We start from the raw sequence: 288,358 nt of genomic DNA on the forward strand, positions 1-288,358 counted from the left end.
TGCATTTCCAGTTCTGAATAAAGCAGTAAAAATAGAAGCTTGGCGCACACATTAGTGCTCTCACATTAATGGAGACATAATGTGTACATATATTGTAAAGCTATTTCAAAATATTTTCAAGTGACTAATGATAATTTCTCTTTGAGAGCAGAGGGATTTGCACTTTGTAGGGAAAGGACAAAAAGGAGATAACAGCATTCCCTCCCCTTCAATTTCATAGAAAATTATCAACAGAAATTTTAGGCCACTCTCAGACCTAATAATAACACATGTATAAGCTACTTCCCAGTAGAATTGTTTAAGAAGTACTTCATAATAAAATGAGACAATGACTCACGTGTTTCTTTGATATTCCTTTGATTATTAGCAGTGCTTATTTTTGCAAGGCATGAAAAAGCTACAAAGTGATAAAATAATATGGACGAATGGAGAAAGGATCATCCCATTTTATGATCACACAAGCAACAGGGTTTAAGTGGAAGAGAAATGGACACCTTCTGGTGTAGTAATGTGGCACATCGTTCAGCTCACAGATCTGATTTGTAGTCATAAAGATCTACCCAAAAAAGGGAATCCATCTTTCTTAGTCAAGTCAAGATTAGCACGGAGTAATAGGTTTGTTATTTGCTTGCTCTGCCTTCATGACACCTGCAATGTGTTTCAAGGTTGTGAGGTTCCCTCTGAGGTCCTGCAAGAAAGATCTGGAAGAAGGATCTGTAAAAGTATGCAAGAAATAAAACTTGCCAAGGAAATGGTACAGGATGACAGTTATGGTTTTCTTTTATATATTTTGGGTGGCTAGATCCTTTTCCTTTCCTTTTCCTTTGGATGGGCTTGTTTAGCACCCATTAATTAGCATTTGTTAGCAAGGTTACAGAGAACCAGGCAGAAGCCTTCTCGGTAGTGGTGCCTGCCCTCCCGTCAGATGTCAAAGAGATAAATAATCATACAACATTTCATAGACATCTGAAGGCATGTCTTTCTATATTTTGTTGAAAGCTGCCCAGGGTAGCTAGAGCACAAATGAAAGGCACAAATACAGGATGGGTGACACCTGGCTTGAGAGCAGTACATGTGAAAAGGATCTAGGAGTCTTGGTAGACCATAAACTTGACATGAGTCAACAGTGTGATGCAGCAGCTAAAAAAGCCAATGGAATTCTGGGCTGCATCAATAGGAGTATAGCATCTAGATCAAGGGAAGTAATAGTACCACTGTATTCTGGTCTGGTCAGACCTCACCTGGAATACTGTGTCCAGTTCTGGGCACCACAGTTCAAGAAGGATACTGACAAGCTGAATCGTGTCCAGAGGAGGGCAACCAAAATGGTCAAAGGCCTGGAAATGATGCCTTATGAGGAACGGCTTAGGGAGTTGGGTATGTTTAGCCTGGAGAAGAGAAGGTTAAGGGGTGATATGATAGCCATATTCAAATATATAAAAGGATGTCATATAGAGGAGGGAGAAAGGTTGTTTTCTGCTGCTCCAGAGAAGCGGACACAGAGCAATGGATTCAAACTACAAGAAAGAAGATTTCACCTAAACATTAGGAAGAACTTCCTGACAGTAAGAGCTGTTCGACAGTGGAATTTGCTGCCAAGGAGTGTGGTGGAGTCTCCTTCTTTGGAGGTCTTTAAGCGGAGGCTTGACAGCCATCTGTCAGGAATGCTTTGATGGTGTTTCCTGCTTGGCAGGGGGTTGGACTGGATGGCCCTTGTGGTCTCTTCCAACTCTATGATTATATGATTCTATGAGATGGGAAGGGTACAAAAAATATTAGTAGTAGTAGTAGTAGTTAAGACTTCCTGAGCCCCTGTTTGTGTGAGTTGGGGGAGTTATCTATTGCAGCACATCATTAATAAGGAACTAATCTCTGTAAATGGATTATTTTACCTGGTGTACCCAGTGCTTCTTCTTTTTTTTTTTTTAGACAGGGTGTGATTGATGGGTGGAAGTGATATTGCCAAAACTGTGGGAGTGTCTTCAGAGTTCCTGTGCTGGTGTTCCTTTCTACAGTTGTTTTGTTGCCTTCTGTTTTGTTGATGGGAGTTAACTGGAATGCTCTATTAATAAACAAAAGTATGCAACATCTGAAATCACTCAGGGACATGCTCATCAGTAGAAATTACCTCTTCAGCCAGCCACTGCTTATACGGTAATAGCAAAATTAAGAGCATACCATCATTTGGCAATTAACTTTAATTTTGTTTTCCCTAAAGGGGTTACAAATAGTTTTTCCTGCATAAAAAGTTTCATCTAATAGCATTTCCCAGAACTATTGGCTCATTTCCTGCCCAATCAAGAAAGGTTTGGTGAAGAACATTCTCCAGACTTGGGCTACTTTTTTTTTTTAATGACCCCAGGAATGACACTGCCCCAGCCATTACTTCCACTCTTGGAGAATCCCACTTCACCAACATCATATGCCTCTACCTAGTGTGTATTCATTGATTCAATATATTTATATACCACTTAATATAACAGTCCTTGAGAAGATTGCAAAGTAAAAAAAATACAATATATATATAATGATGAAATTGAGAAACTGCCAAGATTAAACGAAGCTACAGTGTGATGCTATGCAACAAAGCACCACAGTTCTAAAAAAGGAGAGACATAGCAGCAAATTTTGAAACATTTTAATAAAGCCAGCCTTCCCCTTGCCAAAGCACATCCTGAGTTGCTGGTAATGAAGTTATTCTAACTTCCAACAGATGGGATTGCACAGTGTCCTTCGGTGTAGAAAGATGGCTGGGCTAATGCCATGAGCACCTATTCACCAATAAATTTGTCTTGGGTTTCTTTCCTAGCTCCCAAGCCTGTTTATTCCATTTTGAAAGTCCTGCTGTTCTCAAATGTATTGTTCCTTTTAAAAAAATGCTGCTGCCAACTACACATTGGGGGCTAAGGTGGGCTTGCAGGTGGCTCCTGTGAGAACAGGATGCTGGACTAGATGGACCATTGACCTAATCCAGCAGGTTCTTCCTATGTTCTTAGGTTAAATGTAAGCAAAATATTTATACAGTGTTACCTCGTGTTACTGACAGTTCAGGTTACAGACGCTTCAGGTTACAGAATCCACTAACCCAGAAATAGTACCTTGGGTTAAGAACTTTGCTTCAGGATGAGAACAGAAACCACACAGCAGTGGGAGTGGGAGTCCCCATTAGCTAAAGTGGTACCTCAGGTTAAGAACGGACCTCCAGAATGAATTAAATTATTAACTCGAGGTACCACTGTAGTTGGAATCAAACAATACTATTTGAGGAGGATCTAACGGACAGCACCATAGGCAGCACTTTGTGAAATAATTATAAAAGAGCCGCTTGTGTTTCCCTCAATAGTTTTATACCCCAAATGTCTTTTCACTCATTTAATTAAACTGTTTCCTGAGATCCCTCTCCTCTCCATTTGGGGGGGGGGGGGCTGATCTCCATTTTTCTTCTTCTTCCAGTGATTAATAAAACTAAACAACCTTACTCTGAAGTGAGCAAATTGCTATGCTGTTTTAACCTCAAAACTAGCCTTGTGGGCTACTCAGCTATGCAAAGCTTTGTGTAAATTAACATTATTTTCGAGGCAGGGATGAACTTAAAAAAAATTATAGTACTGCAGATTGTAAATGTCAATATGTAATTCTGGGTTTTGTGCTGCACACTGAAGTTCTATGGGTGTAGTTTCGTTTTATCTAGATAATGAACTCCTCATAATCACTTCCAAGTAGGATATTTAACTCCATGTAAGTCCCATTTCATTTATTGAAGCGGAACGTGGGTGGCGCTGTGGTCTAAACCACTGAGCCTAGGGCAGGCTTCCTCAAACTCGGCCCTCCAGATGTTTTTGGCCTACAACTCCCATGATCCCTAGCTAGCAGGGCCAGTGGTCAGGGATGATGGGAATTGTAGCCTCAAAACATCTGGAGGGCTGAGTTTGAGGAAGCCTGGCCTAGGGCTTGCTGATCAGAAGGTCGGCGGTTCGAATCCCCGCGACGGGGTGAGCTCCCTTTGCTCGGTCCCAGCTCCTGCCAACCTAGCAGTTCGAAAGCACATCAAAGTGCAAGTAGATAAATAGGTACCACTCCAGCGGGAAGGTAAACAGTGTTTCTGTGCTGCAGAAGCTGCAGAAGCTGCGGAAGCCCCATCGGACGTTCGGGTTCCAAAAGAATGTTCGCAAACCGGAACAATCACTTCTGGTTTTGCGGCATTCGGGAGCCAAAATATCCAAGTTCCAGGGCATTTGGGATCCAGGGTACGATTGTATATGCATGTTATAAATAAATACAGGGCCCAGGAGGCTCTCTGCATAGTGCTACTTTCCCAGTGTAGCTGTACAGTATTGCATCACAGTGCTGCAGCATCCTCCCGGCTGAAGGTATGAAATGGAATGCAGAAAACATACGGTTGTCCTTATGAGAAAAGGCTTCGTGTTTGCCTTTGCCAGCAAGGGTGTTAAAAGAAATGAGATGGTTGATTTTGTTCATTATGGTATGAAGGGTTTGTGGCCAGCAGATCAAGGAGAAAGATTTTCACAGGAATGTTTGCCAATAATTCCAGCAATTCTATTGCTTTTTCACACAAACTGTTCGGCACTGATGGGGTATTTTTCTATGCATTTTTAATGCGCAAGAATATAAGGATCGGTTAGGTCACTCCACCAATGAGCAGCATGTTTTTAACTTTTTGGATTTTAAATTGTTAATTTTTTATTCTTCTGCTCGTCTGGTTTTCTTGTGATTGAGAGTGAAAGATGATGGCAACTAACTCTGCAAGCTGCTAGTTTAAATAGCAAATGAATATGTGGAGGAGGCATTGGATCATTCATGCTGACCTCATAACTATTACATTCCAGGTCAGGGGGATCCATGAAGGTTACATATCATGGAAAGGGGAACCTACAAGAGTTGCCCATATATGTGTGCAAATGATGCCTTAAAGATGTGGAATTCAGACCAGTAAACAGAATCCAAAATCTCCCTCTTACATGATCCACATCCCATGTCCATGAATTCTCCCACTTCACCTATTTGTACTCTTTGGGCGCTTCCAGACTGTTGTCATTTTGTGGCTGGGACTCAAGCAAAAACTAGCAAATTGAGGTTGCACCCGGCGGCGAAGGAAGGCTAACCAGCCCCCAGTGCAGGGTTAAACTGCCAGGCAGCGCATGTGTATGCATTGCACTTACAGCTCATGCACAGCAGCACTACGTACGACGCGTGTGCATGTGCCGTACGTAGAGGCGGTGCACATGCACTGCTGGCGGTTTGCCGGCGTTGCCGCTCAAGCACCATACAGACATTGGTGGGATCCTCCGCACGCGGCTGCGGTGGTGCAATTGCGGCAGCTCGCACTGCCACACTGGGGGGGGGCAGGGCGAGCCTCCCATGGGGTGCCTTCTTGTCACCCCCCTCACAGATGGCACCCGGGGTGGGCTGCCCCCGGCCCCCGTCCTCCGCCACTGGTTGCACCATTGAAGTTAATTTGGTGCTCTTTGCCACCCAATCATGCTTTCTGCAGTAGGAAAAGTGATACAAAAATGCACTAGAAAGTGTTGGATAACACTTCCTTGACACGGTGTCACATAAGCTCACTGCGAGCAAATTGGAATGAATGCTCATTAAATAGATGCTGTTGTATATAACCTTCCCACAAACTTTGTGCAGACAAATTTTCAATGGACAGGTTGTCTCAAAGTGACCTCTTATCTGCTCAAGTCAAGAACTGAAAAAGTAAAGAAAGCAGTGATGTCCTGTTTCAGTCTCCTTCGCTGCATGTACTTACCAACTCAGAAGGAGCTTGAAAAGTTTCTACATTTCCCTCCATGACTGATTATATTATTGTTTAATTTCTGTTGGCTTTGGCTCTGTTTGTTTGCCTAGCTGGCAGGATGGTCATTGAAAGCACTGCTGCATGAGCACATGGCGTTATTTTTTCTGGCTGGGGTGGACATTTTTTTGGCTTTTTAAAAAATTGGCACTTGGTCACTTGGCACTTTCCAAACTGGGGTGGGCAATAGTGCAGCTATGGAGGGATAATATCTCTAGGCCCTTTAATAACTCAGTGTTAATTATTGAAAGACCATTGCTATCTTAGTTTTACCCTTTTCCCTTAAATTCAAAGTCACCAGGATGTGATTAAATTAAAATATAACAATACTGAATGGTTAATACCTGCTTATCTTAACTGCTGCATTAGCGTGAAGTGGGTATTGTATTGCAAAATGTCCTGTGGGCCCCACCCCTACAATATACCGTGTTTCTCCTAAAATAAGACATAGCCATAAAATAAGCCATAGCAGGATTTCTATGCATTTGCGAAATATAAGCCGTTCCCCGAAAATAAGCCATACCCCGAAAATAAGCCATAGTGACACGGCACCTCCCATTAAAACAGCCTGGAGAGGCGTGGCTATGCAGTGTACCAATGCGACGCGGTTAAAATAAGACATCCCCTGAAAATAAGCCATATTGTGTTTTGTTGAGGGGGGAGGGAAATATATAAGAAGGTGTCTTATTTTAGGAGAAACACGGGTATGTGTTCCTGGGGCTGGTAGGGACAGGATTGCTTTGGGGACTGACCATTTTGTATTAGTCTCTTTGTCTGTATACACTTAAGTCCCCCAACTTTGTCTGTATACACTTAAGTCCCACCCTCACATATCATATCAGCGATGATCTGATCCATTCAAATACTGTGCACAGATAATTCTGTTCTGTGCCCTAATAAAATGCAATGTTACCAACAATACTTGAATCATCTTCTATTTCCAGTTACTACTTCTGGAAAGAAATGCTACCATTTTCATCACAAGCAAAACAGTAAATGATGAATTTCAAGTACAGGTTATTATTGTATGGTTAATCTAAAATGATATTCTCACTCTCTCACCCCCCTGCTCACCCCCAAGCAAGCCATATCTTCAAAAGTGCCAGAGCAAGACCTCAAGCTTACTGTAATTTGTTTAAATAAATGTACCCATATTTCCAGTTATATTTCTCTACTCTTGCTACCACAGAGAGCACATCAGCATCTAAGAGCTTTGTAATGTTCAAAGAATGTGCATGTTAATCCTAAGCTAATGGAGTTGCTGTGGACCTAAGCAGCTGTTTGAAATGTCTGCAAAGCATTTTAGCAAACTGGAACCCTTTCATACTCAATGAAGTCTTCAACAAATGTGGCCCTGAGATGTTTCATCTTCCTCTCTGGCTGTTTCCATGTACACAGAGAAGGTGCAGATGTTGTATCCATGTGTATATTGGATAGGGAGGCCAGAGGCGGATGTAGGGGAGCGTGACTGGTTCATTTGCACTCAGGGCAGAGCCTTGGGGATGCCATAACTATTAGAATGGAGTGCGAGAGGCAAGGGGTGCTGAACTTTGGCGCTGCACAGAGTGCCACTGAAATTTGAGGCCCCAAGGTCCACCATTGGGGAGGCTACTTATTACCAGAAAGATGATACAGGTTCATATACAATTTGTAAATGCTAACATAGTTGCAAAATTAGACCTAATTGCTATGTTGTTCAGTCGTTCAGTCGTGTCCGACTCTTCGTGACTCCATGGACCAGAGCACGCCAGGTACGCCTATCCTTCACTGCCTCTCGCAGTTTGGCCAAACTCATGTTAGTAGCTTCGAGAACACTGTCCAACCATCTCATCCTCTGTCGTCCCCTTCTCCTTGTGCCCTCCATCTTTCCCAACATCAGGGTCTTTTCTAGGGAGTCTTCTCTTCTCATGAGGTGGCCAAAGTACTGGAGCCTCAACTTCAGGATCTGTCCTTCTAGTGAGTACTCAGGGCTGATTTCTTTGAGAATGGATAGGTTTGATCTTCTTGCAGTCCATGGGACTCTCAAGAGTCTCCTCCAGCACCATAATTCAAAAGCATCAATTCTACGGCGATCAGCCTTCTTTATGGTCCAGCTCTCACTTCCGTACATTACTACTGGGAAAACCATAGCTTTAACTATACGGACCTTTGTCAGCAAGGTGATGTCTTTGCTTTTTAAGATGCTGTCTAGGTTTGTCATTGCTTTTCTCCCAAGAAGCAGGCGTCTTCTAATTTCGTGACTGCTGTCACCATCTGCAGTGATCATGGAACCCAAGAAAGTGAAATCTCTCACTGCCTCCATTTCTTCCCCTTCTATTTGCCAGGAGGTGATGGGACCAGTGGCCATGATCTTAGTTTTTTTGATGTTGAGCTTCAGACCATATTTTGCGCTCTCTTCTTTCACCCTCATTAAAAGGTTCTTTAATTCTTCCTCACTTTCTGCCATCAAGGTAGTATCATCAGCATATCTGAGGTTGTTGATATTTTTTCCGGCAATCTTAATTCCGATTGGGGATTCATCCAGTCCAGCCTTTCGCATGATGAATTCTGCATATAAGTTAAATAAGCAGGGAGACAATATACAGCCTTGTCGTACTCCTTTCCCAATTTTGAACCAATCAGTTGCTCCATATCCAGTTCTAACTGTAGCTTCTTGTCCCACATAGAGATTTCTCAGGAGACAAATGAGGTGATCCGGCACTCCCATTTCTTTAAGAACTTGCCATAGTTTGCTGTGGTCGACACAGTCAAATGCTTTTGCATAGTCAATGAAGCAGAAGTAGACGTTTTTCTGGAACTCTCTGGCTTTCTCCATAATCCAGCGCATGTTTGCAATTTGGTCTCTGGTTCCTCTGCCCCTTCGAAATCCAGCTTGCACTTCTGGGAGTTCTCGGTCCACATACTGCTTAAGGCTGCCTTGTAGAATTTCACCATCATGGGGAGGAAGACAGTGGGCAAGTGACCTGGGTGCCTGCCCAGCCTGCTGTCTTCTTAGGTGCTACATGTTGGTGGGCAACTTCAAGACCTCTGCCGCCTCTTCTTATACTTCTTTGCCTTCAAATTGGATTAGGGTTTGGCATCCCTTCAAATAGAGTGCTCTCCTCTATTATGTCCTCTGTGCACTAGGACATAAGGACACTCTAAATACTGTAAAAATCTTGTGATTTTTTTTGCAGCCATGTTAATAAAATAACTGAAATTAGGATGTTACAGACAGCATTTATTAACCACTGCTCAAGTAACCACATGTCATAATGGGGGGGGGGATAAGGGCCTATTCCTTCAAAGACTAGATAATTAAGAGTGTGGGTTATGGCAAATATGACTGATTTAATTAAAGCCAGAGCAGGCGGACAACTGTATGACCATTTTATAGTAAGTGGAGTGTGTTTATAACATACTGGTATAATAAAGCGCAGGAAAATGTAATTTAACATATTTTATTGGGAAAGCATTCCTGTGTGTACTACAAGTTTCCATTGTTATACTGTACTCCCTTTTTGTTCCTTTACTTTTGCTCTCTCTGATTCATATTGTGTATGTATGCGCATACACACACACACACACACACACACACATGTATACACATACAGTGGTACCTCAGGTTAAGAACTTAATTTGTTCTGGAGGTCCGTTCTTAACCTGAAACTGTTCTTAACCCGAAGCACCACTTTAGCTAATGGGGCCTCCCGCTGCTGCTGCGCTGGCAGAGCACAATTTCTGTTCTTATCCTGAAACACAGTTCTTAACCTAAAGTGTTATTTCTGGGTTAGCGGAGTCTGTAACCTGAAGCGTCTGTAACCTGAAGCATCTGTAACCTGAGATACCAGTGTGTGTGTGTGTGTGTGTGTGTGGAGAGAGAGAGAGAGAGAGAGAGAGAGAGAGAGAGAGAGAGAGAGAGAGAGAGATGCAGAAGTAGATGGTTTGCAGATTGCAGTGCAGATTGCAAATTCAATGTCAGGGTATAAGTATGCCTGGAAGCTATGGCCAAGAAGCATCTGGGTAGATGTGAGTTTGATGAGAGAGAGACACTCTGCATATGCTTAGATGCATTATTTTTTTCCAGGCAACTAACTGGCCAGGTTAAACGTGCATGATGAAACATTTGTCTAAGCGGCTTAATACAAACTGAAAGCACATAGAATGCAGAATGAGCTGTGAAACGTTTTGCATACAGCTATATAGCATCAGAGGCTTTGGAGTGATCTGGGTTCTTGATGGATCACTAAGAAAACTCAGTTCACCACATGAACATACAATCTGGGATGGTTGAAAATGTCAGATTTCATACAAATCAGGCTATGGTTGCTTTATTTTGCACGTGTTGCAGAAGAAAAAAGGTACAATGATTACCATGCTTCATGTTCAAAGCTTCATGCAGTACTCAGTGTATTCCTTTGGCTATTAGAAGATTCATAATAGACACTGTTCAGAGAAAGAAAAAGAAAGGACCACATTTGCAATCCTATATACACTTGCCAGGGGGTAACACTTCCTAGTAAACATCTATAGGATTATACTGTGTCTAGACCTCATCGTTGCTCCTCTACATATCTCTGTACCATTGTGTGTCTGTGCCCAGTTGAGTCATATCTGATTCTTAATAACCCTTTTAATTTTAAACACATATATCATTATTTTTTGCTGGGGGGGGGTGGGGAGGTGTAAGGCTCATAGGAATTTGTAGGGTGCATACGCAGCCCTTTTATGATTTGGAATAGCATAACACTTTTGCACAGTATTATTGCAATCATCCGTGATTTCATTTGATTGCCACATTATTGCACAAATATTGAAACACATTGCCCCTATCCTTCTTTTAGAAAGACTATAAAGTAAGACATCTGTAGTTCATTTCTCCTAGAGATATTTCTTTCGGAAAAATGTTGTGGCAAAGCTATAAAACTGGCTGAGCTTATTTATAAATTCTGCTCTGTCATATTTGTACTTCAGCAGAAATTGGCTTAGTATGGTGCAGCAGATCCTCTTACCCATCATAAACTCACTCAACAAGAAAACTTCTCTTACTAGGAAGTGTCTAGTTATCTACATTTTTATCCCCATTAGTTCCAAAACCTCTTGGAAAAAGTAAAGTCAGTAATTCCACTGGAGTCTTTCCAAGCCTACTGCTCTCTAATTACAGCTAGCAATTATTAAGGGCCTTTTATCCATTTTATAGCAGGTAGAACAGGCAAAGAGTGAAAAACTACCTTCTTTAAGCAGGAACCCAGTATGGTCTCCATATGTACAAAGGATCTAATTTGGAACACATACTATATTTTGGAGTGCTAAGTAAGAGTAGATTACTGGATTATTAGTTTTGAGCTTTAGTGCCAGACTGGAAATTTAAGAAGTGAGTGGAAGCATCTCTGAAAGAAGCACGTTTCCTCACACACAATCCTTTCATCATGGAAAATTGGTATTGCCATCACTGATGCAGATACTGGGCTGATCCCCTTTTGTGATATAGAGTGCAAAGACAATGCGGTGATTAGTTTCTGTGTACTATGGCATTTCTCACTGTGTACTGCAGAATTTAGGAATGCCCATTGAAACTCTTCATTTAGATTAAGGCTGGCCAGCCCGTGGCCTTCTAGAATCAATTGGAGAACAACTCCCATCATCCCTGACTATTGGCCATATTTGCTGAGGGGCTGGTTGGAGTTGGAATGCAACAGCACAACAGCATCTGGAGGATCATAGTTTAGTGACCCCTTAGATGTTCCTAATGTTTGTAGGGAGTGGTGATGCTGTGGTCTAAGCCACTGAGCCTCTTGGGCTTGCCAATTGGAAGGTTGGCGGTTCAAATCTGTGTGACAGGGTGAGCTCCTGCTGCTCTATGCCAGCTTCTGCCAACCTAGCAGTTCGAAAGCATACCAATGCAAGTTGATAAATACCGGTAGGTACCACTGTGGCGAAAAGGTAAATGGCATTTCCGTGGGCTCTGGCTGCCATCATGGTGTCCCGTTGTGCCAGAAGCGGTTTAGTCATGCTGGCCACATGTCCCAGAAAGCTGTCTGCGGACAAATTTGTCAGCTCCTTAGCCTGAAGCAAGATAAGTGCCATAACCCATAGTTGCCTTTGACTGGACTTTACCATCCTGGGGTCATTTACCTTTACCTTTTACCCATATTTGTACCACATATTAATTAGGAACAGGCAACATGTTATGCTACTCAGTTAAGGTGAAGTGTTGTGTCCACAGGAGAACTCATATGTCTCTTGGGCATCATCTTATACAAAGGATTTGAAATCTAAATGCAAATTTGCTTAGTTTCCAATTTCTGTTCCACTCTTTAATACAGAAGGATCCCCTACAAAAAACACCTACTGAAACTGTATCTGCTACAGAGATGGATGAACCACTTACAGTTGGCAATGTTGCATCACTTCCTTCTTTGTAGGTTCATAATGTCCAACAGTGGTTTCCCACTCATTATCTTAAAAAAATACTCTACTCCTTCATAGCAATCCTAACCATGTTATTTAAAAGTAACAGTGTTTTCAATGGAATTTCATGATACGATCATTTAGAATTGCAGACTTCATTCCTCTGATCTTAATGGGACTAACCTGGCTTAATCCCAGCTGATAGAGTTAAAATGAATTGTGGATCATGTTGTCTGTGAGGTATCCATGGTTCATAAACCCTGTGTTAAATATTTACCCCAGAATATCCAGCTAGTTTCTCTTAGAAAGTATGGAACTTCTTTAACTTTGAATAACAAATGCATACCATGTTGACAATTTCCTCTGAAGAGAAGCTAGAAAGTAGTCAAGTTGGTTTTCTTTTGTTTGAATGTGTTGCCTATGGGCTGTCTTAGCACCTCATAAATCCCCTAATTGTATAGGATGATTTGGCAGCATGTGATATTTTCTGCTAGAACACGGTGAAAAGACAATCATGCTGGCATTGAAAATATGGCATTAAGAGATTTATAGGAAGCAAGCCTACTACTGGCAGAAACCCAATGCTTCCTTAGTACTAATAAATTAAAACTCAGCATTGTTTCTGGTAGCAGGGAAATGGCATTAGGTGTGTGTGCCTGTCTGTTTCTTTTATTTCTTTGTGCCCTTTCAGTAATATCCCAAATGACACAACTCGACTCCAAGTGAGAATTAACACTTGACAAGAAGTCAAGGTCTCTAGCCTGTCAGAGGAATTCAATATAGTGTTAAGCAGATTGTACCATCAGTGCAAGCATTTCTGTGGGGGGATTAGGGAGGGCAAGCCCTGTTGAGCTAGCAGAAGCCCTCATGGTTCCAAGGAGCTGAGAACTTCCAACATTGTCTTGCTAGTCCAGTGACACTAGGCAGGATGCCAATGAGCAAAGGACAAGTGCCCCTCCTCAACCTATAGTGTTGGCCCTTTAGGACTCTCTACTGCTCCAACAAAGGAGGCAGGGAGTGGACTGGAGGCAAAGGCCTAAAAACCCTCCGTTCGCCTTCAGCCCTCATTGGAGTAAGTCCAGTGCCTTCCACCTTTGGGGGCCTGGAGGCACATTTGGAAGGCTGAGAAACTGTTTTATGCACCACAAAATACTTTCAAAGAAGAAAAACTTGCAAAGCTTGGAATTCCTTCCAAAAAACAAAGACAGGCGAATTGCCTACAAACACACCCCATAGCAGATAATACAGACAGAAATGGAGGCAACAACTCTAAAAAAAACTGCACAACTCCCTCCAAAAACCCTGAGAGGCCTTGGAGGGCAACAAAGGAGTTTCTGGTGGTACTGTAGTGCCCATGGCCCCTGTGTTGAGATCCCAGGAGTAAGTTGTGATTCTTGCTGTGCCAAGTCCCTTGCCTTGCCCTGGGGCCCCTCCTTGGCATGTAAACCTCATGGCTTTCTGCCAATTTTCCATATGGTCAGAGATTATTTCATACCAGGGAGAGACTGGCTGTAAAAGTGAGCTGTGCCTTCAGAGGAACTGTTGTTAGTTTGAGTGAAGCTAAATTTGTTGGGAGCAAGGATGTCACAAGATACAAACCAAAAGCTTCTTATAAACCAGACATTTAGGAAGAAGCAGTTCAATGATCTGTCAATATTGGGGAGCTGGTGTACAGAGAAAGAGGGGAGCAAATTCTTTGTCAGTCATTTTCTACACCCACATATTGCATTTTAATAATCTGGAACAAGTCAATGCTAGTAGGAAGCTGTGAGTAATTATCAGCGTAAATTGTAGCTTCAAACTTCCATATCAGAAGTTAAGGTGGAAATTATAGGTGTTTTAAGAAGGTAAGGCACTCAGAGCAATGGCAGAGAGCTGGTTTTCTTACAAGAACAGATTTTTGGCAAAATGTGCAGCCTTAAATTATATGGTTCCTAAGATTCTTTTGATCTCCTGAGATGTAGAATCCTATAAAATGAAAATTGAAAGCCAGATAAAGAAGCTTGTTTTCTTGGTTTAAGAGAGTAAATTATTTGGGGTGGATACCAGAGAGGCAGGGAAGGGCAGGTTAGAAAATGCAGTTCATTTTTGTTCCTTGCATATACAAACAAAGAATTATTAGGGCATATGTAGTGTGGGGAAATGGTAGAGATCACTTCTTGATCTTGCAGCTAAGACTAAGTGGAAATGCTAGGTAGCAGCATGTGGTTTGAGAGAGAGATTCCATTGTGGCCATTAGGGTTACAAGCCTCCAGAATTGCTTTGAATTCTTAAGCCTCTCTCCTTGTGACTAACTCCAAAGCATTCATTTTGCAAATGGACTGGCATTCTTGACGAACTGTCGCTGTCTGTCTGTCTCCTCTTCTGCAATGTTTGCAGCAGGGTTCTGTGCTTAATTTTGATCTTGTTTCTTATAACTTATGTAAATTACTGGTAATGTAGGAGAAGAAGCTGAGCCTATCTTTAAAATACTGATATCTTGCAGTTCCTTTCCGCTGCTGGATTATGTTTCTTGAGATAATGGACACCAGTCATCTGAAAATATATGAATGATAAACCTAGATGCTTCTACCTCAAGCATTGGTCCAGAGTTTGCCTGGATATCTGAAAGTTTGCAGTCACTGATCCTTGAAGCCAACATGCATGAGGTGGTGATTTGCTGAGCATGACTTAATGTCTCTCTTGACTGGGTTCCTTGTTCAAGTTCTCTGCTCACCATGTCCAAAGTCCGTTTTGGGAGCCTAATTTGGTCCACTGGTCAGTTTAATCTGGCAGTTTATTTCCTAGGGGGAAACCCTAAAAAAAGCACAACAACTTGTTGTGATGGAGAGATAGGGTGGGTGGGTGGGTGGGTGTGGCTGGGTGGCTGTAAGTTGGTGAGTGGAATTTAATGTAGCACTAAGAATTTAATGTAGCACTACTAATAAGATCGTTCCATCAGTGAAAGTATTTCTGCTTGCCCAGCAAAATGATCTCCCCTCTTCTCCCCCTGTGCACCGTTCTGGGAATGGATTTGAACCCTCCAGAGTGGATTTGGGGGAGGTGTGAGGGCACATTTGGGGAAGAGAGGAGGAAAGGCACATTTTGCCAATGGAAGTCCTTGCTCTGTCTTCCATGAGTGGAATGTATCTGTGGAATCCAGACCTTTGACGTTTGCATAGACTGCTATACAAAAGTCTGAAGCATCGGCTGCTGTGTTCATCGTAACCATTGGCCCTGTCCACCCCTACCACTGGTAGGTGGCCCTCGGAAGCTTGCCCACAAGGGAACGTGGCCATGAGACTGAAAAAGCCTCTCCACCTTTGCTCCAGCGCCTTGCCTAGGAAAGATGTATGTCTGGCACTTGTGTCTTAGGCTCCCCTCATAGGAACGTAGGGACTGCAGTGGTGTGGATTCACCCTCCCAACACTGATGTCGCTGCTTACCTGGATGGGATTGGGGCAGAGGGTGAGGTCAGGGCTCTTCAAGTGCCCTGATGGGAGTGCCAGATTGACAGTGGTAGTCCTGCCTGTGAGACTGTGTACTCACAATTTCACTGTTGCCATATCCCAACTATGTCCAGCAGCTGCAACACTATGTTGGGAAGCTGTCTCCTCAGCTCCAGCTCCACTAGATGCACTGCTGCTGCTATTTAAGATCAAACCATTTGGTATGCCGTTACCTGTCTGCTGTTTAGGGTGCTTGTTTCTCTATAGCCCAGAATCTATTTCCCATTTATTCCCTTTGACATTAGATCCTGCTTCCTGTTTTCCTGACTGCTTCTCTCTTTATGTTCTGAATCCTTTCACATTATGCAAACTCTTTTCTCAGTGCAACTCATCATGCTGACTTTGAGAAGTGTGTTTGAAGTAAGGCAACGACTATTTTGAATTGCTGTCGCTATTGTAAACTAAAATAACAGCCCTTAACTTTTGAGCTTAACTTGCAGCCTTCTGCCTGCCACATCAAGAGCATAAAGTAAAAGACAGGGAAAGGGGAAATATTTTTATGTAAATATGGGGAAGGATGTTAATTATGTATTGAATGTGTTGGTAATGATCTCAGTGCAACAAAAGGCTGAGATTCCTTCCCTCTAATGACTGTTTTCCTCTTAACTGGCTGAAATAATGTCAGCCCTGGTGGGAATTTGTAACTTAAAATGCATGTATATCACCACAATTGCCATAAATGTGAACTTCTTAACATACTGACTCCATGGTGTCTAGATTTTTTCAATTAAATTGTTCATTTTCATTTTTTACAGTCCTAACTACAACTCATAAACATTTCATTTGTTATTAAGAGGTTTGTTTCTTACTGAGTGCAAAAGTGGGAGAACATTTACTGTTTCAAATCTCAGTACCCAGTAGTTTGTTCTGTTTGAAATAAGAATAACTGGATAGCATGGAAAACTTGAAACCTTGGTTTTTTAGACATAGCAATAAGACTCCTAGGACCTGTTTCAATTAGCCCAGTGCACTAGCAGAAGTCAACAGAAGGATTCCTGGTAGCACAACAGGACTTTCCTCTCTCTCCTCCCCTCTTGTGTGCCCCCTGTGTCTCCCCAGAACTACTCTAAAGGGTCAGGTGCACCCCCATAATTGTACACAGGTGGAGGAGATGCCCACAAAATAGTGACACCTTGCTAGTAGTCCCAGAATATTTGGCAAAATCACCAATTTCAAAGCCCACAAATAGCGCAGAGAATTTTGTGAGGCCCTTTTTGCCCAGCAATGCTGTACAGATAGACCAGTCACACTGAGATAGGAATTTGTGTGGGCACCTCTCACAAACCTAAAGAGTTTCGCAAGTCTGTGCTTACAACATTTACTTTTTTCTAGGTAGCTTTTCTTGTATTTTCATAATTGATTTACAGCTTTAAAACAATAAAGGTAAAGGTAAAGGTACCCCTGACCATTGGGTCCAGCCGTGGCCAACTCTGAGGTTGCGGCACTCATCTCACTCTCTAGGCTGAGGGAGCCGGCGTACAGCTTCCAGGTCATGTGGCTAGCATGACAAGCCGCTTTTGGCAAACCAGAGCAACACACGGAAATGCCGTTTACCTTCCCACCGGAGCGGTACCTATTTATCTACTTGCACTTTGACATGCTTTCGAACTGCTAGGTTGGCAGCAGCTGGGACCGAACAACGGGAGCTCACCCGTTGCGGGGATTCAAACCGCCTACCTTCTGATCAGCAAGCCCTAGGCTCTGTGGTTTAACCCACAGTGCCACCCGCATCCCTTTAAAAGAATAGACCTTGACAAGATAAAAGCTCCTGTTTATTCAAAGCTTAATGCACAGTAAGTGTGATATCTACTTTGTTGGCCAGTTTTTCTAATGTTTTTAGTTATATTTGCCCTTAAACCTTGGAATATATGTTGGAAAAATTAGAACCACCAAGGACATGATCCACCGTTAAGCAATCTTAAATGCAGTTGATTTCAACCGAGAGTAAAATGTGTCTAAGTCTCTTCCTTTGAAATCAGCTGGGCTTTAAAGTGCACAATTTTTGTTAGATCATGTCTTATCTATTCCTAACTTTAAGAGATTATGTATGTCGAAACTTATAGAAATAGTCAATGTACACATTTCAAGGTTTCCTTTCTGTTAGATAAATACTCCGTTTCTCTCTAAAATCGCCTGTCTTAAATGAGATGTTACAACCAATAAAAATTTATGACATTTCCAGATGGGAGTTAATGTTTCCTTGCTTTATAGATTTGTGAATACACACATTTAACTTGTGCACATTCAGACTTACGCCTTTGGCAAAATAATTCAAAAAAAATTAAAAGGGGGCAGGCACCTGAGAAAAAAGACTTTGGCAATCCCACCTGCCATTGTACCCAGTGTGTTTGATGTGATTTTGGCTTTAGGAGAGATCCCCCCAAACATAAGCCCCCTGTAAATTGTGGGCTTACTATACTTGAATTTTGTGTTTATTCGTTTTATTGCTGGTGTTTCAATGTAAGATAAATATGCTTTTTATTACAAGTGTAGCAAAGTATGGCATGGTTTAGATTTTATAGCTATAAATCAGTTTTCTATGTTATCCAGAAATAAGCCCCTCTGAATTAAATGTAGCTTACTCCTAGTTAAATGTGTATGGGATTGTAGCCTTACAATCGTAAACCTTGTTTGTTTGGTAATTCTGGATTCCCTTATAAAGAATTATATGTACTGTAGCACAAAACGCACTGGGCCTTTTGGGAGCTTGTCTGCTTATATTAAAGTGTGTGTGTGTGTGTAATCATGCACTCATTTACAGGCCTACTTCAGATATAACAGTTGTGGACCAATGAACTATGGTTTGTAGCACCAGAAACAAGCTATGTCCGAATATGCTCCTTCTTCCCTGTCCCTTCTTTCTCACTTCTATTTCATCCCCAAATTCAATCCTTTCTGATTCATATCTTCCCATGGCTGTGGAAACTGTGGTTTAAGCTCTCCCTACAAACCAGAATATAAATCCAAGATAAAACAAATTATTGATAAATGTATATTGATACCAATGGAGGCTTCCCTTAAAATAAAAGTTTTGAAGATATGGTTTTTGTCAAGAGGGCCATGGCAGAGAAAGAGAGTTCAATTCTCCCTCCCATGGCCCTGAGGCTGTTCAGGCTTCTGCATACCTGCAATTTACTAGTGGCATGTGTGGGATGCAAGATTCACCTTTGATTTGTATATCTGTTTTTAAAACATTCCAGTCTGTTCATGTGTTGCTTTGCATTCTTTCTGCTTTGTGATTCAGGTGGTTCAGTACTGTTCTATGCGAAACAAAGCTACTTTTCTCCATTCACTCTTATAGGGAAACTAAAAATGGCTATAGCCCTCCCCCTTTTGGCAGGAACAGATGAAATTTGTAACCACTATAGGATTTGATTTCTCAGCAGAGCAGCGGGTGCTCTAAAAAAAAAAAAGTCAAGTGAAGCTTTTCGCTTAAAAAAATGATCTGCCACTACTTCGCTTTAACAAGAAAAGGATCAGCCATAGCTCTTTAGTGTTCACAGGCGTAATTGAGACAGCCTCACTTCTTTGAAAGTCCATGGACCAAGAGGAAAGAAGCATAGAGAAGCATAGCATATCATAGCTATAAAGTGTACAGGAAAGTAGAGGGGACAGAAATACAGAGTGACGTAAGACTATTTTAGAACACTTTGCTGATATTGTGGTTCAGTTCAGGAGGAGATAAAATCTCCCCTTGCTATTTGGTCCGTATTCACACAATGTTCTGTATAGGTTGACCCTAAGAATTAAGAATGGGCTCTAGTATATAGAACAGGTATAGAAAGAATGTGGCTCTCCATATGTTGTTGAACTCCAACTCCCATCAGCCTCAATTGATCAGGATGAACCAGGATGAAGGGACTTGTAGTCCAAAAACAACATGTCAAGGGCCACACAGATTCCACATCGCTGCTATGGAGTCTGTGCACAGTGCAAACTAAATAAATATTATACAGCCTGGTTTAGTATTTGCACCTCTGCAGCTCCTCATTATTTCACATTTGTGTTCAGCTGAAAGGCTTACCACTAACGAACCTTAAGGGAGGGTTAGAGTCCACAGGATCTAAACATGCTTGTGAAGCCAATCTATTGGAATGTTGGGAAATGATGGAAGGTGGTGTTGAGAGATAGATCACTCACCAGCTTTGGGTAATTGTCATGATGTTGCTGAGGCGGAAATGCAGTGAAGGATAAGCAAACAATGTGTTTAAATGAGATTGTGCAGCACAGCTTGTAAACATATATAAAAAAAACACGGACAACCTATTTTATGTCTTTTATTCTTAGGACTGTTTTTAGGAGACTGAACTTAATTTTACTTCACATAGAATATAAATTTTCTGACAAAAGGAAGAGCCATGTAGAATCATATGCACAAATGGCGTAATTTTTATCAGAAATACATGAGAACTTTTAAAAAGCAGAATTTAATTTCATTTTCCTTTCCGTTCACCAATTAGTAAAAAATAGCAATCAGAAACTTTCTCCGCCTTTTTCACCAAGAGAGATTCTAATATTATAAGGACTTTACAATGTGTGTGACTTAGATTACTTGGTTGCCTATCTGTAGTGTTTTGAACCACACAAAACACAGCTCTCATATTTAAGAAACGTAGTTCTAAGATTCTACTACATATATGTGTTTAGAATTCTTGTTCATTGTACAGTGAAGGGAGAAAATGCACATCTAATGCAGTAAATAACAGCCTCATTTGGAATTTTCTTTGGAATATTTGATTTGTACAGTTCAAGCATATCTCTGTTTTGCAATTTGTCTAAGCCATTCTGCAAATAAAAACAAATAGTTGTCAGGACCTCATATAAGATCTAGAAGACAAGATGAGTCAAAAGAAATAATAGGCTACTTCCTCGTCAGTTCCTATCTCCATGGAAACTTCTCAGCTTTGTTTGGTCTACTGTCTATACATATTAGGTAACTCAGTTTGTTTGATAATAGATACTTAAGCTTGAAGCCCTCATTGTCCCTTAACAGTGAAATTCTTCTTATAAAATGTTAGTGAATGCTGGTATTTTAGGACTGCTACTATTTTCAGATTTTTGCTACTGCTGTTCCAAGTTAAATGCTCATATGAAGCAATACAGTTTTGGCTGCTAAAGTGCTCACAACTTTCTGAAGATGCTTTTTGTTCGCTGGTGCACCACCATTCAAGGACCAATGCACACTGCCAGTTTTACAATTAGTGTCATTTTAAGAAGATGGATAGTCACATGAAGAAGGCTAAGAAATGCTAAGCAAGAAGCAAATGTTTGTTTTTGTATTCATACCTTTCAGCTGCCTATGCCACAAATGCAGAAAGAAAAAAAGTTTAAGTTTTGTCTTAAATTGTTCCCATTTGCAAAATAAATAAATATGAAAATGTACAAGAATGTTTTACTACCTTTCCCCCCAACCACAAGTGAATTTTAAAGATGCCCAGCATAAAATTCTCTGGACCCTTTATCCACTCCAAGGGGGCTACAATGCCTGCAAATATCATTCACTTCTATCAAAAAGAAAAGGTTGTTTTGAGCTGGATTCACCTAAATGGTTGCATTAGTGTGAGCCTGTGTGATGAGTCCCGCTAGTGCAGGCACCCCCCAAACTCAGCCCTCCAGCTGTTTTGGGACTACAATTCCCAGCATCCCTAGCTAACAGGACCAGTGGTCAGGGATGATGGGAACTGTAGTCCTAAAACAGCTGGAGGGCCGAGTTTGGGAATGCCTGCGCTAGTGCAACAGAGCTTTCCTCTCTCTCCTCAAATAGGCTCTGGGGAATTGGGAGGGCCCCTCCCCCAGAACAGCATGCGGAGGGAGGGGATATTATTCAGGCAAGCAAAAATCCTCGTGCTAGTGGAACAATGGTTTTGTTTTGTTTACTGGTAATTCACGAAAGTGAATAGGGAGGGGAAATAATGCAGACTTGGGTGGACCTGATCCAGCTCCGACAGCCTGCAAATCACCTCAGATCAACGTGGCTTTTTTTTTTCCCAAGAGTTCGTTTCAAAAGTTGAAGAGATACAATGATACATTTTATAGGTTGGGAGAAAACCATGCAATTTTGTTCCTAGTCCACCACGAAACAGCAATATTTGTAACAAATTTTGAAAACCTCCAAAGCTTATTCAGATGGAAACTCTTTAACATGGCAAACAAAGTCCAATGTAGACGTAACTTTTTCCATTGAAGTTTTCACCTCCAGTTTGGCCACCCTGCTCTATTTTTTAAAAATGGGGTATGAATCACCCATCTATGGGGGGAGTAAAGCCAAGTCAAGGGAGGTTGTGTCAAAAGGGGAAGCGTTCGTTGTCATTTCACCTCTATGATTAATTTGTTCCAGTTGCAACAGGAAGTATCTATAACACTTGGCAACCAGTGTTTAGATTGGCAACACAAAAGTACTATAGTGTGTATTTGTTTCATTTAAAATGCCCTTTGGAAAGTCAGCCTGTAATTTCATAAACCCAAGGGAGTTACCAATTTTAAATAGTTTACTTTGAAATTTTCTATGGTAATGCAAGGGAGAAAACAGTTTGTAACAGAGCCAAACTCTTTTACATTGTGTTCTGGCTTTTTAAAAAAAACAAAAACAAAAACATATTTCTGAAAATGTAAATAGATGAATCATCCATCATGTTTGGATAATAAGTACATCCAGCAGGTGTATAAACTTTATATGTAATGCATCAGCTGCAATCACTGTTACAACTTTCAGCATGAAGCTGCTTTTCAGCCATCCCAGCATTCAATTTAAATATACTTTGAATACAATTACAGTCCACAGTTTGGAGAACAGTCAATCATGTCTTTAAAAGTTGTACAAAGAGGCTTGTGCTAGTGGACAGAAAAGTGTCCCTCTTGAATTTCTTAGCATTGTATTCCATTTCAGTTGGGCAGCAAATTACCACTGAAATGGCCACCTCTTTCTACATGATTGGGGAAATTCCACATCTATACACCTGGAACTACCACTGGCTTATCTAGTATGGCCCTGGGTGTAACAGAATCTTCCCTGAGAAAGATAATGTCCATACAGCACTTGACACCCATGTACATGCTTTCTGTACGTGTGTTAGAGCTTCATGCAGTCTCACTTGTACACTTTCTTTCTTTCTTTGCTAATTCCTTTGTTGTCATATACATCAAGCACCCTGGCGACTGCTTTCCCATTGCACCATCTTCCCTGTTGCATTTCCTGCATTCCCCACAGCAGATATCCCTGTTTTTTGTAGCTGCCTCCTTCACACTTTCAGTAGCTCGACCCTTGGCAACTGTAGGAATTGCCGTACAGTTTTCTGACTCCTCTTCCCCTGACCTCCACCAGTAGCCAGCAGTCCTTTGCACGGGGACAATTTAAACCAGCTGTCTTCCCAGAAGCCATGTGCTTTAACAGTCAGCAGTTCTCCCTTTCACCCTTGGCAGAAAAGCACTCTCCCAAAGACAGGTCTCTCAAAGCATTTTCTTTATGGTTCTGTGATTTTCCTGTTCTCTTCTCTCCCCAGTTGACTGCAGCCAGCACATGGCCATTAGCACCCTATCAATTCCAAGAACTGTACAGGACAAAGATCATAATCAGGTGCAGTTCGCTTTGCCCAGCATAAGCCCTGGCTAGCCTAGAAGAAATCAAAAATTTAAAGCATCAGGAAAATGGAACAATCTTCATATGGATCTGAAAAGGTAAGGGGGCTTGGTTCTGATATAGTGATCTTCTGCTATACAGTCAGGCACAGAGAGAGAATCTGAGGAAGAAGCCCACCATGTAATCCAAAATGCAGCATTACCCTGCAAAATAATTTATGTGTAACAAAATCCTTTTTCATTTTCAGTATTATTACTTTAAAAAAATTTGGACAAAACTTACAAACTTTGTTCATGGGAATGTTAATGGGATTGATTTCTTCTGGGTAGATTCCTCTCTTTGGCAGGTGGAGAGCTATGCAACTTGACATTTTCGTGGCTTGATTATGATTCATGTGCTTTGTTTGATGTTCCCCCTTTTGGTTTGGATGGGATTTTTAAAGTATTCCAAAGTATTTCTTACCACACCTCTACCGTGCCAAGAAGGTTTCTTTCCTTATTGAGGCACCTCATGTCAAAAGAGCATCCAGTTTTATTAATTTGATGGTTTAAGATGTCTTTTATTTCTTGATGGGTTGCATTGCTCAGGGCTCATTCGAGCTAGGAGAGGGGCTGTGTGGTGCTACTTTTCTCCTACTTGAATTTTGTTGCCCGCTACTATTACAAACAAACAAAACTGAACCAAATTTTAGACTCCTTTATTATGAGGACTCCTTTATTATACATGCCCATAGAAGCAAAGAGAAGATACAGCACCAACCACAGAACTGAAGGACAGTGTTCTCTGGTCTCAGGACACTATGCTCTGGCTGGTTGGATATTGACTGGGCAGAGGTGTCCCTCCACCCTGCCTGACAGCTTCCATTAACCTCCAGCTTGCCACTGTGCAGAGTGATGCCAGTGTCACTCTACTGACACAGAGCTCCCCTTCCACCTGTTGAAGAAGTGAACAGTCAGAAGTGTCACTGGCAAGATTCCCCAGATTCAATAGTTAGTAGAAGCCCCCAAACGGAGCTTTCCAGGAAAAAGTGGGGTGGTTCAGGGCTGAGCTGAACTGGCCAAGAATCCACTGAATCCCAGCCTGAATCCTTTTTTAAATGAAATTTTATTAAGACTTTTCATAACACAATAAAAAAAGAAACTAATCTAAACAAAGCAAAACAAAAAAAGAGAGAAAGAAGAATGCAAAGTCCTCTCTCGCATGTATAGCTAAACTTTTATCCCAGACAGAAAAAGGTGTATGGTATACACACAGTCACCATATTGTAAGTAAAACAGTATACTATTAAAAATGGAAGAATATAAAGCTGTCATTTACTGAGTCTACCTAACTTGGCACCTTTGACAGGCAGCAGTTCTCTAGGGGCTCAGGCAGGGGTCTTCCCTAGTCCTGCTACCTGAGAGCCTTTAAATGGAGATGTCAGGATTGAAGCTGTGATTCTAAGCATGCATTGCAAATGCTAAACCACTAACTTTAGTGGGTTTGAATAGCCTGGGTTCAGATGGGGAGTTATTCTGCCATGGAAGCTTGTAAAAAGATTCTTAGATAACAATCAGCCTCAGGAACTGAAATGTGGTAATTCTGAACATGTAACACGTAAGCTAATCACACTTACAAAAACTTGTCAAATTTTTGAAAAAAGGATGCCTCTGTTCCACAATGTGAATGAACAGCCTTAAGTAAATATTGCACTACAAGTTTCCTTTCAAACAGCTCTCTACCTCTCTGGAGCCTTATCTGATCAACTGGCATTAAATCGTTCTTCATGGTACCATAAATGTAATAAGTGTATTGTGTTTGCCTCTCACGTTTAGCTAATGAATCTAGCCATGGATATACTGAAACAACATTTGATAAAATTGGTAAGTGATGCCTATTTTTATTGGACTGAAGTAACATTTAACCAGCAGTAATATAGATGATAAACTTGCAGCACTGGCTAACTTGAAATCACATGGGACCATATGTGTGCCAATGGAAATAGTTTTATTAAATGCACCTGATTTTCAGCTACCTTTCAGTGCTCCCATTTAACACATTTAATGAGAACCAGTTTTAGCAGGGGGGGTTTCTGTTTTGGAATTCAGCAAGCTACGCATCTGACATGGTAGATCTCTTCATACATAAAGCCTTGAGGAAAACTCTCCATTTGAAGAATGCCTTTAATGTAAACAAATATACTAATAATATGAAGCTTCTGTTCTAGCATTATTTTCACACTCTTTGGAGGAAACCTGAAGCAGAAGCTATCAAAGCTTCCTTGAGACCTTTTAAAATGGAGGCTGTGTGGTGTGCATCTAAAAGAGCTCGGGCTGCTGACTACTACAAGGACCCTAGAATTAGCAAAGGAAGAATGGTACCTAGCAGTGACAATTCTTCCTTTAACATCTGCAGCCATTGAAATGGCTACTTGGTCCTGGAGGCAGGGGAGCAACCCTATTATCAGCATGTTGCAGTGTCCTCTTTCAGCTGCCATTTCACTGAAGTGCCAGGTGCAAAAAAGAAGAAGAAGAAGGGGGAGGGAGATGCCTTTTAAAGGAGACTAAAGCAAAGAGAGTAAAGCTCACAGTGATTGCAAACTGGTAATTGCTCACTATGCGTTTCCTCATTAGAAGCAACTGGCTGTTTCAAGAATGCTTTTCTCGTTCTTTATTGCTTCAAGTGAATGTGGCCAAAGTTGGGGGTGGGGAAATGCTTTTCTGCTTTATACCTTTGAACCCTTTCTCCAAACCCTGGCCTTGCAGCATGCAACTTATGTCTAGTGTGTGTGTGTGTGTGTGTGTGATTAAAAGCAAGTAACTGTCTGAGCTATGGAAACTATCGCTCTCCATATATTAACTGTAGTTGTTGGAGACGTTCGCATTCTTTTTATGAGCTTCCTGGATTTCTTCATGTCCTTATTTGGGGAAAGGAGAGATTGAATTCTGGATCATTCTGGTAACCACTGCGGCTTTGATTTCTGCTTTTGAATGTACAGGGAGAAACTGGAGTGGCATAGTTGGCAGTGCCTGTCGATGCAGTTAATGTTGCTGCTGTTTTTATGTAGGGTCAAATAGTATAGCTTCTTCTATTAGTAAAGCGGTTGCCCTGCATGTGAACACACTGGAAACAAAACCATTAAAAATATACAGGGGGGAAATGTATAGATTCCGATAATGGATTTATAAGTCCTTGCAACCTGCATTTATTGAAATACTTTTCAGGCCCACCTATATTTGAAATGTTTTCAGGCACTGTATTCAGTACATTGCAAGGGGCATTGATTGTGCACATTTTGCTGTAAAACTATAAGATGATGTCTAACCATGGCCCAGCCATGTAACACTAAACTGTGGTTTAAGGTCATGAGAACAAGCCATGGTGAATCTTCTCTTTTGTGCTTGAGTGGGGAGCAAATTGGTAGTTTCCACTTCCAGTTTTGAATAAGCTGCAGTTCCCATTAAATGTGAAGTTGGGAAAAGGTTTCTTCAGAAACCATGGTCTGATTTTGGTTAATTTGAACTGCAAGTAGAATAAACTATTGTTTTCGAACTTGACATGTACTAAGTTGTTTGTTCAAGAGAGACAGTGGAAGCTTCCAATCTCTCTGCTTATGCTAAGGAGAAAGTGAAGGCAAGGTAAGTGAAGCTAAGGCTAGTTGTGACTGTCATAACACTGACTAAAAATTTAGCATTACATCTGAGCCAGACAATTATAATGAAATAGCAATGTACATTAATTGAAGATTATAGTAGAATGTGATTTACATTACAGATCTCGTACTGTAGTCAGGCTTCCTGCACATATGCCAATGGAACCTTTAATTTATGTTTACTTAATGCTCATTTTAAATGAAAGACAATGGGTTGTATCAGATACAGCCCAGTGATAATTCTTGAAATGCAATCTTAATAAGACTAAAACTATATAACATACATTAATAAATTACACCTCATTGGGATTGGGTAAAGGGTGATATCAAACTGTTTGAATGACCGTATTTGCAAATTGTTTCTTTAAAACACCAATAAAAATTGTAGTAATAAAAAATCCACAATTTTTGAAAATGGAACAGCAAATTGTTTTTATACAAAATGATGAAGAGCTGGCTTTAGGAACAGCACAAATAAGAATAACAGAATCAAAGAATTTTAGCATTGGGTGGTACCCCAAGGGTCATCTAGTCCATCCCCCTGCAATGCAGGAATCCTGCCCAAAGCTGTCCTTGGGTGGGCTTGAACCACAGCCAGTGGCACTGACCCATTGTGCCACTTGAGGGAATTAAGATGAGTCAATGTTAACATGAGTCAAGATTCATCAACAAAATACTCCTAATAAATAAATCTTGGAAATATAAATGGCATTACCCATTCCACAAAATTGGTTCCAACTACTGGAGAAGAAATAGTACAAGTGTCTGAACTATAACACAGAACCGTCTATGAAAGCAAAACAAAATCTAGAACAATTGAATATAATTGAGAAAATCATTCATGCAGATTGCAATGATAGTAAAGTATATGCATATTTTTGGATGCACCAAGGAGGATGGAAAACCTTTTGTTTATCAAAGTCTGTAATACATGTTATCTGTACAAGGAGTGAAATGTATTGCTGAAATTTCAAATAGAAGTTAAAGGAGGAAGAACTGTACACAATAAATTTCTTGTTTTCTCTTATGAGATGCAAAAACATACTGATGGTATCTGACTAAATCATATTCTTAATAGACAGGCTGAAATCAGTGGGCTTCAATTGGTCAAGACTAACTTAAATATTTCAGTGTATCTACTTTGTGTATGACTTAAGTAGATAACACCTGATGAGTTGAATCCAATGGTTGCAAGAGAGGAAAGCAACCTGTGCAACTGATCTTTTCCTTCCTCTCACACAAGGTTCCTCCACCCAATTTTGGACAATTCACCATCTCTCAGTAGCCTCCTTCAATGCAACCCACAATGTTCAACCATTTGGAATTTTTTTGGGGAGGGAATGCAGGGAGAAGGGAAAGATTGGTTGTCCGTCGGCCTTCTAGTTGCACAACGATTGAATATAATCTAGTATCTTTCAACACCAACAGTGATGAAGCAAAAGGAGATACAAAAAGGAACCATCAATGACTTTAGAAAGTGTTCTCTGGCCACTGATACAGGTTTCCCCCAAATGTAATGAAATCATCTATCTCTTTTGCAGGAAAGGGTTGTATGCAATGCAGATTTCCAGAAACTATCAGCAGGTACCCTATTTCTTCAGTCAGGCAACAAAGAAAAGCAGCACACTTTGGTCAGTTTTAGGTAAGTAAAGTATGAAAGTCAATTAAACAGAAAGTTTGCCAAATATCTCCTTGTATTTGGAGATGGATCTATACATATCAATATCAATTGCTGCAGTATGAGTACCAGCAACATGCTTCACATCTGATATAGTATTGACAATGTTTATAGCAGAATTCTCAGTAAATTCCATTCTGCGGGTGCAGAATGCTGCAGCGAGGCTCCTCATGAGGTCCTTGCCATGGGAGCATATTCACCCAGTGCTCCACCAGCTGCACTGGCTCCCGGTGGAGTATAGGGTCAGGTTTAATGTGCTGTTTTTGACCTTTAAAACCCTATGTGGCCTAGGACCCTCGTACTTACGGGACCGCCTCTCCACAGAGGACCCTAAGGTCCATGAATAATAATAGCTTAACGGTCCCAGGCCCTAAGGAAGCCAGAATATCCTCCATCAGGGTCAGGGCTTTTTCGGTGATGGCTTCGACCTGGTGGAATGCTCTGTCTTGCAAGACTAGGGCCCTGTAGGACTTGATCTCCTTCTGCAGGGCCTGTAAGACAGAGCTATTCCGCCTGGCCTTTAATTTGAATTAGCCTGATCCTCTATTCCCTTTTCCCTTTCCTCTTCTATGAAGAAACTCTTTCTGGGACCCCACATTTAAATTCTTATTCACACACCTCCTTGCTGGCCCTAGTAGGACCAACTTGGTCAGTTAGCCCTGATGATCATTTGATGTCTACTGACTGGGTTGTTGTTTTTCCTCCCCAAAATGACCCCTGAATTTTTGAAATTTATTGATATTGATGCTTCATTTTATGTTGCATTCTATGCTGTTTTATGCTGTTTTTAAGTCACATTTCCATCAATGTTTAATATTTGCTGTTAGCTGCCCTGAGCCCGGTTTTTAAATCAGGAAGGGCGGGGTATAAATAAAAATATATTATTATTATTATAATACATGCCACATGGAGTCTAGTTGATAAGGGCTAATAGGCACTTCCCCACCAACCTCAATCTGCCCTCAGCCAGTCCCCACCTGCCTACCTTCTTACTTACAACCAACTTTCCATTGGCTTCAGCTTTGCCTCCTGTTAATCTCCCTACCTTCTGCACATTCCATGTTGGATATCCAGGCTTCTAAAAGTACAAGAGAATCCTGTTATTCATCTGACCAAACTGTGATAGTTGGTGGTGAGCAAAAGCAATACAGTACTGAACAGAACATTTTCATACTTGACGATTAACTCCACTTAATCCCATATTGAGAAAGGGCTTGAATGTGATACCACTTAAGGAACAAGCACCTGCCCACCCTGCAAATTGCTTAATAAGCAGAACCTATCTGCATGGTTTGAAAACATGTTCAAGAGCTGTTTGGATCTCAATATTATTACAGAAGTCACAGCAGCTAACCTAGCACGACTATTTCAATAGACTTAAATCCTACCTTTTCATTTCAAACTGCAAAGAAGGCAATTTGCAATAATACTTGCTGTTGCCATGATAATCAGAGCCGTCTCATCCATTGGGGCTGGTGGCGCGGCGCGCCAGGGCGCAATGGCCTGGAGGGCGCCTCCGTCCTCCAGCCCCGCTGGCAGCGCCTGCCGGCAGCACCCTCTGACTCCCGGCAAGGGAGCTGGCCGGCCACGCCACGCCCTCTGGCTGCCCAGCAGAGCACAGGAGCACAGCTCTGCGCGCCCTTCCAGCGCTTCCGGGACGGGAGGCGAGGGCGGCCGGCTCGCGCTCCGCGCGCAGCTGGCCGCCCACCCGATGGAGCACAAGCTGCCCAGCCGCGCCGCCCGGCTGCGCCGCGCCATCCGGATGCGCGCGGGAGCGCGAGCCGGCCGCCCTCGCCTCCCGTCCCGGAAGCGCTGGAAGGGCGCGCAGAGCCCCGCGCCGCTCCAGCGCCACGCCCCTCATCCCCCGCTCGCCCACCCCCCTCCCAAGGGGCGGCAAGCGCGGGAGGGAGGCGGCGGAGAGGCGGCATGGCGGGGGCGCCGGAGGGATAGCCGCGCCAGGGCGGCAGATCCCCTTAAGACGGCTCTGATGATAATAAACAAAAAGTCAAGGGCATATAATTCTGATGGATAACATTTTCTTAAATCAGTTGTGATTTATGGAGAACTAAGGAAGATTTTCTCAATTTAAAAAATCAAAGATTTTTTTCCCCAAGAAGGAAAACATGAATATAATTTATTGTGCCTTCTTTGCTACAAAAAATAAGATTGCTGGAAAAAAGGATTATTACAACAGTGACAGTTAAACAAAGGAAAGGAAAGTACAGTGGATACTAAAACAAATAAACCAGTCAGTGATTAATCATGCAGTGTCTGAAGAGTAGGAGAAATAAGACTGTAAGGAAATAATAGGGCCCCATTTCAAGGTGTACACAAAGCAAACCCTAGAATATGGAATCGAAATTATTTTGAAACCTATGTAATGGAATGGGACCATAAATTTGAAGGCACTTCAGAATGTATGTGAAATTTAGCAGCTTTATTTGTTGTTGTCGTTCAGTCGTGTCCGACTCTTCATGACCCCATGGACCAGAGCACGCCAGGCACGCCTATCCTTCACTGCCTCTCGCAGTTTGGCCAAACTCATGTTAGCAGCTTTATAGCAAGGGGATAAACAGGGCTTCTTTCAGAGCCTAACTATATGACACAGGAGTCCCTCCCCCCCCCCCACAAAAAATGTTAAATATTGAATTGCCCAATGTCTGCTTTTTTAACAAATATAAGATACGTCTCCAAATGCAGACAGAACTCATGCCGAGCTTGCACTTTGTTTACTACTTTCCTTGAGAGTCTAACCAGGGTTGAACATGTCGGCAAAGTATGTTCAATGGTTTTAGTCCTCTCCAGATATTCAAAGAACATATGTGGAGGAAGAGGTATGGGGTTGCCCAAGGCAGCCTTGCCAGGGTTCTATCACCTCACATCGATTCCTGAAGAGGGGTTTTCCATGTGTTCAATTGAATATGCTCAGAAACCTCCCTGTGATCACAAATCCTGACGCTGCAGAGTTTCTGATCACAAGGAAGGTTCTCTAAGCATATCCAGTTGAACACACAAAGAATCCACCTTCATACCTTCATGGGAAGAGAGAGGTGGAAATGGTTGCATTGGCTAAACGATATGATGTGATCATAATGGGAATTTGTATGCAAAATAAATAGCTTCCTTGTGATGAGTCAGATCACTGGTTCATCTAGCCCAGTACTGTCTATGCTGACTGGCAGTGGCTCTCAAGGGTCTCAGACAAATGACATTCAATGTAATGCAGATGTTTTACTACTGAGTTATGGCCCTTCTCTTTTTAATCATTTCCAACAGTGATCGAGCAAATTGTTTCAGATAATTCTAAATTGTGCTTCTGAAAATTTCTCACATTAATCCCACAATGCATATTTTATACACATTGTGGGCTATTCATGTGAGGGAAAATTAATTTCTGACAGGAAGACCAATGGATATTTTATTTAGCTTCCAAGTTCTATAGATTCAGTTTCTTGGATTTTGGCCGACATAGATCCCTTAGCATGGATTACTCAAAGCTCTCAGGCATTTTGGACAGATACTGAAAGAGTAAACAATATGTCTTAGTGAAAGGGTTAAGGGAAACAAAACCTGAGTGTCTCTTTTTCCAGAAAGGAGGAAAGAGAATGATTTGGAAAGGCCAATTATGCTAGAAGAGATCAAGATAGCATTAAAGATCTGTTAGAAAGGGCACTCTGCCAGATGATGACAGATTATCATATGAATTACATCTTTGCTTGAAGAAACAATTCCCTGGCCCCAACAGAAGATTTACATTATTATTTAAATTTTTAAGAAGCTACCCTCTTACATGTGAATAAACCTTCAATAATATTGTTTAAAGAAATCAAGCACCACCTCTGTGATGTGTATTGACGTTGCAGACTATGGTACCTGTTCTATGTTCTTTTGGATACAGAAAACATAAGGATACAGAATTGTAACATTTGAGCATGTGGTGATGTGGTCTAAACCACTGAGCCTTGGGCTTGCTGATCAGAAGGTCGGTGGTTCGAATCCCCGCGACGGGTGCTCCTGCCAACCTAGCAGTTCGAAAGCATGTTAAAGTGCAAGTAGATAAATAGGTAGTGTTTCGTGCGCTGCTTTGGTTCGCCAGATGTGGCTTAGTCATACTGGCCACATGACCCGGGAACGGCAGCTCCCTCAGCCGGTAAAGCAAGATGAGTGCCACATACCCAGAGTCGTCCACGACTGGACTTAACGTTCAGGGGTCCCTTTACCTTTACCTTTAAAAACACTATAAACTCATTTTGTGTTGTTGTTTAAGTTTCCTAATTGGAACTTTTAACACATGATTTCAGAATTTAGTTGCTAGAGACGTTTCAACAACAGTGCCAGTTTTGGGCCAGTTCTGTATTCTTGGTGGAAATACCAAACAAGAAATTTAAGAAATCTAGGTAATCGGTGTAAAAATCTACTTACATACAGCTTCCTTTTAAAAAGCTAAGAGAAAGACAATAGTTTCCAAGTGTTTCTTGCCATTTTATTATTATTATTTGCCTTTCATGGAGCAATATATAAAGTGCTTTTGATGACATAGTATTATGGCAGTATTATAGGAGTAAAAATAGGGGTAGCCTTCATCATGTCCTTCAGATGTTGCTGGACTGCAACTCCCATCATCCTTAGCCATTGGCTATTTTTTATAGGGCTGGTGGGAGTTGGAGTCCAACAATATCTGGAGGGCATCATATTGACTGTCCCTGGAGTTGCACTTTTAAGGTGCTACGTATTCTGTTTCTTACAGTTCTTTCATAAAGTGCATTCAAGCAACCATTTCTTTAGTAAGCAATGATTCCTGAACTGATTTTGGCTGAACCTAAGGAGAACCTTCCTAATAATAAGAGCTGTTCAGCCGTGGAACAGACTGCCTCAAGAGGTGATAGGCACTCCTTTGCTGGAGGTTTTTAAGCAGAAGCTGAACAGGCATATGTCAGAGGTTCTGTAGTTTATTCATTCATTTTCTAACTAATATACTACGCATTTTTCAATAGATCACAAGGTAGTTTACAACAGTTATAGAAATTAAATTCATAATAATTGCATAATGTATAATATACAATACATAATATATAATAAATACATACTAGACAGCAGCATCAATTTATACACCATGTTATACCAGCAATACATGACATAACCACTGTAAAAAACAGAGCCTAATAACACAAGTTATTACGTGCTGATCATGAGTGGAGCCATAAAATTATAAAACATAATTGAATCCTGCAGGGATCCTGCATCCTGGACAGGGAGGTTAGATCAGATGACCTCCTGGATCTCTTCCACACCTGTTTCTCCGATAACTCTTGGTTATACTTCTGAAGCTTCGGTGGTAATATCCAGTGTAGTCAAAATGCTGTGAAAATATTGGAAATAGACCAGAACCTTATCACTTGCTCAATCTGTTTACTGGCTTCAGCCCTCATTCAGGTGCATGGCCATGCAAACAAACATTTAACCCTGAAGCTCTGATGTTGGGTGGTAACTAGCCATAGAACAGAATCAGCCTATTTCTGGTCTGTGTTACTCTTGCACATATTCACTTAGGTCTGTTCCATTCCATTTCTACATTACTATATGGTTTTTAAAAGAAAGAATATATCCACAAGAATATATACATTTTGATATGCATCTCCCCACCCACCACAGCTTCTCAGTAAATAGCAGCTTCAGGTGGGTGATTTTCACTGGGAAAACAGCACAGGGAAATTGTTCATCCTCCCTCCTCCCTGGCATTATGGTCCCAATCCTGATCAAATGAACAGCAACTAAATGTCTGGAAGGGCCCTTAGTGTTGTGATGCACGGCTGATCGGCAGTCAGGCTAAATAAATAAATATGGAACAAGCTACCAACAGTTGCTCCCATTTGAATTAACAAGACAAAGGATTCAAAGTGAAGTTTTCTTGAATCCATTCAATACGAACACTTGGAATTCTTTTGAAAATTTCTTCATTTTATTTTCTGAGTTTTTATCCCCCAGGATAAGCACTCTCTCTGTGTCTCTAGCTAAACCGTAGATGAAACTTGGCCGTATGTAATAGCCCTGCCTGTATATTCATATTGGCAAAACTCTGTTTGTCCCAATTCCTGCTTTTATTTCGACTAATTGGGCTAACATCATGGAACAATGGAAGGTTAGCCTCTTCAAGCTCTGCATCTTTTGGTCTGCAACAATGATCCCCTAATCCAATTCTGGCTCTCTTTCAAAATGAAAAGCAAAATGCCAAAGTTATGCACAATAAGGTAGTAAACTTTATGTGCAGAGAGAACTTTAATTTTTTATAAAAAAGAAAAAGAAAAGGAAAGAAAGAAAGTATAGAAATACACTAAAACCCCTTAGGATATTTTCCATTTAAATTCCTAGCCTTTGGAAATAAGGAAATGCACACTTTTTTGTCTAGAAGCCAGGGTTTTATAGCAGTTGAAGAGGCCATTTGATGCTGAAAAGTGAGTTTCCAGAGCTAAAATTATAAGCCTTTGTTCTTTCTCTGGTATGGAAAGATAGGGACAATATTGCCTTCGTGGAAATTTAAGCTGCAATATTTTTTCCTGATTGTTCCTGCCACCAACAGGAACAGCAGCAGCAACAACAACAACACTATGGTTACTGTTGAGTGCCTGGAATTGTCAAACGTGATGCCTTAATCTGTGCAAAGATCTTGCAGCTCTCCTCCAGGACTTGAACACCAAAATGAGAAAAGTTATGCTGACCCAGAAATATGACTGAACCACTGCTGATCTACCCATTGTTCAAGATAAATTAGTACACTCTTGGTGGGTTATTATGTTACTCTGGTGGCACGGGGATTGCTGTAGTGCTGTTGGGTAATATGAGAAGACCAAGAACTTGTGGGGGGAAATCACTCTGTGGTTTCTCTTCTCCCACTGCCAACCATTCACCCAGTTTCTGCTGGGTTGATGCTGGAAACAGGTTGGGCCATACCTTCCCTCTCACTTCTCAGAATATTGTGATCGTTCAGACAGAAGCAGCATCTACTGTATATTCTGGCTAGTTCTCTATGCATTTTGGACACCTCTTATGACATCGTTCATGGTGGTTTGTCTATACTTGGATATCATTTTTATTCAAGATGGCAGAGTGATGCTTTCAAAACTGCCATGATTTTCCGGTTTCTTAGAATTCCTGAGCAACACCACGTGCAAGGTTACTCATTGCAGATTTTTCCACAGCAAAGAAGTAATGAAAGAACCCAATCTGAAGTGGATACATTCTGGAGTGTGCACCACTTTATAAAGTCGTATATGTTATTGGTTCACCATATTAAAAGCTCCCTATAGTAAACTTGCACACCAGATAAAGAACTTCTTTATAACCTTGATGTGCTTGTTTGCTTCTTGCGAGGAACATAGGAGAGCATTTTTAAAAGTGACCCTTTCTGCAGACTGAAGTGGTGCCGCTCAGATTCTACCTCATCATTCTCTGTTTTGTATTGAATAGTTCTGAGAGAAATATGACCGAGGCTGCAATTATATGTGCTGTTTGTTGGAAGTAAGCTTTACAAAGTTCAGTGAAGCTTATTTTTGGGTAAACGTGCATAGAATAGGAGTATGGATGAATAATTTGCTATGCTTACATTGGATGGAACAATGAATGAGGTTGCTGTTGCTTTCCATTAGCAACGTTTGAAGACGGTCCAACATCCCCAAGGTTGATTCTGAACAGATGATATTCCCTTGTTTTGCCTGGGCTGTTGGGCTATTGGCATTCAGGGTGGTGAGTGCTTTTTGGAGATGCCGAAGACAGGTGGTGATACCTGCATTGCGATCTGAGCATTAACATGCCCAGTAATGTTAAAATTGCTGAAGTGTCTTCTACAATGGTGTGCACAGCATATAGCCAGGATGGAAGAAATGGTTTTTGCATTAAGTTGTGGCTCAGCTTATTAGTGCCCAACCTAATTTCATAAATCTTGTCAGTAGAATTTTGAATAACCAGCTGCAGAAAATCTGAAGCTGGCCAAGAGCCAGGGAAATTCACTCTATGAGCCTAAGGTTGGATTTTGTTTTTCTTGTGACCTCATAGCAAACTGCTTTTCAATGGAGGTTTTTTTTTAAAAAAAAAAATTAAAAAAAACAGTTGTTATATGGCATGAGAGGGCAGTCAGCTCTTCAAAGAAAATGAAGTTCAAAATGCCACTTTGCTAGGGTAAACCCTTTACATAAGTTTAAATAGCATTGCATTTCCTTATTAGTAATGCTTCTAGAACACGTGTTGTTATTGTTGTCATGGTTGTTAATAATATAAATTAAGTTAGTCATGACTAACCTAAGTCTATTTCAGTGGTTCTGCTATGCCTATGATTTAGATACCACCGAACGATGATAATAGTTTACCAAACATTAAGACAAAAATCAGTGCATTGGAATTACAACAGAAAAATAAGTTATGTGACTTTCAGCTGAAGGATAACAACTTTCTTCTATATTTATGTATTGGTTGCAAACATGTATATTAGCAGGTTTCATAATAAGGATACCTGGCACACTTTCCATTTGTCATCTAAGAGACATACACAGTAAAGTGACAAGTAGGCCTAAAGCTGCAATCCTAAGCCCACTGACCTGGCAAAAAGCCCCATTGAATTCAGCAGCACTTACTTCTCGGTAGACATGGTTAGGGTTGCACTGTGAAACAATTTAGTCTGTTATCAGAGTAGTCAGGCTACATACAGATGAATAACAAAATTCCTCTCCATCTCTAAGCACGTTGAGTTTCAGTTGGAAGTATCAGTTCCAACAAATATGGTACCTCAGTTTTATGAACCATCTGCCTGATTCATCAGACCAATTGGTTTAACACACTGCAATTAAAAATACAATAGTTTAAAGTTTCCAGTATTTCATAGGTTTTGCTTTGCTTTTCTGCACTTGGGGCCCATCATCATTAAGATAACCAAGCTTTACAGATGAACAGAATACAAAAAAATGCATCAATTCTTTTTTTAAAAAATAATAATCCCTAAAACATTTTATATTGGTTCCTTTGTTAAAAAGAGAGTTACAAATACAGAACATATGCCGCTGTGGGTAGAGAGGGGATATAACATTTTTACTAGCAGTCATTTGTGATGCCCTGCACTTTACAATCTGTGATTTATTAGTTTATAAATCTTTGCGTTGTTTTACTTGTATTGTTCCAGATGCTTTGATAGCAGGCTGATGTGGACAAAGAAACTCTTAATGTTAGAACGTTTATGCCACATCACATTACAGCATGTAGGTGCATTGCAATATTATAGTGTGCTATATTTATATTTTTGCAGGTGAAAGCGAAGTCCGGATGATTCCAATTATCATTTTCTCTTGACCATTTGAGCTACTGATTTCTATTGTCCAGGCATTTAAGCCATAATTGTAGTGTATACCTGCGTATTTCTAACATGTGTGACCCACACTCATAAGATGTATGTTATTTTAAATTTGATTGTGTTGTGGAGGCAATGTGGGCAGTATCCACATCTTGTATGGATGGTTGTGATCCATTGATAAGGAGGACCTATGCCATTTGCCCCACCCGTGTGGTCATAAGAATGTAAACTCAACAGCAGCACCATGGGACAAATCTACAGAAAAACCATTCCCACCATGACTGCAACATCTAAAAGGCAGCCATGTTCACACTGTGTATTGGTTAGGTAAGGTAAAGGTAAAGGTAAAGGACCATTGGATGGTTAAGTCCAGTCAAAGGCGACTATGGGGTTGCAGTGCTCATTGCGCCTTCAAGCCAAGGGAGATGGCGTTTGTCCACAGACAGCTTTCTAGGTCATGTGGCCAGCATGTCTAAACCGCTTCTGGCGCAACCGAACACTGTGAGGGAAACCAGAGAGCATGGAAATGCCGTTTACCTTCCCACCACAGCAGTACCTATTTACCTACTTGCACTGGCATGCTTTCAAGCTGCTAGGTTGGCAGAAGCTGGGACAGAGCAGCAGGAGTTCACCCCATCGCAGGGATTTGAACCGCCAACCTTCTGATCAGCAAGCCCAAGACTCAGTAGTTTTAGACCACAGCGCCAACCCCACGTATGGGTTACCCCACGTATCAGGAACCTGCCAACAACAACAAACTGCCACATAACTATGGATATTTTCACCCCTCCTCTTTCGTTTAATGGGGAGAAGAAAGGGCTGTGGGCCTGGGAGTCAAATACTGGAGATCAAATATGCATTGCTTAGCCTCCATAGCAGCTTCCCTTTCTAAGAAAGCTATTCAGCTGCCACACTGAGCATGACATTTCTATTGCCTGTTAATTGCTCATAACTCTTGTTAGTTGTATCAGGCTTTCGGTCTTAGGTCACCTTCATAGTTTGCATCAACTTTCAAGCCAAAGATCCTGGAGTGCATCAATTTTCCATGCATAGGGATGTTTCCATAGGGGCAGTGGTTCTCCACTCAATAGTTTCCATTCACACTATCGATATATTATGTATTAAAGGTAAAGGTAAAGGGACCCATTAGGTCCTGACCATTAGGTCCTGACCATTAGGTCCAGTCACGGATGACTCTGGGGTTGCGTGCTCATCTCGCTTTACTGGCCAAGGGAGCCGGCGTACAGCTTCCAGGTCATGTGGCCAACATGACTAAGCCGCTTCTGGTGAACCAGAGCAGCACACGGAAATACCGTTTACCTTCCCATCGGAGCAGTACCTATTTATCTACTTGCACTTTGATGTGCTTTCGAACTGCTAGGTTGGCAGGAGCTGGGACCGAACAACGGGAGCTCACCCTGTTGCGGGGATTTGAACCGCTGACCTTCTAATCGGCAAGCCCTAGGCTCTGTGGTTTAACCCACAGCGCCACCCACGTCCTGTTGTATTATGTATTAGAAGTAATTAAATAAGCACAGGATTCCATCCTCCACGACCTAAGTTCCTATGTGAATCCACATATTTTCAGGTTAATGTGAGATGCAATATCATCAAGAATATATTGGAACACAATGCACCAATTTAGATAAAGCCAGCTAAAGTGGTAATTTGTGAGATTAAAAATTACTTTAGTCAGTCTTCCCCCACTGGCAAATACTACCTCCACTGTATTTACAGGACATGTCTGTGACAGATTAGTTGTGATACTTACATCCTATAACTGAGCTGTAATGAGTTTATTGGCAATTATTATATAGCAAACGCGGGTGTGTGAGTTGTCCCAGAAACACCCATTTCATTGCTGCTACTTTAGTCAACATTCTTACGGATTAAAATTTGAAGTATGCTTAAGTACAGAATAATAAGCTACCAGAATTTATGGCCCAAGGGAAATCCCAAACTGGTGCATATTATCCTAGCTCTAGTAAAGCTAATGGATCTGCCCTATTATTTTTATGACCTATTCTTTGTTTTAATTCATATAAATCTGGATTAGCAATTATTATATCGCTTCTCCATGCCATTAAACATAGCTGGAATTTCTGCCACCCAATTACATTTTATGTAGTGCAATTGAGTAGTAGAATCAATTCAATTAACAGATACATAAAACTGATGACACATAATCATTAAAACGATGGGATGGTCTTTGATAAATATTTTATATGCATATAAAAGACCCAGTGACTAGATCTACGTTACTTATCTGTGTTTTATGTTTAAATTGCACCGTGTTGATAAAAATAAAGGGTTTTTAGTTTTTTGGGCTCAGATGGTAGCACAGTAGTGGTTTTTGGCTTATGGGTAGATAATTACTGCACCCAAATTAGGAATGTTTGAAAATGGTCTATAGTAGATAAAAATGTAGACACTGACGGGGTCTGAACTGGTGGTGACTGTCTAGAAAAGGGATATTTGGATCATGGTGGATAGCTCAGTGAAAATGTTGACCCGGCATATAGCAGCTGTGAAAAAGGTGAATTCCGTGTTATGAATCATTAGGAAGGAATGAGGGGGAAATCTGCCAGTATCGTAATGGCTTGATACAAATCTATGGCGTGACTTCAGTTAGAATACAGTGTACAGTTCTGGTTTCTACATCTCACAAAGGATATTTCCAAGCTCAAAAAGGGGCAGAAGAGGTAACCAAAATGATCAGAGGGTTGGAACAACTCGTTTACTTAGAAAGGTTACAGAGTTTTAGGCTTTGGGGTTTTTTTATTTTTTTATTTAAAAAGCTGAGTAAGGGAGGACATGATAGAGAAAATAATGCATAATATCAGAACCTGGGGTCATTCACTGAAGCTGAGTGGTAGAAATTTGTGTCAGACCATAGGAAGTGCTTCTTCCCACATCACATATTTAAACTGTGGTATTCACCACTAAGATGAGAAGATACAAAACAAGATGGCTTTAAAAGAGGATTCCACAAATTTGTGGAGGGTAAGGCTATCCATAACTACTACTTACAATGGCTGTACACTTCTCCAGGATATGAGGCAACATGTCTTTAAAGAAGATGCCAGTCATTGAGGAAGAACTGGGGATATGGCTATTGTGTACATGCCCTGCTTGTGGGCTTCCCATAGGCATCTGGTTGGTCATTGATGCCCAACTAAACAGGCTTTTGGTATGAGCCAGGAGGGCTGCTATTTAGTTAGGTGTAGGGAATATGTGGCCCTCCAGATGTTGTTGAACTCCAGCTCTCATCATCTCCAGCCAACAAGGTCAGGGATGATGGTATTTGTAGTCTAGCAACATCTGGATGGGCAAGGGTTCCTCACCCCTGTCTTAGATAGCCCATCTCTTATTATCTGCCTTTATGGGTCACTGCACTGATCATTCAGCATGTGGTGTAGATTCATGGTTGGCGACAATGTATGGATACTTTACTCACAACAAACAAAGCCATTCTAAGTGCAGGTTTCATGTGTCACCAAAAATGGAGCCAAGAAGTTAACACTATCCCATGTTTTCTTATACTGATAGTGACTATACTTGGACAAGAAGCAGGAAGGAAGTAAAGCCTAAAAGGAAGTGATCTATTTTACCAACAAGTAGTTAATAAAACAGAAGAAACTCTCCAACTCCCATCAGCCCCAACCAAAATGGCTAATGATCATGGATGATAGGAGCTGTAATCCAACTAAATCTGAAGGACCACAGATTCCCCGCCCCTTTTCTAAATGTAATATTATAGGTATGGCACATGCAGGGGTGCGCGGGGGTGGCAGGGGGAAGAAAGGTACACTTGTCCCAGGTCTTGGAGGGCTAAACTGGTCAGGGGCCCCCCAACAAGGAAAGGCTGCTTTTTTGTTTGGGTTTATAACTTTCTTTTTAAAAGACTCCTGCCCTTGGCCTCAGAGAAGCTCGGAATGGACCTGATGGTAACCACTTACACTAGCTTCTTTAAAAAAAGTAAAAATCCTTCTCCATTTCCTTTAGGCTAAATATGGCAACCAACTGGAAGAAGAAGAACCTCCCTTATTCATATTCCTCTAAAAATCTTTCATTAAGGTAAGTTGAATTTGGAAGCAAAACAATTTTTATATAAATCTTCAAAGCATTTTCTGCAAAGATATACTACCTTTGAAAAATATACTATATGAAAGATATTGCTATATGTATTATTGAAGCCAAGATTTTCACATGTGATTGATTTTGAACATTTGTTACGTTCTGGTTGTTCTCTGGAGAAGGTGAGTCTCTGAAAAAAGTGCCTACATAGAAATGGGGCTCAGGAACCCTGCTGCTGCTGCTGCTGCTGCTGCTGCTGCTGCTGCTGTTCTTCTTCTTCTTCTTCTTCTTCTTCTTCTTCTTCTTCTTCTTCTTCTTCGCCTCTCTTATAAACACACATCAACGCTGCAGACCACCATTACAGATATGTACCAAAAGCAGATTTAACAATACAATATAATATCATTGGTGCTGCCCATATTTGCTTGGTGCTGAAATGATGAAAAGGCCAGTGCCAGGTGGGCCTCCATTGGAGAACATGCCATAATTGTGCTGGGGGGCTACTACAGAGAAGGCCCATTCTCTTGTCAGCACCCACTAGACTACCCTTGGAGGTGGCACATAGGGAGAGGGCCATTTCAGTGGTGGCCTCTTGACTATGGAATTCTTCCCCTTGTTAGTTTGCCTGGTGCCAAACTTGATGATTTGCAGGTGCAAGGTATACACTGAGTGATGAAGTTTTTAACTTGGGTTTTAGTTAGTATTTTGTTGTAGTACTGGAAAACGCTGTTTTTTTGCATGCATGACTATTTTTATTGGAGTTTTTAAGGTATGTTTTAAAACACCCTGAAAATATTTTATTGACATGTGGGATAAACATGTTTTAAACAAAGAAAAAAAGTCCATTATTATTCAGCTATTTTGGAGCTAAGGCCTGATGAGTTGCTGTTCAAATGAAAGGATGGTGGGGGAATTCAATTTCTGGTGAGATCTGACTTGATCCTGGACTAATGTGTGAACTGGAACCTAATTATCCTTTTGATTCCACACATCTCTAAATTTTGCAATGCAATTTTCAGTTCAAAATAAATGTACCAAAATGCATAAAGATATGTGTTTAGTAATATTATGTAATAAAACATGTATTTAAATACATATTTAAGCATGTATTTTTGTGCATGTTTTGTTTTTAAACTTCAGATTCATGTTGAAATGGGATGGAGCAGACTTAAGAATGAACACATGCAACAATTGCATCTATAAAAAAATATACTGATCTGTTCCACCCAGCTCATGAAGCTCTGCAGTGAAACACATGGGTACAGTGAAGAACCATTCACTGGAACGATGTGCTACTTTTATGCTCACACAGACAGAGCTTTGATTTTTATAGCTTTTGCCCAAATGAACTAGGCATGCAAATCTCTCTGTAAATGTTCAGAATTTGCTTTGCTCTTATAAGTAAGCATCAATGGTTGTCTTTGACTGCAAGGGATGTCCACCACCATAGGCAAAATTCCCCCTCCTTTCTGCTCCTCCTCAATCCTCAATTTAAATCATAATGCTGAATATGTGACGTCACTCTCAATCATTTCCACATGGTTGCACTTCTGGGATCAAAAAGAAGGTGAAGCTCTCGTGTCAGAAGGCTGACAGAAAAGCCATTCCCAGGGAACTGCAAGGAGCTACCCAGAAACTATTGGTGATGTAAAGTGCTTTTTTGTTGTTGTTGCAATATTATTTTTCCACCATAGATGTCATTCTAGAAAGACCCAGTTTTTAAAAAGTTGTGGTGCTAAGTGGTTTTTGGTTCCACCTGGCAAAGAGGGTTCAGTTGCAAATTTTTCTGCACTCCTTCGAATCTGACAAAACCTACTCCAGATAAATAAGGTTTTAGTTAGAAGCAAAATGAACTGGAGAGTGGCATCTCGGCAGTCGCATACTTCCATCGGCACATACTTCCATTCTCTCTGGTACATTAGTTTTCTAAAGGTAGCATTTTGGCTCTGGTCAGCCAAAAGGGCAAAGGTCACAGCATGCAAGGATGTGGGAGCTCGAAGAGCGAAGGGCTCTTACAATGGTGGGGAAATGTGGGCCACCAGTTCTGAATGTCAGGGAGATGTGTTAAATTGACAGGGAGAAAGGAGGTGTCATTTTAAAGGGGCAGGAAACAACTTCTCTGTGCAAATGGTGGCTGTAAACTTTGTAGGTAGTTCTTGGATCTACAGCCAGATATAGTGAAGTCAATTTTTTTTTGTTATAGCTTGCACATGAGCAGATACTTGGGGGGGGAGTGTATGTGTGTGGAATGCTTTAATTAGACTTTAATACAATATTCAACGTCTTATTTCATTCATGAAAATTTTAATCGGTAGGCAAGTTCTTCTAGAAACCTATGGACATTTTTAGTCTTGTTTGCATTGATTAAACTGGACATTCGCATCCAAACTGATTAGAATGACTTTTTAGTGTGATCAGTATTTAGCTCTGTGACTTTCAGAGCTAGCGATACTAATAGTAATGCTGAATTGCTGCTTCTCTGTTCTGCTACTGAAGCTATTCTTGCTGTTTTGACGTGCCTACTTCTTCGAAGAAACCATTTCCAAGCCAATTCCCAGGTTTTCCTTATATGTACCGGTAATTGGCATCTTCATTGAATAGTGTAGTGTTGCTACAGTTGTTCCATAATATAAGACAAATAAAAAAGACAAATATTGGCCTGTGCTCTGTTGGCTGAAGTTTGTGAGGCTTAGCAATCGGCATTAATTAGAAGACTGAGAGGCACTGTGATATAGTGTGAAGGTTCTATCTAGGAATGGAGAGATCTGTCTGTTTTGGCTGCCTCAATTTCTGCTTTTTCCCATTTTTAATTCGGTTCTCCGCATTTCTACAGCAAATTGCAAAATCTCTTTTAAATTCCCCTGAAAATTCTCCAGCATTTTAGTGTTAATCTGCACATTTTTGCAAGCAATTGTGTTTGCAAGCAATTTTGCAAGCAGTTGTGTCCAGTTCTGGGCACCACAGTTCAAGAAGGATACTGACAAGCTGGATCGTGTCCAGAGGAGGGCAACCAAAATGGTCAAAGGCCTGGAAACGATGCCTTATGAGGAACGGCTTAGGGAGCTGGGTATGTTTAGCCTGAAGAAGAGAAGGTTGAGGGGTGATATGATAGCCACGTTCAAATATATAAAAGGATGTCATATGGAGGAGGGAGGAAGGTTGTTTTCTGCTGCTCCAGAGAAGCAGACACGGGGCAATGGATTCAAACTACAAGAAAGAAGATTCCACCTAAACATTAGGAAGAACTTCCTGACAGTAAGAGCTGTTCGACAGTGGAATTTGCTGCCAAGGAGTGTGGTGGAGTCTCCTTCTTTGGAGGTCTTTAAGCGGAGGCTTGGTAGCCATCTGTCAGGAATGCTTTGATGGTGTTTCCTGCTTGGCAGGGGGTTGGACTGGATGGCCCTTGTGGTCTCTTCCAACTCTATGATTCTATGATTCAATTTCCCCCAATATATACATTTTTAAAAAACATTCCTTGTTTGGAGAACTATATAGCAAATTTCAGATGAGTGTGAATTTTGATGGATGGATGTGTTTTGGTCCTCATGCTGTTTCAGAAAGTACAGATTTGATAAATTCAGCTTTAAATGTGAAGTGAAGTGAATTTCTCCCCCATCTCTAGTTCTATCCAGTGGCTGTATGAGTGGAAGACAGCTTGCGCAACTGATCTTTCGTTTCTTTCCCCCCACCCCGCAGCTCCCTTCACAAAAAATATTTTTCCAGAGAGCAGGGAGGAATTCTGAGCTGTGTCATAGGTGTTTGCAGCACCAAATAGACTCTCCAGAGGAAACTGAAGTCATTGGGAGGTGAGGGAGGGGCAAAAGGGACCAGAGAGGCTGATGGGGCTCATGATCAGAGCAGAGGGGGAGGCCAGGGGTGCAGAGAAGACTTGGCCAGAGCCATCGCAAGTTGCCGGGGGGGGGGGGGGAGCGGCAGGCTCAGAGCAGCCTTAGTTTTCACTGCCTGTGAAATTGGACCAGGTGGGCAACTGCCTACTCCAACAATTATTGAATTATATCAAATCTTTTTTTATGAATTTGTAGTTGTCATTTGCTTTATTTATATGCTGCGGTGTGTGATATTATTGCGATTGAAATGTTTGTTGTTTTTAAATGCTTTTTGTGATTATTTTGTGATTTTTGTGAAATGCTTTGAGCCCAGGATCCAATCCAAGATTTCTAGTGTTATGAGAGAAGGAGAAAAACTTTTACCCTAACCACTTTCTCTATGCCATGCGTAATTTTATAAACTTTTCACTTCTTACTAACCTTTTCTCTAAACTAAGAAGTCCCAAATGTTGCAACCTTTCCTTTTGGGAATTATATGTTGTATGAAAATGTTGCATCCTTTAGTGATATTTAAGAACCAAATTTGACATGACACTAAATCTGTCACTTCCTGTGGTTTGGGGAGGTTTGTGGGGCTTGTGGGGGGTTGCCTCCCACGCACTGTCATTCCAGTATGATTCAATCCCTTCTCACATAAAGACTGCTATTAGTTTTTTTTTTAATCATTATATGTAGTTTGGCCCTCAGTTTCTATTCAAGAGCATTAAATTAAACATTTTGCCTTCAGAGTTGAATTATGCAAAACATTGAATTTGGTGCTCAAACATGGGTTTGGAAACCCAATATAGAAATTTTGTTGTTAGAATAAGTGGAAAGTGATTACATGTGTTAAATAAGGATCTTCAGTTAATTATGTGCAAGTATATTTAAATGCCCAATTACTATAGTTTCTCTTTGATTAAGTTATTTAGTAATCAGAAAAAGACAGGTGTTGCAGGCTTTTCCTTATCTGTTCAGGCAGAAGGCAGGGAACAATTAAGAGAAGCTTTTAAATATGGGTGAGAAGCCTGGAAGAGATTAAATCAATATGTAGATTGGACATTTTAACATTTTACCCTCCTGAATTTGCTCCTATTCATTCTGGGGGCAGCTTCCAAAAATATTTTTTTCCTATTTGGATCTTAAGTGTAAGAGGAAAACTGATCAACATCTTTGTAATATCTGAATCGTAGGCAATAAGTTTTCTGTAAACATCTAGTAGTAGTAGTAGAAGAAGAAGAAGAAGAAGAAGAAGAAGAAGAAGAAGAAGAAGAAGAAGAAGAAGAAGAGGTACACAGTCAAAACACCTCTCCCCCTTTTAGCCTTACAACTATAATGTGAAGCATTATAGGCTTTAGGCTGAGAGATGACTTGCCTAAAGTCACCAGCTTGGTGAATGTAGAAGGATTAGAAGCTAGGTTTTCCCACTGAGTGCCCAGCATTCTGTTTGCTTCATTGCATTGTAAAGTTGATAGGAAACCAACTTGTGGTTGGAAACAGGCTCTTTTGAAGTCAGTGGTTGCATCCAGTGTCTCAAAGATGTGTGAGTTAGATTTATTTTATCCTCCAGTTCCCAATTTCCTTACTTCTTTAAGAAATGAATAGGTTTCAGATGCAGCCTAGGAGATTGATGGAGTTCATCCCAGTGAGTTCAACTGAACTGACTCCTAAGTGTGCATAGGACTGCAGTTTAGTGCTGAGTGTGTTAGGCATTTACCTAACACCACCTAGTGAACCTGTGACTGATCTGGGGCTCCCTTAGTGAAGAATCCCTTAGTGAATATATTACATTCAAGACAGCATTTAAATGACATATCTAAATGGTAGACTCAGGTGGATTTATGACGTTCAGGACCATCTCTACCGTTAGGCATAGTGAGGCAGCTGTCTCTGGTGAAAGATGCTGGGAGCAGTGGCAAGGGAGAATAAAGCTGTGTGTGCCATAGAGCCTGCCTTTAACCCCTCTAAACTAGCCTGCTGTCCTCAGGTGCAGTAGAAGACACTGACCCATGATCAGTAGTGACATAAGATTGAACCAATAGTCCAGTTGACTTTCGTACATGGAATAGACAAGGGTGCCACATTGTTCTTTACCTTATGCTCTTGTGTCCGTCCCCCTTGGCTACTACCTTTTTGGTCTCTATTTTCTAATTCCACAATTTCCTTGAGTCCTTCATGTGTGTGTATTAAATTAGCCGTCATTACTGGAGGATTTTAATTGGAGCACTGATTACACAATGAATATATATCACCAAATACTCATCATAAGAGGGTGATTAAACTATATTATCCTCCTCAAATAAACAATTTTACACTATCCCCAGAGTTCAGTTATGAGAGGCAAGGATTAACAAGCAAAGCTGAGAATGACAGATGCTTTTTGATATTTAAAGATAAAACTGAATTTTGACAGAAGTTTATCTGTTTGGCACACATTTCCTGCTCCTTCTCAGGAACAATCTTTTGTAAGGCAAATCAGGAAAAGCACTAGCTCTAAACACTTCACTACACATATAGGCATGTACCATTCAGTACTGTGTCTTCCTATATGGTTTTACAACCAGGACCAGCCCAAGACATTTTGGAAGCTGAGGAGAACCACAAAATGGCAGCATCCCACCTACCCTGCCTGGGAAGAAGGGGTGAATGAACATCTTATTGAGGAACAGGGGGGGGGGGGAACATTGGGAACAAGAGGGAAGGTGAGCAGCAATGCCTCCTATTCATCAAGAGGCCGATGTAGAGGTAGCATTGGTGTAATCCAGCTTCCAAGGAGCACACCACAGTTGTTGCTGCCCCTGTGGATCCTGCCAGCCAAACAGGTTGCTTTAACAATAGCAAAGCTCAATGTGAGTTATGATTTTTAGATAAATATTTTTTGCCACAATTCACTTACAAAGATTTGTGGGGGGGGGGGGATATATGATGACAGAATAAAGACTGTTGCTTTGTTTTGTTTTGATGCAAACCTTACCCTTCCTCATTAATTTATAATCTTTTTTGAAATAGATTAAATTTATGCCATTTACTCCTGCAATCCAGTCATTTTTAAGCACCGAGGCTTGGATCACAATGTGAAAAACTCTTTTTGCCCACATTTGAAGGCACATGTTTATCTGAGGCATTCCACCCCCCCCCCCTCGCCCAGATATTCACATGAGCAAAATACAGATGATAAGAAGGCTGTGACTTTGTTTCAAGTTTGATTTCTCAAACCACAGACTGCTGTGTTACTCTTCTTTAAACTGCTTTGAAGAGCTTGCTCATTATAACTGCATTTAGGCTGTTTTCAAAACCCACTGCAAAACAGTCATTGAGTATGAGAACCGTGTGTGTGTGTGTGTGTGTGTGTGTGTGTGTTTTAAAGTCCATGGCTTTGATATTATAATTGCTGCAAGTGGATGCAATTAAATCTTTATTTGGAAACCTGCACTGATGCAAGTTATTCAGAACAAGCCACTGACTCTGTATTTTCATGTGTATTTACTCTTATAATCAAAGCTTTTGTTCCCTTAAACTAACAAGGACTCTTTAGCATAAGAAAGAGTTTCTTCTAGCCACTTTAGGCTGTGCTTTCCAAAAGAGGGTCTGAGTCTGGAAGCATCTACAGTCCTCTTTTCTTTGCAAACAGCACCAACTAACACCATTTAATAGACGGGATATTTTGTTGATTTTTTTAATGCTTCAAACAGAGGTTCACACTTTTAATTTAGGGATATACTAATAAATATTGTTAAGGGTAAAAGTAGATGGTGTAAGAGACACACCATTATAAGGGTGGATATTATAAGAGTCAGTGCCCTCTACACATTATCAACCCTGCAACACTCTAATGCAAATAATGTGGGATGCATCTTCCCAGGGACAGATGGACAATTCAAGAGTCGTATTACACATTTTTGTATTTGACATTATGAGGGAAACAAGGAAAGAAACATGAGGTGGCATCCCACTAAATCATGGGCAGAGAAGGTGCATTGAAATAAATGGATAAGGTGACTGTGACTAATGTAAGTCCATTGATTTCAATGGCTCCACTCTGACTATGGGGTTCCTCATGCCTTCAGCCCCTGGGAGTCTTCTCAGGCCAAACCTCCTTGCTTACTGTTTGCCTGGGAGGAATGCTTGCCTGGAGGTATGTGTGAGGAAACCTCTGACTTTTACATGGCTGGAATGTAATCTATTGTAGAAAGGTAAGAGTCACACCCACTGGCCTTGCCCATTTTTACATGTGGACTCACCCTCCTCTGTTATGCGGTTCCCATTAGGGAATGCAACCCTCAGGGCTCAAAAGGGACTGTGACTGGATATCACCCATGGAATGGCATCAGCTCCAAATCTTTTATAATGTAGAGTTTGGCCCAAATTCAGATAAGGAGTGTATTTTATGATCAGTTTGTCTTCCTTTATGAGCCACATGGGGTAGCTAAGTAGCACAGTTGCCTTCCTTTTTTCAATATACAGTTTAATCCTGTGGTTGGTACAAGATGGCTGCATGGCATTTGAACCTAGACCTAGTTTAATCCTGGGCCCAGTGTATGGCACACACATTTTAGGCATAAGAAGAGTAGAAGAAGAAGAGTTTGGATTTGATATCCCGCTTTATCACTACCCTAACATTCTCCTTTCCCTTCCTCCCCCCACAACAAACACTCTGTGAGGTGAGTGGGGCTGAGAGACTTCAAAGAAATGTGACTAGCCCAAGGTCACCCAGCAGCTGCATGTGGAGGAGCGGAGACGCGAACCCGGTTCCCCAGATTACGAGTCTACCGCTCTTAACCACTACACAACACTCCCCTCACCGCATAGTCGGTGCCAAGGACAGGATTGAGCACTTGTACAATCTTTACGTCCACCTTCTTGGGAGTAAATCTCATGGAATTCAATGGAACTAACTTCTGAGTAGACATGTATAGGATTGCACTACCCATTGCTAGTGGAAGGTTTGAAGAGCTGTTGATACAGGACCACTAAATGCCTTGCGTTAAGACAATGATATAACGGTTGATGTGGGATGGCTAATATATTGGTGCTTTTGCCACTGCTGTTAAGGCATTTATTAGCATTCTTGTTCACAGAATATTATAATTTCCCATGTTGTGGGTGGGGACTGTGTAAAGCGTTTTTGTCACACAATGTGACAAAACACTTGTCACTAGAAAATGCCACCGGGATTAAATGAATTAAACTGAAAGGTTGTGTTCTGGAAAAGATAGTTTCCATCCGTAGCAATGGGGGCTGGAGTGGGGCATGGGGACATGGTCCTACAACACAGCCTCTAACAAGACCAGACTATCCCAAACACCAGGTAACAGGATTGTACACCAAGACAATTGGAAAGCCACCAAAGTCTGTATGTGTCGTGTGCTCAGGAAGACTTCGTGCTGTTTGCCCTAAAGTTCTTAAGAGGTTGTCCAAAAACAATGAAGCATGTTAGCAGAGCCTATGGTGGTTCCATGTGTGCTAAATGCGTTCGTGACAGAAACAAACAAACATTCCTTATTGGGGAACAGTTTATTGTTGTCAAGGTGCTGAAGGCACAAGTGCAGAGTGAGAAATCAAAGTGATAATTTGTGTTGTCTGCCTAATAAATGATTATTTAACTTCAAAAAAGAGAGAAAGAAGAAAAGATACAAAACTTTGGTAGAGTTCCCTATAGCTAACATTTTTTTTAATTTACCAGCCTGAATCAATACATTATGTACAAATGTACAAATCCTTTATTCGACCGATAGTCAGAAAGAAGAAAAACATTTCTCAATACAAAATTATAGAACTAAAAACATCAGAGGGATACACAATTAAAAAATAGGACAGCACTAGTAAACCTCATACAGATAATCCCACATCGAGACATTCCATTTTGCGCTTCCGACACTTGAGCACCAGGAAGAGGAATTTAGCCACAGATAAGGCTATTTTCCCAGTGGGCTTATTCAGCAGATATGCTACCTGCCTTTCTCTTAATCGAGAGCTAAACTGGGATAAATATGGGGCTATGAGATACTGCCTTGAATCGTTATAAAAGGGACAACTCAGTAGAATGTGTTCTGTAGATTCTACCTCTCCTAAAGCACAATGGCACGTTCTCTGATCATATGGAACTCCTCTAAATCTTCCCCTCAAAACCGCCGAATCAAGAACGTTCAGTCTGGCCGCAGTGAGAAGTCTGCGATATTCCACAAAGTGGATATCTGCCAGGTAACGGGCTGGTGCAGCCCAATACACCTGCTCCCCCAGAAACATCCCAGGTTTCACGCGGGCTATGTCCTCGTGTCTGGCGATATCCCCCAATCTCTGAGCGATCACCGCTTTAGCATGTCTATAAGTCATGGACTCTATATAAAGGGAGGACAGTCCGAAATCAATACATTATAAAAATTGGCTTCTTGATTTTGAATAAGAGATGTGGTGCAGTTGAGGAGGGAAGGCAGAAATATTTGTTTTTATTTATTGAAAAACATTTCTAAGCTGCTTAATATTTGAAAATCTCTAAGCAGTATACAAAAAAACCATATGCACTACAAAAGTAATAAAACAGTCGCATAAGAATAAAGAGGCATCATAAAACGAGTAAAGCAATTATTTAAAAAATAATAATAACTGGATCTAAGTTTACGGGTCAAGGAAAGTCTGGACAAAAAAGATACACAACCCCCAGAACAATAACACATCACCCACCTGTCTAGGAAATGCTGGCTCCTCAAATGCATTGGTGCAGGTTGTTTTAGACTTTTGACTTAATGGTCTTAGGGAAAGAATGGCTCTTGAGATGGCCATGTATATTACTTCCGTTGTGGAGCATACAATTAACATTTATCATATTTCCTTTCTCCCCACCACTCCATACTTTAAGACTGCTTCTACATTATTTGTGTAATAGAGCAAGATTATTTGTCAATCCTGATAAAAAAATACTCAGTTTCAACACGTGCATTTTCACATTTTAAACACATTAAATAACAGTGTTATCTTGACTATAGAAATAAAATGGAGGAGGTGGCGGTGGTGGCAAAAGGTTGTTGTTGTAGTCAAGGCAAATGAATAAAGAGGAGGGGAAGCAGTTCTAGGACCCAGCAACTTGACACTACGGTGTCTTCTGCATACTGGGCACTGGGAGCAGAACTTGGCAGTGGATGGAGGGCCTGAGCTGAGGCAAGGTAGAGAAGAAACTTAGTCCTGAAATGTAAACTTCAAGATCTTCATGAATTGTGCCTTTTCAGTGCAGTGGGGGATCCCTTTTGAATTTAACTTTTTCACCTTTCACCTTAAAAAATACTTTGGGGCTCCCTGCACAGAGAAGACTTCTGCCTGGTGCAGCGGCACCAATCACTGCAGCAGTTTGATGGGGAAAGCCAAGGTTTGGGCTCTTTCCATGAAAATAATGCAGCATGATCTTGTGAGTAGGGCTACTTCTTTCTAGGACCCGTGGGGACTTTCACACCCCGGCAAAGGCACTTGGGCCCCCACTCCAGAACTGGCTCTATGCTAGACTTCGCCAACAAGTCTCCTTCCAGATGTTTGGGACTATAACCACCAGAATACCCACCCACCATATCCATCCAGCATGCATTGGAGCCTGTAGAACCTGCATAAAATCACTATAAATTTCTACACTTTAAGTGGGGAAAGTGAGGGTATCCCAGCCTCCAGCCACTGGAGAAATAATGCTGGCAATGAGTTGATTTTCATTTTTTAAAGAAAAGTCTTTGGCTTGTCAAAATTCTTTCTTCAGTTCACTGTAAGTTACACTTGCCAACATTTTTTAAATGTATATTAAAAAGTTTCCACGTTCATCAGAAGTCTTCTGTATACTTAAAAGAACCCACCCCACCCCCAATCATTTTATTAAGAAAGCATATTTAACATTGTTTTAACAGAGTTATTGGATCAGTGAGTGCATTCATGCGGCTGCTTCCCATCTGCTTCTCGCAGATCTTTCATTTGGAGATGCATTGCAATAGAGCCGTGTGTAGTAGTGGCATTGTGCTACTTTTGCCCACAAAGAATGGACAGTTCAAAGGGTCAGCCTTAGCACGTTTACCCCTAGCAGGGCCTAGATTTCAGAAAATGCTTTGGGAAAGTTGTTTGCAGTGTTTTGTGTCTCAGGCTAAAATAATCAAGAGGTGCAAAATTACTCTATATCTGATATAGGTTCCCCCCCCTTACCTTGATAGTTCTATTTGGCCCATAATTCTGGGCAAAACCCCTCTGTATAGATTTCACTGTTAGGTGACTTTAAAAATCCACCCTGTTGTAGATTTAGAAACCACAATTAAGGCTTCTTTTTTGCTTATATTGGCAGACAGTTGTGTAGAAATGTAGGCTACAATCCCACAGTTACCTGGGAGTATATAGCATTGAATTCAACGAGGTTTACCTCTGAGACATGTATGGGATTTTTGCTTTCAAATGCCCACTAAATTGATCTCTCTAGGTGCTCTTAAAGGTAAAAGTGCTCTTAAAGGACCCCTGACCATTAGGTCCAGTTGCGGACGACTCTGGAGTTGCAGCGCTCATCTCGCTTTATTGGCCAAGGGAGCCGGCGTACAGCTTCCGGGTCATGTGGCCAGCATGACTAAGCTGCTTCTGGCAAAACCAGAGCAGTGCCACAGCAGTACCTATTTATCTACTTGCACTTTGATGTGCTTTCAAACTGCTAGGTTGGCAGGAGCAGGGACCGAGCAACGGGAGCTCACCCTGTCACAGGGATTCGAACCGCCGGCCTTCTGATCGGCAAGCCCTGTCACAGGGATTCGAACCGCCAGCCTTCTGATCGGCAAGCCCTAGGTACTGGAAGGAGATAACAACCCTGTTATGTAGTGATGGAAAAACCATTGTGTACTGCATCCTTCTATCTTTTAAGCAATGACTAAAAATGCTTGAATAGCAGCCTGATACATGGTCATGTCTTGTGGGAAGGCATTGCTGATTTAAAATCTCTGTATGAAATATAGGTTTCATATGTAGCCTATCTGGGGGACAGGAAACAATTCATTACAAGAACTCATTGTCTGTCAGAATTATGTCAAGCTTAATGCCTTTGACACGGTCAAAAAACAGGACCAGAATAATAATAATAATATGTTGCCAAAAGAAGAAAAACAGCTCTATCCAAGGCTACAATCTTATACAGTATATGGAAATAAATTCCATTGATTTCAGAGGATTAGCATGAGCAGAATCAGGCCTCAATGAGACTAAACCCAGTGTTGTGTAGTGGTTTGATTGTTGGACTATGAGCTGGGAGACTTGGGTCCAGTCCTCACTCAGCCATGAAGTTCAGCGGGTGACCTTGCCTTCCTGCCCGACTGTCAGCTATTCACAGCTCTTATGAATAGATTTATTTCTTGAAGTTTATATACCAGGTGAAATTAATGTGCCAGGACAAGGCCCTGTTTCGGTGATTCTTCTTCAGCTAATAGAGTCTTAAAGTCTTAAGGTCGACCGAAACAGCGCCTTGTCCTGGCACATTAATTTCACCTGGTATATAAACTTTAAGAAATAAATCTATTCATAAGAGACTTGAAAAACTTGAATCAATTGAATCATCATTGTGGCCTGAGTTCTTGTTCTTCTACTGTTTTCTGCATCGCTTCTATCAAGAACTCCAACTTCTTTAGCTATTCACAGCTGCCTCACTGGCCACTGTCAGTTTGATCTGAGGCAGCAGACTTTTCTTATGTTCTCTTACCCTGTCTTCACAAACAAATTGGAAAGTTCATACCTCTAATGTTTTTAGTTAGTGCACTGGCAGAATCAGAAAAGCCACACTACTGTGTCATGTTACTATGCATCAGTAGGGCTTCTTCCCAGGTAAATGCATGTAAGGATTACAATGTTGCAGTGCGCAATGCTGTATAATGGTTAGTCAGAAGTAAGTCCTACTGTGTTCAGCAGGGCTTGGTTCCAGGTTAGCTTCTTCCTGGAAGCAAGTTCTTTTATAGGTTTATTCCGGAGGAGAAATGCATAAAAGAATGCTGTTAAACACACATCATCTTTTGCTTATATGTGAGGTTCTCTTTCCTTGCTCTGTATCATTTTGCACAAGGCCATGGGCTTAGCCAGGGGGGGGGGACAGCTGCCCCCCACCACCAAATCATGTAAATAAATAGAAATACTTAACTAACTGACTAATTGTGTTGCAGATAACTCAGTTCTGCCCTCCCCAACATAAAGCCTGCCCCTCCCAAAATAAATCCTGGCTACGTCCATGCACAAGGTGGGGGAGGGGAGTGAGGAAGACAAGCACACCACCACCCACCATGTACATTTTCAACCCCTCTCCCCCTTTTTTAAAATAGGAAAACCATGATTGCAATCTCCCATTTAAAACAGAAACAAAGGAGCAGTCCTATGGGGTTGTTTGAAGACCAGGGAAATGGCAGTTTGGGAGAGGATGTTTAATCTGTCCCTCCCTTTCCCTGGTTTGAATCATATTTCTACCCCCCCCCCCACTCCTGAAGCCACACAGATAGTTTAAATCAGAGCAAAGGAGGACATTATTTAAAGCCTTCACCCAAAGCACCACTTTCCCAGCATGCAAAGCAGCTGCCCCTTGGGCTGTCAGTTGATTAAAACAAGCAAACCTGGGATATCCAGACACTTCTGCACAGGGTATAGATTTCCATTTGGCCATTATGCCCCATATGATGGGTTATCACAGATGGCACTTGGAGAGCTAAGCTAGACGTGCACTTGAATGTGTAGCAAGCAGCTGCTGTGCCTTGTTTCCCCCTAACTAATTACAGGGGTGGGAGAGCCCATTTTTCACTCTGAAGGCAGCATGCCGGAAGGAGAGGCATATCTCTTCGTTCCTCCTCCAAGATTTGGAATGGAGATTGGGCTTAGCCTTGGGTAGGTTGGGAAGTCCCTTACTGGTGCCAATGGGGACTTTCCCCCCTAAGGCGCCTAGTTATGATAGGTGGGTGGAAAAGACTGATTTCCATTCCAATCTTGCTTGGGGAGTAAAGAGATAAGCCTCCTTAGCAGGTTGCCTTAACAGTGAGAACTCTGCTGCTCCACCCTTATAATCAGTTAATGATGAACAAGATTCGCAACATTTTAGTGCATGCCTGGTTGGGTCCTATGGCTGCGATTCTAAGCACACTTACTTGGGAGGAAGCTCTGTGGCCATAAACTGGACTTGCTTCTGAGTCAACACGCAAAGGATTGCATTACTTGTATCACCTTCCTAAACTGTTGCAGGATTTAAGCGATCAGTTGTCATCATGAATAGTGTTCATTTCCTCTCACTGCTATTGGATGAAGAGGGAAATGAGCTGGTATATTAAACTCTCTGCATTCCCACGCTCTCTATCCAGAGACATGTTGCCCTTGTTACTGTTTTCTTAGGAAAGTGGTACCTCGGCTCGGTGTAATAATAGAAACGAGCTCAAGGGAAAAATGTTGAAGCTGAATGTTGATAAGAGAAATTTATGTGGGGGTTTGTGGATTTCTCATATCTCTCTGTTCCAGTTCAGAGCCAGGTTTGTGTCAGGCTGAGCTGGGAAGGAATGAAGATGGCGAGATCTGGCTAAAAAGGAAGCGATTTAATTCTGATCAGTTGTTTTTAGTCTGTTCACATTTAACACTCTTAAAATGACTGTTCTACAGAGCACATGTTTTGCCATGTTTCGTATGGCTTACTCCCAGATTTTTAGCTTGAATAAAGTTAACTTCATACTTAGAAACAAGAAAGCGGGCAGGCAGGGGATCCTGGACAATCTGAAACTTGGTGCTCTAAGGGTAAAATACATACAGGTATTATAAGAGCACAATGTTTCCTCAGAAATACAGCAAATCATAATTTTATTCATTGGGGCAGTCTGGTGTAGTGGTTGGGCCTAGGACTGGCAAACCAGGCTTCAAATCCCCACAGCCATGAAGCCCACAGAGTGACTTTAGGCCAGTCACTATCTCTTAGCCTGACCTACCTCACAAAGTCGTCGTGAGGATAAAATGGAGAATGTGGAAAAGCCTGTAGTCCACTTGTATGAGTTCCTTGGAGGAAAGGTGGGACATAAATGTAATAAATACATAAAGGAATGTGTGCCTGGGACTGCAGCCTAAGTCTAGTGGAGCTTGATATAGGGAAAGCCCTCCTTCAGTCAAGTATTTGGGCCTCAAATGCTTTAGGGCTCATGGCATGTAAGGGTCAAGGGTCAAGCATACAGGTGGTTGACTGAAACCCTTCCAATGTATATCCCCACATCCTCACTTAAATTTATCCCAAGCAGTATGACTAGACAGTGCTCTGGACATCTTCACGGAAACTGTACTAACAGCTCAGTCAAGTGCAGAATAAATATGAACCACTTTACTGGTAAAACACGCTGCAAAGGTCGTCCATCAGTATTCTATCACCCCCAGCCTTTTTGTCTGATTTAAGTAATCCTTCAGCTTTGCTGGAGGGTTACCTGTGGACACAATGGCAGCAGAGAAATGGGATAGCTTTGTCATCTTCACTGCCACAAAGTAGGCCTAATTATTTGCTCTTACGCATTTTTCATAGAACACTACATTTACCGGTACTTGTGTTCTAGCTGTTCTGCCTGTTTCACAGTACAGTGGTACCTCTGGTTACGTACTTAATTCATTCTGGAGGTCCGTTCTTAACCTGAAACTGTTCTTAACCTGAAGCACCACTTTAGCCAATGGGGCCTCCCACTGCTGCTGCGCTGCCAGAGCCCGATTTCTGTTCTTATCCTGAAGCAAAGTTCTTAACCTGAAGCTTTATTTCTGGGTTAGCGGAGTCTGTAACCTGAAGCATATGCAACCCGAGGTACCACTGTACCTGTACACTGTAAGGAAAGTAGCCCATCTAGGAGAAGAATTCTCACCCTAAATCTTGGCTGCCTTGCAGCCATGCTCATTCATGAGAAAGGCATCGGGAGTAAACCCCAAGGAAAGATCCAAACCTAAGAGAAAGCCCCACCGAATTCCATAGGACTTACTTCTGAGTAGACTTCATTAGGATTGCAGCCCAAAGTACTAAGCCCCATAGCTTACAGTGGGACTTACCTCTGAGTAAACATGTATAGCACTATGCTCTGGTCTGGAAGGCTGCAATCCTGTATACATCAATGTGGGAGTAAGCCCCATTGAATGCAGTGGTGCTTACTTCTGAGTAGACATGTACAGAACAAGCTTGTTATTTGACATTTCATATTCTTATCTGACACTTTCTCTTGGGAGCAGGAGACAAAATTCCTGTTCATTTTGGATTGCATAGGCATACTAAGAAGCCAACTTATTTGCTATATTCATATCCAACCGTTTACTTTGAGGACCTCAAAGCAGTGTACAAAGAGTTGCCAAATGGTGTGTCTGATCCAGGCAGTGCCGTGGCTTACACCTGCTTAGTTGCCCTCAGACCTTGCCCTGGGCCCTGAACCACTACTAGCAATTCCCTATGCAAGGCAGAAAGCTTGAAGCAACTAAAAAACACATGTGTTGTTGATAGATGATGCTTAAGGCCAAAGACAAAAATAGGATTGACAACCATTGCAGTTCCCCTTTAACCTTCTCGCCAGGCTGTATGTAGCTGGAAACAGTGATATCTAAAGGCTTGTGGTCAGTGCCATTTATTATGACCTGTTGACCTCCTCGCTTGTTTTCATTCTGACACTTGATTCAACATTGTAGACCTCAGCACCATTTGCAGCTGTGGGTCATAGGACATATTTATTAATAAGGAAAACTAAAGGAAGAATAGCTAAATAGATAGATTTGAAACTGCATCTGCATAGTTGTTCCTACGCTGGTGCAAGGAAGAGGAGGGGAAAGTAGGAAATTCATTTTAGATCAAAGGCACATCCAGACAGTTGGTATTTTGTGGTTAGGATTCTATGGTATATTGGCAAATTCAGGTTGCACAATTAAAGTCAATCTTGGTGCTCTTCTGCAACAACAAGCCAACTTTAAGTGACTCCTATAATGTCCCAGTAAACAAATCAGAGTGAATGCTCAGTAAACAGTGGATTCAGTATAGCTTCCTTGCAAACTTTGTGCGAACTAATCAGAATACAGATCTGGAAGTGAACCAAGATGAGGGACGTTTAACACACTTCCTTACAAAGATCTGTTGGTTACTGTAAGACGTTAACTGTGGGAACGAGGAGAAAAGTGAGCATTTTACAACACTGAATTTGCCAACAATGAATCTTGCATGTCTGATTTTCTTTTCAGCGGCACATTATTTATTTGGTTCTAAATCTTATCTCAACAAGGTCATTCTGACCTAGCTAGGATTTCCATTTTCCTTTTAGCATTTATGGTGGGTAGTTTGAGCAGAGCAGACTGCTAAAACAATTCCTCACATGAGCTTCACAGGACAAAAACCCAGCGTTCGGATATAATGTGCAAATATGTGTTGAGAGATCAAACCACCTTTCAAGATTCTCAGAGCTCTTTTTCAGGCCTGGAAAGCTGAGCCATGTTCCATACAGGGTCGTCCTAAGACAATGTTTCTCAGACTTTTTTTCTCTCGGCCATATTTTCAGAATAAAAATTTGCTTACACCACAACAAACTTTTTATTGATAAGAAATGCATTGGGAAACAAACAGAAAAGATTTTGAAAAGATATACATCCACATTCTGCAAATAAATAAATAAAATTAATACTATACTATATTACACTGAAATGTTTAATATTTCCTTGAATGGCCTTGAAATCTCCTGACACACCAGTGTGGCATGTCACACCCTTTGAGAACCACTGCCCTAAGATTTTGGGCTACCTTAGGTGAACTCTGTGCTCTAAATTCTCACCACCACCCATCACCTTGCAGCCTTTCCCACCTAAGGCAACTGCTTTACTCTGTCTAATGGTAGGGGCAATCCTGGTTCCATAGTAAATGCAAGAGCATGCAAAGATGCAGTATTCACACACTATTGACAGTGGAAGGACCTCATTTAAATTGATTTTTATGGATCCATGACTCTTCCTAAATTTAAGGGGAACTGATACTTTCTCTCATGCTTTAGTTGATTACTGAACTAAAGTTGGAGTTTTGTAATCATCTAAAGCATAAGAGGAATGGGCAAGAAGTCAGCAAATAGGGAGTGGGATTATATTACAGATTATAATATTACATATATTACAGATTATAAGAGATGAGCAGTTTTTTTTAAAAAAAGTACAACAGCATCTGGGAAATTGAAATTCTCCTAAATTCTCCCCAAAATGGCATTCATTAGAACAGCTTAAATGTTACAGGAAGCCTTTCCTTTGTGGAACTGAATGTTTCTAATTTAATTCTTAAGAAAATAGCATCATTTCTTTAAAAAAACCAAACAGATTTACAAAATTGTGTGTATATCAGCTTTCCCATCCATATAATATAGGACCTTGTTTACTGAAGTGCCTTCAGGGGGGGTGTTATAAATAACATAATCGAATAAATAGAGAATATAAGAGAATGCTGAACGTAGAAGACGTGATTGATTTAGTTACAGGTAGGTAGCTGTGTTGGTCTGAAGTATCTGAAGAAGTGTGCATGCACACGAAAGCTCATACCAGTAACAAACTTAGTTGGTCTCTAAGGAATTTTTTAAATTTTTGATTGATTTAGATTACTGGGACTTGAGGATTATCTATCAATGATCTAGTAATATACACCCATATCTTCTAAAATCTCTCTTATGTACAAAGAGAAGTTCCATCGTGCCGGGTAGATGTGTTCCTGCTGCTCCAGCCTTCATGAAGCATCCTTGAACTTCCTGGAAATGTGTTTTCTCTTTCCTTTCCTAGTTAGGACTTGCATCTGAATATATGAATATATTCTGCTGAAAATATTGGGGAGACCTGGGAGGATGTTGTGGGACTAGTGTGGAGGAAGAAGGCAGTGTATGAAGAAAAATGCTGTATCCAATGCAGCACGGCGTAAAATAATCACCTTGACCCATATTAAGGGCCACAGGCAGCAAACATGGTGGTGAAGAGTAAGACTACAGTGGTACCTTGGGTTACATATGCTTCAGGTTACATACACTTCAGGTTACAAACTCTGCTAACCTAGAAATAACGCTTCAGGTTAAGAACTTTGCTTCAGGATAAGAACAGAAATCGTGCTCTGGCGGTGCAGCGGCAGCAGGAGGCCCCATTAGCTAAAGTGGTGCTTCAGGTTAAGAACAGTTTTTCAGGTTAAGAACGGACCTCCGGAACGAATTAAGTTCTTAACCCAAGGTACCACTGTACTTATTATGCATGGTCTCATTCATTCCTAAAGCACATACCCATACCCAGCTACCCTTCAACCGTCAGCTTGCTAGTACAGTATTTCATTAATGCTTGCATGGACACATTTGAATTTATATTGTCATTAAAAACTAACAAAATTAGGGACTCCTTAGGTCTAGCAAGGGAAAATCAGCATCATGGGGTGGGGGAGGACTTAAACATAGTGTGCGTGTGCCATAGCAAATTTAGAAACAATATTTCCACTTTACTAATATTACCATTTAATTGTATTTACATCATCACTGTTTATATTACACCCTATCCCTTGGCTGCGGACAACTCACAATTTCATTTCTCTGTCCTCAAACTGCTGACCATCTGTTAAAAAAAACATATTTGAAGTGCTTCAGTATGCAAAGCAACAGTGAACTTTTTTCACCTGTTCTGTCTCTGTTGCTTAATTCAGTACTTAGCTATCTTTTCTAACAGCTGTTTGCAATATTTTGGATTTCCCATATCTCCAGATAGTATGCACTTCTGATGTGGTGTTACCGAAACGGTAGGGGTGAAACTGTTACGTCTGTCCTTTTGCAGCTTCTTAGGTTTTACTTCGTACTCAGAGAACAGTTGAAGAGAATGTAAAACAAACTAGCTCTCAGAATGCCTCCAGGGTTTTCCAAATGGACAAGGCTATCCAGAGACTTTCAAGACCACAGTCTGGTAAGGAAAGAAATAAAGGAGAGAGAGAGAGAGAGAGAGAGAGAGAGAGAGAGAGAGAGAGAGAGAGAACAAAGTTTGCCCTGTAACATTAATTGGCACTATTTAAATTCTTACGATACCCAAGGGATAATAGGCTTAACTGGCTGGCCTTGCCACTTACCATCATTGAAAATATTGTCCTGCTCCTTGTTTACCTGGATTGAGAAGATTAGGGAATTGTATTGTGGTAAATACCAGCATCTGTGAAAGCGGTTGCAGTTTAATAGGCTGAAACAGACACCATATAATCACTTCTAGGAAGAACTTGAAGCCAATGAGGAAGCATTTATTTTCCCCATTTACCAACTGGGCACAAAAATATACCTCTCTTAATTAATGTTTTATTATGAAATGTGGGTCTAACATACCTTCCATTAACATGTATTGATTTCAAAAACGAAGCAAACCAAATAAGTGTTTCTGGGCTTTCAGATCATTTTCTTTTAACTCATCGCTTAAAACAGATCATATTTGCAAATCTTTCTACAGTTTGGAGCTTTGCACTTTTAATGGCAGTTCTCTTTTTAGAATTTCCTTTCCCAGTTCAAAGAAATCCAACATCTGTCCTCATGTGAAATGCAGATTTAACGAAGTGTCAAGTCAGACACTTTACAATGAATCTTTAAAGACTCAAAAGACTTCTCTCCCTTCTTCTTTCCACACTTGCTTATTTGACAGAACATGCAAATAAGGATTTTGTTTTTTTATTAGTTACAGAATGTATTTCCTTTGCTTTGTATCACCCTCCTAATGATTAGGTCCACTTTACAAACAAGAAAGATGTCACAGAGGTAGGAAAGCTCAGACAGATGTAAAATCTGTGTTGATAGAAGCCCCTCCTAAATGGAAAATTACCTCTGCTAAATCATCTCTCTAATTCAGAGAGATTTTCTGACCTGATCAAGAGCGAGGAGAATCATACAAGATAATTTAAACCTTATTTGGCCAGTTGTGGTGTGTTGTTGTTGTTTAAATGAGATAACTTGCTTAAGTGAAGCATGAACTCTTGCATGTTTACTTGTGAATAACTTTGCACACTTTTACGGGAGTGTTAAATCCTATTGAATTCAATGGGGCTTCCGAATAGGCTGGCTCCACATCGGACTACACTCTCAGTTCCACTGAGCTCAGTGGGCTGGGGCTTCCTGGGCATAAGATGCCCCCTGGGAATGTGGGCATCTACACAGATGCGTGGCTCTGATAGGAACCCTTCATCTGGCGCCCTGCTTTGCCCCTCGGTCACTGCTACGTCTCGGCTTGAAAGACAATCCACTTGTTTGCACAGGCAGCGGACCCAGACATGCAGAGATCCGCGCTGGAGAAATGCCTGCAGCTCAGCGGATCTACACCCGCGTAAAGAGGACAAAGCCTCCCTTAGCATGAGAAAGAGTCCGGCTCTTCTCGCAGTCTCTTCTCTCTCTCTCTCTCTCTCTCTCTCTCTCTCTCTCTCTCCCCCCCCCCCTCTCCAGACCATCCCGAGAAGGTGGCGTTAGGATTTCAAGATGCGAATTGCTCCGTTTCGGCGCAAACGACCCGCACATTAGCACTTGCTCAGGTTCTCCAGCGGGAGCTTTTGATCTCTTCCTCTAGCTGAGTAGAAAGGCTTTTATTTTTTTTGGAGATTCCCAACAGCCTTGCCATGTGCTTTTCTTTGGTGCCCGCCCCCCTAGCATTTCTCTCCCGTGCGTGAGTCTCACTCACAGCTGAGGGTCCTTTGGGAATGCAAGGAGTTGGGAGGCGCGCTAAAGACCGCCGCCCCCCGCCTGCAAAACCACCCCCCCCAGCCAGAATAGGGGGCGGAGGCGAAGAGGCCTCCCTTCCCCTCTACCTTCCCCGCTGACCCCGCCCCTCGCCTCCTGCTCCTGCGGCTGCTTGATTTCTTAATAGCCGCCCTTTTTCTGTCGGCAACTCTCAGGTTACTGGGCTTAAGTGTGCGCTCCGACCTGAAGCCTCGCGTCGCCGCCGTCTTCGTCGCCGCCGCCTGCTCTGCCTCGCCGGCGCTTCCTCCGGAGCCACCCCGCGCCGGCGATTGGCTCGGGCAGCCCCGCGGTCTTGACACAGCGGCGCGCCGAGGGCTTGAGGACGTGTTTCAACAGATGGTTGGGGTTAGTGTGTGTCATCGCGTTCGAGTGGGGATTAGGCGAGCCGAGGGCGGCCCAGGCGGAGCGGGGTGGTCTCCTCGGCTGCCCAAAGGAAGCAGCCTTTGCGCGCGGGCGCGCTCTTTCCTCGGGAAGCGGGCGGGCGGGCGAGCGCGGAAGAGGGTCCCTTTTTACGCAGAAAGCGGCAGATCGTCCAGGTAAAAGGGACAAAAGTCACCGGAGGATTCCCTCCGTGCTGCCCCTTTCTCTTCCCAGCCACCCTTTCTCTCTCTCTCTCTCCTCTGCTTTTGAATGGAATGCTAGCCCGGCGCACTTGGTCCAAGCCGGTCGCGGCCGTCTTATCAATGCTCCTATTGTATAGCTGACAGATAACAGTGGGCAGAGCTTGATGGCTGCCTTCCCTCGCAGACCTGACACTCTGGATGCACTTTGAGGTCACGCTCGAGAAGGTGTAGCAGCAGCAGCAGCCTCTGGTCAGCAGGGAAGGTGGGGTGGGGGACGGGATGGACGGCGGCGGGGGAGTGTCTTTTACACACCCACGTGCACGCTTTCGATTCCCCCCTCCCCTCCCCTCCCCAAATTTCTGACGCTAAAGAAGCTTTAGTTGCGCCCTAGAGCGATGCCATGGTCTTACATCTCTCTCCACCACCACTGCCAGTAGTAGTAGATCATTCAAGTACCAAAAGATCGAAACAAAAAAAGTTTGGCGGTGTTCTCCTTGGAAAGCGCCCGCACGCAACTCTGCCATCTACGGGAACCGGGTGCCAAGAAAGACAGCGGGGCGGAATTTGTGCTTTGGCCGGTTCAGAGAGGCAAGTCAGGTTCTTCTTCTGGAGAGGTCTCTGGTGTAGTTGGGGTTTTGTTTTTGTTTTCCCCCCGGGACGGGCTCCTTTTTGGCAAATGCAGGGCTGGGCTGGGTTGGGGTATGTCTCTGACTTGGCAAAGCTGCCTCCTGGATTTCCAGGGTGGTGATGGTGGGAGGAGAGCGAGCAGCAGCAGCAGCAGCAAGCTGAGAGCAACAGCCCAGCACTGTGGAGATGAGAAGCTGCCCTCGCAGCTGCGCGGAGCAGATGGATGTAATTCATTTGCAGGTCTGTTTGTGAAAGTTTTACGACTCGCTGAAAACTAAGTAGCATCACCATAACGGATCATTAAAGTCTAGCTGTATTTATTTATAGATTCTAAACAGGCTCTCCGAAGTGTTAATTAAATTGAAAGGGGCTTTTCTTTTTTCTTTTTTAAACAAGTCTGCAGGAAAGGAACAACATACAGAGACTTGGGCAAATAAATGGTCCTTAATCTGCGTTTAATGTGACGACTTTCAGGGCTACAGCTCGAAGCTGATTTCACCAACATGCCTCCTACCCCCACATGTGGGGATGGCTGGTTAGGATTCCCCCCTTTAAAGCACAATGTTATGCCCCTTGCTTTGGGAGTAAACCCATTGAACTTGATGGTATTTCCTTGGTAAATGGAGGATCAGGACGTAACTGCTCTCCAGGCTCCTATGGCGCAAGTTACTTCCCAACTTAAGTAGAATGTGTGGTTTGTTGATTAGATATGGTTAAATATGATTGGCTCTCATATATTTTGAGGCATCCGGTTTTGTTTTGGTTGTTTGTGTTAATCTGTGACCAAATAACAATGTTTAGCCTTAAAATAAATAAATACGCATAGGCAATAACTCTTGCATCCCTTGTTGGAATGTAAGAATTGTGAGAGGTTATTCTCTCCCATGGGTGGGTGGGTGTGGGGGGAGTTTTGCAGTGCCCTCAACCTTTACAGGTGAGAGATTCTCTAAGTGATACTTTGCCTAATGCTTTCTGGAATAAGATCTGAGGAATGTAGGGGGTTATGATGGAGGATGGGTGCTTCGGATAACATCACCCCTAAAACTTTTCAAGTTAAATGCATACATTTAGCATTCCCCCGTCTGCTTGGCTGGCTTACAGGTTATACTCCCTCTCTCTCCAAGAAAGCATCATTTTTCCTAAATAACCCCTCCAGCAGTATCAAATAAGGGTATTGGCAAACTGCTAATTAGTTAAATGACTAAAATGGGAGTGTTTTGATTCTCTCTCTCCACCTCCTTCCACTCAAAGCTCCTAAGGAGAGGTGGAAACTTTCCCAGAAGAAGAGAATACTTTCAAATGGGGGTTAAAATTTCCATGGGCTGAACAGCTCCAGCTGCCCTTTCATATCTGGAGAAATGTGGCTGGTGAGGCTTGTTCTGTTAGCCACCTTGTCTCCACAAAGATATACAATATGGTACAAGGCAAGTCGCAGTGGTGTGGTGTCAAGAATATAAACACACAAAGCGGTGTCAGTCTAATTGCTTCCTGCTGTGGAGCTGCATTTTAGGTAACTGACCTACCACCTGATTCTGTGGATATTTACTCCAGAAGTAGGTCCCGCTGAGTTAGATAGAATTTGTGAGGAAAGATTGCAAGCTTAGTGACATGAATGTCCTTGAAAACTTCTGGGTGCCAAGAGGTGGAGGGGGAGAGAAACTGAGCAGGGATCTAAATTCTATTCTCGCATCACTTGACCTGACAAGGGACTATCTTTAAAAAGAAAAGACAATGCCCTCCAGCTAGTCCAAGCTCTCTGTCGAAGCAGAATCTACTGTTCCAGATGGTAAATGTTCAAAGGAATATTTATGGCTACTGCTGCATACCTCAGGTTGACATTTGGTTTCTTCCTGACAGCACTTGTGCTGGGTACACACAGATGAAGTTCCCATTAGCGACTCGACAGCTGTAAAACTGTTCAGAGTTTAGGATGTTGCACAGGGAGATTATCTGAAGAACAAGGGGGAGAGAAACAAAGTTCCGGGGGGTGGGGTGGGGTGGGGTGTGTGGCGAAGCCCTGCGGCTGACAGGTCTGCCGCTATGCAGGACAATCTTCCCATTTGGGTGGAATATCCATTTTTGCCTCCATTTTCTCTCTGTGTGTCTCTGTGTGTCTTCTTTATGGAATGCAGAACATACCAGACGAGTCACAAGGCAACGTGGTGTAGTGGGTAGAGTGTTAGACTTGGAACAGGACTCACTGCTCAGCTATGAAGACCACTAAGTAGCTCTGGCCAAGTTGTTACTTGTCAAGCTAACCTAGAATTATAGTTTATAGCAGCCTGCCTTGTACCGAGTCAGAAAGTTTGCTTGCTCTGGCTCAGTCCTGAGTGAAAGCAGCTTTCCAGGGTTTCAGGAAGGGTCTTTCCCAACCTTACCTGGAGATGCCTCGCAAGGCTGTTGTGAGAAGTGGCGTAGTGGAGCTGGAACAGGAGAGCAGACAAGTGTAGCTTCTAGGAGGATTGCAGAGGAGGAGCAAAATGCCACCATCTTGCTGGAACACCTTGCTCTGGCATGTGGATGAGGTGATAATGAGGCTTTCAAGTTTTAGTTGGTCACAGACTAGCATATAGAGTGAAGGGTGGTGGTGCCCCTGGCCATTCCTTTGCTTCTGAGCCTGCTTGCTTTATGGTACCATTATGAATATGGCTGTTGACATCTTTGCCCTGCCTGCTTTATAAGTCATTGTAATGTGATGACGTTGTGTAAATGTATCCTTCTGATATCCCCCCCCTTTTTTTACAACTAATAGTTTTCACAATAATACTAATTACACGGGGAATGAAGAAAATATTCAAGCAGATGCCTTATGTTTCTTTCTCTTGGCAGGGTTTCTACTTCACATAAGCAGTTTAAATAGTAATGCTTCTTTTTAAGATTGTTTATGTTACTATCGAAAGCTCTGTGTTTTGCAACTCAAACCTATGGACTTGGGGGTAACCTCCTCTGAGTTCAAGGCAGTTTACTCGCGCGTAACTATGCACAATCATAGCTGTCAACCCTGTTCCCCACTGCTATAATAAGGGAATTTCCTGCAAAAAAGGGAAAGGTTGACAGCTATGATTTGTCAAGAGTGCCGTCATGCCTTATGGCTCATCTGGGTTGTCAGTATAGTTGTTCCCTGTGAATCAACACAGCTGCCTGCATTTTTGGACTCTCCTTGTGAGTGCGGCTATGAACTGTCCTTGGAGACTTTCTAGTTTAGTTCCTGCAGCTCAACATTAACCTCTGGAACACAGGAAGCTGCCTTGAACGCAGTCAGTTGGTCCCACCTAGCTCAGTGATGTCTAAACTGGCTGGCAGCACTTCTGCAGGGCTCCAGGCAGGGACTCTCTCCCAGCCCTTGCCTGGAGATGGCAGGGGTTGAACCCAAGGCCTGCTGCCTGCAAGGCTCAACCTCTGAGCTACAGCCCTTCCTGTAAAGGTTGTGGGGACAAATCCCTTAAGAGAAAGGGTTGGGATATAAATGTGTGATGGTGGCAGGCATCACCATTGTGGTCAGAAAGAGCAGAACTGAAGGATCAAAGGTTGGCTTTTACTTGTGTGCCTGGGATGCCTTTCTCACCTGCACTCAAGAGACAAAAATGTAATTTCACTGAACTGTGCAACATTATTTGCTTTAACCCAGTTCATTTTTATTTTACGATTTTTTTTTGTCAGGCAACTGGCAAGGAATGCAGTGACTTGCTAGAGGCTGAACATGCTTTGATGTAGATTGGCTTAATTGTGTGTTAGTTTATTACTTGGCAGGGGGTTACTCTTTCTGGCACTTCATAGTCCAGGTAAGGTGAGCCTGCTCAGCTCTGCAGCATTTTGATTTGAGCTGAGGCTGGTTTATGTAAATCTTGCTAACAATGTATAACTGCATCTTTCAAAACGAATATATCTGAATAGATAAATAGAATGGGGGGGGAGCAGATTTTGTGATTGTCGCAGAATATTGTCTTTTCTTATTACGCTTGTTGCCATGCTCATCCTGGAAAAACTTGAGAGAAAATGGGTTTGTATCTCTCCATACTTTGAAATAGTAGCAGATATCGGGAACCCAGTTAAAGAACTTCGTGGGTTTTCATTCTGGGCAAGGACTAATGAAAACAGATTGTGAAACATGCTGAGATGGTGCAGGACAGCATTTCCAAATATGGAAGGCATTATAAACCACCACTCTTACAGGAAGCTAGGCATCTATGGAAAGAATGATTTTTGAATGATTTTCAAATACTCTTCTGGCTAGGTCATCTATTGCAAAGGATTTTGGATGGTTTATTATCAAGGTTTTGAGCCTTGATAATACAGAATCATAGAGCTGCCTAGGCGTATCAAGTTTTTTTTTTTAAATGATACAGTGTTTATGTGTATAGGTATGGCTTATTACAACCATATGAAGCTGGAGTTCTGGTTGTGAGTTTGAAAACATAAGGAAGACTCTTTGACATCCAAGGATTTTTCCATTTGAAGATGGATGGGTTCATTTATACTTCTTGCAGGGCTACAAACCTGGTTGCTTGGTGATTTGTGATGCCCTTAACACAAAAAAGCAGTTCCTGTGTTGCCACAAGTTTTTACACCCAATATCCAAACTAAGAATACTTTTGTGATGGCTAGGGGCTATATCACAGCATCTTAGAATTTGGCAGCAGCAATGTCATATTAATTGCGGGGGGGGGGCACTGATGCTGAATGGCTTCTGCTATTCAGAGCCAGCCCTACCATTAGACTGTGGCAGCCACCGAGGCGGCTGATTTTGGGTGTCTCAGCCTAATGGTAGACATCAATAAAATGGTAAGTTTTTGTAAATCGCTTTGTAAAAAACAACAACCCCAAACCCCTAAATCAAATGGTGTGTAAATTTTATGAAATAAGTTGTTGGTTATTTAATTTATTATTGATTTTATTTTTACTTCCAGGGAGCAGGAGAGCTTTTCTGTTTCAAGTGCTAAAATAACTGGAAAGACTTTGGGTACTATGACCAGTCTGGAGTACTTTGGGGGGATAGGATGCTATTTACTGCTCTGCATTAGGCACCAAAATGTCTTAGGTCTGCACTGCTGCTGTTTTAATCTGAATACTACGATCTTCTTCAAAGGAATCCTTGATGACGTGGCGTTAATGTTCAGAGAATATCGGCGGTTACCACCATCTCTTCTTCATATGCTGCTTCCTCTTATTAGTATAAAAGAGAGAAAGGTCCTAGCAGTAATATGTGTAAATGCATTGGCAGAAATGAAAACACGTCAGTCAGTAAGTGCTTTCATGGTCAAATTTCAGTCGGTTTCTATAGGACTTGTGTCAGCGTGAATATGTTTGAGGTTTGATTTGGACACAATAAGTTTGGATGTTAAGGTAAAGCCAGTCTTTTGGGGTTTTTTAAAGTGTCTTTGCTCATTCTTCCACAGCTTGTTTGACATCCACTTGCGTCCAGGAGCTATTTTTTTTATTTACGCCAATGTTAGCTGCTGCTCTGCAGGCAGGAAATGACTTTGTTTCCCAGCAGTATATCTGCAGGTGGCTTCAAATCTCTATTCTTTATAGGGCTGGATGATTACTCTTTTCTTATCTTCAGCATTTTTGTATAGGATCATGGATTATTGGAGCTATTTAAGAGATGACTTAATTCAGAACTGTCAATCATTTTTTTTTTAACCTAGTCATGGAAATCAAGGCTGTATAAGCTTGGCTTACATGCTTGGCCTCCTTGGAGTCATTAAGTGCAAAATTCAGTAAGCGCAAAGTGAACCCAGATGCCAACTTTGCTGCCACATAAACCCAGACAACACCATTACTGGCCCCAACAACATCAAACATACCATCTCAGGACTATTTAATTGCTCATCTTCTAACATTGTGTATGCAATCAAATGCCAACAGTGCCCTTCAGCTCTCTATATTGGATAAACAGGCCAAACCCTATGCCAAAGGATAAATGGACATAAATCTGATATCAGGAATCACAAGACAGAGAAACCAGTAGGAGAACACTTCAATCTCCCAGGGCATTCTATACAAGATCTCAAAGTAGCTGTCTTAATACAAAGGAATTTCAGAAATAGACTGGAAAGAGAAGTTGCTGAATTGCAACTCATTACCAAACTTAAAACCATGGAGAGACCTGGTCTAAACAAAGACATTGGATTCTTATCTCATTATACATGACAAAGCTATCTTTAGTCATCTCACCCCTTGTTTTTTCCTTTAGACTAATTGCAGTCGTTAACAGTCATCAACAGGTTTTCCACACCCATCAGCCAATCGCCCATTCCCACCACCCTTCTGAGTAATACCCCTCCTCACTCTCTCACTACATATAAGGGTCTGGTGACTTCTGTTTCAGTGTATCTGAAGAAGTGTGCATGCACACGAAAGCTCATACCAAGAACAAACTTAGTTGGTCTCTAAGGTGATACTGGAAGGATTTTTTTTTATTATTTTTTTACTACGGCAGACCAACACGGCTACCTACCTGTAACTGCCCCTTACATATTTTATGTTTACTTGGAAGTCATCCCTAGTGAGTTCAGCAAGATTATATCTCCCAAATACATGTGTATAGGATTGTAACCTTAATGTGTGATCACCCTGTGGGGTTCCTTCACCCCAAATTAAAAATAAATGAGGAATGCCTGATATTAGAGTGGGATTAAAGCCTAGGATACTGATCAAGATAGAAGTCCAACTGTCCAAAACACAATTAGCTCCTCTTCCATCATTGTCACCTCTCCTAGTTGACTGGAGAACTTGGAGACAAGTCAATCCCAAACTGTAGGACAGTGATGTCACAAAAAAGAGAAATGTAGATTTCTGCTTCCAATGGCCATGAAAAGCAAATTGTTAAGATGTAATCATTAAGATTTCAGTGGAATTTATTCAGGTATAACAAGGCACAGAGTTGTTGGAAGCTTTTAATAAATCTATTTTAGATTTTTCCAGTTCTGTCTTTAGTATGCTGTTACAGTAAAGCCATCTTCACGTTTTCATAGAATCATAGAATCATAGAGCTGGAAGAGACCACAAAGGCCATCTAGACCAGGGATCAGCAACCTTTTTCAGCCGTGGGCCGGTCCACCGTCCCTCAGACCATGTGGTGGGCCAGACTATATTTTGGAAAAAAATATGAATTCCTATGCCCCACAAATAACCCAGAGATGCCTTTTTAATAAAAGGACACATTCTACTCATGTAAAAACACGCTGATTCCTGGACGGTCCGCGGGCCAGATTGAGAAGGCCCATAGGCCACACCCCTGATCTAGACTAATCCCCTGCAAATGCAGGAATCTTTTGCCCAATGTGAGGCTCAAACCCATGACCCTGAAATTAAAAGTCTCATGCTCTGCTGTCTGAGCATGTGAAGGAACCTTCACAGAATGAAGAGGAAATGGGATTGTACCACAGGCCCAGCTCCTAACATAAGGAACTCCCAATGCCTCACCCCAACCTTAACCATGCATGAAGTGGGGAAGCCTACATGCATAGACTTTCCTTCTTCACACGTTCCCCTTAATCATGTGGAGCCTTCTTCATAATGTGTGAAAAAGGCTTAAGTCACTTACAGGGATGGGAAACGTGTGGTCCTCCAGATGTTGGTGGACTATAGATCCTATTATCCATGACCTTTGGCTGTGGTGGCTGGAGCTGATGGGAGTTGGAGTTCAGCAATGTATGGCAGGCTGCAGATTCTCCATCCGTGCCCTCCAGTTTCTAAAAATCATGTGTATTGCTGCAATTCCCATCCAGGCCACTCAGAGTGGGAGCAGGAATGGAAAAACAGAGGGTGAAGGAAACCACACCCAACAAATCTTACACTGCATTGGCACTATGATGATCTCTGACCACATAATCATCTCCATCTGTCTGTATAGTTGCTTGTATGGTGGCTGCCCAAGTGGTTCAGGTCAGTTATAACAATGCCAAAGACACATCCTTAAAATCAAAGGGGGCAGCTTTAACGTGACAGAACCATTCCAGCACCAATCATCCAAGCACGTAACACTGGAGGGAGGTTCCCACAAGGCTTGGAAATCAAACAGTAGCCGTGCTGCCAGCATATATGTGTGATGATTCCCAGCCATTTTTCAGACATGAGAAGGGGACAGTGACTTCCAGATGATGCCATGTGTCACCAAAGTTGCACAGAGTGTTCTAGGAAGTGCACACAAGATTTACTTAATTGGTTCAATGTCCCAGCAAAACTTGGGCTTTGAAGCCTTTCTTCAGAGGGAGATTATTTGGTTAAATGGCTTTTAATACACACATAGCATTCATTAGGCATCGTGGTCTTTTGTGTAGCTACATTTATTACATTCCCCCAACCCTGAAGAAGCTAAAATGGATACTTCATTGGGTCCATAAATCTTATGTGTGCCTTCCTAGAACCTTTATTGCTCTGGGGCTATTGCCCTCCCTTGTTGTCATTGGTCATCATAGTTCTGCAACTGGTTGTTTTAGATCCGGCATAGGCAAACTCTGCCCTCCAGATGTTTTCGGCCTACAACTGCCATAATCCCTAGCTAACAGGACCAGTGGTCAGGGATGATGGGAATTGTAGTCCCCAAACATCTGGAGGGTCAGGTTTGCCTATGCCTGTTTTAGATTGTGCATGGTAAATTTTTTAAAGTACGAAATGTACATTATGAAAAAAGTGTTATGGTTCTGGTTCAGTTTTCAGTGGCAATGACAATGTGCACTATTTCAGGGTCTTGCTGTCACAGGTGAAGTCGTGCTCCTGTAGTCTCGGTCCTTATAGAAAGACAACTTGCTTTTTTTGTAGCAAAGGCTGTTTAAGACTGCAACTGATAAGATTTGCTTCTTGATTTGGACTGGAAAAGCAGTAGTAATGCACAAGAGTCTGCACTGGCTTTATTACAGCCCTTCCAATACCAATATGACCACTGTAGATCAAGGCACACTGACATTTTGTTGTTGCACTGAGGTATGCTGACCCTGGCATGGTCTCCACTCTGTACCACTCTGAAGCAGTTAGTACATCCACAAGACATAGTGAAGACCACTGTCTCCTACACCCTTTCTAAAAATGAATTAGCCCAATCCTCCATTAACCATGCCATTGCCTATGCCAGTGAGGTTTCCATGTTCACAGATTTCTGTACATCTCTGAAAGGGATGGTGGACCCACCTACAAGCTTTACTTGTTGCGATCCTGGAAGTGTTTGCTTGGCTACTAGAGGAAGCAGAATGTTGTGCTAGATGGGTACTTGGTCTGAACCAGGAAGAGTCATCATGAAGTGGTGGGGGTGGGGAGTCCTTGTTTCATGCTACAAAAAAAGGTGTGTGGATTAAAGCCCTGTGAATTATCTATTTCAGCTGGTGTCTGTGGGCAGAGCCGGGGCCCTCAGGTTCTTTCTGCAACTGTTAGGTCTATTCCTGTACCACATGAGTGTGCAGTCATGCATCTCTTATGGGATAGTTAACAGTCTTTCCCTACCAACAGTCCAAGCAATTCATTCTGCTTAGAAATGAGAGCAGTTCCATTGCCATATCAGCAATGGGAATAAATCTCTGTGTTAGCTTGTAGGGAACTAAGCTTCAGTATGGTCATGTTGAAGTGACCACAGGACAAAGAGTCCAAATATCGTGAACATTAGTTCTTTCACTTACGTGGTTCCATGGGGTTCTGTTTTGTCCCCAAACTTTTTTATTGTCTGCATGAAACCACTGACGGAAGAGTCGTCTGGTGATTGGGAGTTGGGTATCATCAATACATAGGTGATACCCATATCAATCTTTCTCTGTCTATCTATCTATCTATCTATCTATCTATCATCTCTATTGCTGTGGTAATCCTGAACTGTTATCTGGGCTCAACGGACTGAATATGAGCTAATAAACTGAAGTTTAATCCAGACAAGACTCAAGTGCTTTTTGAATAGTAGGTCTGGGTCATGTAGTTCTGGCTGTTGTATCACTCCTGTTTAAATCTAGGCTGGACTACTGAAATGCACTCTGTTTGGGGCTTTCCTTGAAGAGAGTTACAAAGAGCTATTAAAAATGTAGCATCTAGTGTAGTTTTGGTGTTCACTGCTTAGGATGCATATATTATATCAGTTCTTTTTCATTAGCTCTGGTTCCGATTAATTTCAGTTCACAATTCAAAGTGGTGTTTGCTACCTAAAGAGTCCTAAATGGCTTTGGGGCCAGGCTTTCTGAAATACCCTCTCTTCCTGCATGGATTAAGCACCTGTAGATCTGTTCCATGTTCCACCATCTTCACTGATGTGCTTGGTTGGGGGACATTAGAATAGCTCATTTTGGCAGCAGGACCAGCTTGTCCAGCTCCTTTCCAAAAGAGGTTTTATTTTCCCACTTCTTTGGATGGCATAAATGTTCTTTTAATCTGCCTTCAACTCCTGTTGTGAAGAGGTTTTTTTAAAAAAACAACAAAAACCCCTGACCCTAACAGCCCTACCGAATACTGACTGAGATACAGTATTTCTTTTATCTCAACATTTTAATTTTATTCTAGTGTTTTTTCATCTGGAACCAGCCTTTCGGGGCAAAAAGTAAGGTAGAAATTATTTTAATTAAATAAAAAATCAAGCAAAGGTTAAAAGGGCTTGGAAAGTTTTGTTGTTGTTTTCTTTGGTAGATGTAAAAAAAAAAGAAAAACCCAGAGCTCTTGTGCTGTGTGGTCCTCTTGCATTATTCTGACCTGTGGAATAAAGTCTCTTCATCCAAAAGGCTCTCAGTCAAACTTTTATACTGAATTCAAAGTCATTAAATAATTTATTCCCTTAAAAGCTTTGACTTCTCTGTTATAAAGATCTTATCTCAAGGCACTCCCAAACTCCCCTTCTTGTTATGCTCCATACTAAGTTATACTTGGCTCATTTCCTAGAAACTTTCTCTGAAAGATTTCTAAGCATACCAGATACTTACAATGAAACAATATGCGATAAGGCTTCTGCATAATATCTAGACATTTATCATCATTTTACTTAACCTGCCTATTTAGCCTAAATAGGAGCCACTCATATTCTGACTAGCCTCACATTTCTGGAGTCTGGATTAATTTTATGGCCAAATATTTCATAATTGTTCTATAAACCTCTAGTCCTGTTCCATAATCCAAAACACCTCACAGTAAATATGTTAATGTTATCTATGTGCTTCTTGCTTTGATGTGCCACATTGGAGTAAAAAGGTCGAATTGTGAATACAGTCTTTTGTGACTGGGCTTTGTTGCAAATGCAAGATTTCAGTTCCTTTATACTTTTTCATTGGGAGTGAATGACATTATTTCTGCCAATCTGCAAGCCTCGTGCCTTAACAAATGCTGTCCATGACAGCTTGCGAGGGCTAAATGCTATGACTGTCCCATTGGGTTTTTAAAAGAAGAAATACCGGTACTCTGATTTGGTCAGCATGTCACTAGTATAATTCTGTAGTAAGTATTATGCAGATGCCATTATTTATGTAGCTTGGCACGCACTTTGTGATAATGGTCAAGATCTGGTGCAGGGTTGCAGTTTCGGCAGCACAGTGACTGGGCAACTGTTTTACGTGCAGGAGGAGTCAGGTTCAGTTCCTGACATCTCCAGGTAGGACTGGGAAATACACCTGTCTGAGGCTCACCACTTAAGAAATTTATTTATTTTAAAATATACAGTATATTAAGTGGTTTATGGTTGCTTTAAAATAAATGGCCTGTAGACATCTAATGAGTTCATGCATAAGCTGGATATTGACCCCGGCTTCCCATGTTCACATCCCAGCATTCTCTCTCTCTTGTATTGCAAATGTTTACATACCCTTTTATGTTTAAATAATTTAATGTTTAAATAAATAAAGCTGCCCTAAAATGCATTAAAAAGTGGAGTTTAAAACTTTTTTTAAAAAAAGAGCACATACAGTATTTACTCACGGTTAACTTTGTTTCTCCCAACAGCTGGGCATCCACATCAGGACTCATGTTTTACAGTTCCTTTCTTTCAAACTGCAGACAAGGTAAGCAAATCAATTTTTTCAAGGGACTAACCAGAGACAATTTGGATTCCGATGCAAGCTAAATGGAGGGAAAACAACAAGTTGAGAATCAGCGTTCTCCTTGGTTTCCATGATGCCATCATTTTTGCAGTGCATCTTGACCTGGGGGGCAGGCAGCAACCTACAGTGTGGGTGATGAAGTCTTCCCCGAAAATGGGATGTATGCAAGGACGCAGATTCTACATTCAGGTTTTTACTTTCACACAACTAGAGAGGGGCGTGTGCGAGTGTGATGTATGTGTGTATACTTCTAACATGCCACCCTAACCATGCCTACTCAGAAGGATGTCTATTAAATTCCATGGGACTTTCAGATAAGCAGACTTAGGATTGCAGCCTTGGTAAGTGTAAAAATATACAAAGATAACAGTATATACCACAGAATGTGTGCGCACAAGAACTGGGGACAGAAGTTTTACTTGTGGCTTAACCAGAGACAATAACATTTTGAAGGATGGGAAACCCATTTTCTCTCAAAATAGACATTTAAATAACATGCACACAAAAAACTTCCAAGAAGCATGGTGCAATACTCGACAAAATGCAAAATCTCATGGATAGCTAAGTTCAGATCTTCACATTAGAGATGGGGATCAAGTCCTTTTGTATAGGACAAGAGGGAGGGAGTCATGGATATTAGAGAAAAATAGATTAGCTCTGATCTCCGATGTCTCTGCTCTAGTGATTCAAACATAATTTCACTTAGTTTAAAATCTTTGCAAATTCATGTTGCTTATATAGCCTGCCTGGTGATATTTGCTTTATAATTGGATTTCTATATTCACCCTGATATTAAGCTTTCTCTCCCCTACCCCCTCCTTTTCTGCTAGCTATTTCCTCTTAGCTCAGTGTTTTCTAATTATTATTTTACTTACTGGCTCATCTGCATTTTAGTTGCTTTATTGCTGTCTGTCTCCAGAAGAGTCTTTTTTAAGGGGGGGGGGGAACTTTGGTTAAGCTAGTATTGTTAACTTTGTTAGCTAACATGAGAAGATGAACATGTAGTGCAAAACATTTTGGCAGCTTCAAAGCAGTTATACTATCAGGGGTCACAGGTAGGGAATTCAAACCTGACCTAAAGTCAATTGGTTTTGTATTGAGCCTTAGTGGAAACCCGTTGTTTATAAAATACTGACATGTAGATGATGAAACTAGAGCTGGGATAGCTCATTATTTAAGAGTGATGATCCAAGCTATTGTTTAAAAAAATATTATTGACTTGTATGAGTATAAATATTTAAAACTAATTCAGAAAAAAATAAGGAGTCCTTTAACACATTGACCCCTTATCATCTTAGTTTGTTCCTTCTCCTTTGGGACAGAGTCAGTGAAATCATTTTGATAAGAAGGGATAGCTCCTTAAGAATCCTTAGATAGCTTTGAAAATGTGGTTTTGCTTATTGCAACTCCTCGGTACTGAGTTTTGCATATGTTCTGTGCTCTCATAGCGTATCTTGTTATATAAATATTGCTTGATATGTTAAAAGTACAGTGGTACCTCAGGTTACAGACGCTTCAGGTTACATACGCTTCAGGTTACAAACTCTGCTAACCCAGAAATAGCGCTTCAGGTTAAGAACTTTGCTTCAGGATAAGAATCGAAATCGTGTTCTGGTGGTGCAGCGGCAGCGGGAGGTCCCATTAGCTAAAGTAGTGCTTCAGGTTAAGAACAGTTTCAGGTTAAGAAGAGACCTCCAGGACGAATTAAGTTCTTAACCTGAGGTACCACTGTAAACTAAGGCTGAAATCCCAATCCCCCTTATCTGGACATGAATTCAATAGGATTTGTTTCTGAGTAGACAAGACTAGTATTGCACTATAAGGTGTTTTTTAAAATGAACTTTCTCTCAAACAATTAGATTCCTATTGTCCACACGATATCTGTCAGGTTGTCAGTTGCATCCCACTAACTTTTACTCACTAACTTGCAATTCAGGTTACCGGTTGCATCCCACTAACTTTTACTCAGAGTACACCCACTTAAATTAATGGACCAAAGTTAGCTATGTTTGCTCTGTATATGACTAGCACTGGGTACAACTCTATGTTCCTTATGGGTGATCTCACAGATTTTGTAACTCAAAGTTTGCTTAGCTACTGGAGTGAGAACTTACCTATGAAAAGCATATGGTGATAGGGGAACCTGAGTGGCCTTTCAGGTGTCGATGGACTCCAACTCCCATGAGCCTCAATCAGAATCGTTGGCTGTCAGAGATTATGGGAGTTGTAGTTCATCAACATCTCGGGGGCCACAGGTTTGCCATCCTTTGGTGTTTCCAAAGACTGAATTCCTCAAGTATCCTTACAGTATTGTTGCATGTGAAACTAAGAAAAGGTAATAGGTTCTACATTTCTTAGGAATTTGTGTAATTATCAGGAATAATTAGAACAACATAGCTGAGTGGTCTTTGGGGTGGGGGAGAAGACTGCTACTAGTCTGCAAACTGCTTTGTCCATCTTTGAAGAATAAGGGAAAGAACACAATGTCTTTAAACATCCTCAGTCTTGGGTGGCCTAAGATGCAACTCGGGGTGTGTGTGTGTGTGTTTTAAGTAATCCATTTCTTCCTGTTAGGTAAAACATTCCACAGTAAAACAGTGGCAACCAATAATTGTGGGATGCTAATGGAATGTTATCATAGTGTAAGTAAAATTCATGATTTGTCCCTGTGGCGGTTCGCTCAACCTGCACAGGTCCCCCAGACGTTTAACGGTCCGTTGATACCTGCACTCACCACTTTATTACTTAACCGCTGCCACCAACCAGTTTGTCTGGTATTTACTTCACTCAGTTCAGTCAAGGAGAATATTGGAACAAAACTGTTTTATTTGAAGTTTAGTACATACGCATGTGGTTTCTGAATAAACAGTACTTTCTTGGTTGTGTTCTTGTTAACAACAGTGCCCAACGATTTCTCCCATCCCTGCTCCTACTCCTTCCCTTGCCACCCTTCTACCAGGCTCTCAATACCCACAACAAGCCCCCTAGCTAAAGACCAACGACAAGCCTAAAGGCTAAAGAACCAAAGACTAACAAACCCCAGACCCAAAGAACCCAAGACCTAAAGAACTAAGAACCCCCTTCCTTCCCCGGGAGGGGTTTATATAGCCAACATAACTCCGCCCCCTCAAGGTTCTTACTGGTTATTTCCTTTTAACACCTTCTATGCCAATCCGAAGTGTGGGTGAACGCCACATACCTCCCCCCTTTAGAAAGTTTGATTCAGGAGGGTTCACTTTGCCAAGTGACCTCCTGATCAACTGTCAGTTGCTACACATAAACATACCTCATTATTCATGGATGTCCACCCCCCAAACAACATATATACAATTTTACTACGGTTATTTTCAGTAGTTCACTCTTCTTCTTCCATTTCCGGTCTCCTGGATAGGGCATCGGCAACGATGTTAAGGGAACTTTCACACTCCTTAGTGTCCTTAAACGCTGTAAGAAGAATCTTTCTCTGGCACCAGTCTTTTCTCTGCCGTATGACACAGTCCACCTCCGATCCCTGCACTCGATGCATCTGTTACGATTGTGGATTCCAAGCTGTGTAAAATCCTTGTTTCTCAGGGTCAAAAGCTCTCTTGGACCAACTTCTCCCTCCTTCAGGATCTCTGTTAAGGGTTCAAGCTCGAGGCCTTGTACACACATCTCCATGTCCTCAACAGCTGCATACGAACTGGTTGTCTGGCTTTTAAATGTACTGGGAACTGTTTTCATAAGTTTATGGATAGCTTCTTTTCTTTAGTCAGCTTGCTGAAGCTTTCTATACAAGCGTGATCACTCAATGAAAGTAGGCTAAAAAGCTCTGATTGCTTATTGCTCATAGCAATCTCCCTTGCTGTCAGTCCATCTTTGGTCTGTATTGATTTATCAGTTCCCACTTTGAGCCATTTGAAGACTACTTTTTTATGTCTTTGCTGTGGTGGCCACATTAATGCTGTGTAACCACGTTTATCTTGGACATTTATTTGTGTTGCATAAGCAGCAGGGTTCTTATCTTCCCACCACACAATCTCTAGTGTAGGAAACACTTTCACTTTCATAGAAAGTTGGTGGGACACCATGCCAGCTATAACTTCCAGGACGTTTTTCTTTCTATATTTCCAATTGCTGAATGGTTTATCATAAATATGACTAGTTGTTCTAACTGATCTCACAGATAGGTCACTGATCACATTGCAGGTATACCCTCCTTTACCAATTTCACGGGCTTTTTTAACAACATGACTACTATAGTCTAGATTGGGTTGAAGGTTTAGTGACTTGACTGACTTTGATGCATTCAGTTGGACACTACGGATTTCATCGTCCATCCTGAATGTCAGGTATTTTGTGATATTAATCCCCATGGGTGCACTAAACACACTGTTGTGTGTGTTTTGCAGGATCTTGCCCCTATATTCAGTTGGAACCACCAATCGTGGTTGTATCTCACCTCCACCCCTTGCTGGGTTGATAAGAACTTCTCTATATAATAAGCCTTGGTCCAACTTAAATCGTTCTGGGCTCTCAGGAGTTAAGGTTTTATTTACCTCTGCCGCCTCAAAATAGGGTTTTAATTCTAAATCCTCCTTTTGTTTTTCCATAAAGCTTGAGGCTTGACTATTAGTCAGGGGAAATAAAGAAGCGTCTCTTGTTTCCATAGACACCCTTCCCCCCAGCTGCTCTCCTTCCTTAGTGGTTACAGCAACTGTATCACTTTGTTCAGGCCTGTGCAACAATAACTTCCCTTGTGCTCTGGTGACTATAAAAGCACTCCGCACATGTTCTACTAAATCCCAACCAATAAGAACTGCAGTGGGAATCTCTTCAGAGATCGCTACTTCCCACTGTCCTGACCAACTCTGATATCCAATATCAACTTTTGCCATCGGTAGTACCTCAGGAGGTTTGAAAATTCCCTTTATTCTTATAGTCTTCCCGGGAATGATGGCCTCTGATTTTACTATATCGGGGTGAAGGATTGTGATTTGTGAGCCCATATCCTTCAGCCCATGATATTTTTTCCCCTCTACCCAAATGTTTTCCCCAGCACTTTGTAATAGGTGTCCATCATGTTGGATTGTATTACAATGTAGCACCTTGGCCTCAGCTACCTCCTTAGGCCCCTGCTCAACTGTATTCCAGTTGGTTGCCACGACAACCGAGTCAGTTGGGCCCTGCTCTACAGCCTGGACACAAAATGTTTTATTTGTAGTTGTGGGACTTTTTATTTTCTCTTTTCCTTGACAACATTCATCCCTCCGATGTTCCCTTTTCCCACATTTCCCACAAAAGATTTCAGGAGGATCTGTCTTGTTGGGTTTATTAAGTTTTCCCTCAGCACTCCCTGATTGTAGGGATGTCTTTTCATTGGGCCCCTTCTCTGAGGAGTAATTTCCCGTATTGGAGTCTGAGGTAAATTTTCCTCGATGTTGTTCAGTCTTATTTTTATTGTTCTCCCACTTCCTCCCCCCATATATGGGTCCATCATACACATAGTCTCGGATTTCATTAATCTCATCTCCTAACCTTGGAGCTGCTGCAATGCTTGTGGGGTATCTTTCTTTATATTCTGGGAAACGTGTTAACTCTATTTTCACAAGTGTTTGCCCATTGGTATTGTTACTGTTATTCTGCTTTTTTATTGCAGTCACTTCCAATCTCCTCATCTCCAATTGAAACTGCATTTCTTTTTCCCTCATTCGCTCCTCTTTCTCTGCTTCTAATTTTTTCCTTTCCTGCTCAGCTTTTAATTTTTCTTTTTCCTGCTCAGCTTTTAATGTAATTTCCATCTGTCTCAATTTATATTCCTGCTCTAGTTTCCACTTTTCAAAACTCTCAGAGATTTTAGGACTCTCTCCCGCAGGTGTGGTTTCAATAGAGCCTGGTTCCCCTTGCAGGTCCCCATTTTCCTCTTCAGCACTTTCTATAGGTGATTCCCTCACCGGGTTCTTAGTCTTTTTGGGTGGCATTTTCTTAAAAATAGGAGTTCAAACAGTCTATTAAAGAAAAGAACGTTTTTCTCTGTCTGTTTTCTGGGCTAGGTTCTCCAAGACTATGGTCTCAAAGTCACGCCTAAGGTTCTTTCTCTAACCTATTCCAGCGTACTTTGCCCCGACCACAACTTAAACCTTTCTGCCAGAATAATTTTTGAGATCACCAGTTCTTAATTCTTTCTCAGCCTCACGGTGATCAAGAGTCTCCACAATTACACCCTAGGACGGGATAATATCCTTTCTAGATTTATCCTCTCCCCCTTCCAGGTGTATTGCTCCTCTCTTTCCAGTCACTGGACTTTTTTGATCCCACCGCTGAGCCACCACTTGTGGCGGTTCGCTCAACCTGCACAGGTCCCCCAGACGTTTAACGGTCCGTTGATACCTGCACTCACCACTTTATTACTTAACCGCTGCCACCAACCAGTTTGTCTGGTATTTACTTCACTCAGTTCAGTCAAGGAGAATATTGGAACAAAACTGTTTTATTTGAAGTTTAGTACATACGCATGTGGTTTCTGAATAAACAGTACTTTCTTGGTTGTGTTCTTGTTAACAACAGTGCCCAACGATTTCTCCCATCCCTGCTCCTACTCCTTCCCTTGCCACCCTTCTACCAGGCTCTCAATACCCACAACAAGCCCCCTAGCTAAAGACCAACGACAAGCCTAAAGGCTAAAGAACCAAAGACTAACGAACCCCAGACCCAAAGAACCCAAGACCTAAAGAACTAAGAACCCCCTTCCTTCCCCGGGAGGGGTTTATATAGCCAACATAACTCCGCCCCCTCAAGGTTCTTACTGGTTATTTCCTTTTAACACCTTCTATGCCAATCCGAAGTGTGGGTGAACGCCACAGTCCCAACTTGGAATACTTCTGTATTGTATTCCTTTTTATTTAGCTTCAGTATCTGTAAGAATTTAAACAATGCTTGGAAAAGAGCCTATGCTTATGCTTGGAGATGTATTTGTGGTGCTATTCATTAAATTAAGACTCCTAAATATGTCTCTAATTACCCTCTTAAGCCACTTATTCAACACTAAATAGCAACTGTTTATTAAGAAATTTGCTTAAGGCTACCACCACCATTGCATTAATTTGTATCTAACTATTTAGAAATACATTGCAAATGTTCCACCATTATTGCGCTAACATAAAAGCTGCAGTCTTAATTAATATAAATGAATACAAACTGAAGGAAGCATGTTTTCAATTTTGGAAGAAAGTTTAAAGCCTCCTTGGAAGAATAAAAGAACATATACATTAAAAATAAATGCAACCCAAAACAGGTCGTTTAGCATTCCCGAAGCACTGTGTGTTTCAGTGCTCTTGCATACATACTTTAACACAGCGGTAGCCAATGTGGTGCTCTTCAAGACAATTTAAAGGTTCTAAACCTTGGAGATTTTAGCAAAATATATTAAAAGCCTATGAAGTATAACACAAACGTTACTTAATGCAAGACTAAGGCTAGTAAAAAGAGTCGTGGGCAACTTACAACTGCCAGGAACGATGCCTTAGTGCCTTCCACATGCACTGCATCAGGAGGATTTGGGGTACAGGAGGATTTGGGGCACAGGACAGAATTCCAAACTAAGATGTGCTCTCCCAAGCCCACATTCCCAGCATGTTTGCACTCCTGCCTCAGCGACATCTACGCTGGTTTTGTCATGTGCACAGAATGGAAGATGGCAGGATCCCTAAGGACCTGCTCTACGGGGAGCTGGCTTCTGGCACCACAGACCAGCTGTGTGTTACAAATATGTCTGCAAACATGACACGAAGGCCGACAGCATCAACCCCACCATGTGGGAATCCCTTGCAGATGACTGCAGTGCCTGGAGGCAGGCGGCCAAGTTGTGTATCCATAGCAGTGACCAGAGGAGAAATGACTGCTGGGAGAAGTGCATCTACAGCAGCACAACTGGATGCCTTCATCTGCCCCAGCTGTAACAAAACATGTCTCTCCCTTATCAGTCTCCACAGCCACAGCGGGCACTGAAACTTTCCAACCTCATCCCCAAAGGCGCACTTCTCTATTGTCTCCTGACTCAGGAAGCCTAAGAACATGTAGTGAGTTCATGGCAAAACCAGGAGCTTCACGATTTGTACTTCATTCTTAGCCACTCCACTCCACTCCACCTGCTGCTCATATGGGCTAGCTTTTTGGACAACGGTTTTCTTGTTGAACTGTTCCTTATCCTGCTTTTTGAAAATACTGTTTTTTATCTGGCTGTGGGTTGAGATTCTATGTTTAGAGTGCAGGTGGTGACTATGAAGTTGCCAGTTTGCAAGTTGCATTGTGTGTATGCGTGCTTCTGGGAAGATTTGATTATGCAGGTTTCAAGTATTTTTAGCCATAAACTTAAACCATCATTAGTTAGCATCCTCTTCTAACCCTGAGACCATACTTGACTGCTTGGTGGAGAAAACAACTAATTTGCCAGAAATACAAGGCAGTGACTGAGAGAAATACTGATACCGTTGTGTAGAGGAAGATGCAATTTTGAGCTCATTACCCTCCATCAGATCATACTGAAAAATTGGCACCACTTCCTTCCTGGGTGTCTCAGTTTTGTGTGTTGTTTTCATAAAGTTAATGAAGGGAGAAATCTACAATATTGAGCAAATGGCTCTTTAAATACTAGCTGTACCCCACCCCAATGTACACACCATATACAGCACACACATCTCCAAAAATGTAACATTGCACAATGGAAATTATGCAGGAAATGATTTCTATTTGGATCAACAGTACAGACATAAGTGTCTTGACAGCTGCAACCTTTTTGGTGCGGGGAGAGGTGTGAGGTTATATACTGCAGGTATATTTCAGCTACACTAGTTTTCATAATAATTAATGAGCTGGTTCACATGGGATCTGTTGTGTCCTCACAGACAAGTTTTATCTTCTCTACTCTGATGCTAATGGCTTCCTCCCAGGTAGTACTATACTATATAAGACAGTAGGTCTCCGTCATGAATTAGCCATGTAAATCAGTGGCATTACTGTACCTTGCAAGAGAGCCTTAAGTCAAACTTGGGGAGGTCAGAATGCCTGAATTGAGAGTGAACACAGAGATCTAGAGCTGTCAACTTCTGAAGCACAAAATCCTACTATCTGGACAGCCACTAAGCCTATGAGGCATAGGTAGTAGTGGGGTCAGAGTCCATGCTCTAGGGAGCAGAGCTGCAAACCTTGTTTTGTGCATTATGTTCATGTAGGGCACTCACGATTTCAAGCTGCAGTGGGGCTACACTATATTCACTTTGGCTGCCAAATGTATACATAATGTCAGTATATAGCAAGGATGTGGAACCTCTGACTTGGGGCCAAATAGCTCTTCTCCAAGTCTCTCCATTTGGCCCTTGACTCTCCAGGCCACACTTTCTCCCAAGGAAACAACCCTTCCTAGCCCCGCTCTTCACTCTCTCCAAGTGCTTTTGCTTCGCTGGGAAGTGTCCTTGAGCTGTGCTCATTCTTCTTGTTTGTCTGGATAGAGGATGAAAAGATGTGGGTTGGCAAGGCTGGAGAAAATCCTGGTTTCTCTGTGCCTGGAATATGTGTATAATGGAAGGGTTCACATCCATTACTCTGACTACTTTTGCCTCTGGCCCTGTCCAGCACCAGCATGCAGCCTCTAAAAGGTTGCCCCCCGAGGGAACACTTCCTTCTGTCTGAAAAAGTTTATTCACTCCTCATATAAATGGTGGTGTGTGTCTACCCCAGATGTGTAGCTTCAGGAAATCTGTGGTCTTGTTCTTCAGTAGAGATGCTGATAATGAAATGCATGCTTTTGGCAATCCATTATAGCAAAAAATAAAAAAAATCTTTCAAGACATCTGACTTCCAGCTATCTCTGGCTTCATTCTATATATCTCCTGGGACTGCCGACTCACCACTTATTGGAGTGGCTGAGCTTTCTCTTTACTAGTCTCAGACCTGCTTTAAGTAACGTTTCCGTTATACTTCATAGGCTTTTTAATACATATTGCTAAAATCTCCAAGGTCTTGAACTTCTGAAATGTTCTGGAGGAAGATGAGAATATACATACACAAAGTCAGCATGACGTGAATTCGGTAAAAGGTCAATCCATGGGTGCTGCCGATATGTGAAGCAGCAGAATAAGCGGGCAAATTAATGAAATTTATCCTGCAGAGGATTTATGTTTTAAGATTTTCCCTGAAGCATAACCCAACTGTTTACAGAATATCAACTTCATATCTGATGAACAGCTTTTGTTTGGATGGATGGTTTACTTGTTTTTAGAGTTCGGTGAACTGATTTTGTTGTTTAGAGCTTGCATTTGTGTGTTTTCTTCTGTTTTTTATTGTGTACACTGCTTAGACGGCTTTATGCTGTGAACTAGTTTATAAATCTGAAAAAACAATAATGATGCGGAAGAGGAGATTAGGGCAAGGAAGGGGACTGCTGCAGCCCATATTTGTTTATGCTGCATTTAATCAAAATTAAATTTTTATTTTCTGCTTAAAGGTGGGTTCTTCTCTATCTTGGGAACACCAGAATCCCCTTGAAAATTCATTCTTATTTATGAGATCTACCATCCCCACTCCTATGTTCAATATATTTTTTGGTATCTTTGTAAATTCTGGTTTATGTTAATAGACACTTGCAAAACCCAGATCCTGTTTAAAAGAACTCTCAGGCAGCTTAGCCAGAATTCTTAATTTCCATTGTCACTGATGCTACCTCCTTACTTTGTTCTTTCCTATGGCCTTATACCCTATGCTGCTAAAGTTTCAACACCATTTGCGTCATGACACCGGTGTGGGCTGAAATCTGAATGGTAGGAAATACTCCCCATGCCACTCAAGGCTGTCTTGTGGATTACTAAGACTGCAATCCTATACATGTTTATGTGAGATTAAGTCACATTATGAGTAGACAGGTATGGCTAAAACCGCAAAGAGAGCTATACTTTCATAGACATCTGATTACGAACTCCATCATGATATTTGAGGCACTTGGTAGAAAGTTCTGGAACATCTCCATTAGCCTGGTTTCCAATGTACTTATTGTTTCCCTAAGTAGTTTTTATATCAAGGACAGCTTTTTTCCTCAATAAAAGTGGGCCTTACAGGGTTTTCAGATGAATGCTGTCTTAATTTGCTCTGGACATTCTACAGCAAAGGGCTTCAAGATGTTTAGCTTTTCATCACTGGAACATATGGAACAAAAGGGAATTATGAGGGGAAATATTTGCAAGTGATTGGGTTACTTAAAAAAAAGTTATTAGAACATGTAGAACATATTGGCAAGGGACAAGAGCTTCATCTTTATCAGTTGTTATTAAAGGAAACAAGATGTGAAGACTTTTTACATTTAAAAGATGAGAAGCGATACTATTCTAGGCCAAATTACTGGCCATTATTTCTAGAACTCCTAATAGCTTGTTCTATGTTTTAATGTTAAACACATCTTTTTCTAAAGAAAATTTAATTTGTTCGCCTTTGCCTCCTACAAAATTTGCTCATACATATGAAATGGTCTGTGTTGGAAGGGATTCAGGTATAAATTTCCACCTTTTGGAGCTGCTCTAGTGTTTAGGGGGGGAAATGGTTAATGCTGTGTTAATAAAAAGATGCAAATAGTTATTTGTTCTTACACAAAGTTGATCCAAAATTTATTAGCTGCAGTGTGCTTGGCAGTAGTACAGTGGCGGAAAAATATGAACTCCCAGCAGAGTTTGATTGGATACATTAAAAAAAAAGTTATAATCACTATGAGCAAATTCTTGCAACAGCAAGGTAAGGGAACACAGGCACTTTCCACCGTGTGCCACATGACTATTTTACAGTGGGCATTTTAATATGCTTCTGGAAGGAGAACCACTGGTTTGGAACAAGCATAAAAATTATAAAGCCAAAATTTCTTACTCTCTATATCAGAATAATAACTTCAGTAACTGAGTTATCTCTTCTTATTTGTTTTAGGCTACAATGCCATACTTATCAGGGAAGAAGCCCATTGAACTCAGTGAGACTTAATCTCAGACATGTATAGGATTGCACTGTTAATCTGGATTGAGTGATGGCATGAAATTGTCAATAGGGAAAGGGTTGGTTTTTATAATGTTGGTTGTATACTGTAAATGTTTAAAGCACCCTGATTCAGCGAAGGAGATGCATAGACCTAAACAGGCTTCTATATACATATGATTGCTGGATTAGGAATTTCAGGAGTAAATTAGAGATACATTGGAATAAACATCCAGAAGTAGATGTTGTATACCCATAGTAAATTCCTTTCAGTCAGATACACATAAAGCTGTCCCACATTCTGGTGCATGTATGTATATAAGCTATTTTTGCACACCACTGCAATGAGAGCTGTGGTGGAAGTATGTAGCACCGTCTCTCAAATGGCTGCCTTCCAGATTTTTGGACTACAGCTTCGATGGTCCCTGACTATTGCCCATGCTGAATGGGGTTTATGAGAGATGTAGTCTAAAGCATCTGGTAGAAACTAGGCTGGAGAAGGTTGATATATGGTGTATAAATTGCCATACAGTAGAAACTCTACCTGCCTCCCTTTTGCTGATCATATCACATAACTGACTTTATTTCAATGCTGTGAAAATTTGCAGACATGTTGGCTGCAGCAAATCTTCAAAGGGCACCAAAATCAAACATTACACAGGTTAATTAATTAGACCAAAGGGGGGGAGAGACAATTGGCATGATCTGCATCACCTGACAGTTAATAATTAAACAATAGTAAATCTTCTCAAGTCTATTTCCATCCTGTCAAACATTAAGTACTTCTTATTCAACTAAGGAATCAGTATACTGTGGTGAATCAGTAAATGGGAATATAAACATCTAAACTAGCTAAATGATTTTCACAAACTTGGCACACACTAAACTCCTGTGTTGGGTAGTGGCCAAAACATCTTTTTGCAGGGTTAGACCTGCAGGGACCCACATAGGCAGGATGAAGTGCAGTCCCAAATACAATACTAAAGAAGTTGTTGAGAGGGTGACTATTAAAGAGATTAAAATGTATGGTTTAACGAAAAGTGATTGGTGTGGTATGTTTATATATTTAATACTCAGATATCTAAATCCTTGAAAGAAACATAAATCCAAATATATAAATCACATAAATGAGAAACTTAATAAAAATGAACATGCCATCCCATGCTTCTTTGAATCAGCAGGTCATTTTATAGCATGAACCTAAACATTGGTGACTTGTGGTTGAACCTTTCCTTTAATCTGCTGTCTAGTTTCTCTTCAACTAATGCCTCTGGTACTTATTTCTAGAAAACCAAAGGTAAATGTCAGGTATGGGGAACTTTTGACCCTCCATATGTTGCTGGACTGCAACTCTCATCATCCTTGGCCCTGCTTGCTGGGGCTGACTGGAGTTGTGGTTCAGCAATATCTGGAGAGCCAAAGGTTTCCCATGCCTTGTATATGCTTTCTGACAATCTTCTGGGTAATGAGAATAAGGTGCTCTTGTTCATTCAAGGCAATAGTGCAGGCACAGTGTAGCTGCTGTATCCTGCAAAAGCCTCACCCAGTCTTTCTGAAAGGAGCATATCTTAAATCACCAAGGCAGCAGATATTCCATGTACAGCTATTTAATGGAACTATATTTTAAGTTATTAGAGGTATGGGCAAGCTGGCAAAACACTTCACTCTTTCTTTGAAGTAGTATGAGCAAACAGGTCAATTTTGATTTCTCTCAGTTACTCTTTTTTCCTATCTACTGCTCCACATTTCCTCATCAGTTTGCAAAGATTTTGTTTTTAAAAAAAGGTTCATGAAAATTGTTACAGTATTTCAATGTGGAGTTCTACTAATTATACACATTTTGAAAGATTTTGTTTTCAAATAGAATGCATCTTAATGCTTCCCCCCCCTCCCCATAATGTTACAATGTTATTTTATGCACATTACATACACACACATTATATGGTTGGGAAACAGCATTGCAAAATTATGACAAATGTTAGTTTCAGTATTGTTCTGCGAAGTGCAAATTAAGTATATAAAGCGAAACCAAATTGAATTTAGATATTTAGACAAATTCATGGAGAATAGGAAGGGCTTACTAGCCTTGAAGGCTATGTTCCACAACCGCTATCGGGGGCTATACAGGCAACAATCAATTTACGCTTGTCCGATTGATGCAGGATTGCTCATGCATGCATAGCGCTGAACCTGGAAGTGACCCTAAAAATTCACTAAAAGGGCAGGATGGGGACAGAGCATTTAGATGGGCTCTGCTGATGTGCGTCGGGGTCTGGAACGTATCCCCCGCACAAAACGAGGATTGCCTGTATTTGAACGCCAGGTGCATAGCTGTCAACTTTTCCCTTTTGTTGTGAGGAATCCTATTTGGAATAAGGGAATTTCCCTTTTAAAAAGGGGAAAGTTGACAGCTATGCAGGTGTTGAGAATCACAAAAGGGAAGAGTGCTGCTGCTGTTCTCACCTTTCTCTCGTAGGCTTCCCATAGGCATCTGCTTGGCCACTGTGAGAACAGAATACAGGAGTAGATGGATCTTTGCTCTTATGTGATCTGAAAGTACCCTGATTTGGTGAAACTTCCCCTAGCCACAATGAAGAAGTATCTATAAATGATACCTGCATTGCCTCTCGGCAAGTAAATCTAAGTATTAGATTCTTGGAAGCATTCCGAAAACCTCTTCTAGTATTTAGGTTGCTGGTTCCATATTGCCAGAATCTCTTTCAGTTCGGCCTGTATCAGTTGCCTTATTGTGCTTTAATGGTGAATTGCTGTGGTTAGATACCCAGACGTTTCAAACCTTTTTTCCCCCCCCAGAATGCTCCTTTTAAAACTTATTTTGCAAGGTGGTCAGGGTGTTTTTCCTCCATGAATACTTGAATCTGTGATCAAGAAGAATGTATTTTCAGTCAGCTGCAGGCTTCTCCTGCCAGTAACGTGATCTCAACGTGGACTGTTGTATTTCAAGCTGTCTAATATGAAGCGAACCCTACAGTATCATTAGGATTACAGCCTTGTATTTGGGACATGGAAAAAATCCTGAGAATGAAATCCCTTTCCTGGCTCAAACCCAGAATGAAACTAATCAACCACATCGGTATCAAACCTAACAATGCAGCCCTACACTGGCAACTTGGTGATGCTTGGAACTTAAAAGTCCAGAATGCAAATAATGTTGATTATTGCAAAGTGGATGCAGAGGATTAAATGTTCACATGCTAAAGTTTCTGCATAGAGTACATTTGATGGAATGGGGCTCAATTTCAGGCTGCTGCATAATCAAGCAGATAAACACTTAGTACTTTGTGTCTTACTCCTATTGGTGATTAAAAGTGCCTTTAAAAATAGATTAATTTGCCTGCATTTTTATTATAATTGCAAGGTTGAAGCATCCCGAGCATTTTAGAAGACATCTGAAGTTTTTAATGTTTGAGGTTTTATTCTGTTTTTAATGTTCTGTTTTATTTGCCACTATGAAGTTGCAGAGAAACACCATTTTTTATATTCAAGAGAGCAGAATTTATTTGTTGGTATTTGATGGCTAGAAGCAGAGTTGGTAATACCATAACCCTCAACTCTTCCGGGATATCACAAAATTACAAAAGCCGTTCCGGCTTCTGATTGGATGTCCTGTTTTGGCTCCCGCAAGAGTGCTGCCCCAAAAGATGCCTTTTGGGGGGGGCAGGCTCTCATACAACTCACCTGGCTCCCGCAAGAACACACCCCTGAAATACACCCAGGATTCCAGGTTCTCATGTGACTCGCATGGAAGCATGGCCCCAAAATACAAGAACCCCAATTTTCTTCTGCGGCATGTTGGCGAGTATGATGCTAAGCACATGCTCCCCAATGGCAAATTAGATTAGATAGCTACACAAATAGTGCATTGCTTTAATCTTTAAAACATTTGGAAACTGCAGCAGTGCAAATAACGCAGACAGGTTGCTGTCCAGCATACTCTTTTTAGACCTCATTTATCCAGTCTAACATCAATTGCACTGCCTTCCTATTTATTTTCAGACTCAATTCTGGAGGCTGATGCTTACCTATAAATGGTACCTGAAAAGGACGCCTGCTTCCTTTTGAATCTGCCCAGAAGATATCAACATCATTAAATAAATACTGTACCACCACTAAAAGGTTTTGTCGGTGGAAACTCAAGACAGAACCTTTTCTCTGACAGTCGCCCCCGTCCCCCCTGCCTCAAAGTGCAGTCCCCTTCCAAAGGTAGAGTATCACTTATGTATCATCATCATCATCAAAAAAGAACACAGGTTTACATGGTAGGTCAAGGTGTAATTACTGAATTATATAAAAGCCTTAAACAATTTGCAGTTTCTTCTCTTTCTCTTAAAATAATATTAAATAATATTAAAATGTGTCTTCTATGAACCGTCTGGAGTTACAACGAAAAGGTTATGTGGTTCTGCTAAATTCACAAGCTATAGATTAATGGCAGTGTCAAAATGCATCTGAAGGAAGCTCATTTAACGTGCCTCTGGGCTAAACAGCACTATTCAACAGCAGCAAAGGTTACATGTTTTCAGGTATTAGAAGGTGCAAGTAAGGACAGGCTGCTTCTATGTCCGAGTGAGTGAGGGTCCTCTTTAGCATGCATTCAGTGAAGCTGGCATGCTGCAGTGTCTGCCTGAGAAGAGAGGCTGTGTGCCTCTTAAGTTTGCAGCTGAGGGAATTACGAAACCTCTACTAGAGTGCAATCTATAGCTTCATTGAGCTGGGACCCCCCCCCCAAAGGAATTCATGTACCTTTTACTAGACAGTCTGAAATATTGAACTTATTTTAACTGCCTAAGTAGTCTGCTCCTTATTGGTCATAAAATGTAAAGAGAGGAGTTTTTATGTCTGTGCAGAAGAGTGAACTCTTTTCAGTAAAATTCAGAATTTTCTGTAAAATTAGTGGGATGGTCTTAATTCAGTAAAATTAAGTGGTTTGGTGTTTCCAGTAAAATGTTTAAAAATTGTATATCATATCTGCATCAAGTACTGGACTTCCCTGACTAGTAGCAAAATGAGCAGCGCAATCCTACAGCTGGAAGTAAAATCCCATTGAGTTCAGTAGGCTTGCTCCTTAGGTAAATGGATGTAGGACTGCAGCCTATATTCTTTTTCTTGAATGCTTCATTTTTTTCAAAGATCTCTAGCTTATCCCGTCCTCTTACCCCATTCCAGCATAGTTTGGCGAGGAAATTTGTCAAAAGCTTTTTGAAACACCCAAGTACCCAATGTCTACCAGATCACCCCATCCACATGCCTATTAACACTCAAAAAATTTAGTGTGATAGGACTTGCTTTTCAGAAACCATGATGTTGATTAAGCAGACTTATTCTATAATATAGAAGAAAATATGCTTGATTATTTATCTTTAATGTTGCCTTTGACCAACTTTAACTGGGGAAAAAACTTTAAACTAACTCACCTGTAATTTCCTGCAACACCACTAGGATTTCTTCTTTAAAAAATGTTGTTACATTGGCAGCTTTCCAGCCATCAAGTATGGAAGCTGATTTTAGGGGCAAGTTACACATTTTTGTTATGAAGATCAGCACTTCACATTTGAGTTGTTCAAGAATTCTTGGGATCACCTGGCAATTTGTTCATTTTTAATTTGTTGATGAGGCCTTAGAGTTCATCTCTCATCATTATGTTTTGCCTCAGTTGTTCAAACTCCCTTCCTGAAAATGTTAGGGCTGCGTTCTACTTGCATACATAGTTAATGTAGCTCTCTGTTTCAAAAAAATAACTTTGCAGTTTTGCATTTCTTGATTCACAAAGATGCGTAAGTGTAGTTGGCCATGTGATCCAAATCCTGCCTGTATTCGAGGTGGTTTTAAGGAAGTGCTCCTTCTAGCCCCATAAGCAAATTCTCCCATGCTTCCGAAGTGTTATTTCTGAATCATAAAAATCCAAGGCTTGTTGTATGTTCCATGATTACAGTAATTCTTTTAAGATTCCTGTTGAAAAGAACCGGGAGTTTCCTGCTGTTTTTCAATGGGGGCAGAATGGGGCTCATGTGTTTATAATTTAACACTTTCTTCTGGGAGGGTTGAGGGGAAAAGGGATTATGGGTCTTAAAATGCTCAGACTGGAGCTGTTGCACAGCATGATTAAACGGCTATTCTTTTATTTCCCCTTTATAAACAAAACAGCGGTGGAGAAACCTTTTTGATGTTTAGCATAGTGCATCACAGGAAAACTCGGGGAGGTCTCGTAAGCTGATTAAATAAAACCAACACGAGTCACAGGAAAGGAAGAAAATGGTTGTGGCCTGACTTGCGCAGAGTTTGAAGCAGCCAATACCGGGCTGAGGTTTGGTGTTTGAGTTGCCAAGTGACCTTTGAGAGGATAATTGCTGATTTATTTTTCCCAGGATTCTGAAAGAGAGGTTTACACACAAAAGGGCATGGCATTCAGGAGGAGGGGGAGAAATACGTATATATTCATTTATTCTAGTGCAATATAACCTGCTTGTATCACAATACTGAAATGCATTGCATATTGATATTTAGAGGCAGGAACTACTCCAATTTCCTCTTGTTTTGGAGAAAGAACCATGTGCTGTGTTCCCTTGCTTTTTTTTCTGAACTGGTGTTTCACCTTTTTTAAAGTTTCAATGGATATGTTAACTGTTTTCCGTATGTACGGCTGATCATGTGTACAAATCTCAATGAAAGAATTAATATGTTATCGTTTGCTCATATAGAAAATATATACTTCCCTTCCCCCTAAATAAAGTTAGATGTAGCTTCATTAACATCATGGTATACACTTAGCTATATTTCAGCTCTATGCCATCATGGGACTGTCTCTGTTCTCCTAAAATTTGGGGTTGTTTTGTCTGTAAAAATTAAACCATTCAAGTTATGCAAAGGGGTGGTTTCTAAACCGACCTATTTAACAGGGTTATGTTCTACAAAACAAACCTGAATGAGGACTTTTTATGGGAAGCCTGGAGGCAGGGATGTCCACAGTGAATTCCTTGCTACTGAATATGACACTGGGATGCCAGTTCCTAAACGTTATTTGCTTATTTTATAATATTTCTTACCTTCATCCTGCAACAGTAGAATATACAGGTATAAAAACAGTTTTAAATATTACAATTGTTGCATCAGTCATTCACCATAAAAATAGCAATTTTGCATTCTGAGCTAAACACTGTTTCTGACAAATAATAGTTCCAAGCTCCAATAATGTGGAGATCGTCTTCTTCCCCCACACTACTTAATTTATCATTTCTACAGTTTTATATCAGCATGCTCAATCTTTTTGGCTGCAAGGTACTTACAGTAATACCATGAAAGCTGGCAAAGGTATAAGGTTTCCCCTTGCATCTAATAAAAAATGTAGTTCGGTTACTTGCAGTATCTTCATTGCAGGCTTGCTATCAGAAGAGAAGCATACACAGTCCTTATTCATAAGCTTTTACTCACAGTGTCAGACCAATACATGAGTGGAAAACAGGGCAATGCCAAGCAGCGAAGCCCCTTTGGTTGTGCATGCTGGCTGGTGCCTGCAGCCGCAGCTGGAATGACTGCAGGGAGGTGGTGTTTGCATGTTTGGCTGTATATGTAAAGGCCTCTACCTGATCTGGAACCCTGACCAATAGGAGGTTCCAGATTGCATGGAAGCTTTCACACAAAGCTGTGTGTGCAAAAGTCCCATCCTTGCAGATACTTGCATTGTACATAGGACAGCAGGAGGAGAAGAAGCTCATTGGCAAACCTGACATCAGAGTCATGGCTACTTTGTGCAGCCTCAAAATGTGTGTAAAAACAACTGAATAGTGCTAAGATCTGGCTTATGGTTTTTAAAGGTGTCATGATGGATGAGAAGAAGTGTTGTGCTAGTGTTTCACATGCACTACAGTGCTGTGTCAATGGAGCCTCAGTTCACATTGCTACTGTGTCAGCTACAACCACTATTGATGGGTGTTGTTCAGCAGTGTCTGTTTACAGCAACTGTTTCATGCTAACCTGTTGCATAGTATAGAATTTGGCAGAAAAGGAAGAAGGTAAAATGCCCACTAAGGATGACTATCATCTTTGCAGCTTCCTAAAGGTATTTTGAGCATCACATAATATGTCAGAAAAGTGCTAGAATGTTGTAGCAAATGGCAGCCAGCATAGCAAAATGGAAGCTATCTTTATTGTCAAGACAAAAATAGTTACTGCAGAGTAGCAGAATCCACCCTGTGTACCACTGTGCCTTCTATCTACAGGATAAAAACATTAGTTTGAATGTTAATCATTACGACTAAATTTGCATTCCTCTCAAGCACTTTTTAAGTACTACAGCATTCTAAAAATCCTTTCGCTATGTAGAGTCCCTGATTGTTCTGGGTTAAAAATGAAACCCAACTTTTCATGGATTAACTATTATGCTTTAAATAACGTTTTGTAAAGTTAATTACAATTTAAGGTGTTTTAGTCTCCTTACGGAAGACAGTATCTCAGTGGACAATTTCCTATTTTTGCTTACAGCAACTAGAAATGCTTGTTTTCCTCAAGTGATACTGGGGATATGAAGTGCTTGACACCTGAACTTTTAGCACACAGTTAGCGTAGCTAAATCATTCTTAGAAATAAAATCTTGGTGTGTAGGGGATTTCTGTGGCTGGCTATATCAGAGCCAGAACGTGACTATTGTCTATCTGAAAGACAACTTAAACATCAAAGACCGAAAACCACTGGACAACTAGATTGCTTCCTTCCTAATCCTGCAATTATTTTTACTACATCAGCAGCAAGGGACAAAGGAAAGCAATTTCACATATAGGAAGCTGGCCTTAATGCCTTGGCAGTAGAGATCATAAGCAGAGGAGGCTGCAAGGGACATTCAGTTGCTAAAAGTGCTCTTATTGCAGAAGGATTTCAGCTGCTGGGGTACCGTAATGTCTTCTTGTTGAAAGAAGGAAGCAGGGTGGTTTGAAATGTTTAATTGTTCTGCGTACCTTGCATTAAAATGCCCAGAGCTCATCATGAAAGCAGAAGCTGGACTATTTATAAATATAATTAGCTGTCAAAGTCCTTGGTAAAAGGTCAATTTGGGAGCCAAAATGAATGGGTAGTGGTTAGAAGAGGTATCCATTGCCATACAATTGGGTGAGACACTGAGAGGGATTCAGGGAAGTTTCAAGAAATGGTTATGCTGTGAAAGCTTTCAGAAGCTGATAACTAGGCAGGAAGAGACAAGGAAAGGGACATCGTGGTTTTTAGGGTGTGTGAGAAAGAGAGAAGGAATGTGATTTGTAAGCCTATGGGTATGGTCTCTATGGTGCTTTTATAAATATCTCAACACACACTGCCAAATTAATGAACTGTAAAAGTCCATTCCTGCCTCTCCCTCCACCTTTAGAGTCAAGTCATGCATCCCATGAGCCCTCTAAAAACAATATTTCAGACTTTGGGACAGATACCCAGGCTTCCAGTCAGCAGAATGAACAGGTTCCCCAAGCCCAGCAGCAGAGCTAACTCAATACTGGCTACAATATGCAGTAAGTGGAATAAAAAACCTTTACAACCCCACCCTCCATAAGAGCATTAAGTCACAAGCAGGAAGAATGCCACTGTCAGGCTTCCAATAGGCATCTGGTTGGGCACTGTGAAAACAGAATGCTGGACCAGATGGACCTCATCCAGCAGGCTCTTTGTCTATTCTTAAGTCTAAAATTACCCAACTGCATCATTGGTGAGACATATGCTTCTAACTCATTCATTCATTCATTCACACACACACCCTCTGCCATAGACGTAAGATGCTGATAATTTGTATAGTGAAATCATTTAAATGCACAATGATTTTATTTTTTTAGTCCTGATCATGTTTTCACAGCGACCCCATGAATAAGTTCATTGTTACCTTTAGGGCTGCAGTGTTTACTTGATTGATCTAATGAATTAACAGCATTTTGTTTGACTGTCTGCAAAAGTGGCCTCCATTAATCAGGCAACAGCAGATTTTTTTTTACTTCTAATATAATTTTTAATAGAACTTTTTATAGAAACTGCAGGTGGTATAATTATTGCTGTGATACCAGATGTAATTTTAAAATTAAAATTACTGCTGTATTTTTTTCCTTAAATGCAGATTTAATTGATTAATTGTAGGAGTTCCAGCTTATCTTAACTGGTGATAGGCCTACCTATTTTCCAGTTTGTAGTTGGGATTTGAGGTTTAGAAGAGGAGGGAGGCAAAGAGCTTGTCCTCTTAAGGAACATGTGTTTAGAAGGGTTTTAAGAACATGACAAGAACCTGCTGGACCAGGACAATGATCCATCTATTTTACTGTACTGTATATTTTGATTTTAATATGTCATTTACCTATTACTGTGCCTTTGGGCCAGAAGCATAAAATAAATCAATCACAATGATGCCAGAGTCTATAGAATTTGACCTCTTGTGTCACTAGCTCAGCAAGTGCAGTACCTTTTTCAATCAGCTGAATTGGTGGTGCCCAGGTGCATCAGACTTCCTCTTCTGGCAAATAGTAGCAGTGGTGTTTTAGTCTCATTCCCACTCCCACCAGCCCTTTATAGTCTAAAGCGAAATAAATAAACTCTGACAGTTGTTGCCTCTTTTCTTTCATACAGACTGGCCCTCTGCTCCGGAATAGGCCTGCTGGAAGACCAGCCAAAATGGAAATGCAGTGTTACATGGCTTTTGCCTTTTTAAGAAAATGAGGTCACTGTTGTACAACTACCGCGAATTAGCTACTTTAATTACCGTGCCCAAGAGTGATGAGGAAGCGCAGGGCAATATCCCATAGATGCTTTGCATCAGAGCAAGAATTGACACTTGTTCAATGACACTTTCTTCTCTCTCCCCTGGCGTCCCCCCAATCAGTTCTAGGTATTTCCCCGACCCTCCAGAGAAGATTTGGGGAAAGTGTGGGGCACATGGGAGTGGAGGGGAGGTTCAATTGTTCAAGTGCAAATCCTTTCACTGACAGCATGCATGATGTCACCTACTTTACCAAAGCCGAAAAATCCAAGGAGATATGGCGAGCCCATTACTATGAGGGAAGCAGGTGAGGCCAGGGCCGGCGCGTCCATTTAGGTGAACTAGGCAATTGCCTAGGGCGCCAAAATGGAGGGGGCGCTGGCCAGGCTTGGGCGGGATGGGCTAGCAGCAGCTTCTCCGCTGTAGCGGAGAGGTGCTGCTTGCCCCCTACACCACCCCCCGGCTCCCGCTAAAGCAGGCTGGGACGGTGGGTGGGATGGGCAAGCAGCAGCTTCTCCGCTACAGCGGAGAAACTGCTGCTTGCCTCTCCACCACCCCCGGCTCCGGCTAAAGCAGGCTTTGGCGGGGGGGTGGCAGGGGGGTGCCAGAAGGTGGTTCGCCTAGGGCGCATAAAGCCCTAGCACCGGTCCTGGGTGAGGCTAAATTGTAGATCATGTCTGGAAGATACCTACGTGAAGCAATTTCGAAAGGGAAGAGGCTCTGTGTTAATAAGTTTGTACATGGTACAATGGAATGATGCTTGAACACTGACCGTGTCTATGTATTTAATGTGGCATCATGCTGGCTTGCATTATATAATTTTAAATGTTCATGCTCTCACACTCGTGGAAGTGTTGCACTGATGTGATTCCAGTGGCTCAGGTGCTACATCACTCTGTAACAGAAAAAAGGCAACAAGTGCTGATAATGCTTATTTTCCAGACTGCCAGTGTACCATGGCACAGTAAAATACATGCCAACCAAGTCATTCTAATTGCATTCAAATGATGGGGGCATCATTTTGAATGAAAATGGCTGCTTCTCATTATCGTCTGTGCCATATTCAAAGGCCCCTTTAAAAAGGTTGTTAGACAAAATGCATGCATCACTCTTGAAAGCAGCCTTAGAAACTCTTCTTGTCAGACAGCATCTTTTGGCTTGGCCTGTATCTGTTCTATATCAGTGACTGACAGGTGGAAAATGCTGTTGGAGCATTTACATGCCAACCGAGTCCTGTTGTTTTGGAGTGATGAAGAGTCTTTTTCCATGAGAATTTGTTTTCCTTTCAGAGAGACCGAGAATAAAGAGCCAGAGCAGTAATAAAAGCTAAATACCATTTCAGCAATCTGATATCCAAGCCTGATTGTAAAATTAATTCAGTCTTTCAGAGGTCAGTGTGTAATACTTGCAAAAATTGATGTCATGCATAATTAGCAAGCAGTGTACTGTGCGATAGACCACATTGCTTCTGTAGTCACTCATATTAAAATACTTCATAGAGCATAATAATAAATACCATGGCTTGTCAGATGGGCAAGATGTTTAGTTTCCCTTCCATCTATCTTAAAAGAAGTCAGATCTTAAGTTTATGGTCATTACGCGAAGTATGTGTGTTTAAAAGCCTGCGATAATGGCAAATGTGACTACATAAACAAAACATTTTTGAAGTGCATAAGCCAGTTCATGTATTGAATTAGGAACAAAGCAAATGGGTTCGAACCATGGCAGGAAGCCATGAGCATTTTGGGTGATGGGATTTGAGAACTTTCAGTGCATGCTATGGGCATGATGTTCATTGTGGAGGCAGCAGTGATGGGGAATACATCTGCTGCTATGATAGTGCACTAAGTCCTAACATAAAATGCTAGCATGCAGTCTAATGTGCTGAAACTTTAATGTCATTATAGCAGGTACTGTAAACATAAGAATCTGTCTAATGCAGAGGTGGGCAACGTAAGGCCCGTGGGCCGGATGCGGCCCAATCACCTTCTCAATCCAGCCCGCGGACGGTCCGGGAATCAGCGTGTTTTTACATGAGTAGAATGTGTGCTTTTATTTAAAATGCATCTCTGGGTTATTTGTGGGGCATAGGAATTCGTTCTCTCTCCCCCCCCTCCAAAATATAATCTGGCCCACCACATGGTCTGAGGGACAGTGGACCGGCCCACGGCTGAAAAAGGTTGCTGACCCCGCCCAACCTAATGCTTAGACTGGTGATCTGAGCAACCCAGTGCTGGCTATCCCGATTGGCCATCAGCTTTGAGCAATGTTAGAAACTCAGATATATAAGCTAATTGCCAAATGGCACCTTAAACCTAGGTTACAGTTGCCACAACAGAATGTCTAGGCATTTTTTGTGGTGGGGTTATTATTATTACTTATTAATAATAATTTCAGTTCTATACCGCTTTATATTTTAAAGGGGAAAAATATCTAAGCAGTTTGGTAAAGGTAAAGGGACTCCTGACCATTAGGTCCAGTCGTGTCCGACTCTGGGGTTGCGGCGCTCATCTCGCATTAATGGCCAAGGGAGCCGGCGTTTACAACACATTAAAACATCAAATAAAACAATCCAGAGTAAAACAAATTAAAGCTTCCAATCCCCCACGCCCAGTGCTAAAACAGTTTTCCAATCCATATTATAGAAAATTTGGGCCTGGAACTCAATATTGTAGAGAACTCTTAACAGTCTGAACTTCACTAGATGTACAGTATATGGTAGAGAACAAAAACTATTGCGTTAAGTCATATGTTTAAATGTTTTATTTGTATTCTGTTTTGGTTTATAAAATATTTATTAGTATGCCACCCTCAGCACTTACTTGCTTGAAGGTTGAAGGGGTAGACAGACATTTTAGAAATGTAAATTAGTAAAATGTAACCATTAGCTTAGTTCAGTGGTAAAGCATCTCTGCTTTGCTTACAGAGGGTCTTTGTCACCACCTTTTAAAATGGATCTCCGGTGACTGGGATGGGAAAGACTTCTACCTAAAATTCGGCAGAGTTGAAAATGTTAGAATTAGGATAAGGCATGTACACACACACACACAAATACACCCACACCCACACACCCCTATATTTGAAATATAGTTTGTGCATGTAATAATTTTTAATGCTTGAAGATTATTGATAGGCACTCTGATCCCAACTATTTGTGCTGGCAACGCTGACGTAATCCATTGAAGCTGGAAGGGCATGGTTTCCATCCTAATCATTTATTTCCAGCTCCAAAAAGCCTTAGGATCAAGCACTTACATGCTCTGACAATCCGCTTAAATTGAAACAGGTGTGTAGCTGTGATCTCTCTGGGCAGGCTAATGATCTTAGGTGGTTGTTTGTCTAAGTTCTTGCAGGATCAGACCCAAATGTAAGTTAAGCCGCACCTGTATTTACAAGCTGTATCGACTGAAGCATTTTAAATAACTAACATGATGTTTTTTCACCTGGTCTGATTATTCTGGTATGCAGATTCTGGAATGCTGCTATTTCTCCTGGCACTGGATCATGAGCATTGTGCAGGCCGCATTCTTGGGTTTGTTGTACCAGGTCAATTACAGGTCACAAAAATGTTCTTCCAAGAATTTGATGGACCATTAGGGTCTGTCAAAGATCCAGGAGAGTTTAAAAATAATATATAGAGGTATAGAAAATGTGACTGTTGTTTTGGAGACTTACAAACTATTCTGGGGACAAATGGATAACAAATAAAAAGTAAAACAACATTTTATAATGTCTAAGATTCTGTTTCAAATATAAAAAAGATGTCTATGTTTTTTTTGAAGCTTTGATAATCCTGACTTGAGACTCTTTCCTGATTCAGTGAATTCTAGATAGGTAATTTTTACAGTTGATTTTTAAATGATGTATTACGCAGCTGAGCAGAAGCCCAGCAAAAGTATGCAGTTTATAAAGAGGATGTGAAAATAGCCTAAATTCCCGTAAACACAAAGGTCATTGTTTATGGCTGGGAAAGATCTGAAGAGTTTTGTCATGTATTTCCTGGTAGCTGCTAAAATTGGGCCAAGATTTACTCTTTTTTTGCAAAAAGTTGAAAGTTAGAATACTGGGTTACTTTTCCTAATGAGTTAACAAGAACTCACTGGATGTATCATGACACATCTCCATTTTAATAAGCATATCCATAGCTGATATTTTAGCTCCGAAGGACAATAGACACTGATTCAATCACGAGCACACTGCCTTAATAATCTCCAATATAACATCAGGTTTTAATAAGCCTCCTGTTTGCAAGCACACATGTGCTTAAGACTGCCTGGAAACCAAATCAGCAGAGAGAAGGGATTACTTTAGATTACCCTGAAATATGCATTGTTTGAAATGGCCTCTGGTGACCAGCTTTCATGAATGGCTGATTTTACTTGTGGGGCACGTCATCTGGCTTAATTATATCAACATCCTTTTGTGTGGCAAGTGCAATTCTCAGCGAGTTGAAATATGAACCTCTAAAACAAAGCAAATTGGACAGCGAGAAAACAAAGTTAGGGAAAGTGTGTTAAAAGCTCACATCAGAGTTGTTTGTAAAAGAACTTTCTCTTGGATTATTTCACGTCACATATGGTTAATATAAACCTAAAGCTTGATACACTTAAACTCTTGATGAGGCCTATAAACTAACTGGCACAGAAGAGTGGTCTTAATCCAGCCACTTTGAATGTTTCTTTGCTCCCATGCAGAAATAAGGAACAGTCCAGATTTGATTTATAGGTGTAATTTTAGTCGTCATGGTTGAAAATTATGTATTTCTAGATCTTTTGGAAATTTGGAGATCAGGTGCAATAATCCAACAACACTTAAACACTTAATTTTTTTTTAGAAACCCTCGCTGTACAGTAATTTTGATTATCCCCAGCTCCAGTCATACCTACTCTTGGGCAGTGATATGTGGGGCAATTTCCCCCAAATATTGATTCCCCCATTTTGTAAGGTCATTAGTAACAATGCATGAAGGCCAAACTGCAAATATGATATTATGCAAGCTTGGCTGTTTTAAATTTGTACCTTTGTTCACTAAAATGCAAATAAACATGCTAAATTGGATCACTTTCTATGCCATTTGAAAAGATGCAAACTAAAAATTATTGTAATTTCCCCAGGGGGGAAATCCAGAAAATATTACTATTGTATTCTTTAGGAAATCTACATCACTGCCATTTGTCAGAGTGAAGTGGACACTTTGGGCACTTTGAGTGCCATGAAAGGGCAGCAAATGGTTGGTCATATAATTTATTATTGTTGTGTTTTTACTGCCACTCACAGGGAGGGGTGCTTGTGAGATCTTCAGAGGAGGGTCCAGGAGGGCCAATTGGCCTTGTTGCATTCAGGATCCAATGAAAAATAGTCAGATCAAGTTCCAGCAGGGCAAAGTCAAACAAGCTGAGGTGATTAGCAGGGGCAGGCAAAGCAGGGGTCACCTCAAGTGAGCTCACTCAAACAAAGCAGATTGGAGGTCCAGATAAACATAGTCAGGCAAAGCAGGGTCCAGCAAGGCAAATAAGCAAAGTGGGCAGCACCCTGGATAGCTCTGAGTAGAGTGTAGGCTGGAAGACAGGCTTACACACTGCTGCAGCAACCAGCAAACTTAGACTGAGCCTCTGCTTCTGCCTTGTCTCTGAGGAGTAGAGCCCTACTCTTAAAGGGGTCGTTGTCTCTGGAAGTCTTCAGGCTAGAGATGTACTGTTATCATGGGCTCTTTTGGTGAGGGAACACCCAATGAGGCATAGAAATTGATTGCTGATTCTGAGGGCCAATCTGTCTCCCAGTCCATTAAGTCCTCTGTATTTATGGCCTCTTCTCCTGAGAGTGAGGAGTCGGAGCCCTGGTTCATGACACCACCCAAGGAGGAGAATGCCTGCAGCAATTCCCATGATCACAGTGATCGGCAAAAGGATTTCTGTCGTCATGGAAATTACGCCTTGCTTAAACTGTGGCTGCCACCTTCACATTCTGTGGATTTAATCTGAAGGCACGTACTCTTCTGTTAGTAGAAAGGCTCTCTTATTCATGGAAGGACTGTTTCCAAGTGGAAGATGTTGTGTGAGGAAAAGCATTCCAAATCTAGAGGAAGCTCCCTGTTTGTGCAAAGTCATTTGTAATACATTGTAAGAGCTTATTTTCAAGTTAAACATGCCATGGAACCTTATTCGGTTTCCTGTACTGTACTGTAATGCAGCCCCTACTGCCTTGTAGTTGCTGGGCCCATGGAACAACACTAATTCATTTTCTCCTTCTGTTCATGGTTCTTTGGATCCAAGCCTAAATTTGTCAGTAAATAATTTCTTTACTCCTGTGAATATTTCCCAGGAGCTGGTTGGGAATGAAGACATGGGCAAAACCAGCCTAATGGAATGAACAAGTTTCCTTCAGTTTTAAAACAATTGGCAGTTTTTGACTAGTTTAAGTTGCTGCTTAGCATATACACTACGGTTATGGTGGATTAAAATATGTGTTACATTTTTGTGCCTATGCAGGAATATATGCTTGCATAAAAGTTTATGCAGAAATCCCCTGATTGTACTTTGTTAAATTACAACGTACTTTTTATGAGGTTACAAATCCCTATGCCTGCAGTTAGACTAAATTATAGTTGGTGGGTATGATAATTTATCCCCCAGCATGGGTTAAACATCATAATTGCAGGCAGATTAAATTTAGAGGTGAGCAAATAATTCTGATTGACTGATAAATATGTTGTAGATCAGACAGATAAATGCTAGGCCTAGATATTTAATGGCATTCTTCGTGTTCAGTATAAATCCAGTGCTTTACAACTAAGATTAATGGATTAACCTTTAAGAGGAGGCAGTAGATCCTGCTGTTTTCGACTTGCTATACTGGAAATGCATTTTCCATGCTGAGAGGCTTGCTTTCCCATAGGAAACTGGACTGCTAGCCCCGATTTTCTGAAATGATTGTTATGCTTGTTTTCCTGCAATATAAGTGCAGTGTTTGAAAAGTATTGTTCCCTACTTTAAAACCTTTTTTTTTCAGGGACTCTAATAAAACCCTGAAATTGAGTATGTGCGAAAACCAGCATTTTTCAACTGTCATATGCTTTTAGAAGAAAAATCGCCTTAACCTTTAATTTGTTTTTGACCAGAATTCTACAGTAAATTTCATGTGACTTCTTCATATATCTTACTAGGGTCAGCCTGGATAGCTCCATTGGTTAGAATGTGGTCCTGATAATGCCATGGTTGATAAATGCAGGATGCAGATTTAGTAATAACAATGTGCAAATGCTAATGTACCGGTATATGTATGTATGCATGTTTAGAAATGATCACTGCAATTTCAAATAGAAATTATTATTATTATTATTATTATTATTATTATTATTATTATTATTATTATTTATTGAATTTATATACCGCCCTATACCCGGGGGTCTCAATGGAATGCATCTCACCATAATAAGGAACTTGGTGACAAGGTGAACTCTTTTTGTCTTCCTATTTAAACTTGGACTGAGACTGGATAATCATTCAAAAAGACCACTCTTTAAGATACATAACACAGAGCATACGGTCACCCTAAAACTTACATTTCCAGGACTGTTAATTAAATGGGCTACCCAAACTCAAAAGTACACCTGTTCAAATAAAGTGGCATTTCATCTCTGATACATACATTGAAGATCAGTGGAAACGAGGTGTGTGAATTGAGCAGGATAAATAAGAATTTCACCACCACCACATACACACTAATCCTGAAGCTTCTGTATTTGTAACTCACTAACATATTCAACATAAGGAATGTCAAAATTATTCCTTGGCAATTATTAGGTAGGTAGGCTTCAGTCGGTACACTAGTCGTCTAAAGATGGATTGGTTGATTAACTAGTGGGAGCTAATTTTAATCTCTAAATTGAAGGTATGGGGTTTCCGTGTCTTCTTACTAATTTGGTTCTGATGTGAAAATAAAACTACTCAAGATTCTTTTTCAAGAAAGGGTTTTGTTTTATTAAACTGTAAGTTGCTTTGCATTTCTTTCTATATTTTAAGGCACTTAAGGCTCAAGTTAGCGCCAAAAAGGGAGTAGCCAGATCTTTGTGTAATTCTTGCTAGTTTATAGTCAGTATAGAAGTGAATTATTCCAATTCTGCAGGCAGGTGACAGCCAACTTGTAAGTAAACATTATCAAAAAATGCTTGTCATATTTGCCTTTCGCAGAAGTCTGATGTATTGATTTTGTTATGGCTTTCCAATGAACAGTAGATAGGTGGTTGCTATATTTGCAATTTGTGGGTTGTGTCTTACTCCATCAGGTTTGCACTTTTCATAGTTCCTCTAGATCTTGAGTCTTCGGTGACATCTATTGTCAAAAGTGCCTTTTCCAGGTTCACTGGGTGCACAAACTACAGCTTCTCTCAACCTATGGGGATTTGGATTTGGGGGTACATGGTCCAATAACTTCCGCATTCAAATACTGCAGTATGTTCTATAGTGTTGGTGCCTGAAAAGTGTTTAAAACTTACAGCTGAGGATTCTCATGAGTAGCTTGGCATCTCAGCCTCTGCTTAAAAGCTTGGTGGATAGGTGGGAAAACTTTGCAGCTCCTGTGGAGTCTTGCAATGCTTTTTACTGATCTTCAACTTGTGAACCCTGGCACTGCCTCCTAGATTGGACTTGTTCCTGCTAGTTCATAGCCTTGTAAGAGCTCTGTACTGTATTTGTCTCTTTCCATGTCTGTACAGTTAATCTGCTTTAATAAAGCATCACTTCGTCACTTGTAAGTCGGTGTACCTGCTGTCATGTTTTGGGTGGGAGGCAGGACACTTTGGACTAAATGGCACCATAGCATTTTAATTCCACGTAAGCTATTAATTGGAAGGGTCAGAACTGTGGTGCAAGAAGTGAAGTTTGTCTTTTTCTTAGTGTGTTCCAGATTTTTGTTTTTTAATCACTTATGCCAAAAGCTTCTATTTGTATTGGAAGGAAAACTCCCATGGGCTTTCAGCCCAGCTTGAGGTGGGGATTTTTGACGAGATTGTGGTGGAGAAAGTGTTATTTCTCTCCACCTGCTGACATCTTGATGCTGCTTAGTAGCTATTTACATTTTGGAAGAACATACACATCAGTTGTTCGCGTGCATCTAATGTCATGGCCATTGGTCCTTAGAGTTGTTGCGTTGTCAATGGATTGTACTAGAGCACAAATCTCCCTGTGTGCTTCTCTAGTGGAATGAAAGCAGTCCAAAAGTCGCAGACAATGCTGCTTCCAAAGTAAAGTGCTTCAGAGAGTAGTGTGTCCAGATCCAAAAGCTGTATATGAGGGGAGGTTGTAACAATGTTATTTGGAAAGACAGATGTAACACCCAGGCTAAAGACGTTGGTCATCACTGGCCTAAACCAATAATGCCCACGTGCATACATATTGAATAATGTGCAGTCTTTTGCATGTGGTGTAAAAACAATGTAAACACGATACACACTGTAATGGATCACAGATTGTCATGCAGGCTGGGCAGTTTCTTTGTACAGTTTTTTCTTTGATAAATGGGTTTTGCAGTTTTATAGCTCCATGTAACTTTTGCTGTAAAGTTGATTTCTTGTAGGATCAGCATGTATATGGAAAAGGGGTACATTCAAAATGCATCTCCGCTGATTCCATCTAGGAGACCTGATTACATGCCTGCCTGTACAAAAATATATTTATACTTTCTCCAAGTAGCTTATTTTTCACTTGCAGTCAATATGCTTTCATTTACCTTATGGAAGAAAGGCAACTTGTAGTCTCTTCTTGATCCTTGGACACTGCACAATACCTTGCGTTCACTTGCCATGTGTGAAGAACAAGGCCTCTCTTTAATTTTGACTGTTTCTCAAAGACAAATTGCAGTGTCTCTGAGGACACTTGTAGACTAGGGCAAAGCAGCCAACACAAACACTACAGTATGTTCTTGTATCCCCACTGATTTTGCAGGGGTGTTTCGTTGCTTCATTTCCTTCAGGAGCTAGAAGCCGGGCAGTGAGAGGATGGCAGCTTTTTAAAAGGTTGCCTTTGAATAAATAAGTGCTCGTGCATGGGGGACCTGGTAATGGATGTAGTGAGTAGTTGGGATTGTTGAGCCCTTCAAACCCTTTTCAGATAACTAATAGGGAAATGAATGCACAAGGGCATAGGGAAGTGCACAAAATATATGATACCTGGGCATCATCTGGGCATCATATATGATACTTCTGCATCATCAGGAGCCATACCTATTCAGGTTCCCTGGTTGCACAAGAGGTGTCTAGTCATGTAGAATATATTTAGAGCAGCCTGCCACCATGGTTCTTCCCCCCTCACACACATGTATTACATTTATATCATATTAGCATAGGAGGCTGCCTTAACTTAAATAAGGCCAAAGGTCCATCTAGCTCAGTACTGTTCACACCGGCAGTGGCTTTCCAAGGTGTCAGTCAGGGGACATTCTCACCTCTACCTGGAGATGCTAGGATTTGCACTTGGGACTTACTAAATGCAAGGTGGATGCTCTTCCACTGAGCCTGCTGTTCTTCCCCATCTTTTCTGCAGAGAAATAAAGGTGGCTTGATTGCCACCTTGCTTATCCCATTTTATTTCCGTAACAGTGTTAACATAATTTGGAATATAGCAATTGGGTCACCCAATGAGTTTAATAGTAGGATTGGTTTTGTAACCTAGGTCTTGCCAGCTTTCCCAAGTCCTACTCCAGCACTCTAACCCCTGCTCTACACTGGCTGACACCACACTTGGGGCCCCCTACATTTATATATTTTTTAGCCCAGCAGTCCATGTGGTGCTGGGCAGCTGCCATCTAAATTGCACGCAATGCTTCAGAGCAATGCTGTTTTGTGGGGGCATTGTGGAAAATTAAAAGCTAGGCTAGATCCAGCTTGCTGCAACCATCAAATAAATCCTGGCGAACTTCACTGATAGACAAGGGGACTCGCCAGAGCACACCTTGCCCCGGGCTGTAGAAAACCTAGGTCTGTTTGGGTACAACGCTATTTGGAAAAATTATCTAGGCCATGCAACTGATTCAGGAAATGCTACACATTTTCTCTTTCCTACTCCCACATGCTCCTCTTTTGACTTTATGTGAGAGGAGTCTGAGGTCTGCACTTTAAAGAGAATCCACAGGAGAAATTTCTGTTTAGCTTTTGCACCATGTGTAAGTGGCATTGCTGTTATCAGGCAGAAAAAAATACTTTATTGGTCAATAATCCTGTACTCCAGTTGGAGCAAGTGTTTGGAAACCAAAATATTTTTAAGGCGATTGAGAGCGAGAGCGAGAGAGAGAGAAAGAGCATGCTCAGACTAATTACTGACTTCCAGTCTACTTATCTGAATGTTATGTAGTCAGGGCGATAGCATTTAACTTAGCATGCAGAATCCTCTAGCATACTGCCTTTATGCTGTGATGTCAATCAGAGATTGGAATGTTTATGCACAGACAATGGAGCCCGGATTTCTTTGCTTACAGATGCTTGGAGGTTTTTGTTTTGTTTTGTTTTGTTTTTTTTTAAAAAAAAAACCTCCACACTCTCCTGGTGCAATTATCTCCCGAGGAGTGAGATGCATGACACTGTTTATAGGATATGTTGTGAAGTTTCAAGTAATAAGTGGGTGTGAAAAGAAAGAAAAATCCAGCATTTAAAAGATATATGTTTATTGCTGGTGGTCTGTGTCAAATTTCTCCCTAAGGAATTGCATCCCTCCTTTGTGTTTTGAAATGAGTGATGGGACCATCCCCACACCCCCTTTGCCTTCTCTGCTATGCTATGCTTCCATTTAATTAGTTCTGCTGATTTATCCCCTGCTAGTTAATGTTGCATGCCTAAATATGAAGTCTCAGGTGTGGGAGGACTGATTGTCTGATGAGTTGTGTTCCATTCTCATTAAGGCTGGTGTCACCTCTTTTCCAAGCCGACTTTCCCATGGAGCATGCCTCCTTGCACTTCGTCTGCCTTCAAGCCCTGTCTGTATTTTTTAAATAAAAATATATGGCCAATTAAGTTTCACATTAAGTTAGTATTATCGTGAGTTTCCATCGCTTGGTGGAGCCTCTGCCAATGGAGCAGAGAATGCTGGAGTGTAAGTGACTAACCTTTTTAGTCACAAGGCCCATCAATCATTTTCTGTTGTGGGTTTAAGTCTGCCACAGCAAGGAGACCCCTCCTGAGGTTGCATTAGGGCATACAATAGTGGGGCTGCTTGACTGACAGCCATTGAGAAAGGGGTTCTGATAGGCTCAGTGAGCCGAATCTGGAAATGGAGAATTGGGGACAAACGCTTGCTTAGAGTTGTCGTGCATTATAGATGATGTGCTCAGTCCCACTGCTGATTGATGAGGGACAGGGATATGGGCTTTCATGGTGCTGGGTAGGATCATCTGGACTGTCACTTAATATGAGCTCTCTGTTAAGTTGCAAACAGAAACAGAGCAGCATCAAATAATGTTGGAGATTACGGCCGACAGCCATGTCTTTATCTCTGCTTCAGAAGTGCAGGTGAGTTGGACTAATACAGCCCTGCTGCTTTGCATGTGCCTTGGGACGGGACCTCTCTTGAATGGAAAAGCAATGAAAGAAACGTAGTAATCTTTACTGAAGGGAAGAAGGCAAGCCCATTAGCTTTGCTGATTTTCTGGAGAAAACCTGGGCCTTACCAACCATTAGGCCATGTACTCACCGAAACTCCAAATATAAGGAGAGATGGATTTAAGTGACTTCTGTCTTTCCATGCTCCCAGGAAAGGATATCTGCCATGCTACACGAGAGACATACTGCATACTGCTGAACAGGGAATTAAGAGGTTATGAGGGCTTCTTCTAAAGAGGGCTTCTTCTAAAGAGGCTCAAAATGCTTTTTACTGGATCAGTTGTTTGGTTGTAAGTCATAGAATAATAGATTTGTAGAGCTGGAAAGGACCATGAGCGTCATCTAGTCTAACCCAAGTCACTTTGGGTTGCCCTGAGCAAGATAAAGTGGAAGAAGAAGAAGAAGAAGAAGAAGAAGAATAGAAAATAATGAGCTGTAAAGAAAACAGAAGCATCTCTGGAAGATGGCTGTGCAGCAAACCATAAAATACAGCTAGCACTAAATCTTGGAGAAGGAAAACCAAGGGCACTGCAGTTGAAAAATAGCGGTATCATTTTCAAAAAGCAACGTCCAGCTATAAGAACAGTTTTCTGTTCTGCCTTATGTATATTTAATCGAATGCAAGCTGAGCTTTAAACTAGGCTTGTTTGTTTCTCTCTCTCATTCATTCCTCTCCCCATCCCCCTTTTTATCCCTTTCATTCTCCAGAGCTTGAAAATTAAGGAACAGAAGCATTTGCACGCGGTTTTAACAGCAGTACTGGACAGATACAATGAATCATTATTGCATTGCATTTATATGGACTGTGCTTGGCACTGAACTGTTAAGGAGCCACTGTACTACTGTCAAATCCCCAAGGTTCAGAGGACGTGTACAGCAGGAGCGTAAAAATATCAGGCCAAACATTATCCTTGTACTCACAGATGACCAAGACGTGGAGCTCGGTAAGTCTGTTAAAATTTACTGCATAATTTCACTCAGTTATCTTTGGGTGTTTTTTAAAGATCACTTTCTGCTCTGTAAATGATCCTTAACATATTTGCCTTTCCTGCACATTATTATACTTATATGACAGATTTGTAAATCCTGCTCTGGGGGGGGGGGGGTCAATTTTCTCACTGCATTTGATAATTGATTCCCATTTTGTTGAGAGGTACATTGCAGAATCAATATATATTAATACTCAGCAACTTCTGATTAAATGAAACACTTTCTATTATTGTGTGTGGCAAGTCATGTTTGGAAAAGAAGGAAGCTGCCTGTCAACAGCAGCTAATTTTGCTAATAATGGTCCATTTCCCAACAGCATTTAAGCATTTGAAGTACTGTATCATGGAAGCATAGAGGAGAAACCACTTAGGAAACTAGACAGGAACTGTTACTGACTTTCTCCAGAGAACAGCCATAGGAAAGCCCTGGCTCTACCCAAATATGATTATATCAAGTCCTACCTAGTGAATAAACTATATAATGCACAATATCCATACTGTACATAATGTGTATTCAACATTCTATTACTTTTACACTGCTAATTTCATACAATTTGCACACATCTTTGTAATATGCTGGACAGTGATATTACAGTCATACCTTGGGTTATGGCTGCTTCAGGTTGAGTGTTTTCGGGTTGCGCACCGCACCAAACCCGGACGTACCAGAACGGGTTACTTCCGGGTTCGGTGCTTCGTGCATGCGCAGAAGCGCCAAATCACAGACATGGTGCTGTGGGTTACGGATGCTACGGGTTGTGAACGCACCTCCCACACGGATCATGTTCGCAACCCAAGTGTCCACTGTATACAGGCTATTACTGAAGTTGACTTTTTATGCCTGTTACGTATTATTGCTGCAACAGAAGACCTCTTAGGAATGCAGTTGCATGCTACTTTATTTCTATTCTGGAGAATAGGTTGTACTTACTTGGGGCAAACTCTCTCAAGGCAAATCTTTTAAAAAAAAATGTAGGATAAACACCAACAATTGGGAAACACTGGCCTGCGGGTGCTCCAATTGGAGTACAGCCTTTACCAAAGGTGTCTTGGATTTTGAAGATGCTCAAACTCAGGATGAAAGGGAGAAACGTGCTAAGAGGAAGGCACATTTGGCAAACCCTCACCTTTAAAAACTCCCGCCTGGAAACTTCTGTCCCCACTGTGGAAGGACGTGTGGATCGAGAACTGGCCTCCACAGTCACTTACGGACTCACTGTTAAGACTGTGTTCAGGGAAGACAACCTTACTTGGCTACGAGTGATTGCCAAAGAAGAAGAAGTCCTAGGATCAGAGGCACCAACTTGTGAGGGTGATGGGGGGGGGGAGGTTCTCATAAAGGATGCTATTTTAGCAAAAAATTCCTTGCAGCCCAGTAGGTATAGCCAGTGCAGGCATTGGGATGTCTACTGTCAGAGGTGCCAGCTTGCGAGGGCGATGGAGAGGGTAACATCACACATGTGATGTCCCAATGTCGTGAGGAGCTGGGGGCCACCCTACTCCTACAATTTCCTCCAAGGGGAAGAAACAAACCACCACTTTGACTCAACTTTTAGTTCAAAGCAGCAGTCATGGCTTCCTTCTTTCCGAGCAAACCATGAGTGTTGATTTGCTCACAAAGCTAAGCCAACCCTGACGTTTGTTCTTCTCCAGCTGGGAAAAGGGAGGAGCAAAGAGGGTAAGATTGAGAAGAACTGTACGTATTAATAAGCTGCTTGTTCGCAGTAAGCCATAGGTTATTTTTAACTATGGCTTTTCACAATGCGTGAACCAATGCTTTGTATCTTCCAGGAGACTAAAATCTTACTTTTCATAAAATGAAACTTTAACCTCTGTGAACAAACGTCCTCTTCAACCACAGCTTGCACCCTTGTAGCGGCAAATATCTTTGGTGAAGTAAAACATTTAATTTTGTTGAAAATAGAACTTGGCAAATTTATAGACAAATGATCCACATGGCTGTATGGCTCCTGAAGGTAATGCCACGTGTGTGAACCCACTGCAGGAGTACTAACTGTGTTTGTTGATATCCAATAAGTTATAACTCCTGATACAGCTCTTTCTTGTTTTTTAGGTTCTTTGCAAGTGATGAATAAAACCAGGAAAATAATGGAAAATGGAGGTGCCACTTTTGTCAATGCATTTGTAACGACCCCAATGTGCTGTCCATCTCGTTCCTCGATGTTGACAGGAAAATATGTTCACAACCACAATGTTTATACCAACAATGAAAATTGTTCTTCTCCTTCCTGGCAAGCGACGCATGAACCACGTACCTTTGCAGTGTATCTGAACAACACTGGGTATAGGACTGGTAAGATTCTACCTCCCCCCCCTTTAAAACCTTTGATTAAAAAATAACCTTGTTCTTTAAAATGCCATCAGGGTTATTGTTGGAAGGCATGTGTCACAGCAACCTTGTTGAAACAAGAGCTGGGTCTTTTTGTTGTCTAAATGGGAAACCAGAGAGAACCTATGCATAGCAGTTTGAGTTAAAATAATAGACTCATAGAATTGCAGAGTTGCAGGGGACCCCAAAGGTCATCTAGTCCAATCCCCTGCAATGCAGGAATCTCAACTAAAGCATTCACAACAGATGGCCATCCATATCTGCTTAAAAGCCTCTGATGAAGGAGACTCTCTGCCACCTTCCAAGTAGACTATTTCACGGTCAAACAGCTCTTCCCGTCAGAAAGTTATTCCTGATGTTAAGTCAGAATCTCCTTTCTTGTAACTTGAATCCATTGGTTCAGGTCCTACCCTTGAGAGCAGGAGAAAGCAAGCTTGCTCCATCTTGCATGTGACAGCCCTTTCAATATTTGAAGATGGCAGTGCTTGAGAGAGACCTAAACCAGGGATGTGGAACATGTGGCTCTCCACATGTTGTTGAACTACACCTCCCATCATCCCTGACTATTGGCCATGCTGACTGTGGCTTATGGGAGTTGAAGTCCAACTACATCTAGAGGGCCATAGGTTCCCCATCCCTGCTATCAGCCTGCCATGGTAGGCAGATAAAGGTTTGTGTTCAGGGGCAGGATACCTCTGAGGACTGCTGCGTTTATGGGTTCCTGGAAGCTTTTAAAAGCATATGGCTGGTCATTGTTGGAAATGAACTACTAGTCTATATCAACCTTTTGGTCTGATCTTTCAAGGTACCTCTTACGTTCTTAAGGCAGTAACAAACAACAGTGGAAAGATGTGAACAGGTCAGGCAGAATGGATTTCTTTGGATGGCAGTATCTGATTCCCTTTCTGAAATTGTCTTGTTTAAGTCTCAACCACATTGTAACTACCTTATGTGTTTTTTATCATGACTAAAATAAATGTCCTAACTTGAAAGTTTAAGAAGGGTTCTCCTGTACTGACTTTGTCAGTGGAATTTCTGTGAATTGTTGAGCCGGGGGTGGGGAGGATGAAGCTGTCCACACACCTCCTCCTCCTCCTCCTCCTCTTCTTCTTCTTCTTCTTCTCCTCCTCCTCCTCCTCCTCCTCCTCCTCCTCCTCCTCCTCCTCCCCCTCCCCCTCCCCCTCCTTCTTCTTCCATGCTTTTCCTATCTGCGACAAGGAGTTTAATACTTTTCCAAGGCAGATCTGAATAACTGCTGACAAACGATGCATGGAGTCTTTTTTTGTTTTATAACACTTATAGTGATAGAAAAACTTCACTTTGTGGAGATCTGTTTCATGCATTATGCTGCCTACATGGCTGTCACTGAGAGAAAAAAAATACCAAAAAGATGCCTTCTATGTCAGAAGCCCTTTACAAATCGGCTCCAATGTGGCTCAAGCCAATTGTAAACACAAAGAGATATTTTGCTTGTATGGTTTAAACTGGCCCGAGTGTTACAGGATCTTCATATGATGTCCTGTGTGGAAAAACACTTATTAATATAGCAGATTGTTGCCATTATAAAACAAACAAACAAACCAATTACATATTAATATAACAGATTGTTCCCATTGTAACATATGAAGCAGGCCAACTTATGCAGGGGACTTTTTACTAGAACACTATTACATTTTAATTTGGTTTTGTCCTCACTGCCATAACTTTTGTTGAGAAAATATTTGTATACATCAAAGCACAGGTGGTGAACCTGTGGCTTGCATATTGTGTTGAACTACTTTATTTGTTATTTCATTATTAAGCTGTTCTTCATTTTTTGAAAAAAAAAGTCACAGAGCTGTTTACATAAAGAGCAATACTATTAAAATCTCAGGAACTTGGTTATCAGCTCCAAACAGCAGTGGCATAATACAGCTAATCAGCTGTCCAATAGATTAGAAGTCTCAAGGGACTGTATAAAACAACATCAAAGGCCCATAACTGGCAAAACTGCATGCTCCATGCATCCTCCATGCAGAGTACTATTACAGTAATCAAGATGTAAGATTACTAGGGCATAGAATACTGTAGTAAGGCTATCTTGGTCCAGGAATGGCCATAGCTTACCAGAAAGTTGTAGCTGGACATAGGTGTTCCTATCAGCCCCAGCCAGCCAGCACAGCCAATGGCACTGCCAGCATCTGGAGGGCAGCCATTGGCTACCTTTCAACCAGGCATATAGCTGTATATACACAGATGATCATGGATAATTGCTTTTACTTAACTGAAGCACTAAAATAGCTTGTATTGAACAAATTTGCAGTAGTCTATTCAAGCATCATACAGTAATTAAAAGAGTTCAAAATGCTTAGCAAACCTTATGTTGTTAGACAACCAGGTAAGGGTTGCAGGTGGGCAACTGAGATAGAGTGACTTGCCTAAGGCCAGCTACTGAATTCATGGCAGAAGTGAGATTCAAACCAGGGACTTGTAGCTCAGTCTCTTAGCCGATATTCAACGAGCTCCAACTCCTCGCCACTGCCCAGTCCTCCTGCATCTCTTTCTCTATCATGCTCTTTCCCTCCCAACTTACATTATTCAACTTAGCATACACTCAACAGCTCCATTCAGTTGCTATGCTATATAAACTCCACTTGGCATAAATAGTCTCTCAAATACTGAATGCCTCTTCCTTGAAGGATGTTGGCGTTTGTTCTGTTCTGTTAGTATGCTCTGTTTTCTCTGTTACCTGGTTGCGGGAATCACAAGAGGGCAGAGCACTGCTTTGAACATGGGAACATAAGAGGAACCCTGCTGGGTCAGGCCGATGGCTCACCTAGTCCAGCATCCTGTTCTCCCAGTGGCCAACCAGATCCTGTGGGAAACCCACAAGCAGGACCCCAAGGACATGTTTTGATCCAGAGCCCATTTTGTTCTCTGGTTTTATGTCAAGAACTCCATTGAAATTAGTTGGGCAATCCCTGGGGAGAGGAATCCCCCTGTGTCACGCCCCTGCAAATAGCTGGAGCAAGCCAAACTTGGGGAGTTTTTTGGGCATGGAGTGGCTTCTACAAATCGCTTTAAAAAAGAAACACACAAGCACTTGTTTCAAAGGGGCATGCCTGTGATTGAAGCAATTATGAGAACTGCAGGCCGGTGTTTAGGAGTGTTGCAATTAAAGGGTCTCCTGGGAAATCAGACACATTATCACAGACGGCTTGTGTGTGCAGACACTGGAATGACATTGGAAAGTCAGCTTTCGTTTGAAGCATACTACATGGAAAAGCAACCACGACCCATTAGCAGCTAAAACAGACAAAAAAGGTCTAAAAACTCTAGGATTGTTGCCAACTAAGTTCCAGTCAGAGTAGACCCTGCCTCCACCTAGTTCCAGATACAGACGTTGCCCAAACTTGCAGTTCAGTTTTTCAGCGTTGGTGCCGGGACAACGTCATCCACCACATATCATGACGTCAGGCTAGCTTAGGGGGCACAGTGCAGGCTGCATGGCACACAGCTCTATCCTCAAAACACCTCACCACCAGTTATCACCACTCGGCCCCTGTCACCTGATGTACCTTCCTAATGATAGGGACAGCCCTGCTAAACGTAGGATATTACTGAGCCATGCCATTTTATTTTATGCTTTCCTTTGAGACAGCTGCTTAGAAAAACGTAAGGAAATCAAGTTTAAGGAAGCGCAGTGTAATTCTTCCCTGACCAATTCCTCATTTGTCACCAAATGCTTCTTAATTGTCTGGGTATCAAGTATAATAATTGTTCACCTTGCGAAGGATTGCTGTTTACACAAGCTCAATTAGGCATAGTCAAAGAGACTGCCATTATTCTGAGCTGGCAAAGTATGTTACATGTGCTTAAACAATGGCACTGTGTCCTGGGAACAGTTAGCAAAACTGCCAGTATTGCAGATAAAATCTGTCTCATTAAAATGCAAAAATCTACATTTATCTTTGCTATTATCCCTGTGGGCACCATTAGATACAATAATGAAAAGATGTTCCCTGAAATGGTATTACTTTTTAATGAGACATTTTATTCACTCAGCTGTACTTCGTATTTTATTAATTATACAAACAGAAATGGCTTCCTAATTCTCATTGCTTCTGTTTCTAAATATGTATGTTGCCTGTGGCTATCATGAATAGATTTCAGACATGAGCAAGGAAAAAAGCTTCACAGTTGCAACCGGTTGGAGCATGTAGATAAGGTTTTGTTTGTTTTAATGAGCCAAGTGTAAAAGAAGGAAAAAAACAACAGAGAATACTACAAATGTAGAAAATTTCAAAGCCCAATGCAGGATGCTGGTTAGGCCTATTGCTCACAAGGCACTTGTACACTGTCCTGTGCATTATTACCTGTTTTTAAGCTGTCTAGTGGGAAAGTGGCTTTCTTTTTCATTTAAGTAAAAGGATGGCTGTATTTACATCATCATTGATTTGGTATACAGCATTTATTTATTTATGAAAATATTTACAGATCAGCCTCTTACGGATGGATCAGTTCCACACTGCCCCAACCTGGCTGCTACTTTCTCCCACTCCAGCCATGTTTCAATATGTGGCACCAATGCCTGTGCTGGGAGGGCAGCTACATGGCCTCCACAGTGCTGGCCACTCTTGCAGTATAGTAGGAATAAGAGATTCTTATTGGACAGGAATTGATGAGAACAAAGAAAGAAATCAAAGTAGTTTGTGCAGTACAAAAGGGCTGGAGAAATAATCAGGAATTTAAAGAACAAAGGTGTTTTGTCCTGATAATTAAGTACTTGGCATTTTGTTATAGTTCAAAAAATTATTTATATTCGTAACCCCATCACATCATGATGATGATTTTGTTATGATGCTAGGGTCAGTTTTTCTCCACTTGTCTTGACAGGAAGTCCTGATTTCAGTCCACAACAAATCCAGCCTCTCCTGAAGGGAACATGTATTACAGTGGTACCTCGCAAGACGAATGCCTCGCACAACGAAAAACTCGCTAGACGAAAGGCATTCGCTAACGAAAGGGTGACTCGCAAGATGAATTTTTCTATGGTCGTGCTTCGCAAGACAAAAATTTCAATGCATTCCTATGGGAATTAAATTCCTATGCATTCCTATGCATTCCTATGGTCGTGCTTCGCAAGACGAATTTTTCGCAATACGAAACGACTCGCAGAACGAATTAATTTCGTCTTGCGAGGCACCACTGTACTTATTTTTGTCCCATCAGGGCAGTGAACATGGTCCACTCCTTTACCTTCAGCTATAAGGTAGATTTTTGTAGGGATGAAGGAGATGGCTATCAATGGCTGCTAGCCACGAAGGCTATGCACTATTTCCACAATTGGAGACAGCAATGCTTCTGATGGAAACCATGGGAGGGGTGAATGCTCTTGTGCTCATGTTCGGCTCACTGATTTCCCACAGGTACCTGGCTGGCCACTGTGAGAACAGGGATGCTGGACTAGATGGGCCATTGGCCTGATCTAGCAGGCTGTTCTTACGATTTTATAGCTTTGAACCTGGATCCCCCCCAGGCTAATCTGGTATCTGCTGTTTGGAAGGAAAATGTCCCCATGTTTGCTTAGCTCTAGAAGAATATGGTTCATTGAATTAACACCAGATTAATGGCTGCTTGAAAAGACGAGGTGGTTTTATTTCATTTCCCTCCATATGGTAATTAAAGCTACAGCTACTTAGGTAAATCAGGAAGTGAGTGAAATCTGAGAATCACTGTGTCTGTGCATGGAAAGTCATTTAGAAGAGCAGTGCTATGAAGAATTCCTGTCTCAATTCTCTTGTAGTAGCCAAGCTCTCTTTCTGCTCTTAAACACTTCTGAGCTGGGAAACTTGTGGCAGTAACCTTGGAAAATTCCAGTTAGCTCTATAAAAGTGCCCTTAATAGGTCTGGATCATGTCACCTAAATATTAAGTTTTGAGGCCACCTGCTCACCGACCTGTGTGACAGTGAATTATGTTAATAGGCACTTACCGGTATACTGGGAGTGGAGAAACTTTTTTAGCCGGAAGGCCATGTATTTCCTTCTGGGCAATCTACCACAGGCCACAAGCCTGTGGTGGGCGGAGCCAGAGGCAAAAGTGGGTGGTGCAATGAACATTATTTTTACCTTTGTACAGTGGGCTAGTTTCTACATAGCCCTACACTCATGTAATCATCTCTATCCTCCATCTAGGCAAACAAAAAGCATTGACAGAATTCAATGATATATTCCAGCCAGGCACACAAGGAAGGTGCAAAGTAGGGCTGCTAAGGATTCAGGCCTAAGGAGAGGGGATTGTTTTGGGTGCCAGGTAGAGACCCAGTGTGGCGTAATGCTTGGAGTGTTGGACTAACATCTGGGAGGTGTGGGTTCAAATCCCCACTCCACCATCAAGCTCACTGGGTTGTCTTGGGCCAGGCACCATCCCTTAGCCCAGGGGTGCCCAAACTTTTTTCAAAGAGGGCCAGATTTGATTATGTGAATGTGTGTGAGGGCCAACCAAAGTTGTTGAGCTTTTTTTAGGTTTTTACCCCAGAACATATACTGCCACAGGGACCGGATTAAATTGACCGGCAGGCTGCATAAGGCCCCCGAAACGGACTTTGGACATTCCTACCTAGCCTAACCTACCTCACAGGGTTGTTGTGAGGATGAAATGGGGAGGAAGAGAACCATGTGTACCAACTTGAGATACTTGGAAGATAAATATGGTATAAAAATGTAATAAAGAAATATTTTATAAATAGAGAGGCCTTAAGGGTCCCATTTGGTCCCTGGGCCTGAGCTTCCCCATCACTTACTTAAATTAACAAAGGTGTAGTTAAAGATATAATACTTCAAACATATGGTTTCTAGCTGTGTCTAAACTGTGGGCTTTGAAGAAAAAGCAATTGTTTGCTGTAAATTAATCAACATATTCTTACAATCTACTGCACTTCTTGGTATTTCTACTGTACTTCTGTTTGTAAACTGCTTTGAAAAATAAATAAATAAATACAAATGTCTGTTCATCCATGCATTTTGGGTGTGACCCAGACCAAGGATCTACGCCCAGGAGTGCAACCAAACCTACATTTCACCTTTCTCTTTTCACAGCTTTTTTCGGGAAATACCTCAATGAATACAATGGCAGCTACATCCCTCCTGGCTGGCGAGAGTGGGTTGGATTAATCAAGAACTCTCGTTTCTATAACTATACTATTTGTCGCAATGGCCTTAAAGAGAAGCACGGCTTTGATTATGCAAAGGTATTGCACAGACATGTTTCCATAGTATTACGTGCTATCTGTACAACTCTCCTTTTTTCCTTCATGCTAGAAGAATTAATGTAATGTTCAAGATCCCGCGATTTCTGCCCACCCATGGCCTTAAATCCTGTGTTCTGATCTGTAGGGTTAGAACTTCTTTGAAATGTAACTGCGTTCACAGAACGGAAATCCCATTCAGTGCTGCAGTGAATTTGTAATGGACCCCACCCCCCTCGACTTAAATGTGATTTAATTAGGATTTGTGTTCTCTGGTACACTTCAGAGTTTTTTTCTATAGAAAAGAAGTACATGCATTTATTAAATACTTTAAGGAAATTATTGCATTTTTAAAACACCCTGGAACTCAAAAAGGTGGTTGAGTTTCAGGTGCGAGAAGAAGTTAGCTGGAAATCAGGGGTAGGGGTAGAATACCTTCAGTGAATTTTCCCTTGAAATACTGTATAGCCACTCCTCAACCATATTTTGAACTTATAGGAGTTTGAGGAGTTATTTGGGGAGTTCCATGGGGTGAGTTAATTTGTAGGTTCTTCGAGATGGGGTGAAACTGATCACAGCTGTTCGGGTTGCCCTAACAGTGTTGTGCAAAATGCACTCGGCCTCCTTGCAGTGTTTGCTTTTGCAGCTGTTCAGGAATTTGTATCCACGTTGTTTGATTGATTAGTCATGGCTGGAAGTGTTTGAAGCTGCACACGTTGTCTTGGAGCTCTTCTCTGGAGCTCACACCCATTCGTTGGGCCAAAAATGGAATTGGCAGGTGCCTTAATTATTGAATTTTCATCTTTACATTTTTTTGTTCCCTCCTCTTTCTTGCAGATTTTCACATTACTTCCTTGGCTCTCCATTAAGCTAGGGGTGTTGTTGTTGGGGAGGGGGTTGGGGGTTGGCAAAGGACTACAGTAGGCTACTTTGACAACAGCAGCTGCACTGCTTCCTTAAACGATGCAATTTAAAAAGAAGACTCACTGGTGGTTAGATGTGTTCGTGCACATTTTAAGTTATTTAAAATATTTTATAAGTTGCTCTTCACCTGATTCTGATTCTAGGGCAGCACACAAACACTGTGTGTGTGTGTGTAAGTAAACAAATAAGCAATTAAAACCATTACGTATGAGATGGCTTAGACAATGTTAAGTGGCAGTATGAATTAAAATGTTTTAACCTTGCACCAAAATGACTGCAATGTGGGTGCCAGGCGAGCCTCTCTAAGAGGGCATTCTAAAGTCAAGGTGTCATCACTGAAAAAGCCATCTCTGAATAATGCTCGTCTGCCAGAGAAGGCAATTGGAAGAGAACTTCAACAGCTCCTTAAGAAATGAGCGGGATGATTCTTATTGTAACAAGAACACAGATAGCATGACACTGAGTCTGAGCTATGATCTAGGTCACACTTCCTCAACCTCGGCCCTCCAGATGTTTTTGGCCTACAACTCCCGTGATCCATAGCTAGCAGGACCAGTGGTCAGGGATGATGGGAATTGTAGTCTCAAAACATCTGGAGGGCTGAGGTTGAGGAAGCCTGATCTAGGTGAATATTCCTGGTTCAGATCTCACTTCTTTCGTAAACTCATTATGTTGCCATAGCATGGTTTTTTCAGTGACAGCTTTCAGCCAGTGGTTGCATTTGCGCAGTTCCACAAAATCACTGTTTATTGTGCTGAGAGCAATATGCAGCAAGCCTTGGTCTCATGCACTTCCCAGATTCCTTTCTTTGGTGCAAGTTGTTAATAATAATAATAATAATAATAATAATAATAATAATAATAATACGCCACCCATCTGACCGGGTTTTTGGCTGGAAAGAGGCATTTTCTCTTTCCCATTAAACACAGCTTGTTATGCAGGTCAGCAAACTCGTTTACTGTTATCTATGGGTTGTGTCCAATGCTAGTCCAAGCCAGAGTAAATCCATTGAAATGAAGTGAATCTTAAGGTAGTCACGTTCATTTACTTCAGTGGGTCTGCTCTGAGTATGACTAGTGTTTGCTTAAACAACCATGCCTAACAATCACCGTATGTCAGTTTGGACAAAGTCTAAACTATGGTAAATTAGAAACTCCTTGCAGCTGCACCAAAGGGAGGGGGAGTGTATGAGTCACTGTGACTTGCTCTTTTCACACTAAACTATGGCTACATCTGAACTAGGTCATTTTGAAAAGTAATAACCTTAAAAAAACATTGTACATAAAATAGATAAAGTGTATTCCATTTGTGCATTATCATTGTATTGTAATTGGGTCAGAAAGGCCTGTGTTCAGTTCCTTCCTTGTCTCTGAATTTACTGTCTTAAGCCACCCTTTCCTCTGTTCTTGCTTTGCCTTGACACCTTTTGCCTCCGTTCTCCCTTGCTATCCTGTTTGTTAATCCTTCCCAGAACACAGCTGTTCATCTGGGCACAGACTTGACTTTGGAACGGAATTGTAATTCTGGTGTTTGGGAATTGTGTCTGCGTCTTTAGCCCAGCTTTTGAAACTGGAGCCTGAGAGAAATCACATTTGTTTCATAGCTCACCCTAGCAGAATGAAGCACTGTGATATGGTCTGGTATAAGCGATGCACTTGGCAATTCTTGTTTTTGTGTTGAATGTCTGTTCCAGGACTATTTCACAGATTTAATCACTAATGACAGCATTAATTATTTCAAAACGTCTAAGAGGATGTATCCCCATAGACCTATAATGATGGTGATCAGTCACGCGGCCCCCCATGGCCCTGAAGACTCTGCGCCACAGTTCTCCGAGCTCTATCCAAATGCTTCCCAGCACATGTAAGTTAAACATTGCACCATGACTATGCTGATGATTTGACTGCTGCTTAAATACCCCTGCATAAAACATGGCATTGCTGTTTAGACTAAAAAAAAGGGGGGAGGGAGCTTTTTCTTAATTGTGTATCATGCCGCTAGATGTCAGGATGACAGCTCATGATTTTCTTTGCAGAGGTTGTTTCTGTTGGAGGTTTCTGTCTCTTTGGTGACTATAGGAGAACCTTGGAGGCTTCTGTGTAGGGTGATATGCACCAAATGTTTCCGCTATTTTGCAGGTTCTCTTCCTATTTTTCTGCCCTGGTCCGTCAGGTAAATGGGCTGTAGATGGGCTGCTAACTTATGCCCACTTACCTGGAGTAAGCACCATTGCACTCTAATACAATTAGTTCTAATAATATGTGTACAGTGGTACTTTGGTACCCGAACAGCTTAGTTGTCAAACAAACCATCTCCTGAATGCCGCAAACCCGGAAATAAGCGTTCCGGTTTGCGAACGTTTTCCAGAAGCCAAACTTCCAACGCGGCTTCTGATTGAGTGCAGGAAGCTCCTGCAGCCAATCGGAAGCCGCACCTTGGTTTTCGGGAGTTGAACAGACTCCCGGAACAGATTAAGTTCAAGAATCAATGTACCACTGTATAAGATTATAGATGTTTAAATGAATGGTGAGTGCCTTTTGTCTCTAGGGTAAATGCACTTGCAGATCCACAGTATATATTTAAAACATACTTAAAACTCATGGTTTCCAGGGAACTGTAGTTTGTTAAGGGTGCTGAGGCTATGGTTCCCAGGATTCTGTGGAGGAAGTCATGTGCTTTATTGAATATGCTTCAAATAGATAGTGTGAGTCTGCTCCCGAGGCACCATGCAATTGTACAGACGGCCATTTCACATGCTGCAGCTCCTGGAAGTCTGCATGTTTGTGCATTGCTTTACAGCTCAGAAGATAGTGGCCGATACGTTATCATCTGGCCGGAAACTAGTGTCCAGGTTCCTTTCCCAGCCCGATAGAAGTTTCTGTGTACCTTGGTGTAGCTATAGCTCACAGGTGCAGAGCAGGAAGGCTCCCCCTTCCCTGTGCATCTGATTATTATTGTATGTTCTTTCTTAGGGACATAGGATGCTGCCTTTATACCAGGGCTGTTTATTTGTCCACCCAGGCCAGGGCTGTCTAATCTGACTAGCAGAAGCTGCTATCCAGGGTCTCAGGGAAACTTCTCCCACCAGCCGCTACTCTAGCCTTTTAACTGGAGATGCCAGGGACTGAAGAACATAGGACTTTCTGCATGTGCGTAAGGGGGGGTGGTATCCAAGGCTTTTAAGCTTCCTGTATGATGTTCAACAGAAGTTACCCTTTGGCATTTAGTCCTACTGTACGTTTTAATGTGTGACGACTGATTTTAGCAAGAATGAGCAAGCATTTGCTGCTGGGCACCATCCGATCTGCCGTTAACATTCAATAGTGGTAGCACCTGAGGTGGAAGAATTGATTGTATAGTTTTAGGTTGTAGCTGTGAATCACTTTTTGAAATGCTAATTACGTTTTGAAATCTCCCTGCCAGTGGAAACTGGCACAACAAGAAAGCGGGTTGATAAATTCTCTTTGATGTTATAGGGTTTTTCCACTTTGTAGGAAGCTTCTTTTTAAAAAAATGCTTTCAGAATTGCATACTCGTGTAGTTTGAAGTGGTACAGTCCACTTTATTGCTTCAGAATTCTGCGACCTCATCTTAATGCATGCGTAGGCTTATCCTGGAGATGATTGCAAACCAGAGTTTAACCTGTGGTTAGAAGCAAGTTCCCTACAGTTACCTGAAGCAAGACACTGTGAGCATTAAACATGGCACACGCATAACTGTAGCCACCCTGAGTGCTGCAATGACCGCTCCCCACATCAAATGGGGGGCGATGTTTGCGTGGTCGCGTACAGCCCCCTGAATTCCTGGGGCGACACCTGGTAGTTCAGCTGGCTGCGCCCTCCCCCAGAAGGGATACCTGGGGTCTCCGCCTACCCCAGTTAACTGTCCAATCCCGCCTAGAGGAGGCGTTGCCAAGGAATTAGCCAGGTAAGGGGAGGGACTACCCAGCCCACACAATAGAGGGTGTAGCTTACCTGGGAAGCAGCAGTCAACTCCAGAGCCTTTCCCGTAGCAATTCGCCACAACTTTGGCGGTTTCAGGCCTTGGGCGGAATCCTTTAGTCATCTTCCTAAATGGGGAGGGGGCGTGAGGCGGTGACTCCACACCCCCAGTGCGGCAGCAATAACAGGGTTCCCCGTTAAAGGGGTATTGGGGGGAGGCATTGGCCATACGCCGAGAGGTTGTCATTGCTCTCCCCCACCAGTGGTGGCAAAACAGGGGGCGGGCTCTCTGTTTGAACATATGTTCTCCAGAGCCAGCCCAATCCCCACACATTCTGGATAACCCTGACGTTTCCCAGATCCCTGGCTGGGGGGGCTGGGAAGGATAAGCGGCCAATGCCTGAGCCAAGGTCTCCCGACATCTGAATCTTAATAAAGTTATGGCCAATTTTAATCCCATAGCATGTTGTCTTGTGTCATTATTCCGCTTGGGGGTCGCCTAGAGTTTGGGGGACTCCGCCTGTCCACACAAACGGAAAGAGAGAGGAATTTGAGCAGCAGAAAGCAGGATAACACAGACGGGAGTGGAAAGTCCTGCCAGAGGGACACTTCTTATCATAGGCTTAGGAGAGTTACAAATACTTGGTCTCCACTGAGCCTTGTGTTTTAAGGAGGTTTGTGTCTGGCAACTATGGAAACTTGTTTTATCCTGAATGTCAAGACAAATTGGATCTCCCCCCCCCCAAGCAAAGCAACTTGTCTTAACTTCTGTGATGTTGGGACATTATGGGAATGTCAAAACGGTGAGGGACTAGGAGGCTCCCGGCACAGAACAGGGCTATGGTGTTGCCTAAGGGCATGCCAGTATTGCAAGTCATAGCAAACATAAATTATTTCTCTTGGAAACCTACCTACCAGGTATCAACACAGCAGTGTAAACAAGAACAACAACACTTTTTGTGTCTCTTTTTCAAGAAGTGACTGTCATTTTCTCCTTTAAAGATCTCACTGAAGGAAAGGTGCTTGATTTGCTCTTTCTCATATTTAGGTGTGCGGGTTGAATGTAAAATTTAGCTCCTCAAGTCAGGGGCATAGCAAGGTAAATTTTGTCAACCCCCCCCCCCCCCCCGAGGCGTAGGACGGTCAGGTGGTACCCAGTGCGGAAAATTTCTTGTCACACACCCCCAATTGATTTTCCCCCTCCCCCAGCAAAAATGGTTTTACGTTATTTCATATTTTCTTACAAAGGAATAATAACAAGTAATAATAATAATAAAACTTTTATTTATATCCCGCCCTCCCCGGCCGAAGTCGGGCTCAGGGTGGCTAACATCAGATACATAACATTGGTATAAAATCAAACAATAATTAAATTACCTCCTAAAAACATCTCAGAATCAAATTAAAGTCTAATTAGATGGCTTTCCACAGGGTTAGGGTTGGGAACAGTAAGTGCTCCACTGAACTGAAATTTCAGCCTTCACGACATAGGAAAATAGCCAAGTAAACAGCTATTTTGGTGGAGGAGGGTCAAGATATTAACCGATATGCATTAAATTTCATATATAGCTATATAATTCCTAGTATAGTAAGATAATACCTTTGGAGCAAGCATTTTTTTAAAAAAATGTTTTTTATGAACAGCCCTAGTCGGGCAGTAATTGTTCCTTGATAATTTGTCACCCCCTCCATTATGGAACATGGGTTGTTGTTGTTGTTTTTCTGTAAATGATTGAATGTTAGTTTACTTTGTTTGTAAAAATGAGTGAATGTAATAATGAGTGAATGTTAGTTTATTTTGTTTGTAATATGCGAATGTATTAATAGTTGTATTGGCGAATAATAAAATAAAGCTTTTTTAATAAAAATAAAAAAATAAAAAAGGAACATGGGTCGGACCGCCCCCTACGCCCCCCTTGCTACGCCCCTGCCTCAAGTGACACTGGCCTCCTTTTTTGAGGGTGGGTAGGGAGATTCAAAAAAATTGTGTGCATTCTCCATGTTAGGAAGTTGCCGTGTTAGGAATGTTAAGTATGAGAAATATTTAGTTTTATGTATATTCAGACTTTTAAAAAAGCTTCACAAAGGTTTTATCAGTGTGTATTACGTGCAAATACATCTAGTTATGTGAGGTGCAGGTGGTTTTTCAAAGGCAACCAAGTGAAAACATGCAACATACATTAAACTGTAAGAACAAGTATGAGGCAAAGCAATAGGAAAAACCACCGAAGAATTGTTATTCAATGTAATGTATGTTCTGGCTGTAATCCTAAGTGAAGTTTTTGTTGGCACAGCTCTGATTAAGTCAGTGGAGCTCTGCCAGAACAAGTGGATTTCAGCATAGAATCCCATTCTTAAATTGTCTGCAGAAGGCAAGATCAAGGCCTATAGTCTATTTTGAGAATTGCCATTGGCTAGGGAAATATACCCTGAAATTGTTTGAAAAGGAATGTGTGGGTGTGGGTGTGTAATGGTGTCATAAGTGCCTAAATCAAGTGAGTGAGTCTAATAAGGAATGTGACTGTTATTGCTCTTTCTTCCCTTGGGGATCACCCTTAGATCCACGATACAGCAGGTACTTGCTATTTATTATGTTTCCCTCTTAAACTGAACATGTATTCATGTTGAGAGAGGCCTATGTGGTGTAGTGGTTAAGAGCGTAGACTCGTTATCTGGGGAACCGGGTTCGCGTCTCCGCTCCTCCACATGCAGCTGCTGGGTGACCTTGGGCTACTCACACTTCTCTGAAGTCTCTCAGCCTCACTCACCTCACAGAGTGTTTGTTGTGGGGGAGGAAGGGAAAGGAGAATGTTAGCCACTTTGAGACTCCTTCGGGTAGTGAAAAGCGGGATATCAAATCCAAATTCTTCTTCTTCTTCTTCTTCTTCTTCTTCTTCTTCTTCTTCTATGCATATGTGTCTCTGGAGAATCACTATGGATTCCTGTGTGCTGTATTGGTTAAGCTATTTGGTCTGAAGCAGATTCTTGCATCTAGTTTAACATTATTTGACAGGGCTTAATCACGGAGAGAAACTTATTGTGTCTTTTGCCTCGTGGAATATTTAAAAGTGTGCTTGCTGTAATGGAAACCTCTTGGACTAATCACTTTCAGTTTTGGTCCCTTGATGTTTCTGGGAACGCTGTGAAATCATACCGTTGGCTGTATTTCTGATCCTAAGAGACTATTCTTAGGGTGTTTTCACTCATGACACTGGGCTAGGAGTGCTTCTTAATCTAGAATGAATCATTTCTCAAAGCTGCTAATAGAAAGTGGAATGTGATGTTTGGACAATCAAGTGTACATTTTAGCCCTTGTAGGTTGCTTATGGAAAATGCATCCCAGTTTAGAATCACTTCATTTGGACTTCAGTCCTATACTACTGACTGATCTCAGTGGAACTCGCTTCTGAGTAGAAATGCACAGGATTGCACTGAACAGATAACTTACAAACCAGCTTCAGACCTTTCTGGTGGTGCTAATGATTTTTAGCTTGATGCTGGGTATGATCCTATGCACGAGTCCCAGGTCAATGAAATCCTGATTAGGTCAATTTTGTCTCTAGAGGGGTGTGTTGAAATCCATTACTGGTTCCAGGTGCCCTGTTAAGCTTTGTGAGTGTCTGAACTACAGTGTCTCCCTCACCTTCCCCATGCTGCATGGCAAACTGCTTTTGAAATCTGGGGTGCAACAGCGTTATGTGGGTTTGCTCTTCGGTGAAAAATAAGGACAACATCCTGCTGAGCTCATGCAGAAACTTCCGTTCTTTTCATGCAGAACTTTCAATGTCTCTAAAGTATTTCTCTGGATTATAAACATAGAAGGCTTAATGAAGGGAGCAGATGAGTTTATTAAAGGTTGGGAAAGCAATTATAAGAGTAATGTCGTAGTCAAGAATCTGGCTCTCTTTCTGCATGTGCAAACACTTCTTTTTAGATCACAGGTAGAGCCTGGGCCCTGGGTAGCAGCTCCTTCACAGAGAGTACAGTCACATCCAGCATAGGCAGTTGATCTGTCTCCCGCTGCAAGAACCACCCACTCCTAAAGCCTCTGTCTTTCCAAGCTTCAAGATCATTTCGATCTGGGGCCTCTCCTGCCTCAGATTTAATGTAGAAATGAATAAATAAATATGTTGTAGGAGCAAAGCAGGTAAAGATACTACAGAGAATTAATGAAATCTGTCTATGTAATGGAAATGGTGGTGGTGTACAAGCAAATCATTTCTGTTCAGAAAGACTGTCATGTTGGAATGTAAACACATTTAATGCTGTTCAGCACTGGACTACATTTTTTTCTCTGCAGAAGGGAAAACAATCAGTAACAATAGTCGCATAGATGTGAGGAGCACAATTACGTATGTTATAGGATATGACACCGTTTCTGATCATGTTAAAAGAAAATGAAAATCTTTGTGACCAGGGTATTCTTTCCCAGACACCCACTTATTGTAATGAAGGGCTTCAGAAAGCACATCAGAGTGAATGCATAGAATACTGGAGTTGTAACTGGGAGATTCTGGGTCAGATCCCAGATCTGCAGTGTATACAGCTGGATTTACTTAGTTGCTATTGCTTAATCTTCACCTCTTGATTTATGAAAATGTATTTCATTATTTTATCACATTTTTCCCCCAAAGATCCTGTTATGCTAAGCATGCAAATCATATCAAATCAGGCATCTTATGGGCAAAGGGTGCAGGTATTAACAAGAGAAATGAACTTTTGGAAGCTTCTAAACTATCATTTCTATCTCTCTCTCTTCTTTTTTTTAAAGAACTCCCAGTTACAACTATGCACCAAATATGGATAAGCATTGGATCATGCAATATACAGGTCCCATGCTTCCTATCCACATGGAATTCACAAATACCTTGCAGCGCAAACGACTTCAAACTTTGCTGTCAGTTGATGACTCCATGGAAAGGGTGAGCAAATGAAAATCCTGAAAACAATTTTTTAGCCTTCCACTCTCTTTAATCCTGCTGCTGTCATGAGCCCCTTAGTAATATTGTGTTCATGGAAGGCAATCTTACGAGTGATCGTCAAAGGAGGAGGAGGAAGAAGAAGAAGAAGTTAGCAGGATAATGAATCCCTGTCCCAGAATACAGTATTTCCCACACTGGTGTTAACCCCAAAGAGGCACTTCCCCCTCTTTCTTTCACCAGTTCATACTTCTCTGTTGAAAGGGGGAGGAACAAAGGGGGTGAGGAAGAGATAGGTCTTTCCTATCATAAAGGAGATGTCTGCCCAGAATACTGCAGCTCTTTGTACAAGGGGAAATGGCATAGAATGATGTGGTATTATTTATAACACTAACAAGCAATTCTGAAGAAGCAACTGTATCCAGGAAATCTTTCAGCAGTTTGGCAGAGTTAGACTGCGTTTTAATTTGTGTTCTGTAGGTTATTTTCTTGACTTGTCTATGACCTTTTCTCAAAAGGAGATTTACTCCTCCAGAATGGTGAGAAGGCGGCTTTGGATACGGATATTACTTGTAGAGTTCCTTGGATAAATATCTAAATTGCAAATCTATAATCATGCATGACTGCCATAAGAAATCCTTTTCTATTGTTAAATGTGGCAAAAAGTAATTCCATTTTTGATAGGAAAAGACTGAATTGGATTTAGCAAATGGAGAGAATTTAAAGATATATACCATGTGGCTGAGCTCATTCGTTCGGATCCAGAGGAGCTACCAGTATATTTATTGGCAGAAGCGTCCAAAAATCCAACCCACTGGCTTGAATCTTCTGGAGCAATTCATTCTGCAGGCACCATTTCTATGAAACACTCACTATAATGTTGCTCTCTCTTTTTGGTACAGCACATGGTAGGCAGGTAGAAGGTTCCCTGGCATCTTCATGGATAGGAAATCTCTGGGAAAGATCTTCACTTAAGGCCTTGATGAGCTACCTCTCATCTAGAGTAGAGGATACTGGATGTTCTTAGAAGGAATAATGGTCTAAGACAGGGGTCTGCAACCTTTAAGACCAAAAGAGCCACTTGGACCCGTTTCCGAAGGGAAAAAAAAACTGGGAGCCGCAAAACCATTGCGACATTTAAAACAAATATAACACTGCATTTTATTTTTAAAAATCCGATTTAAATTTTAAAAAATGTGATTTAAAAAAAAAATCCGATTTAAATTTTAAAAAAATCATTCATTTTTATCCACCCTGGGGACCACTACCAGGTCACAGCCTGATCCAAGGTGGGTTGCAACAGCATACAAATATTTGATTTGTTGTTGTTTTTTTAAAAAAAAATGAGTCCTCAACTGCACACTTGTGTTAAATGTTTGTCCCATGTCTTATTGAAGACTGCTGGCTTTTACAATAATCTTAGTGTCTTTTACCCTTAATATTCCAGACCAGAGGCTATGTTCACCTCTTCCAACCTCCTCTCTTGCTAAATAAAGCACAGAATTGCACCAGAGAAGCCTGTGATGTTTGTGCTGACTTGCATACAGGTGGCTGTAGTAGTTCGTAGTGTTCAAACCTTTTTAGGGGAGTTCCCTGCCCCCTTAATGACAATGGCGATAGATTTTGCACATGAACACAGATCCAAGTTAGGACTCCTCTCTTCCACGCCAACAGGTGCTTTGTCAAGGCTCCCCTAACACACACTCAGGACAGAGGAAAAACTGCAAAACGTCCCGGCCTTGCTCCGGGGCGGAGAGAGACGCGCGCCCGCGAGAGCGCGGTCTGAGGCTGCGAGCGGAACCAGGAGCGAAAGAGGCAGCGGCAGGGAAACAGGCGCCGCTTCCTCGACCATTTTTAAAAAGAGGGCTTCCCCCCTCGCCCGCCACCCTCCGCCCCTGGCCCAGCCCGCAGCTGCCTACCTCGTCGTCGCCTCGACGCAGCAGCCAGCAGCCAGCAGCCTTCCGAGAGGAACCGCGGCCAGCCCTCCCCCGCGGTCCCACGACCCAGCCGAGGAGTCCTGGCCTCCAGTGCCCGTGCGGGGACGCGTCTGAAGGCCCCCTTCCTGCCCCCATCCCGTCCCGCCTCCCAGCTGCCTCTGGATGCCACGGGGTCCCACATACCTGCCGACCCCGGAGCTCCCCTGTCCGCCCCAAGGCCGCCTCCCACGCTAGGAAGACTCCCGGAGCTGGGCAGGGTTGGTCCCGCCAGGCAGGCTCGGGGGGCGGCCTCTCCCATGGGCGTCTGCTTCGGAGGCGGAGGCGGGGTCTTCAAAGTTCCCCCTCCCACTCGCCCAGCTCCATCTCTTCCCGAAGGAGCGTGCGCGCCTCAGGCGCGCTCCCCGCCAGAGCCCTCGGCTGAGCTGCGCCACCTCTACTGCGTCCCCACCGCCTCCAAGCCCCGCTGCCCTGCTGTTCAAGGCCAGGTGATCCTGGGTACGCCCCTGAGCAGCGCCCTCAGCCTCCGGAGGGCGGGCCGCCGGCCAGCTGGAGAAGTGGGCGGGCGTATCCGCCTCGAAGCCCCGGAGCCACGGCAGCCGTGTAAAAGAGCCGCATGCGGCTCCGGAGCCGCAGGTTGCTGACCCCCGGTCTAAGACATATCCATATGGCTCCATAACCACATGAAAGGAAGACTTTTCAGTAGCAAATGAATTACCACTGCCTTTTTCCATCCTCTGCTATTGAGATAGATACGGTTACAACCAACAGTGATCACTCACTGTACAGGATATTTGCAGTGGACATATATTGAGTGAAACCCACAAGCTCTCTCAAAAACCCTCATAAACTACAATATGAAAAGTTGCTGACTTGCTGTTTTTGGTTCAACACCGAAACGCAACCGTATAGGATCGTTTGCATATATTCGCTTGTATATGCCTGCTGTGTGTGTAATAGATTTGACTTAGCATTTTATCCATATTTACTTTTCTATTTATTCTGTTTCAGTTATATCACATGCTAGTGGAGACTGGAGAACTGGAGAATACCTACATTATTTACACTGCTGACCATGGTTACCATATTGGGCAGTTTGGACTGGTCAAAGGGAAGTCAATGCCGTATGACTTTGACATCCGCGTCCCTTTCTTTATTCGTGGTCCAAGTGTGGAGCCGGGATCAGTGTACGTTCTCCTATGTCTGCAGCACAGCTGTTGTACCTAATGTAAAATATTTGTAAGCACATTTGATTGTCATTCTTAAGCGGCTGGTTTTTATTTCATCAAGATTATTGCAAAGCATTGGCTATGAAGATCAAACTTACGCCCTCCCCTTTATATATACATATAGAGAGAGAGACAGAGAGAGCATGCTTGCTAAAGGTATAATGGAGCTCCTTCATTGTTTTATTGTAGCCCTGAGCAGTTCTTCTTTTGTGGCTTGCTGCTAAAGAGTTATTAGGGTCATGTGAAGATATATTGTACTCATTGTGGCATAGCAGGCTACATAAATATAGATTTTGTGATGAGTCTACTAGCAAGAGAAGAATGTCTGCCTCATATCACTGCTTAACTTAGACTCATATTAAGAAAATGTCTTGATATTAGCATGTTCCTGCTAATTGCACAGTTCTGGAAGGGGAACTTTCAGATTTCACTTATACAGTTTTACATCAAAGTACTACAGTAGAAGTAATTGCTGTTCAAATTCTACAAGGATGTGAAAGGTTGCTTCCAACGTGCCTAATATAACTCTGACCTTTTCTTGTAATTTTGCAGAATATCTCAGTTAGTACTGAATATTGACCTTGCTCCAACAGTTTTGGATATTGCAGGACTCGACACGCCTCCCGATATGGATGGCAAATCTATTCTAAAACTGCTGGACCTTGAAAAAGCAGGAAACAGGTGAGTTAAAGCTCTTTCTTGAAGGCTGTCTGGTAGTGAATGCCTGAGTAAATCAATAAGCAGATAGAAAACGAACTGTGGTAAAACTAGTGGAGTCGGCCCTTGCTTTCCCAGCTTAAAACTATTTTAAAGAACACATTTCTAAAACTGTGGGAACATGTGGGCAGCTAGTTGGTTTGGAGGGAAAATAAATAGTTCACCTTTAATTGCCCAGACAAACATAGTCATAGAGGCCAACAGTAAATATTATTATTTTGATTTCAGGTTTCGAACAAACAAGAAAACCAAAGTTTGGCGTGATACATTCCTAGTGGAAAGAGGGTAATTATTGGGGCTGAGAGAGTTCTGGGAAAATCTTCCTGGTGGGAACTTTTTTTTAATGGACAGCAAAGCAATACATGTTACGTGCAAACGCACAGATCTAGCTTCCTTCTTTCTGGTAGCTTGGCCCATTTGTTTGCTGCCATTGACACTGCAATCTGTGAAGCTCATTCCTTACCTCAAAGCAGCTTCATCCAGCAATTTTCCAGATCCCATTGTTTTTCTTTCCTTCAGCTTGTCTGTTAATTGCTGCTCTTAGCTGTCTGTCCAATGCCAAGAGATCCATAGTCCTGCAGCAACAGCCTTTGACTCATGGTTTCATGTGTCAGAGATTGAGACTTGGCATTTTTGATGTCTGAGGTCAACCCAGAAATAATATGAAGCAGTAATAAAGACAGTTGTGTGTCTGAACCTCCCTCTCACTGATGAGTCGCCATAAGCAGCCTGCTCTTCTTGGAAGTAGGAAGAGGAGCACCTGCAGTCTCTCTCTCTCTCTCTCTCTCTCTCTCTCTCTCTCTCTCTCTGTGTGTGTGTGTGTGTGTGTGTGCATTGTTCTTTTTTGGACATTAATACATACATGGGAGCAGTAGGTTGCAGCCCTTGACCTATGCACGTTTATTAGAATGCATGAAGGCGCCTTCATAACTCTGGTCAGGCATCCTCCCCTTAGTTGTGTCATGGCCAGAGTGTGGTTCTGCTTCCTGAACTCTTTGTATCCCATTTGCTCTCCCATTCCCACAGTGAGTGTGGGGTTTGGGAGGAGTCTGAAGTTTCAACTGTGCAAGTATCTCCCATCTCCCATGATGCAGAATCTTTCACAGGAAAAGGGCTTGTGTGCATGGCAGTCTGTGTAGGAACTCTGCTCAGGTGTTCTAATGAACATGCATCATTCCAAGGGTGACATCTTCAGTGCTGCCCTCCCTACTTACATTATTTTGGGGTGTGTTATATCTGGAAAGGGCTTTCCTGGGGCTTCCACAGGTCTTCTTAATAGTAGAAGGTCTTATGAAAGGGGATAACTTTGGCTGAAACAGAGAAATCCCCAAAGATACAGATGAAAGCCATTTCCAGGTTTTTACCCTGGGCCTCATGAACATCGTTCATCTCAAGGCACATAGCTCGCATAATTCTCAAAGCTTATCGGACTACCATTCTCATCATCCCTGAACATTTCCCATGCTGGGTGGGGCTGGTGGGAGTTGCAGTACAACAATATCTGGAAAGGTACCACGTTGGCTTTTTCTTGTCTTTTTGTTATTTGCTACTGCTGCAGGGAAAGCTTGCCTTATTTATTTCACGACATTTTCTATATTGCTTGATTGTCAGGATACCTGTGTGCTACTTATAAATGCCTGAGGGTGCTGCTTCTTTTCTTCTCTTTTTATAAAAAAGTAAATTTCTGCGCAAAAAGGAAGAAGCGAGCAAAAATGCCCAGCAATCGAATCACTTGCCCAAATATGAGAGAGTAAAGGAGTTGTGTCAGCAAGCAAGATATCAAACAGCTTGTGAGCAGCCTGGTCAGGTAAGCAAGAGACTATCCCTCCGTTTTTCATTATGTCTCTACTGTGTGTGCCTTCTTGAGAGATTAGGTGAGCACGCAATTTATTAATTTTTTGAAATTACTTTTATATCCTACCTTTCTCCCAAGGAGCTCAAGGCAGTGCACATATCTTCCTCTCCATATGAGCCAAATGAAACTTCCAGGTTCTGGCCTCTTAGACACTAGATCCTGGGAAGCAAATCATATTGCAAATGTTCTAGAGTTGGAAGGGACTTCAAGGAGTCATCTAGTCCAATGCAGGAATCACAGCTAAAGAACCCCTGACAGATGGCCATCCAACCTCTGTTTAAAAACCTCCAGTGAAGGAGAGTCCACCGTCTTCCGAGGTAGTCCGTTCCTCTCCCAAACAGTTAAAACAAGTGGGAGAGGACTGGTGTCTTCATGTAGATCTGGCACCAGAAGTTGGCAACAGTGGGCAGTTGCCAATGGCCTGAGCCCTCAGGAGGGCCTGTCAACAAACAGACTGCCACCTAAAGCTTCCTGGGCCTGAGGCTTCTCTCAATGCCAGACACTTGCTGGCTTTTGGCTTGGCTGGCATCCACCCAGAGCAACTCTACATCAGCTCCTCAGAGGGATTGTGGGAGGAATTCTTTTCAGTGGTAGGTGTCAACAGTAGCACTGGCTGTCTAGATTGCTGCTTTTGCTGCTGCTACACCTTTCTGAGGTGTTGATAGTAAAAAGACCCAAACTGTCACATTCCAGCTGCTGCCACAGGGAGAAAGGAGTGGAAAGTTGGGATGGTGTCAAGGGCACTGCCAAATGTAACACTGGTGCTGCCTTTAGGCTCAGCTTGTGAGTATTTTGGAGATACCTGGTAAGTTGATGCTGGAAACAGGGTGTTAGATTAGATGGGTTCCATTCTCTATAATCAACTGGACAAGGCCTCCTCTCACCCAGCTCCAGAGGAGCCCATGGTATGTCATTGCTAAATACAGGAAGGCTATAGAAATCAAATGTATGCAAGTCCTTTTCAGTTTTGTGTGAATTCCAAGCTATGGAAAGTATCACTGTGTGGTCTAAACAGGAGGATTGTCTGAGTCCACCCTTAGAACAGCTAAAGGGGTTTTCCTAGATGTTTGGCATTAGCTTTGGAAAAAGCTAGCAATAGCTTTACTGCATGTCACTTTTGTTAACACATTTAATGTTTCTCAAAGCAGCTTTTATGTTAATGACAGATTTCATGTCTATCTTGTTGCTTTGTCCTAGAAGTTGCTCAGAGACCCGTGAATTGTACAGTTTTGTAAAGACTGCTGTTTTTACTCAAGGAGCATTTAATACTTCAAAGGAAGTTTAGGATGTCGTTTAATGCAGAATCTCATTTGGCACTCTCTCTGTGCTCCCAAAATAAATAAGTATCCATTCATATACTGGTAAAGGTCACCTTTATGGGTAGCAATAGAGTACAGTTGAAACACATCACCAGGTAAAAGCTGGGTTGAAGTATCAAGTGGTTAGCCAGACAGACAGTTCCAAGAATCCACTAAAAGCGTTTCATATTATGACACTGCGTATAAACATTACTTTGCTGACATCATTGATTTTTGAAACAACCTTGTAGCATTTACAAATGCAATTATGGTGCATAGGAAACTTTGATTTAAGTAGGATCATCAAACAAAAGTCCAGACTCTAGGTAATGTGTACGCGCGCGTGTAAGTAAATGTAAGGGACAGTGTTTGGGTACAAGGTAGCACATCCTTCCACTATCATTCACAGGACACATGAGATGGTAAGTTGTCTACTCCATAGAATGAGAGGCAAATTTAGGAGTGGGAAAAAAGCTCTCGTGCTTGCACATCATTTTGAGCCTTGGGGAACAACTGGGTTTCTCCTAGGGTTTGGGAAGAAAGTTCCTGACAGTTCAGAACACATTTAAAGGTGAAATTATCTAACTTGTACTACGCAAAACAATATACAGTATGAACAAAAACACAGCCATACTTCAAAATTCACACTTCTCCAAATTTTGCAGTGTAGTTCTCCATCCACGTTATGTGTACAAAAATAACATAAAGATGCATTCTGTTAGTTAAAATTGCTTTGCAAAACTGTGTCTCTTAGGAGAAATTGCATACAGAAATCTGAATAGTAGGAAAAATTCACACAAGAATGCTAACACATTTTCAGCTTTTTAAAAAATTTCAAACTGATGTGAAAATGTGCAGAATTAAGATTGGAAAAATGAGGAAGTGAGAGAAACAGAATTTGACAGTCACCCATTTGTCCTTAATTGCCTCACCAAGGCTGAAATTGGGTTGAAAGAGTTGTGCGTATCCAAAATTGGTGTTGGCTTTGGGTTATCTTTAGTCCAGTATACATTAGACTTTATGTGTGCGCGTGCTTGATTCTGTTGCTTGCTTAGAATCATATAACTGTAGAGTTGAAACAGACCCTGTGGATCATTTATTCCAGCCCCCTGCAATTCAGAAAAATGCAGCTGTCCCATATGGGGATCAAACCTGCTACCTCGGCATTATCAGCGCCACACTCTAACCAACTGAGCTTGCTTACAAGTCACAACACATTTGCCAGACTGTGGTTATTCTGCTTCTTCTGCCCCTTTGTTCTGGGTATTTCAGACTCATTTTATGGCAGATTTTAAAATTATTGCAAACACTGATCTTCAGTGTGACTCAACCATGCACTATTATCGATAGGAGTGGCTTCAATCCTGCAGAATCAGTTTGGCATCTACCCCACCATCACCTTCCTCCGCCATTAGATTTTAATGTGTATTTAAGATTCTATTTTTATGTGGTTATGTGTGGTTCTATGTATGCCTGTATATTGATAACAATATTAATGTCTTTCAGCATGAAACTACACATTCCTTATAAATGTCTTTGAAATTTTCAGTAATGTTTCCACTGATAAGTATAGTATGCTGGCAAGGATAGTCACAAGCTCTTATAGATATTAAAGAATATCTACTCAATTGGTGAGTTCAGAATAACACTTGCCCTAAGCAGTTTCTATGAAGAATTTCCTCCCTGTAAATGTGTTTCCCCCTGCTCAGTTGACTAGGAAATAGAAAATTTAATGGGGAAACTGGCATGTAAATGTTATGCCTTCCACCTTGTTCTCAGTTATTTTATGCTACCTTGTAAGTTGATGCATTCCAGTTACCTTTAATGTGACTTAATTAGCTGAAGGTAAACTCTTTCAACTATGGCATCTGGGCATTTGTCCAGCGTTCTGCAGGGGTCATTAGGGATATTTTGGGGACATTCAATGAAAATAAATTGCTTCCCAAAGCAGGAACACACAAAACAAACTATTGTTAGGGAAATTATTTTTAAATGTAGCCCTTGAATCAAGGACATGTTTTACAATGGTAGCATTTGCAGACTGTTTTTGCACACAAGATATTTTATTTGAGCTAAACCCCTTCATTGTAAATTGGTGATTAGAAGCTGGTTTGCTTCCTTATTGTTTGTTACATTTCATCTTTCTATTATGTGCTATAATTCTGAAAAGAATACCTAAGTCTGTGATGCTAAACTTGAGCCTTATGCTTCCTTTTGCAGATAAATCTTTGCATTTTTTTATTTTCACTAGACCGAATTAAGATTTGATTTGCTTGTTGTTGTTGTTGTTAAGCCAGCTTTATAGGTGGCAGCTTTAAATTTAGCCATATAGGTTCAGGCTCCATATGACTACCTGGTTGAGTGCTGCAAGCATCTTCCCACACAGTTCTTGTTTTAAACGCCCCCTTATCAAGGCAGCACGCAACAATAATTAAAAACACAATGAAAGAATATTGTTGCTTAAAACAGCAACAACCAGCTATATAAAGCAATAAGACCTCATTCAAGAATGTTTAGAAAAAGTAGGTTTCATACCCAAGCTTGAAGAAAGCTTGTCCCTCCCTGTAAATTAATGAATGGCCATTTACACTTCAGTTCCACCCCACCCCACCCCCACATCTGTATGCAGAATCTCCTTTGTACTGGGTACCTTAGTGCTAAGCTGTCATTGATCAAATCAAGATCAATATGAATAGCAGCTCCCATTTCCTTTCGCGCACACACACACACACACACACCATTCACTCAAAAATTGGATAAAAGCTTATAACAGATGTGAGGAACATTTCACCCTCCAGATGTTGCTGAACTACAACTCCCATCTTTCCTGGCCATTGGCCATCCTTGCTGGGGCTGATGGGAGTTGTCATTCGGCAGCACCCAGAAGGCCAAAGGAACCTGGCTTATAAGATTCCTTCAAATGTAATATACATATTCCTACTAGTTTCATAGAAACACCTGTCTGAACACAGATTTTTACCTGGCTTAAAAATGCTTATGAGGGGGGGGGGCATTCCATATCTGGCGCACCAAGTTAGAGAAAGCAGGATCAGAGTTTTTCCTCTAAGTCTCTGAGCTATTGCGGCACTAAAACTTAGTTTTTCAAGACTTAGGGCACAATGAAGCCAAAGCTTTGCAAACTTAAATTTCCACTGAAATCCAATGAATGAATTCTTCACTCTGGGCTGTATTTTTTTATGCCTTGGTGATCAACCTTTCCAACATTCTTAAAGCCTAAATTGTCAGCTGCCAGAGTTTCCATAACCTCTAAGCATGCCTACCATCGAGGCATCTTTTGTAGACTCTGTAATTAATTTCCTCATTACATGAAAGGCTTTAATGGCTGTCTAAAGCTGTCACAGCATATTAAGTAAACAGTGTTCATTTTAAATACTTAAGTGGGGCATTTATTGCACTTTAACAATGTTGAATGTAAATCTATATTAATACACTTATAAAACCAATAAGTGGAGGGCGCCATAATCTGCCTCTTGGGATTTATTGAAAAGTCTTTCCAGAATGGTGTGTATCGCTGCCAGTTTTCTTGGCAGTTCCTTGAAAAGACTGTCCAGATTCTTTTCAGGTGACTAGATTTGTGGGAATAACTTTTCAGGCATGAACAGAGGAGGAGGCAAATGGAAGTAAGGACCTGGGACAGGGACTCTTTAATTTCTTGCTCCAGGAACTTCAAGTTGGGGACTTGTATTTGCCCATGGAATGGACTTTCCACAATGATAGCAGTAAGGCATAGCAGGAACTGAGGCTCCTGAATTAAATTCCTTCCTAGAGGATTGTGGGGAACTAGATAGGTTTGCAGAAGGAAAAGGAAAGACTGAAATGTTGGCTCCACTGTTAGGAGTACATTGAGGATGAAACTGTACCCAGCATCAAGTCTTATTTCCAAAGTCTGCTATTCTAATCACTTCAGTTGTGGAGTCATCTCGGATCAAAGGCTTTTATGTTCCCTGATGACAAGCTGATTTGGTTTCACTGGCTGAGTCATGTATATGCTGCTATAGCTCTAGTGGCACAAACCTTGGGTTGTATCATGGTCTGCATGACCAGGATGATGAGAGGGATTTTTGACAGGACTTCAGGGAAGAAAAGGTGTTAACTGGTGCTACAGTCCTAATAATTATCTGACACACCCAGCTGATGCTATTTGTATTTTTTTTAAAAAAAAGAACAAAACACTAGAATAATAATTGAAGTAAGAGAAAAGATGTTAGCCTGCAAAAAACAATAATCTGAGATTGCAATTGTTTACCCCAGATCTAGTCTAAGAAGTGCTAGGGTAATGTGTGTGCATCCTCATAAAAATAAACTGCAGTCATGCAAATCTGTGTGACTAGAGCTAGTCTCCTATTCTGTTTCTCGAACTGCTGATCAGCATGCCATCTTCAAATATCTGAAAGGTTGACACATAGAGGTTGGAGCAAGCTTCTTTTCTGCTGCCCCAGAGGGTAAGACCCAAACCAATGGATTTGACTGATAATAAAGGAGATCCCGACTAAACTTTAGGAGGAACTTTCTGACAGTAAAAGCTGTTTGATAGTGGAATGGACTTACCTCAGAAGGTGGTGGACTCTCCTTTATTGGAGGTTTTTAAATGCACGTTTGATGGTCATCTGTCAGGAATTCTTTAACTGAAGTTCCATCATGGCAAGTGGTTGGATGAAATGACTTTTGGGGTCCCTCCCAACAGTTCAGTTCTGTGATTAAATGCAAAGACACATCTAGCATCATGTCTAGTTTGGTCCTTAGAATTTTGCATGTAGTCTATAGATGGCAGAATATAGAAAAATAAGTATTTTTTGTGTGTTCCCTATACTAGAATTTTTAAATATGTTGTATTGTAATTTCTCTCTTCCTGTTAGATAACATAATTACTTGTGCAATGAGGAGTTTACAAAAGATAACCTTTTGTATATCTCAGAAGAAGTATGAACTTGCTTAAGGCCACAATAGGAAATAATTACTTTTAATTATTTGAACATTATATTCAATGGGTAATTTCTACTGTAACCTTTAGAAAACCAGCAGTAATGTGTACGTGTTCGCCCTTTTACTTAATTCCCAAGTTTATGTCAAATCTGTAAGAGGGGCTACTTTTGGATGTGCCAGAGTTTTTCGTTCAGCTCATCTGAACACTTATTAAGCTGGATTGAGCTGTTACTGTGCTGTGATTCATAATCAATACTGGAAAACCCTCCAAGGAGCTTAAATTATATTCAGTCTCTATCAGCAGGTAGCTTGCATGGCAGACAACATATCTTAAATACTTTTGCCTGGTGTTGGGCCACGGAGAGACTTCAGAGATTTCCTCAGTACCAACCATCCCTTTGCCTAGCCAATCCCTGTCTGAGCTGATGGAAGCGGTCTCAGACTTGGAAACAGCTCAGAGCTTTGTAGTCACCATGACAACCATTGGGCTATCTTAATATGCAACAGGCCCAAGACGTGTCAAGGCAGATTTGGTATTCTGTAACAAATAGGCAGTAGGTGCCCCTGTGCCATTAACTACAATGAACCTACCTACTGGTGAGGCATATATTAATTATTATCATGGACTGGTTGTTGTTGTTGTTGTTGTTGTTGTTGTTATTTATTAGATTAATATACCACCCTTAATCATAAGATCTCAGGCACAGAGTAAAATAGAGGATTGAAACATGAAAATAGGTAAAACAAATCAGCAAAACAATAACTCCCCTTTCCACAGACACATTTAAAAGGCAGCAGAATATAAATCAGCCCAAGGCCTGGTTGAAGAGGAACATTTTTGCCTGGCCCCAGAAATATATAATGAAGGCGCCAGGCGAATCTTCCTGGGGAGAGCATCTCACAAATGGGGAGCCACTACAGAGAAGGCCCATTCTCATGTTATCACCCTCCGGACCTCAGATGATGAACACAGTGTCCAGGACGGTTTATATGGGGAGAGGCAGTCCTTGAGGTATTGTGGTCCTGAGCTGTTTAAGGCTTTATAGGTCAAAACCAACACTTTGAATTGCGCCCGGAAACTAACTGGCAGCCAGTGCAGTCAGGCTAGGATCGCTGTCTGGTGGATATGGACATTACTGTGACAGAGGATGAATTATTTTTACACCAGTAAGTGCAACCACATCAATGCTGAACAGAAGAGGGGATATCAAGGAATTAAATTGTGGCCAAAGATCTGCAGCACCCCTTTGGGTAACAGGAGAGAAATCAGTGGCAATTTTCTCAGGAGAAATCTGTTTCCCTGGGTCAGGTGTGGGGAACCTGTGGCCCTCCATATGTTGTTGACTTAAAATTCCCATCAGCTCCAGCAAGCCCATGGCCAGTGGCAGAGATTATTGGAATTGTAGTTCAGCAACATCTGGTGGGCCAAAGGTTCCCTAGGTGGACATCATTACATTTCCCTTCCAAAACATTCCAAGCATTTTTCCTGCTTCAGGACTGTGTTTTAACGGATGTTAAACAAGTGGGAGGGTTTTTCATAATCCTGAAAGCTATGACTGGGTCAAAGTAATGAGGATGGTCAAGGATTTCTCTCAGCTGGCTGCCAGTGGGCAACAGGTGACTGGCTAGCTGTGTCTGTGAAGAAGAGCCATCAGGGTTAGTGATCAAAGAACCCACAGCAGTAAAGGCAGGAAGCGAAGCTGATCTGTATAATCACCTAAGGGAGAAGCACACAGCAATGAGGGCAAGAAGCACTGGTTACTGATACGGCTATCATTTTGGGAAGCTTCCTAACTTGAGAAAAAATGGTGGCTCAAAGAGACATGGTTAGGCATTGCCCTCTGTTATAACCCCCTCCCTGTCCCATCAATGATGATAAAGTGTGGCACCGTGCGCACAGCCACACAGTACCTTGTTTTTTAACCAGATCTCATTAGTGCTTATTAGTGATGGAATCTTCTGCCTTGAGCCTAGGGTAAACCATATCATCCCTTGCTTTTAGTAATTTTCCATTTCTGGTTATATCCATTTAGGCTGCAGTCCTATACTCACTTATTTGGGAGTTTACCCTGTTGGATGCAGTGGGACATAACGTCTGAGTAGACAGGGAAAGCATTGCACGGTTTAATCTGTTTTGGCATCTAGCACACCCATGTTTAAGTGAAACCCTCTGCAGTTGGCTGGGCTACATAGATAGGTCAGTTCTAAACATAGCAAACTGTCTGTTGTAGTTTACTGATCTCTGTAGACCAAGCCCATGCTAGTCCAGCAGTAGCCGATCCAACAGATTGCATGCCTAGGACTCTTCTTGTCTTCCTCCGTCACCACCCCTGGTCTGTATGCGATGTGTGTGTGGCTTTGCTCCAGCTGCATATGGGATCAAACGGAGGACCCTGATACTGCAGGTCACCTGAATGGGCTTTTAACTTCCATTAGGAGCAATTAGCAGCTGTTCTTGATATTCTGTGATCTAGCAAGGAAAGCTGGACTTCAGCAGATCTATTTCCACTCACAAACCATTGTTTTCAGTGCATGAAAAGTGCTGTTTTATGCAACAGCAGATCAAGCTTAACTACTACTTTGTGGCTTTTTGGAAAACTTCCTTCTCAAGGACTGCATTATCTCTCTTCATTAGCCCATTGGGAAACTTGTAGTTTGTGGTAGATTAGCTGGGATGTTTTAAAGCCTGCACATTCATAAAAATTAAAAGCAGTAATAATTTGCAGAGCATGAGCCCAAAGGTCAGATTATCTAAGGGCTTCAGTCATATGCAACTTCCATTTAACCTGTCCACATAGTGCAGTAAGTAATAGGCAAAGAGAGAACATATAAGTGCAAAAAGGAAGGGCCTTGTGCCTGCCCTTGAGGAGCTGTGCAGACTCTGACTAGAGGAGAAGTTGCAAGGATGTGCTGCGATTGGTTGCACAGTGCATGGGATTGCAGAGAGAAATTTTAGTGCAACTTCTTGTTGCCCTGCACCAGTGTGTTTCTGAAAGGGAGTGCTCTGACGGTTTCTTGGCTGTGTTATTGAGGGTGGTCAGTGAGTGGAAATATGAGTTGAGTGAATGGGAGACACTGGATGGAACAGTTTGGACACAGCTGGCATGGGGGTGTGTGGGATATGGAGCCACCATCCTAATGGTGGGATCAGTTAACGGGGATGGCGTGGGGTAGGGCAGCAGTGAGGTTGAGGCTGCAGGGGCATACCAGTGACCATCACTGGCCTTCATTATTCCCCGTCACCACACCATCCAAGTGAGAAGCAGGGGCTGCTTTTTTTGCCCAGCTACTCCTAGTATAGTTGATCTGTATGGTTTATATATTTCCAATTGCTGCAATGGTGTAATTCAGGGGTCAGCAAACTTTTTCAGCAGGGGGCCGGTCCACTGTCCCTCAGACCTTGTGCGGGGCTGGACTATATTTTTTTGGGAGGGGGTGAACGAATTCCTGTGCCCCACAAATAACCCAGAGATGCATTTTAAATAAAAGGGCACATTCTACTCATGTAAAAAAACGCTGATTCCCAGACCGTCTGCAGGCTGGATTGAGAAGGCAATTGGGCCGGATCCATGGTGTAATTCATTTGCATTTTATGCAAACACACGTTTACCTGTAGTGTAAGGTAATATTTTGCAAGAATTCAAAAAGAAACTATGGACCACAAGGAAGGCATTGCCTGTTGTGCTTCTCAAAATAAAAATGGAGGTTTGGGGAGATAAATTTGAGCAGCCTGTTTGTTGTCTTTTCCCCGCAGAAGTGGCAGTGCATCGAAGATGCGTCTGGCAAACTCCGCATTCACAAATGTAAAGCGTCCAGTGACATCCTTGCTATCAGAAAGAGAACACGAAGCATTCACTCCCGGGGATACAGCAGCAAAGAAAATGACTGCGACTGCGGAGAAGCTGATTACCGGAGCAGTAGGACTCAGAGAAAAAATCAAAGAGCTTTTATGAGAAACCCCGGAATACAAAGTAGGTGACAGTATATTGAAGGCTTTCAGAAAGGTCAGAGACTTAAATTTGCTGCAGATTTAGGCACCACACATCTTCCATCTGGGGAAACAAATCCTGCAAGTTCACTGTGGACTGGGGGGGGGGGGGAAATGCCACTTAATATAAATTACTGTGAGCGGCATCTGGTAGAGTACGTTGCATTCAAAGAGTATGCGCATTGACTTTGGTGGTGTGCTCTAAGTATGACTTAGTCAGATATCACCTTGTGTGATTATTTAATCTAAAAAGGTAAAGGACCCCTGAAAGTTAAGTCCAGTCGCGGACAACTCTGGGGTTGCGGCGCTCATCTCGCTTTACTGGCCAAGGGAGCCGACGTTTTTCCGCAGACAGTTTTTTCCGGGTCATGTGGGCAGCATGACTAAGCCCCTTCTGGCGAAACCAGGGCAGTGCATGGAAATGCCGTTTACCTTCCCGCCAGAGTGGTACCTATTTATCTACTTGCACTTTGACGTGCTTTCAAACTGCTAGGTTGGCAGGAACTGGGACCGAGCAACGGGAGCTCACCCTATCGGAGGTATTCGGTGAGCTTAGCCAGGTTAAAATAGTACTTAAATACCTATATCTGAAGAAGAAGTTACTAGTGTAGCTCAAAAGCTTGCTTCTAGTACATTTCTATAAAGGCTAGACGATCTACTAAATTTACCCAAGTAGATGTTCTGTATTCTTGTCCTACTGAGCAGCTATTTCTCATCTAGATGTATATATTTAATGAATGCATCCTTAATGCAAACTGCCTGCTGTCTTACACTTTTTTTTACAGGATAGAAAGCTATGCTTATGAATGGCTTTCTGGTGGGCAGAAAACATCTAGAACAAACTATTCAGATCAACCTGGCTATGGCAATATTATCACTCAGCTCATCACTTTTCCCCAGCCCTAAATGCAGTTTAAATTGTTCAGCCATCTGTACGCAAATTATTTGTCCCTGTTGCACTTTAATGCATCCAGATTTCTGTTAAAGCGAAATTCCTAGCTAGCTAGTTTCCAACACATGTTTCTGCAGTGCCCTCCAGTGGACTCCAATGTGAACTACTTATCAAATTGAATCAAGTGCACATTTCTTATATTAGGGAGACAGACAAGGTACTATTTCCAGTCATCTACAAAGTGGCAATTCACTATGGTGGCTATGTAACCAACCAGAAAACCTGTATTTTGCTACCAGGTGGAGTAGAGCATTTTGCAACATGGCTACACTTGATTTGGGGGGGGGGGGCTGGGAGACCAAGGAAGTGGCAGAGGCTTGGTGAAATGAAAACCTCACCTGACCAGAACATCACAGGCCTTGCTCACAATTACAGTGACCTTCATGTGAACATCTCATAAATCAGAGAAAGATAACCTGTTGTCCTCTGAGTGTTGTTGCGCTCTACCGCCCCCCTCCCATCATCCCTGACCATTGGCCATGCTGGCTGCAGCTAATGGGAGTCCAGCAACATCTGGTGGGTTTCAGGTTTCCCATCGCTGTCTTAAAAGGACCATTTTTGTGCAAGATTATGCTGGTAAAGTCGCATTTCATATCCTCCCCGCTCCCAGGGACTTGCCTTTCTTTTGTCTGACTCTTGACAAATGGAACAGAATGATAATGTAAATTAGGCTGTAGCAGTTCAGATTTTGGGAGAGAAAAGAACATCGCCCTAATGCTTCTCTATTAAAATTAAAAATCTCTCCAAGAATAGTGTCACAGTCCATTGTACTGTGTAGAGCAGGCCTGGGCAGAGGAATTTTTGAAAATTGCCTTGGGAGGTTTTTTTGCCCTGGAAAGTTAGGTCCCATTTTATTAAAAGAAATGAAGTGTTCAGTGCAGGGCTAGGTAGCGTCATGTCTGTTACATTGATTGTTCGGACCAAACAGCTTTGTAGTGAAAATCATCATGAATGTACTATTCTCCTCTCCCCAGTTACTCTGCATCAGTCCCCGGGTCCTGGTTCCTTCCCCTCTTTAGAAAGAGTGCACCGTGAGTAGTTATCTAAATGACTCTTCTGTCTTCTTTTACCAATGTAGAATACAAACCGCGGTTTGTTCACACGCGCCAGACTCGTTCCCTGTCTGTGGAATTCGAAGGGGAAATATATGATATAAACCTGGAGGAGGAGGAACTGCACATCCTCCAGCCCAAAAGCATTGTTAAGCGGCATGGAGGTTACAGTGAAGAGGAGGAGGGCCAGTCAGAAGATACCGCTGGTGGTGACAAAGCAATGTTAGCCGATGGAACCAACGCAGTCGGCCAGCCAGACTCTGTCCGAGTGACTCATAAGTAAGAATGCTTTTGCCACAGCTGACTATGGTGAAGTCAGAGGAGCCAAGTAGATGAGCAGAGATACATTGGGATTGATGGATGGATAAGGGAGATAGTGGATTAAGCGTAGTGAGGCTAGGAGCGGCCGCTAGACTGGTGACTGGGAGTGGCCACCACGACCATGTAACACCGGTCCTGAAAGACCTACATTGGATCCCATACGTTTCCGAGCAAAATTCAAAGTGTTGGTGCCGACCTTTAAAGCCCTAAACGGCTTCAGCCCAGTATACCTGAAGGAACGTCTCCACCCCCATTGTTCAGCCTAGACGCTGAGGTCCAGCTCCAAAGGCCTTCTGGCTGTTCCTTCACTGCGAGAAATGAATTTGCAGGGAACCAGGCAGAGGGCCTTCTCAGTAGTGGCGCCTACCCTGTGGAACGCCCTCCCACCAGATGTCAAGGAAATAAACAACTTTCTGACTTTTAGAAGACATCTGAAGGCAGCCCTGTTTAGGGAAGTTTTTAATGTTTGATGTTTTATCATGTTTTTAATATTCTGTTGGGAGCCGCCCAGAGTGGCTGGGGAATGTATAAATTATTATTATTATTATTATTATTATTATTATTATTATTATTTCATCATTATCATACAGGTAAGGGCAAGGAAGTTATGATTAATGTGGAAACTAGTTTGATTATTTATTAAATTCTATACAGTCATACCTCGGGTTACGGCCGCTTCAGGTTGCGTTTTTTCAGGTTAAGAACGCAGCAAAGCCGGAAGTGTTTACTTCCAGGTTTCGCCCCACACGCATACGCAGAAGCGTTCTGCGCGGTTTGTGCATGCGCAGAAGCGTTCTCCGCACTTTGCACATGTGCAAAAGCACCACTCTGGTTGCGGACTTTTTGGGGTGCGAACGGCACCCCGGAACGGATCGTGTTTGCAACCAGAGGTACCACTGTACTACCCTTCATTTGAGGATCATTGGGGAGAGCATTCCTCAGACGGTGAGCCAACACAGAATAGGCCTGTTCTCCAAACCTGTTGCCACCCTCCAAACCTCTAAAGGAGGGGGGTGGGGGGGAAATCTGCAGGAATAAAACGTTCTTCACCAACTGGAAAACAAAGCCATGAAGAAAGGAGCCAGCTACACTTCACAGGGGAAGCTGTTCCATAATGTGCCCGTAGCCATTGAGGAGGCTCCAGCCAAGCTGTGTCCTTCCGCCCTAGAGAGGAAGCAGAGCAAGTACTTGCCCACTTTGATTCTTACGAGATGCTGGAACTACCGTAGTAAAAGTAATTTATAGTGTTTTTCTTGACTCTGTGGATTCAGAGGATTTAGGCTGCATTTACCCAAGATCTCTCTCCCCCAAACATCACCCCTATTTTCTTTTGTCCATTTTTTCCACTTAAAGGTGTTTTATTCTTCCGAATGACTCTATTCACTGTGAGAGGGAACTATACCAATCAGCCAGAGCCTGGAAAGACCACAAAGCCTACATTGACAAAGAGGTTTGATGTCATTTTCCTTCACTAACTGTCTGTGCCGGTATCTTACCAAAACACAAATCTCACAAAACGTATCAGTGGGTGAAGGATCACAATCAGAACTGGGTGATTTAGGTTCAAATCTCTGCTTGGCCATAAACATGGGGTGGCTGTGTTTTGATATAATGCTGAACCACAGTTTAGTGCTAAACCACAGTTTAGCATTACAAGAATGAGCCTTGGTCTTCTCCCCATGGCAAGCATCCATGAGAAAATCAGAAGCAATTGCTTCTGTTTTCAAATAACCATGGTTAATGTGAACCTGGACAAACTGTGATTAGTCTCAACTATGGTTTTAAGGCAGAAATAGCTGGTGTGATGCCCTACAGATGTTGGATTACAACTCCCATCATCCCTGACCATTAGCCATGCTGGCTGGGACTGATGGGAGGAGTGAGCCAACAAATTATGGAAAGTAGCATGTTGACTCCCCCTGGTTTAGGGAAACAAGCCCTCTTTAAACCATGGTATCTGATTCTGGCTCATGTCTCTAAACCACAGTTAAGATGAGCCACAGTTCTAGGTTTGCACACAGCAGCAAGCTTTGTGACTCCTTCAGGGGATGGGGAGAGGAATGTGTGTGAGGCTGACTTGGGCACAGAAAACTAAACCCTAGTTCAGTATGATATTTGAAAAATATCACTATGTGGACTTGAACAAATAATTATTTCTTGGTGTCAGTTCACCAAGTGGTAAAGTGGTAAAAAGCGGCTATCATTGTAGATGCAATGTGTGAGATTTATCAAATGATGAATAGAAAAATAGTAATAGGACCATTGGCAATACTCAGTGTCTGTTAGTAGCAATGTTTTGCTGCACTGATAAGTATTGAATGAAATTCTTATTAAACCTGCAACTAACTTTGCAGATTGAGGCTCTCCAAGATAAAATTAAGAATTTAAGAGAAGTGAGAGGACATCTAAAAAGACGAAAACCTGAGGACTGTGACTGTAGCAAAAAAAGGTAAGGGCATTTCTTTTTCTCATCTGCATAATTCCAGGTGGAAAATCAATGTATATGGGGAACAGATAAACTCCCAAGGTTTGGTTTTTTGGTTAAAATGGGATAAAGCATAAAGACAGCAGCCATTCATTTTTGCCAAACTTCAGGTATGTTTTCATCTGGTTCTGCTTGAAATGCTGCTGCTATGGAGTGCCACACAGAACAGTAATTTGCATTTCTGCAATTAATTTTAAATAAGTGATCCTACTGGAGTTTTTGAAGCAAAATTTTCGACTGTATCATATCTGAGTATTTTGTTTGGTTAACGTTAAAATTGATTGTTTCATGGCCTTTGGGCAAAGAATACACTGAAATCTTTTACATTATATATAAAGATATAAAGAGTTTGAACATTTATACCAACAGTTTTATTTATTTAAAAGCTAGTGGTGTAATCTCTGTACAGATATTTAAGGAATGAAACTAATAGCCACACTCCCATTTTTAAGTGCTGGTTTTCCACAAAGCCTCATTTTGTCATAACATTTCCTTACAGCTATTACAATAAAGAAAAGGGGGTTAAAGGTCAAGAAAAGCTTAAGACAAGTCACCTTCATCCATTCAAGTAAGCCCCTCTCTCTTTCTTTCTTTATTGATAAGAAGCTATGTATTATTGTTTGTTAATATTATTTATATTTGTGTACGTCATTGGCTGTTTGGCTATAAGATTACCTGTGCAAAGTCATTTTTAGCCCTATAGTACAGATATGTAATTTCTTGAGTACATTGCATATAAACTCCCGCTTTGCACAGACCTGATACAAATAGCTCTGGTGTGTGCCATCTGCATGTACATTAGTGCATGCAGCAAAAAGGTTTAAGCATTACTCTCTGCCATATGAGTCACAGCTCAGGGAAGAGGATTTCGGCAGCAAGCACAGGTGGGAGGTGACCTTTAAAATCAGTCCTGTAACAATTCATTTCTTCCCTGCTAAGCATGTTGATTTGCTTATATGAGAAAATCCAACCTATTGTAGGTGCTTATTAGGATTAAGCCTTGGTTTATGAAATATTCTTGAATCTGACTAGGGAAGCTGCCCAAGAGGTAGATGGCAAACTTCAGCTCTTCAAAGAGAACCGGAGGAGAAGGAAAGAAAGGAAAGGGAAAAAGCGCCAGAAAAAAGGAGACGAATGCAGCCTTCCTGGACTCACTTGTTTTACGCATGATAACAACCATTGGCAGACTGCACCATTCTGGAACCGTGAGAACCACTTTCGTTTCTGGGGTTCGGGGTCGGTGTGAGTTCTTGCGGCGTTGGGAGATTTATATATACTCTTGTGTTTTTTGAATTATTTATTTTAAATACAACTGGAATTGAATTTAAATTGTATTTAAAACTGGACTTTAACAAGTTTAACACTTTTTAAAGGGTTTTTTCCCCTTAAATTAATGCCAAAAATGAAATAGAAATTGGAATACAGGCGCATTCAAATTTCTGATGAGGTTATGGGACAACAGAGCATGCACTATTGTTATTAGAGGATTCTGGTGTCCTGGAGATATCACTTTCTGTCTCATCTGAATCATTCATTGAGCCCACTCCTCTTTTAAGTTGTTTTCCTTACCTGTTTGCGTTCCATAATTTGACCTGTTCACACATTATGAACCTGCCCAGTAGAATCGTTCCTGAATGGTTCTAGGTGTAGCCAGACCAATTCTCTGCTAACTTACTCAGAAGTCCCACTGAGGACAGTGGTGCTTGTTCCCAAATAATTGTGCATGGAATTGCAGCCGTAGTCTTCAAGTACATGGTCTTCCCACACATGTATAGATAAAGAGAGAGCAATACAGTGGTACCTTGGGTTACAGACGCTTCAGGTTACAGACTCCGCAAACCCGGAAGTAGTACCTCGGGTTAAGAACTTTGCTTCAGGATGAGAACAGAAATCGCGCAGCGGTGGCAGCGGGAGGCCCCATTAGCTAAAGTGGTACCTCAGGTTAAGAATAGTTTCAGGTTAAGAACGGACCTCTAGAATGAATTAAGAGGTACCACTGTACTAAAAAGGAGAAGCAACACCAGGTTGGGGGTGTGGGGGAAGAAGAGAAGAGGCAAGTCTCCAACTGGTGAAGAATGGAAACCATATTCTTAAACTGAAAGCATAAAATGCAGTGTGTTTTGATCTAAAATCTTCCACAGAGGCAATAGATTATGGTGGCAATTTCCTCTAAAGAAAGCATTGCCTTTGAGGTTGTAAATAGTCAAGAGTAAGATTTTGGGCTGTATCCAGTGAAAAACATCCTGTTAACACAAGACTTCCACCTGCTCTGCAATGGGACTTCCTCTCTCCACACATCACCATGTCCTGCCCCATCTCCCTTCTGGGGGAAAGGAAGTCCCGTTGCATAGGCATAGGTCTGTGCACTAAGAGGTTTGATTTTAATGGGAGATATTTAAGCATTCTCCTTGAAACCAGTGGCCCTTAAAAATGCTTAATGTGGATGGGGTCATCTGTAAACTGCAGAGACATTCTGTCTTTTTTCTTTTCTTGTGCAAAAAGCATTTGTTCAAATCTTGAACTTCCATTTATGGTGGGGACCCAGGTGGCGCTGTGGGTTAAACCACAGAGTCTAGGGCTTGCCGATCAGAAGGTCGGCGGTTCGAATCCCTGCGACGGGGTGAGCTCCTGTTGTTCGGTCCCAGCTCCTGCCCACCTAGAAGTTCGAAAGCACGTCAAAGTGCAAGTAGATAAATATGGACCGCTCCGGCGGGAAGGTAAACGGTGTTTCCGTGCGCTGCTCTGGTTCGCCAGAAAGCGGCTTTGTCATGCTGGCCACATGGCCCGGAAGCTGTCTGCGGACAAACACCGGCTCCCTTGGCCTATAGAGCGAGATGAGCGCCGCAACCCCAGAGTCGGACACGACTGGACCTAATGGTCAGGGGTCCCTTTACCTTTTAATGCAGTTTTTTTATAAAAAAAAAAAAAGAAAATTGTGGAAATGAATTTAAAATTAATGGTCCTGAACCAGAGACCGATACGGGAGAGATGTGTTTTGTTGCAGCTGGGGCAGATAAAAGCGTCTGGTTGGGTTGCTTCAGATGTACCATGGTGTTTTCTTCTCTCTCTGCTCCTCCCAGCAGTCATTCCTCCTCTGGTCACTGCTAATTGCCTTTCCTGGATTGAATATGTGCTTCCTTGATGTTGATTAGGTTTTGTTTTTTTCCCCCAACAGTGGGATCGTTTTGTGCTTGTACAAGCTCAAACAATAACACTTACTGGTGCTTACGAACACTAAATGAAACACATAACTTCCTCTTCTGTGAGTTTGCTACAGGATTCCTGGAGTATTTTGACATGAACACAGACCCCTACCAGGTAAATGTGTGTTTAATGTATGCTCCTCCCATTACACTTCATTTAAGCTCCATCTTTGTTGTCTTTTCAACACTTCTTTAAAGGCCTTCAGTTTTCAACAAGCCTTTTAAGTGGAGATCCTTATCCCAGTTTCCATCTGCAGTGGATTAAAAAAATGTTTTTATTGTTAATTACTTTGGGATGTTTCATGGGAAAATGAAACTCTCCCAGCCCTACCTAGAGATGCTGGAGATTGAACCTGGGACCTGCTGCATGCAAAGCGGACGTTTTTACCACTGAGCTATGGTTGTTCCGTAAAGCTTGGCTTGCGTGTAGACTTTGGTCATTTGAGTATTGTACCCTTTGCAGTTGCAGACACTCATAAAAACTTCTTTCCCCCACTTTCCTCCCCTGTGTCTAGCTGACAAATACAGTACACACTGTAGAAAGAGGCACCTTGAACCAGCTACACATACAGCTCATGGAGCTACGAAGTTGTCAAGGTTATAAGCAGTGCAACCCAAGACCTAAGGGGCTTGACACAGGTAATAACAAATGCTTAACTCTGGGTTGTTAATGTTGTTTCTGTCCCTGCACCCTTAATGACTACAAGGAATGGTTAAAGTGGCCTGTGAAACATCTAAAGAAATAATTATTTTCAGCATAATCAGAATGGGGTATTTACAATAGCCATTTAGGCGTGATTTGCAGCTGAAGAATATATGACACCTCACTGTACACAGATATTACAGGAAAACTGCATAATAATTACAAAAGCAGGCAGAGTTAATTGCATTATTTACCATGCTGCATGTATATATGATTTCTTCTTTTTGTTAGCCTGACTTCTCCCCTGCCCCCTCAATGCAAGGAGTCAGCCTGGGAAATGTGAAGCAATAATGAAGAAGGCATTGCCTTTGAACATTGCAAACTTACTCCCTTTTCTATGAATAACTCCACTTGCCCTCCAAAACACATCTGGAAAGGTTTATTCTATGCAGACTTGTGCTCAGATTCTTCTTTTCACTGTACCAATTAACTGCTCTATTAGGACATGAAGTTTTGAGTCCTTAAAAGGTGTGTTATGTATTCATCTCTGTTATCGCTCAAAATATTAGTAGAAACCAATCTTACAGCCCTCTCTTCACCAGGTATTCATTCCCTTGGGCCTGGGGGAAGGCTTGAGGTCACCATCTGCTTTTATATGTATTTGTCCAATACGTATATTGGGTTGCCAATAGAACAAATGAGAATTAGTCCTGGGATTGAGCCCACTGAGGGGCATCAAACCCCATTGAGAAAGTACATAGGGAGCTGTGTCCCCTGTTTTTAGCTCTCGATTTTCCCTGGAAAAATAAGGAATTATATTACTCTTTTGTAATCTGAAGCCTGTACAGTGATTAGGGGTTGTGGGCCTTGTTCCATGGAAATCTTTCTCTAAAATTTTGCAAAAATAATAATAATTCCTGTTACCAATATGCGGTTCCTCAGGGTTCAGTTTAATCCTCTATGCTGTTTAACATCTACATGAAACAGCTGGGTGCGGTTATCTGGAGTTTTGGAGTATGTTGTCAGCAATATCCTAATGACACACAGCTCTACTTCTCCTTTACATCTGCAGGTAAGGCAGTGGATGTGCTGGACCGTTGTCTTGCCTCAGTAGTGGACTGGATGAGAGCCAACAATCTGAAGCTCAGTCCAGTTACTAAGGCACTGTTAAGTGGGCAGTTTTCTAGGCTGGGTGGATGAGAGGCTTCCTGCTCTTGATGGGGTTACGCTCCCTCTGAATGAGCAGGGTTTACTCCCGGATCCTCTGCTGTCACTTTGAGGCTCAGGTGGCCTCAGTGGTGCAGAATGCCTTCCGTCAGCTCAGCTGTGCCCCTATCTGGACAGGGATAGCTTATGTCGTCTATGCACTGGTAACCTCTAGGTTAGGTTATTGCAACACGTTATACACAGGGCTGCCTCTCAAGACAGTTCAGACACTTCAGATGGTACAGAATTCAGCAGCTAGGTTGCTCACCGGGGCAAGACAGTTTGAACATATTGCACCAATCCTGACCTGACTGCACTGGCTGCCAATTAGTTTCCAAGCCCAATTCAAAATGTTGGTTTTGAACTATAATGGCTCAGGATCGCAATACCTCAAGGACTGCCTCTCTCCATATGAACCCACCCAGACTCTGCAGTTATCACCTGAGATACTTCTTTGCGTGCCTCCTCCACAAGAGGTCTGGAGGGTGGCAAACATGAGAATGGTTTTTTTTTTAATTTGGTGGCTTCCCATTTGTGGAATGCTCTCCCCATGGAGACACGTTTCTCTATAGCCAGGCCTTTGGCTGATTAACATTCTATGGCCTTTTAAAGGTGTTTGTGGGAGTGGGTTATTGCTTTGTTATTGTTTTATCATGCATTTTGTGTTCTCATTTTGTATTTTTTTGTTGTGAACCGCCCTTTTATCTTCAGAAGAATGGTGATATACAAATTTAAATAATAATAATAATTAATAATATGTAACATTTCCCCCTTCTTACAATTTTATCACTTTTTCTATTTTTTGATTTATTTAGTAGACTCCTTACCAGGTATCTTTGTTGGACTGTCGCTTTACCTAATTATAACACGATAAATTTCTTTTTAGGAGGTAGATGCTGTGCATGGAAAGCTACATTATGAATGATTTTTACCAAATCTAAACACTAACAAAAGTTACTCTTGTATTTTCCTATATCAGGAAATAAAGATGGAGGAAGCTATGACCCACACAGGTATCCACACTTTATTATTCTCCCCAGCAGCTTCTTTCCAAATAATTGCATGACCTGGTCCATTTCGACTAATGCCTGTATCCTGCACATTGCGTAGCTTTTGCTGCATGCAAGCGCTAATGATGTTCTGCACCTGGCCAGTGGTTTTTACATCTTCCACTTTACATTTAACTTTGCTCACACTGAGACTTCATGCGGCTCATTTTACATTAGTCCTGCTTTAGGAAATTCACTCATCATCCTTGTACAGCCGGGGGTGGGGGGAGTGGAAGGCACGGCATAGTTCTCTGGAAGTACTGTATGTTGTTTCATGTGACAATAGCATCGCTCGTGTTCATTGATGCACATGGGGGGAAATGAGACTGCACCCACTGGTCCCACAACATCTACATGTTTAGCAAATGTATGGAAGGCATTTCATGCATGTGCAGCCATATGTGCAGAAGGCTTCTTCGTGCAAACCCTGGGACAAGGAGTCTCACCTATGCATAAGTGTCAGGCCCAGAGTCGGCATGGTCAGGCAAATGCTGGGGCCAACAGGGATGGCAGCAGTTGCTGGCATCACTTTACACCATTAAGCAAATTGCATACAGCCACTCACCACTTTTGTCCCAAGAATACGGCACTTGAGTATAAATATATATAAAAAATAAAAAGGAACCTCTCTCTGCTGCCTGGCACACTTACTGGAGGACACCCCCAGGGTGGTATGGAGGTCAGTGACCACCAGAATATTTCAAGGGGCCCTAGAGGACCCCTTGCCCAGGGCTTCTTCCAACCTGCCATCAGCCTTGTGCATGAATGCTGAACACATGGACACCAAGGGCACAGCCAGTGGGTGCAATCTTGCTCCCTCTCAAGCCATTCGGTTTATACAAAGGGGAGTTCATTCAAATCTTTTGTCACTTTTTTATCTATGCCATTCAAATCTTGATGGTTTATAATGACTGAACTGGAAGTAGAAGAGAAAAAGCAAAGTGGGATTCAAAAGCGATGTTTATTGATCCAACAAGTTTTGGATATCATAGGGTAAGAAAAGAAGAAGAAGCACATCTAAATGTTGAGTCTTTGCTTCTCTAAATTTCCATGAAAACAGTGTGGTCCAAATACATTGGATCAATATTTTATCTCTTTCGATTATGCCTGTTACTTTTTGCTTCTACTTGCCATTCTTTCTTGAGGTTCCCATTTCTGATGCATTTTTCAATGATGGAAGCATTTTTGTTGTTGTTATAGGTTGGTATTTTCAGAATGTTTCATTATAAATACGCCTATATTCTTGCTATCGTCAGCAGCAATGAAGCTGATACAGCAATTAAAAATACTTCAGCTCTGCATGTCATATCCCTTACAATTGCATAATTGTTGACTTTTAACTCCCCTTATGAATTGGTATTTTGTAAAGTTATGAGTATGTAGGTACTGGCTTTCATTTTCACAAGTGCATTTCCTGAATCTGTAACCCAAGTGAAAAGTTGCATTGTCGTGTATGTAGTCTGAAAGCACCTCATACCGTAGCATTGTTTTAGCCATAGGGATTTGGACATGATCAGAGCTTGGCTAGAAGACCTGTTGGGTAATATGTACTTGAGTGAATCTTCAGAGATGAGGAACCCTGAGAATACTCAAGACTGTTAGAAAAACTTCAGGAAGACATTGGGCCTTATTACATTTGTTTCAAATCAGTAAACTTGAATAATTGTTTATTTACTTGGAGTGATCCACTTGTACAAGACTTTGTCCAAATTTATACAACTTAAATGCCACTCAAATGTGGAGGTTAGGAACCTGTGACCCTGCAGAAGTTGCTGGAATGCAACAAACCACTTTGTACCCCATTTTTCCTCTGCTAGTGTACATTCCTACCCCCCTACTGACAACTCTGAGTTAGATTAGAGTGCAAGATATTGACTGGCCCAGTCATCCAATGAGCTGAGTTGGGGGTGGTTGAACCTGGATCTCACCAGCCCTTGTCTGACATTTAACCATTACACCACATTTGCTCAAATCCTGTACAATTTTTTCCCATAATGTAGTAAGGTAAAGGGTAAAGTGACCCCTGACCATCAGGTCCAGTCGTGTCCGACTCTGGGGTTGCGGCGCTCATCTCGCTTTATTGGCCAAGGGAGCTGGCGTACAACTTCCAGGTCACGTGGCCAGCATGACTAAGCCGCTTCTGGTGAACCAGAGCAGTGCACGGAAACGCCGTTTACCTTCCCGCTGGAGCAGTACCTATTTACCGTATTTTTCGCTCCATAAGATGCACCTCTTGCCTCCTAAAAAGGGAAAATGTTGGTGCGTCTGATGGAGCAAAGACCATCTCATCCGCTGCCCACTGCTCGCAAAAACAGGCTTTTGCGAGAGGCGGGCAGCGGAGGAGGTGCTGCTTGCTTCTCCATCACCCCCCGCTTCCCATTTAAGCAGGCTTTGGCGGGGGCGGGCGGCGGGACGAGCAAGCAGCAGCTTCTCCGCTGTAGCGGCAGCGGAAATGTTGCTGGATCCTCCCCACACGTCCGTTCGCAAATCCAGCAGCATATGCTCCACTCCCCACTGCCTCGCCCGCCCCTGCCGACACCGGCAAAAGTGTGGGGGGGAAGGTGAAGCCCAGTAGCAATGCTGTCGGGCTTTCCCTTTCTCCCGCCCCCCCTTTCGCCAGTGTTGGCAGGGGCGGGGGAGGCAGACAAAGCCCGGTAGCATTGCTACCGGGCTTTGCCTGCCTCCCCTGACACCGGTGAAAGTGGGGGGGGGAGAAAGGGGAAGCCCGACAGCATTGCTGCTGGGCTGCCCCTTCCTCCCCTGCCCCCTTCGCCGGACTGGTCCCAGCCTTTTGGAGGAGGAAAACCAGAAAAATATTGTTCCCTGGTTTTCACCCTTTTTTAAAAAAATAGGTGCGTCTTACGGGCCGAAAAATACGTTATCTAATTGCGCTTTGACGTGCTTTCGAACTGCTAGGTTGGCAGGAACAGGGACTGTCGCGGGGATTCGAACCGCCAACCTTCTGATCAGCAAGCCCTATCTATGCTCAGTAGTTTAGACCACAGCACCACCTGCATCCCCATAATGTAGTATATACCAAATCCCCATGTGTTTAGAATTAAGGGCAGGTAGTTCAGGTCAAAAGTGTGCATCTTAGTATGTATGGGGTAGAGTAAAAGATGGCAACAGAAGAGACCTTGGATGCATGGATACCTTACTCTTGTTCTTCAGTAGCCTCTCATTGGCTGCATAGTCCTCATAATTCTGTAGTTGACTTTGCCGTTATTGTATAGGACAAACATTTGTTTCCCTATTGTTATGTGTATGTTGATTCCCTGGGTATCCTCAATGAAGTGTTCTCAGTAATATTTCTACTGTCTAAATCCACAGGCCTACTTGTGATATACTAGAAGCACCAGTTTTCTTATATTGCATTATAGCACCACCACTCCTTTTCTGATACCACATCGTTGCTACCTTTATAAAGATTAAAATGTATAGTAACTTGGCTGTGCACAACAGTTTAATAACAGTAGTAGGTCATGAAGCATCTTATTGGAATCACAATGTCATCATAAGTGTTTTACTTCATTGCTTTCATTATTATTATTGATAGAGTTAGAAAACAGGCATCCCATATGCACACATTGGATGATATTCAATGCTGGTCCTACTCAGAGTAGACCCATTGAAGATAGTAAACATAACTAAATTCATTAATCTCAGTGGGTCCATAGAACTTAGTTGAATACCACTCCTGCTTTGATCGTGGACTGCTTCTGACTCCTTTTCTCGGTTATTGCTACTTGGATCAAAGTGCCTTTCCCCCATCTATAAGTAAAATATGGGGTGCTTCACTGTGGGTGTCCCCACACTTTCTTTAAAAGAAAAAATGTGTGATCTTTATCTTTTTCCATAACCAATCAACATGCTGCAATTATGAAAAAAAGGAGCTACTGAACTGAGACAGGACAGTGGTAGCAAACACAATTGATACTGAACTTTAGTCTAACTACAGTTTCATTTCTTCTCTTTTAGCAGAGGACAGTTATGGCATGGATGGGAAGGCTAAGTTGCCAATCTTCATGGAAAATGTCAACTGGCAAGGACTGGAAGATTTGTACAGTGTGAATGAAAGTTTATATGAAGCCAGAAATGACTACAGACTTAGTCCTAACGACTGGACAAATTACTTGAAGGATGTAGATAGAATCTTTGCACTGCTGAACAGTTACTCTGAGCAAAATGGAAGAGCAAAGACTCAGGCTACTTATGCCAGTGGGTACTTGGATGAATCATCCACACCATTTTCCTTGCTGGAAATGAGCTCTGCTGAATCAGACGAAGGTTCAAGTTGGTTGACAGCCCAAGAGGCCCAGCCTATTATGCCTACAGATTTGGGGACACTGGCTTTGAGCGCCATTATGTTAAGCCAGGAGAGCAAACCTGAACTAAGCAATGATATTCCTGCAAACGTGAGTCCAAACCTACCACACTGGAATAGTCACCAAGCTGACACGTGGCTGGAGACCAAAGAACCAGTTCGTATTGAAATGGATTTCAGTGGGAATGACTTGACAGAGCTTGAGTCTAGCCATAGCTTCACCTTACAACCCAGTAACATTCTTCAGAAAGACTCGGCCCAAGACAGTGACTCTGCAGAAGATATTTTTGAAGAGCAGATCTATCTTCCCATGAATGCAGGGGCAGTCCACCAGTTCATCATGGAGCATAAAACTGAGAGGGCATTGAAAAAAAGGGAACATTTTCCAAATTCTTCACAGCGTCTAAGTGTAGAAGGCAGTGCCTCATCTCCACTCTCCTCAGATTAGATTGTGGTAAACCACACATTCTTTCTTCTTTATTAATTAGTTGGCAAATAGTAGTAATTATGACAACTGACATACCAAATTTTGCTACTGTTAACTTTTTTTTTAGCAAAATGAACCATGATATGTGCTCTGCATACACATACACAAACCCTTAAAGTGTAACTGAAGGAGCCAGAGTTCCAGTGTTAAAAAGAAAGTCACATTGCAGTGATACCCTGATTTTCTGCAGTATAAAGGCATCTGCAAATTAGTATTTTGAGTCATTTGTCTTCTTGTTCCCCAAATGGCTCACCACAAATGAATGTTTCTGTCCACTTAAGCTCCCTGAATCATGTTTTTTTTTTAATTAACCACTTAAATTTCATACTGATGAGTAAAATTATATTGCACTTTTATAATCTGTGTGCCATAGCCTTTATTAATCTGGTACATGTTCTTAGTTTTGCTAAATAGTGTGTAATTGCAACAAAATAAAGTAGGTTGGTAGCAAAAGCGATATGCAGCATGGATTATGAAAACCAATTATTTGAACATTGAGCAGAAAGCAATGTTTGGTTTTAAGCCTCTATGCTCAAATTGATTTTATGGTAATTTTTCTCAGAAAGATGCAGCTAACAAAAGATGTAATAGAGGAGGTGTTATTAGTTTCCTTATACAATGAAATCTGAAAATATAAGTAATTAAGGTTTTCAAATTTTCAATTTCTTTTGCTTGAAAGGAAACTTAATTTTCATTAGGCAAAGACAAGTATTGATGTGCTTGGAAACTACTCAGATAAGTTTTAGAGTTTAGAACAGGAGAGGCTAATCTGTGGTCCGTCATATGTTACTGGACTCCAACTCTCATCAGTCCCAGCCAACATGGCCAAGGGTCAGAGATGTTGTGTGGTGAAGTCCAAGTCTGGAGGGCCATGGGTCAGCTACCTGTTTGTAACTGAACTCTCATCCAAAGAAGGGGTCTGGCGTATGCAAAAATGTGCCTATACAAATATGCCATTGGCAGTGTTTCATACCAGCATGTTCAGTAAGCATTTTTTATGAAGGGTATAGTCACTCAGATTTTTACTCATCCCAATGGGAGACTACACAATTGTGAGGCCGTCTCTCTATGTAGTCATATGAATGCTGGATTATAGCCATACATCTTAATGCAGAGGCTTCTCAAACACAGGAAATCTCCAAGGTGCATGTGGAATAGACAAGGGCTTCTCCAGTGACTTCAAAAAGACGGGAAAGCAAAATCTCCCATACGACCCTCATTACGTAATGGGAATAGTGACGCTTATACATGCAGATGGATTGGACTACTTTAGAACAAAACAGTTGAATGCAAAAACTGGTAACCATAGATTTAGAAGACACGGAAGGTACGTAACTGCAGACAAACTCTTGAGTATAAGTTCGTTGCTTGATTTTGTCAAACATTTTTAGAGGTTCTTTTGAACCACAACATTTGAAGTATAAAACAGAGCAAAGTGGTATTTCTGTGTTATTTGATCTACAGGAGAGTACATGCTTTTGTGTGTGGTAATGGAAATAGGGTTTAAAAACTATTTGTTTTAAATAACACAGGTTAAAATTGACACTTGCGTGTTCCTGGTGCTCAGTAGGCTTTTTAATAATTTTCAGAAAAAGCTTGTGATGGACTCTGTAAAGTTGTTGACATTAACTAGGTGTTTAATCGTGTGTGTCACGAGCGGAATGACCAAACAAACGTATTTATGGGCATGAATGATGCTGTTTGTATATAGAGTGTCCATTATTAGACTTTAAACTGTGTTCTTGTAAAAAAAAATTATATATATTCTGCAATGCTTTTATAGAACAATTCTGACTTCGGTGAAGTCTAGAAGCAATATTTCTTGAAATAAAGAGTTCCTGTACCTGTTTCATAGAGAGAGAAAAATGAGTGAAACCAAAGATTCTTAATGCTAACGTAGCAAATGTTTCCATACTTTCCATTGGTGTTGAGGTAAGCTAATAGTATCTTTATAGTGAAGACCACTCACTCTGCTCAGTTGTGAGTTGGACACTTTTACTGTATGTTTATGGGCAATAGTTACACAGTAATAGTATAATTTGTAGATTGGCTAATTTAGTTAAAGTATTATGAAATCTCTGAAAACATCTACTGATGACAAGGTGGGTTCAGAATTGGGATTCCGGCTTGTACCTCTTGCATTCAAAGCCCTGAGGGTGCTCTTTCCTGGGCCCAGCATAGCCGACCAAAATCTTTAAATTCAATAATTAATAGGTTTATGCAGATTTGAGTTAATTCTATGTGGGACTTTTAAATAACCGTTTTAAATAGCTGTTCAATGCTTCTATAGAATCCTAGTTGGATAGAACAACAAAAACAGCTAGTTTCAATTGTGGTAGAAAAGTCTGCCACTATTTAGGACTGGAATAAACTCAGTAGTGTGAGATAGGCTAGCAAGAAAGGCATCAATTGTTTCAATTTTCACTGTTACAGCTACTAAATAATATAGGACACTTCTTTCACATGCCTCTTCCCTCAGAAGGCAGAAAATTGTTTGTAGAGAGGTCTGATTGCTGTTCCTTACCAGCCATTGGATGTCACTGTGACACTATTGAACAGCCTGCTCTGCTGCATACACACACAGCCTGTGCAAGTATGTGGGCATCTTTCCTAATATTTTTAAATAGTCAAAACCACCAGCATAATGAAGCTTGGTGGCCCTGGTCTCTGCATTTTATAACCTAGTAGGTTTTTTTGTCATTTGGGTAACAGTTCTACATTGCACCTACTGATGACAGAAATTTATGTGGAGCCTAATCACTCTAATTCAAGTGGACTGATCTAAAAATAAAGCAATGTAAGCCCACCAATTAACTCAGCAAGGGGGGGGGGGCTCATTAAAATTGAGTTTCACATTTTGTAATGCATCAGTTCCTGAACAAACACAATTCCCAAAAACAAAATTTATATCCTGTTCAGAGGAGACTTCTGCACCAATGAACTTCACTAGATGAGAGCACATAGATATAATTTAGATGGACAGATGAAAGCAATGTGGTGGGGAGTGGCATTTGTACTTTACTCATTTGACAACAATTATACATAATTCCATGTGGTATTGGGCTGGAGGAGGAACCCCCCCCCAAAAAAATAGAGTCTTTATAATAGCTATAAATTATCATCACTAACCACTTATTCTGTATATGCTTAGACTTTGCCTTTCTAGAGAAGGGGGTAGGGTACCTGTGGCCCACCATGTCATGCCTCCCATCTGCCCCATCAGTCTCAGTGGGCACCAGCCACCCATCCCACCTACTGCTCCACCCTGCGACTGAGATCCCCACACATTCAAGGTTGAGAATGTACAGCAACAAAACACACTGAGAAGCCATTTTTATTTCAAAATGTTGAAGTATTCAAGGGGTTCACTTGCAAAGAGATGTTTACAACAAATTTTGCCCATAAAATTTATTTTACAGGAACTTGCACATAGGTTTGGAAAACTCTTATTTGTTCCATGGAAGTCTTAGTAAAAATCTTCACTAAAAAGAAACCTACTGTATCCATCAAATTGCATTTTTGTTACCACAGGCACAGTAGCTAAACACTTTCCTGTTGGACACTTTAAAAAAAAACAACCACCATTTATGCAGTATAATCTTTTTAACTAGCTTGCTCCCTTGATTAATACCATATATTTCTTTTCAGGAACATGGTTTAGCACTACCGATATGGGTCTCAATGAGTCCAAGTTTCATTTTTAAAGAATTTTGATTTAGCATTACAATTTAGTTTGACCCAGGAATCTTGGTTTTAAAACTAAACCAGCATCATAATCCATGGGTTGTAGCTGGCTTATGATGAAACTTTGCAGAATTTAAAAATGAAACAAGGGAAGGAGAGGGGCACACCATTGCATGCAAGTACAACCAGTGGCAATGTCCCTTTTGCCTGGAAGAGAGAGAAGTATCCAAGTATTTAAAAATCTAACAGCGACTGAAAATTGTATATTTTTGAAGTATTTCTAGTTAAATTAATCCCTGCAATTTTCCTCTCAGGTAGAATTACTACATATTTCCAGTAAGCCTCAAACATATGTGGTTACAGCACAGCTTTGCTAACTTTTTTAAAGTTCACAAGCCAAAAGGCATAGTTTGACTGTCTCCACTGACACTATCACCATGTTCATTCAGTATTAACCTGACCAAATGATTGTGGGGGCTATTTAGAAGGAATATCAAGTGACCAATATATGTGTTTTATGTCTGCCACAGAAACCTGGAAAACTTGCCTATCACATTTGTTTAGCAAAACTGAAGCACAGTGTCTTTACTATCCTTTTCCTGAAAGTTACATTTTCAGATCAACAGAGAACGAGTAACAGTCAATTCTTCATGCCTAAAGTACCTAAAGATATTGGTTTAAATTTTGTACTACTTCAGGCAAACAACCAACATGGGGAGCAGAAGTGTGTGCTCAACCTACCAATAATTATGTGCACTTTTGTAGACAACAATGAGAATTTCAGAAGGCAAGCACATGCAGCTATTTAAACTTGTATGAAATATTCTCATGCCAGAGAAAGAATTACTTCATCACATTAGCACCAGGGCAGTATGTATCTAGTTCAAAAGGTAATCCAGTTGATTCAGTTGTTTATATTGGAAGTACATCTTTCATTATTTTCTCTACTAAAAGGGGTGGGGAGGCTTTGGAAGTGTTCAGTCACAGCACTCCTAGAACAAGTCCTGGCCTTACACCCTGTATTTTATGACAATGTATTGCAGGATACAAGAGTAGTAACACACACACTATAAATACATAAATGACACAATGATCTGAAATAAATAAGCTCAGACTAATGCAGTACATTGGAGGCAACTTTGGATAACATTTCAGATTTCAAGGGTGTAAAACCAACACTGATAATTGTAGATAGAAGAAAAAATTGAAGAGTTTGAGGCAATATTAGGTTTGTATAAATATACTTAATGCTACAACTATAAACATGTATTTACATTAATATTTATGGCTGTCTACTTCCATTTACACTATATACAATGTTATCAAAATATTTAGAACTTAAAACACTGTTGGAGAGGGGAAACCTTCAATTGAAGTATTACATTGCTCCCCTAAAAGAGTTGTTCCCCTTCTTCCACATCTGAAAGGGGTGGCATCAAAGAAGACCAATAAAAAGAACAGTAATGTGAAGCAATTAAGTTGTATGACCAGACCTCCTGCTACCGCTTTCAACAATCACAGTGACAGTGAAGGTCTCTTGAGCATGAATCTTCACAGACATGCACACCACTTGGAAAATGCTGAGTGAAGGGCAATTTACCCTTTGACTTGAAATTTGCATTTTCAACACACTTCCTTGAAATACAGGGCTACTGCTAGTTCATATGCAACCCTGGCTTCCTGGAAACCACAAAACCAAGAGTCAGCTTCATGAACATGAGTGCCTCCTTCTCAACTTTTCAGAACCACAGTGCCTCTGATAATCCATTGCCAGCACTAACTATGCTTCCCCGTTACATGTTCATCAACACAAACTGGGTTTTGAAGATTCACACTGCCATAGCAACCACTAGCATCATTTATATGCGCATTACCTCACATGCTTCTCACTTTCTCTCACAGTATTTCCCTTAATGCTTTCTTCTGGTAGAAATGTGGCCTGAAGCATTTGTCCTTTTCATATTTCCTCTTCATAATGCCTAGAACCTCTGACAACTGCATCTGCAAAGTGGAATTATGACATCCCACTGCATACACAGAATTCCCTGTACAGCTCTTTAACTGCAAGAAGGAAAACCACCACAACAGAAATCCTTCATGACTTCAAATACCTTGATACAATACACAGCACAGCCTGTAGTACTTCCAAGACATAAACGACAGTTTCAGTGAACACTCAGACGCCTTTTTCATCTCACTGGGAATATACTACAAAGACTATCTGGGAATTACACCCCCACAAAAACGAATGCATAACAAAAGAAATTTGATAAATTTAAATCGAACAAAACAAGAAAACCTGGAACTTTGGATCAAACTATATACAACACTTAGCTGTGTGATTATTTCCATCAACTGCTTTAAAATATAAGCGAAAGAATAAAAAAAAACCAAGTTAAATGGAGGAAGAGTAGGCAGGGCTGCTTAACTCTTCCTATATGCCCACTCAGAAATCCACTGCCCTTCCAAGCTATTGCCCCATCTATCAGGGAAAGACAAGAGGGAGAACAGCATGAGAAAAGCTGAAGGGTATAATTTTTGAGTAAAGATGGAAAAGCATTAAGCATCTTGTCCTAGTGACAGTGCTCTATTCTAGACTACCTCTGGTTGGTTGGCACACAAAAAACCACCCAACTGTAAGATGGAAGAATCACACAACTATTATATATGTAGCTTTTGAATCTCTGTTTCTCCATACCTTGTAACCTATATACGCATGTATCCTCTAATACTGCAGCAAGGAGAGATCAGCTCTAGCATCACTTGCCCAACAATTCACCCTTGGGGAATTGGAAAGAATTCAGTGCGCATTATAGCAGGCCACATGGCAAAACAGGCATTTAATTGCACTATCACATACTCAGATTGACACTTAGTGCACGATGAGATATGTGAATGGCAATCTGTTCATTTGACAAAATAAGCAAACCACTGTTCAATTCCACCAGCTTTAATTAACGTGAGATTTTTCTCAAATTGCCACAACCCCAAAAGGTCATCCTTTTTGTGTGTGTCCATTCATTCTAAGATAGCTTGGGTGTGGAATTGGTGAAAGCAGTATTAAGAGTATCTGTGGCAGATTATCTCCTTGTTGCAAGAATACACAAATACCAAGCTGCTCTTTATGCACATATTTAAAATGCTTTAAAGTTACTACAGATTAATACTAAAATTACTGGTGGTTATAATTCTCTGCGCTAAACTAAAAAATACTACATCATGCTAAAATTAAATGAATTTAACAGGTTAAAACTATTATGCCGTACCGTAGAATTTCAGACCATACCCAGTGTATTTAACTGTTCTATGGTTTCAAGTACTCTTTATTTAAAATATAACAAAAATGCCCTCTTTTCTAATTCAGATGGTTTGAGAAATTTTGAGGGAAAAATGGATACACAGAACAAAAAAGTTATCCAATCCAAGTTGCATAGCTGAGACTGGTTTTAGTTGTGCTTTGAAACAGAAGTCAAAATAATTACTTACTCCTCCCCAGTCCAGGAGTTGTGGATGCATTACCTTACTGGTTTTGTAACTTTGGATATTCGTTTCTGTCAATCTTCTCTTGAGTTCTGCCTTTTTTAACACTTGCCTGGAACTTGGGGATTTAACAGACACAGCTGAAATACTTACAAACATGTTTTAAAACTCCCTTCCCAACAAGGGAAGAAAGAGCTACCTAGGTTGTTTTGAGGTTTCCAGCCCTCAGATAGGTCATGGCTCTGTGCATGAAGCTTTGTTGGTTTGTTATCTGTTGCAGATCAGGTTAAGAAAAAGAAGGCACGGGTGTTTCTAAAGGCCCCATACTTAAAAACTGACCAACAAACCAAATTTGAGGTTACCAAAGGGCTCTATATCTCAGGAGTGGGTACTTCTGAAACCTTTTCATCTGGGGCATTTATTGCTTCTGTAAGGGGGCCAGGATAGGTCTGCGCTATGTAATGCATCCCTAGTGACGGGCCAGCATCTTCAGTATGTTCGCCTTGAGAGCTAAAAGCGGGGCAGGATCTAGTCCGTGCATAGTTTTGTTGAGCTCCGGTGTTCCCCACCACCTCACTCACTGTGTTGATAGATGAGCCCCTCCACATCTGCCTTTGCAGCTTCTCTTCTTTGTATTTAATGGAGTACCAGGCAAGGAAAATGAACAGGAATCCAACACATTTTAGGCCAGCAGCCAGACCAAAGTAGACGAAACGAAACGACGTCACATCGTATTCCCAACATGAGCCTTGCACACCACACTCCTGTTGCCACAGCATGCAGGTTGTGTCGATGACAGCTCCAAAATAAATTGGAGTGGGAATGTATGCTGAAATAAACAGGAATATTAAAATTAATTGACTCCCAGAGTAAAACAGTTAATATATGATTGCATAATAAAACCGATTTGCTTTGCAAAGGCGAAAATACTTTGCAAACAATTACACTTACCTAAGTTTAAGAAGGGGCAAAAAAACTTGTGGACGATATTTCCAATAAGTGGGTTCAAATGTTGTAAAGCAACTTACTCAACTGGGTTCCAAGCCAAAACTAGTGTCTTAAATTTAACTCCATCCTATTACTTATTTTTGCAATAATTTTCCTTAATAATATGATCTGAAACAATGTTACCCCTACATGACTGCACTTACCAAGGGTTCTTAATAAAACAAATTGCATCCCAAGTGCAAAAGGCCTCTCACCATCTTCCACAGACCTAAAAAAGACACACGGTATTTTAAAGCCTTAAACTGCAAGGCATATTTAGTAAAACCTTCAATTTCTCTTAATAAAAAAAAATCCTTCTTGAGAATAAGTTGAGAGTGTGAGTCCACTTATTAGTATACAAAAAAGCATTCACAGAGTTAAGTGCAAACAAGGCAGTTAATAGACTCAAATCCAAAGGTTCACATAAAGTAATTTAAGTGATGAGGCAAACTAAAAAGCTTTGCATCCTGATTGAATCAACTCTCTTATCAGGCTTTGTTTTATATCCCCATTAAATTGCCTCTCCACCCTACTCAGGGCGAACAAGAATTTGGAAACCAAAGGCAGCAAAGGGCTCACTTTTGTTTCCTCTGTGATATTTGTATTCTTTTTATGGCTTTTATTCTGTTTCTACTAAATTGTATCATTTGATGAATGTAATAAATGGACTGAATTTATCCAGAAAGAAAAGTAGCTTCTATGCTACTTCTAGGACCTAGATCATCTTAGAAGTATTGTGTCAAGCCAGCTGAGAAGATCACAGATCATCTTCACCACTTCTTCAACATATATATGTGTGTGTGTGTGTGTGTGTAGAGAGAGAGAGAGAGAGAGAGAGAGAGAGAGAGTGTTCACCAATATATGTGTGTGTGTGTGTGTGTGTGTGTGTGTGTGTGGAGTTCACCATATGCATTCTGAACTAGTGAGGTCAAATAAAGCAGTGGATCCACTTCTTCCCGACCAAATCCCCTCCTAGATTCAGGTAGGTAGCCGTGTTGGTCTGCCATAGTCAAAACAAAACAAAAATTCCTTCCAGTAGCACCTTAGAGACCAACTAAGTTTGTTCTTGGTATGAGCTTTCATGGGCATGCACGCTTCTTCAGATACCTTCAGATATCTGAAGAAGCGTGCATGCACACGAAAGCTCATACCAAGAACAAACTTAGTTGGTCTCTAAGGTGCTACTGAAAGGAATTTTTTAATTTTTTATTTTGTTTTGTCCCTCCTAGATTGTTTATAAAATGGCCCACTGCAATGGCCCACTCTTACTGTGTTCCTCTCTCACACTTTATCTTCAAGTGCCTCTGTGAACTGGGTGCATATAACTAAAATATATCAAAGTGGTCACCTCGATAACTATTCTCAGATAAATGACGATAAGGCATATCCTGTTGAAGATGACACAGACTCCCAGAACCTGGTAACAGCATACTTATATACTTGAGTATAAGCCTAGTTTTTCAGCACATTTTTGTGCTGAAAAAACTGCCCTCGGCTTATACTTGAGTGAGGCGGGCGGTGGGGGCAGCGAGAAAGTAGCCCTTTCTCTCCGTTCATGCTGCCACCCGCTCTCCCCAGTTAAGCATTCCTTAAGAAGCGTACAAGAACGGCGGTTCTTTACTCTCCCCAGGCAGCTTGTTCCATTCCTGAACTGATTGCATAAATGCAAACTTGGCAAAGGAGGAAGAGGAAGGAGCAGTCCAAAGGGCTGCTTTCAGGCTGCTCGTTCCTCCTCCTCCTCCACAGCGGCAAAGGTGAACCGGCTTATACTCGAGTCAATAAGCTTTCCCAGGTTTGTGTAGGAAAATTAGGTGTCTCGGTTTATATTCGGGTCGGCTTATACTCGGGTATATACGGTACCTCTAATAAAACTGTAATGATTCAGGCACCTCTCACCTGAGTGTTACTATGATTGCTGATGGCTGGGCACATGCTGTGATGAGCGTAACAATGAAGAGAAAAATGAGAAATGGAATGAGTGTATTGCAGGTTCGATTACACTTCCCAGACACAGCATAACCATTCTCATTGAGATATGTTTTGACGATCACCACTCTCAGCTGACTGCGCTGTCCAACTGTCGGTGGTGTAATAACTTGTCTGCTTTGGACACAGGCACATTCTGTATAATTTCTTATCTGTGGAACATCAAAGACAAGGAGCATCAAATGCTAAGGTTTTTGTTTGTATTTTATGCTTCCATTGAATTAGCACAATACGTTAGCTAGGGGGAAAGTGATGAGTTACAAAACAAAAGTGACTTATTGATCTTATGTTGTCTTATAACGCTAAGGAAGGGGTGAGGTATTTATAGGAAGGAATCAGTGCAAATGATTAAGCACTCCCCCCTTCTACCCCCTATTCTCTCCTAAAAACCACCACCTGCACACACCTGTTACCTACACAAATGCAGGTTTGGAACATGTGCTTGCAAAGGTAAATTGGAGTTCCATCTTATATAACCATGCAGTTCCTTGTGGGCTAGGACAAGGTTCCCAAACTGGTCTGTGGACCACACGTGGTCAGCAAGCTTCATTTGTGTGGTCTGTGGCATGCCTGCATTAAATATTCATTTTGATTTTTAACTGTATTTTTTCAGCTCTTATTGTTTATATGGAATTCAAATTGTAATGCAATAAAATAAAATCCAAGAAATAAAAGGAGCAATAAAAATGCAGGCAGCATCCAGCACAGCCCATTACAATTGCCACAACAAGCAGAAAAACCACTGAGTGGTCCTCCAAGACCCTCAACATTTTTGAAGAGCTCCATGAGGTGAAAAGTCTGGGAAATACTGGGCTAGAAGTAATGAGCTGCTAAAGACAAGGATATAGCATTGAGCAACTGGGGGGGGGAGTTGCAGATTACACAACCATTTAGCTACAACAACAACCTCCAATCTTGCTTCCCCCCAGATGTTGTTGGGACTAACATCTAGGAGGAACCAGGGTTGGAGAAGGCTGGGTTACAGCTACTGATTGGCTAGTTTTGGGGCAGGCTAGGAGCTTCCCTGAAAAAGATTGGCTGGTGGGTGTTTAATCAGTAAAGCTTGCAAAATCCGAATGTACTGCCTCCCTGAGTGGAAACACCCACCCTTTCTGTGTGTTCTAAAAAGAGCACTAACACATCTTCAGTTAGTTATGGAAGGAAGGAGACCCTTCCCTTTTAGAAGATCAGGATTAGAAAGACTATAATAGCAATTGGAATTAAAGAATGCCTGAGGTTAGATCATTTGAAGAACAGAAGCCCTCCTTGGCTGTGAAAGCACAAAAAGGTTTTGCAAAACTTGTAAGCTGAATATTATGCCTGAAGAAGGTCTCCTATTTCAGTCTAAGATATGTTTCTATGCTTAAGGCTGGTGATCTCATTCAGTAGAGGAGCAACTGTCATTTTCTGTTAAGCTATATGTCAGTATCTTTAGGAACTTGCCTTATGTCAAGTCAGATCATTGGTCTATCTAGATTAGTAGTGTCTGCACTGACTAGCAGTGGCTCTTTGGGGTTTCTGCATATACCAGGGATTTAATCTGGGACCTTTCGCCAGAAAAGCATGCGCTCTGACCAGTGCTGTCAAGTATCCCGTTTTCCCCGGAATTCTCCCTTATTTCAAGCAGTTTCCCACTGCTCTCCCTTATTTTTTATTTCCCTTAAATTTCCCGTTTTCAATGGAAGCAGCTCCTCCCCTGCTGGCCAAGGACTGGGTGGGAAGACCTCGCCTACTTGGAGAGAAAAGCCTCAGCCCTCAAAGCAAGTGGGAGCCATTTCCCGTGCTTACAGGGGGTGTATTTCTCCCCCTGCATCAGCCCCTATCCGTTGCCGCCGAGCCCCTCAGCCGGCCAATAGGGTTAGCTGGCGGGCGGAGCCTGGCTGCCTTTGAGCAGCTGCTGCTTCCTGTCCTGTTTTGATGGGATCAGACAAGAAGATGATGGGGCTCCATCGCACGGAGCACATGGCTGCCCTCCTCTGAGCCCGAGCCCGCTTGGAGTTTACATTGCTGCTCCGCCCACTTTTGCTTCTGGCTCCGCCCACCACTGACATGTGACTGTCCCCGGGATAGGTGAGACTGCTGATCCCTTATTTTCAAATCCGAAACTTGACAGCTATGGCTCTGATGCTGAGCTAATGCCTTTCTTGTAAGTGAGTGGTTTGGGGATGGGTAGCATTGAAAATGGAAGAAAGGGGTAATGACCTTACTTGCTTAAGTGTTTTTCTGCATGGCATGAGAAGTACAGTTTGTGTACTTGTGGATATCCTTACCCCTGTGCTATGATTTCCACTGCTGATGCAACCAGCCAGACAAGGGTTGAAATATGTGATTCCATCTGACCCACACACAGGTTCATATTCATGGATTTTGCAGCCACAGTTGACGTTACAGCTCCCAGTGAGATTCCTATGTGCCATGGTGAGTGTAGGACTACAGAAAAAGGAGATTTACAGTACACATTAGGTAAAGAAAACCAGAGGAACCACCCTGAGACCTGTTTGTGTAGGGCAGCAAATAAAATAATAAGAAAAAGAATACTACCACCATTTGTCAAACGAAGTGACTTGTGAGATGTGCCTTGCCCCATTTTCACTAGAAGTCCTGCCTCCTTTTAGGACAGTTTTAGGATTCCCCACAAATGTGATATTTTGGAGTGCTGCATTGTGGGTCTGATTATACCATTTAAGATCAGACTTGCCTGCCTCTTGTATCAACAACAGCAAGTATTAGAACTTATCAACAATATTTCTCAAACAGAAATATTGATTGCACTTTGGTGTTCTTTGTGTTTACTGGTTGGGGCTCCTAAGGTTTTGGGGTCATATGGGGACAATGACTTGAAACACAATCCATGGGGTTACAGGCAACAAGACAAGCATCCAAATGGATCACAACCCACCCCAAAAACAATGTTTAGGATGGCAAAATAGCACTTTGAGGGGGCAGGAATCCTACAAGAGGCAGGATATCGAATAAAGGAGGTGGGGCACCTGTCACTTTTAGTTTGCTCCTCTATTCTGAAATATTCCCGCATTGGCACAGATACCTTAGAAATTGTTTTCTCCAGTCATACAATTACTAATATATGATACAGCCATTAATTTTTATGTAGGTGGATCCACATTTTATGTGGCACTGCAGGGACACTAGAGTTCACTGCACTTACACAGCAATTATTAGAAGGGAAGGCATGGGGCCCCAAACAATCAAAGATACATGGACTGAAATTCTCTGTCCACTGTGTATTTGGAGATGTGCATCTTCACACTTTGCTTTTACACAGCATCACATGTAGATCGGTGCTTGATGTAGTAAGATGCAAATGAGCTCTTAGTTACTACTGCTAGAGGAGAAGAGCTCATGCTTCTACCCTTGAACAAAAGGAGTCTGGTGGCCGTCCATCTAGATGGAGTTTAGACCATTTTCAATATGCCAAATCTTGACAAAGATCATTTCCGATTCCAGAATCATTCAGATACACATCTTGCTTAAACTGACTAAATAATAAAAGTTCCTAACTATATAGTTGTTATTGTTTCAGTTTTGTTGCCTGCATATAACCATGCAAATTACTTTTAATAATAATAATAATAATAATAATAATAATAATAATAATAATAATTTAGTATTTATACCCCATCCATCCGGCTAGGTTTCCCTAGCCACTCTGGGTGGCTCCCAACAGAATATAAAAAACACATCTGTCCCTCAAAAACATCTGTTTAGTAAGCATACATACCTGCATAGCAGAAAATGAAAATTCCAGTCATCTATTATTGCATAAGTTAGTAGGAAAGTACCATAAATATCAATTAAAAAAGTTACAGCACAGGTTTCCATAGAAACCTGGACTTGGCCCAGCAAGACAGCTTATAAATATTTAAATAAAATGAATAAATAAGACTTGTAAGAGTCTGAGTCTCTTTGCCTTTTAAAATGATCTTTAATCATTGTAGTTATATTGTGCCTCAGTGAGCTAATATTACTTTTATGTATAATGCTACCTTCTATAGGTTTTTCTACCCAATGTATTTATGTACTTTTAAATTATCTGATTTTTAAAGTACATTTTATTAAAGGTATTCTTCAGCTATCTCTGCATTTTCTAATTACTGTATTTATAGTACTGGGCGAAAGTATTAGCTTCAGTCAATTATACCAGAGGCAAGACTAAGTTTTGCAGTAGAAGAAAACACAAAGGGTGCTTCTTTTGTCTGCAGCAGAAATTCTGTTGAATATTCATGACCAATACTGAAAAGACATCACTGACCAAAGCTCACTGAGAAGCTCTCAACAAACAAACAACATTCTGCAAAACATAAAAGCTTTTTGAAAGCTGATTATATTTACACATGTATTTTATGAACAGTTCGATACTGTTTGAATAAATAAGCAGTGAACTCAAATACGAACACAGCACTGAGAAACTTTTGAGTCATCATTTTATTTTATGGTGAGCACTGGATTTTGAAGCATTACTTAGCTCTCATGGGGGAGGGACGGGACCAAAAATGTGAATTAGATTTCTAAACGAAGTGTTGTTCACCTTCAGTGTTACTCACGAATTTGAAAAACAGCTCTACACTTTAAGCAGCAAAAGTGAACACAACTGCCACATAAGGAGCGTAAAAATCCTCAGGATTATTTCAAAGATGGTGTGATTTTATTTTTCAAAATAGGATGAAAATGATGAAAAGCAACAGTAGCCTTTATCCAAACAAGTGTGTGACCAAAAGATGCTCACACAAGGGAAACTCCTTGTTCCTCCTCTCCACACAGCCCTCCTCACCCCCCCCCCAAAAAAAACACATTCCTGAAGGTTGGGGGATTCTCCAGAGGCTAGAGTAGAAGTGGGAAATTTGGGGTGGAGGGACTCATGCAAGCTTCCCTCTACCTGATTTTCCCCAATTCCCTTCTCCAGTTTCAGCTCTTCTGATACTTATTCCAGGCCTTTCCTGAAAGTCCGGAGCTCTTTGGGAGACTTCTGGGGGTGGACGAAGGGAGCTTTCCATTGCATCATAAGCACAAGGGGATATAGCCCTATATTTGGGGGGTTGGGCCCCCAAGAGTGATGAGCGCAACTACGCCAAATACATTGTAAGCATGCAATTCATAGAAGGAAGCTCCTTAAGCAGCGATTAGCTACAACTCCCTATGGAGTGTATCCTCGGAAGCAAACCTGGATTTGGAAAATGTACAAAATGGTCCCAAGTGCTTTGAGCAGCCGCTAGAGGAGATGCCGTCCCTCAAAAGCACAGTTCCCCAGCGTACGTAGTGAAAAATGTGGGAAACCGCCAACTGTCTGCAGCGCGCCAGACGTGGCTCCTCTCTCTGGCAGAAAGCATGCTGCCACAGATGGTCAGAGAAAAAGAGAGGGAGCCCACGAGATCGCAATCCTGCTTGGACAAGGAGGGCGGGGAAATATGACTCCAATGAGCTGCTATGGCTGTTAGTTGAGGGAAACTGCCCCCCACAAGCTCTGAGAGAGAAAGAGAAACGACATTCCCACTCTGAGGAGACACAGGAAGTGCCATGTTCCTGGCCCAATCACTCTAAAATGAAATCCACCAGAATCCCAAAAGCCCAACTGCAAACACAGCAACACCACCACTACCACCTCATCCACAAATGGAACGAAGGGAGACAAACAAGTACAAATACCCTCACACAGGCAAAAAACTAATTACAATCACCCAGAATGAAAGACAGAGGAGAGGAATACTGAAGACTAGAATAAAATAAGGAAATTCCCCTCAGACAGCCCTCCTATCAAAGTGGTGGATTATCTGAGTCAAGTTCTGTAGACTACTCTGCTTCGGTTACTTTCTGCAAAGATACTAAAATATTCACCAACTCATCCTTGAGCTGCATTTCAATTCTGTAGCATGCAGATTCCAGTCCCCTAGACCAAAACAGATGAACTAGAGACAAAGTCCCAAATATTAATACATTTAATTTTCTGTGCCCGAAAGGAGCCTACATAACTAAGGAGGCACAAAAAACTGAATTGTTGCTGTGATTGATCTTTGCTTCAAATTACTGTTCAAGGTGAAGAGAGAAGGAATTGAAGCTGTTGAGCCTGGCGCTTTAAGAAGTGATGACTGATTTCTGGCTGCCATTTGGAACATTTTGTGAGCTCCTTCAGGCTTGTCATATAGCAGTCAGATACAGCTGCAGCCAACACAAACAACAACATGAATGCATCCAGCTTGTAAACAACAGACCCCTCACTAATGAATTTACTCGTGAACAACTCACTGTAGACACTGCTCTTTTTATTTTTCCATTATTGTATCTTTTGTGCTTCAGTTATTAACAATCATGCATTAAAAACTTAATAAAAATACATTTAGATCAATGAAGGGCAACAAAGGATCGCCATTGTCTGTTCCACACACATGCACACACCAGGAACTGAAATTCAGAGGCACTGGAACCTGATTGTTCCATTTGACTATCATAACCAATGTCCACTTTCTCCACAGCATAGATAATATTATAAACCTCTAACTATGCCCCTACTTAGCTGTCTAAAAAACAACCTTCAGACACAATGGTCTAGCTGCCAATATCGATCCTAAGATATAATACACAGAAAGTCCTGGAGTTTTCAGATGATAATGGGAAATTATGGCATATCAGCGTAGGAATGAGTGTGTCAACATAAATTTACAGAATATCCTTTCAGCCTTTCAGTAGTTTCTCAACTTTTGCAACCAAGTGCAAAATCTAAGAGTAAGGAACACAAAGGAATATTAATGTTTCTCCCAGGCTGAAAGCTGCATTTTTACACTGAACCATCAAACCGTAGTTACCCTTCCTATTACAATGGCATCATAGTTTTAGGACACACACATCTGCCGAAAAGCAAATCTTTTTGTAGCATTTGTTTATGTCGGAAGGTTTTAAAGAGGAGGTTCTGCTTTTGGTCCTGTGCATTTACTAGAATTTAGAGCACCTCCAGCTTTGTTACAGCTATGAAAGGAGAAACAAGACCCTACTCTTAAGAGTTTAAAACCTAAAACAGAGGATTAAAAAGGATATGATAGGCAAGTGTGAAAACATGTGGATATGAGAATGTAAAAGCGTTGCTGTAGCAGACAATCCAGCCCAGTATTGTGGCTAAACAGATTCTTCAAGGAAGCCCACAAGCAGGACATGAAGATCGCAGCATCATTTATCTGACTCCAGGACTAACTTGTGGCACAGCCCCCCTTCTCTCTCCAGCATCCCCTATTTGAATGGGTGGGTGCAGGGAATTGGGGGACTGACTGGTGTCCTTTTAGTCCCCTTTAAGCTCCTTATCTTCCTAGCTGCCTGATTTATATTTATACCCAGGCATGGCACTGTGGCAATATATTAATTATACATGAGTGACAAATGCCCTTTAAACATTTCCCTGTACCAGGGATTAGGATCGGTTTCCAGTCTGGAGACCATAGGCCTAAATAAATTCTTTCCTCACATATGCTTTGGGACCTGTAAATCCAAAAAGCAGCACTCACTCCCTATGTCCCTGGGATCTCAATGTCACTGATTATTATGGTGTTTATATTTCCCGCTCCCTGTTGTTCCTGTTGCTAGTCACATACTACACCCTGATGGCTCCTCCAGGTGCCTCAGAATTGGAAAAGCCTGCAGGAACTCAGGAGCTGTGGAATTAGTTACGTAGCAGCTATCTTGACAATGCATGCTCCAGCCAACTCACCATTAACATATAGGCACAATTATGGCCTCATAATACAAATGATATACATTAAGATATATTACTGAGGATAAAGTGTGAATATCCAAATTTATTGCTACTCATAGAATTATAGAGTTGGAGGAGATCTTGTGCAGCCCATCTAATAAAACTCCCTGCTTGGTACAGGAAATCCAGAATTAGAGCATCCCCAACAGAAGGCTATCCTGTCTCTGCTTAAAGGCCTTGAGCAAAAGTGAGTCTACTATCCCTCTAGGTCAGGAGTCCTCAAATTTTTTAAACGGGGCCACATCACTGTCCCTCAGACACTGTTGAGGGTCCGACTATAGTTTGAAAAAATATGAACGAATTCCTATGCACACTGCACATATTTTATTTGTGGTGCACAAAAAACAGGAAAAACAATACAATATTTACAATATACTTTAAAGGCATTGTGGTGGGACGTGAGCGGCGCTGTGGTCTAAACCACAGAGCCTAGGGCTTGCCGATCGGAAGGTTGGTGGTTTGAATCCCCGTGACGGGGTGAGCTCCCATTGTTCAGTCCCTGCTCCTGCCAACCTAGCAGTTCGAAAGCACATCAAAGTGAAAGTAGATAAATAGGTACCGCTCTGGCGGGTAGGTAAACAGCGTTTCCGTGCGCTGCTCTGGTTCACCAGAAGTGGCTTAGTCATGCTGGCCACATGACCCAGAAGCTGTACGCCGGCTCCCTCGGCCAGTAAAGCGAGATGAGTGCCGCAACCCCAGAGTCATCTGCGACTGGACCTAATGGTCAGAGATCCCTTTACCTTTACCTTTTTAAAGGCATTGCACATGGTGACATCATGGGCACTAGCCAATTTGCTCTGTTCTGCCAGAAATGTAAGGATCTCCTGCAGAGCGTGAACATTTTTAACAAGATATATTTGGATTACCGGTAAATGCAGTGCAGTTGCTCTAAGGGTGAAGACATTGAAATAGACAGCACAGGCAGAGCCATCACGACTAGTAGCTGCTGATAGTCCAATCCAGCAACTTCCAGTTTAACTTGGTGCTGTGTGCATGTGGTTTCCGTGGGCTTATAAGTATGTGGCAATGGGGGGGGCACCTGTGTTACACGCAGGTCTTTGGGAAATAAACTCCAATTGCAAGAAATGGTCAAAGGAGGAAGAAAGAAGGGGAGGGCGGATGAGAGGTGTGTGTGTAAGGGGGGGAGGGAGAGGAATCCACTTAAAGGGTCCACTTAAAGGGAGAGGCTCTTGGAGATTTCTGAAACCCCAACTGTTGGGAGGCAAGGGAAGTGACCGGGGAAGGGGTCCTCCCTGCCACCTGGCCACAGGCAAAGGCGAAGACTGCGAGCGCTGCCGACCAGAAGGGGAAGCTACAATGGAAGTAGCAGCCCTTGCTGGGATCCTGCAGAGAAGCCGTGGCATCAGCGTCAGCACTGGCTGTTGCCGTGGAGGGCTCGGCTCTGCCGGAGGCGGGCGACAGCCAGCGTGGGTCTCTTTCCCCTCAGTGCGAGCAGGTGCAACTCCCAGGTTAAGGCTCAGCGTATTGGTTCCCTTCAGCCACCACCGCCACCCTCAGAGTCCAGCTGACTTTGGCTTGGGGATTTGCAGGAAAAGAAGTGGGTCTCCAGGTAATTGTCTCTCTCTTAAGGCAGGCTGTAAATGCACAGGAGAGCGTGATGGCATAACAACTCCCCTTCTCTCCCGTTCCCTGCGATTTGATGGGAAACGGGAGAATGAAAAGCAAAATGTGAAGCTTGAAGCCAAATGACTGTCGAGGGAATAGTTGAGTAAGAAACTGCCTTTGCACAAGAAAGACAAAGGAAAGGAAACCAGGGAAAGAAAGGGAAGTGAGGTGAGAGGAGCAGCTTTTCAGTTGAAACTGCCAGGAAGCAAAGTGAAGAGGGCAGGAAGTGCTGGTTTTTCCACTGTCAAACTGCTCTTATTAAGATGTTTCCCCTTATGTTCAAGCAGTTTCTATTCTCTGGCCAGGAGGTTAGGTCTTGGGTGTTTGTCCCAAATATCTAACATTCTGAGTCAGATCTGTCTTATTTAATATAAGACAGGGTGACTCACTTTGTAAGTCCAGAACAAGAGGCTATTGCTCCATTTTTCTGCCTTTGCTGAACATAGGCATGCACATACAGTCCACAAGGAATTGTAGAACCTCAGGCTGAAAAGGGTTCTCCACACCTGCACAAAAGCTTCAAATTGTGGTTATCTCTCTCCCCCTCCACCCCTCTTTTGATTGCCACATTTAATGTACTTATGAAAGGCAAGTTTATTACCATTATATAAACAGGCTAGCTTTGATGAAGGCATGAATTATTTAGAAAGCCAAAAGATACTTACCCGGTAGTATATGGTATGTTTATCCCCCCTAGATTAATGCTTTCGCATCCAACAATGAACAGTGTTGAAAAACACAGCAAAGACACACCACTGCAGATCATTGCCAGCTTTGCAGACTCTCTTGCACTGAGCTTGAGTTTTTTTATAATGTAGCCCCCTAAGACAATACCAACACCAGCACTTGGAACAATGATCACACCTGATTAAAAGGAAAGAAAGGGGTAAAATTAAAACATTTTCTATGTTACAAAGAATGAAAGAATAAAAGGGGGTGGGGAGAGAAAAACCTTCCCCACCAGTGTGGCTGTGAAATTTCTACACTATTTTTATTATAAAACACGTAATATCCCATCCTTAAATTGAAGCAGAACTCTCAGGGTGTCATGCAAAGAGGGTTTTTCTTCTTCATGGAGGAGCATTTCATCATATGTTCATCACCTTAAGTGAAAAGTAGAGCAGCCCAAAACGCAACTTAACCGTCACAGCAATTCTTCATGAGAACTTCACCACAGCAAAAAAAGTGTCAGAATTTCCACTGCCTTTCAATTATGTCAAAGGATTAATAAAATCCTCCTTATGATTTTTCCAGAAGCAGCAGAAACAGAATAAATAGAGCTATTGTTAAATACAAGCAGGAATATTGCTTTGTTTTCATGCTAGGCTGGGAAGGGAAGCAGCTCCAAGTGTTGTTAGAAAATACGTGAAATTCAAGAGAATTAAATTCAGTTTCTAATTGGGTGGTAATTCTTTATTTAGATACAAACGTGGTATAGATTGCAATTCATTTCCTTTTACATGGGATTTCATGACTAATGATTATTTTATGGAACTGTCTTGCAGATGCTAGAGAGAAATGAAAAAAATATATGTATCATGGCCTAAAATATTTCTTTCTATCTATCTATTGCAAGTGGCAAAGCAAAGTCAAAGTAAACACATGGAAGGATGGTAAATTAACTGGATCTGCAAATCAATTAGTTGTACTAGCAAGGTGTGGACTATATGGGAAACAAATAAGAGTCTAAGAAACAAAGGGCCTACTTTTGGCCTGTTGTTGCATCTCCACAAAATCTCCTCAGAATTTGGGAGCTCCTTTCCCTTTGCTCTCTTCCCTTCTACCAACTGCTTCCTTAACATTTGAACTCACAGTTATCCCTGCACGTGGAGTACTTTCTATTTTTAAAAAAATATTTCATTATTTCTCATGGCAATCAAGAATAAGAAACACTATAGTTATTGTGCAAAACTATAAACCAAATGTGCTAAACTCTTTTGCTTTGTTTTCCTTTTGAGAATCTAGGTGATATTTGTTTATGCTCCCTATATAGGTCCTTCTATTAATGAGCAACTGTACCACCCGAAATAAGAAGTACAGTCATACTTCATGTTACGATCGCTGCGGGTTACGTCTCTTCAGGTTGCGCTCCACACGAACCCAGAAGTACCAGAACAGGTTACTTCCAGGTTTTGGCGCTTGTGCATGCGCAGAAACACAAAATCGCACTTCGTGCATGTGCAGAAACACCGAATTACATCATGTGCATGCGCAGACGTGCCGCTGCGTGATACGAACGCTGTGGGTTGCGGACGTGCCTCCGTCACAGATTACGTCCGCAACCCAAGTTGCAGTGTCCACTGTAAACAATTTATAGACTCCAAGAAGCAGATTAAAATCAAACTGACAAAACGGACTTTCTAAAGGCCACACAGCCTTTCTAAAGGCCACACGGTCTTTTTGACTATGTACTGTATATGAAATGCAAAGCAATGCATTCTAAAAAGAGCACTCGGTTATGCCATGATTTGCTCAAAGGAGATTCCAAAGTTAAGCATGTGCTAAGCAGAAGTGTCACATGTCATTTTCAAATCTAGTATCTGATTGCTTGCTACTGTGTCACACATAAGTTACTTTCCAAAGACAGCTAAGAATGGATTCTGAATGTGTCAAAGATGCTACTACATTAAGTGCCCCAAACCAAGAACAGCTTTGAGTCAGCAATATCTTGTTTCTGTCCTTGAGTTGGCGTCAAAAGGTTGCAGCAAAAGGTTTTCCAGCATTGGAGAAAATAATAATATACAAATACAGTGGTACCTCGGGTTAAGAATTTAATTCGTCCTGGAGGTCCGTTCTTAACCTGAAACTGTTCTTAACCTGAAGCACCACTTTAGCTAATGGGACCTCCCGCTGCCACTGCGCCGCCAGAGGACAATTTCTGTTCTTATCCTGATGCAAAGTTCTTAACCTGAAGCGTTATTTCTGGGTTAGCGGAGTATGTAACCCGAAGCGTATGTAACCTGAGGTACCACTGTACCTATTGCATCATTTTCACAAGTTGCACTAGGCAATCTTAAACAAGGAAATAGACCCCACTGAGTAGAGTGAGGCTTAAATGTGAGGGGGAAATGGACAGAACTGGGCTGTGAGAAAGACCTTTTTTCAAAAATCTAAGTTGATCCAAAAGTATACATCAACTAACCAGTTTCTGTCTCTCTCATTCTTGGGTTGGACATTAGCAATTTCTCATATCAAGCTTCAGGCTTGGTTTACCCTGACTTTATGAGTACACATCTAATACTAGGCAATGATACAATTAAGGCCCTTGGGTATGCCATAAAACACAGAAGCAACATTTGTTAAGAGCCTGAGTAGCTTCTGTACTAATCACATGGAATTACAAGACTGTCAATCAAAATAGCCTTTAATGTATTTTATGTTATAGAATGCACAACTTCTATACCCTGTGGAGGTGTCCATGCAGGATTGTCTGCACCTAATTTCCCCCCTTTTTTTCACCATTTGTACAAAACGTCTCTTGGTTTCTCCCCTTATACAAATTTATTAAAATACGGAACGTTTCAACTAAGTTTCTCCTGCCCCTATAGGAATTCCACGTCAACGTGCTTCCATTCCTTCTCTTCATCTCTTCTAACTATAGTTTTAACTACCCTTCCTAGACCTCTTCTTTGGCAGTAAATAGAAAGTGTTTTCCCATTCAAGGACTCTAGAGAAGTGAAGTCTTGCCAATATGCAATTTGCATTAGGCTATTTTAGTTGAGCTAAATGGGTCCTTTCTAAGTACATTTATAAACCTTGATAATTATGTTAGCTGGCTTTTTAAAGGAGGCTAAACTAATTCATATAGGATGATCCTGGGAAAGGGTTTAGTGTTTTCAGGTTGATTTTATGATGCCACCTTTTAAAAAATGAATTGTTTTAGCTATGTTTTATGTTGTCTCAATGATAATGTTGGTTTTAATATTTAATGTATTTTGTAAGCTGTTTTGAGTATGTGGCCAAAAGATGGGAGGGTATATAAGGCCTATTATGATCGCCACCACTGGAACCCCCAAATTCAGAGCAACGTCCAATTGATTCTCAGGTGCTGGAAGCAAACATTATGGAATGGCCTTGTTCCCAATTAACTCAGAGGCCTATAAATAGTCACTGCTGGGAGAAAATAGATGGACCTTTGGGTTGATTCAGCTTGGTAATTGTAATGTTTTAATGCCTTTACATGGAAATTCATACAAGAGCTATATAGATTTAAATAGCCATATTAATAGCTTCAGTTATTGCTGAGATGAAAAATGAGTAAAGATATGGACAGGCCATTTGACCAATGAATGACCTGCAAGCAAGAGAGTGAGACATGCTGAAAGAGCAGTAAAGTTCACTCTTAAGCAATCAATAGCAACCTAACAGGTCAGGATACCCTTTTGATGGTGCTGGCATTGCCAGAGCAATTTTATTTCCGCATGAGAAACATTATCACACTACAGACAAGGCAAATTGTTCATATATAAACAATGGGTACCTATAAGGCCCAATAATTGCAAACTGTAAAAAAAAACAATTAAAAAGAGCATTGCTGAAATTTTTCTAATGGTTTTCTTTTGCCAGTCACAGAAAAATAATTATTACAGGTTTCCTTACTGATGGCAATTCCTTACCAGTGTAGATGCTGGCATTAGAAGCGGGGATGCCAAACTGTGACTCGATGAACTTGGGGATGAAGGTAATAAAAGCAGTAACAATGGCACTCTCGGCTGTGTATGACAAACTCACAAAAAGGAATGTCATGTTGCTTAAGATCCTGACAGCTGCTCTTGGAAGTTCTACAAATGACACAAAAATAAAAATAAAAATAAAAGTATGACACATGAACTTTATTTATACATAATGAATGGAAAACAAAAAGAAAATCAGCCTGCTTTGAACTGAATTTTAAGGAATGGTTACCCACCCAAGACCTCTTCCTGGGGATTCCGAAGTGTGAATACAAAATAATCTTAGCATATGTTAGGGCCTTTCCAACATTCCCAAGTGTGCTTCCACAAGTAGAAGTCTTAGGAGTAAATAACTCAGTGACAGACCACCTGCCTCACATGTAAAAGACCCCAGGTCCAATCTTTGGCATGGGGCGTAGCAACGTGGGGTCAGTGGGAGCGGTGCGCTCCCAGTGCCACGTCTCTGGGGGTGACAAGGCATGCAGTTTGCCAGCGGCGGCGCTCCAGCGCCGTACGGATAGTGCTGGGATCCTCTGCTCGTGGCTGCAGCCGCATGTAGAGGATCCTCTGTTCGTGGCTGCAGCCACGAGCAGAGGATCCTGGTACCGTCTGAAAGGTGCTGGAGCAGCGGTGCCGGCAACCTGCTATGTAGCACGCATGTGCAGCGTCACTACGTATGACGCATGTGTCATACATAGCAACACTGTGCATGCGTGCTACGTAGCGATGCCCAGCCCCCAGGTGCACGTCATGTTTGCTGCTCCGGGTGCCCGAGCGGCTTCCTACACCTCTGTCTTTGGCATCTCATCCTAAACAGATCAGGTAGATGGTGATGGGGAAAATCTCTGTCAAAAATCCTGGAGAGCCAATGACAGTCAGAGTAGACAACACTGGACTAGACTGACTCAGCATAAGCTAGGATCAGATGTCCAAGTCCCAGGAATTGTAATTGTAGAACTAAATGCACAATCCCGTTTGGCAGGCCTTGGTTATAATGAACAGCAGGGTACAGCCCAACATTATATGGATTTCAAAAGTTCCTTTTGATGTGACACTGGCTGTACAGAAGCTACTGCAGTATGGCTCCTTCATGTGCTGGTCAGGAAATGGTTATAAATGAGCCCATGCTCCAGCTCATTCCTATCTGAACACTGCTCCTGGAAATGGAGGCAAAGTTAGCCTACGATAGAGGCAGGATGTGTGCTCATCATATTATCCAAGTGACATGGGAAGGGGTTCTGCTACTATGGTTCCCATGCCACCATGAAAAAAGGAACTGAGTGTAAAGACAGGAAGAGCATAGTGAGAACCGCACAGTATGTTTTATCAGAAATCCTCTACTGCCTCCAGCTGCATTCCTCAACCTCATAGGGAGTTTGCAGGGCTGATATTTCAGCAACTGTCTTACATTTAAAAGTGCCAAGCAGAAACAGACTGGCCAAGCAGGTGATAAATGAGCAACACAGAACTCAAGAGACGATAGGGGGAAACTACAACAGCAAACACCCTCCTCTGCAACCTCCACTATTTCTCTCCTCACCACAAACACAATCATATCCCTAACTTTTCATATCACTGCAATGGACTTAATTGTTATAAGCATTTCAGTTTGCCAGAGAGAACAATCCTGTTCCTGAGCACTGTTCTACCAACACCCAACGCCTGAGCCGCTTGTGGGGGCACAGAGGGAGGAGAGGGGAGATCATTCCACTTTGCAGCATAGCCTGACCATTTTCAGGTCAACTTGGCCAAACAGCCAATAAGGGTGATTTCTCCCCCAACGTCTGTAATGAATACTTTTAATAGGGGCCAAGGAGAAGCACTACTGCAAGCCCTGGGGAATTAAAGTGAAGGTGGATGCAGCAATTTTTCATTTAAAATAATGAAGACATATAGCAGTCACTGCAAAAATTCAGCAGAATGCTACTCTGCAACTTTTCCTGACACACAATCATTTAGAGGACAATGCTGAAAGTCTTATTTCCAGAAGACTTGCTCAGATTTGAACTACACAAAAGAGAATGGTTGAGGAACTGCATCACAAAGTTTAGATGTGAATAAAAGCCAAAACTAAAAAATGGCATGAAGCACATTTTCTTATAGGCAATTAAATCTGCTGAATTGCTAACTGAGCAATTATGACACTGCAATGTCAAAGAAAAAGAAAACGGTGACATTTTCAAAGGTGAATATGAAACTGTACCAAAAGATGGTGCAGTTTCATGACAATGCCACAACTAGGTCACCAAATGGTGCTAGAATTATATTACAGGCCATTATGTTACTAGTACCACCAACTATAATATTCACAGATATGTAGATTACTTTTGCAGTGTCTTAAAACAGAAATTGTTTCAATTACATTAATGTATAGACAGAATTAAACTGGAGAAAATGAAGGCAACTGTACATTTGCCCAATAGCAGATACCAGTAACATATAACTCCTTTGCCTTCCCAATTTGTATAACAATGACTAAATCTTTACATACAGGGCAAGCTGGTTCTGTTCTGTGCTCTGGATGTTATCATATTTCTACTGACCGCTATCTGAACACATTGAGTTGGATCCAGACTCACTGAAATCAATGGGACTTAAGTTGATTATGGCAAAGAGTGGCTGACACAGCACAAGCCTAACATATCTACTCAGAAGTAAGCCCTACTGAATTCAATGAGAGTTACCTACTCCCCAGGTAAACAGGATTAGGATTTCAGGCTTAGTCTGGATTCAACCCATTGTATCAATTGCTTGGTGAGATAGCAGTAATTTGCAGCCAAACCTATACACGCCCACTCAAAAGTAAGTAAAGGTAAAGGGACCCCGACAATTAAGTCCAGTCGCGAACGACTCTGGGATTGCGGTGCTCATCTCGCTTTAAAAGCCAAGGGAGCTGGCATTTGTCTGCTTCCGCAGACAGTTTTTCCAGGTCATGTGGCCAGCATGACTAAGCCGCTTCTGGCGAAACCAGAACAGCGCATGGAAACACCGTTACCTTCCCGCCAGAGCGGTACCTATTTATCTACTTGCACTGCATGCTTTCGAACTGCTAGGTGGGCAGGAGCTGGGACCGAACAACAGGAACTCACCCTGTCGCAGGGATTCGAACCACTGACCTTCCAATTGGCAAGCCCAAGCAGCACAGTGGTTTAACCCACAGCGCCACCCGCGTCCCCAAAAGTAAGTACCAATGTGTTAAAATGGACTTAACCGCCGGTCATTACACATATATGGTAATTGCAACTTTTGGCAACTAAACTTTATACTTTTTTCATGACAAGTGAGCTAATCTATTAGAATAACTACCGTAGCATTGCTCTGCAATTTCCAGTTGGAAGGCACTTTCAGTTTCAGAATTTCCAGTGTCTCTAGACAACAGTTGTGAATGCAACTAACCCACACCTCATTTGAATGACTGCTTCCTATATTTACCTAAGCACCTGCCAGTTCTCATTTTTAGACAGATGTCGGCATGGAGACCACCTACATGATGAGGAACTAGGAAATCGTGACTGGTGCTATTCCTTGTGGTGATGACAAAAGCCACCATGCAGAGGCTGTTTCCAGCATATCTAAGGCAGTAACAAAAACTGTTGGTCATATTCTTACATTCTTCCAAAGCTACATAATCCATATGAGGCAACAGGGGCAGGGGAGAGAATGTGGCCACATCATGATTTATGAAGCTGTGGAGGAACACGGCAAATGTCTTGAATGATCCTGACATGCTGTGCACGGACTTCATGTGCCAGGATGTTGCAATTTACCCAACAGCAACTGTGGATTGGCCAGAGATTTACAGGTGGTCCTGAGAGAGAATACCATATGCTACAAAACACTGGTTACTCTCCCATTTCCCAAGTGCACTATTGCCTATTGGCTTTCATTATCAATTTTCAGCAGAAACTAACAGTAAATGTATGATTTTAAACCTCACACCAATCTGTTTTTAAAAAAACATATATTACCTCTAACGTTCTTTCCAAATCCCATTGAAGCAGGGACTTCATGGTCTACCTGAGTTTTGCTGTTTGCTTTTTCTTTTACAATATCATCATCACTTGAAACATCATCAGCATGCATCTTCTTTTTCTTCTTTTTCTTATGTCGAGGTGGAAGCTTTTTGGGGAAAGTAAACATTGGAAGTATGACAAAAAGCATCGCAGTGGCACAAAGGAGGAACCCACTCCACCTGAAGTTGAGAGATAAAAAAGAACAATTGCAGCTGGTGCTGTATGTGTACCAGAAAAGAAACAAAAACTAGTGACTGAGACTCTACAAAGATTCTCTGCATCTTATAAAACAGAAAACATCCAATGCACTTCTAATTATTTTGTAAAATATTTCTTTACATGGGGACTGAAATTAAAAAAAATTGACATACAAGTAAGAGTCACAACTAGAATGAAAAAGAAACAAACAGCCTGGTCTGCACATGACATTAAAGTGCAGTTTATTAAGCTACATGTGAACCCAACCAAGCAGTTTTAACTAGGATTTGTGTACTGCCAAATCATGAACTGGCTTCTAGCCTAAGCTTGGTTTGCTTTAACTATAATTTGGCATTAAGTGTGAATCCAGCACCCTTTTTTAACCACAGCTTGTTTGGCCATCCCATCACAGATGTTCACCAAAGTGTAAAGCCATGAGGCAAGAGCAGCTAGAAAGCAAACCCAATGAACCATGGTTTATTTGATTGTCTATGGAAGAACTTGTGGTTTGTTTGGTGTTTGTTTGTTTGTTTGTTTGTTTTTTAAAAAAAACATAGCTTAAAGTTTAAGCCATAAACAAACCATGACTTCATATAATGTGTGAATCAAGCCAATGTATGATACAAAATGAATTTCTATTAATTCAACAAAAACTAGGGGACAGAATATCAATCAAGTAGGTAAATAGCACTTGCAGTACAAACCAAAGTAAGTTTGAAATGAATGTTAAGGCAGACAGCAGGTGTCTATTTCAGCAGCGAATTAAGCATGCCCTCCTCAGCATTTAGTAGGAAACTAAATGTTTTTATAGACCCACTGTAAGCTTTGTACATTTGTAACACACCAGAAGACAGTAATTTAATCAAGAACTCTTAATGTCAGGAAATTATTCCCCACTCCCCAGACAGCACAATCCCAAAACTTATCCCACCCGCTGCCCACAGCTACAGACCACGTATTCAATGTAACAGTTCAGACCCAAACGCTAGCATATTCCAAGGCTAGATAACATCCATTCTGGTCATTGTGACCTATCGGAGTTATGTGGCCACTGATGCTACTTTTTCCTACTTTTTCCTCATCTCTTTTGTCTCTAGTTACTAAGCTAAATTTGGCTCTCAAACTTGAGTTGTGTTCCAGTTCAGTCAGAATTTTGTATAGCAACCAGACAGCCATTCTCAAAGAAAATATTTTTCTGGAGCAAAAACATTGCAGAACTGGATGCTGACATGGACTTGGTATTATTCCGCCCTAAAATTCTGTACTGTGTGTGGTTCACATGGGTTACTTACTTTACCTGTGTTAGATTTTCCAGAATGAATATATACCAGTAGAGAGAGATGGAGACCTCCCACATTCCTAGGTCACCAGCTGCTGGCCATTTAGTAGCTGAGTGTACCATCTGCAGAACACCAATTAAGGAGCATCTGGTAGAAATAAGAAGCCATAGGCTTTATGGCTACTCAGTGCCTTGTAAATGTGCCTAATTATAGCACAGCACCCAGTTATTTCTGGCAGATGTTTGGCACTGAATGTCTGGAAAATCTAAGGCCATATTACTTCAAATTTAGATCACCACTATTATTGTCATAGTTAGATTGTTAACTCCCTTCCCTGTGACTCTTCTATAATTATTGCTGCTCCTTTATTGTCGTGGCAGCTGTTTCTAACCCACTTGCTGCTAAAAACCAAGCAATGCTTTTTTCAACATGGCTATCTCAGCGAACAGCAAGAAGAAATTAGGGTGTTAAAGTTGTTAACACTAATCAGATATCATCATGGTCAGTACCTGGATGGAAGAATGTTTGATATATCTATAGGAGGCTACTCTGTGCTCCCAACAGAAGGGGAATGTGATTAATTGAGATTAATTAATGTGAAAATGCACTGATACAGCATGGGCTGCTTGGCAAGCAAAACACAACAAGTAAGAATTGTCCTGTTGGTTCCAACCAAAAGGTCTTATCTACTCCAGCATCTCTGGGAAACTCACAAGCAGGGCATAAAGGTGGTGCCCATCTCTGTTGTTTGTGCCTGGCAACTTATGTTTAAAGTCCATTCAGCTATCTTGCAAACAAATCTGCATAAATCTTTTATTGTGACAACCCCTCTGTTGCTCAAGTAGGCATGTTAGAGCATCAAAATTTGTGCCAGTACAATGTCTCACAACAGCAAGCTATAAAATGAGAATGCATAACTAATTATGCAAATTGAATTATTCTCACATATTAACTCCTATATGGTTGGATGTGCAGAAGTGTAGTTGGATAATGGCATCGAAATACACACACACATACTTCAGGAAGGGAATCTAAAGGCTTTGCTGCAAATGCTAAAGTACGGTAATTGGCTTTTAAAAACCTTTTTAACTTTGAACATTCATTCATAGTTCTACATGTACAACTAGCAAACAACAGAAAAAAATAAGTGACAAGCCAGCAATCAATCTGGTTAAACAATCCACAGATGCATCACGCACTGCAGTTACTCTAAACCAAGCTTCCTCAACCTCGGCCCTCCAGATGTTTTTGGCCTACAACTCCCATGATCCCTAGCTACCAGGACCAGTGGTCGGGGATGATGGGAATTGTAGTCTCAAAACATCTGGAGGGCCGAGGTTAAGGAAGCCTGCCCTAAACTCAGAACTGCCAAGGACACGGTCAAATGTTAAGCTGCTTTAACCACCTTCAAAAAGATTGTATTAGCTGATCATGAATCCAATGTCAATGGTCATTCTCATGCATAACAGACATACAGCTGCAACTTACCAGTTACCGATGAAACGAGGGTCACTCTGGTCAATATAAACAGTACTTCTAGGATCCACATAAAATCCAATAAGAACTCCGCCTAATAAATATCCTGCTGCAGGACCAAGTGCTCCCATTACATACATGATGGCTGAAAAAGAGATAAGCAAAAGCCAACCCCAGGACATGTAAAAATATACCATGTTACAGACATTACAATATTAAAGCAGAATGCTAAAGTAATAAAACATTTCACAGATAGAAAGAAAAGGAAGACGAGTGCTTTCCTATGATTTTGCATATTCTAAGAGCAGCCACTCCTGGCTTTTTCTACAGTTCCTATTGTTTCTCCCACATCAAACATCCACCCCCTTGCAACCACATACAGGATTGCCTTCTAAAAAGCAAGCTCCATTCCTGCTGCATGCTAATGAATAGTAACATCATACCATTTTAACATTTCTAACTTTAAGTGGCTACATATTTCAGCGTATTTTTTCATTCCTTATTTTCAGAAAAAGGAAAAACTATTTGCAATGTCTGATTATTGATATATCATCTGCATTTACCACTGGAATGTGTGGCAGCTATTTAGTCTAAGAAGACATTGCAGGGCATTTATTTAGTAATGCTGAAGACAAGTTTCACAGTAAGCAGTAATACTGTATTGCAAAGATAAAAATAACAAATGCAGGCTATATTCCATTAGAGATGGGAATGTTGCCTGAAACTTTAAAATTATTATGAAGATACTGTATGTGGTTCTCCGTTTCTGTAAATATATCTTACTGGCAATATAAATATTAAACACCCTGACTCTTAAAATAATGTACTTAACTCTTCAGTGCATAAATCCATATTAGGAAGTGGTCCCCTCGATTAACAAGTTACCAATCCCCAGCGTGGTGAAATGTGATCCTGAATAGTCAGGCAACTGTGGTAAGATATGGAAAGTGAAACTAAAAGTAGGACTGAAGCACAAGTAAGGTGGGCCGTTCTAGTCACTTTTAGACAATAAAAATGTCTGCCATTCATTAAGTACCCGCTATGAAATTTTAAGTAGCTATTGAAGAAGAGTTCCTAGCCTAAAACCTATTTACAATTGTATATAGGAATATATATTTGCCTATTAATATAGAACTAGTGGGGAGTGTCAGGCACTACCCATGATTTTTTTTTAAGCAACAAAAAAATGGTTTCTCCCCCCCCCCCCTTAATTAATAGTGTAATTTGTGAGTTTGGACCCATCACACCAAAAAAATGACTGAAGACACGCACCAAGGTCATGTTTCAGTCCATGATTTCATCCTTACAACTTTGTGAGGCTGAAAGGTAGGGGACTGGTCCAAGTTCAGCCAATGAGGATCACAGCCTAGTATGCATTTGAACCCCAATCTCCCTGATCCTAGTCTGACACTTTAACCACTGCACCATACTGGTTTGTGGGATTGTAAAGAATCTCAAATGCCGTACCATAAGTAATTTGAATTAATGAGGAAGGAAGTTGGGCAGAGCAGTCCAAAACCTTGATTTCTAGGGGTTTTGGTTGAAGTAGGGGTGTCCACTGGCCCACTGATTAGGAGCACTTGAATGCCTCTGCCTAAATAGCAAGTGGACAGACACTACCAGTGGCATGCCTACCAGTGGTAGTAGGCCTGGTCCTGGGAGTTAGTGCAAAAAGAGACATTCTGCGCCCCCCCCCCCGGATCTTCTGCGCTACTGGGTTCAAGTGGTGCTGCTGTGGCCATGTCACTCTATCAAGTCCTGTGTGAACAATGACCATTGGGTATGTTTTAGCATCCTATCTAACTCAACTTTCATTTTTTTACCATTAATATAGCGGATATTGTCTTTAAAACTTCTTAAGTGAAGCACCATTCCTATGTTATAAATTAATCATAGCTCCTGTCTTGTGGTAACAGTGCTATTTTTGAAGCTTCAGACTTACATTAGTATAACAGAAGAGTTCTTCCAAAGGAGGTGGCTGCTTTTAAAAGCAACAACTAGGGAAACAAACTTGGATTCACTTTCTGTTGTCTTGCCAAACTTAATTCACCCAGACCTTATGGAGTCTGCATAGATCTCACTCAAAATCACAATTAAAGCTCTCCAAAGATTAGCAATGTCTAGGAAGCAGTTAGATTATCCCCCCCCCCAATGCAGAATAAATTATATATTGTACTGTGTATCATTTATAACAACTGAAGTATTTCCTACAATACAAAAAAGATGTTACTTTTTCCAATACTAAGAAAATAAGCACAAATTATCAACTATTATCAACAGATGTGTCTGGCAGAAGGTTAAGGACACGCAAGAAAAAAATACCTGTGAAATTCACTGTCACATACAGGGTAGATCAGCAGCTTAAACAAGCTTTAGAAAAGGATCAGATTCAAGTCTTCTTCAGCCATTCTTAATTTGTATCCATGGAAGAGGTTGGGACAGCATGCACTGACCCAGCACTCCTGACCTTTCCCCATTAAGTGGTAATGTCTGAAGTGGGGTTGTTAATGCATTTGACCAAATGTACTTACAGTTTTCCCCACAGTCAAAAACACTGAAGAATCAGATTTCCCAACACACTGAGGATTTTCAGTTGAACTGAACAAACCAGCTTCAGGTCAGCAACCTGCCCTTATGAGAAAGTTGGACAGCGCAGGAGCAGTGCATGTGATCCCTCCACAACCCACATGGAAAACAATTAAGAACGTCTGATGGTTACAAGTACAGTACAGTAATGGAGAACAGGTCTACCAGAAGCTATTATGTGTGATAACCTAGTGGAATTTCTAGGTTCAAAAACAACACATATCTGCATTCCAGATGCTTGGGACAAACAACAGAGAAGGCCATCATGCTTGTGAGTTTGCAGGGGTACATGGCTGGTTGCTATTAGAAAGAAATTAAGGGTTTTCACATGTACCTTACTCATTTTCATATGGCAAGATTCATATCAACCACATTATGGAAAACACTGACTTCTGAACATTTTTCAGCACATGGTAAATATTAATCTTACCACATGGAATTTAAAGACCTTTAAAACAGCAGCGCAAAGCAGACCTTTTCCATGCCAAAATACCTAGAAATACCTAGAATAATAATCACCATCATTTAGACTCACTTTTTTTTTCTCTTGCTGTGTTCCTTACAACAATCCTGTAAGATAAGTCCCTACCAATTGGGGAGTGGAAGGAGGGAGACAGAGAGGCATGCCTAAGACATCTGGTGAGTTTATGATATTGATGGTATTGGAACCATTGTTGTTGTTTTTATTATGCATTTTGCGATTTTATATTGTGATTTCATGTTGTGAACCGCCCTGAGACATGTTTACATGTATACAAATTTAATAAATAACAATAAAGTAATAATAAAAACAGCAAAAAATCTTCCTTGCACAGATGCCACATGAAATAGTTCAACACTCTAGATTTAAGATACAGTTTTAAAAACTAATTAAATAAAAATGTATTTACATTGCCCTGGAAAAGATAATAAAGATGTCACCAGGAGCCTCTTTGAGAAGGCTTTTCCTTAGTTGAGGTGCCACTACCAAGACGTTCCTCATCTTGGTAAGCCATTGACTGATCAGACCAAAGGCAGAAATAGAGTTCATATTCTTGTCCTCTCCTATTGTTGTTCCCCACAAACCTCTCAAGATGTCCACTAATGGATATTCAATCTAAAATCCATGTCAGAACAATAATCGGCAAACAACAATGTTACAAGATATTTTTGGTTGGACTAATAAAGATATAACCCTAACATGGATTTTGTATTTTTCTTATGAGCCAACACTGCTACTTTTCCTCTTTGTGTCAGATACTCACTGTTTTCTTTCCTTCACTTTCTTATTGTAGGCGTGTGTACAAAGTCTTTTTTTAGTTTTTGCATAGCACCTCATGGTTTTAGGTTTTGAATAACAATAGTTTATAGATAAAATGTTATAGAATTTTTGTAAGTAATTCAAATGCACGCTCACATAAAAGGATTCATGATATAGAGGAGGGGTGCATGGACTGTGTTCACAGTCCTTATTTTCACTTTCTACTCATATTCTGCATAACTTCTGCCTCTTCCCAAGTTCCAAATGTGCCAACAATGTCTATGTACAAAACACCTTGTACATGTGTAGTTATTTCAAAAGTGTTGTTAAAAGCCCATTATTTTTAAAGTCAACTAGAAAATAGGTTTTTTTTAAAGTTTTCTCTGCAACCAAATATACTCATGTCCATTATGAAAAAATGTTTTGATATTTATAAATTAAATATAATTATCCCCTAATAACAATTTCACATTCCAGATAACAATGTACTGTACAGTTAATTTAAAAGGCATCTTTGTAAGCTGTCCTTAAACAAAGAAGCAAACAAAAACAAGAGTACTAAGCAATACTATAGAAAATATTTCCTAATACTCAGCTCACAGTAATTTAATAAGACAACCATGTTGGTTCCATTATTCATGATATGATCAAAAGCTACATGATGAGTTGCTTATAACTTAATACATGGAGCTGTGCTCAAGATGTTGCATTAGAACAGGTTTTCAAATGTATGAATCAGACCTAAGATCTAATATCATAAGACAGTATGAAACTTAGGCCAGATCTCCATCTCTAGCATGTTGGAAGGAACTATTGGGACTATTCTAAATATTAATTAAGAACAGCATACAGAATATTTGCTCCTAAAAGACTTCAATAATATGTCGTGGTGTTTCCTCTCAACCAAAATTAATCTCATTCAGAATAATGAAGGAAAATAAATGTTACAACAGCAATTAAAACCTAAAGACCCTCAAGCATTGCTAGTTTCCCCACACATTTTCTATAAACATTCCCAAAATGTCAATATAAATGTAAGAAATATGCACATGTACATAATTTAAAGTCACCAAGTAAGCTCCAGGGAGCTTTCAACAAAGCAGTTATGATTTTATTTTTCAGCTGAATACTGTGAATCCATCTAACCGCCCTAATGTCAATTATACATTTTAACAAAGTCCTATTAATTACAATTATACATTTTAACAAAGTGTTTTTGCCTCTAGAAATAAATCAGATTTTGTCACATGCTTTTTTTTAATTTTCAGTTTGCATGAATTAAGTGCAGTAAATTAAATTATCCTGGGTCACAGAATTATAGCCAGTTGAAAACTGCATTTGCAGTCTGTGTTTCCTGAGATAAAGCCATAATGTGGGACTAATTAGGAAATAAACTGAAGCTCTGTTATCAGATACATCACCATTGCATTTCGCATCACGTTTAGTTTGGTTCTAAGAACTGGTTCACAGGATCCATTCTTGCCTCTTTGAGTCCTTCTCCCCTTTGTCTTCTCTCTGGCTGTCAGCTCTAGTATGGGCCATAAGAATGTAAGACGAACCTGCTGGATCAACCCAATGACCCATCTAGTCCAGCATACTGTTCTCATAGCAGCCAAAAGCAGGACCCCACTAGCAGGTGATATATACTAAAAATGGTATGAATCTTCACTTGCCTAATACAGTGGTGTGGTATGTAGCACAGGATTCATGGAAGATAAGTGAATCGTAATTTTAATGGTATGAAGGCAAAAAAACACCCCCAAAAAATCTAGCTGCAAGTTCTCCATATATACCTGTAATCATGTTCACTGTAAAATTCTATTTGTTGCAAGAATAGTTTGCCAAAGTATGAAGAAAGTAACCTCCATTCCCTAATTTTTTATCTGTTTGCAAAGTGAAATTTACTGAAATTTACCCTTGGAATTTCTAATGAGTAGACAGAAGTATTTTGAGAACTGCAGTTCCATTTACTGAATTACACTGATAGGAAGGCGAACGTACCGGTATTTTAAAAAATAGATTCGTACTTTGAACATCCTGGTTTTAATAATTTCAGAAAATGTTTCTATTGGTGTTTCCTGTAGGGGGTGACACTGGTTGGGGTTATTAGAGGCCAATGAAAATCTGTTTGAAATTGTTTTAACAATTTGTGATTTTAACAATGACTGACAGCACTATCTCCATCCATGCTATGATCCTTAACTAAATCTTCATATCGGAGTTGATAAACTGACCACAAAACAAATGCCATCAAGTCATTTTTAAGAAAAAGGCAATGACAGGAGCTGGGAGGGAAAGTGAAGTAATTTATTGGGCCCAAGGCAAAATCTAAAGAGAAACAACAAAAAGCCCTGTGGGACCTTAACAAGGAACAATATTTTTCATTGCATAAGCATTCACGGGCAACAGACCCCTTTATCAAATGAATGAAGCATTTAAGAAGGTATATTATATATATGTACAGCCAAGGAAGGCTAGTTGTAAGCACTTATGGCTAAAGACCAGAGAAAATTGAACAGAAGATTGTGATATGTACTGGAGATAGGTCGTGGAGTGTCCCAGTCCTAAAAAACACCGATGAATTTATGGTTCAATCAGTACTGCTGTCAGTGTAGCTGCAAAGCAAAGACTACACCTACTCACACCAACTAGTGTTCAGCTTCCATAGCTAGAAACAGCATCAACACAATTGTTTTCTGTCATGTAAAAAACATTAATTGGTATCTCTATTACTAGTCCATGGAAAGCATAATCAAGCAACATCAACATCACTTATTAAGAACAGCTTGTCCCAGAACATCTTGACACATTTTACCCAGCTTTTAGATGTAAACATCAACCTTTTTACATAGAACTAGTTGATATATTGCCTTCATTTAATAAGAAAAGTAGTTTCAATAATATTTAGTAATACAACAATAAAACATACCATGCAATATCAGATATACTTAAAGTAATGAATCAGCTTTCAGCATTATCTTGCTGAGCAACAAAATATAGTATTGGATACAGACGAAGGTAGTTGCACTTAGGTGCCATTGAAATTTGGCGTTTTGGAGCAAGGTGTCATCAGTACTCTGGCAGCATGAAGCTTTATCTCCATAACATATGAATCAGCAGAGGCTGTGAAAGATCTGGATCAGTTTCTGAATGCAGTGGTGAACTGGATCAGGAATAATACACTGTGCTTTAATCCTGGGAAGATCAGCAAGTTACCGTACCTGTTCCTGATGGGGTCGCACTCCATCTGAAGGACCAGGTGAGTAGCTTGGGGCACATCTGGATATATATTTGTCACTAGACACCCAAGTGCCCTCTGTGGCTGGGAGAGCCTCTGACCAGTTTTGCCTGGTTCACCAGCTATGGGTGTTCCTTGACAGGAATAGCCTAACCAGTGAATTCCATCCTTGAGGCTGGATTACTGTAATGCACTCTATGTGGAGCTGCCTTCTGGCCTGGTTGTATCCCAGCTCAATAACTGAGATTATCTGCAGGAGTTCTGTTGGTTTTGCTTTCTATGGTTTTACACTGGTTGTATTGCTATTGATTTTAATAGAGGTTTGATATTATTTTGCATTTTATTGATTCATACTTTTTGTAAACTGCCCAGAGGAGTTTGCTGATGAGCAGTATCAAATTCTAATAAATAAATATTGTACATTGTGATGGGAAGATGGACACTAGCATGCAGTTAGATTATCCCCCCCCCCAATGCAGAATAAATTATATATTGTACTGTGTATCATTTATAACAACTGAAGTATTTCCTACAATACAAAAAAGATGTTACTTTTTCCAATACTAAGAAAATAAGCACAAATTATCAACTATTATCAACAGATGTGTCTGGCAGAAGGTTAAGGACACGCAAGAAAAAAATACCTGTGAAATTCACTGTCACATACAGGGTAGATCAGCAGCTTAAACAAGCTTTAGAAAAGGATCAGATTCAAGTCTTCTTCAGCCATTCTTAATTTGTATCCATGGAAGAGGTTGGGACAGCATGCACTGACCCAGCACTCCTGACCTTTCCCCATTAAGTGGTAATGTCTGAAGTGGGGTTGTTAATGCATTTGACCAAATGTACTTACAGTTTTCCCCACAGTCAAAAACACTGAAGAATCAGATTTCCCAACACACTGAGGATTTTCAGTTGAACTGAACAAACCAGCTTCAGGTCAGCAACCTGCCCTTATGAGAAAGTTGGACAGCGCAGGAGCAGTGCATGTGATCCCTCCACAACCCACATGGAAAACAATTAAGAACGTCTGATGGTTACAAGTACAGTACAGTAATGGAGAACAGGTCTACCAGAAGCTATTATGTGTGATAACCTAGTGGAATTTCTAGGTTCAAAAACAACACATATCTGCATTCCAGATGCTTGGGACAAACAACAGAGAAGGCCATCATGCTTGTGAGTTTGCAGGGGTACATGGCTGGTTGCTATTAGAAAGAAATTAAGGGTTTTCACATGTACCTTACTCATTTTCATATGGCAAGATTCATATCAACCACATTATGGAAAACACTGACTTCTGAACATTTTTCAGCACATGGTAAATATTAATCTTACCACATGGAATTTAAAGACCTTTAAAACAGCAGCGCAAAGCAGACCTTTTCCATGCCAAAATACCTAGAAATACCTAGAATAATAATCACCATCATTTAGACTCACTTTTTTTTTCTCTTGCTGTGTTCCTTACAACAATCCTGTAAGATAAGTCCCTACCAATTGGGGAGTGGAAGGAGGGAGACAGAGAGGCATGCCTAAGACATCTGGTGAGTTTATGATATTGATGGTATTGGAACCATTGTTGTTGTTTTTATTATGCATTTTGCGATTTTATATTGTGATTTCATGTTGTGAACCGCCCTGAGACATGTTTACATGTATACAAATTTAATAAATAACAATAAAGTAATAATAAAAACAGCAAAAAATCTTCCTTGCACAGATGCCACATGAAATAGTTCAACACTCTAGATTTAAGATACAGTTTTAAAAACTAATTAAATAAAAATGTATTTACATTGCCCTGGAAAAGATAATAAAGATGTCACCAGGAGCCTCTTTGAGAAGGCTTTTCCTTAGTTGAGGTGCCACTACCAAGACGTTCCTCATCTTGGTAAGCCATTGACTGATCAGACCAAAGGCAGAAATAGAGTTCATATTCTTGTCCTCTCCTATTGTTGTTCCCCACAAACCTCTCAAGATGTCCACTAATGGATATTCAATCTAAAATCCATGTCAGAACAATAATCGGCAAACAACAATGTTACAAGATATTTTTGGTTGGACTAATAAAGATATAACCCTAACATGGATTTTGTATTTTTCTTATGAGCCAACACTGCTACTTTTCCTCTTTGTGTCAGATACTCACTGTTTTCTTTCCTTCACTTTCTTATTGTAGGCGTGTGTACAAAGTCTTTTTTTAGTTTTTGCATAGCACCTCATGGTTTTAGGTTTTGAATAACAATAGTTTATAGATAAAATGTTATAGAATTTTTGTAAGTAATTCAAATGCACGCTCACATAAAAGGATTCATGATATAGAGGAGGGGTGCATGGACTGTGTTCACAGTCCTTATTTTCACTTTCTACTCATATTCTGCATAACTTCTGCCTCTTCCCAAGTTCCAAATGTGCCAACAATGTCTATGTACAAAACACCTTGTACATGTGTAGTTATTTCAAAAGTGTTGTTAAAAGCCCATTATTTTTAAAGTCAACTAGAAAATAGGTTTTTTTTAAAGTTTTCTCTGCAACCAAATATACTCATGTCCATTATGAAAAAATGTTTTGATATTTATAAATTAAATATAATTATCCCCTAATAACAATTTCACATTCCAGATAACAATGTACTGTACAGTTAATTTAAAAGGCATCTTTGTAAGCTGTCCTTAAACAAAGAAGCAAACAAAAACAAGAGTACTAAGCAATACTATAGAAAATATTTCCTAATACTCAGCTCACAGTAATTTAATAAGACAACCATGTTGGTTCCATTATTCATGATATGATCAAAAGCTACATGATGAGTTGCTTATAACTTAATACATGGAGCTGTGCTCAAGATGTTGCATTAGAACAGGTTTTCAAATGTATGAATCAGACCTAAGATCTAATATCATAAGACAGTATGAAACTTAGGCCAGATCTCCATCTCTAGCATGTTGGAAGGAACTATTGGGACTATTCTAAATATTAATTAAGAACAGCATACAGAATATTTGCTCCTAAAAGACTTCAATAATATGTCGTGGTGTTTCCTCTCAACCAAAATTAATCTCATTCAGAATAATGAAGGAAAATAAATGTTACAACAGCAATTAAAACCTAAAGACCCTCAAGCATTGCTAGTTTCCCCACACATTTTCTATAAACATTCCCAAAATGTCAATATAAATGTAAGAAATATGCACATGTACATAATTTAAAGTCACCAAGTAAGCTCCAGGGAGCTTTCAACAAAGCAGTTATGATTTTATTTTTCAGCTGAATACTGTGAATCCATCTAACCGCCCTAATGTCAATTATACATTTTAACAAAGTCCTATTAATTACAATTATACATTTTAACAAAGTGTTTTTGCCTCTAGAAATAAATCAGATTTTGTCACATGCTTTTTTTTAATTTTCAGTTTGCATGAATTAAGTGCAGTAAATTAAATTATCCTGGGTCACAGAATTATAGCCAGTTGAAAACTGCATTTGCAGTCTGTGTTTCCTGAGATAAAGCCATAATGTGGGACTAATTAGGAAATAAACTGAAGCTCTGTTATCAGATACATCACCATTGCATTTCGCATCACGTTTAGTTTGGTTCTAAGAACTGGTTCACAGGATCCATTCTTGCCTCTTTGAGTCCTTCTCCCCTTTGTCTTCTCTCTGGCTGTCAGCTCTAGTATGGGCCATAAGAATGTAAGACGAACCTGCTGGATCAACCCAATGACCCATCTAGTCCAGCATACTGTTCTCATAGCAGCCAAAAGCAGGACCCCACTAGCAGGTGATATATACTAAAAATGGTATGAATCTTCACTTGCCTAATACAGTGGTGTGGTATGTAGCACAGGATTCATGGAAGATAAGTGAATCGTAATTTTAATGGTATGAAGGCAAAAAAACACCCCCAAAAAATCTAGCTGCAAGTTCTCCATATATACCTGTAATCATGTTCACTGTAAAATTCTATTTGTTGCAAGAATAGTTTGCCAAAGTATGAAGAAAGTAACCTCCATTCCCTAATTTTTTATCTGTTTGCAAAGTGAAATTTACTGAAATTTACCCTTGGAATTTCTAATGAGTAGACAGAAGTATTTTGAGAACTGCAGTTCCATTTACTGAATTACACTGATAGGAAGGCGAACGTACCGGTATTTTAAAAAATAGATTCGTACTTTGAACATCCTGGTTTTAATAATTTCAGAAAATGTTTCTATTGGTGTTTCCTGTAGGGGGTGACACTGGTTGGGGTTATTAGAGGCCAATGAAAATCTGTTTGAAATTGTTTTAACAATTTGTGATTTTAACAATGACTGACAGCACTATCTCCATCCATGCTATGATCCTTAACTAAATCTTCATATCGGAGTTGATAAACTGACCACAAAACAAATGCCATCAAGTCATTTTTAAGAAAAAGGCAATGACAGGAGCTGGGAGGGAAAGTGAAGTAATTTATTGGGCCCAAGGCAAAATCTAAAGAGAAACAACAAAAAGCCCTGTGGGACCTTAACAAGGAACAATATTTTTCATTGCATAAGCATTCACGGGCAACAGACCCCTTTATCAAATGAATGAAGCATTTAAGAAGGTATATTATATATATGTACAGCCAAGGAAGGCTAGTTGTAAGCACTTATGGCTAAAGACCAGAGAAAATTGAACAGAAGATTGTGATATGTACTGGAGATAGGTCGTGGAGTGTCCCAGTCCTAAAAAACACCGATGAATTTATGGTTCAATCAGTACTGCTGTCAGTGTAGCTGCAAAGCAAAGACTACACCTACTCACACCAACTAGTGTTCAGCTTCCATAGCTAGAAACAGCATCAACACAATTGTTTTCTGTCATGTAAAAAACATTAATTGGTATCTCTATTACTAGTCCATGGAAAGCATAATCAAGCAACATCAACATCACTTATTAAGAACAGCTTGTCCCAGAACATCTTGACACATTTTACCCAGCTTTTAGATGTAAACATCAACCTTTTTACATAGAACTAGTTGATATATTGCCTTCATTTAATAAGAAAAGTAGTTTCAATAATATTTAGTAATACAACAATAAAACATACCATGCAATATCAGATATACTTAAAGTAATGAATCAGCTTTCAGCATTATCTTGCTGAGCAACAAAATATAGTATTGGATACAGACGAAGGTAGTTGCACTTAGGTGCCATTGAAATTTGGCGTTTTGGAGCAAGGTGTCATCAGTACTCTGGCAGCATGAAGCTTTATCTCCATAACATATGAATCAGCAGAGGCTGTGAAAGATCTGGATCAGTTTCTGAATGCAGTGGTGAACTGGATCAGGAATAATACACTGTGCTTTAATCCTGGGAAGATCAGCAAGTTACCGTACCTGTTCCTGATGGGGTCGCACTCCATCTGAAGGACCAGGTGAGTAGCTTGGGGCACATCTGGATATATATTTGTCACTAGACACCCAAGTGCCCTCTGTGGCTGGGAGAGCCTCTGACCAGTTTTGCCTGGTTCACCAGCTATGGGTGTTCCTTGACAGGAATAGCCTAACCAGTGAATTCCATCCTTGAGGCTGGATTACTGTAATGCACTCTATGTGGAGCTGCCTTCTGGCCTGGTTGTATCCCAGCTCAATAACTGAGATTATCTGCAGGAGTTCTGTTGGTTTTGCTTTCTATGGTTTTACACTGGTTGTATTGCTATTGATTTTAATAGAGGTTTGATATTATTTTGCATTTTATTGATTCATACTTTTTGTAAACTGCCCAGAGGAGTTTGCTGATGAGCAGTATCAAATTCTAATAAATAAATATTGTACATTGTGATGGGAAGATGGACACTAGCATGCTTGCCCTCCCAGTGATCCAAACAAACCATCCACTGCACCAGGTATCAGTAATTGCTACCAAAAACAGACAAATCAAACTTAGAAACATCCTCAACCACTTAAATCATACTTTGGCAACAATCCTAAAATAACTTACTAGGGAGCAAGCATCACTGAACATAGTGGGACTTATCAGTATGCACAGCTCTAAGAAACATCTTTCCAGCAGGTCTAGCCTGAACAACTCATGGGGCACGATGTCCATCTGGAAATGGTATTACTGTTGTTGTTACTTAATACTTCAAAGATACTATCAAGTTGTGCTTGCCTGAAGTAAAAGAGAAACCATGCGATTCAAAGAGATCAGATGGAAAAGAAAACTACAGGAAATGCCAATTTGGGCCACATACAAGGGTCACATACATGAAGAACATAATCCATTTAAAATGTTTTTGAACACCTAGGTATCCCTTTTATATGTCAGGTTTCTAAAAATTGTTTCCATCTGACTGTATTCTCAGACCCATTAACTTGTCTCACACTGAGGCAAACCTGGAGAGCCACTGCCAGTAAGTAGATAGTACTTAGCTGGATTGACCAATGGTCTGACTTGGTATAAGACAGCTTCCTATGCCCCTATTAAAAATCAAACTACTACTTCCAGGTACCATTGAAGGCGGAAGCTGAGCCTAAGTCTATGGCTTATTTATTGCTCATCTCTACTTCACCAATCACTTGCACTCTTAGCATGATCAGCTTATGCACGGTACGCTAGACTGGCATACCCTTTTACAAAATCAGATTCAGATACGCAAGTCTGTGTAAAATGTTGCTGAACTAATTATGTCTGCTACATTTGCAAACTCTGCATTGCCAATATTTTGCTCATTACTTCTGCAAAATGCCTTTGAGATATTTTGAGCTGGAAAGATGCATAACGTGCTGCATTCTGTTTTTGGTGAATCGGGTTAATTAAAGTCACCATCTGCTGAACTGAAGAAATTGTTAAAGGCAAAATTCTATTTTAACTTTGATGTTCTCTTTTACATAAATGGATGACAGAGGAGATCAAAGTACTGCTGCAGAATATTATTGTACATGCCTGATAGAAGAAACCAGATATTTGCCCTCTATATTCACACTTTAAAATTGCCTAATGTACATTTTTACATATCTTCAGCAACTGCTAAAGCAGTCTATTAATTAAAATGGCCTGCAAAGCTATTCCTATCACAGAATTATAGTCAGAAGGGGCCTCAAAGAACAGCTTCTTATATTCCTTCATTGTTCCTTGGATTACACTTCTAAGTCCACTGAAATTCCTAATAATTACACCACTACTTGTGTCAGGAATCTGGAAGCAACATTTTGAAATAGTGGGATGCTACAGACCTGCATAAGCAAATGTGAGCTTTATTATTTAATTATTTACTTACCTGTTTTTATTTCAACAATTTGTATACCACTAAATTACAGTTGTTTGGGCAAGTGGTGTACAAAACCTCAATTTGCATGTTATTCAAGCAAACTTATTAGGGCCAAAGGCAGACCCTTGTGGTTGTAGGCCAGGGATGGGGAACCTGTGGCCCTTCAGATGTTGTCAGACTCCGGCTTCCATCAACCCCAGCCAGGAAGGCTAATGATCAGGGATGAAGGGAGTTGTAGTCCAACAACTTCTGGAGGACCACAGGTCCCACACCCCTCGTGTATGAAGTCCTTCAAATAATCTACCCCAAATCATATAGGACTTTAAAGAGTAGAACTAGCACTTTAAACTGACCCCCCAAACTGCTGCCGATGCAAAACTGGTACAGTATAATATGATTAAGCATTGTTCTTGAGGCTTCTTCTCTGCCTTTCCCTGAGGACATGAGTTAGCAGAAACTTATTTTTGTTGACACATGGGAAGTAGATCATGTTCAATGGCCACAAAATTGTACTAGCATTAACCACAAGAAGAAGAAGAAGAGTTTGGATTTGATATCCCTCTTTATCACTACCTGAAGGAGTCTCAAAGCAGCTAACATTCTCCTTTCCCTTCCTCCCCCACAACAAACACACTGTGAGATGAGTGGGGCCGAGAGGGAAATATTATTTTCTCGAAACATCCTTATTTAAATTATTTTTATCCCACATTTCAAAACAGCTATCCAAATGTAAGTGTTTAAAGTGTAAGGTGCCACAAGACTGTGTGTTGGTTTTCTACAAGGCCATTGGAACTGAAATTCTAAGGGGGCTTTGCAAAAGCTATTGCCTTCAGTTCACGAACATCATGAGCCATTAGGGACACAAAAATGCAGAGATACTTGAAGAGCTCCAATTAAAGAAGAGAGGAATAAGTTATTAAGTTTAAGAAGTGATAATCTGTGAGAGAAAATGCCACAGATTATGTAAAAAATATGAAGTATTCTAATATGTATTTTTATTTATGGTCTATATTAGTATGTTGCACTTCATATTTTGTCTTTTGTTCTAATTTTTGTAATGTAGCAATCAATTTGGAAGCAATTTTTGAAGCATCAGAAATACTTTAAAATAAATATGTAACCTTTCCATTCTCTTTTTTTTAAAAAAAAAAAAAAAGAACTCTGAACTCTTAGCACTTATTTGTGCTCTGTTACTGCTTGCCTTACAGAGAGGATTACCTTGGCAGCATGCATAAGACAAATCAGCGCAAACCATGCAATAGATGACAGCTGACATAGAACACCAGACTGTGACACCATTGCCACCATCTGTTCCTTCTGTCACATTATGTATGCTATGTTCACATTTTGTATTTTTATGTTGTGAACTGCCCTGTGGTCTTTGGGCAAAGGGGAGTATACAAATTTAATAAATAATAATAATTTTCATATCAGTGATGCTAAAACATCAAATTGTACATTGTAATTGGAATCTGTTCTACTATTTTTTACCATCACCACCATGATACATAACGCATCCTAAAATTTATGGAACCTTCCAGTTCTGACTTGTTTTTAAAATTTATTTTATGCATCTCTTTCTATACAAAATTACCGGTACCTTAGTATTCCAGTATAAAAGTAAAAAAGAAGAACTCTTCTGTGAATCATTCACATTTACTTACATAACATTGTAAAAAGTTAAGATTCATTACAATTTTAAAATGAATTTTATCATTTCATAACAGTTAACTGACTTGTTTCTGTAAGTCACATATCAGAGCTGTTGATGATTAATGTATATTTGTTCCAACAACAAAAATGTTGACAGAAAAATGTTACTTGAATAAAGTTGATGCTTTCAAAATATTTAACCAGTATTTGGCTGGTCAAAAAGATATCATCAAATGACTAATCAGCTGAACCATACTGTATCACACCAAGGAATATATAAATACTTTACTTGATTAGCAGACAAATGAATATGCCGTTTCAGTTTTTAAAGGGTGGTAATATCCCATAGCTCATTTACCAAGTATCAGTTTCTTAAAATAACCACCCCTCTTGCTAAGCCAGTTGGACAATCCATCTCAACCAGGCAGAAGCAATGCGTGGTACAGCCCTTCTCAATCTGTATCACTTCGGACTGCCAGTAGGGAACCACATGTCTGAGTACTTCCACCATTATAAAAACATACTAAGCTGTATTATACCAAGACAGACTATTTTGTCAACACAAACTGGCAATGGGTCTCCAGGGTTTCAGGTAGAAGTCTCTCTAAACCCTACTTGGAAACACCAAGGATTTAAACTGTGGCCATTTGCTCGCAAAGTCTGTGCTCTGCCAGTGAGTTCCAGCCCTTCCCCAAGCTAGCATATTTTATTTGCAGGCAAAAATACAACATGGAAAAGGTAAATTTTCCATTTTTGGAATAAGATTCATCCTCTTATTCTATGCATTCCCACCTTGCTGTTTATTCCAGTCAGGCTGGAACTGGAGGCCAAAAGCTCCCAATACACTCATTTCCTCACAGATGTCCTGCTTGCCTTTCATCACTGTCAAACCCTAAAATTATTGTTTTCATAAGGGTGCCAACAGGGCCAGATGACATTGCTGATGGCCTTGAACTGCTATGTACTGGGCACATGTCCATTAAAAGCTAGCCAGTCCTTGGCTGTACTACTGCCAACATTTTAAAGCTTCCTCAGGTCCCTCAGTGCAGTATCATTCAAATACCTCCCAAAATGGGCTACACAAAAGCAGTGTGTGTGCAATGTGCATGTGCAATTAGCCCACTGCACAGCCCAGAGTGGCTCTCCAGTTAACACAATGCAGGAAGCCACCTGGTCCTCCACACCCATTTAAAAGTTCTAGCCTACATCTATCTTCACTCAGTTCTAAGCACACACAAAACCCATAGACTTCATTCATGGAATACTGGAGCACTTGTGTCTCTTTAGCCTGAGAAACCTGAAATCAGTGCCAACTTCAGCAATTAATGGCTTGAGCAAGTTCCTAACTCCTCCTCAGTCCTATCAAAAAAGTGTGAGTAATTTTATTTATGTGTTTATATGCATTTATCCACATTTCTACTTAATGGGCCTAAAAGGCAACTCAAAACAATAAAAGTGAGCTACTTAGTTCCCAACGTTCTGCCACACCTTTGCATAATCAAAAAACAGAACCAAACAAGAAGCTAGGCAGAGAGAGGTTGCCTTGATTATCCATGCCTGTAGTCATTGGAGAGAGCATGTAAATTTACTTCCAGCCCAAATAATAGTCCAAGTGAATCATTTACTTTATGTAAGTCAACAGCAACAATTCCTATTGAGGAAAATAAAATTCGGCGGGGATGTGTGTGTAAAAGAGGAGCCAGAAGAATAGTGGAGGGGAAAGGGGAAAGGAAAGGGGTTGTGGGCTATTTCTGCAGCTTAATTGTGGCCTTGCAGATCCAACTACCTAATGCTCATCACATTTATAATAGGATTTGGTATCTCCTTCTAAACTGCAGAAAAGACACACTGCCGTCAGTGCACATTTGACACTACAAGGCTTACAATCAGAATGAGAAATATTGGTACATCTTTCATATTTATTACATGTATACTCTGTTATTGTGGCTCATATATGGTCCTCAGTCAGCCTCTCATCCAGCAATTTAACAGGGCTAGACCTGCTTATCATCACCAGCACAACTGAACCATGTGATTTTTAAACAATTCTCTGAATCTCCACTTATGGAACAATATCCATATCGAAGATACAGATCTTATCTCTGTGATCAGAGTTCACTGAAGTAGTCAGAACTGAATGTGAACAAGTTCCATACATCAGACATTACGTTATTTATCAGGGATTGAAGTTCTGAGATTTTAAATTGTGCCATTCTTTTCTGTAAATAAAGTTCAAAGCATCCCTTCTCTCACTAATACTACTTATATCGGGGCATTTTTTAAATTGCTACTGTGTCAAGCAATAAGGGGATTGACTCATTCACGGTCACTGCAGACAGAGAGAGAGGAGAAGAGATGCAAAAACCACAGGACTTTGCAGACTTATCTTGCTAAACGTATAATTGCTTGGCACCTTAGCCTGACTAAAAAAGACACTTTACCTTGTAAATTGGCACAGTGCCATCCTGACAGATGGACTGGGATGCAGACAGCCAAGAGATTATGTATAAGCATCAAATGCACTTTCTAAGAGCAAGACACCCAGTCAGGAATGTCAAAACAGCTGTCCCGCCTGAGCTTGCATGCCTGCACTTAAGAGGATATGACGTTGCCACTCAACCCACTGAGCTGGATTAACATGGAAAATAAATAAAATAGCTCCGACATCTATATAAGGTGAGTTTTGTAAAATCAGGATTACTACTGTATAGTAACAGGCAGCTCTTAAAACATTTTGGGGGACCAAAGTCTACAGTGATGCAAAACTTTCAAGTCACTGTGTATCAAAGCATGTTTTTTCAAAGAAAAGGAGTTGTGAAGTTCTGGGGAAATGGTCTAGAGAAATAAGTTTAAATTCTGTGATTAAAGTACAAAATGCAAAAGTCTTCACTGGGAATACATTGCAGAAACTCTGTACTCCCCATTCAAAAACTGAGTTACATTTTTATTTTTGAATGAGCCAGGAAGTCTATTCCTTTCTGCCTACAGGTACAGGCACAAAGTCAGATGCATAATCCTTGTAATTTTTGAGGGTATTTCTGACTTGGCCATGCGAGTCTCACAGCTTTGCCCTCACACATGTATGTTGGAGGATGGGACCCCTACCTTTTAGCAACTTGGAAAATAAGGCAGCATGGCATGTAAGATGAATGCCATTTTTCATGTGCCCTTGGCTGCCTCACCTGCCCTCTGCTCATTTGACTAATCCATTTAGAGCAGAGATTATTCTCACGTTCCAACTGCCTGAGCAGCTTTCAACTTTGAGGCCTGTTGAAATCAATCAGCCAGATAGAGGTGCTTTTCAAGTATGAGGAAGGTTGGAGGGAAAAGAAGGGATAACAAACCCTAGTCCTTAATTATGAAATTTCAAGACCCTAAAGATTAATCATATACATATTCCAAGCACTGAATTTTACAGATATGGATTTCAGACCTTACACTCTCCAAATAGTGAAGTTTCTAGATCTTATACTGCCACAAAGAGGTGGAGTTCCTTTTCTCTGGAGAGTTACCAAACGCAATACCTCTGAGAAATATGGAAATACTTTTTTAAAAAATTAAGCTGGATTTCAGTGCCTGAGATAAAGCTAATAGAAGTAGCAATGTTTCAGAAGTTGTTGTGCATTATTTTATTTTAATCTTATCTTTACTGGAAATGCCCATGAGGCTGACTGGATGATCACCTTTCCTTGCATCCTCTCCCAGAGGAGGAAAAAGGCGGATGGGCTTGGTTCTCTAGGTGTAGCATCTCTTGTGAACAGCTTTACATTATGCTTTCTCAACTTTGTGAACTCAAGCCAATTTAATTTCAAAAATACATTTCTGCTTGATTGATAGCTAAAGGAAGGTGTTAATCTGCTTCTCAAATTAGTTTTTCAGATCACATGATGAAACACCAGCACCAGATCCTCTGGCTCCAAAAAGCACTGCAACCACATGCAGCCTCAATCACATATAATGATTCTGTGTGGCTGGACTAAAAGTTGGCTTAGGCTGCAATCATAACTGCACTTATTTGGTAATAAGACCCACTGAATTCAAAATGACTCCCTTTTTTAGTAGATATGGCAGAGGTGTATCTAGGGGGGGGATCTGCTAGGGTTTCTGCCCTGGGTGAAGCCTCCAGAGGGGCGCCATTGAGACTCCCAGCCTCCCTGGGCTTCAGCCAGAGAGAAAGATGAAAAAGTGAATATTTTTTGTCCTTTACAAATAAATGTGTTGAGGTGTGTGTTTGTGTGTGTACGCAAACATATATCTGGGGGGTGGGCTGCCAAACTGAGTCCTTAAACCAGGTGACAGAAAGCCTAGTTTCAGCCCTGGATACGATTAGGGTTGCACTGATAGCCTCAGTGGGTTTCCTTTCAAGTTTGTCAAACCTAGGTTATAGGTCATCCTTTGGAGCAAGACAAACCACAAACCTGGATTAGTATGTAATGCTAAACCAAACTATGGCTTAGTTCTCAGTAGCACAACAGCAGCAAGAAGCAAAGCAGTCATGATTTTCCAGATGTGCACCAGCATGCTTCCTTGTTCACGCTAAGCCAAATGTTGGCTTAATATTCTATGTGAACCAGAGCACTATCTGGATCCATTTCAGCCTGGTTTTAAGCTCAGTTTCTGCATAGAAACTGCACTGATCATCCAGGTGGATGGTTTGTTTTTGTAGCCAGGCTCTCCGGACTTGGAGCTGGAAGCATAGCATTCCCATTCATATCCAAAAAGCCAATTCCAGAAGGTGGTACTGAGAGACTCCAATAGGATTCCATCTTGTCTCTTAGTATTTTTTAACAGTTACATGAAACCACTGAATGAGAACACCCACTGATTTCCAGTTTTGTATCATCAATACACATATTAAATTCAGTTCTACCATTCCTTTCGACCATTCTGTTACATCTGATTCAGGTGAGGCAATTAAAGTGCTGAATCAATGCTTGGAATCAGTAATGGACTGGATATAGGCCAAGCAAATGAAGATCAGTACTGACAAAATGGAGGTACTTTATAATAGGTGATTTCTCTGTCCAGGGAGGTGATACTCAACCTGTTCTGAAGGGCACTGCATTTCTGCTGAAGATTGAGGCTCACAGTCTGGGGATGCTCATTGATCCAGCCTGGTTGCTGGAAGCCCATATAGTTTCAGTGGCACACAGAGCACCCTTTCACTAGCTGAGGCAGATACATCAGCTGCAAGCCCTCTTAGAGGCAATTTGATCATGGCTGTCCATGCTCCGGTAACTTTTGGCCTAGACTACTTCAATCCAGGCTGCCTTTAAAAACTGGTCACAAATGGCAGGTAGCTCAAAATGCAGCCACGAACCAGAAATGGTCATTGGAAATACATCTCACCAGTGCTTACCAAATCAATTTCTAAGCATAATACAGATTGCTGGTACATAAAGTCCTACCCAGCTTAGGACCTGAATGGCTGGGGAGCCATCTTCTCCCACACCAACTTGCCCATGCACAAAGATCTTCTTTCGAGGCCCTCTTCCAGGTAATGAGGCAGGAGATAACTAGAGAAGGGCTTCTCTGTTGTGGTACTGTATTCTGCTTAGGGAATTCTCTCTCTCTCTCTCTCACACACACACACACAGAGAGAGAGAGAGAGAGAGAGAGAGAGAGAGAGAGAGAGGCTTGCCTGGCATTCTTTTTTATTTCCCCAAGTTTTAATATTGGATGGATTTCTAAACTTGATGGAAGCGTTTTAGTGCTGCTTTTTGATCTGTTATTTTCTTGATTATTTCTATTAAATGTTTATAACGTTTTTATATTGCTATTCTAAAATGCTTTTACTGATGAGCAGCATTGCAATTCCTAAAAGGAAACAAATATGCTGGAATCGTCTAAGAAACCAGATAGAATAAACAAACCTTCTACAGTGGTACCTCGGGTTACAGATGCTTCAGGTTACAGACTCCGCTAACCCAGAAATAGTACCTTAGGTTAAGAACTTTGCTTCAGGTTGAGAACAGAAATCGCGCGGTGGTGGCAGCACGGCGGCAGCGGGAGGCCCCATTAGCTAAAGTGGTGCTTCAGGTTAAGAACAGTTTCAGGTTAAGAACGGACCTCCAGAACGAATTAAGTTCTTAACCCGAGGTACCACTCTATTCGTTTTGAAAATCCATTGGAAAAGTGTACTTAGGACACACACTTTGGAATGGGCCACATTCTACCATGCTGAATCAACTGCCTAGTGATGGGGGGGAAACACAAGAGCTTTGAGCAATGCTTCCTCCAAACAAGCAAGGAAGTAGATTCATTGGGGGGGGGGCAGAACTTGCTGATACAGTTACAGTTCTCAAGTCTGTGGAAGGCTTAACAAGGTTAGGACCAGTTTATTTTTCTACCCTGCCTTTCCATCAAAATAATCAGTTACAAACAATATATTTGATCTGGGCTTGAACATTAGTGCTATTGCTGCAATACTGGCTTTACGTGCTATTAGTGCCATCTGGAAGAAGATAGGTTGCAGCAATCTGCACCAGCTGCATCTTCAAATGGCTGTCCCTGGTAGAGCACTCAGTTCTGAGTGTTTTATGAGCACAGGTCACAGAAGGGTGTCCTGATGCAAAAGAGAACAGGGCTTCTGCATCTTTGCTATGCAGCAGAGGGGATTTCAGTAGGTGCAGCTTGCATGTCCACAGACACCTGCTGAATTTTTCTCTTCTGTGCATTTATTAAAAGTGCAGAACCCTTTCTTCTGTTGCATCTGGACACCCTGGATCACAGTGACAAAAATTCTTGTTTTCAAGAAAACCATATGGTGCTTTGGACGGAGCTGACAAAATAAATTATTCCCAAAACAACTGAGTTTCTTTAGTAGTAATCTGGGTCTAGAACCAACCTAAGAAGACAAGGCTTCTCTAATACAGCAAATAAGAACCCATCTAGAATAGCAAAACTGGAAATGCCTGGATTTCCTATCAAAATCGCTTCTGTCTTATCAGGATTTTGCTTCAGTCTACTGATTCTCTTTCAGTTAACATTCTTAAAGAAGAACAAGTATATTCAACAAATCTGTGACACTTCCCTTTATAGAGCAGTAGTTTCGTTGCATAAGGCTGCAATCCTAGCCTCACTTACCAACTAATAAGTCACATTGAACTCAGTGGCAGTTACTTCCAAGTAGACATGTCAAGGACTGCACTATTAAATGCTCAATAATAACATCTCCCAAAACAGTAAACACTCTTAAAATTACTAATATTTTATTCTCCTGTGGAACAACTGTTGGAAAGCAAAAATGACTAAACAATGGTTGGGAGGCAATAATATTTAGATAATTATTCTTTCCATACTAAAACACTGATTTTGCATTATAATTTAGTAATTTTCTCAGTGGCTGCAATCTTGTGCACCCCATACACATCTAGTAAGAATCAATGGGAGTTACATAATGCAGGACAGTATTGAGTTTGTGTAATTTTCTCTGAAAATAGTGAACTGATGTTAACCATAAGCTTTTCATATTTCAAAATTCAATTTCCTTCTCATGGGAAGCATATCTGTGAAGCTCCCAAGAGTACAATGTCATAATATTTAACCAATACAGTCTAGGAAAAAGGCTACTAGTTCTACTAGACCAGGAATGGTGTACCAGTGGCCCTTCAAATGTTGTTGGATTCCAGCACATAAGCCCCAGCCAGCATGACCAATTGACAAGAATGGTAGGAATGTAGTCCAACAAAAATGTTGGAACCAACAATGAGGAACTAGGGAAGTACTGTCTAGAAAAAGGAGGAGAAAACACAGTCCACCTTCTGTTTACTGCCACTTGACTATAACAAAGTTTGAGGAACTTACAAGATAATGAATGTTCCTTTGCCAAAAAAAAACATTATGACCCATAGGGGTATGACATTTTTTCATTTATATGGTGCAACCATAATTTTTAGAAAAAATTGTAATATGCATGCATTACCAGTCTCTTCAAGAATTTCTGCTCTCTTTAAAATTACATAAAACAATTTGCTTTCTTAAGCTTTAAAAAAAAAAAGTGAAGGCATACCACCTTCACCAATGATATTTTTTTGAAAATAAGCAAAAGAATCAGGGAACCTAGCTGTAACATGGAAAAGACTAAACTGCTACCAGTATTTTTGAACTGACCTTATAACTTACAGAAAAGTGAACTCTAATCAGACTAAGCAGAAGAACCTGGAAGCATCAGCTTGTACTAAAATCAGTTACTTGTAGTAGAGTGAGCTATTACAAGCACAGTAGAGTCTGTAGGAGCCGGTATGACAAAGAGTAAGAAAGTTTAGTGGATTGCCCATGCATACATTAGTACCATAGTGGTACTGTTAAAAACGGACAACTAAACTGTAGTTTCAGGTAACTGTAAATTATTTCACTGATATAATCTACCATGCATACTTAAATGAATTCAAAGTACACCAAGTTGCAAGGAGAAATAATCAACTCCCTAATTTTAAGAAGAAAAATATTGCATTAAGGTATCAAAAAACCCAAGTCGTAAAATCTAAATTTCAACATTTGATCTCTGATTTAGTTTTCAGTTTGGAGGATGAATTTCAGCCTTGTGTCAGCCTTCAAATGTTGCTGATACAATCTGATTTTCAGTCAAAAAAGTAGTTTTTGAAATTTAAGTATCTTATTAATTTTTCCTACGAAGTACATTTGTATAATTACAGAGCATTACACAGCCAAAGGTCTATTTTTGGTGAAATGCTGGCTGAGGTAAGTAAGCATAATGTCAGGTATGCATAAAATAACTAGATTCTGTAACCTCTAGCCATTTTCAGCTCTCGGAGCTGATGGCACTAAGGCACCCTTGTTTCTGCAGGAAATTTGTATATATTGTATAATGGGACTTTGTCATCATTGCTTTCAATAATCTTTGGTATCCTGGGCCCCAACATCATTCCTGTGGATGTTGGGTTCCTAGATATTGTTGGACTACAACTCCCATCATCCCTGACCATCGGCTAAGATGGCTGAGAATGATGGGTGTAGAAATCTAAATACATCTGCGGTTGTATTTAGGTTGAAAAACACTGACCTAAGTGGATTGAACTATTTATCAGGCATTATAAAAAGCAAACCTCAACACACCGTAACAACCTGGTCACTGAGGGAAGAATTCAAGGTTACTCTCTTCTAGCCGATCCATCAGCGCAAACATTTCTCCTTGGCAGATGAAACAATTCCCCCTATCTTCCCTTGCGTGCTGTTCTGGGGTACTACTGACCTTCCAGAATTGCTTTGAGGGAGGCATAAAGGGAAAGCCCTAGTGTGCTAATGGGCTTCCACTAGTGTGCTACGTTTGTTAAATCTGGACCTATATTTTAAAAAATCACATGTAAAGAAGAAATGCCATTGGTACATCTGCATCAACACAACCGGACACCTTCATCTGCCGCCGCTGCAACAAAGCATGTCTCTCGTGTATTGATCAGCAGGTGCTTTAACTCTCCGATGGTTTGGCTTCACCCCCAAAGGCACACTCTTCCATTGTCTTCCGAGACAGATGAATGCTAGCCAACCAACCCACTGAAACTGAAGCATGTTCACATACCTCAGATTTCAACTGAAAAATCAACTACCTAATTAAATCTCTCCCAATTACTACTTGAAAAAGTACTTCATTGTGGATGAAAATACAAACCATGAACCAATGAAGCAAAGTTCTCAGAAGAGCTGGTAACAGCTGCCAAAGTCTGAGGTCTTATGGAACATTAAATGCAATATTTACACTACATAAATGCTAGTAAATTTAAATGCAGAGCCAATACCCCTGCTGACTGTCTTCTGGGGCTTTTTTAATGTGGGAGGTGATCCCCTTCAACACACATCTGTTTTTACACACAGCCATCTTACCTAGGTAGAGTGATGAGTTTTCTTTCTTGACATTGTCATCCAAGTAGGTTGGTCCCAAGGTGTAGATGGGTGTGGAGCCCATGCCAATGAGAATTTGGGCACAAATAAATAAAGCTACATAGAGTGAGTGGTCCTTTCCACCTGAATCCCTGAAACACTCTGGCGACTCCGCATGGTCTTTGGAGTTATTGCCAGTCATGCACAAGCCGTCATTAGAGACAGAAGAGTTCAATTCCTGGATCTGATATGGTGGAGAGATGAAATGAGGTAAAGAAAACATGGCAGCCCCAAGTGCAATAAATAATCCACCGACAGCAAGCCACAGAGGCCTTCGTCCTCGTCCCCCAAAGTAACTGATGAAAACCACTACCACCAGGCTGCCAATATCAAAACAGCTGACCAGCAGCCCAGACTCAGAACTTTTCAGACTGTACCTCCTTTCAATGGTGGTGATAACACTGCTCAGATAGCCAGAGACCATAAGGGACTGGATGAAAGTCAGGAAGCACATGCACACCAGGAAGAACCTAGAATCTATCAATACTACATTGAGAAATTTTCTACCTGGGATTGCCAGCAGTGTAGAAGCTGGTGAAACCCCTTTACTAATGCTGGCAGAGTTATTGCAGCCTGTTCTTTCAGCAAAACTCCCAATTCTTGAAAAGCTGGAAGCTGTAAAAGAGAACATAGTCCTGGAAGAAACAGTAGCAGCAGCAGCAACATTGCTGCGATGTGCTAATGTGTCAGGGTCAAGGCCACATCTCTGATCAGAACCCCCCTCGAAGCTCTGTAAGTTCCTTTTGGCTGTAATGAGAGCACTTTGTGAGGTGTTAATCGGTGGAACAGATCCATTCAGAACCGGCAAGCTCTTGGACCTGAAGCTCTCATCTGGCTTTTCTGGCTGCTGTCCCCCAAGAGAATTTGGGCGCTGGTACTTCTGCTGCTTTGTTATCCCTGACAAAATCATGCTGATCACAAGCCCAGTTTGGACTGAGAGTTACCACTTTCCAATCAGATGCATAATCTTGTTGAAAATCAATGCTGTCTTTTCATCCCATGAGCATGCAAGCATGCACTGTGGCTTTCAACATCAGCCACAGCCACAGCCACTCTGGAATAAGGGAGTCTACAATCCAACACTGTCAAATCAGTGCATCAGAGCACGTGCCCAGCAGATTCTTTTGTGGCTCCATCCTTCTTAGTACTGCTTAAGGACCTGTCCCCCCCTGCCAGCAGCTGAGCTATAAACAGATCGGACTGGGCCTCTCCCCCTCTGCAAGCACATTCCCACGTGGATTAATTGGACACGTTTAGCAGCAAAGTGCCAGAGCTCTTAGAGAAGCCTAGCAGCTCTGGGAAAGAGTCCTTGAATGCCTTCATCATCGGCCACCAGGATATGGATTTGAAGGATGTCCTCTCCCTGTCTCCAGTTTAAAGACTCCTGGTGGTAAATCTGCCAATCTGTAAGGCAGAAAGAGAGAGAGAGAGAAAGAGATCAAATAAAGAAGGTCAGTATGCTGCTTTTGTCCTGCTTCACCCAGCAGTAGTTCCCAGCTGCTGTTCCCTGGGGCTAGAAAAGGACACAGCAATCTCTATTATCAGGCACTCTCCCCTGAACAATAAAAGCAGATGGCTGGAATATTCTTGCCCTCCACTACAATCAGAAGCAGTAACAGCCTATCGATATGACATTCATTTTAATAAATGAGAAGTGGATATAGCATCAACACAACAAAAAATTATCCCTAAAAAATATATGAAGGCAAAATCAGGTTCATTTCAGTAATTCCTTTCCCCACCTCACCAGCCTACCCTTTGTAAAAAGAGATATTTATAAAAGAATCACATGCATAACACATAAGTGTCCTTATGCAGAAACTATAGCCCTTTTATTTACTCCGATGCAATAGCAAATGTCAACATACTAACTCCTTTATTTTCATGGCTAAAAATAAATATACTGGAATAAATATTCAATTACAAATAGCAAGGCATCAGAGACTGTCTGCACCTCATCCATTTTGCTTCCTTGGGCTCCTGATAACAAAGACTGGAGTTTCACAGGAGGCTCTCCGAAAGACAAGGAAAAAAATAGGCACAGGAAATAAAGAAAATCTCAATACATATCTAACAGACATGTGCCATTCCAATATCAACATACAAGACAAGCATTATTTGTATGTCACTGGTACACAGTACAGTAATGGCAAGCAATTGCAATTGCATGCACATCTTCATGCTCAAAACACACTCACACAGGCAGTCTTAGGGTACAGAATGATCCACACATCCACATGCATCCGTGTGTTTGGCCAGAAAAAAAGTGCCCATCTGCATCTCCATCTGGAAGAGTAACATTTATAAAGCTCCGTGCTTGGCTTTGTGAGCGTTTGCCTGGGCTTTGTGCTAAAATATAAAGGCATCGCTACATGGGGGGGGGGGGTATCAAAATCAAAAGGCAGGGGAGGCGCAGGGAATCCGTTTAACTAGACAGCTGCCGCTGCCATGCAGCAGCCTGCACATTAAGTTCCATGCACGCGGCATGCACACTGCCTTCCCAAAGATCTAGAAGCCAGTTTGCACATGCCAGCCTGTGCCTGTCTGTAACATATTTTAATCTCTGAAACTTCAGGACTTTCAGACCAATTCTAAACCCGCACCCTCTGAAGCAAGTCCCGCTGAGTTCATTGGCAGTTAAACGCGCATAGGACTGTCACCTTAGATGACTTCCTATTTCCACAAGTTCTCCCTACTACATCCCATACTATTACCCCATCCCTGTGAACCGACTTCAGAGATTCCCCTACGGAAACAAAGCTGGTCACTTAGCGGTGGTGCCCAGGTGGAAGAGATGCCTCTGTGTCCACCCTCCGCCTCTCCCACCCGCTTTTGTCTCCTTTCCAGCTGTGTGGGCTCGCTCCGTGCAACGCCGAGTCCAAAACTTTAAGCCTCGAGGAAGCTAATAGGGAAGAAGTTAAAGGGAACCCGCGAAGGAACAGGGGAAGGGTGGGAAATCAAGCGGGGGGAGGGAGAGAGAGAGAGAGAGAGAGAGAGAAGCGCGAAGGGATTATAATGCACGGCATCCCTCCCAACCATCCAACAGCACCCTTCCGAGATGAAGAAATAGCCTATTACTCACACAGCTCGCTGGCTCGTATCCGTGGGAAGCCGGGAGGGAAAGCGGTGGGGGGGGGAGGCGGGAGAAAGGGCAGAAAGCCAGCAGCCCCGGCTCTAGCTGGGTGGCTCCCGCCTGTAGGTAGCGACTCCCGAGTGTCTCCCCTTGAACTCCCTTCCTCACCCGGCCTGACACTCAATGCGGAGTTTCCTCTTCGCCCCCCCCCGCCGTCTCTAGGAGCGAGGCCGCGTGGAGCGCGCAGGCGCACTCCGTCCCCTCCCCTCTCCTTTGTGAGGAGAAACGTCTCCCAGCGGCTGTGTTGATCCACCTGCTCCTGCCTTTCCTAGAGGGACGCAGATTGGCTTCCCTGGAGTCAAGAAAGGGAGCCGCGGGGCTGGCGAAGAACCGCCGCTCTCCGCCGCCGAGAGGAACTCCCGCCGGAAGGGGCCAAAGAAAAGAGAGCCCTCCCAATAGAAGATTCCATGGCACGCACAACACACCAGCATTCTCCTCGGAGCCGAAATCCCCTCGCCGCCCTTCAGTTGAAGTGGGCTTGTTCCAGTAAAATAAAAAAATCCATCCCAGAATGCACGCTAAGGGGGAAACCCGTTGAATGTGACGGGAGTCCCTTCAAAGTAAACTCGCTAAGGGTAGAGCGGTTCTGTTTTACAGTTAGTAGGAGCAGCCGTAATAATAATTAATACATACATTAAGTAGACAGCAAAATCAATTTACGAATATAATATAAAATCCAGTTCCTGCGCACCTGAGACAGCACACCAGGATAAGGCCACAAAGATATTTTCTTTTAAGGGGGGGGGGGCGTTTTAAAGGGTGTGGGAACAATGCACCAACAGCAGATTTCCCTTAAAAGCACCTGGAGAATGAAAAAAAAGTATTTTTACCTGCGATGAACCAAAAAAGGTCCCGAGGGAACAGATTATGACACAACAAAATAGCTAATTTGTTTAGCTATTTTAACTGACAAGATTACCTATCAATGTGAGTTATCTAAATGCTGAAAGCTCTCAAGCCATAACTTTCCTTTGAGCGGTATCATTTTTTATTTATTACAATTAAAGCTTGCCTTTCATTCAGGGAGCACAAGGTGGCATACTTTCTCAGAGAGTTTCCCATCCTGGCATGGGAAAGATGTGGGCTGTTGCTGCAGTAAATTGGTTTGTCGTGCACCTGCAGACCATTTCCACTCAAGGCTATAACATGCTAATCCAAATAGAACTGACTGTCACTTTAGCAGGGCCATTCCTACCGGTACCATTTAGGCAAAGTGAGACAGCCACCTCAGGTACACTGTCTCACTACCAGTGTTGGATTAAGATTCAACTGCCAATCCAGCCAGCTTCTTTCTATACAAGGAATGCATAAGGGAAATCAATCTTTTCCTTTGCATCAGACAACAAATTGTCTTGTGCCTGCCATGCAACAATAGTCATGCACTTTCAGACTAAAATTGCCATCAAGAACCTGAACCGTGTGCTGTGCACACCTCTCCACACATTTAGCCACAAATCGTATTTATTTTGATTTTGACCCCATTCCACTTCAACAGCTTTCTAATTACATATTATACCAAAAGTTGTGCTCACAACTTCTACAACATTTCAGAACATCCAGGTGGGCGCTGCTATATGTATAATAAATACAAAATAATACAAACTTAAATAAGACAGCAGACATTGAGGACAGCACATGCTATCATATATTAACAAAAGGCATATTACAATTTATCTTTTTTATATTTACCTAGGAAAAAAATTTTGGGACACGGTTGGCGATGTGGGTTAAACCACAGAGCCTAGGGCTTGCTGATCAGAAGGTCGGCGGTTCGAATCCCCGCAACGGGGTGAGTTCCTGTTGCCCGGTCCCTGCTCCTGCCCACCTAGCAGTTCAAAAGCACGTCAAAGTGCAAGTAGATAAATAGGTACCGCTCTGGCGGGAAGGTAAACGGCGTTTCCGTGCGCTGCTCTGGTTCGCCAGAAGCGGCTTAGTCATGCTGGCCACATGACCCGGAAGCTGTATGCTGGCTCCCTTGGCCAGTAATGAGAGATGAGCACCGCAACCCCAGAGTCGGACATGACTGGACCTAATGGTCAGGGGTCCCTTTACCTTTACCTTTACCTTTAGGAAAAAAATAATTATAAATTTAAAAATAATCAAACTTTTGTGAGTTCTTTGATGTACTCTGTATACCAAACAGCCACGTTATTTACTCACATGTGTCCTGCCTCCTGCTGTTCTGAGGATCTTAGTGTCCCCATATATTGTGGCTTTTGTTCCTCGCTCTGGGAGAAGTAGAGCAGGTGACAGTGTTTTCAGTAACTAACCACAATCATGCAATGTCACCGCTAGCCTTCATGTGTTACTTCAGTTTCTTGAATTGGTCAAATCAACACATATGCACACATCCCCATTTGGCTTGCCAGTGCTAACCATTGGATCTCCATTTCAATCATGTCTTCTGGCTTTTTCTGAACTTGTTGATGGATGGAATTTACACTAGTCTGGCAATATAGATGGGGGTTTGGGGTATCGTTTCAGTTTACTGGTATTTCATATGGTGTCTTCCTCTGGTTCAAAACTTGGACAAATGCAAAGTCTGCCTGTCAATTAACTGCTGGCTTAATTTTTAATGCCACTTGTCCCAGGCATTTAGTCAGTTCCAGGGCCTCACACACCCAGAGTCCAAAACATAGGTTTTCTTAATCCCTTTATCACAGGAACAATTTCTGATTTTTTAATCCAATTTCAGTGCATGATTGCTTTGAATCTTCCACTGCAGCTAAATATTGTTGCATACCACTCCCAAGTGGTGCAATATTCCAGGGCTTCCAGGCGCTTTGAGTAAGTTCCCGTTTCCTTGTGGGAATGAGGCCCAGCAGAGACTGTGGTGTCATTCTTATAGATGGTATATTTAGATATATTTACAACCTAAGTCTACAATAGAGGGGTTCGCAGCATTAACAACAAAAAGTCCCATACCGCAGCTTTGGATTCAAACAGAAATCAAACATAGCTGCTCTCAAACGTTGCTCCAGCTACAGGTGGGTAGCCGTGTTGGTCTGCCATAGTCAAAACAAAATCGAAAATTCTTTCTAGTAGCACCTTAGAGACCAACTGAGTTTGTTCCTGGTATGAGCTTTCGTGTGCATGCACACTTCTTCAGATACACTGAAACAGAAGTCACCAGATCCTTAAATATAGTGGGGGAGTGGGGAGGGGTATTACTCAGAAGGGTGGTGGGAATGGGTGATAGGCGGTGGTGGGAATGGGTGATAGGTGGTGGGAATGGGTGATAGGAATGGGTGATAGGTTGCTCCAGCTTTTTGCTTTCTTTCTAGGTCACATCACTGCCCACTCTGCTCCCAACTCTGGCCTTTTCTGTTGAAAGAGGGCCCCCCAACAATTTGCCATCTTGCACTGAGCCCCTTAATCCCCCATCACCTGTTAAATCGAATGAGGGGGTGCAGATTTTATAGTCATATTAGCAGGAGTAGACTAGATGACCCTTGGTCATATATATTTTGTATATTTTGCTTTAGGAGGCTTAGTTTGGTCAGAACTGAATATACACTTCCACAGTTAATGCAAAATCTATTACTTTTGGTAAATGAGCCACCATAGCCTTGGGTTGCAATACGACTGGAATTTGCCAGACACAGACAGGATTTGGCCGTCTGTAACAACATCCAGGCGGAAATTGCTTAAATGTCTGGGAAAATCCTGATGTATAACAACCCATGTCAGCAGTGTAGATTTTGGCAACAACTTTTACTTTTTGAAATATGGCAACCATAGCTGCTAGAGGGCCGTGACAATTTGTGTCCCAGACTTTTTAGACTCATCTACCCATGTAGTATCTCAAACCAAAGAGGCGCATTGATTGCTAGAAGTGAAATATATTGGCATTTTTCTCAGCTCTCCCATCCTACTACTTGGCTATTTCCTGCAATTGGAAGACTTGATTAGATTTTAACACTTGATGAATCCAGGGATTAGAGGGGTCACCCCTCTCCCAACCTCATAATAATATTCTCCTGATAATCACTTCAGATTCTTCTCTGACTTTCGAAGGCCAGTTGGGTTAGTAGCAATTTGTCTTACCGCTAATCTTGCAAAGCATGCCTCTCCCCCCCCCCCCCGGTCTTTTTAAGCTCCATGCCCACGCTCCGAACCAGGAACTTCCCTCACAGGCTGAGTGGGTGAGGCCTGGAGATTTTCTTTCTGAGATTTCAGAAGGAGTTTCTTGTGATTCCGGAAAGGGTGGCTCAATTGAGTATTTTGGAGAGGAAAGAGACTAAGATAGGGTTGCCATATGTCTGGAATTTCCTGGACATATTTGGAGTACTGCATCCGAAAGCAGCATCCGGGTGCAAAAGTGATTAAATGTCCAGGAAAACCTGAATGTATGGCATCAGATGTTGGCAGTGTTGATTTGGCCAATTTTCCTTTTTTTAAAAAATGCTCAATTTATTTGCGATTTGGGAAAAGGAAAAAAAGAAAGCTCAGCTACTTTGGCCGTCCCCCCTAAAAAAGAAAGAAAAGCTCAACAACTTTTCTGTTCAGATTTTCACCTTTTGAAATATGGCAACCCTAGACTAGGAATCTACAAAGGGAGTGAAGAAACCTCCCAGGCAAGAAAAGGAAGGAGAGAACAGCAAACGTCACAGCACGACAACCAGTGAGTGAAACTGAGGCCTACACATGTATTCAAGCCTAGGACTGTGTAACAAAAGATAGGCCTCAAAGTACGATCGCTCACCTGTGGATAACTGATTTATAGGACTCCATTCTCCTCCATTTTTGTTTACTGGTTTACAATAAATGTTTTGTCTGGGTTGTTCCTTTTGCTCCCTCTTTTTTCTCTCATTGTTAAATACATCTTAGCTCCTATTGCTTTATCCCCACTTGAAAAATGGACCTGCTTGGCCTAGAAGCTCCACACACTATTTTGAGGCCTTGTCACTCTTCCATGCTTTTATAATTTTGAACCCAGTTCCCTTAGTTTGACCACAACAAAAGGTTGCCAGTGGGAAAAGAAATTCTGTACCTACTTACTGAGGGCAGAACCTGTTGCCACCTTGATCCAGCCTATTCAGTAGCTGGTTAGAAGGGAGGCCTGTATAACCACAGTGCTCTCCAGTATTTCAGCCCATTTGAATGAATATGTCTATGTTATTTTAAGATCAACTGGAGATAGGACTGTTGTGATTACTGTACAGTTACTGCATCACAGAGCAGGGTGAAAGCAGGATCCAATCAGGAGACAAAGTTCCCTCATTGCTTATGATGAAACATTGCAAGCCAATTATTTAGTTTCTTAGGCTGCAATCCTATGAACTCAATGAGGCTTACTTCTGAATAGGCAAGCAGAAAGTTGCACTTTTAAATACTTTAGCACATTAAACCAGCCTTTCCCAACCTGGTGCCCTTCAGATATGTTATGTATTGAAGTTCTCACCCTACGCCACTAGGGGTGTTGTGTATTTAGTTTCACTCTGCCTACCGTGGCTGCAGTTCTCACTCAGGTCCGCACATGCAAATGAAGGATTGAGATTGCCGCTCACGGCTTGGGTAGCTAGAGAGAGAGTCATTACTGTTGCATGTTACTGAATACTATATAAGCAGGCTGGCTCAGCCCTTCAGTTCAGTTCAGTTCCAGCCTGAGAATAAAGAGAGCTGCTTGAAAATCACTGTGTCGTCTGCTATGTCCACCCACTATTTAATAAGATGTTAATAATATTCACTGGCTTGTGAGTCTTGCTTGATTGGTGCCACTTGTGACCCAGCTCTGACATCAATTCTCTCATGCTGCTAGTCCTATACAATATATTCTTCCACTTGTAGTCACACTGAATTAGGGACAACAAACAAATCCCATCTCTTTGTATTAAACTAATATTCTGCAGACATTCCACTTTTCTATGTATATTCATAGGATTACAGCCAGACATCCCAATCCTATTACTGGCTGTACCTATTGAGGTGCAAGGAATGTCTTGCTAAAATAGCATCTTGCATGAAGCAAGGGGGACCCAGAGGAACCAGGTGCTGCTTGTAATGATTGGGTGATGAAAAGTTGCACGTGATGATAATCCCTCTGCCATTTACTCCTTGTAAGCCCTGCCCCCTTTTTTCTTTGGCATGAGCCCTGCCCCCTTTTTTCTTTGGCAGGACCAGCCTACCTCTTAGCCACTCTGTGACCTTTGCCTCAGGCAGCGGATTGGTAATAGCAGCAGATTGGTGCACCCTTCCTGGCCAGGCCAGGCCACCCAACCACCACTACCAACTCTAGGAGCTATACTGTTACTTTGCAGCATCATAAAAGTGGTCAGTAGTGCTTCTACAAGGCTCTCTGGTGGTACGGATATGGTTGGACACTGAAAACAGGATGATGGACTAGATGGACCTTTGATCTGACCTAGCAAGGCTCATATTATTTTATGTACTGTTTTGTTACAAATGGGAAGAGGGGGCTTCTGATCAACTCCATCAGCTGGCTATAGAGTGGGGGTTGGAAACCTCCATGTGTTGTTTCTATCATCCCTGGCCATGAGTCATGGTGCCTGGGGCGGATGGAAGTTGGAGCCCAACAACACCTGGAGAGTTGTAGGTTCCCCATTGCTGGTGCAGAAAGAGGAAGAGTACCGGTAATATGCTGTCACTACTTGCCCATCATTTGACCAACCGAGATAGATCTAAAAGAAAAGGGCAGTTTCTGCTCTTTGTGGATTTATCCCATAGATGGTTGGTGGAGTTGATTTCACAGCTGTTCTTTCTAATCTTAATCTGTTACTCTCACACATATTGTGGTCTACCACTGAAAAGAACTGAGAACAACAGAACGTAGAAAGTATATGTGTATTTTTTTAATATTAAACAGTCAGTGTTTGACGCAGATCATCAACTGTTTATGCCTTTAGCTTCTGTTCAGCTAATGTTGACAATAAGTGACAATAATACAGGAACAGAGTAATATTTTCACCATTAACCATGAAAGTGGGCTGGAACTCTGTTGTACTAAAACTCTAGAAAAGGGACAATATTACATTTAAAAATAACAACAACCCTGTCAAGCTTTTACAAATTTTCAGCATCCCACACAGTGCTTTATTCCGAATAGATCTAAGTCAACAGGACACTTTTGAATATTTTACCCCTAATTCACATTACAAATGCTAATGTTCTACTATGTCGGCCTTAAATGTCAAGGTCATTCATGACTAAAAGTTTAGCTATTTTATGTAAAAGGGTTCCTGCTGTTTCCATGGTTTCACCTGAAATGTACCCTGGGCTTTTGTTGTTGAAGATCCTTGAAACTCACTCCAACCAGAGAGAGAAAAAGCAGCTTTTAAATAGTCTGCTTGGCTTTGTTGCTAACAAATGGTTGTATAAAGTTCTGCATCATAAACACAAAAATAGCTCTTTGGATTATACCGCCCTTCTAAACCTATTCCTGGATATATTGCATTTACTCTAAATTTTATCATGCAAGGATGTGATGTTCATTCTCTATAAATGTTGCCTTTTTAAGAGTACTAAAGTGCATTTAAGATGGCATCCATTCCAACCAAAATGAGGAAGGAGCAAAAGAGCTATACTTTTCAGGAACTGATTTAAAAAGTATTAATTGATGTAATGATTTTAAGAGCAAGAACTATAACTGTTCTTATAAGCCTACCACCTCCACCATCAATCTCAGCTAGGTGTGAGTTAGGGGAAATGTTTCATTTGTTTGGTTGTATCCAACTGTAGTTAGTGACTGCAGCTGGCAGCTTTCAATGGCAAATGCCCAGATAATGCAGTAGCCAATATAGCTCCAAAGCCTGAGTACTATGGTAGCCAGACGCAAAGAGGACAGGGCTCCTGCACCTTTAACAGCTGTGTAGAAGAGGTAGTTTCAGCACCTACTTTCCCATCCCTCTTCTTCACAACTGTTAAAGAGACAGGAACCCTGTCCTCTTTTGCACCTGGCCACCACACAGCAGAAATGGGCAGATTACAGGTTAATGTGGTGTACTTTGGGTTTTATTAGAACCCTGAGGATCGATCTGCTAACCAGTGCTGAATGAAACCCTATGGAGGCCCCTAGGCAGTCGAAATATTGGGGACCCCCGCTCTATTGAGATAACATTGAACTAAGAAAGCTTGACTGTAATTTTATTTCAAGGTCAAATCAATATTATTTTGATCCGTTGTCGCGTGGCCCCTAAAAGGCATGGAGCCCATAGGCTGGTGTCTACTCAGCCTATTTAGTAATCTGGCACTGCTGCTAACCAGGCAAAGAGTAGTAGGGAGGGCAGCAATGTAATTTTAGGATTAAAGAACAGGATGCTCATGCACATACCAGGAATTTGTTTTCAGTCCCAGAAACGGGTTCACAGTTCTACCACACACAAAAATCCACTTCTGTCAATCTGCCAGTGAAGATACCAACACTAAGGACTATTACATGAAAACCCATGACTCTTTGTAATAAAGACAATATCACATCACACAAACAGAAACGCACACAATCCTCCTCTAAGCAACACAATTCTTCTTTACCTTTGTAGATTGTTTACATCTGAAATCCTGTTAAGAGGGCTTGGCACATTTTTGTAGAGCACCTGGAACACATGAGTAGAGTCACCAGTTTTGACTGTGTCATTAGCAAGGATCCCTTCAGATTGCATTGGTATGAGAGAACTGATTTGATTCTCCAATTTTTTACACCTCTGATCTGAGGCCTGACCTCAGTTATGCCACTCGGTTTTCATGGACCAGTGTACATGGAAAGGAGTGTGATGGATTAAGATTCCCATGAAAGAAAGTCAGCTAGCAAACACACTTTGCTCAATGCTGAGTGTGCAGAATTAATTTTTTTAGGAACATTAGCCTAAACACATATACACAAACTTCTGAAAACAAATCAAAGGTAACATTCTAAAACAGGCCACCAAATTCCATTGTATTTTTAAAGGGGGGAGAGACATTGTTGCACTGATTTTATCAATATGATGCCATGTTTTTCGTGCAGTTTCAACCCAGAAACAAACTTCAAATGGTTTAGGCTTATATCATTTTCATTTTGAGAGAGGAAAATAAATCCTAAACTTGCTGGGTTTTGCATGCTAAGGGGGCAAAGTATTCTAAATGCTTTGCAGGCTCCTCACACCCCAAGCACTTTCTTTAAAATAAAATTTAAAACATTGTATTTCCATCACTAAATATGCAGACTTAAACCCATTTAATTAACCTAGGGCTAAATCTAGATTGTTATAATGTTGGGTGGGGGGAGGAAGAAACAATATTGTTTAATCCCATCAAGGACATTTTCTGCATCTCCCTATAAGTCATACACTGAAATATCAAAAAAGGCTTTTTATATAAAATGTTACATCCATGTGACAATAACAAGATTTGTGAATAGTACTTGCTGCACACACTGCTTGTAGAACCCTTGTATTCATGAGATCTCTTTGTATCTTGTCATCTACCATGTGACATATGTGCTAACAGGCAGATGTAAGAGCCAGATGGAGCTTGAGCAAGCCAGTCAAACCTCAGGACTGAATCTCTCACACTCACTCACTCTCGCTTCCCTTTCATTTCTAAAAAGAAGGAAGCCAAGGACAATGGAAAGAATGTTTTAGAGAGCATTCTGATTCCAAGCATAGAACAAATAATCTGCTGAAAGAAAACGAGCAATTATATCTTATTTACTGCAGTTGCATTTATATTGTGCCCTTTCATTTAGGGTACATTATTTTAAAACAATTTAAAGCAATACAATAAGTTTAGAGTTCTTTTCTAAAAAGTATCAAAGCAAAAGTAATCGCAGTGTAAGATGCCCCCAACTAAACAAAAATATCTAACCTCCCATGTCAAGAAGATACTAAGCGCTGCATCCAACATTATCTGCTAGAGCATATTTTCGCCTTCCCTCTACTTACTGGCCAATACAGTATTTCAGAATGATTCTGCACACTTCCTATAAAGTACACAGGTGCTGTGGCTTTTTCTGATGGCATGTTCACTCAATGTTTGTTGCAAAGATGCTCTGTTTGACTCCTCTTTTGCTGCACATGATCTGAAAGGCTAATTTGAGGAGCACAGAAATACGGTAAACAGGACAGGGGCACTGCTAGCTACTTAAAAAGCCGCAACCTCATGCCCATATGCAAATTTGCATAACATCTGCACATGTTAGATTCTATATAGAGATGCTTCTGGGCAAATTAAGACAGCAGGTAGCTGGGGTCTCAACAGCAATACACTTTGCAATATGACAGCCAGTTAGCAAAGTAAAAATAATAATAATTAATGTTTAAATCAGGAGAGAGAAGGTGGCAGGAGATCCTGGACCTTGCACAAAAGACCCACCACTCAGCCCAAAGCCCCAGGCCACCCCATAAGAATTAAGAATCAATTGGCTTACACCTTTTTTTTTTACATGAATGAGAAGAGAGCAGTTATTCCTTATTTTATTCCTTCACTACATTCTTTTTGTGGATTCGTTCTTGTGGACTGTTTTCTAAAATGCAGCCATCAGTGGAATGACTAACAGAATGAATAGGACAGGGATTCGCAATTTTACTCCAATGCCAGAATTGCTTGAGGCATCATGTGTATTTTTAAACGCTTCTGTGCCAGGATGGGCAAATGTATAGTGGGTGACTAATTCTAATGCTTGGAGTATGTACATATTTGCTTCCCTTAATTTGTCATCTGCAATTTTCAGCCATTTACTCAGGAGACCTCCTAAATGTTTAATTATAGGGGTCATATCTGAGCACATTGTGAAGCATCCTCAATTCACAGATGCAGGCACATGTGATGTATCTTGCTTTATGTTCTGCTTTCACATATAAAGCACAATACCACCAGCAGTTGCAGACCAGAATGTGTTATTCCAGTGGTAGCCAAATGGCACCAGCAAGCATATCAGGGATTGTAGGAGTCAGGGATTGTGGGAGCTGTAACCCAACAGCATGGAAGGCATCAATATTATTTGATTTGGTTTCCCTGTTCTATTTCCAATACTGCACTGACATAGTCAACCAATGGGCAACTTTTTCATAAAAGCATCTAACGTACAACATTTGCAGAGCAACGTGTTGTGATTATTTTCATACATTGGGGTATTGGTATTGCATGTGTGGTGCCATCAGGGCAAGACTTTGGGGAAGAAATTCAGGGCCCTGCTTTAAAAAAAAAAAGTTTTAATATTTAACACAATCTTCTTCCAAACCAAACTGGCTGCAGAATAATTCTTGGAACAGGGAAGCACTGGGGTCTTTTACAGATTTTCACAGGAGAGGCCAGAGAGATTTTCTGCTCTATTTCAAAAAGCCACAGTGTGCATTTTATCCTGGTAATGCTGAGTGGTAAAAAATCATGACAACCCCTTTTAAAAAGAAGTATAAAGTGGTGGGAATCCCATTAAAGCACTTTTCTATTCCCATCTAGCCAGAGTGCTTGCAAGCCTTGCAACTGACTCCGAGTTCTTGAATAGAGCAGAGGATGGCGGCATATGATGGGCAAGTTATCTGCCTGACTTTGCTATTTGTGAAAATATTTTCAGCTGTCAGGCATTTCCCTGCTTAGAGCATAAACTGTTACTCTCCTTCTGTTCTTCCAGAGCCTTTGAATGCCTTAGAGATTAAAAAGTTAAAGAAGGCTTGTCATCAGTGGTGGGGAACGTTTTTGGCCCAGCAGGGCAAATTTTTATCTCCCCACTCCCACCCTAGGGGCTAACTTTGACAGGTGGGTCAATCATCTGATGTAATGAAAGTGTCACATGACTGATAGGCAGGCAGTCCCACCCACCTGTCAAAGTTGACCTGGGAGTCAGGGGCTGCTATGCCAGCACTTTCCTCCGAGGAAGAACACTGACAAAGCAATACCCAGCTGGATTGTAAAAGGCAATCCAAACTCCATAAAGTCTGATCTTAAAAGTTTACAATATGCATTTACTGTATTTTATTCTTCAAGTTTTTAATGTAAAATACCATGGTATTTTACCGCAGCAACTACTTTGTTTGTTTGTAAAAAGCTGCACCAAACAAGGTCACAAAATATAAAACCAAAACAAACTATTAAAAAGTACAAGCTTGAAGTTCATTAAAAAAATACAAGGATTTTAGCATTACTACTACTACTACTACTACGGCTACTACTACGGCTGCTACTCCTAGCAGTTGTACTGTTAATAGCATGTTCTTGCTGAAACTTAATTTCAGAATTTCATGCTGCACTCTCCCTAATTCTTAGACTCTATGAGCCTTAACAGTAGTGGATTCTTGCAGGATCTGTTTCTCTAAGTAGAGATCTTTGTACATATTTCTAGATAGGATATTTTCATGACTCCTATTTATAGATGGTTATATAAGGGGTGGAGATGCAGAGTGTTGTTCACTTTGATGATAAAACTGTTTTTCCTTGATAGACAGATAAAAGCCCAGCTAAATATAGCAATCATCTGGTTATGGAATCATACCCCAAAGGAGGCGAAACCTTTTTAAAATAAACAGGCAAAAGTGGCAGGCAGAAATTCTGAAACAACTACATGGTGCTCTTATGCACACAATATATGTGTAAAAAAAAAGACATACCCTCTCATTAGGAGGAGGATAATAAAGATGATGATGTACTACCAAGCATTTGTAAAGTGCTCTGAGCGTTCCAAGTACTGCATGTGTATTATTATTACAGCAGCCCTGTGAAGTAAGCCTTTATTATTGCCCCCATACTGCAGAAGGGGTGACTGAGGCTGATAGAGTAATGTAGTTAAGGCCATCTAGTGAATTCATAATTGAGGCAAGATTCAAAAAAAAAATATGCTCTGTATCTCAGCCTCTTAGGCACTATGCTACACCAGCTCTTAAAACGCACACCCTCCACCACTCTGCACAGGTATGCTCTTAACATTCTGCGTGCTGAAATACAGCAGAGAAAAAATGTGCTGGTTTTCAGGACAGTGCTTTGAGTCAAGAAAAAGTAATGTGTGAAGTAGCTCTCGGTAACACTTGCATATCTTTTGCAAACAAGAGAGTGACACTCAAGAGTCCATAAATAGAACAAATATGCTTGCTTCTCCTGATTCATCTGGCCATATGCAGTGCTCTGTGTTTTTGCATGCAGCCTTTAGTTCTTCATGCTGCAAACTCCTGTTTAACAGAGGAAGCACTCACAGGATACCTACTGGGCCGTACCTGACTCTATAGAACTGAAGAAGGTAAGGCTAGCTACAATTTAAATGTCACAGTTCAAATCTAAGCAGCTAGGCTTTTAAAAATAAGCCAGAGATTACAAACACGTTTCTGAGTCACAAAAGCCATTTTATAATTTGCCCAGAAGAGGGCATTGTTACTTTATTGCTTTAAAATGCTGGTTTAAAATAGAAAATGTTGGCGTCTGGTAAAGAATCAGCTTACAGCTGAAGGAAAAGGCCAAAGCCAATTATTTGAATGTCACAATTGTTGTCTCTGCACAATCCCACTTCAACCATTTTTTGCTGTGCAATATATAAAAGATTCAATCATACACAGCACACTGTAAATGTAATGGGTTGTTTCCTTAGGCGTGTGTACACACTAAAAATATGCCTTCAGAATTCATAATTCAGAAGTGCCTGGCAACCAAATTACCAATTTTAAGTGAAAATGGGCCCAAAACTTTGCTTATTCATAGCGCCCTTTCTTACTGTTAACATTTAATGGCGTGGGCTGTGGAATCCATTGCATGCAGCTGCAATTTCTACCCATACTGCTTGGTAGTATCAGAAAGTCTTACTCGCTTGTGAGGAGACCATGCTCTATACAGTTTTTTCCCAGTAGGCCCTACAGTGGTACCTCAGGTTACAGACGCTTCAGGTTACAGACTCCGCTAACCCAGAAATAACGCTTCAGGTTAAGAACTTTGCTTCAGGATAAGAACAGAAACCGTGCTCTAATGACGCAGCGGCAGCAGGAGGCCCCATTAGCTAAAGTGGTGCTTCAGGTTAAGAACAGACCTCCAGAACAAATTAAGTTCTTAACCCGAGGTACCACTGTACTGTGCAGTTCTCAGGAGGGGCAATGCTATGGTGAAGGACTCTCTCTCATTCAATCCACTCTTCCATTGCAGCCCAAGGAGACTGAGGTCATTAATGAACACTTGACTGCAAATAAGCTGTAAATCCAGACAAAACAGAGATGCTGCTCCTGGTGAGTAGACCGAGTAGTCTGGGAACGGCCAGTTCTGGGTGATGCTGTATTCCCCCTGGAAGTCGCAGTTCCACAGCCTTGCTATTATTTCCCCTAAGAGGTGATAGATAAATGTTTTAAATAAAAATAAAATAAAATAAAATAAATACTGTGGGGTGGATGGAAGCAGGGAGAGACTATTTTTCATGCTGTTTACGTGACATATGGCCATGGTTCTAAAATTAGAAGTGGGAGCTCTCTAAGGCAAAAACAAGTTTGTTGGGGTGTGAATTCCTCTCTTCTCCCAACTACCAGTATTTTGTGAGTAGTAAAATAGACTGGTTGGGTCCAGAGTGTGATTAATGCTTCGCTGTGTAAGGGGTTGGACCCTGCTGCATTGAAAGAGGCAGTGGTGTGGCCGCTGCTAAAGAAACCAGCTCTGAACCCTTTGGGTTGGAACGTACATTGGCCAGTTGCCAATACCCACTTTGGGGGGAAGGTGGTGGAGAGGGCTATGGTGGGGCAGCTGCAGGAATTCTTGGAGGATGTAGATGATTGATCCTGCCCAATCTGGGTTCAGACCTGGCCACGGAACCGAGTTGCCCTTGGCTGTGCCACAGAAAACAGGACAGGGAGAATGCAATCTTGCTCCTGCTTCTTGATATCTCATTGGCATTTGATACCATTGACCACGGTATCCCTCAGGACTGGCTCTGGAAAATGGGAATTAAGGAATTAGCTGTATTATGGTGGTTCCATCCAATCCTACCTTCAGGACTGAGTCTAGAGAGTAGCATTGGGAGAGTGACTTTTTTATAACATTTTATTGATTTTCAAAATATAACAAAATGAAAAGAAAAGAAAAAACAGGGGGAAAGGTCATAACCAAGTCAAACCATAATTTTTTGATCGACTTCCCTCCACTCCCACTCTTGGTTCCATTATAATATACTTGTTCATGCACATCCATAAAACCTTATATACTTAACAATCTTCCCCTCATTCTACAGAGCCGAATCTGACGGAGCCATCAGATTCTCAGTCCGATCGCCATGTTGTGAGAACCCGGAAGCCGGGAGAGTGACTTTTGGATCCCTAGAGGCTACTTAATATCTGCAGGCAATTCATAATACATATTTCCATAATAGCTAATTTCTGATTTTAACATGCTTTTATGATATGGTTTTATATAAAATTGTGGTCAACCACTCTGGTGTTTTTTTTAATTAATTGTGACATATAAATATTTTAATAAATAAATAAAAATATAAATAAAAAATAAAACATTGCTGTCTGATATGTCATTACTCATATCCCTATTGTTTACTTTATTTTTTTCTTTTAAAATCGTTGGCATGCACTGTGTAATGTGAAATTTTCAATAAAATTACATTTAAAAAAAGAAGAGTTAGCTTCTTTTCAGATGGAAATAAGCACTGCAAGTTGAGGCACAGTAATTTTTGAAAACCCCGAAATATGTCAAAGAGAGCTGAGGCCAAAATAAGGCTGTTTCCAAACTTGACGGACTGCCTTGTCTAGTATATCTCTGCCTGGCAAGCGCACCTCTCCAAAGAGCAGGGCTATGCGTATCACATGTCCCAGGAGTGCAGTAACTATGCTCTAGAGACCAGGCTTGTGGTGTTGCATCATCCAGTTCTCTGGAATCAGTTACCAATCTGAAATCAGGCAAGTGTCTGATGTTCGGACAGTTGGGTACCTATTGAAGGCATTTTTTTCTAAGGAGGCTTCCCCTGAAATGTGACCCCGTCATTTTAAATGAATAATAACTGTGGAATTGTAGAAATGGGTCAATTGCTTCTATTCTATGGAGTCTGTAACCTTTTGAACTTTAACTTACCTTTTTCTATTTATTGTACATTGATTCAGTAACTTTTTCTTGTGAAGAAATTGATAAATCTACAAACAAGGGCAGGACTTAAGGTCAAATAGGGAAGGCCCCCAGAGGGCACATTTGGTCTATGGGCCAACAGTCCCCCACCCTTGAGCTGGAGGTGTCAGAAGGGAAGAAGAAGAAGAGTTTGGATTTGATATCCTGCTTTATCACTACCCGAAAGAGTCTCAAAGCAGCTAACATTCTCCTTTCTCTTCCCCACAACAAACACTCTGTGAGGTGAGTGGGGCTGAGAGACTTCAAAGAAGTGTGACTTGCCCAAGGTCGCCAAGCAGCTGCATGAGGAGGAGCGGGGAAGCAAACCCGGTTCACCAGATTACAGGACTACCACTCTTAATCACTACACCACACTGGCTCTCAGATCTATGGTACCTCTTCAGCTACCAGCATCTTCCAAACCCCTCACTTCTCTTGGTTTCCTTATTGTCGCTCCTGCTTTTTCTCTCCTTGCAGCTGTGCAGTAGGAGTAGGAAACAGAGCAGCAACTGTTACGACTATTGCTAATTTTGGTGAAAGTCGTAAATAAAGAAACTGCTATAATTGCCAAACTTTTCGTGGTGTGTGTGACAGATAGAATAACCATCACAAAGCAGACTCCTTGGCTGAGTTGCTGAGGCTTGATCCTGAGGTAAAACCTGACTCTTAACATCTTTCAGAGAAGTGTGCCACAACCACATATCGGAAGGGAAATACTATCATCACGTAGCTTCCCATCAGCGAATGTACAGCAGTGACTGCACAATGTATGTAAAACTGTGTTTTTATTAGTCATTTTTCTTTTGTCCTGCAGGTGGCAACCATGCATCATTTCTTTGAGGTGGCATGTAGGCTACCGATCAACCCTATAAACAGAAACTGTTCCTAGGAATGATAACAAGGGGAAATCACAGAAACAGTCTAAAAGTGAGCATGCCTACAGATTTGAAAACAGCCCTAACATTTGAAAACTTTAAATTCACCTTAGTGCAGGGTTTCTGAGATGAGCTTGAGCTTGAATCTCATTCTTTCTATAAAAATACCCCTTAAAAAAACACATTTCAATTTGTGAAGACAAAGCTATTCTCCTCTTTCACTGTTTCATTGTTATTTCTGCAAAAACTGCAAAAGTCAGAGTTTCCAGAAAACCATATATTTGTACTCTCCATGCAACCAGCGCATGCCCTTTCTCTGGTTTCCAGTTTCCTAAAGTGTTATTCAGAATCCAGTGCAAGGAAACTTCTCCATTTCCGACAGCCTTTTAAATCCATGAAGTTTTATGAATTCAGTGTTAGCTTTCCTTGGATATGGGCTTCTGATGGCACCTTGTCATTTATCTAGATCATTTTATGGTCCATTAATTGAATAGATAATGTTTCTCTGCAAGGGCTGAAGGGTCATTTAACATTTTCAACAGGATTGCATGTCTACTCAGAAGTACACCTTACTGAGTTCAAGGGGGCTTACTCCAAGGTAAGTGGGTATAAGATTGCAGTCTTAATGCATATATGCACCCTTGGAGGGCTGAATCCAGGCTTCCTGTGAAAAAGTTCTGAGCCATTGATTTCAATGGAGAGGCAAACATGTGCTAAATCTCTCTCACCAAAATTAGCAGGACTTAAAACTGCTGAACTGTGGATAGATCACCTCTTATATTATTAACATCTGTATTTAATTTGAAAACTAATACAGTAATCCACAATTTATAGAAAATGGGGTGGTGGCGCAAATAATTTGATAAATACCCTCTTCATTCCTCATTTGAAGAGCCTAGATACACACTGATAGCATTGTTGTTGCTGTATGCATGTGCTTACGATATAAGAAAAAAAAGTCCCATTAGTGAGGAGAAGTGCCTACATATGTAGCAGGTCTGACTCCAATACATTTTGCTGCCGTAGGCGTAGAAACCAATAGTTGCCCTGTCAAGGTGCAAAATCCAAATCCAGATAGGTTATTTATAGTGGTGAACAATGGGGTGGGGTGGTGGCAATTACCTGACTTCTCAACAGCTGAGTCGCTGTTGTTTATGGGGAGAACGGGAGGGGCAAGGTAGCAGGGTGTGAGGCAAAGGCAGTAGTCCATGCAGTCCAACTCTCCTGCCGGTGCATTTGCGCTGTGCTGACCTCCTCACCACCTTTCTCCTACACTTTTCTTTTGTTAAATAATTGTTCATTGTTTTCCACAATTTAACTCCACATTAACACCAATAAAAAAAGAACATTTTTACCCACCCACCCCCCAATCCCCATGTGTAGCAATATATTTTCAAAACCTTTTCTTCAAGATTCCAAGACTCTCCAGACTTCCCTCCAACCCCTCTTCTGGTTCTTCATATAAACAAAATGCTCTTACATTTCTATATCCATTTACCCAATTCTCTAATAATTACACATAGTTAATCAAAACTTACTAACACTACAAATTATTTACCATTATTTAACACATATGTCATTTAAGCATCTAGAATATCATTTAACACTACACTTTTCACCTCTAAGTAAGCAGCTACTACTCCTCACCTCAGGGGTCAGCATCAACACCACACCAAGCTGTCCACTACTGGCTACTTAAGCGGCTAAGGAGGAAAAATGAAGAAGTACCGCTTTTCCGTCCCTAGAAGTGAAGCTGGAGGTAACACAGAGACTGTTGTCATTGGTGCCCAGAGCAGCCCAAAGGAGACCACAGCCCTTTGTTTGTTTGTTTGTTTGTTGTCCAGAGGAGCCTAGAGGATATGAAGAGCTGATGTCTGGAAAGCGATTGCCTTCAGGTAGTTGCTAAAAGAAATCTTTGAGAGTTCTTGATATTCTCATATTGAATATGTGGTTTTAGTGTTGTTTTTCATCGCAAATCACTTTGAGTATTACGTATTTGAACAGAAAAGTACAGTATAAATGGTAACCCTAGTTTAATCTAATAATAAATTATCTAATATTCATTTACTGCCTGTTCACAACACCCGAAAATCCAGCTACCTCACTCTATCTAATACTAGAGTGAAGCATGCTGCAGAAATGTAGCAGAACCAGTCACTGTGATTCTGACCAATGTGAAGTTCTTTGGCATCTGAAAGGGGCTTTTGTCATTCATATAGTCAGGATTGCAGATTACCACACAAATTTGCAGTTCTAGCAGATGAGAGCACATTTCCTCACTACCTGGAAGAAAGGTTACTTTGTGGGGATGGGCGTGTAAGGCCTCCTAATAAAAAGGTAAAGGTAAAGGGACCCCTGACCATTAGGTCCAGTCGTGTCCGACTCTAGGGTTGCGGCGCTCATCTCGCTTTATTGGCCGAGGGAGCCAGCGTACAGCTTCCAGGTCATGTGGCCAGCATGACTAAGCTGCTTCTGGCTAACCAGAGCAGCGCACAAAAACGCCTTTTACCTTCCTGCTGGAGCAGTACCTATTTATCTCCTTGCACTTTGACGTGCTTTCAAACTGCTAGGTGGGCAGGAGCTAGGACCGAGCAACGGGAGCTCACCCCGTCGCAGGGATTCGAACCCCCGACCTTCTGATCAGCAAGCCCTAGGCTCTGTGGTTTAATGAAGCACAAAATATTTGAGTAGGATTGTTTCTCCTGACGTGCTATGGCAGGATTATTTTCCATGGGTGTTTGTTGTATCTATGTATCTATGCTGCTTTTTAAAAAGTGCTAAAAATTGTCATGCTCATTTGGCAATACGCTGGAGCTGCAATACACTGAATTCCAAACCAGATTGCCCTCTCAATCTAGTTTGAGATCCAAGGATCTTCTGGCAGTTCCCACACTGTGAGGTTACAGGAAACCAGGCAGAGGGCCTTCTCAGTATAGTAGTGGGACCCACCCTGTGGAACACCCTCCCATCAGATGTCAAGGAGATAAGTAACTATTCAATCTTTAGAAGACATCTGAAGGCAGCTCTGTATAGGGAAGTTTTTAATGTTTAATGTTTTACAGTACTATGTTTTTGTATATGCTGGTAGCCATCCAGAGTGGCTGGGGCAACCCAGCCAGATGTGCAGGGTATTACTACTACTACTACTACTACTACTACTACTACTACAGACTGCACCCTTCCCTCTCATTTACTAATCATTCATGACTATAGCCACATTCTTTTTTGTTTGATCAACTGGGGCAGCTGATGCTTAACGGAGTGTCCAATCTAAAAGGGGTACGTATCTATATCTATCTATCTATCTATCTATCTATCTATCTATCTATCTATCTATCTATCCCTATCTCTTCCATCTTCTGGGGTCCCAGGACATAAGAACAGGTCTGCTATCAAGCTGCTATTGTAAACTGCTGAGCCTAAAATGATCTCCTCATTGCCATCACCACTCCCTCATCCAATCGCATTCTTCCAAGGGAACACCCCAGGCCTGATCCACATCACATACTGCCTAGAACAGGAATGGAGAACGCATGGGCCCCCCAGGTGGTGCTGGACTCTAATTCCCAACAGCCCCAGCCAGGATGGGCAATGGTCAGGGATGCTGAGAACTCGAGTCTAACATAAGGTAAGCAAATGTCCCCGTTTCCTGGGGACAGTCCCCAGATTTACAAATCAGTCCCCCTACAAAATCTATTGAAGTTGAAAAGTGTCCCCGGATTCATTGGAAGAAGATGTGGTAACCTTAGTCTAACATTATCTGGAAGGCTCCACTTCCTTGCTTTAGATTGTTTTCTTTGTTGCAAGCTTGCATCTTGCAACTGAAGATCAAATTCCCCCCTGGGTTTGTGCCAGAAATTCTAGCTGTTCTTTTCATTTTGATATAAATTGGTAAATAAATATGCCGTCCTTTGGGTTTTCTCCAAAAGCAGAAGAGCTCCCTCATTTTCTTAGGAGGAGATAAAGACTTGCAAAGATTTCTGTGTGGGAAAGGAAGGAGAGTGCTGTGTAAGAGAACAGAAGGATCTAATGATTGGAGGGGTTGGGAACAGGGGGAGAGTGTCTATAAAGCCTTGGGAGCTGGAGAAAGCTACCGGTAATCCCCAGGCTGGGAAAGGTGGAGAAGATGCAGAGGAGGAAAGAGCTGAAGGTGCAGATTACCCAAAAAGGGAGGAAGAAGGAGGGGTTGCTAAAGAAAAAAACGAGGAGTCAAATAAATGCATAAATTAAGATTTGGCCACAGCATGCCAAGGAAAAATTACTTGGAGTGGACACAAGTAATTTTGAATGCAACTTTCTATTGATTTAGTTACATCACATACAACTTTCGAATCACAGGTAGCTCCCTTAAACCAAGTCAGACTTTCCCCCCAACTAGCTCAGTCTTGTTTATTCTGCTACTTGATGCTTTTCACTGGAGGTGCAAAGAACCAAACCTAGAAGTCTTTGCAAAGCATTGAGCTTTGGCTCCTGGTGCCCTGTTCATATAATTGGCTGCCCATAACCCTCCAAAGAGCAATTCACCTTCTAATACATTGAAAGTGTCATTTTGATCATGTACATACACACACACACACACACACACAGGTTTTGATATTTTTCTTAGGCCTGACAACCACTTCCACACGCTCTCTTTCATTGTGTGAAGTGGACGGGCAATCATGTGCATTGTTTTTTGCAGAAAGAGTAGGATAAAAACCAAATAAATAGTACTAGAAGAATTGGTAGGTAGATTTTTCCAGGGTGGGGGGGTCTCTAAGGAGTATATCCTTTAAAGGGAGTAAAATATATGGGAAAGGAAGACAGAAGTACAATCCACAAGTAAGACTCTCAAATAAGCTTAGCAGTTACAGGTAGGTAGCCGTGTTGGTCTGACATAGTCGAAACAAAATAAAAAAATTCCTTCCAGTATCACCTTAGAGACCAACTACTGGTAAGCTTGTTCTTGGTATGAGCTTTCGTGTGCATGCACGCTTCTTCAGATAAGCTTAGCACTTAGCGATCAAAGATTTTAACAGTATTTTGTAGGAATCAAAACTGCAAAAATTGGGTTTTTTTCTATACATACACTGTATATACATTGTAATGTAATGACTACGTCTATTATGGGCTTCTTTAGATTCCACTATTTACCTAACAAAAGGTCTGATGGAGGCTTTTTAGACCTCCTTTGCATAGATCCATCATTGATGACATACCTAGAAGCAGGATGAAATCAGACAATGTCTCAGCAGGTTAAGGTAATATCTACTGTTTTGTTAGAAAGATCTGATAGGTATGTAGCCTTTTGACTAAATAGAAACCTTATGAGTCTAATCTAATCCCCCATTAATGCAAACCCTTTGGAACAATTAAAGCTTATGAGGGGGTCTTAAAGCTCCAAAACTGAAATGTAAAAAGAACTTACTCTGTTGAATTCCCAACAAGTTATTTTATATACTCATTTTAACCATATGAACACCTATTTATTTATTTATTCATTCATTCATTCATTCATAAAAATTGTATATTGCAATTTTACAAAACAAATAGCAAAACTGTCTACAACGTTTTTCAATGAGCACACTGCACTCAAGCATAGGCATGTTTACACCAAATAAGTCCTTTGCACAAGTAGAAAACAAGTAAGGACATTTGTATGTTGCCCAGCTAACACTTCCAAAACAAAGGAGAAAAGTCAAAGATAACCACAACCAACCACAAATGAACAACCACACACTAGGCCAACCCCAACCTCTCTCACCACCAAAGGAACACAAGCGAGCAGCAGAGAACCTGCACAAGCAACGCTAACACCTAACCCTACATATATTAAGTAAAATAGATCCAGTCACAGGTAGGTAGTCGTGTTGGTCTCCCATAGTCAAAACAAAATAAAAAATTTAAAAAGTCCTTCTAGTAGCACCTTAGAGACCAACTAAGTTTGTTCTTGGTATGAGTGCTCATTCCAAGAACAAACTTAGTTGGTCTCTAAGGTGCTACTGGAAGGAATTTTTTATTATTATTTTGTTTTAAGTAAAATAGAACCATTGTCACCCGATGCCACCCCCACCCATCTTTCCCCCTCTCCACCTCTTTCCCCCTTTTCTTCCTAATGTCTCAACAAATGAAACTGATTTGTAAAAATGTTACATGGAAAAAATACGAGAGAGAGAGAGACATTGCACATACTTTTGTAAATCGAGAAAATCTTTAATAAAAATACATTAAAAAAACAAAGGAGAAAAGTACCACAAGCAGGGGGGGGGGAAATCACACAAACTCTCAACAATGAAAATTGTTGTTGTTTAGTCCTTTAGTCGTGTCCGACTCTTCGTGACCCCATGGACCAGAGCACGTCAGGCACTCCTGTCTTCCACTGCCTCCCACAGTTTGGCCAAACTCATGTTGGTAGCTTTGAGAACCTTGTCCAACCATCTCGTCCTCTGTCGTCCCCTTCTCCTTATGCCCTCAATCTTTCCCAACATCATGGTCTTTTCCAGGGAGTCTTCTCTTCTCATGAGATGGCCAAGCTACTGGAGCCTCAGCTTCAGGATCTGTCCTTCCAGTGAGTACTCAGGGCTGATTTCCTTCAGAATGGATAGGTTTGATCTTCTTGCAGTCCATGGGACTCTCAAGAGTCTCCTCCAGCACCGTAATTCAAAAGCATAGATTCTTCAGCTTCTTTATGGTCCAGCTCTCACTTCTACACATCACTACTGGAAAAACCATAGCTTTAACTATACAGACCTTTGTCGGCAAGGTGATGTCTCTGCTTTTTAAGATGCTGTCTAGGTTTGTCATTGCTTTTCTCCCAAGAAGCAGTACGAAGAGTTATTTAAAAGTAGGCAAAACAAGACTGCATGCAAGATGAATAATATACATAAATAACTGGGATGAGATTTCCTTGACTACATCATGTTTCATGCTTCAGAAGAACAAAATGGCATAGCCTCATTTGATTTTTCAAAACTTGATCTATGTTCATTTTAAATAGTGTAATACAAGAAATTACCGGTACCCATTTGAATGCCCAGGGTATCTCCTCATAGTAGGAAAGGATTTGAGGTGTTTGGAGAAATAGTTGTAATTGCTATACCACAGTGGTTAAGACTCATATTTTAATATCTGTTCATTCTGCATGCAGTGTTAGGTAAAGTAAAGCTAAAGGGACTCCTGACCATTAGGTCCAGTCGTGTCCGACTCTGGGATTGTGGCGCTCATCTCGCGTTACTGGCCAAGGGAGCCAGAATACAGCTTCCGGGTCATGTGGGCAGCATGACAAAGCCGCTTCTGGCGAACCAGAGCAGTGCATGGAAACGCCGTTTACCTTCCCGCCGGAGCGGTACCTATTTATCTACTTGCACTTTGACGTGTTACCTACTTATAATTCACGTTTTTATGCCCAGAGAACTCTTTTCACTGAGCACCTTGTAAAATAATGAATGAATGAAGGCTGTAATGGTATGCATGTTTACCCAGCTGAATTCAGTTACAGGTGGGTAGCCGTGTTGGTCTGCCATAGTCAAAACAAAATCGAAAATTCTTTCTAGTAGCACCTTAGAGACCAACTGAGTTTGTTCCTGGTATGAGCTTTCGTGTGCATGCACACTTCTTCAGATACACTGAAACAGAAGTCACCAGATCCTTAAATATAGTGGGGGAGTGGGGAGGGGTATTACTCAGAAGGGTGGTGGGATGGGTAGGCTGATAAGTGTGGAAAACCTGTTGACGACTCTAAACGGCTGCAATTAGTCTTGCAGGGAAAGGCAAGGGGTGAGATGGCTAAAGATGGCTTTGTTATGTATAATGAGATAAGAATCCAATGTTTTTTGTAAAACCATGGAGAAACCTGGTTTGAACAAAGACATTGGATTCTTATCTCATTATACATAACAAAGCCATCTTTAGCCATCTCACCCCTTGCCTTTCCCTGCAAGACTAATTGCAGCCGTTTAGAGTCGTCAACAGGTTTTCCACACTTATCAGCCTATCACCCATTCCCACCACCCTTCTGAGTAATACCCCTCCCCACTCCCCCACTATATTTAAGGATCTGGTGACTTCTGTTTCAGTGTATCTGAAGAAGTGTGCATGCACACGAAAGCTCATACCAGGAACAAACTCAGTTGGTCTCTAAGGTGCTACTAGAAAGAATTTTCGATTTTGTTTCAGCTGAATTCAGTGGGAGTTACTTCTGAAAAGACATCCATATGATTACACTGTAAATTACATAACACCAAATTAAGAGTCATTCTGTTTAGGATTTCAGTCTACATTCTTATCTTATTTCCACATGCTGTGTATTTTTTTTGTTCTCTCTGAGCAGAGCTGGGCTTGCACAGAGGAATTCTAGGCAGCACACTCTGAGAACCAGATTTATTAATGGAGTTGTAGGTCATACCAGGGGCTAGGTCTCAGGAGACATTTCTGAAGGAATAAATGAAGATCAGTCATCCAGTTAACAGAATGACTTATATCCCAGTACTAAGCACATTTACACAGAAGTAGTTTCCATTTATCTCAATGAATGTGCACCCTAAAACAGAAACGAGCTTACCAATGCCAGGATTATCTGTTCTGTCTATGACTGTTTCCTGTTCTTTGGTTCTTTGCCCCATTATAGGTGTTAATACAATCATCTCAGCAGGGCTAATTAAATGATTACCAATCTGCTACTGTAAAAGGTGTGCCTATCTAATATACATTTAAGTTCTAATTATTAATTTTTAAATCATGTTTTTGTTTTGTTTTTGGAAGCATCATAAACAATGTCATTCAAGAAGGGAACAAAAAGAAGAGAGTGGGGGGGGAGGAAAAAGGGTGAAAGAACAATGGGAGAAAAGAGGGCAGCAGTACACTTAAAGTGCATCCCCAGACATATTTCTTCCATAGAATCATAAGGGAAGGGACCCCAAGGGTCATCTAGTCCAACCCCCTGCAATGCAGGAATCTCGCAACCTCTACTTAAAAACCTCCAAGGAAGGAGAGTCCACAACCCTCCTGAGGGGAGACTGTTCCACTGTCAAACAGCTCTTACTGTCAGAAAGTTTTTCCTGATGTTTAGTCAGAATCTCCTTTCTTGTACTCTACATAACTTGAAGCCATCTCTGATCAGTTTGTGTGTCCCCTATTAAAGCTCTACTTATTATTGGCTATAATTTTTGCATCTTATTGTCCATTCAACTCTCACCTTTTGATTTTCTCCATTACGTTATCTGCCATGAAAGCTTATGCCATAATAAATTGATTGTTTTTAAGGTGCCACAAACCTCTTGGTTGCTTTATTCCCCGATAACCAATATTAGGTTATAGATCTAATTCCTGTGACTGTGTGTTAGGGATTATTCATATACTCAAATTGTGCAAACCAGTCTAAATTCACAGATAGGGTTGCTGATTTCCCCCCTCTGATCTGCTTTCTTGCACAACCCACTTTTCTAGCTCAGGCAACTTTTCATGTAATGTGCAAAAGGTTGCTGCTTAGAATTGTTTAAAGTCTGAGAAGCAAGTCATTCATAAAGGGGTTTCTCTGCTGGGCAAGCTGCTGCAACTGTAGCATATTTAATTGTTTTTATAAGTAGAAGCTCTGTCTACACTAGGAAAATGTGTTACAGAAAAATAATCCCCAAGCACTACAGTTGTTTCAGCTGTGCCTTTGGGAACCCAACTTGAGACCTCAATTAGCTTCGATGTTGTTTATTAAATGCCCTAATGAAAATGGAAGGTTCACCACAAAACCACTTTGGAGAAGAACAAAAGTAGTCACAGTCCTCTAAGGTTCATCTTGATGTTACAACAATGACCTTGGCTGCAATACTATGCTGTATCTTTAACACCCATTTCGTGTTTGTTTTTTCTTTATTTGAAAAGCAAAAGCAAATAAACTATCCACATGTGCAAGTACTTAAAGCAATATTGCTCACTTTTCTATGGCTTTAATTTCTGTTCCTTGACCTGGTATGGATTAACCATTATGCTAAGTACACTATACCACAGAGTGCCAGCAAAAATTTGGTACTGTTGTGATATGAGTTTCTCCATCATGCAAGCAAAATCTCCCCTCTGCCCTTCAGCTTATTACATGATAGGGGTAGACAGACTACACCACTCAAATGCTCCTTTCTGCAGGGAGCAATCTCACATTTGAAATGTTCATCCTTCCTGATTTTGCATCCCTATTCCTAAGCCTCTTAGTAGTTCAGCAAGCACGTGAGACTTGGATGAAATGTATGCTGTCCCTCACAATTCAGGACACTGATAATATTGCTACTACATTTGTGAAAAATTACTATCCTTTGCAGGGTTACTAAAAGCCAATAATGGATGTCTGCCAGAAACGCTGTGTGAGTCCTACACTGTTGTTAGTCACTGACTAAAATTCAAACCACAATATACTACTGTATTTTACACCATGTTAAGCATTGTTATTATCTCTGCCAACCATGACAAAGAGGTAGCTTGAAAACTCATTAAAGGAATAAATGACCTAATGGACAATATGAAAATAATGTGCAAGTACTATAACAGATAGAATAATCAGAAAGCACCACCTACAGTGGATCACTTTCTGCAGGGATCACTGTCCCTCACAGCCTATGAATGGTTTTAAACAGCCTTCCTTTGGAATTTAAATAAAGTTTGTATAAGCAAGAGAGAGAGAGAGAGAGAGAGAGAGAGATCATTATATTTTATTATTTCCTATTTCTAACTTGTGCATTTATAGAATCAGTATAGACTACAATAAAACTTAGTTAATTAGAAGACTGCGATGGTAAATTAACACCCTCTTGTAGCCAGAAGGAGACTCAAAAATTAGAAGATAATGAGTTTTATCAGCACTCATAATGTCTTCAAAGCAGAGTTGCCTTGAAGTATTGGATCATTTAGGTACTTACTCCCCAAAGAGCTCCCTATAGGACCAAATGGATCAATGGCAAATTGATCTATTTGTTTCCAGTCTGTGACTCAAGCGATAACTACCAGCTGATAAGATACTGCTGCCTCTGATCTGGTTGGTCTGATTTGTAATGTAGTGAATTTGTGTGTTTCTGATAACACCTGTGCAATAAGTCAAGAAGTGTCTGAATGGGGGTAAGAGGATCTGAATTGTTGACATGATATCGTAGTGAGGACAAAAACCTAATCATTCTTATCACAAGTCATCCTAGCAGAAATCCTACGATTCCTCAGAAGTGCTTCCTTCCATGCACCCATTCTTGGAACACTTCAGTTAATGGGGTGGGGAACAGAGGTATGAACAGAAGCTATGCCATCTTCTGTTCAGTGACCAGAGAATGAATCAATTTTATTAGCTGAATCAATTTTATCAGACCAACAAACTAGCATCATATCAAAAAAACCACCAAAATGGTACAAACATTTTGCAAACAAACAAAATCCAGGACTTAGTTATACAGTTGCAAATAAAATGTTTTAAATGTGTTATAAAGTACAACATACAAATCTGACACTAGATGGCGACAGTGAGCTACGCCAAATGCAATGTGTTTTTCAAAACATTTTTTAAAAAGCATTTTCGCAGTGTTTTTTTTATATGTGTGTAGATTCCACCACAGTCTGAACACCAACCCGGAAAAGGAAGTAGTTTTAACTGTAATTTGCAGGGCCTGCAATCAACAAGCACACTATCTGATTAGCAGTCGGTTCTAGACCTTGGATTCATCCATCTGCTCTACTTGACAGGAGGCAACAGCAAGGCCCACACATGCTTCCGTTCTTGGCCCTGAACGTGTCCAGGTAGAGAAGGGACTAACATGCTCTCTTCAAGAATCACCAGTTCCTGGCTGCTCAGTGTTAGTGCAACAGCTCCACAATGAAAATCCATTCCATTGCTACATATGCCAAACTAAAGCAACAACAACAGGTGTCTAAATTTGTGGCCCCCTTTGAGCTTGAAGCCCAGGCCAAATGGCCCTCCTGCCCTCCCCCTATTAGCCCTTTGCTCAAACACACACACCTAGATCATGTACTGTACATAGCAAAGAAGGTGCAGGATTTATGGTCACATCCCTCTGATTTCTGCCCCCCCCCCAACTCACTATGATGGACCTTGACCTTTCCCCAGAAGAGTTCAAAGGACTGACACATCTTCCAACCTTTCGCATTTGGGAGGCTTCAACATCTCCTTTAGACCAGCCATTGTTTTGAAAGGTGGACTTGTTTTGTTGTAATGGATAGAGAACCAGGTTAGAGGCTACGACAATAAATAATATATGAATGACAGCTCAAGAGCACAATTAGACCAAGGTTAATAAGCATTAATTCCAGAGGGCAGAGGCTTTCTCCTTAAAAGTAACCACCATATAATAAATGTGCCTTACTCATTGGCTGTAATACCTGCTTGATAACCGTTAATTATATATCAATGCATATAGGAAAAACCAATAAAAGATCCACAAATTGGTCTTTGACGTATCAGGCTGCAAATTGTTTGCCATCAATCAATCAGAATCATAGCAGTGGTTATCTTATGTGGGCATACCAAACAAATCTGAAAATAATGTGTGCACTCAATTGATTTCAATGAGAAAGAGGAGTGCAAGTGTTTAACGCTCCAGCTAAAATCAATGCAACTTAAACAGAATTAACTTTGGATAGATCATGATGTTTTCCTCATTACCTTTTTTATTTCTTCTGTCAAGCCACATCCACACCATACATTTGAAGCACTATTATAACACTTTAATAATCATGTTGCCTTCGAAGACTCTTGGGAACCATAATTTGTTAAGGGTGCAGAGAGTTGTTAAGAGACCACCATCTTCCTAGGGAATTCTGGGAACTGTGGCTCTATTATTATTATTATTATTATTATTATTATTATTATTATTATTATTATTATTATTTTAAGGCCAAGTTCCAAAGGTCTGCAAAACTAACTCCAGGTGTTCAAATGGAGTTTTGAGAAAAAATATGAGAGAGAGACATTGCACATAAAGAAATATTTAGTAAAAATACATTTTTTAAAAAATGGAGTTTTGAGCCAGTTTTCTGTAATGCAACTGTATGTTGCTAGGCAAATCGAGGGAAGTTTCAATGGCAGTTCGGTATATTGCAAGGGTGGGGGAGCCATTTTCAGCCAGAGGACCAGTTCCAAAAGTGTGTAACCCTCCGCAAGCCATTTGGACAGGTGAGGCAGGGCCACCCAACCTGTAAATCACCTGACATTGCATAATGTCATACATTTCTGGAGCTTCAGCTGTGAAGGAAGATTCATCCTCTGCACCTGCAGATTGAACTTGGTCTTCCCCCCCCCTTTAATTCAAGCCATAGCTACAAAGCCATTGTAGCCACAACTCAAACTTTACTGCATTGGATGTCATATGACGCCAGATGTCATAAAGGTGAGCACAGTTTGCCCAAAATAACCTCATGGGCCAAATCCAAAGGCTCAGCAAGTCTAATTAAGGCCAGAGGCTGGAAGTTCCCTTCTAATGGCATTTATGGGATTGGGATTGGCACTGGGATCAAATGCAGAAGGAAGGATCCTTTGAGGTAGACTACAGGAGGGCTTGCGATCAATAATAATAATAATAATAATAATAATAATAATAATAATACCATTTCTATGCTGCCCATCTGTCTGGGTTGCCCCAGCCACTCTGGGCGGCTCCCAACAGAATATTAAAAACACGCTGCTAAAACATCAAACATTAAAAACTTCCCGAAACAGGGCTGCCTTCAGATGTCTTTTTAAAGTCAAATAGTTGTTTATGTCCTTGACATCTGATGCAAGGGCTTTCCACAGGGCTGGTGCAACTACCAAGGAAGCCACCTTTTATTATTTGAGGTACACAACTAAGTATATTAGCCCACAATTTTTTTTATCTCAAATCTCAAGATGTTGGAAGTGGCAGATTTAGGTTAAATGTTAAGAAAAAGATGACCAGCTGCCTGCAAGGAATTCTAGGAGATGGGGGGGAGGGTATAAATGGAGGAAAGACCATAGGTTGGTTGTAGTGCACATACATTGCATACGAAAGTTCCCATATTTGATCCTTGAAATCTCCAGATGGAGTTTGGAAATGTTCCTTTCTCAAACCCTGGAGAGCCACTGTTAGTCAGTGAAGACAATACTGAGCCCAATAGACCCCAACCATCTGACTCTGTATAAGGCTGCGTTCTATGCCAAATCCTTTACCGCTCTTCTTCCATTCTCACTACCTGGCTGCCATGTGTGCTCTTTGCCTTTTCCTTGCTCACATTCTCCTCTCTCTCTCCCCACTGCACACACCATCTCCCTTCTCCTGTTTCCTTTGGGGTTGGGCTGGGCTGAAGGGAGGAAACCTAGTCTTGCTAATTGTACTATTTCCGTATGGTTGGGACACCATCGTAATGACCTCAATTCTTGTGTGCCAAAGATGAATCCCCATAGATAATACCCAAAGAGACTTATTAGCAGCTCTGGTCTCTCGTGTATTATTTCCACCTCTGAAGGAATAAATGACATGAAGCTTGCTTGGATGGTCATTATCACTTGGTTTCAGAATGAATCAAGGCACACAGTTGCCTTAAGGAACTGGTGTTATTTGTGTTAAAAAGAAAGAAGGATATTAATATCCTTTTAACTTCTTCTAATCAGGGTGAAGTTTGGTCCATTGCCAGCCCTAAATATATTGCACATGCATATGCTGGACCAAATTGTCCTTTTTATGTAGTTTGGATTCTAACACAGAAGGCATGTTTTTATGAGTGAGCAGCCAAACTTGAATGTTATGTCATAGCAAAAAATTACAGATGCAAGAATGCATATTCTTATAACCTTCTACTAAAATGAAATAATGTCTGAAGCACTAAGACGTGGATGTCACAGTTTCACACATACGGAATGGACGCAGCCTCCAAAGTTGGAATATTTTTCTGGGACCCCTAAACAATGACATAGAAGTTAGAAGAAGGAACGTGAATCTTCCTTCTGCACTCTTCACTCTTCTGAATCAACTCATCATGCCATGCCTGGCTGAAAGAGCAAAGCTGTGGTAATTATCAATGATCCCTGTGATAAACCCATCATTATCTATAAAACATGTCAGGTTCTTCTGAATGGTAATGTATCACTTAGGTAAACATATTGCACATGTCAAACCCTGATGATGATTGAATTCATGATTTACTGGCTCTGCATTTACGCCACTATTGACCAATAAATGCAAAATCTCTTGCCATTGTTAAAAGAACCCATATTCATCACACTAATTATAACAGTTGGAGAAAACACTAATGACATTCACAGTGACAATATTAATGACTTGCATTCTTGGGGAGATGTCAGCATTTCAATGGATTGCTCATTCAACTTTTCGGCTATTGCCAATGAGTTGGGACTCCTGCTGTGTATAAAGTTAATACAGGAAGGAGGGAGGGCAGGTTGTATGAAATACACACAGGACAGTTCCTGCCACATCCTCTCCCAAACATACTATACAGTGCATGACTTTCCTAACATTACACACTGTTACCATACCAGGTCCCACTTGCAGGCTTCCCTTAACAGCTGGTTGGCCAGCATGAGAACAGGATGCTGAACCAGATGGGCTTTGGTCTGATCCAGCAGGGCTCTTCTCATGTTCTCATGCTTGCTGGGACACATGTTCTGAAATCTACATTTTCATATTTGGGGGACCAGCCCTTCTGCAACACAAATGTCTGGGGGGAACTAATGCTAAAGAAGTTCCTTCTCATTTTTGTCCTGGTTCTGTTCTGCTGAAGGCCAGGCTATGATCAGTCCAGCAGAGCTGGCACAGAAACATGCCTAGAGAAGCCCCTTCAGACCCTTCAGCTAATGCAGGAAGGCTAGGGGAGAATAAAGTGCAAGTCTATTGGGAGTGGTCCAGTATGAACAACCCCACACCCCCTAAATGTGTTGCAATTACCCCTTCACACCAAACACTTGAACAGGGCTTGTATCACTGCCTAAATGCCTATGGAAAACCCTGAGTTTTCTCGTATCCTCACAAGAAGTCTTGTCAAGTACCCTATTCCTCTCCTTTTGTAGGAAAACACAATCATATTTCTTTCATTATTCAGGTGGACCATCTGAGTCTGCTGTTTGTTTTCTTATACTACAGTTGGAATTAAACATAAAACTTAGTGATATCCTAGCAAGGCTCCACAAGAACATATAAGCAGCATAATTCACTTTACACTCAAGCACTCTGCCTGACTGGTTTTTGCAGCTCTCGGCTAGGTGCCCCTTCTAGCATCACTGAACCCCTAATATTGGTTTTTGTTTTTAATATCCTTTATTTCTGCAGTTTCATATATAACAAAAGTACAGTATATAAAACTCTGTATACTTGACTGAATTATTACACTGCCTTTTAATGCTTTTACTGATCTATTGTATATATTATATTTCTACTGTATATTTATTCTGAAATATATATTAATGCTGTTTATCACTTTGGGGGGGGGCCTTTGAGCCAAAATACAATTTGTAAATAAACTATATCACACCACAGTTACGCATTTAGGTACATGCAGCTCACAACTTCAGAGTGGTGTCTTAAGTACATTTAACTGACCACACTTCACACTCAGTGGGATGGGGGCAGATTAGCACATGCAACTCGGAGACTTCTGCTGACCTCTGCTAGTGTTGCAATTTACTTTTTGGCATAACACCTTCATTGTTAGGGCACAATGCCTACAGTACTGCAGTGAATAAATTAGGAAGCAGAAGAGATTAGCATGTTGCATGCTATTGTACAGAAGGCAGACCATTCCCATTTCATAGACTGTGTCAGAAAAAACTGTGAAGGGATTTTGTCCTCGCTTGAATAAAACTATCTGTAAATCTCCTCATATGTCCCGCCTAGTTCCCTCTGGTGTATGACTTCAGACTAAGAGGGGCAGGGCAGGGCAGGGCAGGGAGTGACTGAATTATCCCCATCTACTTTTCTCTGTGATAAAACCCCTAAGCTACAATTCCCAGAGTTCCCAAGGAAAGGGGGTTGATGGTTAATTAAACCACCCTGAGAACTGCAACGTTGTGTCTACATTGCATGAGCACTGTTTTTTCTTAATAGATCAAACTGCCGCTTTCTGCAGAAATCTGTGCTTATGGATTACGTCAAAAGTGCATATGTCATTCTAAGGAGAAATGAATATTAACTGAGAGAAAAATAAGACAGAGCTTGAACTAACTCACAGAGAGGCATAGTGTATATTGTTCTTAAATTTGTATGACATAAAAAATGATCCTCTTTTGCCATTAGTTGTAAAAAAAACACAGCTACTTTAACTTGTGAAAGGCAGATTTTTCATATTATTGCAATGAACATGTGTACAACATAGCTTTTCTTAATATTAATTGAATCTGTTATCAACACCCTTTTTTGGAAATATGTTAAGACGTGTTTTGAATCATTAGACTGTCTTCCATGTAGTCCTCTTTGCTAACAACCAGCCGGTGTGATCGTAAAAATCACAGCAATTAGTTGCAAAATACAACCTCAGGGACTATAAACTTGTCTCCTAATGAAACTGCAAAAGATGTCTGATGCCTTTCTATTCACTTTCAGTGGGGTGAGGTGCAACAGAAAAACTTTATATTTATTTTCCTGTATTGAATTCCATGGCATGAGTCTTGCAGTAAACTATAACATTGTCCCAGTGTGCTAATCGATCTATTGTCTTAACAAATAAACTTTCTTGATTAGGTTTGTAAGCCCAAGATCAGTAAATCAAATTACCTTGGGGTAAACAGGCACAAGCAGAAGTAGCTTCTGCTGAAGGACCCAATAGCGCCAAAATAAATCTATTTCAAATAAACATCACTTCATTGTCAATTCAATAAGCTGGACTAAATGACTTCTGTGGACTGATTTATACATTTGTCCAGCATCATTTGCTGATAGGAAGCTGGAAACTGTACCTTGGTCATTGGGCTGATTTATTCCAGAAAAGTGTACAAAAGAAAATGGAGGTTCTCTATCTTGCTCTTGTCCTTTCCTAGACTCCTGTTACTATATAACCGGCATCCTTTTTCTTTAATTACCTTCTCCATGGCTTGAGAGTTTTGATGACTTGATTAAGCCTTGCAGTGCAGTTCCAGTCCCTACCCATCTGATTAATTAGCCAGAAGCTTATTAACTTCCTAATTCCAATCAATAAAGCACCGATGCTTAGCAGTACAAGGGCAAACTAAGGATAGTACTTTTATTTCAATATATGGAGCTTCAAATGTTGCTTTCTCATTTACTTTTATTTTATTTCCATTTCCCCCCAGGAGTGTTTAAAAAGAAGATAGTCTGTTGTAGTATGCAGTCCAACTTATAAGCACTTGATAGACTCGTTACAAAAAAAACTGAGGAGGCACATGTTTGGAGAAAAGCTTGTTTTGGCGAGTAAATATTGCACATTTCTGCCCCTTGACACTTCTGTGAATGCAGGTTAGCCAATAGATCCCAATAGCTGTATTGGAGCTAAAGACAGAATACGTATCATGTTAGAATGCTTGTGGTTGTCATTAGCTACCAACATTATCTACTTTAATTCAAAACGGTGAATTTTTCCTAATCCGTACAGGAAAAATAAAGGAGGAAAATAGATGGGCATTAATTCTGTGAGCCCCTCTATCATAAGTTCTGCTTTATATGTGTGTAAATAAACCATCTATCATAAAGACACCACAGTCTCTGCTGTCCCTCATTCTGAGCAAAGCAAACTCTGGGCAGGGACAGACTTGTGGTCTTTCAAATTTCAGTGTGAGGCCAAATTTTGGTCCCTACCACCACCTCTTGCCTTCTGTGCATGCACTATGTCATATTTCCAGAGCCCGCAGTACCCCTCCTCAGCTAGACACCCACTGCAGGGGAACCGGTCGTGCTACCCTAAATCTGCCTCTGCTTTCGGTAAGTACCTGGAACCCCTGAAATCTTGAACTGCTCAGAGATTGGGGGGGGGGGGTGCAACAATATCACATTCTGGGTTGAATGCAGCACTGCAGTTAGGTAAAAAGGTTTTACAGATGTTTTCCCCACTCTACCTTTATTGATCCAGTGAGCTTACTTTGTAAAAAGTGTGTGTGTTCCTGATGAAGACTGTAATCAAAAAACCTATCGGGCTGAAGGAATCTTAGTTTACTGCAGAGCCTCCCCCAGCCTGACACTTCAGATGGGAATGTTTATTACTTCACTTACTTCAAAACATGGTAAGCCATCTCTGCTGCACATTCAGCTGAGTGGGGCCCTGAACCCACAGGATCAGCTCTGATGGCATTGCTTATATATATTAAAAAGACCTAAAAGTCTTGGATCATCTGGTCTCAGCTGAGAGTGGCAGAAAAGGGTTCGTCTGCACCCAGTCTAGTTATGTCCTTCTCCTCCCCAGTCCATCGGTGTTTAAAAAAAAGAAGAAAAAAAAGATTAGTGTGCTTATGGTGTGGGCCTATTGCCCATACTCTCAAAGCACAAGCTGTTTCTCTGCCCCACCTCACTTGACTCATCAGACCCATTATACCACTGAATGGTGCTGGTGAATGATTGCTGGGTCAGCAGCTGGCCAATTCAGTAATCTAGTTATACTGGTCAAACTCACTCTTTTTGGCCAGGAGTTATTTTGGTAATCTGAGTAATCTTATTGCTAACAGGTTCATTCATTCATTCATTCATTCATTCATTCATTCATTCCATTTCTCTCCTGCCCTTCCTTCCAAAGGAGCCCAAGGTAGCAAATACATCATTAAAACAATCTCACAGACAACACTCTAAAACACTTTTAAAAATCATTTTCTCTCGACCAATGGTTTCAGGACCAAGGGTTGCCAGGAACAGTATTTTTCAGCCATCAAAATGTCTGGGTAAACAGGAATATTTTTTAATCCTTCCATATAAGAGAAACATATGCTCCTCACCAGGAGGGAATACCACAAATATGGAACCACCCCTGAGAAGGCCCTGTCATGGATCAACACCAAGCAAGCAGCCCTCAGTGGGCTTACTCCCGCATAAGCAGCAGGATCACAGCATGACATTGTAGGCCTGGACATGTCTACTCAGAAAGTGCATAGGGTTCAATAGGCCTTGCTCCCAATTAATTGTGTATAGGATTACAGCCTTAGTGTTTAAGGCAGGGGTCACCAACATTTGGTGGGGATGCTGGGGGCACGAGTCACAAAAATTGCATACTCTCCAACATTTATCCGATGAAAATAGGGACACCCCACTCCATAATGATAATTTTACTATTTATACCCCACACATCTCACTGGGTTGCCCCAGCCTCCCTCGGCAGCTTCCAACATATATCAAAACAGAATAACACATTAAACATTTTTTAAAACTTCCCTATACAGGATTGCCTTCAAACAGCTTGGGGGGTCAGATAACTCCATACCCTCCAACATTTCTCCAATGAAAATAGGGACATCCTAAGGAAAAGTGGGACATTCTGGGATCAAATCAGAAACTGGGATGGCTTCTCTAAATCAGGGATGTCTTTGTAAAATGGGGACACTTGGAGGGTCTGAAATGACTGCCATGGAGAGTGTGGTATCACAAAAATTTAGAGAGAGAATCACCCCTGACAGCAGAGGTGGATTTAGGAGAACGCAATTGATTTGATTGCGGTGAGTGCGGAGCCTTGGGGGTACTGCAGGGGATGCCACAACTATGCTTTAGAATGGAGTGCAAGAGGCAGGGGCATCGAATTTTGCAGTCACACAGTGTGCCACTGAGATTTGAGACCCCTAGTTCTGCCATAGGAATTCAGACATGCCCTGGTTGTGGAGAGCACACAAAACAGATTCCACACACTGGTGCTCTCTAATAACAACAGGAAACATTCCTCAGTAGCAGGAAAAATATACAAAGTGGTCTCATCACAGTCACTCTCATTTTGCAGAAATCACTTAGAAGGCACCTTCACATTTTGTCCCATAACCTTATTTCTGGGATGGCTAGAGAGTTTTCATTTAAAGATGAAGTCAGTGTAAGGAACCTGCCCAGGAACACCAATGAAAGCCTATGCTGCCACCGTGGCACCCTCAAGCACTGGGTTGACGCCCCCTGGTTTAAGATAACACAAAAGTCTCTAGAGCCCAGTGAAATTTCCATGCATGTGGGTAGAGCCTAGGGCTTGCGGCTTGGAAGGTCGGTGGTTCGAATCCCTGCGACAGGGTGAGCTTCCGTTGCTTGGTCCCAGCTCCTGCTAACCTAGCAGTTTGAAAGCACGTCAAAGTGCAAGTAGATAAATAGGTACTGCTCTGGCGGGAAGATAAATGGCATTTCCGTGCGCTGATCTGGTTCGCCAGAAGCAGCTTAGTCATGCTGGCCACATGACCCGGAAGCTGTCTGTGGACAAACATTGGCACCCTCAGCCAGTAAAGTGAGATGAGCGCCACAACCCCAGAGTCGTTTGCAACTGGACTTAACTGTCAGGAGTCCTTTACCTTTAAGATACAGCAGAGGGGAAAGTAGAGGTGCTGAGAACATCAGAAAACACTTCAGTGTGAATCAAACCCAATGTACCACTTTGCTTTACAAACTGATCCTTGCTTTCTGCTAGCTATCTTTCATATTCCAATTAAGTATTTTCTTTAATAATAAAGGCTGCCCTCAAAATCCATGGAACTGGAGAATCCAACAGATAAGTATGAAAGCAAAGCTATCCTATACGGACTATTTCACCCCACAAAGGAATTCAATAACTGCATGCTATTTTCCATTACACTTAGCATATGTTTTAACAAATGGATTTTTGTGTCCAGAGGACAATAAAATTCCTTTATCCCTCACATACCCCATGGGAACTTGGCTGTAGCTTTCACTTGAGGACATTAATGGAAGCTTCCTAACCAGTGTGAGTTTTCTAAGACAATGACAACTCAAGGTCATTCCTCTTAAAAATGAAACATGTTCAATATCATAGCTGGAAAAGGCACAGATACAGCACACAGACATACTTGAAGATGTCAATCAGATTTGTTGCTACTTCTTCAAATCTGAAATTTAATGGGGGCATTTATGCTAAAAGGCATTAACCAAATCAAGAAATCAATTTCTAGTAAGAAGCATTCAGTATAAAGAACAGCAAATGTTCTTCCCATCTCTCTCCCCCTTTTTTGTCTTACAGACATTGCAGGAATGCAGAAGGAGATTTGCACCAGGTTATTGATGAAAACTGGCCAAGGACATCTATTTTCTTGGAAGCTAACGCCAAGATGAATTCCAGAGAGCTGCCCACTGAAAGAGGATTTTTAAGTTAACAATAAAGTGCATTTGTACAAATCTCAGCACGATTCAGAAGCAGACAAAAAAAAAGGAGTGCCCACCAATGAAAATAGAGATAAATAATCCAGCAAATACTACATTGAGCTTGCAGGAGGAAGAGAAATCTACAAATTGAAGCAAATATTGTGATGTATGTGTAAGAACCTAGCTAAAGCCAAGTAATGGATAGTGAATGGAGATCCTCCACATTCATTTTTGCTAGATTTCCAGTACAGTATTTCCCCTTAACTGTGTTTGTGTAGTGACTTCAGCCCCATAGCATACCTACTTGCATAGATAATAAATCTAATTGAAATCAACCAATCTTACTTCTAAAGTAAACATTCTGAAGACTTCAGGATTAAAACCCTGCCTGCATAAGGCTTTCTGCCAAGTCTGCCTACCACTGCAATAGAGAACATTTAAGGTGCATTTATAGGGACGCGGGTGGTGCTGTGGGTTAAACTGCAGAGCCTGGGGCTTGCCAATCAGAAGGTCAGCGGTTCGAATCCCACGATGGGGTGAACTATTGCTCAATCCCTGCTCCTGCCAACCTAGCAGTTCGAAAGCACACAGTGCAAGTACTGGTAGATAAATAGGTGGGAAGGTAAACGGCGTTTCTGTGCAGTGCTCTGGTTTGCCAGAAGCGGCTTAGTCATCTCTGGCCATAGTACCCAGAAGCTGTACACTGGCTCCCTCAGCCAGTAAAGTGAGATGAGTGCCGCAACCCCAGAGTCGGACACAACTAGACCTAATAGTCAGGGGTCCCTTTACCTTTACCTTTAAGATGTATTTGCATATCAGTTCCTCTACCCAGAACGGATTAGGGTCAGAGAGGGTCATTTGTCAAGGAAAGTTAAACTCCTGAAGTTGGAGATAAGGTGGGGAGGGAAGTGGCATCCTTTGCCCTTTGCTCCACTTCAGACAAACTCATCCTCCAGGACCCAACCATTATCACAGTCATTGTCATGATTATCACGAAAATGTATTGCTCCTCCTTCCAGGCATCTATCAGCTGAAAAAAGATGCAGGACTTTATTAGTGGCACCAATAATGCTTGGCTGAGAAGGAACCACTCCCAGATAATCTGAAGAAGTGTGCATGCACACGAAAGCTCATACCAAGAACAAACTTAGTTGGTCTCTAAGGTGCTACTGGAAGGAATTTTATAATTTTTTATTTTGTTTTGACTATGGCAGACCAACACGGCTACCTACCTGTAACCACTCCTAGATAAATTAGCTCTAACTACACTCCTATAAGCTTGGTTAATTCTGAGTGACATGTATTGATAAGCTGACAGTTTATCAAGGTCAAGGTAAAGGACCCATGGATGGTTGCATTCAGTCAAAGGTGACTATGGGCTGCTATGCTCATCTCACTTTCAGGCGAGCGAACCTGTGTTTGTCCACAGACAGCTTTCCAGGTCATGTGGCCAGCATGACTAAACTGCTTCTGGTGCAATGGGACACCATGATGGAAGCCAGAGCATATGAAAATGCCATTTACCTTCCAATGCAGCAGTACCTATTTATCTACTTGCACTGGTATGCTTTCAAACTGCTAGGTTGGCAGAAGATGGGACAAAGCAACAGGGGACACGGTTGGCCCTTATGGGGTACACAAGAGCCCTTATAGAGTCCTTTGTAGGTTCTCCATCGGTAGGAGAAAATAACAGAGGATAACCAGAGAATATTGAGAAGCAAAGCAGCTAGTAAGCCTGATCTTTATTAAAGCTGTTGCAACAGGGTGCTAGGACCTCAAACAATGGGGCTCAGGGCCTTATATAGCCATTTTGAAATTCCTCAAGACCACCTCTCCATACATCATACATACATCACAGAAAAGGCGGTCTACAATAGAAATTTGAATGTTGTTGTTTTTCCTTGTTACAGCTAGGTAGCCGTGTTGGTCTGCCATAGTCAAAACAAAATTAAAAAAATAATAATTCCTTCCAGTAGCACCTTAGAGACCAACTAAGTTTGTTCTTGGTATGAGCTTTCGTGTGCATGCACACTTCTTCAGTGTTTTTCCTGTCTGCCAGGTTATCTGATAATGCCTTATCTGATTGCCTTTCCTGGTAGTCTGACCATTCCTTTGAGATGGTAATTACTTAATTCCTGAGACAATGGGAAGGTTTTTTTCACCTCTTCCCTCCTTGTAGAGAAACACTTGGTCAGTTTGGGAGTCAAAATGGTTTCAGGACAGTCTTCCTGTGCTGCTTCAGACATGTGGTTTATATATTTATGTATGTGTTTGCTTGGTACATTTATGAACATTTATTATATATGTAAGACCAGATGGGTGGGGTATAAAAAATATATTATTATTATTATTATTATTATTATTATTAAAATTCTTATAACAGTGGTGCTGTGGTCTAAACCACTTAGCCCTTGGGTTTGCCAATCGGAAGGGACGGGGTGAGTTCCCATACAGTTTATCACCCCGTTGTCAATCAAACAAGCACTCCCCTGCCAGACCGTTACTATGTTATCACTGCATGGCCAAAATTGGGCTATAAGAACCTTTGCCTATCTGGTGCCCATCAGATGTTTTGGACAGCAACACTCATCAGTCCTAGTCAGCACAAAACATCTGGAAGACACCAAGTTGGCAAAGGCTGGGCTATATGCTCAAGCCCCTATCACCTCCCATGCCCATGGGATTTTGAGGGTTAGCCTAGTTCTGTCCTGCTGTTTCAGAAACTCAAACACCAATATGGTTCTTCAGCTTTATGACATTTTGTTGGCATTTGATGAGAACTTATATTGTTGTGACACCAGATTCCCTTATAGGAATTTCACAGTGATGCATCAATCCAAGATAACTGGTCAAAAAAGTAGTGCAATGGCCTCAGGTAAAATGCATCTAATGCAAAGGAAAGAAACATTCTCTTTTAAAAATGTACATATTCATACACTTAAATTCCACACATTTAAATCTCACTGAAATCAATGAGACTGAAGCATGCCAGAAGTATCCTCAGTTGTGGCCAAGATGTTAAGAAAGGAAATAACAATTTCCTTAACTGTGTGAATCATATTGCAAAACAACAGGAAACAAAAGTTCTATAGCTAAAACCATCTATTCCATAAATATTCTAGATTGGGATTTGAAAACAAAACAAAACAGGGGTGGGGAAACATGTGATCATCCAAACACTGTTAGACTCCAACTCACACACACCCCAGACGGCCACAAATTTTCCATCCCTGCCTTAAAGACTTGACAAGATTTTGAGGATAGAAGTTGTAGCCAATCAAGACAGGTAGGAGGAGCAGAGAAAGTTACAGCTGGGATGACTGGCTCAAAGTCACCCAGGGACCTTCATGGCTGCCTTTATTAGCCACAAACTAATTCAGGGGCCATCAGCCTTTTAGAGCCCTGGGCCACATCTGGAAATCTAAGTGTTGTGAACACCATAAAATGGGCAGCCGTATCTAATTAAAAAATGACTGCAAAGGGGCCCTTCCTTGCCACAAAAGTCAAATAACTTCCAAAGAAACTGAGTTCAAGACAAAGATTGAGGCTGAGCCCCACAAAGAGCAACAACAACAAAAACCCATTTCACAGAAGGAAAACTGTTCTGAGAAGAAAATTAACAAGTTTGCTCTTCTATATTGAAACTAATAGTATCTACTTTGGCAGGATCTTCTCCTAGATTTAGGAAATCAGAAGGATCCAAATACATTTCAAAGGATTCTGGAAAATGTTGACTTTTAAGATAAATTTTCTTAAATCATTAGCTTAATCTAAGGTTACAACCTCCCCACCACCATCCAGCAAAAGCCCTATGCATTAACATCTGCATGACAAAGTTCAACAAGAGAAGCATTTATAGCATTGACATTTAGCAATAGCAAAGGAGGCTCCCTGTTGAATTTTTGTCTGCCATGCTGCTGTGAAATGCATAGAGCCTCATTCAGGGAAATAATGCAGTGGAGGACCCTAGTTTAATCCCTTGAAGATTGCCTTGAGCTAGATGAAGTATTTGCATTTTTAAAATCTACATACACAGGAGAAAAATAAGTTTTTTTGTTTGGGTTTATAATGTGAAATTCTTGGAGATATATTCTCTCTGTCTCTCTCATTTCCTCTTACCTACTCATCACAGTGTTAGTATTCATTCAACTATCCTTATAAGTCACAGATAAGATTGGCAGAGAAGAAAGAAACCCCATCACCACAAGCATCTGAGTTGTTTCACTGTACAATTCAAAAACATGCCAGATCCTTTCGGGTGCTACTTCTTAAAGAAGAAGGCTGCAAAGTGTGAAATTTATTCCACCAGCAATTAAAATCAGGTTGAAAGAACAGTGTGGAATGCAGGACTCACTTTGTTATTGGCCATGTTGATCTGAAACTATTTCAAGAGAATTGTCATATCCCACCAATTTAATCTGTCATTTAATCTACTGTGATTTGTTTTTAATGACTGTACACGTTCACCTTTGACCTCAAGTTTAGCGCTATTTACCCATTGACCTTTGTCTTGCTTCCTTGTAGAAATCTCTGAAACTACAGCTGAAAGTCTTTGTGTGATCAATACTAATATGTTAAACTAATGCATTAATGAGTCTTCCTTATAGACCACCAATTATTTTACTCTGTTCTTGCAACCAACCCTACAAGACAGGAATACAGTAATTCAGGGAGACCCTTCCATTCAACATTTCGCTATAACATGGACATTATTTCACAAAGACAGCAACAGAACCTTAGTCCATGTCAGGCAACAGCTTTCAAGGGGGATTCACTTTAAGCCACAACTCCTTGGTGATCAAGAAGAAAACACACCGCCTGAATCAGCAGTCCCCCCAAGAAGGTTGCTCACCATCTGCCATTGTTGTAAAGTCATCTGCTCTGCAGCCTTTCAAGCCTGGTATGTAAATAAAGTGAAGGCACTAAAGCACCTGTTTCCCACTCTGCAGCAAACAGTAAAAGTGAAACGTCAAGGCAACAAGACTGCACTCACTTTTTAATTCACAGCTCCATCCAATGCTGTTGTTTTTGCTATTGGGCCAGGACACAATCAGGAACTTTGGCTGTGACCACTGAAGCACTAGCCTATTCAAAGTCCAAGAAACTTTGCTTTGCTTTAATAACTCCATAATTCTACCCTCCCTTGTGCCTTGGATAGGCTAGATTGTTAGGGTAGTGTTACATGGAGCTTGCCAAACCTCTGGCAGGCAGCACTGGGGCTTAATGGAGCAGCAGAGCCATGGGCATATGCAGAGCGCTGCCACTCATGCTGGCCAAGGTGGGTGATTGGCAGGGGAAAGGAGCCCTCAATATCTTTGCTGCACCAAATCCAGACTCATGCAGCAGTGGGGCCCAGATCATGCCCTGTGTGGCAACTTGCCAGAAGCTGAACCATCTTTGAATCCAGACTATCCTTAGCCAGTCAGGCTCCACCTCCTCCCTTCCCACTCCCATCCCTGAAAACACCCCATTTGTGGGGGAGGTAGCTACTGTCAATTCATAGTTTAGGTGGGCACAGTTGCATCAGCAGAGGTGAGTGGAGAGACACCTCCACCACACCCAAACACCCTTCAGTACAGCAGATGTGGTTTCTGGGTGGGTGCTGGGTTGCTAACTACCAAAATGAGTTCAGATACCACACAGCACAACCTTGCAGCTTTCATTTGCTCCAGTCAAGGGCATCCCAAATTGTCCACAGCTGTCCTCAAAGGAGATCTGCTGGAACAAAGAGAACCTCAAAGCCAAACTAGGCATAATGCTAATCATGTCATTGGCAAACACATCAGTTGCAAGGAAAAGGAAAGATAGGACAGTGTGGGAAATAACTACACAGAAATAGGTTTAACCTTTCCTCAGCACTGTAGCCCAGATAATGATTATCCTCTCATGCCTGTTATGAGCCCAGGAGTGAAGCCTCCATTGGTAATCCTGGGAGTTACCCTTCTGGAGTAACAGTACGTAGGTATTGCAGGTGGGGATGGTTTTTCTCAGGGCCATAGATGGCAGTCTTGATGAACACTATCCCCCTATGCCTATTAATACCCCCCCCCAAAAAAAACCCTCTGATGTGACTTCCAAAGGTGTTGTGTCTATTTTGGCACTCAGTTTAGATTTTACAGCATTTAGAGACACACATATGATATAATAATAATAATAATAATAATAATAATAATAATAATAATAATAATAATAATTTATTTATACCCCGCCCATCTGGCTGGGTTTCCCCAGCCACTCTGGGCAGCTTCCAACAAATATTAAAAATAATACAGCATCAAACATTAAAAACTTCCCTAAACAGGGTCGCCTTCAGTTGTCCAGGAATCTGGAGGTCTAGGAATCTGTTTGTGCACAATACATTTCTAAACATGGTGGACGGGCATTGCCTAATAAACGTGATCAGCAGAGGTCCTGTGCAAGGGCTTCCACTTGTGCAAAGGATCTTTCCTCCACCTGCACACACCCAAAAATTGGCTTGGGGGCTTGAGAGAAGCCCCATAAAAGTGAGGGAGGAAAGGTGGATCATTTCAGCTGGCAAGCTGATATGTTTGGCAGATGGAACATTCAACATAGTGTGTGACGCTAAACTCCACCCATAGTCTTACATTAAATCTGGTAGTTCCCACCGACATCCTGAGAACTGAATTTTAATTTTTAGAAAAGATGCCATATATAGATAGAGATATAATGTCTAGCCTGCATGGCTTGGATAATAAAAATATATATATAAAGTTAAATGAGTGTGTTACTAATCCAGAATCTGATAGATGAGATGACTTAGTATTGCTTCCCAACACTGCAATGAGAATGGGATCATTTTATTAATATTTGTACAGGGCATCATTTCTGACCACCAGAAAAATGATTATTTTAAGGTTGCATGTTGTTGTTGTTGTTGTTTACAGGAGACAAATATGCACTTGCCTTGTTGCTGTTAGCTGCAAGTGAACGCTGGCTAAAACAACTTTATTATTTTCTCTTAGCGGATATGGCCTTAGGTACACAGGACAACTCTGAACAACTCTGTTATGGCCCCGAGATAAAAAAGAATGTGCTTTTCATTAAAGGAATCACTTGAAAAAACATTGCTGAAACTGATACCACAGCCATAACCTTCCTCCAGCTCTGCCTCAGTGCTTTATAATGGCCTTTGCATTAGGCAGCCTGCTGGGGAGCCCACTGATGTCCATTTACTTTTGTAAAGATTGTTATTGAATGGACCCTTTAATGGGAGGCGTTTATGATCCTACTCGGCTAAGAGCTCCAAGCATTGTCTTAGAATAGTCTCTCTCTCTCCACCTTGACAGCTATTAGAGAATCAATACAGGTAATATGTCAGGCAGTGGTCAGCACTCATGTAAACAGTAAGGTAAGGCTGAAATGGAAACTGACAGGTAGCCACTTAGAGAGAGTCTGTGGGTCAAACACGTTGAAAAGTGAAGCTCCTCGAGGGAGCGCCAGCAGCAGCCTTCCCCAGGATTGGATAGATGGCACAAAGGCCAGACACCTATAAAACCCCACTGTATTTTCCCCTTGAACCTTGGGGGCAGTGGAGAGGGAAGGCCTTAAGTCCAACAAGCTACTGGGGACTCAAGACATGTAACATGGATTTTAGAAGGGTTTTTAGAATGCATCTGGGTCAATTCCAGTTCAAGAGACATAATCTGAAATAGTTGGGGAAATTATCCCGTGTCTTGTTGCTTAATTTTAATCTTAGCCCATGATCTTTTGAGGTTGCTGCTTCTGGCTATCGCTTTGCTATCACTTTTGATTAGCTGTTTTGCTATCACACAGGTCTGTGGGGGAGGCCACTTATTATCCCCACTTAACAGTCAGGGATAGGAGACTTGGCAAAGTGATGAAGCCATGGGTATGGTGGGACTCAAAATCTTCCAGATTCAAGTTGAGCAGTGTTGCATTTGCCCACTCATTATGGTGATGTCATACTGGGGGGGGAGAGAAATGGTTAATAGGCTGACCAATAAGAAAGCCCAGGGTCGGAGTCTAACTGTGTTTAAGGCTCAGCACAGGGGTTTGGCAGTTAGTTCAGTTGGTTTCTTGTTGGGGGGAAGGCGGTTGGAAATTGGGAGGCATAGGAATCAGAGTGGGTTAGAGACAGAGGGGAAACAGAGAGAGAGTGAATCGAATTACAGTGTTTCAAAGTATTTAAAACTTGGCTGCGTTCACAATAAACTGGATTCTTTGTTAATACGTTACAACCTGACTGAGTCTGAATACATTACCGGGGAGAAGCTGGTTGGTGGCAGCGGATTAGTGGTGGCACAGGGTCAATAGTCCGTGGAACGACCGGGGGCTCCGTGTGATCGCCACAAAATTGGCAGCAGTGGCGGGATAAATAAATATGCCCATGGCGGGATAAATAAATATGCCCATGGCGGGATAGATTTATACGCTCGTGAAGGGAGTGAGGTTATTTTGGCAGAGGTATTGGACTTGTGGTTGGAGGAAGTGTCTGTGCAGCGCCAGTGTGGAGACCCAGTGCAAGGCTTCAAGGCCAAAGTCTAAGGGGAAACCTAGCCAGAAAGAATAGCCGTGAAAAATAAGTATATATTCTCTCAACTGATTCTGTTTCGCTGTCAGACCAAGCGTGTTCAATATGCCACCCCAAAAGTCAAGAAACCCTGTGAGGGAACCAACATGTGAAAGCTCCGAAGGAGAGGAAAATGGGAATTCTCAGGGAGAAGGGCAGAGTTTAGAGGAGATATCAGAAATTCCTTCTGAGGCAGAAGAGCCTAGATTCTCTTTAGAATTTGAAAAATGGAAGTTGGAACAGGAATACAAATTTAAATTAGAAAGAGAAAAAAATTAAAGCTGAACAAGAAAGAGATAAAATTAAAGCTGAACAAGAAAGGGAGCAGTACCGACTGAGGGGAAAAGAGATGCAATTTCAGTTAGAAATGTGGAAACTGGAATTGGCAGCTGTGGCGGGGGGGGGGGAATTAAAGGAAAGGAAAAAAGAGAGAGAGATAAATGATACACAAAGAATACTAATATCAACAGTAAGCCACCATCGGTATACATTGCAGATACAGTGACCATCAGTCACTTATCAGTCATTTATTCTAAAAAATAAATCTCACCTCCAAACTTCTCCGTTTCTACCTTGCAGCTCAATGTTATGCTTGGAGCATAGTACTCCTAATGTGAAAGCCTTGGGCTCACCAGGCATCAATAGCAGCCTGTGGGTTGTCCTTCCTTTTCTTTTCTAATAGGCTCTAGCCATAACTCAGTAGGAAAGTTTTCCATGAAGAAGGTTGCAGGTTCAATTCTTGGCATCTGCAGGTAGGACTGGGAAAGACCCATTTAAGAAAGAGCAATGGCCAGCCATTGTAGAGACTAATGGTCCAACACAGTCTAAGGCAGCTTTCTATGAGTTAGAGTAAACTGCAAGGTGGCCACGTGCATCACCAAAAGACACACACAGAGAGAAATGCATCACCAAAAAGAGGACAAAAACTGCCCTGTGGGAAGAATTCTGAAAGAGAAGGCTACAGTGAAGACCACCTCTCAGGGACTGGTCCAGCTGCACTCTCCTTCCCACAGGGTGTTCTTCCACCAACTGTCCAGTGGGAATGATTCCAATGAATTTTTAAGTGGTTAATATTGTTTATTATTCTTACAAACTATGTAATTGAATGTTACTTGTAAACTCCCTCGGTAGAGTTTACATCATGAAAGGCAGGACCTAACTGTAATAATAAAAGATAGATTTGAATAAGTTAATTTCTTTGATTAACCCATTTATAAATCTTCTAAATAAGTGCATAGATGCAAATTCAGGAATTATTTATTATAATTTCAACAGAAACGCAATACATCCTGCCATAGTGGAGAAGACTATAACCTGGTGACTTGCATGCTTGCTCAGTCTGTTGCCCAGCTGATGAAAGAAGCATAAGTGGCCCATCTGTGTTTTATCTTTAAACCTTGGGCTGGACCTCTCAGGGTCTTTCAAACACAGGACTTGCCCTCTAAAGTTGGTGTCTTTTTATGTAACATGAGGCAGGTTTGCTACAGCCCTTCAAAAGGAGACATGTGGTAACCCTGTGGACTAGGAGAGCTATGCAGAGACTGTGGCACATAGTCCTACAATTTAGATCACACTTTTTTCTCCATTTGCCGTGTTCAAGGAAATGTCTGCACCTTCTTGTGCCTCATTCAAATTAGTATTTCCTCAAACAGCCCCATATATGGGGGTAGGGAAGAGAATGACTCCTCTCCCTACGTCCAACCAACCCTTCAGAACCCACCATCTGAGAATACTGGTCTCTTTCAACACCAGAGTTGGGAGGCACACTGGGTAGAATGATTTTCCTGGTTTAATGAACAGTTTGGTTTAATCAATATTTGCTTGCTGCATTATCTGTAGCTCACTAATCTCTTGGCTGCTTTCTGCCGTTCCATGGGGAGAAGCAACTCTCCTCCTTTTATCCTCTTCTCCAGCCCACCCCATTTAGTACAGTATAACAAGAGCTACTGGCGGGGAGGGGGGCAGGGAAAGAGGAGGGAAACATCTGAACATTTGGTGTCATGCTGGACTCAGCTAAAGGGCAGCAGATGTCTCTGGGATGGCTTTTGTTGTGCTGCAAGTGGCCAGCCTGAGCTTTAAGGGCCATTACTGTTTTAGCTGCTCTATTGTCATTCATGCTTCAGGGAGACAATCCCCACTCCAACAAAACATCTGAGATTGCCAGAAGCATCTCCAGTTTGTGCTTAGATCACTTCTTTAACATTTAAAATACTCTTGTGGGTAGAATGCAAAACAGTGAAGATAAGTTCTCTTTCTACAGGTTTGTTTAGGAAGCTTCCCTTGCTGTGTAACCCAACCATTTATAGGATATCAATGTTATATCTGATGACATATTTCATGGTTTTTGGAGTTTGCATGGATGGCTTTATTTCTTTATAAAGTTTGTTGAATTGGTTTTATTATTCTTAAAGAGTTTTGTTTTTACCTGTAAACTGCTTCAGTGGTCTTTATATACCAGGAAGTGGTCTATAAATCTGCATAATGATAATGATGATAATTGGAATGGTTTCACTGTGACAACTTTCTCCTGGAACTTGTGTAGTACTTTTCTTCAATGGATCAACAGATCAAAGATAGATATTCAACACCTCAAATTGAGATTGATGTGAAGATATGCCTACATTCAGGTTTTACAGAGATAAATCAATGATAAATGTGTATTACCCAGCATTTTATTACAATCTATTCTCCTCTTGGCCTTTGGAGCACCTAATATTTGCAAGCTGGCAAACAACCAGAGTGGCCTCAGATCTGAGCTACCCCTGAGTCAGTGCTGAACTGTACACTAATGGATGACTGACCAACAGCATCTGTTGTGGGGGAGTATCAGCTGCAAGGAGAGTAAAGGTAAAGGGACCCCTGACCGTTAGGTCCAGTCACAGATGACTCTGGGGTTGCTTGCTCATCTCGCTCTATAGGGCGAGGGAGCTAGTGTTTGTCCGCAGACAGCTTCCGGGTCATGCGGCCAGCATGACTAAGCTGCTTCAGGAGAACCAGAGCAGTGCACGGAAATGCCATTTACCTTCCCACCAGAGCGGTAACTATTTATCTACTTGCACTTTGATGTGCTTTCAAACTGCTAGGTTGGCAGGAGCTGGGACCAAGCAACGGGAGCTCACCCCATCGTGGGGATTTGAACCGCCAACCTTCCGATCAGCTAGCCCTAGGCTCTGTGGTTTAGACTACAGTGCCACCCACAAGGATACTTGTGCACTAACATTCCCACTAAAAATGAAAGCAGAAAAGTGAGAACACCTGAGCTAACCACAGATTCAGCCATTTTTATTACACTTAATTTTTGGTCCCCTCCTGACTTTCCCATAGAATGTTCTTTGGATTATGGAGGAAGTGGCAAACGCGCCCTTTATGAAATCTTTCTTAGACATGAGTTTGATAATTAAGGTGTAGACAATGCTGTTCACTGGGCTGCTGTGAGGGCAAATGGTTTTAAATGTGTTTTGCAGTATTTTAATTATTGTTTGCAACTAGTTTGTTTTATTACTTTATTTATTGTGCTGTTTTTAAATATTTTAAGCCACCTTGAATCCCAGCTTGGGGAAAAGGAGGGAAATATATTAATTTAAAAGTTAATTAAGTGCAACCCTGGTATCTCCCCAATTTAACCCAACTACGGTAATTAATTGCACGCACGCACACTCCTTTAAAAATGTAGCTAAAGAGGTCATCTCCACTCTGAGCCTGTTGTTTTTAAACAATCAAACAGTATAGATTCTATGAAATAAATAAAATAGGCAGGGTCCGCTCCTGCTTCCTTATATGTTGTGTCCATTTCTGCAGCTGCTTCTTTCCATTTGACCCAATGCAATTCCCTGCGCTGCATTAGGGTTATGTTTGGATACTGCTTGAACGAAGAAGAAAAACTTTAAACCATCTTGTCTAATACAGCTAGATATATCTCACATATACACACTTTACAAGAGCTTATACATGCACACCTTAGTTTCAGTATACTGTACAAGATGGGTACTGAAAGGGCATGAATCAAAAGCTACCTTTTTAAAAGGTTAATGTGTTTCTGTCAAAAAGTACGGTAAGAAAATTAATTTAAGGAGGAACACCTAAAACATACACTTGGAGCAAGTCCCCTGAACTGTGAAAGGACAAACAGATTACTTCAGGTGCTTCTGCGTTACCTAGTGATAAATTTAACTATAAGCTGTTAAATTCAAAGAAGAATCCCAATCCTTTGAGGAAAATACTAGTGGAATGGGCTTACCACAAGTTACCCTTTTTCCTGTTATGAATATTCTGTCTCCAATAGAACAAGCAGCATTTCCCAATAGTAAATTCTTAAAATTGTAATTTACAGTGACCCTTAGAGATCAAGCCAGTATAAAGCAAAAACAGTAAGAATGCATGCAACACACATCTACTGTATCTTGTACGAACACTGATTAAAGTTTATACACGGGGAGTTGACTACAATTGTCATTTTTTCTTCCCGATCTCCACATTTCAACAGAACACGCATTCTTCTATTTTAAATTCTGCTTAAATCAAAAATATTGTTGGAAGAGGCCTCTTTAACTGAAGGGACTTCTCACACTGAAGAACACCTAGAGAGCTGTTGCTTCTTGCCAGAACAATTAAAACTTGCTTCTAGAAAGTTTCTGCTTGATTGGCCCATGGAGCTGTCCAGGGTACTTGTTTCAGTCCTGAACTAATGTCATAATTGTTCATGATGTATAATTAGTCATGGCTCTGAACCTATTGATAGCAAATAAAAGACTGGGAAGCCAATTAGTTTTTAAATAAAATTTATTTTTAACCACACTCTTCTACATCAGCATTCAGGACATTTTACAAGTAAAAAACACAAACATAAAAATTAGAACAGAAGCAACAACAAAAAAACTAGAACAGAATAGTGTCAGAACAGGCACCAGACTAGTTTCTCTGTAGAAAACACTGAACAGATGGGCTATATGCCAGAATGTGGGGGCACCCAAGAGAGATTCAGTGATCATGAAGACTGGTTGGAAAGGAGACAGAACAAGCAGTATGTGGGTCCTAAACTAGCAGTGGGCAGACTTCAGGTTTGTTGGAACTACTTAGTAGAACCCCAAAATTTACCAGTAAGAGCCAGACAAAACCTTTTAAGTATAAAAGAGAGGGAGGATGCCTCTGAGTACATTCTGAGCCTAGGAAATTATTTTCAGTACCAGAACTGAACTTTATTCACCGTCTTCACATAAACTCTATTTCTGTGCAGCTCTCTTTATTTGGCAGCCTAGTTCAGGTGGGTAAGGTCATTTTGTTAGTGGTGCCAATGTTCAAACAAACTGGGAGTCAGAAATCCTTGCAGATCTACTGAAAAGATCTATCAGATGATCCAGAACTATCTTCAGCCTACCCTAAACCATGTAGGGGAAGTTGAAAGTAAAGTACAAATTGAGCTCATTTGGAAACATTTGAGCACTAGCAGGCTATGACCCCCAATGCCAGGTCCCAATTAGCAGCCCAACAACTGTGCTCTGAACTAACTACAGTATCACAATTCAAAACCTTTTCCAAGGGCCGCACCGCATACAGCAGTTCATTACATCTGAGGTCCCCAAGGATCTCGATGCTACAGGATACATTACATCTGTTCAAATACTACAAAACATGACAAACATGCAAAAGGCAAGAAACAAAGCTAAAACACAACTCTAGCCATTCAATCTTCCACATACTCTACAAATCTTAACATTCATGTAAATAATTTTTATGTATATTTTATGCTTACAGGATTTCATTTTACCCACCAAAACAACAAGACAGACATCATTTTGAGCAGCAATAAATAGATCAGTGCAAGTCACTAACATTTGTATACCCAAATGTAAAATTACATTTAACTTCCAACAGCAACACAGTCACACCATATTTAAAGAGTAAGGCAACTCTCAAACCATAATCACAAACATTCCAGCCCATATTTCATATACTTATGCGCAAAGCCTATATAAAGTACTGTACAATTGGCTGTAGATGATGTTTGAACAATACTTCATAAATTTTGTATTTCCTTCCCCAATTAAAGAGTGCCAATAAGCTATTGTTTAAAAGTGTTGCATCAGTATTAAGCACGGGATGAATTTTGAGATTTGTTGAAGAAAACTGCGCACATTTTCAAAAATTAAATAGCGTAATTTAAAAAATATACCTGCTGATGTGTTGCCAACCTGTTCTCCAGCAATGAGCAGGTGAATGCCCTAGGTGACAAATGGGCTGGCACATTGGACAGGAAGGGAGAGGGGCAATAGCTTAGAGCCCAAAGGAGAGCATCCTTGACATAGAGCCAACAAATGTCCAAGCAGATAGACAGGTAAAGGGGCAGCAAGTTAACGGATGAGTGAATGGCTGGCAGCTAGTCACACCACAACTAGCCTGGGTAACAGTAATAAGAGCAGAACAGGGTCGGAAGTAATCTTAGCAATTCTCCCTCCCCATGCCACCACCCCATTTGCTCCAGTGAAGATTTGGGGTGTGTGCAGAGAGCAGGGGTAATTGCTGAAAACTGTTTCCTTCCCTATTCTGTGCAGAGAGCAGAGGAAATTGCTGAAAACTGCTTCCTTCCCTGTTCTGCTGACAGAAGCCTTAACATCCACTGAGCAACACCACTGAAGACAACCCAATACCCCTAGAAACACATTCACATTGACAAACCTTTCAACAAATTCTAGCAGCACAAAAACATAGAAATGAGTCAGCAAAAAGTACATACATTCTCTTTTTCTTTCTTTTTTAATTGACACCAAATACAATGTATTGGAAGTGCAGAAATATTTGCCATAATTAAACATTGTGTTTTAATTTGGCATGGGTGGTTACTAAAATGTCTTTGGCATCTCAGCATCAAATTTTCTGGATTCTTCTGGGTAATCTCCATCTGATTGTTTTTTGCCCTGGCACTCCCCTGAAATCAGGCCCTCTCCTCAGGTGATCAGGAGAACCTGGTTTTCATTTCCACCTTTCACGATGCAGGTAAAAACAAAGTTCTTCCCACCCCTTAGCAAAATGGAGTGGAAGGTCATTTTCACACCACCACTCCTTAGAGCAGGGGTAGGCAACCTTTTTCAGCAGGGGGCTGGTCCACCGTTCCTCAGACCATGTGGGGGGCCGGACTATATTTTGGGGGGAAAAATGAACGAATTCCTATGCCCCACAAATAACCGAGAGATGCATTTTAAATAAAAGAACACATCCTACTTATGTAAAAACACGCTGATTCCCGGACCATCCATGCGGTGGATTGAGAAGGCAATTGAGCCGCATCTGGCCCATGGGCCTTAGGTTGCCTACCCCTGCCTTAGATGATCTAATCAACTGATGGGCCATCTCCCATTGCAGTGTGTTGGGAAGGGTGTGCAAGTGAGTTGAAAAACCTCCCTTCCTAACACACTGATGAGGTTGAAAACTGCTGCTTCCTGAGCTGTTTACGATGGGATCAGTCAAGAATGGCTGGTTTTCATCCCCATTGCAATGTTAAGAGTGTTGTCTAAAGCCCTCACCCCATTTACTCAATGATTTATGCTTGCACAATGAAACTTTCACCTTCTCCTCCCCAAGCTCCTTAAATTTGTTCAAGAATTAGGAGAACCCCCATAAAAGATTGGGGGGGTTGCAAAGGGAAGAGGGGGGAGTTCTGTTGCACGAGCAGAAATTTTGCACTAAGGGAATTAATGAGTTAGCACTGCTCAGTAGTTTTGCACATATCAGCTGAAAGGGTGGGTGTTGAGAATGGGGGAGTGATTGGTGTGTGTGTTTTGAGCAGGGCAGAAAATAGTGTGGCACCACTTTTCCATCCGGCCCGCGGATGGACTGGGAATCAGCGTGTTTTTACATGAGTAGAATGTGTCCTTTTATTTAAAATGCATCTCTGGGTTATTTGTGGGGCATTTTCCCCCCAATATATAGTCCGGCCCACCACATGGACTGAAGGACGGTGGTGCAGTCCACAGCTGAAAAAGGTTGCTGACCCCTGCCCTAGAGAATGTGGCCCTCAGAGCATGGGGATAGGTTCCTCACGCCTGTACTAATAGGTGAAGATCACACCCTGAGCAGTTGTATGTAGTTGTATCTCTCATTATCTCTATTGGGTAAGTAGTGCTACATTAAAACCGACACATTACAGAAAATGCCACACATATGTCCAAATGTTTAGCAACCTATTCGTTAGCTTTCTGGCTAAAGACCTGTGTGAAACTTCATATGGAAGCGGAATTCTTCTACCTCTGGAAAGGTCTTGCCGCACAAAGCACACGTGCGGCAGTTGTCTTTAGCACCATGTGTGCGCCGCACATGGCTGTCATGGGCAGCATGGGAAGCGAATGCTTTGCCACAATGTCTGCATTTAAAAGGCTTCTCTCCTGAATGCTGGCGGATGTGGGTGCGCAGGATGCTTGAGGCGGTGAATGCCTATGGAGATGGTGAATAAAATGAATTGTTGGTGGGGCGGGAGGAGAGAGAAAGGGATAAGGAAATGGTTAGGTGCAAGTTCCTAGAGATGAAAAAACCTAGCCGAGATAGACACCCAAACTGATGAAGACAGGGCTAGACACATTAATAATTAAGCAAGATTATTTTAGATTTCAGGTGGCAACACACACACAAACACACACACACACAGCATTCAGACACAAAGCTACAAGTGACAAACAAGATGAAAGGAATCACAAGCTCACAAAATTGTAATTAAGTTACAGTGCTTGTTTCTACAGCAGGAAAACCAATTGGGCTTTTGCTGGGTCTTATATATGGCAGATAAAAACCCAGCCTCACATGTTCACAGCCAGTGAAGGAGGGGTGTGGGAAACTATGTGCAAATCACAGTCCAGCTATGGCATTCTGTAATTAGCCTTGAGCATGTCATCATTATCTCTCAGACAAGCCTAGTTCACAAGATTGTAGTGGAAATAAAAAGGGGACTCACTCCATATACATTTCCACAAGCTCCCCTAAAGGGCAGGCAACACATGTGACAAATCATCAACTTACAAGTCAGTCTTGGCAGCTATCAAAAGGTGATATTTTGTTTTTCAGTCTGTGATGCTGTTAAGGGAGGACTTTGAGGAAGAAATCCAAGGTCCCACTCAGCAAAACTCCCTGGAGGGGAGGGGAACCCAGCAGGGTTGCCTTGCCATTTAATTATTTATCATCTAAATGGAAGAGGGCTGCAAGAAGGTTAAATCCAGAGCCTAAAATTCCATCAACCACACCACTGTTTTACAACAGTCTGTTCAGGTGTGGGACCCCAGGAATAAAAGATCAGCTCAGGTAGCCTTATATTCACCTAAGGAGGCCGAGACTCCAGTCCATTGCAAATAGAAAACATTGTATTTCCATGCCTTCCCAGATGCAGTAATAACAAATGCATATATTGGGGGACCTGCCATATGTCTTCTGCACTACATCTAACATAGTTGGGGCTCAACGTTAAATTCAGAATTAAAAAAATAAAACTGAGCATGCCAGAGAACGTAACATCCTACAAGCGACTAAAACCTCAAGGGAACTGCAAAGGGCGTGGTTGTCCTCACCTTGTTGCAATACACACATTTATAGGGCCTTTCTCCAGAGTGTACTCTCATGTGCTTGTTTAGACTGGAAGACTGAGAGAAGCTTTTGGCACATACAGAACACTGAAAAGAGAGAACACATAGGACAGTTTTGTGGCTGCAGCGACAGTTACAGACATTTTTGCTGGCATACAAATGTATGTGCATTTAGATAGCAATACAAGACAAGACATTTAGATAGGAATACAGACAAGACAGACAAGGCAAACACAATTGACAATGTGCTTTTTAAAATAAAAACAATGTATGTAGAATGAAGAAATAGACAAGGTTTCAACCTATATGTATGAATCATGCTAAGAAGATTATTCTAGCCACAGCCCCTGCCTGTACTACGTGCCTTCGCTGTGTAGGCTTGAAGCCTATACACTGATTTGCAGATTCCCCTATAAAGATGATCTGATCAATTTGTGGGCACTTGATTGCACAGTGATAACAAGGCCTGAGAGTGTAATTCCCCTCCCCCCCCCCCCGCAAAACACTCTGGCATAAGCCCAATACTGGAGTAACGGTGCCTGCTATATAGTTTTTCGCATTTTCAAAGCATTGATATGTTAAAGCAGAGGCTGATTACAAACACACACACACACACACAGGTGTTCTGGGCCCTCGCATGCATAAGTGAAATTGTGTAAAGTGGGGAGCAGCTAACTTTAATAAGGAGGGCACGCAGGGAGGAAAGGGAGAGAGGGAGAGACTCATCACTTGGGGCAGCTGCCTAGCCTGTCCTATTTATTTATTTAGCAGTCTCTGAGTGGGATGCATGTAAGGGGAGGCGCACTTGTAGTTTGTAACTATTTCACAAAACTATTTCAACATTGCTTATTGTCTGGGACTGCTTAATTGCTACCACTTAATTGCTACCAAGCTGAGCCTCTTTCTGTCCCTGTAAACAAGGGATGAAAATGAAGGAAGATGTCTCACTTTTTCCTCCCACTTAATCAGATTTCAAGGGTAGGGAATGAGACAACTGAGTTGAAGTTGTGTTTATATGGCCAGCTGGGCTTGAAGAAGGTGTAATGCTAGTCCATGAGAGGTTGTTAGTGAACAGCTCTCAGTTCAGAAGTCATGGTTGGATGCTAAGTTATTGTGCTAGCTCCTCCTTCCTCCCCATTCCTGTCACCCTTTGTGGAGAACAAAGCACATGAGAGAGGTTCTGCATCTGGGATGTTCTCTGCAGTTTTTATGGTAGAGTGGCACAAATCAAGAAAAAAGCTAAAATGTTATAAAGTTGTCCTAAGTCTGTTGGATTGAAGTTAAAGTATTTAAAAATACTTTTGTTAAAAAAAACACAGAAGCCTTTTTATTGGGTATAGTGGTTGAAGAGATTCGAAGGGAAGATAAAAGACTGTTTATGTATGCAACAACTGTGGCAAGAATTCTTTTAGCCCAAAAATGGAAACAAGAAGAAGTACCAACGAAAGAAGAGTGGCAGATGAAGATGATGGACTTTGCAGAATTGGTGAAGCTGACAGGAAAAATCCGAAACAAGCACGAACAAGTATTCCAAAAGGACTGGAGTGAATTTATTCGATACCTGAAAGATTATTGTAAGAAATTACCATCACTAGCAGGGTTATCTGAAGACTTGTAATGAGAAGTTTTCTACCTTTCTATATTTATTTACATTTTGAGCTATTTTGTAAAACATACAAAATGCAATGATATAAAGGTTAATTTTGAAAGCCATGAGGTGGGAAGGAAGGAAGTTGATAGGCTCTAAAGAGCCAGGGTGGTAAAGTGGATAATAATGATGTGAATGTACTGGTATATTATTAAATGGAAAATATGTGCAGCCATGTGAAATATTTGTATCACAAGTTAGCAGAGCTTTTGTTTTTCCAGTTTTCCAATCCTGACATATTAGCTACTTTAAATATAAAATATTTGGCCTTAAAGATATTTACCAACCAAAAATAAATTCAAATTCACTAACTTCATTTCTTTCTAAATAAAATATTTGAATAGAGTATGTAGGCATCATTCCACTCTGCCCCCCGCCCCGCCCCCTGGATTTAGATCATGGGTAGGCAAACTAAAGCCTAGGGGCCGGATCTGGCCCAATCGCCTTCTAAATCTGGCCCGCGGAAGGTTTGGGAATCCGTGTGTTTTTACATGAGTAGAATGTGTCCTTTTATTTAAAATGCATCTCTGGGTTATTTGTGGGGCATAGGAATTCTTTCATTATTTTTTCCAAAATATAGTCCGTCCGCCCCCCCCCCCCGCCCCCCATCTGAGGGACATAGGACTGGCCCCCTGCTGAAAAAGTTTGCTGACCCCTGATTTAGATGTACCAACTTTTATATTAGCAGATTAACCCAAGATAGTACTCAGCTATTGTCTGGAATAGCACTCAAGTCAAGTGACACCTTTTCAGAACATATTCCTAAGACTATCTACTTAGAAGTTAATTTAATCAGACATACTCCTAGGTAAGTATAGGATTGCAGCCTCAGGCTATAGCTCTATACATACATAAAGGCTGGGCTGTCAGTTACTTCTAAGTAAAAGTGGATGAGATCAGTTTCTCACTATGAAATGAGAGTTCTTTCCCCTCCCCCTGACAGGAGCTCTAACACAATTCAAATAAGGAGCTGCTCTTTAAAATATGGCACTTATGGGAATTCCCCTTTGCCTAGTTCATCTTTAATTATTCTAGCCAGCTGAAGATACTGGAGAGGCTACAGGACATTTCAGTGCCGTGGAATCCTTGGGTGTAGGAGGGGAGAGGAGAGACAGAAAGCACACTTATCTATATTTAAAAGTTCCATAACCTTTCCATTTTGTAATTCTGTTTCCAAAAGTGTAGTGCAATTGCAAGTGAATGCAACACCACGCTTCTAAATTTCACAACAGGTGAACCGTTACCTTGAGGAACTGGAGGAACTCGCTCCACCCGATTTCATTGCTAGGGGTTTTGTGTGAAGATCACTACCGTCACAAAGATCGTTTACTCTGAAGCAAACCCTCATTGGCTTTGAATGAACTGCGTCTGCTTTCAGACAAGTGCGCCCCAGAGCTGAGGCAGAACATTTGCTCCAATAAATCGCCAGCAATCATGGTTTTGTTGTTTTTTTTGGGGGGGGAACCCAGCAACAAAACTGAAACAGGTAGATTAACAACCTATGCATACCACAGAGGGAAGCATCGTAAGAGGGGGAAAGATGTCAGGGCGCAGAATCAGCAGGGGCGGTGCATTTTGCAATTTGGTTTCCTGCAGCTGCAATCACTCCCGGCAGGCGAGTTAGCTTGAACTCTCTGCGTTGTTTTTTCCCAAGAGAGGGAGGCGGGGGCACAATCAGGACCCCTTCCCGGAAATGTCACTATGGTTTTCCTTCACTCCCTAACACTCAGTGGTTCTCAGACTGTTTTCTTTGGGCCACGCTTTCAGAAGGAAATTTTGCAGGCACCAAATTTCGATAAGAAATACATTGGAAAAGAAAGAAGCAACTCCTAGCAGTGCATGACTTGTAACTCAGAACACAGCTACTTTATAATATGTTCATGGGACACCCAGAAAAAAACAATGCAGCCACATAATAACATATAATATTGATTGTATTTGAATCCTCCTTCCACACCCTTTGAGAACCACTGTTCTATCTAGACCGCAAAGAAAACGTACTCTTAATAGATATCTACTGCATTGAGTCTCTGCCTCAGCCTACTTATGCGGAGCTTAAACGAAATCAGCAAGTGCCAACGGAGAACAACCTATCACAGTCCATTAGACTCTTCCGCATTCACACACACAAATGCAACAGGTAACAGCGGCAGCGGCTTTCCAGGGCATCCTTTGTGACACACCGTATTTAAGCCTGATGCCATACAAAGCAGTGTTTACTCGGAAGTCAAATCCCATTGCTATCCATGGGACTTACTCCCAAGTAAGGCTACACGCCCGGAGCCCTTTATGAAAACAACAAAAAGACCTTTTTAAAATTAAAAACAGGAGAGTAAAGTGCCCCTTGGATGAAACCACAATTGCGCAAAAGCAGTTCACAGAACACACACACAGAGAGATGCGCGGACCGTTCAACTTGCGCACGATTCAAGGCTAATTGAATCGTCCTATTGAGGACGATTCCCTTTGGAAATCCTGAATCTACTGCCTGAGATGTCCCTGCCCAGAAATGCCCCCCCCACACACACACACATTCCCCCACATTCCCCGAGGTTTGCTTCCACTCCTGAGAAGTGTGTTTGGAGGCGGGGGGAGGTGGCACTCCGCACTCTTTGAAACACTTATTTCCTGCTGCTCCAGCTGCTGCTGCCAGGCAGGGCGGGCTCTCCGCCTCCAGATTCTAAGAGAAAGGAGCCGCGGCCAGTTGGCGATCCCTTACTTTGTGAGGCCTGTGTTTCTCGTGCACGTGCAGGACGTGGATCCTCAGCCGGTCCCTTTTCTCAAAAGATCTCTTGCAAAGCTGGCACGGGAATTTCCTGTCCCCTTGGTCCACGCACCGGGTGTATTTCAGGTGCTTGTCGCGGTAGTATTTGTAGGCGAACACCTTGCCGCAGCGTTCGCACTTATAGCCCTCCAGAGACTCTGAGGGTGAGAAAGGGAAGGGAAAAGCCACCGTCAGGGGGTGGTTGGTGGTAGTTTTATAGCCACCTAGTTTCCGAAGTTTAAAGGCGCGCGCACAAAAAAGTGAAAGAGGGAGAAGGAGGAATAAATGCAACTTTTAAAACTAGGAGTTTTGAAAGTGGAAAACCAGACTATAAAGTGAAGCATTTAACTTCTTTTGAACTTACAAGCGGTATTTGGGGTGGGGTGGGGAGAGAGAGTCAATGTGCAAACAGAGCAGACCGTTCAGATTCCCGGCTGCAACAGCTCTGAGCAGCACGACTTGCTTCTCCCTCTTACAGAGCCTTGGAAGGTTGCCAACTGACCTTCACTGTGCGCCTGGGCAGGCTTCCCTTCCGCCGTTCCCTTCAAGCTGATAGGGATGCCCAAGAACTGCAAGTAGCAATCACCGTACCAGACCAACAGCTCCTGACCGGGCGTGACCTCTTTGCAGCTCTCGTAGAATATCTGCCCCTGGCACTGCAGGGCCGTCAAGTTCTGCTCCTCGGGGAAGCGGGCGCAGTTCACCAAGGACATCCAGTTGCCGGAGGAGCCCCTGCCGTCGATGAAGTGGCTCAAGCGGCCGTTCTCAAAAATCTGTTGGGATGGACACACAAACTTTACACACGGTTGCTCGACCCTCTTATAGCGACAGTAGCAACCCAGGAAGACAACGCCGCTCCTGGCAGGGAGTGGGGGTGGGAATCTAAACGCCCCTTCCTGCTCCCTCGCCCCACTCCCGTTCAAAGGAAGGGGTTTGTCGTTCAGCTAAACTGCAATCCTCATGGACATGCTTAGTTAGGAGTTAGCAATGGGGATTGCTTCTAAGTCAATCTGCGCAGAATCTTTTCATAGCCAAGCCACCTATTCCTCTAGACAGCGGGGGAGGAACTTCTGGACTTCCAGATGGGACTAAAACTCTCAGCCCTGCTGTCTGAGGTTGATGGGAGTCCAGCATCATACGCCCTTTGTTTATCTTTTGCATTTATATTCCACCTTCCCTACAAGGAAGCTCAAGGCGGCATCCTCAGAACAACCCTGTGAGGTAGGTTAGGCTGAGAGACTGATTGACCCTACGAGTTTCATGGCTCAGCGGAGATTTGAACCCTGGACTTCCTAGTCCAACACTACCATTACTCCACACTGCTTTCTCCCTAAACCACCCAGCTGAGGAGGGAAATGCGCCATCTCCCTTAGAAAGTTGGAACCGCGTGCGCATTTACTTGGGAGTAAGACCCCTTGGAACCAGAGAAACTGGTTTCCCAAGTAAGCGCGGTAATCAGCTGTGCAGAGGCGTGGCTTGAGGCATTCAGCCCTCCAGCCCCCCACACCTCCCCTAGGAGAAAAGAAAGCGACAGTACATCAGCGAATTGTAC

At 41.4% G+C, this 288,358-nt stretch overlaps 3 protein-coding genes and 2 long non-coding RNA genes across 12 annotated transcripts in view; 3 read left to right on the forward strand and 2 right to left on the reverse strand.

Moving 5' to 3' along the window:
* The first annotated feature begins 23,247 nt into the window (after positions 1-23,247).
* LOC117049388 lies at positions 23,248-28,536 on the forward strand. Its single transcript, XR_004426984.1, has 3 exons — positions 23,248-23,373; positions 25,090-25,137; positions 28,448-28,536. It is a non-coding gene; the product is annotated as an uncharacterized LOC117049388 (long non-coding RNA).
* A 36,202-nt stretch (positions 28,537-64,738) lies between these two features.
* Positions 64,739-165,518, forward strand: SULF1 (sulfatase 1). Of its 7 annotated transcripts, none has more exons than XM_033155359.1 (21): positions 64,739-64,871; positions 77,618-77,676; positions 113,733-113,968; positions 116,088-116,327; positions 123,442-123,593; positions 126,208-126,377; positions 133,227-133,377; positions 136,320-136,495; positions 137,090-137,218; positions 137,483-137,539; positions 138,932-139,061; positions 149,106-149,322; positions 151,370-151,622; positions 153,018-153,114; positions 154,019-154,113; positions 154,649-154,717; positions 155,182-155,354; positions 157,325-157,467; positions 157,868-157,991; positions 160,181-160,214; positions 164,229-164,396. In XM_033155359.1, exons 3-21 carry the CDS (start codon positions 113,797-113,799, stop codon positions 164,260-164,262), a joined length of 2,616 nt encoding a protein of 871 aa, XP_033011250.1. In that variant the 5' UTR covers positions 64,739-64,871; positions 77,618-77,676; positions 113,733-113,796; the 3' UTR covers positions 164,263-164,396. The 7 variants fall into 7 exon arrangements, with proteins under 7 accessions (XP_033011250.1, XP_033011251.1, XP_033011245.1 ...); XM_033155360.1 differs by having other exon boundaries at positions 164,232-164,396; XM_033155354.1 differs by lacking the exon at positions 160,181-160,214 and having other exon boundaries at positions 164,229-165,518.
* Positions 165,519-172,171: 6,653 nt separating this feature from the next.
* SLCO5A1 (solute carrier organic anion transporter family member 5A1) lies at positions 172,172-225,358 on the reverse strand. Of its 2 annotated transcripts, XM_033155361.1 has the most exons (10): positions 225,160-225,358; positions 222,021-223,481; positions 196,230-196,362; positions 193,219-193,442; positions 189,194-189,358; positions 185,243-185,441; positions 177,469-177,628; positions 175,109-175,350; positions 173,377-173,441; positions 172,172-173,054 (listed from the first exon to the last, which is right to left on the reverse strand). In XM_033155361.1, exons 2-10 carry the CDS (start codon positions 222,985-222,987, stop codon positions 172,597-172,599), a joined length of 2,613 nt encoding a protein of 870 aa, XP_033011252.1. In that variant the 5' UTR covers positions 222,988-223,481; positions 225,160-225,358; the 3' UTR covers positions 172,172-172,596. The 2 variants fall into 2 exon arrangements, with proteins under 2 accessions (XP_033011252.1, XP_033011254.1); XM_033155363.1 differs by lacking the exon at positions 173,377-173,441 and having other exon boundaries at positions 172,720-173,054.
* A 12,948-nt stretch (positions 225,359-238,306) lies between these two features.
* On the forward strand, positions 238,307-240,463 carry LOC117050056. The gene is made up of 3 exons (XR_004427053.1): positions 238,307-238,372; positions 239,263-239,342; positions 240,332-240,463. It is a non-coding gene; the product is annotated as an uncharacterized LOC117050056 (long non-coding RNA).
* Positions 240,464-280,817: 40,354 nt separating this feature from the next.
* The window catches only part of PRDM14 (PR/SET domain 14), a 10,050-nt gene continuing 2,509 nt past the window's right edge, over positions 280,818-288,358 (reverse strand). The window contains exons 4-7 of the mRNA XM_033155364.1: positions 287,309-287,579; positions 286,762-286,964; positions 282,380-282,481; positions 280,818-281,258 (exon numbers count right to left, since the gene is read on the reverse strand). Coding sequence (XP_033011255.1) covers positions 281,028-281,258; positions 282,380-282,481; positions 286,762-286,964; positions 287,309-287,579 — 807 coding nt within the window. The 3' untranslated portion in view covers positions 280,818-281,027. The remainder of the gene's footprint in view (positions 281,259-282,379; positions 282,482-286,761; positions 286,965-287,308; positions 287,580-288,358) is intronic.

This window comes from Lacerta agilis, chromosome 7, assembly GCF_009819535.1.
Source record: "Lacerta agilis isolate rLacAgi1 chromosome 7, rLacAgi1.pri, whole genome shotgun sequence".
NCBI classification, from domain to species: Eukaryota; Metazoa; Chordata; class Lepidosauria; order Squamata; family Lacertidae; genus Lacerta; species Lacerta agilis.

Coding starts and splice junctions, on each gene's coding strand:
- SULF1 (XM_033155354.1), top strand. CDS start 113,797: ATGAATCATTATTGCATTGCATTTATATGGACTGTGCTTGGCACTGAA. Junction 137,219..137,482: donor CTTGAAAAAGCAGGAAACAG/GTGAGTTAAAGC, acceptor TTTTGATTTCAG/GTTTCGAACAAACAAGAAAA. Junction 155,355..157,324: donor GACTGCACCATTCTGGAACC/GTGAGAACCACT, acceptor TTCCCCCAACAG/TGGGATCGTTTTGTGCTTGT.
- SLCO5A1 (XM_033155361.1), bottom strand. CDS start 222,987: ATGATTTTGTCAGGGATAACAAAGCAGCAGAAGTACCAGCGCCCAAAT. Junction 177,629..185,242: donor AACATACCATATACTACCGG/GTAAGTATCTTT, acceptor CTTTTTCTGTAG/TCCTACACTCACCATGGCAC. Junction 175,351..177,468: donor GTGGAAATCATAGCACAGGG/GTAAGGATATCC, acceptor GATGTTCCACAG/ATAAGAAATTATACAGAATG.